Here is a 288,358-nt window from a genome sequence, read left to right on the forward strand (position 1 = left end):
GTCTCAGAGGTTTCTTTTTTTTCTGTGGTTTTTTAAAATGGGAAAAAATTCTAATATTTTATGAAATTCCAAGAGACACTGAATGGCTGAAATAATCTTGCAAAAATGTGTTACTGTTTAGCATAGACACACAGACTATGGAACAGACCTGGAACCCAGAAATAAACCCTGGAGGTAAGCTGAGAACTACAGACGAAACATAGACACACATTTCCATGATCTTGGTTTTGGTTCCTAAGAATGACACTAAAGGCATAAGACACAATGAAATTTAGATACACTAGTCCTCAAAGAAATTAAAAACTTCCATGCATCACAGGACATTCTCACGATAGTAAAAAGACAACCAGGAGAACAGCAGAAAATGTTTGTAGACCATAGTCTGGCTACAAGTTTAATAATCTGAATATGTACAGGATGCTACTATCTGCTGTCACTATCTGGTGTCACTATCCAGAAGATAGTAAAGGGCAGGGAAACCTGTGTGCTGCGGTCTATGGGGGTCACAGAGTCAGACACGACTTAGCGAGTAAACAATATCAACACACAGAGGATGCTAACAACACAAGTCAAAAGTGGTCCCAAAATCTGAACAGACATTGCTCCTAAGAAGACATACAAATGGCCAATACTACGTGAAAATAGGCTCAAAATCACTCATGATTAGAGCAATGGAAATTGGAACTACAATGAGATGTCACATCATACAGTTCAGAATGGTCATTGTCAAAAAATATACAAACCACAAATGCTGAAAAGGGTGTGGAGAAACGGGAACTCTCCTCTACTATTGGTGGGAGTGTAAATGGGTACGACCGTGATGGAGAAGATATGGAGGTTCCTCCAGAAAAGCTATATACAGAACTCCCATGTGAGTCAGCAATCCCATTCCAGAGCATGTATTCAGAGAAAACCATTATTCGGGAAGATACTTGCACTCCAGGGTTCACTGCTCACTGTTTACAACAGCCAAGACAGGGAAGCCACCTAAGTACCTACAGACAGATGGTTAGAGAAGAAGTGGCTCACGTAAAGTGGAATATGACTCAGCCACAGGAATGAACATGATCCTGCCATTTGCAGCAACATGGATGGACCTAGAGATTCTCATAGCTAGTGATGTAAGTCAGGCAGAAAATGACAAATACCAATTACATGCAAAATACAAAACATTGGTACAAATGAACTTATTCACAAACAAGAAACAGAATCACAGATACAGAAAACAAACCTACAGCCACCAGAGGGGAAAGTGAGAGGTGTCGGGCAGATAAATTAGGAGACTGGAATCAACACACACACACTACTCTATGTATAATAGAGAACTAATAAGGCCCTACGATACAGCGCAAGGGAACTCCTATTCAGTATTCTGCTTTAACCCCATGTGAAAAAGATCTTAAACAGAGTGGATATAAGTATATGTGTAACAGATTTACTTTAATGAATGCCTGAAAGTGATACAACATTGAACACCAGCTATACTCTAGTAAAAATTAGGAAATAATGTGAAATATTTCAGATTTAATGAAGGAGGTGAAACAGATACTTCTACCCTGAAAACTCTAAAAACTGCTTAAAGAGGACCTAAATACATGGAAAACAATCCATGTTTGAAGATTAAAACACTTAATATTGCTCAAATAACAATACTATCTAGAACAATATGCAGATAAAATTCAATCTCAGAGTCTCCTTTTCTCTTGATGTTTTTTGAATTGGGAAAAATTCTAATATTCAAATGAATTTCCAAGAGATGCTGAATGGTGGAAATAATCTTACACAAGTGTATTACTGCATTAGCATAGACATACAGACCATGGGACAGACTTGGAACCTAGAAACAAACCCTCAAGCTAAGCAAAGAATTACAGACAGAAATTACAGACCATGGGACAGACTTGGAACGTAGAAACAAACCCTCAAGCTAAGCAAAGAATTACAGACAGAAATTACAGACAGCACATTTCCATGACCGTGATTTTAGTTATGGTTCCTAAAATATGGTGCCAAAGGCATAGAAAACAATGAAAGTTAGAGGCACTGGACCTCAGAAAAAATGAACAACTTTCATGCATCACAGGATATTCTCACAGAAGTGAAAAGACAAGTTAGAGAATGGCAGAAAACATTTGCAAACCATAGGCCTGCTTTGGGTTTAAAGTCCAGAATATGTAAAGGATGCCAATGAAACAATTCAAAAATGGTCCAAGGGGCTTCTCAAGTGGTGCCAGTGGTAAAGAACCCGCTAGCCAATGCAAAACTGGCCCAAGGCTTCCCAGTGGTAAAGAATCTGTTTGCTGGTGCAAAAGACACAGGTTCAATCCCTAATCTAGGAAGATCCCACATGCTGCAGGTCATCTAAGCCCGAGGGCCACAACTGATGGGCCTGTGCTCTCAAGTCGGGGAAGTGCAACTACCTGGACCCAGATGTCACAACTACTGAAGCCCACTTGCCCTAGAGCCTGTGCCAGCAGCAAGAGAAGCCACTGCCATGAGAAGACCACATGCCACAACCAGGGAGCAGCCCGAAAGCCACAACAAGACAGAAGCCAATGCATCAACAAAGACCTAGCTCAGTGAAAAATAAATTAATAAAAAAAATTTTTAATGGTACACAAACCCGAGCAGACATTTCTCCTAGGAAGACATACACATGGCCAACAGCACGTGAAAAGATGTTCAACATCACTAATGATCAGAAAAATGGAAATCAGAACTACAATGAGATGTCAAGTTACATAGGTTAGAATGGGCTTCATCAAAACAACCACAAAGAATCCGCAATAAAGAGCATGTGGAGAAAAGGGGACTCTCCTGTACTATCGGTGGGAATATAAATGGGTACAACCGTGGTGGAGAAGCATACGGAGGTTCCTTACAAAACGGTATGTAGAACTACCAAATACAGGCATAGACTTCAGAACCCAGAAGTAAACCTTCTATTTTCACTTGATTTCTGACAGAAGTGCTAAGACTGGTCACTGGGCCAAGAACAGACCCAACAAATGGCACTGCGGAACCCAGACCTCACGTGCAAAACCTTGAGGGTGGACCTGACCTCATACCAGGCACAGAAGGTAATGCAACATGAGTCAAGGCCTAAATTTTGGATCTAAGCTGTAGAACTGTAGAAGAAAAAACAGCTGCACATCTCCATGACCTGAATTTGGTTTTGTTTCCTTAAATATGAGACCAGAGGCACAAAAACAATGAAAAATAGATACAGTAGCCTTCAGAAAAAAAAGAAAAATTTCCAGTCATCACAGAACATTTTTAAGAGAGTGAAAAAATAAACTAGAGAAGGGCAGAAAATGTTTGCATACCATAGGCCTTCTGTGGGTTTAATATTCAGAATATGTAAAAGATATCAACAACAGAATTCAAAAATGGACCAAAAACCTAAACAGATGGCCAATGGCACATGAAAAGATGCTCAATATCACTCATTATTAGAGAAACGGAAATTAGAACTACAATGAGGTATCACATCATACAGGCTAGAACGACCATCATAAAAAATCTACAAAATATAAATCCTGGAAAGGGTGTGAAGAGGGAACTCTCCTACACTATTAGTGGGAATATAAATGTGCACAACCATGATGAAGAAGAATATGGAGATTCCTTAAAAAAACTGTTTACAGAACTACCATGCTGCTGCTGCTGCTGCTGCTGCTAAGTCGCTTCAGTCATGTCCGACTCTGTGCGACCCCATAGACGGCAGCCCATCAGGCTCCCCCGTTCCTGGGATTCTCCATGCAAGAACACCGGAGTGGGTTGCCATTTCCTTCTCCAACGCATGAAAGTGAAAAGTGAAAGGGAAGTCACTCAGTCATGTCCGACTCTTAGCAACTCCATGGACTGCAGCCTACCAGGCTCCTCCGTCCATGGGATTTTCCAGGCAAGAGTACTGGAGTGGGGTGCCATTGCCTTCTCCATATGATCCCACAAACGCACTCCAAGGCATACATCTGTAAAAACCAGTATTCAAAAAGATACATTCACCCCAGGGTTCACTGCAGAAGAGTTTACAATAGCTAAGGCAGGGAAGCCACCTAAATGTCCATCAACAAAGGACTGGATAAAGAAAATCTGGTATATCTATACAATCGAATACTGCTTGGCCATTGAAAAGAATGAAATAATGCGATTTGCAGCAAAATGGATGAACCTAGAGTTTTGCATACTGAGTGAAGGAAGTCAGGGAAGGAGAAATCTCATATGACATCCCCTGTATGTGCAATCTAAAAAGAAAGGATACAAGTAAACTTACTTACAACACAGAAAAGAGACTTAGAGAATGAACTTATGGTTGCCAGGGGCAAAGGACAGGGAGAAGAGATAGTCAGGGAGGTTGGGATCAACATGTACACACTACTGTATTTAAAATGGATAACCAGCAAGGTCCTACTGTATAGCATAGGGAACTCTGCTCAATGTTATGTGGCAGCCTGGATGGGAGGGGATTGGGAGAGATGGATACATGTATATGTATGAATGAGTCCCTTTGTTGTCCACCTGAAACTATGACTCCAATATAAAATAAAAAGTTTAAAAGTAAATACAAATGAATAAATCACTGAAATGCTATTTGCTATAAAATGGATGGACTAGAGATTGTCATACAAAGGAATGTTAAGTCAGATAAAAAGAGAATCATTTGATATCACTTACGTGAAGAATCTAAAAAGATGATTCAAATGAACTTCTTGAGAAACTATAGTTACTAAAGGGGAAAGTGAGAGGGTGGTGGAGAGGAATAAATTAGGAGATTGGGATCAACATATATATACTACTATACATATAATAGATAACTAATAGGGACTTACCTTACAGCCCAGAGAACTCTACTCAATATTCTGTATTAACCTATATGGGAAAAGAATCTAAGACAGAATAGATCTATGTATATGTATAGCTCAGTGGGTGAAGAATCTGTCTGCAATGCAGGAGACACAAGAGACACAGGTTCCATCCCTGGCTCAGGAAGATCCCCTGGAGAAGGGCTTGGCAACCCACTCCAGTATTCTTGCCTGGAGAATCCCATGGACAGAGGAGCCTGGTGGGCTGAAGTCCGTAGGGGTGCAAAGAGTCAGACACGACTGAAGTGACTAAACACATAACTGATTCACGTATCAGTGCTTATTCACTGATTATCTTCAGGTGCCATGTACCAACCGAGATAACATTGTTAATCAACTATTCTCCAGAAAAATTAAAAAATAATATGAGGGCACTTCTCTGGTGGTGCAGTGGGTAAGAATCTGCCTGCCAATGTAGGGGACACGGGTTAGATCCCTGGTCCAGGAAGATTCCACAGGCCGTGGAGCAATTAATCCTGTGCTGCACAATTACTGAGCCCACGTACAACAACTGCTGGAGCCCATGAGCCTAGAACCTGTGCTCTGCAACAAGAGAAGCCCCTCAGAAAGAAGCCTGCTCCCCACAGTGAAGGGTAGCCCCCCTGCTGCAAAAAGAGGAAACCTGCCCAGAAACAAAGACTTAGTGCAACCATAAATAAATGGTTTACAAATAAAGTACAGCATTTCAGAATTCAATCAAGGAGGTGAAAGGCTTCTACCCTGAAAACTCTAAAACATTGCTTACAGAGGACCTAAATAAATGGAAAACAGTCCATATTTGAAGATTAGAACACTAAACAGTGTTCAAATGACAATAGTATCAAGAAAAATACAGAGAGTCAATTTAATCCCAGAGTTTCCTGCTTTGTTGTTCTTTTTTGAATTGGGGAAAAAAATCTAATATTCATATGAAATTCCAAGAGATGCTGAAATAATTTTACAAAAGTGTGCTACTTCATTCACATAGACAGATAGACCATGGAACAGACCTGGAACCCAGAAACAAACCCTCAGGCTAAGCTAAGAACTATAGACGAAAACACAGACACACATCTCCATGCTCTTGGCTTTGCTAATGATTCCTTAAATATGACATCAAAGGCATGGAAAACAATGAAAACTAGATACACTGGTCCTCAGGAAAATGGAAGAAGTCCATGCATCATAGGATATTCTCACGAGAGTGAAGAGACAACCTAGAGAATGGCAGAAAATGTTTGCGAACCATAGGCCTGCAATGGGTTTAAGATCTGGAATATCTAAAGGATGCCAACACCACCATTCACAGTGGTCCAAAAACCTGAACAGGCCTTTCTCTCAAGAAAACATACAAATGGCCAACGGCACATGACGACCTGCTCAACATCACTCATTATTAGAGAAATGGAAATTAGAACTACAGTGAGATATCATGTCACACAGGTCGGAATGGCCGTCATTTAAAAAATCTAGTCAGTGCTGGAGACAGTGAAGAGAAAGGGGAATCCTCCTGAACTATTGGTGAGAATGTAAATGGGCATAACCACTATGGAGAAGAATATGGAGGAATATTAAAAAACCATATATGGAACTATATGCACCCCAGGGTTCATTTTAGCACTGTTTACAATAGCCAAATAATGGAAGCCACCTATATGTCCAACAACAGAGAAATGGATAAAGAAAAAGTGGTACATCCATACAATGGAATATTACTTAGCCATTAAATAGAATGAAATAATGCAATTTGTAGCAACATGGATGAACCTGGAGATTTTCATACTGAATGTAGTAAGTCAGACACAGACGGAAAATCTTGAATGACATTTCCTATGTGCAGAATCTAAAAAGAAAGAATATAAATGAATTTATTCACAAAACAGAAACAGACTTACAAACTTAGAGAAAGAACTTATGGTTGCCAGAGGGGAAGGACAGGAAGAAGAGATTGTCGAGGAGGCTGGGATGGACATGTACATAGTGCTATATTTAAAATGGATAACCAAAAAGGTCTTACTATATAGCATGGGGAACTCTGTTCCATATTGTGTGGCAGCCTGGATGGGAGGGAATTTGGGGAGTGGGGAGAATCGATACATGTATATGTATGGCTGAGTCCCTTTGCTGTCCACATGAAACTGTCAAAACGTTGTTAACTGGCTATACTCCAATATAAAGTAAAAAGTTTAAAAGTAAAAACAAGTAAATTAATACTGCTATTTTCAGCAACATGGATGCACTGAGAGATTCTCATACAAAGGAACCTTAAGTCAGATACAAAAGAGAAATATCATTTGTATCTCTTATATGCAGAATCTAAAATGATGATACAAATGTAATTTTTCACAAAAGAAACAGAGGCTAAGATACAGAAAACAAACCAATGGTTACTAAAGGGAAAAGATGACACCACCATTATGGCAGAAAGTGAAGAAGAACTAAAGAGCCTCTTGATGAAAGTGAAAGAGGAGAGTGAAAACGTTGGCTTAAAGCTCAACATTTAAGGTCATGGCATCTGGTCCCATCACTTCATGGGAAATAGATGGGGAAACAGTGGAAACAGTGGCTGGCCTTATTTTGGGGGGCTCAAAAATCACTGCAGATGGTGATTGCAGCCTTGAAATTAAAAGATGCTTACTCCTTGGAAGGAAAGTTATGACCAACCTAGACAGCATATTAAAAAGCAGAGACATTACTTTGCCAACAAAGGTCCATCTAGTCAAGGCTATGGTTTTTCCAGTAGTCATGTATGGATGTGAGAGTTGGACTATAAAGAAAGCTGAGTGCCAAAGAATTGATGCTTTTGAACTGTGGTGTTGGAGAAGGCTCTTGAGAGTCCCTTGGACTGCAAGGAGATCCAACCAGTCCATCCTAAAGGAAATCACTCCTGGGTATTCATTGGAAGGACTGATGTTGAAGCTGAAACTCCAATATTTTGGCCACCAGATGCGAAGAGCTGACTCATTGGAAAAGACCCTGATGTTGGGAAAGATTGAAAGCAAGAGGAGAAGGGGACGACAGAGGATGAGATGGTAGATGGCATCACCAACTCAATGGACATGAGTTTGGGTAAACTCCGGGAGTTGGTGATGGACAGGGAGGTCTGGCGTGCTGTGGTTCACGGGGTCGCCAAGAGTCGGACACAACTGAGCGACTGAACTGAACTGAGAGGGTGGCAGGGAGGAATAAACTAGGAGATTGGAATCAACTTATATACACTGCTGCTGCTGCTAATAAGGACCTACTATACAGCACAGGGGCCTCTACTCAATATTTGGTATTAACCTATACTGAAAAGAATCTAAAACAGAGTGGATGTATGTATATGTGTAACTGATTCACTTATCAGTCCTTATATACTCACTTCAGGTGCTGTACACATGAAACTGGTACAATGTTGTTAATCAACTATAGCCCAATAATAATTTAAAAATAATTTTTAAAATCTCAGAATTCAGTCACAGAAGTGAAAGGCTTCTACCCTGAAAACTCTAAAACGTTGCCTAAATTAAAGAGGACCTAAATAAATGGAAAACAACCCATGTTTAAAGATTAGAGCACTTAGCAGTGTTCAAATAACAATACTATCCAGAACAATGCAGATTCAGTTTGATCCCCATTCAATTCAGAGTTTTACTTTTTTGTTTTTCGAGTTGAGAAAAAAAATCTAATATTCATATGAAACTTGAAGAGATGCTGAACAGACAATCTTGCAAAAGTGTGTTACTGCATTAGCATAGATATACAGACCATGGAACAGACTTGGAACCCAGAAACAAACGCTCAAGCTAAGAACTACAGACAAAAGCAGACGCACATCTCCATGACCTTGGCTTTGCTTGCTGCTGCTGCTGCTGCTTATGATTCCTTAAATATGACATCAAAGGCATAGAAAAAAATGAAAATTAGATACACTGGTCCACAGAAAAATGAAAAACTTCCATGGGTCACAGGACATTCTCTGAAGAGTGAAAAGACAACCTAGAGAATGGTAGAAAATGTTTGCAAACCATAGGCCTGCTATGGGTTTAAGATCTGCAATATGTAAAGGATGCCAAACAACACCATTCAAAAGTGGTCCAAAAACCTGAACAGACATTTCTCCTAAGAAGACATACAAATGGCCAATGGCACATGACAACATGCTCAACATTATTCATTATTAAAAGTGAAATGTTAGCCCCTTCAGTTCAGTCGCTCAGTCGTGTCCGACTCTTTGCGACCCCATGAATCGCAGCACGCCAGGCCTCCCTGTCCATCACCAACTCCCAGAGTTCACTCAAACTCATGTTCATCGAGTCAGTGATGCCATCCAGCCATCTCATCGTCTGTCGTCCCCTTCTCCTCCTGCCCCCAATCCCTCCCAGCATTAAAGTCTTTTCCAATGAGTCAGCTCTTCACATGAGGTGGCCACAGTATTGGAGTTTCAGCTTCAGCATCCGTCCTTCCAATGAACACCCAGGACTGATCGCCTTTAGGATGGACTGGATGGATCTCCTTGCAGTCCAAGGGACTCTCAAGAGTCTTCTCCAACACCACAGTTCAAAAGCATCAATTCTTTGGCACTCAGCTTTCTTTATAGTCCAACTCTCACATCCATATGTGACTACTGGAAAAACCATAGCCTTGACTAGACGGACCTTTGTTGGCAAAGTAATGTCTCTGCTTTTTAATATGCTGTCTAGATTGGTCATAACTTCCTTCCAAGAAGTAAGCGTCTTTTAATTTCATGGCTGCAATCACCATCTGCAGTGAATTTGGAGCCCAAAAAATAAAGTCAGCCACTGTTTCCCCATCTATTTCCCATGAAGTTATGGGAGCAGATGCCATGATCTTCATTTTCTGAACGTTGAGCTTTAAGCCAACTTTTTCACTCTCCTCTTTCACTTTCATCAAGAGGCTCTTTAGTTCTTCTTCAATTTCTGCCATAAGGGTGGTGTCATCTGCATATCTGAGGTTATTGATATTTCTTCTAGCAATCTTGATTCCAGCTTGTGCTTCTTCCAGCCCAGCGTTTCTCATGATGTACTCTGCATATAAGTTAAATAAGCAGGGTGACAATATACAGCCTTGACATACTCCTTTTCCTATTTGGAACCAGTATCTTGTTCCATGTCCAGTTCTAACTGTTGCTTCCTGACCTGCATATAGGTTTCTCAAGAGGCAGGTCAGGTAGTCTGGTATTCCCATTTCTTTCAGAATTTTCCACAGTTTATTGTGATCCAAACAGTCAAAGGCTTTGGCATAGTCAATAAAGCAGAAATAGATGTTTTTCTGGAACTCTCTTGCTTTTTCCATGATCCAGCAGATGTTGGCTGGATTTGATCTCTGGTTCCTCTGCCTTTTCTAAAACCAGCTTGAACATCTGGAAGTTTATGGTTCACATATTGCTAAAGCCTGGCTTGAAGAATTTTGAGCATTACCTTACTGGAGTGCGAGATGAGTGCAATTGTGCGGTAGTTTGAGCATTCTTTGGCATTGCCTTTCTTTGGGATTGGAATGAAAACTGACCTTTTCCATTCCTGTGGCCACTGCTGAGTTTTCCAAATTTGCTGGCATATTGAGTGCAGCATTTTCACAGCATCGTCTTTCAGGATTTGAAATAGCTCAACTGGAATTCCATCACCTCCACTAGCTTTGTTTGTAGTGATGCTTTCTAAGGCCCACTTGACTTCACATTCCAGGATGTCTGGCTCTAGGTGAGTGATCACACCATCGTGATTATCTGGGTCATGAAGCTCTTTTTTGTACAGTTCTTCTGTGTATTCTTGCCACCTCTTCTTAATATCTTCTGCTTCTGTTAGGTCCATACCATTTCTGTCCTTTATCGAGCCCATCTTTGCATGAAATGTTCCCTTGTTATCTCTAATTTTCTTGAAGAGATCTCTAGTCTTTAGCCCCTAAGTCATGTCCAATTCTTTCTGACCACATGGACTATACCTCAGGTATGTAGAGAGGCACTGCAACCAAACAACACAAATGTAACACAGGTAACTGCAGATAGAAAGTGTCTAGAGTTCAAGACGGAGACGGCAATGGCACCCCACTCCAGTACTCTTGCCTGGAAAATCCCATGGGCAGAGGAGCCTGGTAGGCTGCAGTCCATGGGGTCGAGAAGAGTCAGACACGACTGAGCGACTTCACTTTCACTTTTCACCTTCATGCATTGGAGAAGGAAATGGCAACCCACTCCAGTGTTCTTGCCTGGAGAATCCCAGGGATGGGGAGCCTGGTGGGCTGCCATCTATGGGGTTGCACAGAGTCGGACATGACTGAAGCGACTTAGCAGCAGCAGCAGCAGAGTTCAAGAGGTGGGCAAACTTTGGAGCCAGGCACTTATCAGTTCAGTTTTTCTTGGAATTTGAGGACAACAATCGCATCTCACTACAGACCCAACAATGAAATTCATTTCACAGTGAGGCCTCCATTGTCCCCCAGACCCCAAACAGATTCCCCCTGGCCTTGGACTACGGACTGTAACCAACTGAGCAGGACCAATGGGGCCTTCCTGGGACAGAGATTCCTCCATGTCTACTTCCTATCCCTTTGTAGAAAAACTTGATCCTCCAAGGCCTTTCCTGAGTTCCAAAGAATAAATTTAACCCAAGAAGATGTAGAAACCAAAACAGTCAAGCAAGACAAAATAATAATTCAACCATTAAACAAAATCAAGGACCTTTAGTTCATCCTCAAGGATTATAGATAATATTCTGAACCGAATCCTTTGAGCTGTTTGCAGATATTGAAACAGATGAAATGTAAGATGTTTAAGAGATACAGTACAGGGAAGGTCATGACCATTAAGCAAAATACAAGTAGTAAGAGCATTCAGAGATAATAGCACCCCTGCCTGAGGTTTTGTCCTGGCCTGCGGTACCACACCCTCTGTCCACTCTGTCCCCACAGCCAGTGCCCAGTACTGGAGAGGCAGTATAATAACAGACAATGGGTTAATATAGTGTGAAAGTGTTAGTTGCTCAGTCATGTCCGACTCTTTGGGATCCCATGGACTGTAGCCCACCAGGCTCCTCTGAACACAGAATTCTCCAGGCAAGAACACTGGAGTGAGTAGCCCTTCCCTTCTCCAGGTGATCTACTCAACCAAGGGATTGAACCCAGGTCTCCTGCATAGCAGGCAGATTCTTTACCATTTGAGCCACCAGGTAAGCCTAAAATATAATTTAATATAATATAAAGAAAGCTGAGCACCGAAGAATTGATGCTTCTAAACTGTGGTGTTGGAGAAGACTCTTGAGAGTCCCCTGGATTGCAAGGAGATCAAACTATCCCATCCTTAAGGAAATCGGTCCTAAATATTCATTGGAAGGACTGATGCTGAAGCTGGAAATCCAATATTTGGGCCATCTGATGTAAAGAACTGACTCATTGGAAAAGACCCTGATGCTAGGAAAGATTGAAGGGAGGAAGAGAAGGGGACAACAGAGGATGAGATGGTTGGATGGCATCACTGACTCGATGGACATGAGGTTGAGTAAACTCTGGGGGTTGGTGAAGGACAGGGAAGCCTGGTGTGCTGCAGCCCATGGGGTCGCAAAGAGTGGAACGCGACTGAGTGACTGAACTGAACTGACTGAATATAATATAATAAATATAATAGAATAGAATATGTTTTTCTCCAGTGGGGGGCCCAGATTAATTACTTTAGTAGTCTTAGGCGGGGCTAGGTAGAAGACAGGTGAAATCTGTAGGTCCCTTTCTGATCCTATTCCCCATGAGGTAGCAAACTCAAACCACCAGTAACCTGCAAGCTCCAAGGCCATTTTACAGTGTGCTCCCTTGGGGAAGTGAGTTATTGTCCTGACGAATAGTTGGCAGTGGTCCTCTGGTGGTCAAGAGTTGAAGTTGGATTGTGTCGCTGCTTGGTAACAGGGCAGAAGCACTGGGATGTGTCCATGAGTTGAGAAAGCAAGTTTCCTGTCTCTGTAGTTGTTTAAGTCCATTCAGAGCCCAGCAGCAGTGAAACTACCGTTTGTATCAGCCCATTCTTAAACTTCATGGTTGGTAAAATGGCTTCCTTGGTCACTATCGATTTCCATGGAGGGCCGTATGTCATGCACAGCTGTTCTAGACCCCTGAGTAGTGCCCTTTTCCCATTATTCAACTTTTGTAGCACTGCTGATCACATGTGGCCGTTTCATCACACTATATCATTGCTCTGCCCCTTTCCTGAGCTGGGACCAGAAGACCGAGAGTCCTCATATCATCTTGCCACTGCCACTGACTACATCCAAATTGTTCCAGGTAACCAATACACAATCCTGTCCCTGAGTTAATATCCCTAAGACTTACGTCTGTAACTATTTAATAGTGTCAGGGGTATGCTTGTCTTTTCTGACCAGTTAACATTCAAGTATTTGATAGATAATCCAGGTCCTTACATTCTGTCTGTACCCACTAGCTGTCCTCATGCAGTCACATGAGCCATGAGCTGCTACTTTTTAAACTGAAAAGGCTCTGAAGTTAACAGGATAGCATCAGCTTTATGGAAGAGAAAGACATTTTTGTGGTAGTCAGCTGCACAGTGCTCCATTCAAGTGGCAGTCACCCTTACTCCCACAGTTTTCCATTCCTGTCCTTATTTCTTGACATCTCAGCACTCCCAGGAGTTTCTTGGGCTGGCTCGTCAATTGCTGGGCTGCACCCCAGCAAGTGTTGTAGTTGCCCAGCCTCAAGACTAAAGAAAGGGTCTGGAAGTAGTGACAGAAACATCAGTGGTTTATTGGACAGGGGATTTAACACGTCCAAAACAAATGGGTCTGGAGCAACACCCTCATTGTGAGTGGCAGCCAGCAGGCAGGACATGGCAAGTAATGTGAGCTACTATGAGGAAATGGAGGCCACCATTTATAGGGGGAATTGACGTCAGGGTCGTTCATCAGTTACCATGGAAACCAGGAGCTGGGGCACCTCAGGTTCAGGACCATCACAAGGGCAGATGTTTCCCTTTAATAACCTAGCAGTTGGAGACACTCTAGCCTGAGGATTAGAACAGTCACTGGCTGGGGCAGGGGACAGCACGCTCATGTGAGCAGGGTACAAGCAGGACTGGTGGGGCAGCAGATGTACAGGAACAGGAGAACAGCCAGCTCGAGTGGCCTGACCATACAAGCAGACACACAAAAGGCCAAATACCGTATGATTCCTCCAAACATCTAGAATGGGAAAATTCACAGGGAAAGTAAACTAGAGGTTATCAGAAGTTGAAAGAAGAGGGAATGGGGAGTTTAATGGTCCAGGGTTTCCGCTTGGGGTGACAGAAAATATTAGAAATAGAGATATGTTTGTACAACACTGGGAAGGTAATTAATGCTTAAAAGTGGTTAGAATGGGGACATCCCTGGAGGTCCAGTGGTTAGGACTTCATGCTTCCACTGCAGGGGGCAACTTCCAAAAAAAAGTGGTTAAAATTGCAAATTTTACACTATATATTTTTTAGCACGATTAAAATACATACATGGCATTAAAGGGAACTCTAAAAAATTGAGATTAAAGTTTACATTCCATAAAATAATGCTTTAAAGTGTACAACCAGTGGGTTTTAGTATATTCACAAAAATATACTAAATTGATGTATTTTCAGTCATCACCACTCTCTAATTCTAGAACATTTAATCACCTCAAAGAAAAAAAAAAGGTTCATATCCATTAGCAGCTGTTCCTCATTCTTCCTTCTTCCCAGTCTCTGGCACACACTCAATTACTTTGTTTCTATGGGTCACTTATTCTGAAGATTTCACATAAACAGAATCCTACAATATATGGCCTTTTGTGTCTGGTTTCTTTCACTAAAACATAATGTTTTCAAAGTTCATCCACGTTGAAGCATGAATCAGTACTTCAAACTGTTTTCCACAGTGACCAAACCAGTTTGCATTCCTGCCAGCAATGTACAAGGGTTCCAGGTTTTCCACATCCTTGCCAAAACTTATTATTTTCCATTTAAAAAAACTATCTATCTGAGTGGGTGCAAACTGGTTTTTAATTTGCGTTTCTCTGATAATTAATGATCTTGAGCATCTTTTCATGTGTTTGTTGGCCATTTGCATGTCTTTGGGGAAATGTCTATTTAAGACCTTTTGCCCATTTAAAAAAATGTTCTAAAATGTATTATTTATCTTCATGTTTGGCTGCGCTGGGTCGTCATCGCTGCTTGAGGGCTTTTTCTGGTTGTGGGGAGCAGGGCCCACTCTCTGGGTGCAGTGCTCAGGTTTCACACTGTGGTGACCTCTCTTGCTGTGGAGCACTGGCTTCCGGGCACATGGGCTTCAGCAGTTGCAGCACAAAGGCTCAGTGCTTGCAGCTCCTGGGCTCCAGGGCACAGGCTCAAAAACTGTGGTGCACAGGCCCAGCCACTCCACAGCATGTGGAATCTTCCGGACCAAGCACTGAACCCAGGTCTCCTGCATTGGCGGGGTGGATTTTTAACCACTTAACCACCAGGGAAGTCCTGTTCACGTTTGAATTGTCTTTTTTTTTTTCTTCTTGAGTTGTAAGAGTTCTTGATACATTCTGGATAAATGGACCCTTCTCAGGTCATTTAGGTCTTTGATCCATTTTGAGTTGATTTTTGTACATTGTGTTCCTTTGCGTAAGGCTAGCCAGGCAAAGAGGAGGATTAAGACTCATGAGTGTCACCCCACCCCATGTTCTCTCCACAGACACTGAGAACTCTGGGCCAGAGGTTCCCAAACACTCACCTGTGCCAGTCACAGATACTTACAGCCTCAGAATCAATTGGGCAACTTCCAAAATTCAAATATTCAAATGCTCCAAATTCTAATGCAGGACCTCTAGGAAGGGCCCAAGAATCTGTGTTTTACCAGGTTCCCCAGGGGTTCTGCTGTGCATCCAGGTCTGGGAGCTGCTGGGGCTGGCAAGTCTTGATCACTTTAACCCAGTGCGCTTTCTTCCTGCCCTCTGCTGTACCAGGCTGTGTGTTTCTAGGGTGGCGTTCGGACATGGATCCCTGTTCCAGATGACCCATCCCAAAAGACCCATAAAATCCCCTCTCTTTCAAGTCTTTCTTTCATCTCTTCCCTCCTTCCCTCTGCTTGCCATATTTATAGCTCTTAAATCTCTCTTCTTATAGGAAGTCTTCCTGGCTAGCCTCTACATACTCTTTGATCACAGATATTCATAGTCATTTTGAAATTATAGAAATAGAATTTCTATAAATTATAAAGAGTATGATACAGGACTTCCCTGGTGGTACAGTGGGTAAGAATCTGTCTGCCAATGCAGGGGACAAGGGTTCAATCCCTGGTTCTGGAAGATTCCACATGCCACGGAGCAGCCAAGCCCATGCCCCACAACTACTGAGCCCACACTCTAGAGCTCGTGTGCTGCAGCTGTTGAAGCCCTAGAGCCTGTGCTCTGCAACAAGAGAAGCCTCTGCAATGAAAAGCCTGCACACCTCAGTGCAGAGCAGCCACCACTCCTGTGCGTAGCAACGAAGACCCAGTGCAGCCAAAAAAAAAAAATTTTTTTTAAAACCACTTTTATAAAATAAGAGTATGATACTATAATTTATAATGTATGGGTTACATTAGAGGTAATATTGTTATAGTATATATATTATCATATACATATTTTTTATCATATTACGATCTTTAATTACAGGTATTTAGTCCCAGTGCATAGATATATGAGTTAAGCATGATGTGGTAGAGCTGAGAAGGCCCATCTAGTCTCTTAGTTCCTCACTTCTCCACTTTTCAGAAGGGGAAATTGAGGCCAAGGGGCATAGATAATAGGGCTCAAATGACTTTAAGGACCCTTGGCCCCCACATCCCTTGCTCACTTGGCTGTAAGCTCACCCAGGACTCACCCACCCAGTTCTCTAACTGCCTGACTCATAGCAGCCTGTGGTCTAAGTAGGGGAGGCTGAGGCCAGTCCTCAATGGTTTGCCCAGCCCCCATCCAGCTTCCAGCCTTTACATGAGGGCCACGGCCATCTACACAGCTGGAGTCAGTTATCCAGATGTTTATGGGTCTTTGCCTCTGGTGTTTATAGTTCCGCCTTTGGGTCTGCTTTGCATCCCGCTCTAATTAGAACAATACCCCAGAAGGCGGTATGAGGGGGGAACCACTGGATGGAGAGCCGTGGGCTGGACCTGTGCCCTGGCTTCTGCCTAGCATCCATTTAACAAGGTCTTTGGGCCTCTTTCAAGGACGCAGGAAGGACAGCAAGATGGCGCCAATTAAAAGTGGACGAGAAAGCAAACACAGAGTAGGAGGAGAAAGGAGAGGCAAGAAAAAGGCTAAAGATGCAGGCTACCACGACTCCAGCGCTTCACACAGGCAAAGCCTTGGGCCAAATCTTTCCTTTTAAGAAAATATATTTTTTAATCACAGAAGTTATAGATGTCCATTGTGGAAAAGTGAGAGCATATAGACAAATCAGAAGAAAACAAAGATGTCTATACCTATGACTCTGGAATAATCACTGTTAACATTTTAGGACTTTTCCTTTCTGATGTATAAATTCATTTTGTAGAAATGAGAATATACCAACATTCTATTTTGCTTTTCAATCATAATAAATTGTCAGCATCTTTTTGTTGTTGTTTAGTCTCTCAGTTGTGTCCAACTCTTTGCTACCCCATGGACTGTAGCCTGCCAGGCTTCTCTGTCCGTGGGATTTCCCAGGCAAGAATACTGGAGTGAGTTGCCATTCTCTTTTTTAGAGGATCTTCCCAGACTCAGGGATCGAACTCATGTCTCCTGCATTGACAGGTGGATTCTTTACCACTGAGCCATCAGGCAAACCTCATCAACATCCTTACATGTTACTAAATATTTTCCTACTATTAACATATCAAATTGTCTCATTTCCATTTTCATCGAGATACATGATTGTTGGCAAAAGAATAGCAGTCATCAGTGAAGTGCACAAAATCTAAAGCATAAGAGTCTCTCTTTTCTGGGTCCCTGGGCTAACACTTCTAACTCTTTGGTGGGCTTCCTTCACAAGCTCTCCTATGCACATTATAAAGCTGTATTATAGTTTATTTAAATGATCCCCTTGCTTTGAACACTGAGGTTAGGTACCCAGCTGTGGCTTGAAGCCCATGGGCAGCCAGTATGGTCAGGGAATCTTCCTAGGACCAAAAGCAGATGAGTTTCTCTCAGAAAATCCCATCAGCGTATCATAATGAATAATGTCCTCCACACCATGCTGGCAGGAACCACAGGAACAAGTTCCACTGCTCTGTTTCCTTGGGAATTCACGTTTGCTTTTATTTTTCAAATTAATGTAAGTAATACACATTCAATTGCAGGGGGAAAAAATGTAAATACAAGCACGCCAACCTAAGAAAATTGAAATGACTCATAATGCACTTTGTTGTCTCTAATCATAAAAGCTAATGTTTATTGGACGCTTGCTCTGTGCTAGTCTCACTGTGCTAAGGGCCTGCACACATCACAGAGGCGGTGTCGTTCATCTTACAGAGGAGGCAGCCTGGCTTTGAGGTTTGGTGCCTTGTCCATCATCCCCTGGCTACAGGGTGGCAGTGTCTGCCTTCGGACCAGGCCTTGTAGCTTCCGAATCTACACTCGTACACCATACCTCCTGCTTCCTCTACATGTCTGCCTGAAGGTTTTCTTCTTCGGCTTTATTTTTCTGACCATCTCCTGTATCATTAAATATTCTTGGAATTCAGTTTTGTGAATGTCCCACTCTTTAATTGTTGACTGTGTTAAATCTTTAGTATCGTAAACAAAGCCACTTGAGCATTTTTGGAGCTTAACCCTTGAGCACATCTGCAGTTATGACCACAGAGCTGTTTTCTCCAACTGCCCTCGCTGACCAATCACAGCAACGGGCATGGGGGTGAGGGTGAGGGGAGACACTAGTGAGATATGAACACCAGCTGTTGGCTCTGTCAGCTCACCTGGAGGGAGATGTCCTACTCTACGGAGCAGACAAAAGGGATGGCTCATCTTAAAACTGTCCTCCAGAAGTGGGTTCTCAGCAGAGCTCAGAGAACCACTGAAAGGCTAAGAGCTAGAAATGACTCCCCTGTAGCCACATCAATACAGCCCCCTCAATTTCCCAGATGGTTGAGTCAGAAGAGGAACAGAGAAAACCGATCTAAGGGAGTGGGTGGGCATCTTCAACAGAGGGGAAAGGAAGCTCTCGTTTCTCTGGGGAGACTGATTTGGAGTTTGGAGCCCGGCCCATAGAACAGCTCACAAGGCCCCAAGGCTTTGTTCCCAACCCTCTGAAAAGTGGGGAAGGTGTGTCTCAGAGCCCAGTGGGGCAGATGGGGCATCTGGTCTACCTGGGTGCTTGGCTGAGTCTTGAAGGACTGGTCAACCTGGGTGGGAAAAGGAGAGGTTCCAGGCAGGTGAAAACAGGAACGAAGACTGGAGGAGAAGGACAGAGGGCCAAGGGCTGCCAAGGAGCTGAAGGCCTTAGTCTGGAGAGTGGGAGTGGGGGCGGGGGTAAGGGAAGAGGGGTGATGAAGCTGGAGACTTTTGGCAGGTAGGTCCTTGGGGCCTTATCTAAGGTATAAGGAGTCTGCACTTTATCCCGACGGTGGCAGGACTGCCATCCTGGTTTGGTACAAAAACACAGGTTTGTGCCTCCCCCCGATACTCCCACCTCCCCACTGTTGTAAAATGCCCAGGAGCTGCTCCACCGTGCCAGGTGCTGGGCGGGAGTGTGGAGGAGAACATGGGTCCTGGAGCCTCTAGACAGGGCCAGAGACCCTCAGGGAAGGCGCTCTCAGCTCCCATGGCAGGTCACCCCACGCCGGCCGCCCTGCCACAGGTGGTGTGGCAACAGGAGCCTGGTCCCTGGAGCCTCGCGTCCAGCTCTGCCTCTCCCAGCTGTGTGGCTACAGCCTGGCTGTTTACCTTTCTGGATGAGTTTTGCTGCATGTATAATGGAAACATTAATAGGAGGAGGAGGAGAATCAAGTAAGATGCTGCATGTAATGCACAGAGCACAGCACCCAGAAAGTGCTCAATATGTGTTAGTAGTTCAGTCGTGTCCAACTCTTTGCAACCCTGTCCATGGCTCCACTGTCCATGGGATTCTCCAGGCAAGAATACTGCAATGGGCTGCCATTTCCTTCTCCAGGGGATCTTCCCGACCCAGGGATCGAAGCCAGGTCTCCTGCATTGCAGGCAGATTCTTTATCATCTGAGCCACCTGGGAAGCGCTACGTTCATTATTCCCATCCTGTCTGCCATAGAGGAGGGAGGCCAGCCACCCCTTGCTTGCCTGCCTCCTTCATGAAGCTGACGTCTGCTTCTCTAGCTTGCTTGGTGAGGTATTTTCAAGTGTGAGGGGAGCGGATGGAACCACAGAGGTGGCTGTAGCTCTCCCCTGTTCACAAAGAAAGTCATGATGGAGACCAGTCCCCTTGCTCCAAGCTGGGGCCCTTTCCCTTCCCCCATTAAATTGAGTATGTGAGCCCCCTGGCCCCCTGATAGGCTGGACTCTAGGAGCAAAGTGCACACCCTGTTCCAGGCCGTTTCTCCATGCTAAGCTCCATCTCACTGAAACCCCTCAGGTCCGGGAAGAGACTCTGTTACTCCCCCTCTACATGGAGGGTGGCGCCAGGCCCAGAGAGCTTCTGTGCATTGCTCGGACTGAGCCTGTGGGTGGCAGGGCCAGGACGCCTCCCTTCTCTGTCTGACCACAGGCCCTGGCTCTTAACAGAGGTGCAGCCTGTCCCCCCAGCCCAGCATCCCCCCGAGGTCCCCTCACATGCCTCCCTCCCCGAGGCTGCCCACCTGGCCCGGCCTGTGCAGAGGTGAGCCCTGCCGGGCTCTCACAAGGCGCCATTCATCCAGGCAGACTGCTGATGGAAACCATGTGTGGTGCGGCCGGCCAAGGTGGCGGCAGCTCCGGAAGCCAGGCCTGGCCGGGGGCCTGGGGGCCCTGGGAGGGTTGGGGGAGGAGGTCCAGCTGACCCACAGGCCTGTCGGGCTGCAGGGAGCTCCGGGCAGGACTGACCTCCCCCTCCTAGGCACACACCAAAGGGACTCTGAGCTGGGGCCCTGACTCCTGCACCTCGACTGGGGATGTGGGGGGCAGAGAGGCCCCCTCCAGGTGCAGATGGGGAGCACCTTGGGGCCCTTCCAACTGGGCAGGGTTCTGTTACTGAGGACGGTGTGCTCGTGTGTGGCTGTGTGTGTGCTGACACCCAAGGAGGGTGTCCTGAGCCCTTGGGCCCATGAGCACATCAGGGTTTCCATAAAGCACATTGGTGCAGTGGTTAAGACCGTGGGCTCTGAAAGCTCACAGGCTTGGGTCTGAATTCCACCTCTGCTGCTTCCTGGCTGTATGACCGGAGACAAGCTGCCCAGCCTCTCTGATCTCTGCTCCTCATTCGCCAAAGGAGGCCTGGGGCCTGGTCAGAGGGCTGGAGCAAAGACACACTGGGGAGGGGGCGGGTGGTGTGGGGTTGGGGTTGGTTCTGGGCCCCAGCCCCCAGCCCCAGGGCCCCTGAAATCATTTTAGCCCTGACTCCTGACCTGACCTTTCTGGGAACTGGGAGGGTGCTAAGTGTGGGTGTCTGGGTCTCTTCTGAGGCCCAAGGTGCCAGATAGTGAGGGTGAGTGGGGAGCATTGGATCGCCAGCCGATGTGAGGTGCGGCTGAACTAGCCACCCCCTCCTGGGCCAAGAACAGAGCTGGGCATTGTTCACAGGGCCTCCTCCTTGGCACTGAGGCACCCACAGGAAGGGGTGGGAGGGCCAGGCCACGGCCAGCACTGACCACAGGCTTGGCTGAGCTGGGACCCTTCGGGGCCTTGGTGTCCCAGAAGGCACCCTGGTTTCGCAAGGAATGCACGTTCTACTGGGCGCCTCAGGCCTCATCCCGCCTGAGGTCGCGGGAGACAGACACTTTGAGGGCACTTGGTCCTGGCTGAGTGTCTCTCATGGATACCCTTGAGACATCCCCAAGGATTAGACTTGGCCGGGAATACAGCACCCAGAGATAGGGGGCCCCAGACCCCACCCTCTCCTCCAAGGACAAACCTGGAAGAGCCCTGTCCCCACCGACACAGGACAATGCCGAGGCCAGGGAGGAGGGGTGCCCGTATCACATGGCCCTCAGGGGTGGACACCCAGCATTTTCCTCTGGGGTGGGAGCTTCGGTGAGGGGGAGTGAGCAGATGGCTGTTGTGAGGAGGAGGACCTGAGCTGATATGGAACATCCCTCCACTTCCCAGCTGAGAGTCTGGCGCAGCCACATACCCTCCTTAAAGCTCCAGTTGCTTCTACAGCAGAGAACAGGATCCACCGCATAGGGCTGGATGAGTACTTTTCTGATGCAGACCCTGAGAGTGGCGGCACCATGTGCTGGAGGGAGCCTGGGTTCAAGCTCCCAGCTCCTCCTCCTCAGCTGGGTGAGCTTGGGCAAGTCATTTTCTTCTAGAATTAAAGAGTTTGAAAAATCTTCCAAATTGGTTTGTTAGAGAAACAAACCAGCTGACTTGGACTTGGCATTACATCTGGCCCTAATGGTCAGCTTTATGTGTCAACTAGGCTGGCTGCAGTCCCCCGTTATTCAGTCAAATACTAGGTGTTTCTGAAAGGGTATCTTGTAAATGCAATTAAAGTACATAATCAGTTGAGTTTAAGTAAAGGAGATCGGGGGCTTCCCAGGTGGCATTAGTGGTAAAGAACCCACCTGGCAATGCAGGAGACATAAGAGACGTGGGTTTGATCCCTGGGTCAGAAAGATCTCCTGGAGGAGAGCATGGCAACCCACTCCAGTATTCGTGCTTGGAGAATGCATGGACAGAGGAGCTTGGTGGGCTACAGGCCATAGGGTTGCAAAGAGTCGGATTGAAGCAATTTAGCACACAGTCAAGGGAGATTATTTTAGATAATCTGGGTGGTCCTGACTGGATCAGTTGGTAAGCCTTAGTAGCAGAGCTAAGGCTTCCTTGAAGAATATATTCTACTTGTGCCTGAGAGTTCTATCTTGCCCTTCCTGACAGACAACCTGTATTACAAAGGGTTCTCCAGAGAAACAGAGCCAATAGAATGTATACATACGGATACCCACAAGTAGTGTTGGTAAACTCAGGAGAGGTGATGGTATAGTTCCACCTTGAGTCTAAAAGCCTGAGAACCAGGAGAGCCAATGTTAGTTTGAGCCGAAAGGCAGGAAAAAGCTAACATCTTAGTTCAAAGACTGTCAGGCAGAAAGAATTCTCCCTTACTCACTAGAGCATCAGTCTTTTTATTCAGACTTTCAACTGATTAGATGAAGCCCACCCACATTAGGGAGGGCTGTCTGCTTTACTTGGTCTACTGATAAAAATATCAATTTCATCCAAAACCATCCTCAGAGAAATGCTCAGAATAATGTTTGGCAAAATATCTAGACACAAGATCAAGTTCACATGAAATTAACCATCACCTATGGATTTCATGGTTGCCTAGCCAGCTTCTACAGTTGTGTAAGCCAGTTCCTTGCAGTAAATCTCTTAATATGTTCCTCCTACTGGTTCTGTTTCTCTGGTTGAACCCTGAGAAACTATTTAATAGTTTTAATATTTAATAGTTTTAACTATTTATTTAAATATTTAATATTTAATAGTTTTAACTATTTAATAGCAAATAGTAAATTTACTATTTGCTAGCAAATAGTAAATTAAAATAAGAATAGTAGTTATTATCATCAACGTCTTTGAGAATTCCCTAGCCGTGGGCTTGCATATTGTAGGCTCTTGGCAAATGTCATGGAGCCCTGTCTTAAAGGGAGCGTAAGTCATGTCAGTTTCTTTCATGACTCGAAAGGAGCCCAAGCAGCAAGGACAAGTCCCTTCCCAAGCCCTCAGCAATGAGCAGCTCCACAGCCCCAAACCATAACCGGGCTGGCATCTATGGGTGCCAAGGCCACATACATAGCTCCACCAGAACCTCTACCAAACACTTCACTTATTAACTAATTTAATCCTCGTAACAGCCCTGTGAAGCAGCCACTGTAATTCTCCCCATTTTACAGAAGGGAAAACTAAGTCACAGGGAAGCTCATGGTGTACACAAGATCCCAAAGCCAGGAAGTAAAGGATCAGAGGCCCAACCTAGACCACACTCTTCCCCTGCTGCTTTCAGGACAGCACAGGACGTGCCACCTCTAGAAACTAAAAGAGGTTTTGGAGTGAGAGTGTCAGGTTATTTTTATGTCTTCCCTCTTTACAAGATGCTAACGTGGGTCTGCTTGAACTTTGATCTCTGTTTGAATCCCAGCTTTGACCCTTCAATGCTTGATTCATCTTTGGATCCTGAGTATTTGGCGCAAGGAAATGGCAACCCACTCAAGTATTCTTGCCTAGGAAATTCTATGGACAGAGGAGCCTGGGGGGCTACAGTCCATGGGGTCGCAAAGAGCTGGACACGACTTGAAGCAATGTAGCACACGTATACAGGTGTCCAATAAATATTAATTATTACTCCTTTTTTCTGGACCTCAGTTTTCTCAGTTATACAGTGAGGTTCCTGATATATTCCTTGAGCTTTTAGGTGTCCAACTGATTTCCCTCTGTCTCATTTTTAATTTGTCACTTACTTATACCGCATTATGCCACCTGATGTGAAAAGCCAACTCACTGGAAAAGACCTTGATGCTGGGAAAGACTGAAGGCAAAAAGAGAAGGGGGCAGCAGAGGATGAGATGGTTAGATGGCATCACCAACTCAATGGACATGTATGTAAGCAAACTCCGGGACATGAATTTAAGTGAAGGACGGGGAAGCTTGGCATGCTGCAGTCCAAGGGGTCACAAAGAGTCAGACACAACTGAGCAACTAAACAAAAAGAACAACCTACTTACACATACACTCTTCTCTCCTGACACCCCTACCCTCACCGCTGATTGGCGGGGGGCGGGGAACAGAGGGAAAGGCAGCCTGAAAAGGAAGGGGAGATGCGGCACAGAGAAGAGAGGGGTGAAGGCCGGGACGTCTGCTCTGGCCTCTTCTCTCAGCGTTGTACTGGAGATTCTAACAAGACAATCACACAAGAAAAAGAAATCAAAGGCATCCAGATTGGGAAGGAAGATGTAAAACATGTCATGCAAATGACACGATCTTGTATCTAGACTAGCCCCAGGAATCTACTAAAAACCATTAGAACTAATGAATGAGTTCAGCAAGTTCGCAGGACACAAATCAATCTACCAAAATCAACTGTACTTCTATACATTTGCAATGAACAACCTGAAAATGAAATTAAGAAAACAATTCCATTCATAATAGCATCTAAAAGAATAAAATAGCAATCCCACTGCTGGGCATACATACTGAGGAAACCAGAAGTGAAAGAGACACGTGTACCCCAATGTTCATCGCAGCACTGTTTATAATAGCCAGGACATGGAAGCAACCTAGATGTCCATCAGCAGATGAATGGATAAGAAAGCTATGGTACATATACACAATGGAGTATTACTCAGCCATTAAAAAGAATTCATTTGAATCAGTTCTAATGAGGTGGATGAAACTGGAGCCTATTATACAGAGTGAAGTAAGCCAGAAGGAAAAACACCAATACAGTATACTAACGCATATGTATGGAATTTAGAAAGATGATAACAATAACCCTGTGTACGAGACAGCAAAAGAGACACTGATGTATGGAACAGTCTTATGGACTCTGTGGGAGAGGGAGAGGTTGGGAAGATTTGGGAGAATGGCACTGAAACATGTAAAATATCATGTATGAAACGAGATGCCAGTCCAGGTTCAATGCATGATACTGGATGCTTGGGGTTAGTGCACTGGGACGACCCAGAGGGATGGTATGGGGAGGGAGGAGGGAGGAGGGTTCAGGATGGGGAGCACATGTATACCTGTGATGGATTCATTTTGATATTTGGCAAAACTAATACAATTATGTAAAGTTTAAAAATAAAATTAAATTAAAATAAATAAATAAAATACATATGAATAAATTTAACAAAAGAAATGTAAAATTTGTGTCTGAAATAAAACATTGCTGAAATAAACTCAAGATTTCAAGAAATGGAAAAACATCATGTATTTATGGGTTGGAAGACTCCATTAGCATTATTAAGAGGGCAATACTGGGACTTCCCTGGTGGTCCAGTGGCTAAGACTCTGTGCTCCCAACACAGGGCGCTCAAGTTTGATCCCTCGTCAGGTAACTAGATCCCACATGCTACAACTAAGACCTAGCTCAGGCAAATAAATACATGAATAAAAATACTTTTAAGAAGATGGAAATACTCCTCAAATTCATCTACAGATTTAATGCAATGCCTATCAGAATCCCAGCTGACTTCTTTGCGTGAATTAATAAGCTGATGCTAAAGTTCAAGGGATCCAGAATAACCAAAACAACCCTGAAAAAGAAGAATAAAGCAGGAGGACTCACACTTCCAGATTTCAAAACTTACTACAGAGCAATGATAATCTAGATGGTGTGGTATCAGCGCAAGGCTAGACATTCAGAGCAGTGGAATAGAAGTCAGAGTCTCTTCTAGAAATAAATCCATGCTATGCTATGCTAAGTCACTTTAGTCATGTCCGACTCTGTGCGACCCCATAGATGGCAGCCCACCAGGCTCCCCCGTCCCTGGGACTCTCCAGGCAAGAACACTGGAGTAGGCTGCCATTTCCTTCTCCAATGCATGAAAGTGAAAAGAGAAAGTGAAGTCGCTCAGTCGTGTCCGACTCGTAGCGACCCCATGGACTGCAGCCCACCAGGCTCCTCTGTCCATGGGACCCTCCAGGCAAGAGTACTGGAGTGGGGTGCCACTGCGTTCAACCGATTTTGACAAGGGTGCCAAGACCATTCAATGACGAAAGACTACTTGAAAGAACAAGAAAAGAAAAAGCTTGGTTTGGGGATCAGGCAGCCTCCGCCATTGTCTTGCTGTGTGACTGAGCAAGTGAGTTAATCTCTCGGAGCCTGAGTTTTTTCATCTGTTAACATGAAGATAATGAGAGAGTGCCCTTCTCATAGCTACAGACATGCAAGATAACCTTATGTGAAGTGCATAGCTTAGATCTGGCCCCTTGAGCAAACCCGCGGACAGGGTGGAGGACCAGGGTGGGACACGCTGGTGAGGGTTAGGGTCTGGCACTTCTCCTAGGCCCCCCTGGGGAACCTCTTTCCCCAGGAAAAGGCAGGGCTGGTGAGGTCTGAATGTGCAGACTGTGCTTGGCAGAGCTCTGCGGGTTGGTAATAAATGGACAGGAAAGGAGATTCCATTACGCAGGAATGTCTGGGGAGGGGGTGGGGAAGGAGCCGGCTCCCTTCCCAGCATCAGCCAGCCCTGCAGCCTTGATTGATGTGCCTTGCATCACAGCAGCGATGGGGCCTGGCGGAAGGAGGCCCCTCCGCCACTCACCCCTCCTGGAGCAAGGCCAGCAGCCAGATGTTCCTGGACTTTGGGGAGCTGGGATGGGGGCAGGGAAGGCCGGCCAGGGGGCAGCCACCCAGATGTCCAGCTTCTGCCTCCTTCTCTTTGGCAGTTGGATGCAGGTGGTGTTGGTTCTGCTGTTGACCTTTGGCTAGTGGCCATGTCTCCTTGGGACCTGACTCTGTTCAGAATTGGGGATGGTGGTCCTCCCCTGCCCTGTTCTGCTGGGAGAGGCACATAACCACCTAGGAAAGGGCTTTAAGCTCCGAAGAGGAAAATGTCCCAAGAGCCTGCCCAAAGCTTTTGTGTTACTCTGCTCAGAGCCACCGACAGAGGTGTGACTGGGGCCTGAGCCCTCCGTGAGGTTGGGGGATCCCAGTGAGGGCCCTGAATTTGTGATTTAGTGAGTGGGTCTCAAGGCAGATTCTGGGCAAGAAGGTGGTTCCACCAGCACTAAGATAAGACCCAAGACTTATTGCCTCGTGCTCCTGTCAAGCCCTGTGACTGTAGCTAAGACTTACACAGCATCATGTCCAATCTGCTAATGATTTGTAGTATTAAAAATATAATAATTAGAGGAGAACAGGAAAAAACATAAGGAACAACAACAAAAAAAGAGAACATCACTCCAAGATTCACCATGCAGATAATTAACTGCTAACATGTTCATATAAATTCTTCTTGTACTTATATTCTGGACCTATTGATAAAAATATTTAGTTAGGTATGCACATTTGGGGGCTTTCCTGGTGGTTTAGACTGTAGAGAATCTGCCTGCAATGCAGGAGACCTGGGTTCGATCCCTGGGTCGGGAAGATCCCCTGGAGCAGGGAACGACAAACCACTCCAGTATTTTTTTTTTATAGTTTTATTTTATTTTATTTTTAACTTTGCAATATTGTATTAGTTTTGCCAAATATCGAAATGCAGTATTCTTGCCTGGAGAATCCCATGGACAGAGGAGCCTGGGGGGCTACAGTCCATGGGGTCACAAAGAGTCGGACACGACTGAGTGACTGTCACTTTCAGTATGCACATTTTTCCAAAAAGTAGGATCATCACACACGTCCAGCTTTGTAACCTGCCTTCCTCCCCAGCAGCATGTAGTGACCACCTGCCCTCTTCCAGGACTGGAGATCCCCATAGCCTTGTTGATGCCTTTCCCTTGTGTAGATACCCCATGTTCTTGGCTTTTGGGTGATATCCAAAATCTCCCCAGTCTGGACAGTGCAGCCCTGAATCGCTTTGTACCAGTACCTTTGTGTACACATGGATGACTTCCTTAGGATAAATTCCAAGAAGTAAAATTGGTCAGTTGAAGAGTACATGATACATGGGGTTTGGGGGACACCTGATGAAACTGACTTCCTGAAGCTTGAGTCACTCTCACTCACACACACAGGTCCTGGTTCCCACAACTCAGCTCACCTGCTTGTTCCCACACCTGCCCTCCATGTCCACCGAGCTTGGCCCCCCACTTTGCAGGAAGGTGGTGGGCAGGGCCCACAGTGGCCAGCCAGGGTCTGTCTGCGGGCCTAGAAACACATCCTTCTCTGTTGTTCTCAGGAAGGCAGCAGGGGTTGGGGAGTCCTGGATGGGAACTGAGGGGACCTTGGATAAGTCCCGTCTGGTCCTCACTTTGCCCATCTGCAGACTGGAGGAGGCAGTGTCACGGTTCTCTTCCAGCTCATAGGGTCTGTGAACCCACAATATCACTGCAATGCTGCCCAGCTGGCAGGGATGTCTGTGACTCAGGTGGGGACTGTGGCAGCCACAAGCGCCTGCTCACCCCTGACAGACACGAAGACCAGGCTGGGTGAGCAGCCCAGCCCTCAGTAAGCTGCAGAGGCAAACTCCACTGTCTCCCAGGTCATCAGGGAGAGGGGTGTGTTACAACTCAGAGGAGCCGTGACCTCTCAGAGAAGCACCAGATGAGGGGGTGGCTTTGGAGGTGACTTCTCAAGGATTCCAGGAACCCAAGAACTCCATGAACAGCGTGGAACCTGTGCCCTTCATGACATTCCCATGCACATTCAACATCAGTTACTCCCGACAGCATTCCAGGCTTCGCTTTCCTTCACATGTGTACGCGTGAGTGTGCATACACATGTGCACTGGAGCCTACACTTTCATTGTTTCCCACACTCTTGATCATGCTTAGACATACAATAATGATAATAATATACAATAGCATTTTGACTAACACAGTGATTGAGCATTTACTGTGTGCCAGGCACCTCCCAGGCACCATCACTGCTTCCATTGCATGGCTGAGGTGAATTCACCTGCCTGAGGTCACAGAGCGGGTAGGCAGAGGAACCCTGCCCTTGGCACGTACACATGCGCATACATACACACGCACTCACACACAGAGACACACACACGGCCCCTCTCCACCAGCTTAGACACACCCAGCCCACTCCTGCTCCCTGCCTGCTGTCTTCCTGCCCAGGCTGGGTCCTGGCCACACAAACCTCTCCGCAAAGCCTCTCCCAACCCTTGGTACACAGTGAACAGACTCGGTTTGTTCGGATTCAGGCAGCTGGAGATGCAGTAAATCCAGGCTGTAACCCCCTTCTTGGCATCTTGTGTGTCCCCAGCCCTGAGCTGCAAAACTGGAAAGAGGCAGCACCACCCCAGGCCCCAGCAGGTCCCTGAGCCCTTTACCTTGCCGCTCCCCGCTCCCCCCTTCTCCTTTTCCCTCCTTCCCTCCTCTCCCCTCTTTTTTCCCCTCCTCTGCTCTCTCAAGCCAGCCTTGGGGACCTGCTTCCTGTGTGCCGGGCAGTGGGGCGGGGCTGCAGTGGGGCGGGGAGCCCAGGTTCCCCTCCTCAAGAGACTGACAGCTCCTCCAGTCATGAGGCCCAGAGGATGGGCTTGCTCAGGGTCACACAAGGAGGGAGTGGCCGTGGGGTCAGGCTCGGGCTAGGGCTTTTGTTTGCAGAGACACAGCCTCTCCCGCCAGGAGATCTGAAGGGTGTGTGAACCCTGCGGGAGTCAGAGCAGCGCTAACACTGACTGTAGCTCCGGTGTGTTGGGTGCTGCCAGCCGGCCATTCTTCTTATGCCTTCTCTTCTTTACTCCCCTAAAAACCCACCACCATGGAAACTAACATTACCATCTCGCCCCCCCTCTAACAGATAAGAAAAGCAAGGCTTACAGCCAGACAGGACTCAAACCTAGGAGTGTTGCTCCAGTCTCCAAGTTCTCACTAGGCTGCATTCACAGGCTTGAATGAGGAAGAGACCAGGGCACCAACCAGATGAAAGCTTTGGGAAGCTGGGATTTGAGCGGGCTTTTCAGAGGATAGGGGAAAGGATGGAGGGGAGAGGGGCGCATTCTAGGAAGTGAGTGTGGCTTGAACCAAGGCATGGGGATGGAATGTCCCCGAGCCCCGCACCAACGAGGGGCAGACCAGCCCGAGGAGGGCTCGTGGCTAAGGGACACACACACGGACTTCCGTCATCCCTTTCTTGGAAGAGGGGTGAGAGGCAAGCCTGGCCCTGGCATCCTGTCTGGAGTGCTCTTGGGGACCCTGCCAGGGTTGGCCCTGAGCTAGGCAGAGGTGTCCCTGGTGTCACTTACCAGGACTCACAGAGGGAAGACCCAGGAGGCCCCTCATGACTCTGCCACCCCCAGAGAGGGATGCTACAGGGCAGCGCAGGTACCGGGTCCTGAAGGGCCTTGGGACACATCAGCATCAAGTCCCTGGCACAGACCAGTGTTCCAGGCAACACAGCTGAGTGCCAGGCAGAGGCTGGAGATGGAGGAGGAAAAAGGCAAATGGCACCTCACCGGTTGCTTCCATGTGAACCCTGCAGGAAATCAGGGTGCTGCCCCTAGGGCGGGGCAGCTGAGACCAGGACTGCGACGTGCTCAGCCAGATCCCCAAGTCACAGGGGTTACAATGGATCACACTGCAGAAGCAGTGAATGATTCAGGCAGAAACCCCCTAAACCACAGCCTGTGGGGTCACACTCCACTCCTGTTTCCCATCTTCTAGTTAGCACCTCCTCCTCTTTCAGGTCTCAGCTCAAGCGACCCCTCCTGGGGGAAGTCTGCCCTGATACCTGCCTCCAAACCCCACCACACACTGGAGTACAGCCAAATTCCTCCAGAATAGCTCTTACAGAACTGGGGCTTCTCCCAGAATGGTTGGTAATTAAACTCTCATCTGTGGGATTATTTGGTTGATATTGTTTACCTTCTAGCTGCAAGCTCTGGGAGGGCAGGAGATATGTCTGTTGTGTTTATTGGTGTACCCACCAGCCCTGGAAAATAGTAAAAACCTATATTTTTTTGAGTGAATGGGTGGGTGGATGGGTAGATGAATGTCTGTATGTTTATATGGATGGATGGGTAGATGGGTGGATGGATGGATGGTTGGAGGGATAGATGGATGGATGGGTAGGTAGATGGATGGATAGGTGGATGGATGTGTCCTGGATTGGAAGTTAGATGCATTGGTAGGTAGACAGAAGCACGAGGAGAATGATGGTTGGGTAGAACTATAAAACTCTAGACTGCTAAACTCAGATGCTTTTTATTTATTATATCATTAGAATAAAACAGCTCAGCATCATAATTAGAAGGTGCAATTACAGAACTCAATCCCCTCTTACAAGAGATGGACAGGCTCAGAAAGGTGAAGTTTTGTCCAAGATCACACAGCAAATCTGGTGACCCTAAGTCTGTTTTCTATCATACAAAAACAGCCTCCAAAAATGGGGTTAAAATCGCTTGTTTCAGTCCTGTCTCTTCTCTGGGTTCTGTGTGATCTGAGACAAGTCACTGGGCCTCCATTTTTCCCTTTAAAAGAAGAGGTTGCAAAATCTAAGGATTCCTTTGCATTCTTAGGAAGGCCAGTCTCACCACTGGGTTTTGTCAGGCCTGATACAGATGCCTTCCCACACCTTCCTCAAAGCCCGGTGGGGCTGTCAGGGTGGACTCCAAGGCCCTGGGAGGGTGGTGCATGAGGCCCCAGGTCTGGGGTGGGAGGACCAGCCAGCCTTTCCCTCTTGAGTCGGCCTGGCCATCAGCCGTATCTCAGCGCATGATTTTCTACTCTCAGGTGTGCCCCCGGGGGGCTGCAGGTTGTGGAAGGCGCCCCCCGCCATGAGTTTCTGGCTCCACATATCCTGCCTGGAACTTCCTCATATTCCTGGACACCTGCACTCACAGCCATAAAGCTGGGGAGCGGGGAGTGTGTTTTGTGGAGGCGAACACCCCTAGAGCCAGCCTTGGGCTGCCTGGCCCAGGCCCAGACCAAGGTACAGCCCTGGGAAATAGTACAACTGAATGTTTAGTAAAAAATAAACTTTTCTTCTCTGTCTCCAGTTCCCTCCCTAGAAGGCAAAGAAGGGGCTTTGTGGACTCAGAGGACCCAGACACAGGACTGTAGGAGTTAGGGGAGGAGGGGATCGTGTGTGTGTGTGTGTGTGTGTAAGAGAGAAAGAGAGAGAGGAGACAGCCACAGGCCTCGTGGCAGAGGTGTGGGGTGGGATGCAGAGCCGAAAGGGTCTGAGGAGAGAAGAGGAGGCTGGAGCAGCTGTCACAGGGGCTCCCGGGGCCATAAAGTCAGGTTGAGGCCTTTGGACTTTATCCCCTAGAGTAAGGAATCCTTTTTTTTTTAAAAAGGCTTTCATGGTTTTTTTTGACACTAAAAAAGTTTAAGTTGCACGTTCATCGTAAAAAAAAAAGCAAATAGTACAATTAAATGTTAAGTAAAAAATAAAAATAAATTTCTCTTCTCTGACACCAGTTCTCTCCCTTACTGCCAGGTCTTTCATATCCCTGAAGAGAGATTCTAGGCAACATTTGTCCAATGTATCCATCTCTCCTTTTTACACAGTGGAAACCTATCCTACCCATTCTGCTGGGTTGTATGTTTTACACATCATTTCTTAATACAGATCTGAGCACCATGTGCCACCTGGCTACATGGACACTCTGTACTTCGGTACCTAGTCCCTACTGATGGACAGTGACATGTTTGCTAACCTTTCACTTACATGAATAGTCCCGCAATGAGTATATCCTTGTGCCTCCCCCTCTGAGTGCATGGGCTGGTTTATGTTGGATGAATTCCAAGCCATGGTACTGCTGGGTCAAAGGATACATGCATTCAACACTCAGGACATATCCCCAAGCTGTCTGCTTGAAAGGTCTCAAGCGGAGGGATGACAGCCCTCCACGGTCTGGTCAGTTGCTCCCGACACATTTGACAGGGATGGAAATAGCAAGGTATTGGATTATGAGCCACACAATCTTGAGGTCTGGGATGGGCTAAAGGATCGTCAAATGAGGGCCCACTTGCGAGCTCCCAGCTCTCTGCTATCTGCCGTGCCTTCTGGAGGCTGAGAGAAAGGGGCCCCTGATGACATGTCCCTTTGCTGTGGGGGGAGGCATCCAGCCCGGAGGTTGTGCACAGGATCCACACCCCCCACCCCGTGGGATGGCTGCAAACAGCCTAGCATGGAGAGGACAGGCTGCCGGCAGCTGTGAGGGGCGCGAGTTCAGCCAAAGCCCGAGCAGAGGGCTGCCAAAAGCCTTTTCTTTTCATTTTTCCAAGCCTGCACTTTGGGCTGGGCACACTGTCATCCTCATGTTTCCTATTACTTTACAAGGCTCCGCATCAAAGCGCCAGCGGTGCAGGCCCTTTGATGTCTGGGCCCAGCCTGCCTCCGCTTTTGGGAGAAGCATCTCTGCTGAGGATCAAGAGGGGAGTCAAGCTGAGATGGTCCCCGGCCATCCCTGGCCAACGTGGTCCCCTGGATCCACGGACACTGAGACTGAAGGCTCCTGGGGGAGGGTGGAGGGACCATCCAGCCTGACTGAGGCCCCTGTCACTGAGCCCAGAGGGGACCCAGAGGCCCAGAGAGAGCAAGGGGCTACCCCAGGCCATATAGCCATTTGGCGAAGGTGGATCAGATGCTGGTAGAGGGGATTCCTATTGGATCAGGGGAGCCAGGCGGCCCCTTGGTTGTTGGTCTCTCAGTTCCCCACTTTGCTTCCTAGACACTTTCTGGTACTGATACTCTGCAGCTGAGGGAGGTGGTTCAGTGAAGGTGTCTATAGTCACCCTGCCTTGGTTCAGATCCTGGGCTCATTCCTTTCTGCTGTGTTACCTTGGTCAAGTTACTTAACTCCTGTGAGCCTCAACTTTCTCTTCTGTAAAATGGGATAAAGACGTTTCCTATCTCAGAGGGTCCTTGTGAGGGTAAAATGAGATTTATGAAAGTACTTCGCTCAGATGCCTGACACAGTCTCCAAAACACACACACACAAAACCTCTTATCACTTGATGAGAAAAAGATTGGGGAAGGGTTTTCTAAGGAGAGGGGGCTAGTGTGAAGCTGACTTGCTAATACAGGTCCCCAGTCCTGCCCAGTCGTGCTCTGAGGAAGAGCTGGGGCCATCAGTGACATCCAGGGAATTAAGTCCTTCTGTGCTCCTCTCCCAACTCCCCAGCTCCCATTCAAGGCTCTCTTCTGAGCTTCAGCTGGGGGTGTGGGGGATGGATGGGGACAGGGTACAAGGCCCGGGGTGGGAGGTCTGTGGAAGGGGTGTGTGGGAGGACACGGCCCTACAGCCCGAACTCCCAGCCCCGACTCCAGGAGACAGCCAGAGTGGGGAAGGAGGGGTAGTTTCCTGGCACAGCTGAAAAGGTTTGGATTTGACTTGGAAACACATTGAGAAGTCCCTGGAGGCTGCCTCCACAGAAACAGCCTCTCTGAAGTGGAGCCCAGACTGGGGAGGCTGTTTTGTATAAAGGGGCTCCGGGGACCTCAGTGATGGAAGATGGGCTGAAACCTCTACCCCAGAGTTTCCACACAGGCAGACCAAACCTCTGCACTTCCCGAGGGCCTGCCCTGGGGGTGGGAGAATTCCATCCTCAAGCCTGTGCCAACAGGGGACTGAGGACTGAGCCGGGGGAGAAGGGTCCTTGCCCCTGGGAGCCCACAGATGGGGGAGGAGGGAAGCACCTTCTCAGGCAGCCCCAGGACTTATCCCTGAGCTGCCACCTTCCCGTTTTGGCCATATCTAAGTTTAGCCTGCGATTTTACTTATTTCCTTTTTTCCTTTAAATTGACTCATGTTTTTTCCTTTAAATTGACTCACCTTTAAAAAACTTGAATATATTTCTTTTAAAAGGAATTTTATATATGCTACCATAAGTGGAAGACCTGTATCACTTGTCATACACAATAACCATATAAATAGAGTACAATAAACAATGTTAATTTCTAGCTAGCTCCTGAGACTTGTTCTTTCTTTGATTAAAAAATAAAAGGGAAGATTAGCAAGTATGAGAATTGTGTTAAAAATGGGCTAACACCCAACTAAGACCTTTTCCTAGACTAGCACTGCCAGATAAAATGCATAATGCCCAGTTACATTTAAATTTCAGACAAACAATCACTAGAATTTTTAGTATATCTTAAATATTTTATCGGAGAAAGCAGTGGCACCCCACTCCAGTACTCTTGCCTGGAAAATCCCATGGATGGCGGAGCCTGGTAGGCTGCAGTCCATGGGGTCGCTAAGAGTCCAACGCGACTGAGCAACTTCACTTTCACTTTTCACTTTCCTGCATTGGAGAAGGAAATGGCAACCTACTCCAGTGTTCTTGCCTGGAGAATCCCAGGGACGAGGGAGCCTGGTGGGCTGCCGTCTATGGGGTCACAGAGTCGGACATGACTGAAGTGACTTGGTCACACTTAGACTAAAAAATTATTTGCTATTTAACTGCAATTCACATTCAACTGGGCATTATGTATTTTTATTTGCTAAATCTGGCAACCCTATCCTCAATGAGTGTAAGATATTCTTCTAAAAGAATAACTTTCTCACTGCTGAGAGATTAAATGTTTGCACACGGTGTCCCTATGCCACCAAAAACAATCTCAAGAAGAACTGTTCTGATTCAAGGTGGAATTGCAGTAACAAAACATACTGGTGTGGGAACTTGGAGGTGGGGGAGAGAGTTGCGTTTGGGAGAAATTCTGAAAGTCTCCCCGAGGAGAGGGGGGCATTTGGGCAGGACTCTAGGGGCCAGCCAGGGCATGGCAGCGATCTCGGGGTTCTGAGCACACTCCCCCACACCGGCCCAGGGCTTGAGCAACAGAGGACACTCCTTAGGAATAAAGCCTTGCCTCTGCTCTCAGAGGACAGAGGGGCTTGTGTTGGCGTGACTGTGGCTTGTGAGTATGAGTGACTGTGTGTTTGCCCAAATCACACCCTCTTGGGGCACAAAAGGGCTTTTGAGGGCCTCTCCTCTCACACCGCCCCCAACCCCCGCCTGCCCTATGTGGAAATCTGAAACTTGCTTGCATTTCTCCAGTGATGGGGCACTCGCTACCTTGTAAGGATTCTCTCATCATTGGGCAGGGTTGATTGCGAGAAAGCTCTTCCTTAGCCCGAACAGCAATCTGCCTTCCTGTAGACTCCCTCTGTCCTGTGACAGTCCTTCAGAGGGTTGTCATCCATCCATGATGACAACCCACTGAAGTCTGAACAGACCCATTTCTTTGAACTGCGCCCCTTATGGCTTGATTTCTGACTTCCTCATTTGCAGGGAAACAGGCTTAGGGCCTGGGACTGGAGACACTGCCTGGACAAGGAGCAGGAAAGGTTGTGCGTGGGCAATGCTGGGAACTGAGGCAAGGATGCACCAGCACACGGAGGGGAGTTCCTTTTCTGCAGATTCTCAGCCTTTGGGAGCTGCCCGAGAGCCCTGGGCTTTGTGCCCTGTTCAGCCCCTGACTTGCTGTGTGCCTTCAGGCAAGTGTCCTCTCCTTCCTGGGCCTTAGATCTCTGCCTCATGCCCTGTGAATGCACTGGCCTGTTCTTACAGGTAAAAATATCTGTGTCTGTTCTGATTGACTGGTGCTGTGCTGGCTTGGATTTCTGTGATAAGAAGGATTCTGAGGCAGTGTCTGGGGCCAGAGGGAAATTAAGCCATGTACAGACAGTGCAATAGTGGCCCAGGAGCTGCATATGGCTAGTCGCAGCCTTGAGGGGGCTGCCAGTTCTGGCAGGGCACGACTCTGAAATGACGAAGCAGGACAAGCCGAGGTGCTTGGTGAACTCAGGTATGGGGCAGGGGCTGTCCCTGTGGGGAGCAGGGAGGAACCCTGCGCGGTGTTGGTGGCCTTGGCCCTGTCTTTGCCCAGCCTACTATGGACTCTCACACGTGTGCTGGTCCACACCCTGCCACCCAGAGGACCAGAGGACAGAGTTTCTCTGTAGAATCCTGTGAGCAGGCCAAGACTTGTGGCTGGAGGGCCGTGTGGAAGGCGACAGGGGAGGCTGGCAGGGTGGGGCTCAGGGAGTGCAGATGGGGCTTCTCTGCCAGGGGCAGCTCTTTAGGGAACAGAAACATGGGTCAGAGCTGGGGCTTGGTTTCTACACAAAGGGGCTTTCTGGCCCATCCCTGCCCTGCAGGGCTGGGAGGCGGGAAGAGGGCAAAGCCCAGACTCTGAGTATCTCAGAGGGCTCAAATTGAATTTCCAAGCTGGGTAAAATCTCTTTTTTGGTCTTCAATTGCCAAGTCATGGTCCGACTCTTCATGACCCTATGGACTGCAGCACTCCAGGCTTCCCTATTCCTCACCATCTCCTGGAGTTTGCCCAATGAGTGCAACTGTCTGGTGGGCAAAATCTCTACAGATCAACAAGTTCTCACTCCAGTCTATGAACAGGCTTTCCGGACAGACGGCAACTCTTAAAAGGTGGTAGAAGAAGGGGGTTCCTCCATCTCCCTCTCTCTCTCTTCTTGCCCCTAGTTCATGACAACTTTGTCAAGTTCCTTCCCATTTCTCTGGGCCTGGCTTCCCAGTTGTACAAGAAAGGAGAGATAGTCTTTAAAAGGCCTGCCAGGTCTCACATTTACAGACTCCAGTTTCTCAGGAATGACGGTGATGGTGATGAAGAGCTCCAAGGTTTACAGAGCACTCCCTACTTCCCATTCAGTTTACCTCCTAACAGTGAGGTGGTTAGTGCAGTGAGCATGGTAAGTATTAGTCCCCTAACTTTTTTAAGATGACAAAACTGAGGCTCAGAGAGGGCAAAAGTGTCTTCCAGGGACTTCTCTGGTGGTCCAGTGGGTAAGACACCACGCTCCCAATGCAGGGGACCTGGGGTCAATCCCTGATCAGGCAACTAGATCCCACATGTCACAACAAAGATCGGGCACAGCCAAATAAATAAGTAAAATAAATAAATAAGGGCCTTCCAAGTTCATACAACAATGTGGCGGCTGAACCAGGACTTCCATGTCCATGTCCAGACCTTAGTTCGCTTGTAACACTGGTTTGCAGGCTCCCAGAGTGGGACAGATGGGGCCTGGGCCAGAAAAGCCACGGTGGCTTCACCTGTCTGTTTTACATGTAGGAAATATTTTGAGGAGGAAATATTTGTGTCTAAAAAGAAATGAAAGCCTTGTGTTCTTCCAGGATTTCTCAGGTAGGAGCTGGGAAGGACCCATTTCTCAGCTGCACAGACTCTGGGTTGGGTAGCTTCGTCTGGGGTTTAACTGAGAGCTTCATGTGTTTAATGGAAATGAAAGGGATCCGCACAGTTTTTAGTATGTGATGGCGTTTGGGTGAAAGCTGGAAGTTTTCACAATGTAGAGAACCCCGCGGTATGAAAATGTCAGTATCACAAAGTGTTAATGCTGGAAGGATCTTTAGAAAACATCTGGCTCATGCATCCCTCCCCACTCTTTACTGAGGGGAAACTGAGGCAAAGAAAGAAGAGGTTTGGCCCAGGTCACACAGCATCAGAGACAGAGACAGGATGTGGGTACTCTGACTGCCCAGAGATTTTCGGCACAAACCATTTTCTGGGGCAGGGGAAGGGGAAGAAGCCGAGGGGGCTGCAGCCCTGGGACCATCAGACGAGAGGTATGTGGGACCCAGCCGCCTGCTGATAAGAGACCCACAATGCCTTTCCAAAGGGATATTTTATCAAGATGTAATTTTTCTCGCCGCAGACACTATTTTCTTTCTTGCAGACCACGCTGGCCTTCGCGATAAGGCGCCCAGACATGTTCACACTGAGGCAGCCAAAACATGAGGCAGGAGGAAAAAAATTCCCTTCTTAATCTACCCCCCACCCCCACCACCATAGCCCAATCCCCCCCCCCATTTCCTCTCATTCTCTCCAAGTTCTTGTGCCCCCCCCCATTCCCCACCCCCACCCCCACGGCTGGCTGGCCTCTTCCTGCCTTCCAGTAAGTCAGCCCGAAGGAGCCAGGAAGGTATGTGGCCCGAGGAGGTCAAAGGAGAGACAGGAGGGGTCTCCCCTGGGAGAGGAGGCCCAGATCACAGGCTCTCCGGCCATGTGCAGGGGTGGGTGGTGAGGGGAGGGCTTCCCCTGGAGCCTCTGCCTGCCCCAATCCCCACAGATGGAACACAGAGCTCTCCCTGGTTTGGGGGTTTGAGTTGGAGGTGATCCCCAGATGCTTTACCTCCTGACCCCCATTTCTGACCTCCTAACTCAGGGTTGATGGGAATTTCTGGGGAAGGGGCTACCCTGCCTACTTCTATGCAAAACCCCCCAGATTTAGGAGATCTGGGACCCATCAGTCATGGCAGAACCAGTCCCTTCTGTTCTCTAAGCTCTCCAGGCCTCAGTTTCCCCAACTGCCGGCTACAGGGGGCTGGATTCAGATGTCCTGGCCCTGAAATTCTCCTTCTGGCCTTTTCAGAAGATGGAGTTGTATCCCAGGCCTCCCGGGTGCTTGGCAAGTTGGCTGCATGCCCCCGTGTATCAGTACCCCGCCTCTGCTTTGCTCAGGAAGTCCACCCCACCCTCCACATCTGGATGGAATTTACCCCCCAAAGCAACTCAATTACCGGTGATCTGATCAGGACGGATCATGTGTCAGAGGAGGCCCTGGTGAATGCTGCTCTGCCAGAGATGAGGGTTCCTGGGCCTGTGATCTACCCCTCAAACAGCCCAAGGGCCCTTCCTGGGGCCCTGAAGACACTGGGCCAGGTGGGCAGTGTTCTGCTGAGCAGGAGACTCAGAAGGGGCTGCCACCCCCTTCTCTGTCCTAGGCCCCCTATTCAGTTAAGACCAAATCAGTGCATAAAAGCTTAAAGGGGAAGGAAGGCGCTGTATGAATTTTACATTGTTGATTCAGCCAAGTGTACACTCAGTGGTGTTTGTGAAGGTAGCAAACCTCGTGCCTTCTCTTTACACTCTGATCCCTAACAGGGCACCCTGGAAGGTAAAGGATACCTGCAGCTCACATGCAGAGCTGCAACAGCAAGGCCTGGGAACCCAGTCCTGGGTCTTGGCATAGCCTGTTTGGGAGAACCCCTGTATAGCGCAAGGGACTCAATGCTCTGTGGTGACCTAAATGGGAAGAAAATCTAAAAAAAGAGGGGATATGTATGTACGTATAGCTGATTCACTTTGCTGTGCAACAGAAAGTAACACAATATTGTAAAGCAACGATATTCAAAAATTAAAAAAAAAAGCAGGGATTTCCCTGGTGGTCCAGCGTCCAGTCCTTAAGAATCCACTTTCTGATGCAAGGGAAGCGGGTTCACTCCCTAGCAGGGGAACTAAGATCCCACATACCATGGGCTGCAATTAGAGAAAGGTTGCATACCATAATGAAGAATCCTTGTTGCAATGAGGACCCAGCACAGCCCAAATAAAATAAATAATAAAACTTCTGGCTTGAGGAACCAGAAAAAAACAGAAAAGACAATCCCTGCTGTCTTCCTGTGGCTTCTGCTAAATGGGTGAATGAGGGGCAGTGAACATGGAGGTTTCCTATTTCTTCAGGTCTGCCTTCAAAACCCCTTATTCTGAGCTCATTGCTCAAGAAATGTTTTCCTGGACATGAGGGCTCCCAGCCACTCAGTATCCACGTAGGAAGGAGGGTCACTGAGCCCTCCTGCGCTCCAGGCACTAGTGCTCTGTGCCCATCAGTATAGTGACCTCCCGGGAGCAGGGAGCACCAGGTTGAACAGGCCTGGGTTGAAAGTCCAGTGGGTCAAGACCCTCGTGCTCAGCAGCCTGAGGATCACATGTGAGTGCCCACTGCCTTCCAGGTGACACGGCCCCACCACCCTCCGTGTGGGCTGGGCAGCCCTCGCCAGGCCGGAGAAGCAGGGTACATATGCACAGACATGCCACCTCCTTCCATCAGAAAATCAACAGCATCAGCCCAGCCAGTTGACTCACACTGGTTAAGAGCAAAGCACCGAGCTCAGTGCTGCTGCGGGGAGGCTGAAGTGTCTGAGGCCAAATCTCACTCCTCTGGAGGCCCACACTGTCAGTGGGATGGAAAACACTGACCCAAAAGGCAGTGAGGAGCCCAGGCCGGCGCCAGCAGGCCCTGCATGAGTACGACTATGCCCCGTGCAGGCAGAGGGCTTCAGGCCAACAGGTTAGCCTCCCTACCTTCCTCTTGCCATTGGTGTCAGGAGCGAGCAGATAATGCATCTGAAACACTAGCGAGTACCGTTCCCACAGAGTAAGTCCCCCATGAAATACCATCTTACTGTCCATCTTATGAAATAATGAGCATCGAGGCAACCACCTCTCACTTGCCTGGAAACCTTCCTACCTAAAAGAACCCAGCCAAGAACTTGTTGGAAGCTCCCCTTCTAAAAACACCTCTGAGCCGTCACCAATAAAGAGTAGCGAGCTTGTGCCCTGAAGCTCGTGGACCTTCACATCAGTAAACTGATGGCAGAAGCAGGAGTGATGAGCAGGTGATGGGGGTGCTGATCACTTGGAGAAGGGAAAGCTTTCTGGAGGCCCAAGGACGCCAAGCCAATGTGGGTAGAGGGTCTGGGTTGGGAAGGAGAGGGGAGGCTCAGGTTCGGACCAGGTTCCTAGAGGTCATGATTGCCTCTCTAACTCCTTGACTGCTGTGGGGTCACTGTGGGGGTGACAAGATGAAGGGGCTTCTTTAGGAAGCTGATTCTGGGGGCTGATGTGGGTTCCAGCAAGGGGTACCTACTGGTAAGGACGCCAGTCGGGGCATGTTGGAACCTAGACAGGACTGAATGCCAGGATCCATCCATGATGTAAAATTCCAGACAGGGAAATCACCATGTACATGGTAAATCCCCCCTCACATCCTTTATATCACATGATCTTCATGATTCATCTTCCCTGAAACCAGGGAAGAAACCGTGTCCTTAGCAATGGGACCTCACACAGCTGTTAATGGCAGGGCGAGGCCAGGAACCTGGGGCTCCAGCTCCTGCATCATTGCTCCTCTTTTATGGAAGTTTTGGGGGTGCTCTGCCTGCCTGCTCTTATTACCTATAGAGATATTTAATAATAACACAGTGATGGACAGTCTTGGGCCCAGGGCACGGCAAGTGATGAGTGAGCCCTTAGAGGGTAACAAGCATTGATTCTGGAGTCAGGAAATCCTGGTTGGAGGCCCAGCCCCATTACCTACCACCAGTGTGGCCTGGGGAAGCATCTGAACCTCACTGAGTCTCACTTTCTCCCAACTGGGGAGAAGATGTCTGTAAAGGAGGCTCTTTCTCTTCCACAAGCCCTGGGAGGGTATGGGCTTGTCCCCTGTGCCCGGCATGGGGCTTGGGGCAGGGTAGAAACGCAGTCAATACCATCCTAATAAATTGTTCACATTTACCAGGGGAATTTTTTTCCTGTGTCAAGCATTACATTAATTACTCAACTAAATGGATGGTTAGATAGTTGGTAAGAAGAGTTTGGACTCTAAGAAGAATGGTGGGGGTTAGCGGGTGAATGCACATCAGTAGGGAAAGCGCAGACCAGGAGGAAAGGGCCCTGTCTGGAGGGAGCTGGGGAAGAGCTTGCCAGCAAAACATGCCAGCAAGCACAGAGTTTGAAGACGCAGGTTCAATTTCTCACTCTGTCATCATCTTGCTGTGTGACCTTGGTCAGGAACTGACCCTCTCTGGGCCTCTGTTTTTTTTTTTCAAAGGGGACAGATGGAAGGCACAAGGGAGCTGGGAGCCAAGCTATCAGGGAGGGAGGCTCCCTCACCTGAGGTCTCCAGGCCTGTTGGGATCTGCCAGCCTGAAGGGGATTTCCTGGGGCCGGCCCAGTTTCCAGCCCAACTGACGTCTCCCCTGGATGGGTGCCCAGAACAGCTCTCTAGTGGAAAAGGCAGGCGGGCATTCTCCCAGCCCATACCTCAGCCCTCCCTCTGGGGTCTCCCCACCCCCAGCCTGACTTGGGGAAGTGGGGGATCCCTCCTGATGAAAGAAGAAGGCACTGCCCCTTGGCTCAAGCTCCTGATTTGCTGTGTGACCTCAGGCAAGTCCCTGCCCCTTTCTGGGGGCCATGAGGAGGGCAAAGATTTCCAAGCTCTGTGGGGACGCTGACACTCTGGGATCCTGCTGGGGGCTGGGGGTGCTGGGAAAGAGACTTGAGATGGGAGCTGGACCCCAGGGCCTTGCTCTTCTTGCTGCAGAGTAGACGGTGGAAGGAGGGCAATGGGAGGCTCCCAGGTGTCTGTGAGAGGGGGCAAGGCGAGCCTGGGGTTTGGGAAACATATTTACTTTTAAGTGTCCGGTGTCACCGGGGGTTTTTTCTTTGGGTTTTGAAATGCTCCAGAAGTCAGCACTCTTGTGCGTGTTTGCCGAGCAGAATATGGGCTGTATTTATTCATCCTTTAGCCCGAGCCCTTAAAAATATAGACGGCTAATGTCTTCAGTATGTATGAAATATCCCATATGCTCGGAAACAAAAGGGGCTCTGTTATTAAAGTTTCATTTCCACACGCCCCCTCCCCTCCCTCCCGCCCGCCCCCCTGACACCCTGCCCTCCTCCCATCCCGCTCAGCCTGCTCGAGACAGAGCGGGAGTGAGGAGGCAGGCGGGCAGCCGTGGCTGGAGCCTGGGCACAGCAGTCCCCATGAGAGAGGGTACGGATTCGGCTCCAGGTGAGGTGGAGACCATGGAGGACGAGAGCAGGGTCTTCCTGGGGAGAGGGGCCTCTGGGGCTGCTGGGATGGCCAGTGGAGGGATGGGGGCCAAGGTGGCCCCTCTTGTGGGCGCCTTTGGGGCCAGGGCCTGGCAGGGCCCTGATGTCTGGGACGGAAATGCCCGCTCTGCTGCTAACTGAAACCACATGTGTCTCCCAGGCAGCGGGACAGAGAAGCCGCCAGGCCTGGGGCTGGGGACTGGGGGGAGGAGAGATGCAGGCTGGCCCCCACTGTGTGCCCAGGGATGGCTGGGGGTAGGGAGGTTCGGGGTCATTTGCATGTGTACAAGAGTGTGTGCGATGCATGAGTTGTGTGTGTGTTCACATTGCATGGGCGGGTGGGCAGTGTGTGTGTGTGTGTGTGTGTGTATAAGCATATCTGCAGGTTGGTGGGGTGTCTGCTCGTAGGACCAAATGAGTCTCCCCGTGGCCTCCTGTGGCCTGAATCCTGGGCAGACTCCTACCTAACACTCAGCACCTGGGACCCTGCTGGCTGCCCCCTAGGAGGGTCCTCCGGGGATGAGGAGACAGCCGGGCTGAGCTGGTGGTGGTCCTTCTCTGCTGTACTCTGTAGCCACCATCCTCCTTCCTTTTGCCTCCAGCCCAGCTCAGTCCCCTCACACCTGCACCACTTCTGCCCATTTCCCAGGGAGAAAGGCTGAGGCATAGAGCAAGGGGCTGACAACAGGCTCTTTTCCCTCGTCCACCTTCATCTTTTTCAGAGTGCTTGCCTCCAGGAACGTGGCACCTTCACTGTAGCCCTGGGAAGTAAGAAAACCAAGCCCAAGATAGGGGAGAGCTTGCTCATGGCACCAGGAGGACAGAATGGGGCTGCCCCAACCTGCAGGGGTCAGGGGATGACTGGGACAAGGGCTCCTTGGAGAACGGCTACACCTAGATTCTGCGGCAAATAGGGGCAACCCCCTGCCGGGGGCCCTGTGACCTGAGTCTTCTCTTCCAAAAGAGCAAGCCTTGGTGGGAGCTGGGCTCTGGGTTCTGGGGGTGACCCTGCCACTGCCCTGCTCTGGATGTTAGATGGGCTTCCTCCTAACTCTGGGCTTCAGTTCCCCATCCTCCCAACAGCAAGTGTAGACCAAAGTAGTATTTCCCAGAGTGTGGTGTGCACACCATTGGCCGCTTGGAGATGGTGCCACGGGGACTGCCAGTTTTCATTTTAACAAAGGTTGTGTGTTATTTATACCCCCCCCCCACATTAGGGGAAAATATATAAAATCCAAACCAGGGAGTGGATTTAAAGAAAAATATAAACCACCCAAATGAATGAAGACAGGATTGCTAGGAGATCCCTGGGGTCCTGTCCATTTTGGCAACAGACTCTCTTTATGTTTCTACCATTTTTAATGTTCACGAGAGTGTGGATTCTGGTTATCCAGGATCTAAAATGTGATCTGCCAAGTAGATCATTTTTTGGCCTCCACAAATTAGCAGCCCTGAAATTCCATGATTGGAGTAAAAAGTTCAGTTGTCACCTTGCGGGGAGGGTTGGGAGGAGAGAGAGAGTGTGTATGTGTGTGTGTGTGTGTGTGTGTCGTGTAGTGTTGTGTTATGTTGTGTAGGAAGGGACTGCAAATGGAATTGGCAGATCTGGAAAAAAGATCAGCCCATCTGAGGTTGAGGCTGCGTGCCCAAGGTCAGAGGCAGGGAGTTGGGGAAAGAGATTGTTCCCTGACTGACATTTTCAAGTGCTTTGTCTGGCCTCAGCCTTGCACTGAATCATCAGGATGGGTGGGTAGGCGAGGGGCCGCCCTAGCTTCAGCCTTTCCTGCCATTCAGCCCCAGCTCCCCAGCCATTTGGCTGCATTTTATGTGCCAACCCAGGGCTGGCCCAGGAGAGGTGCCCTGGGAGGGTGTGGGGGTGTGGGCAGCCCCTCCCATGGCAGGGCACCGTCACCTCTCCAGGCTGGGCTGGTTGGAGCTGGTATCACTGAGGATGTACTCCCTCATCTCCACCCTCAGCCCCTGGAAGACTCCCTGTTGCTGCTATTGTTACTCATGATGATGCCTCCTTTTCCATGGATTTTCACTGGTGATTTGTCTCATCACCAGCCCTCCAGGCTAGCGCACATCGCCCTGATGCAGGAAGTTCACCTCCCCAGACTGCCTGTCTTGTGTCATCCTGCAGTGGGAGGAGGGCATTCAGAGGGCTCACGGATATGGATGGCATCCTCGTGGGGATGAATGCATGGCCCCTTCTTGGGGAGGCAGCAGGTGCGGAGGAAGGCGCCCAGGGCAAGCGCCCTGACCATCTGGGGCCTTAGTGTGCCTACTGACCTCAAGAGGCTGAAGTAATTTTCTAGTTCTGCCCTGGGATGGACCAACATCCATCTGCCTCTAGAGGGTTCTTGTTCCTCTGCATGCACGCCTGCATGCGTGTGTGCTCAGTCACTTCAGTAATGTCTGACTCTTTGCAACCCCATGGACTATAGCCCACCAGGCTCCTCTGTCCATGGGATTTTTCTAGGCAAGAATCCTCGAGTGGGTTAGCATGCCCTCTTTCAGAGGATCTTCCCAACCCAGGGATTGAAGCCACATCTCCTGTGTCTCCTGCAATGCAGGTGGATTCTTTACTGCTGAGCCACTGAAGAAGCCCTCTTGTTCCTCTACAAAAGTGCTTTCCCAGGGAAAGTGGGGGACAAATCATGCGAGTTTGGGGAGGAGCTCCCTGAGCAAGGATGGACCACATGTAGTCATCCACACTCCTTGGGCCCAGGTTCCCTTGGGGGCTGGACTAGCTATCTCAAACCCTGGGGAAGCAGCTGGCCGAGGTCATGGCCAAAGTTCCTGCTTGTGGAACTTATCACATTCTAAGTGACTTTCAGTGGCCTTGAGAATGACCAGCAGCTACGCCCAAGACCAAGGGCAAACGGAAACCTGGACAGTTTTATGGGCATCGTTACAGAGAGATCAGCCCGGCCTGGGAGTGGGAGGTGGCCCTGATTAGCAGGGAGGACATGGGCTTAAAGAGCAACTTCTTCCTAAGGAAACATTCTCATCTGGAAAATGAAACTGTTTATATGACCACCTTGTGCTTAAACATATTCCCATGGTGGACTCAGCCATGGATTCGGATGGAAGGAGAGAATTGTAGTTAAACTTGTAGCTTATCTACCCACAGGGATGCCCGAGAGCCCTGCTTCCTTAGATTTCATCTTGTTTTTCCTGGGTTTGCTGCACACAGGGTATGAAGCAGTGACAAAGCAGTCAAACCCAGATCTACTGATAATATTGACAGAAGGCAAAAGAAAGCTCAAGTTTGTTCTTGGGTGAGGAAAAAAAGAAAGGGATCAGGTGACCCTGAGCTCTTCTACCACAGCAGAAGTCCAGGCCCCTGCATCTCTCTCAGCTCGACTTTCCTGATCTGTAACATGGACTGTCACAAGGAGTCGGGGGTGATGGCACAGAAGGCCTGGCACACACTGTACCCAGCACTCAATAAATAGCATCTCCAAGGTATCAGGTCTGACCTAGGGAGGAAATGGCACTGCCACTCCACGGAGGGCAGGGGACACAGGGCGCGAGCAGCGAGACGAGGGAAGAGCACGGGCTCCCCCAGGCCTGGCTCCCTGGCTCTGAACCTTCCGGCACCTTCCTTCACGCTCTGTAAAGCTGGGCCACGGATAACACCTACCAACCTTGTGGGACAGCCATGGCGATTAAACAGGCCAACCTAGAACTCCCAGTGAGTAGCAGGTGCCCAGAGAACACTGCTCTAGCAGAGAAGGAACCTGGAGGCCTGAGGCCAGGTCCCTCAAAATCTTCACTTCAAATTGTCCCACTCATGCCTGGTCAGGGCCAAGGCGCCGGGAGTAGGAAGGCCAGGTGGCCAGAGGCTCCACAGCCCGGGGAAGGCATCCCCCTAGACGGTTTCAGAACCTGCCACGCACACCACCTTCTGGAGCTCTGGCCCGTCCCCGGGCGGAGGGTGGGCAGCAACAGGGCTCCTGTCCCTGCCAGCAGGGCTGTGGGGCAGGCTTCCCACCTGAAGGGTCTCGAGAGAAAGGAGGAAACGGAAAAGTGAGGCTTCGAGAAGGAAAGGGGCCTGTGTGGGGTCCAAGTGGGGCCGAGGCAGGAACTGGAGGGGTGGAGGCGAGAGGGTGGGAACCCTGCGGGGAGAGGGAGCTGGGGAGGCCCCGTGCCGACCCTGCCAGGGCCTCCTTCCAGCTCTGCTGCCTGGAAGCGGGAACCGGTTGAAGGAGAACCGGAAAGGAGAGAAAGAAAGCAAACAGACTCAGAGAAAAGCCTGGAGCTCCGAGCGCTGGGGTTGTTTGGTCTGGCGGAGCCACCTCCCGGGCCACTCCCAGCCGTTCTGCAGACAGACTCCAACAACCCCCGCCACACGGGGTGTGTGCACACTCACGCACACACACACACATACACAGATACGGATATCCAGGCATATAGACACGCACACACACAGACATATTTGTGTGTGCAGACACACACACACACTCACACACACGCATACATACAGACACAGACACACACATATTCACAAACACACACAAGGCACATAGACACATGCACAGATACAGGGCACAGAAGGTCTGAGGGTGAGGGTGGGTGCTGGGGACGGAGGGTTTCCATAGCATCTTCCAGCTTAACCACCTCGCTCCTCTCACCCCACAACATGCACAGCTCAGCCCTTCGCTGCAATTACAGTAACACCTCCCATGCACTTACCCTGAGCTCTAAGCTCCTTACTTGGATAAACTTGTTTAAGCCTCACAGCCACTCCACAAGGCAGGCACTGTAATTAGCCCTGGGGTACAGATGGGAAAGTGGTCTCGGAGCAGCAGGGCCCGGAACATGGTGCCCCTCACTGACTCTGAGGGCACTAAAGCCCTGGCTCTGTGCCAGGCCCTGAGACCAGCACGCTCACCCCCACGGTCCACACCACGTGACTGGCAGTGTGCTGCTGCCCTTTTCTCAGGCCCTGGGAAGAGAGGGCACAGAAGAGTGGAGGCTCGGGGCTGGATGTCTGTGTGCTGAGCAAGGCTTAGCGGGAGGAAAGGCAGGGGGTCGGGGCAACACAGACTCTCACATCATACTCAGTGCCCTCAGGCCTCTTCTACCAGCATCCCTGCCACAGCTCCGTGCAGTCACCTGCCTGACCCCTGACACTCAGTCTGCCTCCTAGACCTTACCATCCCGCATCTCTCACCCTCACATGGTTCAGCCAGCCAGCCACTGCCTCAACAAGTGTGTCCTGAGCTCCCTTAATGATAGCTCTGGATGCCTGTTGACAAAACATGTTTCCCTTCCATTATTTTATTTCATTTTTCGTGTGTGTGTGTGTGTGTGTGTGTTGGGGGGCTTATTACTTTCTTTCACCTTGGCTCCACCACTCACTGAGAATCCTTTCAGTCGAGAATCAAACTAAGATATATATACATATATCAGAGTCCTCTACTGGGCTCAAAATGCCAACTGCACAGGTCCAGGGTGTGGGAAATGTGGCAGAAAAATAGCAGCAGCTTAGTGACGTCTTTGTGAACCGTATGGATAATATAATCCAGCAGAGATATAACTGTTGAAGGGGGGAAGTTAATCTGATGTTGTTCGGTTGCTCTGATGTTTATGTCTGGCTCTGCGATCCTATGAACAATAGCCTGCCAGGGTCCTCTGTCCTCCAGTATCTCTTGGAGTTTGCTCAGATTCATGTCTATAGAGTCAGTGATGCTCTCTAACCATCTCATTCTCTACCGTTCCTTTCTCCTGTTAGGCTGCATTAATAAAGATAGAATGCCCAGAATGAAGGAGGTAATGGTCTTGCCATAATCTGTGCTGGTTTGATTTTCCTGGTTTATTGTGGTCATGTTAGTTCTGAGAATCTGACAGATAGGCTGACGGTAGAGGAGGGTCAACAGGCTGGAAGGGGTCAGAAATTCTTTCCTGTATGAAACAGTTGAAGGGACTGAAGTTTAGCCTGAGGGAGAGAATAGAAAATACTCAGAGGATGGGGTTAAGCTCAGTAGGATAGAGTGTGGGGAGATTTCACCTCTCTAGAAAAGGGACCCTAAAGATGGAATGAATGAGCCGCCCCTCTGGAAAGTGAGGCCTCTGACACTGAAGATGTACAGGCCAAAGTGGGAGGCCTGAGTGAAAGAGGCCAAGATCAGTGTCTCCTGACTCCAGCTCTTTCAACAGGTTGTGCTGAAGGGAAGGGGTCCCCAGGAGTCCTGAGCACACCCGCTCCCCTGGTCTCTCCAGGGCCTCAACTCCTGCCCCTGCCCCATGGACCCCCAGGATGAGGACAGAGTCTCCAACAGGGTAATCCACAGGGAGGGAGGAACCCCTGGGCAGCACCCTTTATGGAGGGGTGGGTGAATGGAGGCAACGGAGGAGAAAGGGTTTGCCTGAAGTCAGTGGCTTGGACAAGATGGCAGATCATAACCCTAGCTTGAACCCAGACCTCCAGCCCTGGTTCCTGCCTCCCTAGCCTGTGAGGTCATTGGTGGACCAAAAGTCTGGTTCTCCCCAGGGAAGTCTCCCAAGCAGAACCAGTCCACTCTTTTCCTCCGTCCACAGGGCCTCAGATTTGAGGTCTGCTCAACATGCATTTATTGAGCACCCCCTGGGTGCAGGCGTTACACTGGCACCTAGGGGTGCGATAGCAGCTGCACTAGAGTAGGGGGTGAACTTCCTCCCTCTGTCCTCTACAGATCACTTCTCATTTTTGAAAATACTTGGTTTATTTATTCATCTGATGGCTTACTGTCTGTCTTCCCTGCGCCACCCTGCCCTGCTCTCGACCTATCCAAGCCCCCACTGTACTCCCAGATCCAACAGCAGTCCAGGCTCATAGGGTGTGTTTAAAAACTGCTTGCCAGGGGTTTCCTGCTTAGGACTCTGCAATTCTACTTCAAGGGGAGCGGGTTCAATCCCTGGTCAAAGAACTAGGATTCCCTATGCCTTGTGGGGCGGCCAAAAATTAAAAAACAAAAAACCCTGCTTGCTGAATAAATGAATGGAGAGTAAAACTCACATGATGCCAGCCCTTGTGGAGCCAGAGTAACAACCAACACTTCCCAAGCCTGTCCATGTGCCAGGCACAGGGCAAAGTGCTTCTCTTGCATCATCTCATTTCATCCTCACAACAGTGCCTAGAAGGTCGTGCTATCATTGACCCCATTTTACAGATGGGGAAACTGAGGCTCAGAGAGATTGAGGCCCTTGTGACCCTTGTCACCTGCCACCTTGTATTATAGCTGTTCACGCCCCTGTCTCATGCCCTTCTGCCCACGCTAGACTCCTGAGTGGCAGGAACCACATCTGCTCTCCCTCTGATATCCCCAGTGTCCTGCACAGGGCTGGCTTTTCATGGCACTTAAAAGCATTTATTACATTCAATTGGGTTGAGTGAAGATTTGTGAAAGGAAAGGAAGACATGTTGAGTAAGAGAGGGTGAACAGAGAGCATTAAGCAAGGGGCATAAGTGTGTTCAGTCGCCTCCAACTCTTTGCGACTCTGTAGCCCGCCAGGCTCCTCTGTCCGTGAGATTTTGCAGGCAAGGATACTGGAGTGGGTTGCCATTTCCTCCTCTAGGGAAGCAAGGGGCAAAGAGCAGCATAATGCAGTGTCATGCTGGGAATCATCTTCAAAGATCTTTTCACCAGTGTCTCTCCTACCCCATTCAGCTTGGGGACTCCCTCAAGAGCAGCCTGCCAAGGAGTTTCCAGGCTCTGCTTATTTACCGCCAGTGACAGGGAGCTCAGCACCGATGAGGTAAGAGATGACCCAAGGGTATCACTCAGCCCAGGGTCAGGTAGTCCCCCGATAGCTCATTTTTACTGAGTACTTTCTCTGTGCCAGGCATATTAAATCCACAAGAGGCAGGTACTATTATTATCCTAGTTTGACAGATAAGGAAACCGAGGCATGGGGAGTTGTATAACTTGCCAAGTTCTCACAGTTGGTAAGTGGTAGAACACAGAACACAATTCAAAGCCCAGGAGTGTGGCCCTAGAGAGCCTGCCCTCCCAACCTGATACCAGTGCTGTCCATTGAAATAAATGCAAGCACATATGTAACATTTTCTAAAAGCCACACTAAAAAAAAAAAAAAAAGGTGGGAAAAAAGGAACCTGAGAAATTTATCTTAATAATACACCCACTTGAATCCAAAATAGTATCATTTTAGCATGTAATTAATCTAAAAAAGTCATTCATGAGACACTTTACATTCTTCATTGGGTTCTAAGTCTTGCAAATTTGGTGAATATTAGAGTACAGCTTAATCTGAACTCATCACATTTCCAAAGCTAAGCAGCCCTTGTGACTAGTGGCCACCGTACTGGACCTCACAACCGAATACTAGACTGCCTTTCAAGGTGCTTGCTGTGCTATATCCTAGAGCATAGGAAGCAGCCAATAAATGTCAGGCACTATGATGATTATTTTTATCATTGCTTGTTGTTGGTGATGGTCCAGGGGGAAGCTGGGCTGAGGCCCCAAGCCCTTGGCATAAGCACTGCTGTTTCTATTCTTAATGTGAGTCCTTCCAGCCAGCAGCTTGATGTCTCCCAGGCTAAGCCAACTTGTGTGAGCCCTTGGCCTGTAGGTCGAGAAGAACCAGCCTCATTCTCTCTAGGATGGGAGGGAAGAACCAGGCTGAGGTCTCCATCTCCCCAGCTGAGAACCACATGAAGTGAGGCCTCCTTGGGGTTTGTAAGCCTGTGGTCCGTCTGCCGTGGTATGTGGGGTAGCCAGGGTCACATCTGGAAGGGAGAGTGCAAAGGCCCCTCTTTCTGGGTCCTTGGAAGGACCACACCTTCTGTAGCACCTCCTGTATGTCTTAGGCAGACTAGGCCTTTACACAGAACAATCAAACAAATCCCCACCATTTTTAAAGTTGTTTTTCCATGAGACCCCATGAGTTAAATGGAATAAGGATAAGGGGTCAGCATGGTCCCCATTCCTCTGAGATCCCTGGATAGTTGCTGAGCACTGGCAGAGTGGTTCCCAAACCTAAATTTCAAAACCTACCAAGCCTCAAAGGTTGTCATCAAATTGGCCTAGGGTGTGGCCAGGGCTCTGGGATATGTAAAAGATCCTATCTGCCTGATCTATCAGGCAGACAAGTTTGGAAACTGTTGTGCTAACCCTTTGGGGCACCAGCTCATCTAATTCTCACAGTAGCTAGGGTGCAGGTGTGGTTATAGTTCCCACTTTACAGACGGAAAGAAGCTCACAGAGGTAAAATAACCAGCCCAAGTTCAGACAGCCAGCAAACAGGCTGTCTAGGGGTTTACCAGCAATGGTCTTAGCCAGTGGTGTACAGTTAAATGTTTAACAAAATCACTGGACAGTGACTGCAGCCATGAAACTAAAAGACACTTGCCTCCTTGAAAGAAAAGTTATGACAAACCTAGACAGTGTATTAAAAAGCAGAGACATTACTTTGCTTACAAAGGTCTGTATAGTCAAAACTATGATTTTTCCAGTAGTCATATATAGATGTGAGAGTTGGACCATAAAGAAGGCTGAGCACTGAAGAGCTGATGCTTTTGAACTATGGTGTTGGAAGAGACTCTTGAGAGTCTCTTGGAAGCAAGGAGATCAATCCAGTCAATCCTAAAGGAAATTAACCCTGAATACTCATTGGAAGGACTGATGCTGAAGCTCCAATACTTTGGCCACCTGAAGAGCCGACTCGCTGGAAAAGACCCTGATGCTGGGAAAGATGGAGGGCAGCAGGAGAAGGGCCGACAGAGGATGAGATGGTTGGATGGCATCACTGACTCAATGGGCATGAGTTTGATCAAACTCAGGGAGACAGTGAAGGACAAGGAAGCCGGGCGTGCTGTGGTCCATGGTGTCACAAAGAGTGGGACACAACTTAGAGACTGAACAACAACTACTCTAGAGGGAAAAAAGCCCTGATTCTTAGCATTTGCCTATATCCATGGTGTAATGACTCCCACCACAGCTCACTTCGAGCTACCAAAGCGATGTCACTGAGCACAGAGTTGGGAAGTGCTTCACACAACTGACTTTTGTGTCAGTAATGGGATCCAGCACATGGCTGGGCCCAGGCGCATGGTGAAACGGAAGTCCTGTTGAGTGGGAGGCAGATATGGTAGCAATTTGCTGAATTTTTAGTCATGGAACACTTCCTCAAATGAAACATTTGAAAGCCCCAATATTTCCAACACATAAAAAACATATGTTATCAAAAGTAGAGGTTTATTTTATGAACTTAAATGATAATATCTTGCTTTTGTTAAACTAGGTGAGCCCCAGGGCAAGGTGAGGACTTGTGAGCCTGGGCAGAGTAGAAGGTGTAAAGAGCAGCCTCTTCTCAGAATCAGGAGCCTTGTGGGCCAGGCCCACTGCTGACCTCACTGTCCGTGTGGCCATGGGCACATCCTTGCCCCTCTGGGCCTCCATCTTCTTGTGTGTCCCGGAGGAGACTTGACTGCTCACAGGACCCCTGGGGTGTGGCCTTCCAGGCTGGCATTGGCTCTGTCGCACCCCCTGCCCAACCCCAGCCAGCCTTGCCCTGTATTTATAGCCATGACTTCAGTCTCTCCGGTTCCACTGAAGCTAGTTCCCAGGCCACATATTTATAAACCCAGCAGGGCAGAAATAGACGTGACGCACAGAGAACTTGGCTGACTTGGTGAGCAGGCTGGATTTGGTGTGTCCGATGGAATGGACTCAAGCCCCCAGTATCCCGGGTACCAGGACGCACGGGAAATTCAGAGCTGGAAGGGCACTTGGAGACGCCAAGCCAAGCCCTGTGTGTGTATGGCTGGGGGTCACCAAAGCCAAGGATTGAAGGGCTGTGTCCAGGGGTGCAGAGGGCATGGCAGAACCAGGCCCATTATGAAGAGATTTTGGCTTTGTGCAAAATGGCTCTCCTCAAACCCTGGGGGACCTTCCCCCATCAATGAGCATGCCAGGTAACTTTCAGGTACCAGCTTGGTTTTTTTCCTGCTCTGGGACCATGAAAAGAGATTATCCTCTCTCAGCCTCTGTTTCCCCATCTGTTAAATGGGAATAGTAGTAGGTACCTATTTTATAAAGTTGTTATGGGAAACAAACAAGATCATACTTGATATCATATACCTGGATGGTGCCCAGCACACAGTGTTCAGTTAAAGATGGCCCTTGTTCTAATTATATCCTCAGTCACCTCTTAACAAACTTAACAGTTATAACAACAGCAACTGCCTCTTCACAAGCATCTACACACATTAACTTATTTAATCCTCACCACAGCCATAGGATATCATTATTATCCTCAAAATCATGGGATAACATGTGTTTCACATACAGGAGACCCTCTATCCACTTAATGAACTTGGGAAAGAATTTTCTCAAAGAAATAAAGCTAATATGTGAAATTGCATTTTTATATACTGAACCATAAAAATACTCAATCCTAAATGGTAGACAGGTTCTTAGCAGGACATGAAGGTTCTAAAGTGGTGAATGATCGAATAATCAGAATGTTAGCATAAGACATATCTCAGGGGCTTGCAGGATTTGTGTTCCTGAGTTTTCCATCTAATACGGATTGTATGTATTTTTAATTGCATATGAGAATTCAACATAATAGGGAACTTGAGGGACTTCCCTGGCAGTCCAGTTCAAAGCATAGTAAACTTGAAATACATATGCATATAAATAGAAGACAGCTCTACACGTGTGTGTGTGTGTGTGTGTACATATGTATGATAGCACTACATATATATGTTTTTGCCACACTGCCACGGTATGTGGGATCTTAGTTTCCCAACTAGGGATCGAAGCCATGCACTCTGCGATGGTACCACAGAGTCCTGACCACTGGGCCGCCAGGGAAGTTCCAAGATAGCATCATATTAATGCCCCTGTTTTTTCTGTCCTAATGATACACACACTCTCCAGTTCCCTTTTCTGCTTAATTATTTTTCCATCACACTTATCACCCTCTGACATATTTATTTATTTTTCGTCAATCTCAACTAACACGTGAGCTTCACGTGGGCAGGGTGCTTTTCTCTCTCTCTCTCTCTCTCTCTCTCTCTCTCTCTCTCTCTCTCTCTCTCTCTCTCTCACCGTGTACTGCCAGGACTTAAAATAGTGGATGGTGCAGAGCAGGCGTTCAGTAAATATGTGTCAAAAGAATGAATGAGTAAGCGACACTGTGCGTCTCCATCTTACAAGAGGGCGACTGGAATTCAGTTCCAGTTCAGAGTGGCCCAGCTATCATGGGGCTTCACTGGGGCCTGGCTGACACTCCTCTCTCCTGAGACTAGCCAGTGCATCTGGTTCAGGAGTTCTTCCCAGCCCCTCACAGCCACCCCTTGTCAAGGGACAGTTTCCTAATGCTTCTGGAGCTCTCCCACAGGATGCTCATCCAACACCAGCTCCTCATGTCCCAGGAGTAGGATGGGAACCTGGGGAGGAGGGAAATGGGGAGGAAGGAAGAGCAGTCGGAGCAGGCTGGGCAGCCAGAGTGGTGAGAGCTGCAGGTCAGACAGGAAGACAGGAGGCCCTGATTGGTCAGTCTGTCCCACAGGTCTGGAGGGACAGGTCAGTAACATTGGGTCACATTTGCACATCTTTGGGGACTGACTCTGCCCACTGGAAAATGCCTGGAGAGGGCACATCCAGTGAGGATTTGGGGACACCTACAACCTTGCATACTACCATCCCCACCAACCACTCTGCCTTTTTCTGTTGGGAAAACTGAGGCTTATTGAAAGGAAGTTATCCTTCCAGAACACAGAGCAAGATAACTTCAATTGGTGGGCTTCCTCAACCTCACCAGTTCTGGAGGTTGGAGGGGTTTGAGATTCTCCCTTTGGAGTCAATGGGTAAGAGACCCCACTCCAACCTTGGCTCCCACCCTCTCCTGGAGACAGAAGCACTAAGGCAGGAACATACTCTCAGCTCAGACACCTGCGGACCACAACAGCTCTCCTCCTAGTGGCCGAGAGAACTCAGCTCTGGACAGTCCAGACAGTAACCCCCACCTCAGCCCCGATGTGAGGTGCTGCCAGATGGGTGTGGCAGGTAGGTGCACCCTGAGCCATCTGGATCAGTACTGGATTACCCCTTTCCCCAAGGTGACTCCATTTTCATCCCTAGGCTGTACAGTTAGTACCTCAGTCACACTCATTATTACACTTGATAAATATTTATTGAGTGATTCCTGTGTACCAGGCTATGTACCAGGCATTAGAGATAGTCTTTCCCTTCTCCCCCTCCCATCCTTCCATCCTTCCTTCTCATTCATCCATTTGTTTAGTAATTACTTTAACCATTAAGGCAGCACATTCTATGGATATGAGTGATATTTGGAGCTAGACTATCAGGATATGACCCCTGACTCAGTCACTCACTAGCTGCGTGAGCTTGGCCAGTCACGTAAGTTCAATTTCCTTATCTGCAAAATGGGGATAATAATAGCATCTTCCTTACAGGGCTGTGATGAGGGTAACATGAGTTAACGCACACTAAGTGTCTGGAATAGCACCTGACGTAGTAAACACTTCATAAACTGCAGCTATCATCCTTGTCATTGTTATTATGTGCCTGGCCCTGTGCCAGGTGCGGAGGAAGTTCTTCCAAAATGCTGCTCTCACAGGGATGCCTGCACGCCAGCTCTAGTTCCAGCCTCCAGCTTCTGCTCTGGCCTTGCTGCCTCCAGTTCCACCCCCAGAACAGGGCCTTGCACTGGCTCCCCCAGCCCGACAGGGCTACCCTCTCCATCACCTCTCAAGACAGCAGGAAAGAATCCAGGCAGCTGAAGTCTGTCACAGTTTGACCATGTTCTGTCACCTCCCTTGGCCCTGCCACACATGCCTTAGCCTCTACCTATTCAGGCCCTTGTGGTTCTCCAGGTTCATCCTCAAATGGTCCTGCTTTCTGGCCTTCACTGGGTCTTGATGGACGGAGTACTCTCGACTCATCAGAATGCCAAGCACTTCCTGCCAAAGTCCGTCAAATTCAATTGAAACATCATCCTTCATCCCCAGGAAGCCCTCCTTCCTTCCCCTCAGCCAAGAATCATGAGACCTGCCTTTGAATCTGCATTTCCCTTTGTTTGCAACTTTTCTTTATCCCATGATCAATGGGGAGCCACAGAAGGTTCCTGAGTGGGTGAGCAGCACACTCAGAGATGTACTTTAGAAGAATGGACCAGATCCTACAGAGGATAGATGGAAACAGGGAGAGTTTGCAGATGGGGAGGCCAGGGATGGTCTTTCAGAGGAATAAGAGTTTAATCTTCCTAGACCTCTTCTCCCCTTTCTGCCTACTCTAGTCTCTTCCTTACACAACCAGATCCTGTGATTTCCCCAGCATTGACTTAGTAAGTCAGAGGAAAAGTCAAAAGTAGAACCCCAGGCCTGAGCCTGCAATGCATCCACTTAAGCCCTGACCCTCTGGATCCCCTCACTCCGTTTACTTCCTCTGCAGCTGCAAAAGCAGGCTGGGGGCCCTGCAGATGATGGAGAGTCAGGGGAGGCCAGACTGGGCTTTCCATTTACCCAGCCTGTGAGCCAAGCATCCCTAGAGCCCCACAGGTGAGCAGCACACAGCCCTGGTCCCTCATCCACTGCCGAGTGAAGAAGGAGCCTGTATTTCCCTCAACAACCCTGGGAATCTGGCTGTGTTTTCATCTGTTTTACAGAAGGGGAAACCAAAGCTCACAAAGAGTCGGGCAGCCAACGAATGGAGGAGACAGAATTCAAACCCAGATCTGATTCCAAGGCCAGTGCCCTTCCCCCATGACACAAGGAACAGCAGAAGGGACTATGAGGCTCCGAGGGCATGTTCCTTGAGCCCATTCATGGCAGAAGCCAGCCACAGGAGGAGCCCAGGGAGATCCCAGCAGCAGACCCTCTACAGCCTTGGACAGAGGCTGTAGAGATCTGATGCTCAGCTCGGCTTCCGGTCCTGGGGGCCCTGCTTGCCCTCATGGGAGGTCAGGGGAAGGAGGACGGGACCACTAGGGAGGCAGCAGGGGTTATGTGAGGGGCCAGAAGCAGGTGACTTGACACCTGGGCTCTAGCACCAGGCCTGCATCTAGACTTTCTCTACAACCTGGGTGGTCCCTTTCCTGTTCTGGGCTCAGAGCCCCCTCTCCGAGGTAAGCACTGTGGGTATGCTGGACTGTCAGCTCTGTGCTAAGGCTGGATGGCCTAGAACCTCGGCCTGCGTCCAGAGCAGGGCTGTGGCTTTTAGCGAAGCTGATATTAGAGGACCTCCTCTCTTGTCTGCTGAGACTGGAGTGGGCTGTCTCCTGCCCGTGGTGGAGCCCATACCAACAGTGTGCTATGTCTGAGCACAGCCTCAGGGGCCCTGTGGGGTGTTGCAAACTAGTCTGAATATGTGAGTAAGAGGACAGGGGCCCAGCAGCTCTGCCACTCACTGCCCTGTGACTCTGGATGCTGAAGGTACCTCTACGTGCCTCAGTTTCCCCCTCTGTAGACAGCACTCACGCAGCTGACTCAAGGGAGTGTCAGGTCAAAGCCCTGGCCGAGCACCAGCAGATGCTCAGTAAGTGGTGGCTGCCATTATTGTTCTGGGTCCCAACACCCTGCCCTGGCCCCAGGCTCCCGAGTAGGGTGGGTATTCCAGGGCTTGGGCCCACACGGGGCCTGCCCAGACCCCCCAGCTGGGTTGGGAGTCTTCCCTCCTTGGGAGGGAGACTTGAATTGGAGTGCTCCTGCCAACTCCTCCCCCCCAGCTTGGCAGTGTGAAGACAACGCCGGCCAAAAATATTTGTGTGGGTGGCGGAAAGTTAACTTTTCCGCCTCTCTTTTCTTTCCTGGAAACCGTGGCCACTGTCAAATAGAGCAAAACAGAAGCAGGCGTAGAGTGAGGCGAGGCCCCGTGGGGCGTCAGAGGGAGCCCTGCCCCCCTACACCCACTCCCGCCTCCTGCCATCTGGCTCTCTGGTGGGGCGGTGGCAGTGCTGGTGGGGAGAGCCGAAGACTTAGAATCATGGCATCCCATGATGCCGGCGTTGGATGGACTCTCCAGCATCATCTGGCTTAAGCCCACCATGGTGCCTTTGCAAAATGACTCCAGAGGGCAGAAAGCACCTGCCCAAGGTCTCAGAATTCTCCTGGCCCTGCATGAGATTCCAGATTCTTTGAAACTGTAGTGGCATAAATCTGGCAGCAGCTGGTGAGTGAGAAGGAATTTGGAGACGAATGAGACTCTGGAGCCTCTATTCTCTGGGTCCATCAGGGCCAAGGTGCCAGATCCAGGTTCAGAGATCAGCCTTACCAGTTGCTAGGTGTGTGACCTAGGCTGGAAGTCACTTGGCCTCTCTGATCCTCAATTTCCTCACCTCTGAAATGGGATAATAAAAACAGTACCTCCCTCCCAGGGTTGTTCTGAGGATCTCTTTCGATAACCTAAGAGAATAACCCAGTGTGGGATAGGTGTTTAATATCCTGAGTGCCCATTCTCCTCCGAGCAGAAGGTTGGCTTCTCTGTACTGATTTCCCTGCCACTGAGGCTGCTGTAACAGGTGTCTCTTATCTTTCTGACTGAGGTGCCTGTTGGCCTCTCCCTGGTTGGCACTGATATGCTGCAGCACCTGGGAACATACTTATCTTTCCTCTGGTCTACCACACTCTGCCAGCACAGCTCCAGCCAGAAGCCAAGGCCTTGACCTAGCCTGCTGAGGTGGGGGATGCCTGGCCCTGCCTGTGGACAAAGGCTTGGCCTCCAGGCACTGCAGCAGCAGAGGTCAGCCCAGGCTCTAAGGTTGCCGATGTCCACAGTCTTTCACGATTCTCAGGATTCTCACCATCCATGGGCGTGCAAGGATTTTCCCCTCCCTGTTTTGCAGTAGGATAAGAGAGTTATAGAGAGTTCAGGTTCTCCCAAGTTCACACAGCTAAGCAGTGGTGGAATACGAGATCTGGTAACCAATATCTATAAACTTCAAGGTTTCCTCCCAATGCAACTGGTCATCGACCCTGTTGTAAGCTCTACCTGCCTGTCCTGGGCCATCCGGTCCATCCCTACCCGGGGCCTCCACAAGTGATTTTCAAATTCTTGTCTCCAAACTGGAACTATCGCCTGCTCTTCAGGCCTCTATGTGGAGCTGACCGTGTGCATCTCCCCCGGAAATCCCAAACTGAATTCATCTCCCTGCTCCCCTGAACACCTGCTCCTTCCCATTTATCCCTGATCTCTATTAACGAAATCACGCTGTCACCAGAGTGACGAACTGGGCTGCATCCTAGCCTCCTCCCTCTTCCTCCACACCCACTCTCCATCTGCCTCCCAGCCCAGCCAATTCTTCCGCCCAAGTTTCTCTCCCATATCTCCTCCTTGCATCCCTATAGGAAGCCTCCATCCCCTCTCTCCTGGATTATTCTCATTTTTAACATTTATAAATGATCATACTGTTATTATTATTGGCCCTGTTGTCATTCACAGCTCCCCCATCCACAGCTCCATGAGTCAGAGTACCATATCTTCTTTATCCCCATTGGGTTGTCAGGACTTTTTGTGGTGTCTGAAATGTAAATAGGAGCTCAAATTTTTGTGTGTGTGGAATGAAAAGAATAGTTGATATGTATTAAGTTATGACTCTGAAACAGTCTTAAAACCCTCTGCAACACATTTTCTCACTTAATCCTCATTGCAACACTGAGATGGAAATATTACAGTTCCTGTTTTACAGATGGGGATGCTGAGGTTCACAAGGTCATGTGGCTTGTTGCCCACCACACAGGTGGGATTCTAGCTCAAAGCCTGGGCAAATCAGGGCACCACATCCCTTGGTGCAGAGCCTCCTCAGGGGGTTGTGCCCCTAGTCTGTACCCTCTGCACCAGCATTCCTGTGATTCCTGTGGCACATGTACCTTTGGGCCACATGAGAGAAATTTTTCTAGGAGGTGCCCAAATAAATATTTTTAAATAACTAGATATTTATTTAATGGGTATTAAGGGGGGAAATAACTTAGCACAACATACTTGTGGTTTTCTGCAATTATTGCTTAAGATAAGCCTAAAATAGTACAAGTTATTTAAAGTTGATTTATGGGAAGATAATAAGCAAATAAAGTGTCAGGTGGCATAAGGGTATAGCAGAAATTGGGGATGTTGAATGACTAAAGCTTGGGACTTTCCTGCAGACACGTGAGACCGAAATCCCAGTCAGTTCTCAGGGTCCCCCTAAAGTGGACTCAGAAATTCCGCCTGTAACACCCAGTGAACCATCTCATGCACTGTTTCTTTTCTCCCTTTGCAGATAGATCGTCTTGAAGGGGAGGCCTCACAGACAAGAGACAGGTTAAGAAGGAAGCCTTGGGGGTCCATCACCAGCCCCCGTCCCAGCCAGGAAGGCTTGCAATTGGACCCCCTTCCAGCTCTGTGAATTGGCTGAGGAAGGAAGGGCAGCCAAGAGCCAGAGAAGGCCCCAAGAAGAGCAGAGACCAACAATCACTCAGGCGCCTCTGCCCAGCCCCAGTGCGGGCGCCAGCTTCTTTGTGTCCGTGAGGAGAGGCTGAACCATGCTGGGCCCCCACCTCCCACCCCTGCCCCCGGCACCCAGCGAAGGTGGGTCTACCCCTTGCGCCTTTGGGGTCCCTGATGGCAGCTACAGGTGTCTGGCCTTGGAGGCCGAGGAGAGCGGCGGTGAGGAGGGCCTGCAGGGAGAGGCAGGGCTCACAGACTTGGAGGAAGACCAAGTGGCCAGCAGGAGTGGGGACAAGACCTGCAGAGCCACCCAAGGGCCGCCACAGCTTCCCAGAGCCCTGGGCACCCAGCCACCCAGCTGCTCCAGGGAGGCACGAGGGGTTTCCCAGCTTGACAACAGAGCCAGTCAGGCCGGGGACCCCGTGAAGTTCCGGCAGGTGATGACAGCCAGCCTCAGCCCCAGCCCGGGGCCCAGGGTTGCCCAGAAACCAGGTAAGCTCATGGCCCTTTTCCCCTGAACTGCCAGAGTCATGGAGGACCCCATAGGTGCTCAACATGTACACACACCTCTGGCCATATTTTCCCATGGTACACAAGAGACCATCCGAGTCCTGTGGGCCTGCACAGACTAATAGCCGTGGAGACACAGGGGAGGCTGTGCCATCCGTGTCATTCCAGCTGGACCACATCTAAGCACACTCTTGGCTCTGCCAAAGACAGCACGTGAGAAGGCTGTGAGAGAAAGCCACGTTATCATGCTTAGTTAAAAAAAGCCCATCGTTCACTCTTGTCTGCCTGTTAATCGTTCGTGGTAACAAATGACCTTGGAGTGGGAACAACTGATGGGATGGGACCATCTCGCTGAACACACTGAGTGCCAGCTAGTTGAGGGTGCTGGGGACGCAGTACTGGGTCACACAGGTGTGGTCCCTGCCCTCATGGGGCTTTTGAGGTAGAGACTGAGCCTCTGGTCTAAACAGACCTCCTGATCTTACAGGTGGGAAACTGAGGCCCAAAGTGTGGAAGAGACAGCTCCTGGTCAGCCTGTGGGTGGTTGAGTTGAGCCCATATTCCTCATCCGGGCTTCAGTTTTCCATCTGTTAGAGGTGACAGAGGCACGTCACTTGGACTGCAGTGAGGACCCAATGACAGTGTGTAGGGGAGAGCTTGGTGAACGTGGCATGAAGGAAGGAAGGAAGGATGATCAATTTCCTATGGCGGCAGGAGACAGCTGAGCAGGGCGGGACAGGGAAATCCACACTGAATCACCTCCACTGCCAGGCCCATGGAAACGCTGAAGTGGGTCCAGATGGGAGGACGTGAGCCGGGCCATGCTCACTCAGGCATGAGATGCTGCTAACAGATGCTGGGGCGCAGGGCATGTGGGGGACCCAGGCCTGGGAGGGCTTGTGCGTCAGGAAACTGAAGGAGCACTTCATTTCTGTGCAGGCGTTGCTGACACCCAATCTGGCATCTCACCAGCCTCCTGCCCACTCTCTTTTCTGAAATAATTCTCTCCAGGGTCTGACCAACCCCCATGGCCACCATTTCCTATTCCCTTCCAACAGGGAGCAGGGAGGAGGGGACTTAAAACCAAGGAGGGGACTTCGATGCATCTAGCGCAGGAAGGGCGGAGGGTCCCAGGAGGATCCAGCAGCCTTGAACTTGGAGACAGGCCTCCAGGTCCCCTAGAGCTGGGAGCCCCAGGATCTGCTCCCTCCCCTCTCATAGACCATGGCTAGGGTCAGGAGACAAGGGTGGCAGTTCTGGACCCCCTCAAATCCTTTCCCAGTTTCTTCATCCATGAAAATAAGAACATGAGCCCCATCTACCTCACAGAACTATCATGAGGTTGCAGGGTAATTTAGATAAGCATGTAAGGGATGTTGATAGCAACTAAAACAATCACCATCAGTTCAACAACACAATAGCTATTATTTGTTGAGCCCTATGTGCCAATTCCACTGTGCTAAGAGCTTCACATGTATCACTTCATTTAATCACATAACAATTCCCTAAGGGACATACTGCTACTATCTCCATTATACAGATGAGAAGACTGAGGCCCAGAGATTATAAGTGACTTGTCCAAAACTCCCAGCAAACAAGCTCTAAGGCCATAATTCAGTCACAGTGTTTTGCATGTGGGCTTTGCTCTTGGCTACCACTGCATTCTGAATCTATATGGGAGAGTGTTGGGGAGAGAGTTGTCTGCTGACATCTTGGAGGGGAAGAGACCGTGTATGGAGAGACAACCATTAATGGGTCCTGATGGCTTCTCACATGGAGCTGGTCCATTTCATGGTATCTCATTCTTGTTGATCTTACTCTGGCCTTTCATGGTAGGTTTTATTATCCCCATTGTACAGGTGAGGTAACTGAGGCTCAGAGACTTAAGCCCAAGGTCCTAGTCAGCACTGGAGCTGAGACTATGATCTTATTCTTCTTGCTCACAATCTGGTTCATTCTTCTCTTTAACATCCAGCCAGATGGTTATCTAGTTCTGTCCTGAACATTTCCTAGGACAGAAGAGGCAGGAGTGACCTCAGGAGGATGCAGTGGGCAGGGAAGACTTCTCAGAAGTAGAGGCAGAAAGGAAGCTGGGTCTTGCAAGAGAGCAGAAACCTGGGTGGTCTTGGGTTGGAGCCTACACTAGCCTTTCTGCTCCTTTGGGAAAGGGAGTGGCCACAGTCCCTTCTCTCTGCCTGGAGATCCAGAGGGAAGAGGCCTGTGGGGCTGCCAGGTTATTGGTGGATTAGGGCTTCCTTTAAAAGCTTCCTCCCATTATTGCCAAAGGATTATAAGCATCTTCAGACAATTGCATCCATCCTTCCACAATTATACCTGCCTCTCTTGAGTGCTCCCTGAAAGTTTTAAGCATGGGCCAAGGCATCTTCTGCATTGGGCATCCAGCACTTGGGATAGGTGGGACCCAGTGCCATTTCTCTAAGGCCTGGGTACCAACTGAGCAGGGTAGGATGGGGTCCTTAGCAGGCTGGAGGGTCAGGGGATGCAAAGAGATGAAGTGGGCAGCAGACTGCAGCTCAACTTTCTTGCCATCAACTACTGCCAACTTGAGAGAAGAAACGTGGGAAGGAAAGTTACCTAGGGCTCCTGATCAGCGCTGGTTAGTCTATAGCTCACCAGAGAGCCCCCTGCTGTCCTCTCCACAAAGTCTCAGCTGATCATAACTGGCAGGGCTTATTGAAATTATTCTATAGATAATCTTGTGGAGATTCTAAAGTCTAGAGATGGCTAGTAGCTTGTCCAAGGTCACTCAGTAAGCTGGTGGCAAAGCTAGAGCTGGAACCCAGGGTTTCTACCTTCCAGTTCAGCTGCCAGGCCCTGGGCTAAATGCTTTGTGTGGGCTATTTCGTCTTATCTTCTAAACAACCCTAAGAAGTGCACGCTTTTCTTAACTGTTTCACAGATGAGGAAACTAAGGCATAGCAAGTTTAAGTGACAAGTCAAAGTCTTAGGCTGGTGGGTGGAGGAGCTGACATTTGAACCCCGGGAGGTCTGGCCCATGCTTTCAACCACCCTCTGTGCTGCACTGTCTCCATGGAGACAAGGCAGCAGGCTGTTTTTCACCCACGGGGCTGGGGAAGGTTGGGCTCTGGGGGATGGTGGGGGATTCTGCCAAGCCATACCCTCTCCTCCCAGGGAGACCAGGGATCCACTGCCAGTCCAACCCCTCCTCTGCCCAGGGCTTTGGGAGACCCACCTTCCATCCTCTCCAGGCATTGTTTTTGGGGGCCTGGGGTATCGGGAGGATTTGGAGACCTTCCCAACTCTACTGGACACAGCTCTGAGCCTCTGGGGTGGAGATGGGGCTATGGATCTGGGTTGTCAGGGTAGCCCTGCCCCTGGCCACGTCTATCCTGTTGAGGTAGAGGAGTCAGTGTCCATGATGAGAGCTAACAGTGGTCACTGGGCTAGGGACAAGGCCCTTGCTCCTCAGGCCCGTGGAAGAGAGGCCAGAGGCAAGGCCCCACCTACTCCCCTTCCCTCCCTTCACCAAGGTGACCATAATAGGGGTGATGGTATACAGGCAGGGATCACAGGTTCACGTATACTCACACATGTACCCACACATACACACTCACACCCCCTGCAAACATAGGTACAAGCAAGTGATGTCTACACACCACGTTCTTATGCAAATACTCATGGGTATATATTCACATCTGCACACATGTGCATACACGTACTTGCTCTCAGATACCAACACACCCGTGCATAGGGTAGGCATTGGAACATACCCTCCCACAGACCCCTGCCTCACTCATGCAGGTCTAACTTTCACATGTGGACACATTCATCAAATTTGTATACATAGCAGTCCCATCAGCAAACATACAACCACACACATTCCTTCCCTTAGATACAGGTTAAAAGCATGTTCTTCTCTCCATTTTCTTTTGCTCACACACCTACACTGTGCAATCTCTCTTGCAGGCACACACGTTTTTTCTACAGGCATATCCACTCTGCACACCCACTGTCACACGCCCACATACAGACCGAACCACTTTCTGTCCTTCCTTTTCTCCATCTTTTTCACTTTCATACCCACCCACGCAGTAATCCTAGCCTCCCTCCCTCTCTCTCTCTGTCTCCCACACAGTTTGTTTCCTGGTTTCTCACAGGCTGGGCTGTAGCGCATGCACTCACAGAGCTGGCAATATCCTGCCTGATGCCATATCCCCCAACCCCGTCAGTGCCTGCTCCCCCCACCATGCCACCTGGGGCAGCCCTGGCACAAGAGCAGCCACTGGGTCAGAGGAACTCTCTGTGGCCAAGAAGCCAAGCAGAGGGTCAGGAGAAGCTGGGGAGGGCTTGTCCTGTCTGTCAACTGACCCCATGCACTCTAAGTCCATCCGCTGAGGACAGGGGACATCTCAAACCAGGCCACTTGCGGCTCTGCATTTCACAGAACCTCAGGTGGGTGGGCTTACGTCACCACATTTCCAACTTCCTCTAGCAGAAATCTAAACACAGAACCCTGATAGAAAAAACATGCAAGTGGAATCATCCTGGGTAAGGGGGTGGGGTACTTGGAACCCAGGGAAACTTTGGTGAAAACCCAGGACAGCGTTTTCCAAGTGTGGTTTTGTTTCAGAATTGCTGGGGGAATGAGGGTGCTTATTATTCCAAGTCCACCGCCAGCCCTTCCACCACTGGGAGGAGGCACCTGATAGTGAGATCTCAACTTTCCACAGCATCCCTACTTGATCCTGATGCACGATGACCCCGCCATGGGCCTCTGAGCATCACTGCCTCTGTTGTTGCTGGCTCACCAGTTAAGTCAGCGGATGGCCCCAGACAGCCTGGGAGGTGACAACCTTCCTCAATCCCCCTTTGCCTAAGTCCCACTTGGCGGGCTGGTGATATTGGAGGTGCTGTCAGTTATGGGGGACAGGATCACAAAGACAGATTTAAAATGGAGTTAATGGGAAGGACAGAGGAAAGTGGGTGGGGGTGAATAGATGCGAGACAAGAAGAAACTGAGCGAAATAGCAGCAGAATTTAGGGACCGACCAAGAGAGAGAGAAATTGAGGAAACAGAGACACACTCAAGCAGTAGAGAGTGAGGCCAGGGAGAGGAAAGAGAGGAGGAGACCCGCGGGGAGACTGCAGGCCGAGCCCCAGGGGGAGGGAATCGCACCTCCGAGGGCTGGGCGGGGCGGGAGGGGCGGCGCTAGGGCCCCGGGGAGCGGGCGGCTGGAGCTCGGCTCGCCAGCCCGCCCAGCCCTCCCGGCTCCGGGTCCCCACGCAGCCCGCTAGGCGGTGGTGGAGGGGGCCGTGGCGGAGGCTCCGAGGGGCCACCGGTGTGGGGTGGGGGCGGCGGTGGGGGTCTCGCTCAGGGTGGGGCGCGCTGATGGACGCGGCCAGGTGCGCGGAGGTGGCGGCGCTGGTGAAATCTGGGACCAGGCGCGGAGGCTGGAGGTGAGTGAGGGGCTCTGGCCGGGCAGGGGTGCCGGCGCCCAGCAAGCCTCTCCCCTTCCCACCTGTGTCGGTCCGGGCGCCGCCCAGGTGGAGGTGCAATCTGGGCTCCAGTCCCCACAGGCAGGGTGACCTTGGCCAAGTGGTTGCTACACGCTGGGCCTCAGTTTCCCCACCTGTACAGTGGGGCGGCAGAGGAGGGGGTCTGGGGAAATCTCGAAGCCTCGAAGCAGCTCAGCGGCGGAGGAGGGGGTCGGGGGAACACCCCCGACGCCGGGCAGCTACTCCCCGAGGCTGCGTGGGAGATCCAGCCCTCGAGCCCCAAGCCGCCAGCAGATCATGGCTGGGATAGCCCCGGGCTCGCAGGTGGGCGACAGCCGGAGGTGTGAGCACCCGTACCAGTTCTGGGGAAGAGGGGAACGGCTGGTCTCGTGAAAGCTGAAAGCGGCGGGTTGGGTTGGGCTCCTTGCTGGGTTGACCAACATGGGCGCCTGTGGGGCAGAGGGAACGGCGTGTACTGGGCCCGCGCCCCCGCCTCTTCCCGCGGGCGGGGTGCCCACCGCGCTGTGCCCGCTAGGTACGCAGGATCTGGGCCCCGCAAACCGCAAACCACGCGGGGGGGTGGGGGGGGACCTGCTCAAGCCCCACCTGGGGAAATCGAGGCCTCTCCTGAGTGCCTACGGGGGCGAGGTGGAACTGCCCTCCAGGCTCTACATCACATTCTCACAATTCGCCCTGTGTGCCAAGGTGATTGCTGAGGCCGGACAGCTGAAGGGTGGGGCTCCTATCTAACTAACCACTGCACCGCCGCCTCAGCGGGCTCCGTCCAGAGCCCTGACAGGACCTTTTGGAGAACTCGGAAGAGAACTTCTCCCTCCCTCCCCACCTCCACTCCAGGTTAAAGCTAATTCTGGATGGGGACAGGACTTTCTGTGTTCCGTGGGTCTGGGTTGTTCACAAAGGACAAGAGACAGTGGGGAAGCATCATGCGAACCGGTCCCCACCCTACCCCAAGTGGCAGGTGGCACGGGAATACACCATTTTGCTCTGTGATCTTGGGGCAAGCCCCCTGCCCTCTCTGACTCCCAGTGAGAGGGTGGACGGGTGGCCCCTGAGGGGCTACCTGCATTGAAGACAGCAGCCACTGGTAGAGGCTTTAGGGGCAGTCAGAGGTTACCCCACCCTTGTCATGGTGCAAGGATTAGGATGAGATAGGATGCTGTTCAGAGGGACTAGGGTAGGCTAGGTAAGAGACTGGAAGCCTTGCAGGTGCCAGCCTGCCTGTCCCCAACCCCAGGCCTGGGCCCCATCCTGTCTTGGGGGACAGCACCAGAGACAGACTGATGGCCTCTTCCTCCTCCCAGACCTGTTGTGTTAATGTCAGACAGTGGGATGGCACCTTGAGGGAGATGAAAACACTGTGCGTGGGGCGGGAACCCCTGCCTCTGTCTCCCAGTGGGATCTTGCATTGGTTCTTCCTCTCTTCCTTATCTGTACAATGAGGGCAATGGACACAAATCACCCTAGTCTGATATTCAGAGAACTTCCCAAAAGTGAATTGTTTGCTGCTATGCCAACCTTGGCTCCCAATCGCCACTTTGCAGGCTGGTCCTTGGGACCACCTCCCTTCTCTCCAGTCTAGTACCTAAATGAAACTGTGGTTGAAATCAGGATTTACATGGTTAAAATAAGGTCTTTAACTCCTTCCTTCGCTTGTTATCTGTTACTTTTCCCCTAAGGTGAAAAAAAAAAAAAAAAACCTAAATAAATAAAGACAAAAAACCCTGTGGCATTTCTAGCCTGGCCTGGTTCCCAACTAATCCCCAGCCTCTTCAGTCAGCATTTTATCTAATCTCTCCATTTTAGAGCTGGGGAGACTGAGACCAGGGAGCAGAAGAGATTGGCTCGGGGGGTTCTGTGAGGAGAAGACAGCAGAGCCCCCTTTCCTTGGGACAGAGCAGCTCCTCGACAAGCAGGAGGGCCAGTGTAGCCGAGGAGCCTCTGGAGAGATAGGAGAAGTACAAGAGGAGCCTCCTTCACGTCTCCTCTCCAGCCCTAGTCATGTCCCATCTCCCTGGGTGACATGCGTTTCCCTGAGCCCATCCCACAGCCTTGGGCGCTGGGCTGGGCAGGGGTCAGCCCACTTTCTCCACCTGCCAGGACAGCCATGGGCCAGGGAGAACACACCTCCCGGCCTAGGGGCCTGGCCTGGGAGGCACCTTCTCCTTCAGGGCAGCTCCCAGGCTCCCAGACATGAGCTCATCGGAGCTGCTGGTGCCAGAAAGGGAGGGACTGAGGGGGAAGCAGGCCACACTGCCCAGACTGGGGCACTGAAGGCCCCTGGGGCAGTGGAGAGGCACAGCGGCCCAGGCCTGGCAGGCTCTGGCCCCACTGTAGTGTGAAGGCAAGGAAAAGGCAGGTCAGCAGAGGGTCAGCTGGGGTGGGGATGGGGGCGGGCTACATGCTGCGGGGGGTCCAGTGCAGAGGTGCAGGTGCTAGGCTGACCTCTGCCACTTGCCTGCCACGTGACCTTGGGTGAATCCCTGTATGGACCTCAGGGTCCCTGTCTAATTAGGGGGTGCACGGGTCCTTAGGCACTGGGGTTACAATAGTGATGATAGACAAGTTCCTGCCTTCAAATTGCATTTTAACTGGAGAGAGAGAGAGAAGAAAAAGGAAAGCAAAGAAATCAGCAGGACAGTTTCAGATAGATAAAAGTCATATGAAAAACAACAAAAAGCCATGTTGCAAATTTGGCGAGCACTTAAGAGGGGCTTCTTCGTGTTGGTGTGTAGGGAAGGCCTCTCATTGGAGGTGACACCTGATCGGAAACCTGAATGGTATTTGAGGGTGTGGTCATGGCAGGCTTTGTGGATTTGGCTTGTCCAGAACTTGGATCTAGAAGAATGGTAAGAATTTGGTTGGGAGGAAAGATGTTTCAGAGGATGGTAAATACTCTAAACTAAGAGCTGGGGGTGTGGAGTGGGGTGGGCATGGGCTGTGGGTTATGAAAATGCCTTCGTCTCTCAGCGCTTCGGGCTGTGGACCCAAAGGAACCCAGGCCCGTGAGGGTCATGGGGTGGCTGGGCTCTGCTGAGTAAGGCCTGTGAGTGTGAGTGTGAGCTCAGAGTCTTTTGTGAACTGTCATTGGACACTGTGGCTCAATTGCTACCCAGTGCGGCCAGAGGAGGAGTCAGCATGGGGACAGCCTCCAGGCCCTGTAACTCCAGAGGTGCACAAAATCCCTCTCTCCGGAATGAAATCTTCACCAACTGGCCGCTGCCTGAAATTCCACCATCCTAGCTTCATCTTTTCCACTCATTGAGGCAGTATAGCGTAGGGCTGTGTTGACCCGACCCTACCCTGCCCGGCCTCCCAGGGCTGCTGCAGGTGAAGCAAAATTCTGTCTACTCCTGTGCTAGCCACTTCCTGCATGCCTGATACACAGACCCTGGGGTTGGACCCCTGGACTCTCTCTGGCTTTATGGGAGATCTTGAGCGTGTTACATAACCTCTTTCGGCTTGTGTTTCCTTGTCTATAAAACAGAAACAATAGCAGACCCTATCCTGTACTGTTGTTCTAAAAATTTAATGTGAAGATAAAAATAACTATTACCTTTTAAATAGTATTATCATGTTTTGATCTCTGTTAAAATAGCAAGTCCTGGAGAAGACAGACACTCGCTCAAGACTCGTATCTCAGTGTATGTTACTTTTTGACGTTTAGCCAGAGACAGGTTTTTATAGTGGGAGGATGGGCACAGTATAGTGGCTAGGACCTGGATCGAACTTCAGGAATAGATACTTGAACACTCTGCCTCAGCTAACAGGCTGGTGGTCTTGGACAAATCATTTGTTCCCTTGGGGCCGCAGGCTTTGGTTCTGAGCTACTATGGAAGGGACTAGGAAGGATGGAAGGGGATTGTGAGTGGGAAAGAGCTCGACAGACACGAAAACCACTGGGCTGGCAGGAGGGGCAGCCACCAGGGTGGGGGAGGTGGGGGCAGGCTGGATGCGCCCCAGAGATAGGAGAGGGGGCTGACGTGAGACTGAATTACGTGAGGCTGCACATAATCCTCTGGAATAAAATCTCTTGGAGACTAAGTGTTTGACAGATAAAAAGCCAAAGTTCTTGGGAAATAGTTATCTTTTAGGGTTACTGTGCGCCAGAGTGTTTTAAGTTCTTTACATGTCAGCAACTCTATGAAGTAAGTACTGTTATAAGTACTATTACTATCAACAGTTTACAGATGTGAAACAGAGGCACAGAGAGGTTAAGTGAGCTTCCCAAGGTCACACAGCTGTTGACCGGCCAGGTTCAAAATCAGGCCTTTGGCCCCAAAGCCTTTGTGCTTAACTCCAGTACAGCATGCTCTCTCCTGCCTTATGGAGTGCCAGAGGCTCAGAGGGGCCAAGCCACGTGCTTGAGAACATAAGTCATTCCCCTCTGACCCTCATCATCCCTGCCCCCTAGGTGCTGGAAGGAGGAGCCTCCCTGGGTCTGGGGTTCTGAGGTGCACCCTTGAGCCAGCTCAGCCTCTTGTCTTCCCCTCTCCCCTCCTCTGGGAGCAGGTTGGGGAGGATCGAGTGCACTGGGAGTGCTGTGGGCACGGGAGGCTCTGCCAGGGCCTGACGAGCGGGCATCCTTAGTGTCGGTCGTGACGCCTGAGTGGATCCCAAAGCTGGAGCTGTAATACACCCCCCCACGGAGTCTGGCATGACTCCCATCACTGGATGGATGGGCGAAACTGAGGTCAGAGAGTCCAGGGACAGGCCCAAGGCCCCAGGCCTGAGCCTGTCACACAGGATCCCTGAGTCTCCTCTCATACTTTCCAGGCTGCTCAGGACTCGTGGGCTTCATGAGGATGTGGAACTTGGGGACCCTCCCACCGATGGCCAAGGTGGCCCCTGGTCTCAGCCAGGACGTGATTCCTGACATGGCACCTTTGAGGACGGCACATGAAGCTGGGGGATGGGGAGGGTGCTGATTAAAAAATAGACTGTCACGCGCATGAGGAACAGGCCTGCCACCGCCCAGTTCTCGCCAGTTGGCTCCCAATGCCCAGCTGCCAGGCCCCACTCAGGGCTCCTGCAGGAGGCCCCGCCTACCCCAGCACTGGCTCTGGGCCTGAGGCTGGATGCTCCCAGCCACCTCGCCTCTCCTCCTCCACCCCTGCCCCACCTCCAGGCAGATGGTGCCCTCACTGGGCCTGGGTGGGCCTGTTGGCTTTAAGCTGTGCAGTGGGTAGGGGGGGTGGAGGTCTGGCATCCCCACACACTGGCTGTGTGGCCTTGAATGCAGCCCTTTGCCACTCTGGCCTCAAACACGGAGGAGCAGTGTTACCAGCTAAAGCTCTTTCCTGCTTCCAGAGCCTTTCTCAGATTCCCCTGCTCATTTAGACCTGACCACCAGCGCTCCCCATTCAGAGAGGTGATGTGCCCTGTGAAGCCCACTCAGCTGGAGTATAGCAGGGCAGAGGGTTAGAACCACATCATCTTCCAAGTCCTAGTCCCTTACAGCTTCTCCAGGGTAAGAACAGTCACTGAGAACCACGGAGGTAGATGTGAGCACTGTTTTTATTCATTTGTTCCCTCATTCAGTCAGCAAATGTTTATTCAGCCCAACTATGGCCTAGGCCATAAGTCATGGCCATAAGACTGGAAAAGGTCGATTTTCATTCCAATCCCAAAGAAAGGCAATGCCAAAGAATATTCAAACTACTGTAGAATTGCACTCATTTCACCTGCTAGCAAGGTAATGCTCAAAATCCCTCAAGCTAGGCTTCAGCAGTATGTGAACCAAGAACTTCCAGATGTACAAGCTGGATTTAGAAGAGGCCAAAGAACTAGAGACCAAATTGCCAGCATCCATTGGATCATAGAAAAAGCAATATAATTCCAAAAAATATACCTACTTCTGTTTCATTGACTATGCTAAAGCCTTTGACTGTGTGGATCACAACAAACTGTGGAAAATTCTGAAAGAGATGGGAATGCCAGACCACCTTACCTACCTCCTGAGAAACCTGTGTGCGGGTCAAGAACAACAGAACCAGACGTGGAACAATGGACTGGCTTAAAATTGGGAAAGGAGTACGTCAAGACTGTATGTTGTCACCCTGCTCATTTAACTTATATGCAGAGTACATCATGCAAAATGTTGGACTGGATGAAGCACAAGCTGGAATCAAGATTGCTGGAAGAAATATTAATTACTTCAGATATGCAGATGATACCACTCTAATAGCAGAAAGCAAAGAGGAATTAAAGAGACTCTTCATGAAGGTGAAAGAGGAGAGTGAAAAAGCTGGTTTAAAACTCAACATTCAAAAGCTAAGATCATGGTATCCGGTCCTATCACTTCATGGCAAATAGATGGAGGGAAAGAGGAAACAGCAACAGATTTTATCTTCTTGGGCTCCAAAATCACTGTAGACGGTGACTGCAGCCATGAAATTAAGAGACATTTGCTCCTTGGAAGAAAAGCTATGACAAACCTAGACAGCATATTAAAAAGCAGAGACATCACTTTGCCAACCAAAGTCCGTATAGTCAAAGCTATGGTTTTTCCAGTAGTCACATACAGATGTGAGAGTTGTACATAAAGAAGGCTGAGCACTGAAGAACTGATGCTTTCAAACTATGGTGCTGAAGAAGACTCTTGAAAGTCCCTTGGACAGCAAGGAGATCAAACCAGTTAATCCTAAAGGAAATCAACACTGAATATTTACTGGTAGGACTGATGCTGAAGCTCCAATACTTTGGCCACCTGATGCAATGAGCCAACTCACTGGAAAAGACCCTGATGCTGGGAAGGATTGAGGGCAGGAGGAGAAGGGGGTGACAGAGGATGAGTGGTTGGATGGCATCACCAACTCCATGGACATGAGTTTGAGCAAACTCTGGGCAGTAGGTCAGGGAAGGTCAGGGAAGCCTGGCGTGCTGCAGTCCGTGGGGTCACAATGAGTGGAACATGACTTAGTGACTAAATACCAACAAAAATGGCCTAGGCATGGGGGCAGGGATACAGCAGAGAAATGACAGTCGAGGTCCCTGCCCTGAAGGGGCTCCTGACCATGGGGCAGGACAGACTGACATTAAAACAAATATTGATGGAATTACAAATCTCATGAGAATTTGGAGGAGAGGTAGAAGGTGCTGTGGGAGGAATGTGACCTCCTAGGAAAGGTGCGTCCTCCCTGAGACCTGTCAACAGACCTCAAGGAGAGGTATAACCAGAAAGGGACAACTGAGGGACATGGGGAGAGAGGGTTCTAGGGAGGAGTAGCAGCCAGTGCAAAGGCCCTGAGGTGCAAAGTGCTTGATGCCTGTCTGAGTCCTTGAAGGAAGGCCAGCATGGCTGGAGTGTAGGGAGGGCAGACACCTTGAGGGGAGCTGCAGTGCAGCCTGGAGGGGCAGTAAGGCTCGTCTTGCGGGGCCTGGAGCCAGCAAAGGGGCTTGAGGCTGAGCCTAGAAGGGAGGAGCTGTTCCTAGTGCTGGTCTTAGAGGCTGGTCTTGCCTCCTTTCTTTTCTGTTTTCCCTCCCATTCCCATCCTGACTGTGCAGCAGACCCCTGCACGCTCCCCCAACCACTTCACAGGATGACAATGCAGAGTGCTCACACCTGACCTTCCTCTGCCTGGATCTTGTTTGCATTCTAATAGTCCGTATTTTCATCCTGCCTCCCAGGAGGGTTCCAGTCCCTGTGGCCTTGAATGCAAGCTGAGGAGGGCCAGATCTTGGGCTAGAGGCTACTGTCACTCCAGCTGAATGTCTCTGTTCAGGTGGGAGCCTGTGGACCAGGAGGTTCAGCTTTTGGCTGAAGGAAGGCCTGCCGCTGGACCGAAGCCCACTGCCTGAAACTGTGGCCTGTCCCCTGTTCCACTCCAGGCACGTTCATTCAACCCCAAAGCCTTGCTAAGACCCAGCCCTAGGAGGAGTTAGGAGGCCTGCGTTGTGAGCTGAGCTCTGCTGTATGCTTTTGGGCATAATTGTATTCATTTCTGGACCTTGGTTTCTCCATCTATTTTATAGAGAAATACTTGAGTTTTCCTGCACGCAGTGTATGGCCATCATGGATGCAATATCAGCATCACCCAGAAGCTTCTTAGAAATGCAGACTCTGAGGCCCCACTCCAGACCTCCTGAATCAGAATCTGCAACTTAACCACATCCCTGAGTAATTACTATGCACATTAAAGTATGAGAATCACTGTTCTAAGTCAGTCGTTTTTAAACTTAAAAAATGTTTTAATTAAAAGCTATAGGATCTTCCTCCCTCTCCAAAGTCTTACAGATGAAATACATAAGAAGGGAACCACCCACTCTGTACTTATTCATCACATGAATGAGGGGGGGATCGTGGGGGCTGGGCCTGGGGCACGGGCTTTATTGAGACGGCATCAGAAGTGGGGAGGAAGAGGAGCAATTATGGTGGGAGAGGGTGGGTGGTGCCTGACTGCCCAGGCCAGCTCTGACCTCCAGGGTCTTCAGACTTATGGGTTTGGAAAAGTGGGCTTGAAGAAAGGACGCTTGACAGTCCAGAGTCCAGCAATGCCTTTCCCCGCTTGTCCCCATCTTGGTGTCCTACTCTGTTCCCTGAGAAATCCCTGAAAGGGTAGCCGGTGCTATTCTTAGCGTGACAGGATGGTGAGGAGAGATCGTGCTGGTGCATTATTTATGCCTCTGAGTCAACAGGATTGCATTCAGGTCTCCCAGAACACGGCCCTCCCCGGCGGCCTTCATCACTGCCCTACCAGGACCCGGGACCCAGGGCCCCTCCCCCTCTGGCCCTGACCATCCCTGCTCCATGCCTCCAGCTCCCACGCTGGGCAATGGGTCATGAAAGACAATGGCGAGCTGGGAATCAGAAAGAAGTTCGCGATATCATCTCATTTCTCACCCATTCGGCGCATATTAACCGAGCATACGGCACGTGGTAGGCGTGGGTTCCTGCCTTCCAGGAGCTCACACTTAGCCTGCGAGTTAATGGTGCTTTGTCATCGCAAGAGCCTGTGTGCCAGGCCAGATGCTGCAAACTTCACATGGAAGATCTTACCTTCCCAATCACCCGGCAGGATAGGAATTATGAGACCCCTACACCAAGGAGGAAACTGAGGCTTAGCATATACCAGGTAGTGGTTGCTCAGCTGGGATCTGAACTCAGGTTGGCTGGAGCAGAAAGACCATTCCAGATCAAATGGTAGCATTGAGCATCAGGGCTTTGGGAAACCCCTGCATTACCTGGTGAGAAGGGCATTTCTGGCTGAGGTTGTCCCATTGTCAGTGAATCCTGAGCGACAGGAGAAGCACCTGGAGTGAAAGGATTGTGTTTGCTGTGTACACAATACCCACTGTGGGCTAGAAGGCAACGCCTTATGGGATGAGGTGACAAGGCCCCAAGGCGGCACATCTCAGAGGAGCTAAGCCAAGGACCCTGGCTGGGAGCCAAAGACCTGTGTTCTGTGAGATTCCAAACTTTCTCTGCCTCAGTTTTCTGGTCTGTAAAATAGCATCACAATCTCTGCTCTACTTCTTTCTCTGCCGATGTGAAGCTGCTAGGAAAGCTATAAAAGTGTGCACATATTCAATGATAATTACTGCATAGAATTATTTATATAAATATATTTTCTTAAATGTATTTTCTGTTGACATGGGGTCTATTTGCCAGACTCTGTTCCAAGAATTTTCCTATTTGTTAATTTACTTAAAAACATGTTTATAAAATCAGGAGCTCTAGGGACTTCCCTAGTAGTCCACTGATTAAGACTTCACACTGCCACTGAAGGGGGTTCGGGTTCAATCCCTGGTTGGGAAATTAAGATCCCTCATGCCACAGCCAAATTTTTTCTTTAATTAAAAAATAAGATAAAATCATTGCTCTAAAGCCCATTGAGTCCCCAACCTGGCAGTACTTCAGAACCCCTCAGGGAGACTGTTAGCATGAATATTCTGTGGTCCTGGCTCTGGGGCACAGCCCAGGAATCAGCATTTTGGACACACACACCCCCCACCCCAAGAAATTCTGCAGCACCTGTAGGTTTCTGATCTGGGCCAGAGAGGTGAAGGGACTTGCCTGAGGCTTCACAGTGAGTTGGAGACCAGATAGAGACTAAAACCGAGGCCTGAAGTTCCTGGTCTGGCCCTTCCTCCTACTCATCAGCTGCCCCTGAGCACCTTAAAGGGATGAAGCCAGGGATGCAGATGACTTTGATGAGCAATGATGCCAGAGCTGCTGGTACCGTTTACAATGCTGTGCTAGGCATTTTACATGGCTTTTCCATTTAATTGCTGAAGGGATATAAAGGGGGACATTTTCCACAGCAACACGATCCCTTAGGACATTTGAGCATCATGTGGCCGATTTTAATGTTGACCTGGAAATGGGAAACCATGACTGAGATGCAGAGATGCGGAGGAGGGAATTTGAAACCACACATCAGGTCATGTGCCCTCCAGACAAAGGTGGTCTGGTGACCTCGTTACCTGGAGACAGGGCAGGCTGGCAAGAGGGAGACACATGTGTCCGCCCACAGGGTGTGTACCTGTTGTGTCTGTGTCGATCTGTCACCTGAGTGCCTGTGTGTCTCCACGTCATGTGTATGGTTGTTCTGTGTGCACACATTGGTGTGTAGGCTCTGCCACCTCTGTGGGTGCACGTGTGTGTGGAGGAGGATATGCTGTTGCCGGCTAGGCTCTCGCCAGCATTAAGGAGGTATTGAGAACGTGAGTGTTGCAGGGTGTGTGTGTGCGTGTGTGCACGCAAATAGTTGCAATGCAGGGGGGTCCCCGAGACCCTGCAGGGCAGAGGTAGAAAGGCCACTTGAGAAAATGTTTTCCTTATTCATGTCCCACCTCCACATTTCATGCACCATCCTCAAACCTGCAGGGTGTGAGCCTGCCTCCGGACCTTAGCCCTAGCAGTTCCCTCTGCCTGGTCTCCCCTGACATGCACAAGCCTCACTCCCTTACCTTCTTCGCTTCTTCGCTCAGACGTGACTCCCAGTGACGTCCACTTCGATTACCTTATGTACCTTTGCACACCACTCCCCACCCCATGCCATCTGTGTATCTCCTTCTCCTGCTTTATTCTTCTCTATAGAATTTACCATGTGACTTAGTTGTACAGTTACTCATACGTTTATTATTTGGCTCCCCTGCTAGAATGCAAGCAGGGATTTGTCTATTTCTCTTCATAGCTATGAACAGTGCCTGACCCTTAGCTGGTGAGCAATAAATATCAGTTGAATGAATGAGTTCATGCACCACCTGTACTTACTTGTTTCCTTTAAATTGTCTAACTTTTGTTACTGAGATATCCACTTTTACCTCCCCCTAAGTACTCTTGCCTGGAAAATCCCATGGGCGGAGGAGTCTAGTAGGCTGCAGTCCATGGGGTCATGAAGAGTTGGACATGAACGAGCGACTTCACTTTCACTTCTCACTTTCATGCATTGGAGAAGGAAATGGCAACCCACTCCAGTGTTCTTGCCTGGAGAATCCCAGGGATGGGGAGCCTGGTAGGCTGCCATCTATGGGGTCGCACAGAGTCGGACACGACTGAAGCGACTTAGCAGCAGCAGCAGCAAGCAGTAATATACCTTTGATGTGTTTATTATACTCCTTTTCCAATATACGCGTGAAATTTACATAACTAGTAAGATGTTAAGTATCAGTTCAGTTCAGTCGCTCAGTCGTGTCCGACTCTTTGCGAACCCATGAATTGCAGCATGTCAGGCCTCCCTGTCCATCACCAACTCCCGGAGTTCACTCAGACTCACGTCCATCGAGTCAGTGATGCCATCCAGCCATCTCATCCTCTGTTGTCCCCTTCTCTTCCTGCCCCCAATCCCTCCCAGCATCAGAGTCTTTTCCAGTGAGTCAACTCTTCGCATGAGGTGGCCAAAGTACTGGAGTTTCAGCTTTAGCATCATTCCTTCCAAAGAAATCTCAGGGCTGATCTCCTTGCAGTCCAAGGGACTCTCAAGAGTCTTCTCCAACACCACAGTTCAAAAGCATCAATTCTTCGGCACTCAGCCTTCTTCACAGTCCAACTCTCACATCCATACATGACCACTGGAAAAACCATAGCCTTGACTAGACGGACCTTTGTTGGCAAAGTAACGTCTCTGCTTTTCGATATGCTATCTAGGTTGGTCATAACTTTTCCTTTTGCTCCCACTCAAGGTATGGAGGTGCCACACTCTGGGGATCACTGCTTTCCCAGTGAAGGGGGTAACTTCACTGGGAATCAGAGAAGTCTGATGTCTTCTCTGAAACGCATGGACAAAATGAAGCTCAAAGAAGATCAGGAACTAGTCCAACATCTAGTCCATACTGTGACAGAACAGACACTAGAACCAAATTTTCTGATCTCCAGTCTGCTTTCCTTTTGCAGTGTGAAGGACAAGGGGAGGGTGGGGCTGGATGGTTCAGCCTCTCCTCTGGCTGGAGGGGAGCCAGATACACCCAGTAACTGGCGAATGGCATGGGAGGAATTGGTAGCCTTCTGCCCACTCAGGGCTGCAGGACTACATACTGAGTGGTGGGAGCTTCGACCACACCTTCCCTCCCAGGAGTCTTGGGTCTGGGGGCCACTCCAAGGGGGCCTGGGCACTCAAATCCAGCAAGAAACAGACCTGGGATTCAAACCTGATTCTCCCCTGCCACAGCATGTTAGCTAGAGGTTGACACTAGAGCACCTTTGCTGAGAGGATGCTGGAGTGGGAGGGGTGTCAGGGGGAGGGAAAGGTTGCACTGTGCCTGATTGTGAACAGAAGAGGGAGACCAGACCCAGAGATAGCTGGAAGGGGGAAGGAGACATCCAGCAGCCTAGCCTGGGAGAATTATACAGAGGTAGGTTTGTGCAAAGGCTGAATTTAAATCCCCCTCAGGTATGCACAGTGTTTTATGCTATAGAAATAATTTCTGCATTTCATTTGCTCAGCAGTGACTCTGCAAAGCAGATATAATCAGCTCTAGTTTCCTAATAAGGAAGCTGAGACCCAGAGGTGAAGTGACGTACTAAAGGCAACCCTCACAGGATGCTCTGTTGAGCAGGACATGGGAAGGGAACAGGCTGCACCTCTGGTTGGATTTGGTAAAGGAGGGCTGTCTAAGGGAGGGCGGGCAGGCTGAATAGATACAGCAGTGAGAGGGTAGACCACTTAAGATTCCCAGCGCCTTCCTCAGCAGATATGAGTGAACCTGAGACCAAAAGTGAGTTGACAGGGCTAGGGGAGCTGCAGAAAGGCGAGCTGTCTACCCCAGGCCTGCAGTGAGGATGCCTCCTAGGGAGAGGCAGCAGCGTGCCCACCCTCGTCCCCAGGACAGGCTCTGCTCTACAGGGCGGGCAGGGCAGCAAGCTGGGACTGCTGCGTGCTGGGGCCGTCATTATCATTCCTCCAGGGTTTTTTCTCCTCCTTATTTATTTTTCTGTGAGGAAGGAATGTGGGGAATTTACCACAGGGTGCTGGCCTTGCTTTCGGCAGTGCGGCGGCCTCCTCTATGAGAGGGAAGCAGCACAGACAGATGGCTGGGGAGGTGGAGGCGGAGGAGGGTCCCGGCTGAATCTGTGGCCCCAGCAGTGGGGCGGTTATGTAACCCACCCGGAGGCCCAGGGAAGATACCATGGTGCTTCTGGGCTCTGAGCATGAGCCTGCTCATGTACATAGCTCCCTGGAGCTCAACCTGGACCATCCCAGTCACCATCAGCCTCTGGGCAAGCCTAATGAGTGGGGTGTATCCCCCCGTCAGAGGTGCTTTCCTCTCCAGCTGTCTTGACTTGGGTTATGAGTAGAGGTGGGGTAGGGGAGTCAGGTGGGGATTGTCTTGAGCTTTCCAGCCTCCATAAGGCTGCTCCATTGCTTGGAATGCTTCCACAACTCAATCTTTTCAGAAGGAGGGCATATGCCACTTCCTCCAGGAAGACTTCCCAGGTTGCTTCATCCTCATTCATCTCTCTTTTAGGCTCTATGTTCTCCTGGCACTCAATGGAATATTTTGCCTCTTGGATCTAACACTGCCATTTGAGTTTCATCTCCCTTTTCACCTACGGGCTTGTTACTACCTTTCTCTTTCCTTTCCCTGCTTCCTCCAGAAACCACTCTCTAGATCTGGGATCTAGGATCTCAAGGAATCTGAGACCTAGACAAATCTAGAATTCGTCTCCTGGGATGCCTGGTGGAGTAAAATGGGAGGTGGATTTGGATTGTGGGAGCCCTCCTGGGTGATGACCTCTGCTGAGTCTGGAGAGGATGGGAACAGCTATGGCTACAGGCTGCCACAGAACCAAGAGGAAAGGCTATATTTGGGCTTTCCAGTGGCATCAGTGGTAAAGAACCCTCCCACCAATGCAGGCAGATGCGAGATGTGGGTTCGATCCCTGGGTTGGGAAGATCCCTTGGAAGAGCGCATGGCGACCCACTCCAGTATTCTTGCCTGGAGAATCCATGGACAGAGGTGCCTGGAGGGCTACAGTCCATGGGGTCACACAGAGTTGGACATGACTGAAGCGACTTGGTACACCTGGGCTGGGTACTGGGGACCCTGAGATAGACTGGACCCCGCTCTACTCGTGGGAGAGGCACAGGTTGGGGGAAATTCTCTCTCCTCTGCCCTCGCTCACCACTTGTTTGTCTCCTGGATCAAGTGTTTTCTCTGGAAATGTAGGGTGCTGTAGTCCTTTCTGTACACTCAAGGCTCCCTGAGCAGAGAAGATGGAGGCTGCTGAAAGGAGAGGGCTTGGGGGTGGGAGCAGGCCTGGTTCAGCAGGGCTCGACTGGGAGGGGGAGCCTGGGTCTGAGCTTGGCTCCCTGGGAACCAACCCTTTCCAGTTTGCTGTGCATCTGGGGCTGAGCTTGCCTCTACTAGCTAGTAGAGTAGGTGGAAGAAGGTGATGGCTCCTGGCCTTCAGCAGAGGAGGACCGCACAGCATCAGCCAGCAGTGATTAGTGCCTGTGGACTACAGGGTTAGCTGCTCACCAAGGCCCATGCCAATCTGACCTGGGGGCCCTTGACTTGGCCCACCCATCCTGTGCTGCCTGATCCCAACCCCCTGCCAGCAGGAGATACAGGAGCTGGACCAGTCCCAGCCTCCTTCTCTTTGGGCCGTGGTTCCTTGGCTTTCTCAGTCTGTTTCCTCTAAACCCCGTCCTCTTGGAGGCCCCTGGGCCAGGTGGAGCAGGGCAGGAGCATTGATCTAGGAGTCTGAATGGGTTGATGGGAGCTTCCTGGAGGAAGCAGCAATTGGGCTGGGCCTGGGACAGTAGGTGGGGAGACTGTGCTTTGTGGGCAGAGCTCTTAAGAAGGAGGGGCCCGGGCGTGGAATCAGTCCGCCTCCCAGCTCCAGCTCCACTCTGCCTGTCTCTGGCTGGATGGGAGACCTGGGGTGAGTTTGCCGATTCTCTGGTCTTGTTTTGTTCATCCCTAGAACAGCAGTAAGGGGGCCTCCTTTATGAGTTGCCGTGAGGATTCAACGAGAGCACACAGGCTACACCTTTGGCTTGGCAGTGTCTGGAGCAACTCCCTTGGCTGTGGCATCCTCATCGACTTCATCATTTCGGCAAGCCCCCAGGAAAGGTGCAGGGGACAAGGCAGAAGCAGTTGAGACCCTTGCCCCTAGGCTCTTGCGCTCTCTGGGGGAAATCAGACGCAGACCCTGACTGCTGCAAAGCAAGACGTTGGGAGGAGGCAGCACGGCCCATGTGATGGGTCGTGGGCTGGTGCTGGGCAACCCTAGGTTTGAATCCCACCTCTGCCTCTGACTAGCCATGCCACGTTAAGCAAGTCACTTCACCCCTCCGAGTCCATTTCTTCTCTAATGCAGAGCTGAGGGGACCACTGTCCTCCTGGCTGCTGTAAATGAAGGAAAGGCCTGGCATGGGGCATGTGGTGAGCATGCCCTGGAGGAGAACTCTCACTCAAACGAATAATATGCAAAGTGATGAGGTTGTTAAGTGGTGCAGATAAAACCTGGATGATCTGAGGACTGAACCTATAGAAAGGACAGGAGACAGAGCAGTGTTCTGGGTGGAGGGGTCTGTGCAGACCCATAGCAGAGGCTGGAACTCACAGGGCAGGTGAGGGAAACACGCGCCTTTGGGCCCCCTGTGACCCTTGCTGAGGATGCAGGGAGCAGTGAGCAAGCTCTCGGGCAAGCCCTGACTGCCAGGATGAGGCCTGGCTGCTTGACGCCCCACGTCCTGGAGAGGAGAGAGGCCCGACACAAGTGGAGTCAGGAGGGAGAAAGATGAATCTGGCAGCTTGGGGCGGGTAGATTGGCGGGGGAGAGACTGGAGGCGGAGAGGCCATTTAAAAGGCTGTTGCAAAATCGGTTTTCCTGATAAAGAGCTAGGCTGAGTCATCTGTGGAGGAGAGAAGTCAGATCCAGCTCCTCTGCGTTGCCGTCGATGCAGGATTTTCCTCTCTGTCAGCTAGTTGATGGGCTGCCTTTCCAGAAGGCTTTCAGAACCAAGGCCGGCTCGGCATCCAGGGGGGCGCAGGACAGCAGGGAGGACCCTGCCAGAGTGAGTAAAGCGAGTCTCGGTGGTTTGGGGTGTGTGACTCAGGGCATAGGGCATCCTTCTCTGGTCTCAGGTCCCCCCGGGGCATTAAGGGAGAGGCATGCAATGACTTCTGCCAGCCTGTTGATGGCAAGGCTGGAGCTAGGTCTGGGGCTCTCCACTTTCATTCCTATCATCTCCCATCTGGCAGTCCTTCTCACCTTAGTATGAATTATTCGCCTCTGAGAAGAGACCTGGCAGTCTGCCGGGACTCAGTCAGGTTGTGCTCACCAGGACTTTGGCGTGGATGGAGAACTCCCCAGGGAAAGGAGCCTGTGTCATTTCCTCCTTTCAGTAGGGAGGATGTGGGGCAGGGGCTGGCAAGGTAGCCAGGCCATTACTCAGGCCCAGTTCATCTTCCTGCCCCCAGCTGAGGCTGAAGTTGTGCAGCGGCCAGCCATTGGTTCTTTCCTGACCCCACAGGGGGGCAGTTTACCCAGCCTGTTTACCTGTCCCATTGCCAAGACTTCCAGGCAGCCACAATGGGCTGTCTCCAGCCAGTCTCCCTTCCTACCTCTGGCTTCCCGACCCTCTCCACCCTGCTTGGGGCCCAGGCACTCCCATTGACGGCAGCCGTGTGAAGAAGCATTTCCTTGAATTCTCTCCCTGTCCTGACCTTCTGCTCTGGCCTCCGTTCACCTGCCCCGCCTCCCTCCTTTGGATCCTCGGTCAAGAGGCCTGATGGTCAGCAGAACAGACAGCTGCCAACAGAAGTGATGGGGTGAGAGAAAGGGCTTATCGCCGCCTGGGCACAGCTCGAATTCAGGTCTCCTGACTCCCCACAGTGCTCTTTCCACTCCACTAGTTTTTTATGTCCTAACAGTCATTTCCCCCTTAGTAACAATGAGTTTATCAGCTCTTCTCTTGAGACGAAGAAGGGGAAGAAAGCATCAGCCACTTTAGGCAGCTGCATATGCAGAGGAGAGAACATCATGGTGGGTGCCGACTGTCAGATGTGGGAACAGAGGGGCCCGCAGATCAGCATCGGAGAGCACTAGAGCCTCTATCCATTCCCCTCCCACCAGAGTCAGGGTCCGGAAGGCAAGGTGGTTAAGAAATGAGATTCAGCAACCAGGCTTGGGAGTTTTGAATCCCAGCTCTGCTATTTACAAGTCATATGACCCTGGGCAGGTTTCTCTGAGCTCTAGTTTCATTTGCAAACTGGGAAGAATAACAGTACTTATTCCTCGTGATTGTTGGGCGGATCGAAGGAGATGATGGGCATAAAGTGCATGGCGCAGCACATTACAGTGGGCTGCTGAGGGCTCAGTCATTGCAGCAGCCACTGCGAGCTTCACTCTAGGGGTGTACTCAGGGCTTCTTATTCCCCTTCCCCACTTAGGGATTCAACCCTGTCAGACCCAGGTCTCCTGACCCTGGGGCAGCTCTGCCCTCATCCCTGCATCTCCAGAAGGGTCGGTCTTTCAAGGATCACCACTGAAGAGGCTGGGAGAAGAGGGGGGTGTTACGGCTTTTACGGGTGCAAGAAGACTGGGGGCTCAACAAGGGGACTACCCGCTGTGGGCCACAGCCATCTCTTGTGTCTCTGACACTGGGGACCACAATCTTGAACCCAGCTGGCTGGGGCATCACCAGGGGTGGCAGTTCCCTAGTCTGGGGAATTTGGGGTGGAGCTGCCGCCCCTGATGCCCTGCAGTGGGGGGACCTGAGGTGCCTGTAGTTGGCCCAGCCCCCCATTCTCTCAGCTTTGTTTGTGCAGGGTGGCAAAAGTCGTCTGGATTGCTGGCTGGGCCTGGTCCAAGCCTCCTGCCAAATTCCTTTTCCATGGAGTCACTGCGGGCTTGGATGGGGGTACGGGAGCTCCCTCGGAGGCAGGGCTGTCTCACCCCCTGGCCTTTTCTGCTGGGTTCCTCTGGTCTGGGAACAGTAGTGGGGGGAAGGGTTCCAGGCTGGCTGGAGGTCAGCAGACCAGGTCCTGGCCCATGGCCTTCTCTCTGACCCTCTCCCTCTCTAAAGCCTCCCAGGCCAGCTTCTCCCTGAGGGCCCTTCATGCTCTGACACTGGAGCATTTTCTAGCCCTGTGACCCTGAGAACCAGCCTTGGGATAGGACTGAAACAGAGAAGCGAAGAGAAAAACAAAACAGAAGCACAGAGGCTTTGGAAGGTCTGAATTATACACACACTGAGGCCCTGTCTAGGAGCTTGGCACTGTGGAAACTGCTGGCTGGAAAGCCTGGTGCTCCCTAGAGTCCTGAGAGCCAGGGGTGAGCCCAGCCCGCCCCTGCTTTCCGGCTCTGTGACCTTGGGCATTATCTCTGAGCCTTGGTTTTCTCGTCACTAAAAAGTGAATCATAGGGGCTTCCCTGGTGGCTCAGTGGTAAAGAATCTGCCTGCCAGTGTAGGAGACACAGGTTTGATCCCTGATCTGGGAAGATCCCACATGCCGAGGAGCAACTGAGCTCATGTGCTACAACTGCCGAGTCTGTGCTCTAGAGCCTGGGAGCCGCAACTGCTGAGCCCAAATGCCACAGCTGGAGAGTAGCCCCCACTCCCCACAACTAGAGAAAACACACATAGCAACAAAGATTCAGCACAGCCAAAAATAAATAAAAAGGTTTTGTTTTTTTTAAGTGAATGATAGTAATTTGTGCTTCATAGAATCGTTTCAGAAATTAAATAAGATAGTATGTGTGAAGTCCATGTCTGGGTACACAGTAAGAGCCCAATCAGTATGCGCTACGATGGCTGCAGCTGTGTCATAAGAGCTGCTGGTGGGCCCAGGGATGTTTACCCTTACTGTGCCCTGTGGGATGGGACTTGTGGCTGAAGTCTCTGCAGGGCTGTAAGTTGGAAAGAGAAAGCTCTTTATCTGTGTGGCGGTGGGGGGCAGAGTCATGTCAAGAGGTGGGAGTTAACATAAGGAGTGACTTTAGAGCTGAAGAATATTAATTAGTAGAAGGCACATCCTTAGGTTAGTGAGCACCCTGCCAGTTGAGTGTGTAAGGTTTAGACACTCAGGGACGTGGTTTCAGGGGTGCAGGAATTGTGTGGGGCGGTGGACACGGTGACAGCCATCCCTGAGATTCTGAGGTTCTGTGACTTGGGGCAGTGATCCCTGCCTGCCGATCACTCTGGAATCCCCTGCTGTGTGACCATTAGAGAGTCATATCCCCTCAGGACTATGATCTGTGGAATGAATCTCTTTTGCTAGAAGCAGCTCTGACCCCTTCCAGGGAGTCACGTGGGGTCACCAACTGCCAGCTCCATTCCAGGGAAGCATGAGGCCTCTGTCCTGTCTACTTGGGCTGAAAGGCAATGACCTCCCTGGCATCTGTGACCTCATCATAGCTTCCAATCCCTAATGTCAGTGCTTTTATTGCCTTCTTCTCAATTAAGGGAACTGTCTCCGAGAGGAGCAGTCACTTGCTAAGGTCACACAGCTAGCAAATAGCAGAGCCTGGATTTGGCCCGGGAGGCCTGGTTTCTAAGCAGAGCAGAGGAGAGGGACATGGCATGAGCTGAGCAACTCCTCCTGTGTGGCTGGCCTGCCCCTACCTAAGTTCCCCCCCGGGAAGCAGCCTGGCTCAACCTTCAAAGCTGTCATCTTTTTTCGATGGGGTGATCTAGGCAGGAGAGGAGCCCTACCACGAGCAAAACAGGTATCAGGGGCACATGGGGCAGGCTGTGTTATAGCTGTTCTGCACAGGTGGGCACAGGTGTATATGGTAGGGAGCCAGGTGGTGATGGGAGGAGGGAAGGAGGAGGCTGGGGCCAGAGAGCCTGTGGCCGCTTGAACTGGCTGTTGGCAGTCATTGTGCTCTGTGTGTGCCTCCCCTGGAGTGAGCTCCACCTTGAGTCATCTCCAGACCTTGATTTCTTCATCTATAAAATGGGGCTGATAGTGAAAAAGCTCCTTTGTAAGGGCCCTTCCAGCTCTGAGAGTCCATGAATTCTGAGCCTTGCTGGCAAGATGCCTAGGAAAACTGTCCTGGGAGACCCACTCAGCATGTCACGGCCAGTGCTAATAAGGGCAAGGTAGGAGGGAGGGCCAGGTCAGATTCCTCAAGAACTAATTAGCTTCCTCAGTGGGGAGGGGTGACAAAGGGAGCAACTTTCCCAGCCGCCGACTGAGCTGCTAGCCCTGGCCAGAGCCTGTGCCATCCATCTGTGCACGGGGCCATTTGTTCACGTGTCCATTTCTTCATTCCTTACTCAAGAAACACAAAGTGAACACTGACTTTGTGCCAGCTGGGCACTGGCAATAGAAAGAGGAATGGTGGCCTGTGGTGAATTTACAGATTACTAGGGCCTGACCCCACCTGATCCCTGACCTCAGGCCCCAGACTGAACCCTGACTTCCACCGACTCTGTCCCCTGTAATTCCCAAAAGGGACCTCTGGGACAAGCAGGCGGCTTGAGCCTGTGCTGTGGCCCACACAGAGCTGGTTCTGACTTGAGCCTTGCCACCCTTTGCTGTGTGATCTTGGGTGAGTTACTTACAAGTCTCTGGACCTCATTTTCCATTTCTGTAAAATAGGGGTTTCTAGGGTTCTTGTGAGGATAAGATGAGGTAATGTGCTGTTCTAGTATAGTCACTGCTGAAATTAGCTCAATTTATTACTTTTATAACATTAAAGTGTGAGAATTTTTAAATGATTGTTTAAATGAAAACGGGAAGAAATTTTTTCAAGGACTTGTAAGAAACCATTAACGGTTGCTACCTGATTTGTGACGTGGAGCACTTGGAGGGAAAGGAACTTTTTTTCACCATATACCTTTTTATGTGTTTAATTTTTTTTAGTCCATGTAAATGCATCACCTATTCTAAAAAGGGAAAGCATTAGTATTAACAGATGGCTATACTCTGAGTTTGAAAGTATAAACGGCCCTAAAAGATGCAGAGATGTCCTGCCAGTTCATTCATGCAGATAGTAATGCTTCCTGAGTGCTCACTTTTTGCCAGGCATTATTCTAGGGCCCAGGGTTAGGGGATGAACAAGTCAAAAAAGGTCATTTCCCCCTCAGAGCTTATGTTCTAGGCAGGGAGATGGATAATAGACAAGGAAACTTATAAAGAAGATAATACTGAATTGTGTTGAACGCTATGAAGAAAACAAAGAGATGGGTTAGGAAAGGGTAGGGCTGATTATAGAGGAAGACCCCCCCCCACCCCAGAGAGGTGAGTCCTGAGTGATAAGAAGGAACATGGAATCCCCCTGGGAAAAGACCATTCCAAGTAGAGGGAACCGCAGGCGCAAAGGCCCTGGGTCAGGAGCAAACCTGTCATTTTCAAGGCCCAGAACGTCAACCTGCGCAGAGCCCAGTGAGAGAGAAGGGTGGCATAAGACACGTCCAGGATGTAGTAGGGCCTTGACTGCTGGGGTGAGGTGTACTTGCTGAGTCTGGGAAAGTGCCTTGTCAACAACCTTCAGGGGCAATCCAAACAAGGGGTCGGTGAATACCGAAAGGGTAATCCAGGAAGGTTTTACACGGTGGCATTTGAGCTGGGCCATAGTGGCTGGGTCAGGGATCTTTATGAGGAGAGGAGGTTCTAGGAAACGGTGAGTAAAGATCAAATTCCAGAGGAAAAGGCCACTTGTAGTTGGGCAGCATGGGTGACCATCTGTCTGTGTACCACTGTGGCTCTGCAATCCCATATGCTAACTGGGCCTCTGTCCCTCCCGCAGCGCTGGGCCGGAGTACTAGCCTCACCGAGAAGGATCTAAAAGAGGCCAAGGCGAGGAGCCAGCAGATCGCTGCCCAGCTGACCACCCCTCCCAGCTCCAACTCCCGTGGAGTCCAGCTCTTCAACAGGCGCCGGCAGAGGGTGAACGAGTTCACCTTGGAGAGCCACGGCCAGAGGGGACCGAAGTCTAGCCAGGAGCCCCTCAGAGTGCCCCCCGCCAGCCCTACAGGCCATGCCCCGGGGCTCAGCCTGAGTTCCACCTCGCTCCCTGAGCCAGGCCCTCCGAGAAACCCCGCCTGCCAGAGCGCTGACACAGGGGTCCCCAGTCACAGCATGGAGGGCTGCTCGGAGGAAGCCAGCCTGCTCCGGCACCTGGAGAAGATGGCCAGTGAGGAGGAGGAGGTGCCTCTGGTGGTTTATCTAAAGGAGAATGCAGCCCTGCTGACGGCCAACGGGCTCCACCTGTCCCAGAACAGAGAAGCCCAGCAGAGTCCCCCAACCCCACCTCCGGAGGAGGTCCACAGCCCGGCTGCAGATGCCAACCAAAACCTTCCCTCAACCGGCACCACGCTTGTCACGCCAGCTTCTAATGGCAACCACAGCCTGCCAGCCACAGATGTCAATCAGAACCTATCGGCAGCCATCACCCCACAGAGCCTGCCGCTCTCCAGCGTCCAACAGAATTCTTCCGAGGTGCAGCTCCCTCCTAATGACGTGGTGCCAGATTTCAAACCCAGCACCCAGTGTGCTGGCGGGCAACCCCAGGAGCCAGCCGTGGAGGTGAGATCCAGCACGCTCCTAATTGATAAGGTATCAGCTCCACCTACCGCCACCAGCACCTTCTCTAGAGAAGTTACTCCCATCTCCAGCTCCAGGCCCCTGGGCCCAGATTTCATGTCCAGCTCCCTGCTCATTGATGTCCAGCTTGGAGCCCCAGTGGTGTCCACAGAGCAAGAGATGTCCGGGCGGACAACTGCCACCACGCCCACCAAACTGTACAGCGAGGTCCACCTCACGCTGGCCAAGCCTCCATCCGTGGTCAATAGGACGGCCAGGCCTTTTGGGATCCAGGCGCCGGGCAGCACCGGTCAGATGGAGCGAAGCCCCATGGTAGAGAGACGACATCGTGGGGAGAAGACCCCCGTCCCCCAGCCCCCCAGTGTGGCAGACAGGAGCCCCCGGCCACAGAGACACGTAATATCCCACAGCCCCATGCTGGAGAGGAGGCCCGTGGCACAGCGAAGCCCCGCCTTGGAGAGACGCCCCCTGGGAAACTTCACCCCACCACCCACCTATGCTGAGACCTTGTCCACAGCCCCTCTGACTTCCGGGGTTAGGTCTCCCCCATCTTATTCTGCCCTGTACCCCAGCTCCGACTCCAAGCCTTCTCATCTAAAGGGCCAGGCAGTCCCTGCCAGCAAGACGGGCATTTTGGAGGAGTCGATGGCCCGCAGGGGCAGCCGGAAATCCATGTTCACCTTCGTGGAGAAGCCCAAGGTGACCCCGAATCCAGACCTGCTGGACCTGGTACAGACGGCTGATGAGAAGCGCAGGCAGAGGGACCAGGGGGAGGCAGGCCTGGAGGAGGAGCCCTTCGCCCTTGGGGCCGAGGCCTCCAACTTCCAGCAGGAGCCCGCACCCCGGGACAGGGCCAGCCCTGCCGACGCCGAGGAGACCATCCCCGAGTGGGCCTCCTGCCTCAAGTCACCGCGCATCCAGGCCAAGCCGAAGCCCAAACCCAACCAGAACCTCTCGGAGGCCTCGGGGAAGGGGGCTGAGCTCTACGCCCGCCGCCAGTCCCGGATGGAGAAGTATGTCATCGAGTCTTCGGGCCATGCTGAGCTGGCCCGCTGCCCGTCACCCACCATGTCCCTGCCTTCATCCTGGAAGTACTCCACCAACACACCTGGCGGCACCTTCCGAGTAGCCTCCCGGAGCCCGGCTCGGACCCCACCTGCCTCGCTCTTCCACGGATACCTGCCCGAGAATGGGGTCCTGCGTCCAGAGCCCACCAAGCAGCCGCCCTACCAACTGCGGCCCTCGCTCTTCGTCCTCTCACCCATCAAAGAACCTGCCAAGCCTTCGCCTAGAGCCGCCTCGCCTGCCAAGCCCAGCTCCCTGGACCTGGTGCCCAGCCTGCCCAAGGCGGCTCTCCCACCGTCACCTGCCCTGCCTCGGCCCTCCCGCTCCTACACCACCACTGGCCAGGATGGCCTCCAGCCCACCGCAGTGAGCCCCACCTACAGCAGTGATATCTCGCCTGTGTCACCCTCCAGGGCATGGTCTCCCCGAGCCAAGCAAGCCCCCAGGCCCTCCTTCTCCACCCGGAATGCGGGGATCGAGGCTCAGGTGTGGAAGCCATCCTTCTGCTTCAAGTAACGGACCCCGCAGGGATCCCACTGCCTGTCCGAGCCCCTGTCCGGGGACCGGATGGAGAGCAGGAAGTGGCACGGGGCTGAGTCAGGAGTACGGGGACTCAGGGCTGACGCTGCCACCAGCTAGGTTTGTGCCGTTTGGGCAAGTCACCTCCCCTCTCTGAGCTATCACAGCCCCTTCCCTCCCGCGAGGTGGCTGGACTCCACGTCTGAGAGATCTGAAGTCTGCTACCAGTGGGGAGAAGGGTCACAGAGAGAGGACCACTTGGCCGGCCCTAGTGAGACTGGGGGCTTCTTCACCTGGCCTTTGTGAGCTGTAGGGCTGCCAGCGTCTTGCTGAGGAAAGGCCTAGAGGGGCCCTAACAGGGGCTTCTGCAGCACACAGAGCTTGCCCTTGCGGTGAGATGGTCCAGCCCAGGGCCTGCCGCCCCAGTGGGCTGTCCTCGCCGTGGCCCTGGCTCCTGCCTCTTTCTGCCTGTTGCTGGATTCTCACCTGCACGGGTCTGTCTCTTCCACCTCTGCCTTCCGGACACTGTTTCCTCTCCGCTGCTTCAGAGACCTCTGCCTTGGCCTCCACACTATCTCCTCTCCCGGGTTCTGCTGGATGAGGACTCAGCCCGCCACTGCTGGCTGACGCTTTTCTTCTGCCCCTCTGCTCAGCTGCCTTCACGCCCTCTTCGAACATCTGGCTCTGCTTTCTAGACAGCTTATGCAGTTCATCCCAGACCTCAGTCCTGGTTCCACCTGGCTTGCCCTCACTGTTCTGGGGTGTGGGAGGTCCCCAGGGATCCCCAAGAGAGAGCCCAGGAGAAGGCTCTGCAGAGGTGGGTGTGCAGCTGGGAGAGAGGTCCCTAGAAATAGATCCATTGGCTATTTTGGTTTCACCCTCAGCCCAGATCTGCACGGCTGAAAGAACTCATCTACATGCCACAGAAAGGGGCCCCAAGGAGAGAGGCATCTCGGCCCCCCATTTGCTGTGTGACTTTGGTCAAGTCACTTTCCCTTCCTGGGCCTCAGCTTTCTCATAAACACAATGAGGGCCCTCCTAGCTGTGACAGTCTGTGAGAAATGAGAGAGCGGGACAGGCTGGTACTTTGGGAGAAAGGTCCTGTAAGTGACAAGAGAGTCCCCTGGTAAGAGAGGGGAAGGAAATTAGGACAAAGGTGTCCTAGGTGTCCAGAGATGTCCTAGATGGGAAGTAGATGTCTGTCAGGGCATCCGGGGAGGGTGTGGCTAGGAGGCCAGGAAATCAGAAGTTTAGGCTCGGGTTCAGGATTGCCTGGAGACAGACCATGGGAGCACAGCAAGGGCCAGGGCGGGAGCACAGCAAGGGCCAGGGCGGGAGCACGGCAGCCCAGGGAGGGGACCGAGGAGACCTTGAGGTCTGGAGGAAAAGGCTGGGACTTAGGAGATCTGGATTCTAAAATATGGCCTCCATGTGTATCTTTGGGTCTTAGTTTCCCCCTTGATACTGTGAGGGCTTTGAGTCAGGTAGCCTGAGATCCTTCCCATCTCTGACACCTTTGATGTGCTGCGGCCCCCAAAAACCACGTTTTGTGGGGGCGAGAAAATATAGACGCAAGAGGCAGAATTCAGATGGAAGCCTCCCAAGACCGGGGGCTGAGCGCCACCCACCCTCTCTTTCCTAGCCCTATTTCTGGGCTCCCCAGCGGATCAAGGGGTGGTGGAGGCGGTGCCTGTGCTGGGCTGAGCCTGCAGTTTTCGTGAGCTCTCCGCTCGTTGCCATGGGAACCGGGGGTGCCTTCCCAGTGAGTTCATTCTGCCCAGAACGTGGGGGCATGTGTGGGGGAGTCATGAGTGAGCTCAGCTCCTTCATGCCAAGCCCCTCCCAGGACAGAGTGAAGGCCGTGCTCCGGACCCCTGCTCCCTTCGACCCCCGAGGGCCAGCAATGGAAGAGCCCACCCTCCATCCTGCAGTTCCTTCGGCCAGGCTGTCTGAGCTCTGCCCTCAACTTTGTTCTCTCTCCTGTTCTCAATACACTCTGCCTCAAATCTGTCTCGCTTCTTCTTTTCTTCCATGCTCACTGGCTGGTGGTCTGGGCCCTCTCCCTCCTCCCCGATTCTGGCCTGGGAAGTGGGGTGGGACTGTCCAGTTACTGTGTGTGAGCCTGTGGTGAGAGTCCGCATGCTGCCTGCATCTGCTGAGTGTCTGGATCTGCTGTGGGTACAGATGTGTGCTGGCTTGGAAGTAAGGGCTCCCTTCTCTCTTCCCCAGGTCAAGCACTCAGGGAACCAAAATCCCTTGGAAGACATGTTCTGTTTCCTCCTTCCTTTGGAGTTTGGCCAAAAAGTCTGTAGATGGGAAAAACCCACACTCCTTATGGTCCAGATTTATTTGAAATCTTTATAAGTGCCTTTAGCCAGAGCATGTACACTTTTTTTTCCCCCTTAGTTTCCCTCAGCATCCCACTCTCCCATTATCTAAATCTGGGAGCTTCCCAGTCATCACTGCATACAATAAGTTTCTTCCCCTTATGGAGCCAAACAAACTGCCATCGAGAGCCAGAAAAAATGGGTTCCAGCCTCATATCTGCACCTGACTCCTTGTGTGACCTTAGACAACCCCTAGGCCCCAGTCTCCCCTTCCACGCAAAGAGAGGATTACAGAAGCTGTGGGCTAGCTGGCTGTCTTTGGTCTCTGATATTCCTCTTTGCTCTATTCATGGCCACCTCACACACATGCCCTGCTTTGGGGCTGGTGCTGGGTTAAGTGGGTGCTCATTTCTGAATTTTCACCCATGTGCATTTCCAGGAAGCTCTGAGGTAGATGATGAATTGAGATCTTTTTCAGAAAGTGAGTAATTCTGATTGCCTGCAGCATTTTTGTATTATGTACTCCCCCCACCCAGGTGCACATGCACACGGACACACACACAGTCAGTACCCAGCCAGGGCAGTCCTGATGAGGTCAGGCCTTGACCCAAAACCAAAAGCTGAGGCCTTGCTCGCCACTGCCCCCAACTTCCAACCCACACATTCTGAGAAGTAAGTTCTGTTACTCCTTCCACTTACTGGCCCTAGCCTTCCCTTGAAGCCACCAAAGGCAAAGGCAGTCCTTAGAGATGTCAGACAGTTATCATAGCTCCTCCTGCCTCAGCCTGCTCTTTTCCTGGCTGAAAGCCCTGGTTCCTCTGCCTTAGTGCTTGTTGATAGGCTTGGATCATGAACTCTTGGCCCCACTTCCCACAGCCCAGCTGATTGAAAGATTCCTGAGATGGCTCACAGACAGCAGCTCGCACTGTCTCTGGCTCATATACACAACTGTGACCCTGGAATAAAAGGGGTGGAGCCCATGCTGAGCTTTAACTTTCCTACTTGATGATTGGAGCCTTGGATGTCCCCAGGAGGTCCCTAATATTACCAATCCCATGAAAACTCTTTAGACTGTGATACATTCCTCTTTAGGTTAAAAGTCTCCATTTCTGAGTCTGGGCCCATCTAGTAGCTGCTGCCTTGTTTGGAGAAGACAAATAATTTACCGTTTCTTTTTAATTGAGAGAAATGAGATTCTGACTAGCTGAGAGGTTGACTGGTTAGGCTGTGAAAGTTTACTGATTGGATGAGAGAATGGAGCTTATGAGTGGTTCTAGATTTTGACTGGGTAGGAGACACTGAACAGACCAGCTAGTTCTGGACTCAGAGATGACTGCTGGTTAATTTGGATTGGATTGCAGACTGATTGGACTGACTTTTGCTGGAATCTGATTGGCTAAACAGATGGATGGTTTAGTATAGTAGTCCTCAACCTTTTTGGTACCAAGGGCTGGTTTTGTGGATGACAATTTTTCCACCAGGTGGGAAGGGGTGGGAGTGGGATATGGCTTTGGGATGATTCAAGGGCAGTAAGGTTCATACTCTTATGAGAATCTAATGCTTCTGCTGATCTGAGAGGAGGCAGATCTCAAGGGGTAATGCGAGCAATGGGGGGCAGGGGGTGACTGTAAATACAGATGAGGCTGGCTCGCTGGCCACTCATCTCTTGCTGTGTGGCCTAGTTCCTAACAGGCCACAGACCAGTACCAGTCCATGGCTCGGAGGTCAGGGACCCCTAATTTAGCAGATACATGCTGGACATGGGTCCCCAAGATCTGTACTCTCAAACCAGTTCAAACTACTTAAGCCCGCCTGCAGCCTCTGAGCAGCAGTCAGTCACACATACATTTCCTGGTGGGGCAGAACAAAGCTATTTATACCTCTGAACTTCATTTTCATCGCTGTAAAATGGCTTGTGATAATACTGGCTACCTCACCAGGCTGTTGTGAGGATCTGATGAGAGAGGAAGGACGAGAACAAACTTTGTAGGCTGCAAAGTCCCTAAGGAGGTAGGAAGCAGGTATGATTGTGCAGAGCAGACCAGTGCTTTATAACCTCAAAGAGGGTCACCAACTTGGCCTCACCAAATCTGCTGTCCCCTACCCCATGCTGGCAAGAGGTCCAGCGAAGGGAGCAAAGACCCAACTTCCTTTTATGTTTTATCTGTCAGTAGGAACTTACGTGATCAAGGATCCAAGGAGCTACTAGGAGGTGACCATGGCAACACAACAGGGGGATTGGGACTGAGAAGGCCTTTCCCTAAGTCCAGGCTTAGTAATAATGATCAATATTTTTGGTTTTAATTTTTTTAATAGATAGTATATCCATATCTATCCATAATAGATAGTATAACCATGGATATACTTCTATGGATAAGTTCAAAACCTTAAACTTATATAAAAAGTAATACATTAAAAGTCTTATTCCCACCCCTGTGGCTGTGTACCCTGCCCAGTTCACCCTACTTCCCAACAGAGACGCACTCTGAAAGGATTTTCAGTGTGTCTTTATGGTAACTAACATCTGTTGCACACTTAACCTCTTCTAGCAAATCTTCTCATACTGTGATATTCTTTTACATAAGTTATCTATTTACTGCTCACAACAACCCTCTGTGGTACAGGTTGACATTATACTCCCATTTCACAGAGGAGGAAACTGAAGCCCAGAGGCTTCCAGTTGTTTTTGTTGCTGAAGCAATTTGACCAAGTTCATTCATTAAACAAAGGGGTCTATCTCCAAAGTGAGGGATCTTAAACCACCCGGCTCTCTGTGACACACAGGGGCAAGAAGCATGGGCTCTTTCAAGCATCTGAAAGATGAAAGTTGGGCACTTGCATTTTACTGCAGGCACTACTAACTTCAGTCCAAAACCCCGGTATAGAGGAGCCCAGCACTAACGCCTGCCCCCAACCTCTCTGCTCTCTCTTCAGGACCGCCGGGAGAGCTTGCCCACCTCTCCGCCCTGGACGCCCGGCGCATCCCGGCCCCCCAGCAGTCTGGATGGCTGGGTGAGCCCGGGGCCCTGGGAGCCGGGCCGTGGGAGCAGCATGAGCAGCCCCCCGCCGCTGCCACCGCCGCCGCCCATGTCCCCCTCGTGGAGCGAGCGCTCCGTATCCCCGCTGCGATCTGAGACGGAAGTGCGGCCCCCCAGCCGCCAGCTGCAGGCGCTTCTGGCTCGAAACATCATCAACGCGGCCCGGCGCAAGAGCGCCTCCCCGCGGCCAGCGGGCGCCGAGAGCCTCCGGCCCTTCTCCCCGCCGAGGGCGCCGCCGCCGCCGCCGCCGCCGCCGCCGCCGCCGCCGCGCATGCGCTCACCGCAGCCTTCCCGTCCCGGTCCAGCCGCGGCCCCCGGGGCCACGTTCGCTCCCATCCCCCGGAGCCCATTGCCTGCACCGCCTAGGCCCTTCCCCTACCGCCGCTCGCCCACAGACTCCGATGTGTCCCTCGACTCCGAGGACTCCGGGGCTAAATCACCCGGCATCCTCGGCTACAACATCTGTCCCCGCGGGTGGAACGGCAGCCTGAGGCTCAAGCGTGGCAACCTCCCCACCGAGGCCTCCTGCACCACCTAATAAGCCTTCCCCGCCCGCACCCCATCCCTGCCCTGGGAGGGCCGAGCGGGAAAAAGTGTCATCGGGCTTGGGAGATCCCAGCACCATGTCCCCAGGGGGTCTGGCTACTTTGACAGCCCCAGAGATCAGGGGTCAGCGGGGGAGAGCTCTGGGCTTGGGGGTGGGGTGATGATCCAAATTTGGGTTCTAGCCCTTGTTCTATCATTCAGTCATTGTGGAAAGACCTTTCCAATGCTCCTCAGCTTTCCCATCTGTTTAACAGAGCTTTGGCCAAGGCGATCTCAAACCTCTAAATTACCCCTTCTATTAATACACACACAAGCAGGGCATTGTATGTATGGCCCCCTAAACTTGCTGCACTGCAGGATTCCATACTCCTCTCCCACCTTTCTGGCTCTGACCTCTGGAGTCTGGCAAATGAGGGGGTGTGTTCCGAGGATCTTATGCCTGAGTTGCCTGTCCAAGTCCTGGCTTGACCATCCACCTCCCTGGCACCAAGTCCCAGGGAGCAGCTGTTTTCCATCCCTTCCCAGACAGGCTCTATTTTTACCATGATGACCTTTAGAGAGGGTCTCCCAGGCCAGCTCAAGGTGTCCGGCTGGCCTCTCTGGAGAGAAGAAGCAGGAAGATTCCTCCTCTCAGATCCCTCTCATGTTTTCCCCGTCCCAGTTCAGACTGCCTGGGACATCTGTAGCCAGAGAAGAGAGTTGTAAAGTGATATTTCCCCCAGGCCCAGAACTTGGGCTTCCAGGAATGCTATAGGTGTCTGCAACTCATCTGTCCCTTCTGGGCCCTTTCATGGCAGACTCTGGGCTCAGAGCTGAGCTAGGGAGAAAACAGTTTGACCTGGAGCTATCTGTTATCCTCTGGCTTTACTTGATAGCCCTGAGTTTGAGGTTGCCCACTTGGAAAGAGGGAGGCAAAGAGTTGTTATGGGCAGTATGCAAGCCATGGCAAGGATGCATAGAAGAGATTCTAGTAGGGAATGATTTGGCTCAGATGACCTCTGAGGGCTCTTCCAGTCCTGAAATGCATTCCATAGTATTAGGAAGGAAGGGAGAGTAAGTAGTAGTGGAGGACTGGCTGGGCAGATGAGTCTGGGTGGGTGAGTGAGGGGTTAGACCAGAGTCTGCCTGTGTTTCTGGTTCCTTAGGAATTACCCCCACTCTTCAGTTTCAGGCTCAGCATCTGTATTGTGCCCAGATGAGTAGGCACTGTTCTGCCTCATCTCCTTCCTGTCACACTCTGGGCTAGCCAGTGTCTGGTGCCCAGTAACACTGGGGAGCCTGGCTGCAGGCCCTAGCCTGCCCCTTAAGCTGTAGTGACTCTGGTTGGGAAGCCTGGAAGGGACACAGGGAGGAATGTGCCTCAGTCCTATAGTTTCCAGAGCTGGCTCGTGGTGCCCTCTAGAGGTTTAAAATATCAGTTTCAGGATCCTAAGTGTGGGGTGGGGGCTGGAATTGGCTGAGGATCAGAGGTATGTATGTAAGTGAAAGGTTACCAGGATGTTGCCAAAGGTGAGGGACAGAGGGTGATTTGGGGGGTTAGGGGTAGACTTACCCCACCCCTCAAGTTGATACTAGACCTGGAACCCCTTAGTGAGGCTAGGGCAATCTGGGGTCAGGATGGGAGAGAGAATCAGGGTGAGGTGCTTTGGAATAAAGGACTGATCCCAGAGGATTCCTCAGGCCTAAAGACTGGGAACATAGGCTCTGGTGGTAGGAAGTTGAGAGGGTGCTCCAGCTTGTCAGTGATGAGTGATCACATTACTGAAGTCCCCTCCTGCTTCAGGGACCCTTGTAGCATGGGAGGCTGGGGCTAAGGGCCCTTTTTAGAGAAAAGACACCATCAGGTTACGGTTAATGCAATGGCACAGAAAAAGCCACTTCTACCTGCATTTCCCACAGAGAGCCAGCAGGAGGCAGCCTTGGGAAGCTGCAGTTCTGTCTGGCTGTTCTCTCCCTGTCACCGCCTTCTCCCCTAGTCCTCTTCTCTAACCCACTAGAAATTGCCTGGTCCTGCCTTTTGCCTCCTGTAGAATTCAGCTCTGGCCCTCAATAAATGCTTCTTGCATTCTTCTGTCCCTTGTGTCATTTTCAGCTACGTCTAAAGCTCTTCTCTTTCCCCAACCATGGAACAGTCCATGGGCTGTGGGGTGGATGAGAATGTTTGATACACAAGGGATGGGTGCTTGGAGAGTAGCAACCCTGAGGAGAGATGGGGGACAAAGATAACACTCTGGGCCACAGACGAAGTCCCTGGGTTGAAGTTCTCATCTTATCACCTACTAGCTGGGTGACCCTGGGTAAACCCACTCCTTCTCCAGGTCCCAGCATCCCTATCTGTATAATGAATGAGTCAGTTGAGGGGATGTCTCAAGGTGGTATTGCCTGGGCCCTGACCACAAGACACTGTCACTGCAGTGGTCAGGGCCAGGCTGCATCAGGGCCCAGCACTCTAGGGCTGCTTCCTGATGACGGGCTTCAGGCAGGAGGAGGAGCTCCTACAAGAGGTAACATCAGAGTCCAGGCAACCCTAGAGAGCTCAGGACCCACACCATTAGCAGTGCTCCTCTTCTGATGGGGGCGTCCTTTGCAGAGAAGGGCATCATGGCTCTACTCACAGGTGAAGCCAAGCCTGCCCTAGGAACATCCCTCACCTTCCTCTAGCAGAGACAGAGCAAAGGACTCTGAGGATCAGGAAGCTGAGTTCAGGTGATCCAAAGCAGAGTCCAGGCTTCTTAAGAGAGATGCCCTTGGACAATCTATCTGGCACACAGGTACAGGAGATCACTTCCCTGGACCCAGCACATCCCTGCCCGTCCCACCTTTCCCTGGCAGCAGTTAATGCACCTCTGACACAATCTTTATCTTCAGCAGAAACCTCTCCTGAGCGGTGTCCCCATGCCTACTGGTGACTCTGGTGCCCAGACACCTCAAACCAATTTCATTCCAAACTTAACTAAGTATCTGCCCCCCAACCACCGTTGTTTTCCTTGAACGACTCAAGCCAGAAGTGGAAGTGGCTCTTTCCTCATCTCCTGCAGCCAGTCTATCACCACGACCTGATAATTCCCCGAACCCCTCAAGCCCCTCTCCTCCTCTCCATGCCCTCTGTCACCGCCCTGGTACAGCTACCCACTGGCTCTCGCTTGACCACAGTGAAATCCTCCTGCCTCCAGTCTCGCTCCCGCCAACCCACTTTCCACAGGGCAGCCAGAGATATCTTTGGAAAATGCCATCTGACTGCTCCATTCCACTGCTTTAAACTCCAACAGCCCTTTATAAAACTTTGCTTTTGAAAAGCCTGCTGTGATCTAGCCCCTGCCCACCTGTCTGGCCTCATCTCTCAGCACCACCCCAGCCCCCAGTCCTAGCTGGCCCCTAATATCCTTATACATGATGCAGCCTCGGCCTGCAATTACCCGTGCCCCTCTCTGCCCCGTGAACTCCCACTCATGCCTCGAGGCCCAGCTCAAATGTCTCCTTCTCTGGGAGGCCTTCCCCACCCCCAGGCTGAGCGAGTGGCACCCTCCCCTGGGGCCCTCCCAGAGCATTTCCCATGATGCGCTGCAGAAGCTGTTTACGGGGCTGACACGGGCCTGGCTGAGCTCCTTGAGGACAGAGCCCTGCCTTATTTATTTTCAGTCCATAGAGAGAAGCTCAGAGAATGTGAGAAGGTAGAGGGAGAGAGAGAAGAAGGGAAGAAGGCAGCAGAAGGAAGAAAGGAAGGCAGGAAAGAAGGAAAGGAAAGAACGAGTCAAGCAAAGACATTGGGGGATAATTCATTCAATCACCTACCCACCCATTCCATCACTCATTCAACAAATATCCACCAAGTTCCTACCAGGCCCCACTCTAGGCACTAAGGATATCGTTAGCAAGCTCAGGATACCGGTGACTCACTCTCGGCATTTCCAGGTGACTTTGGTGTGTGCGTGTGTATGTGTGCTGTACGTGTGCATGCAAGGCCTTCTGTGTGCGAGGGCTTGCTGCCGGGGCACCTGTCTTCTCTGGGGCCTGGTGCTTTTAGCATCTGTCCCTGGATCCTATTGCAGCCCGAAATAAGGCTGTGAGCCACCACAAGGCAGGGGCGACTCTCGTCAGCTGAGGCCGGAGCTGGCTGCAAGGCACACCCAGCTCTCCGACCCCCTGCACAGACACTGACCATCGACTCTCAGCTTCCCGAAAGAGGTGTTAATCTGAGGGTCTGACACCCCTTCCTGCCCACTGTGCTTCCGTCTCTCAGGTACCAGGATCCAAGGGGAGCTTGAGGGCTGTGCGGAGCGGGTGGTGGAGAAGAGTAATTCCAGAGCCCCTTCCCCCCACAGCAAAGCAAGGACCCTGCAGAAGGGCCGGGAGTGTGGGGCCTTGTGGAAGCCTGGATCCTAAATTGGGAAGGGAGGGATCCTAACCTCTCAGTTAAACGGGGAGGGGTGGCTAGGATTCCAGCTGGAGGGTAGGTTATGACTCTGCTCAGACTTCAAGATCTTTCAGCAACAGAGGGAACAGGGTCCCTGTCTGTCAAATGAGGGGTCCTTCCCGATGTCTGTAAATTTCTGTAAGGAGAGTATTTGTCAAGAAACAGATTTGGAACTGTGGAATCCTAAGTGGTCACAGTGGAGCATGCTTCACAAGCTCATGGGCCTCACCCCAAATGCATGCACGTGTGCTCATGTTTGCATGCAGCTTTAGGTGGCACAGAGAGACACGGAGCTGGAGAGCTGCTTGCTCACACTTACCAAGGGAGTCAGAGAGACTGATTAGAATCCAGGTTGCCAAGCTCAGCACCCAATGACCTGGGGCCAGGTATGGGTACGGGAGGGGAGATAATGGATGGAGGCAGATTGTTTTCCTAAAAGAAAGAATATAGAAAAACCTGGCAGCAAAGCAGAGGGGCATAGAAGTGGGTAAGGCTGTCAGGAGGCCCAAGGGCTCTGCCTTCTCTCCTGAGGGCAAGATAGGGACTCTCGACTTGGGGCCTACAGGGCTTCTCTGGGGCTTTGGGCCTCATTTTATTTTAAATCACCTCCAAGATTCCTGGGACACACCATAGATGCAAATGGGGGACTGGTGGAGGAGGGAGAGAAGCAGAGCACCATGGAAGGGAGCCGAAGGATGGGGGCTACGAAGGGGCTGATGGCTCTTTCAGCTTCCTTGCACCAGCCTGTGCCCTCAAGCTTCAGAGCTGAATACTGGGGACATGAGGGGCACACCTTGAAGACCCCAGTGCAGCCCCAGCCTAACCGGCCATGCTCCTCTCCCCCAGACTTCAACTTTCAACCTCTTTAAGCCTCTGAGTAGAGCTCACCCGAGTCAGTGGACAACAACAGTCAGACACCCCCACCTCCCCTTCTAACGTCCCAGAAACTACTCTCGATGAGCCTTGTGCTTCCTTAGCAACCTGGAAGCAGATCTGCATGACCTTGAGCATCTCCCTTGCCCTGCATGGACCTCAGCCTCCTCTTTCCCACTTGGACAGCCCTTGCTTGAGACTGGAGTGAGATATGGCTATGTGGGGCTGAGGCTGGGTGGATCAAGGACTAGGAGGAACGGAGGCAGCTGGACCCATCTGTAGGGGTGTCTCCTCCACAGGATGATCCCCAAGGAGCAGAAGGGGCCAGTGATGACTACCACGGGGGACCTCACTGAACCAGGTAAGGCTGCCCCAGCCGCTGGGCATCCCTCAGATCCCATCCTTTCTTGGTCCCAGGCTATAGCCACTCAGCCTGCTGGCCCCAGGCCTGGGCAAACAGGTGTGAGTTCCAGGCCAGCCTGTGGAATCTGCCGCCTGGGCTGGGAAGTTTCCCGAAGCATTGGGAGGGGCCTGGCCCTGATTTCAGGGCACACGAGAGCTGAGGTTGAGTGCCATAGACTAGGCCCTGGCCCCACCTGAGTCATTCCCTCAGCCCCAGATTGAGCTCTGAGGGTCCCAGATCGAACCCTACCAATGGCCCAAGCTTCCCACATAATTGCCTGTGCTTTAACTGGGGGTCTCACTGAGCAGCCACAGCACGAGACAAGGGGTCAGGGGAGAGTGGGGCAGCAGGGCAAGAGCAGGCTGCCCAATCTGAGACAAACCATTTCACGTAAAAGCTGATTCATCCAGTGGATAAGTCACCTAAAATACGTATTTATTAATTTTATAAGACCTCTTCCAGAACTCTTGGCAAAATTTTGGAGTCTTTATTTGGCCTACTTCAGAGCATTTTATGTATTTTAAAAAGAAATTCAGCTAAGTCAGAAGTCTCACACTTTTCTGTGAATCATAGTGACATGGCGCTGTTGCTTAAAAGTACAGATTACTGAGGGAGCGCACAGTTACTGAGGGAGTCAGGGGGCCGATCAGAATCCAGGTTGCCCAGCTCAGTGCCCACCGACCTGGGGCTGGGTATGGGAGGTACAGATAGAAGCAGGTTATTTGTCTAAAAGAAGGACTATAGAGAAACCTGGCAGCAAAGCAGAGGGGCACGGAAGTGGGTGAGGCTGTCAGGAGGCTCATCCCAATATCCCCACCCAGGAGTTCTGATCCAGGGGACCTAGGGAGGAGGCCAAGCATTAGCCACTTAGACAAGTACCCGGATGGTTCCCATGCAGGAGAGCAGTGAACCAAGCTCTGATAAATCCCTGCCTAAGGACTTTGCTGCAGTTTTGCCTCCTTAGGTGAGGTGTTCTAAGAACTGTTTCATCATGTGTACAGCTTTATCTGTGAGGCATACTTTTAATCCATTTTGTGTGTTCTTGCCTCCTTTTGATGGTTTCATTTTTTTTTCATTCCATGATTTTCATGCTGAAATATGTAAGCTTTGTGAGATATCGAGGCTCTAAATAGAAGAACCAGGCAAAGCATTTTCTTTTCTTGTCTAATTAGTTACAGACCCCCCAATGTTGATGCACATCATTTATGCCAGACTGGAAATAAGTTTTTTGTTGTTGTTGTTGTTGTTGATTATTGCTAGAGTATTAATTAAGGACAATTTTGAAACTAAAGAAAAGTAGAAAGGGAGAAAAATCACATGAGCTCATCACCAAAAGACAGCCATTGTAAAATAATAATAAAACACTGTTCTTGTGCACTTACTGTGTCTCAGATATGGTGCTAAGAGCATTTGAACTTTTTGTTATGTATATAACCCTCACAACAACTCTGTAAATTAGATACGATTATGCCCATTTTTTAGATGAGAAAACAGAGACTCAGGAAAGCCAGGAAATCACATCCTCTGTAGATGCAGAACAGATTTGACCCCAGATCTCTTTGTCTCCAAAACTGCTCCTTTACCACATGGTTACATAAATAAAACATTCATTTTATAAAATATTCAGACAAAACAGATATGAATGACTTTGAAAGCGAAAGTTCCTCATAATGAAACCATCTGGAGATAACCATTGTTAACAGATTTGTGTAAATCCTTCTTCTGTTCATATATAAACATTTATATAAGCACATACACACGTGGGCTGAATACTATACACTGTGTTCGTCATCTTAAATTTTTTTTCACTTTGCAGCACACCACATCTTAAATTTTTTTCACTCAGCTACATACCACATCTTAAATTTTTTTCACTTAGCAGCATACCACAGACTTCTTCCCATCTTAGTATAATTTATCTCACCCCTCCCCTCCCCCAGCATATAAGATATTATATATATTTATACACCCTCCCCTGACAAGGAGGCCATGAAGGCTTGACTAAGGTTAGGGGTAGAGCCTGAGGATTCCTGAACAAGTGACTTGTTGAGATTGCACTCCTAGGAGAAGGGAAGTGACAAAAGCAGGACTGGGCAGAGGAAATTGCTAAGGAAGGAAGTGGGTTCCAGAGCATAAATTAATTGCCCTATAGAAATCATCTCAGCTAAAAAAAAAAAGAAAGAAATCATCTCAGCTTTAGCAGGGGGGCTGTTGCAGCCTCTACTCACCGGAGCAGTTCTCTGCAGAGGTGGCCGTTGTGAGCTGTTAGTCACTGATAAAGGGTGTCCAGGCAGCATCCCCTGTAAGACTGATTCCCCGTTTTCATAATCTGACACCTCACTGCAGCAAACATCCTCGTACGTATATCCTTGGGTGTATTTATTCAACTTTTCTCCCCAGGGATGAATGCCTAGAATTAGAATTGCTTAGTCAAAATAGGTTTCATCTATAGCTTTTTTTTTTTTTGTCTTTAAATATTGAGTTCAGTTCATCTGAACAGCAGTTGAGAATATATGTCAGGGGACTTTTATTACATATTTTAGGTATGTATTTAGGTATTACATATTTAGGTCTTTCATCTGTTTAAGACAGAGTGCATTGTCTCGTTTGAAAGAAAACAAAAACAGTGCAAACAATTTCCAGCCCTCCTCCTTTGTATATCCCATAAATAGTCACTGCTCATATTTGGCATGTCTCCTTGCAGATTCAATACATGCATAAGCATATACTTATTTTTTTAAACATATGAGTGGGATCTTAGAATACAAATTCTTCAGAAATTTGCTTTTTTCCCCCCTCTTAATCTATAGTGGATTTCTTTCTGATTCTAATGTGTAGAAGTTTCTTTCTCTACATTTGCTGAAAGAATGAAAAAACCATCAGCCTCCTTTTTCAAAGGCCATTTAGGATTCCGCTGAGTGGGATGAAGCGCCACACTTGCACGGCCCTCAGAGCTGACTGCTGACCACATCTGTCTTCCTCCCCCAGTCACTCTCTCTACTGTTCTCTGGGACAATTTCAGCAACCGCTCTTCTCAAACCTAAAGTACCTCCTCCCCGACTTCCATTCTCAGCTGGTGACCTTGCTTCTTATTTCACTAGAAAAGGAGCCAAAGGAGACTTCTGCAGGCTCCCGCCTCCACATCTGTCCGCTTGTTTGCCTCTGTGTCCCTGTCTCGGTTTTCCTAGCGTGAGAGGTGAACTCTCCGTGCACCTGTCCGAAGCCAACGCTTCTAGCTGGGCGCCAGACACCCTCCCTGCTCTCTCCCCCGCTCTAGGACATTCCTTCAGTAATTCTCCTCTTTAAAAACAAGCAAGCAAACAAATCCCTCTTGTTTCCATAGCTGCATCCAGCCGTGGTCCTTCAGAGCACAGCTCCTCAAAGCTGCTATCTTTACTTCCCTCCTCTCTCTCTTTTCAACATTTTATTTAACCAACTTATACACACACACACACCAAAGTAGAGAGTTCAGACCCCCGAGGTCCCCCTTTTATTCTTGGAGTCCAGAACAAATCCCAAGAAACATGTCATTCCACCCCCCCAACCCAAACACTTCACTATGCATCAAAAGTAATAAAAAGCACATTTCCTTACATGTAAAGGTATTAACACACTGACCAAAATGAGCAATACTGATTTAATACTATCTAATAACCAGTCCTGTAGTCAACTTTCTCCAATTTTCTTGTTTGTTCACGGATATCTAAATAAGAGCCACTTTGGATTCTAACATTATCTAGTTTCATGTGTACAACATTATATTTCTACTTCTGTACACACTAGAGCATGAAAAGTGAAAGTGTTAGTCCTGTCCAACTATTTGAGACCCTGTGGGCTGTAGCCCACCAGGCTCCTCTGTCCACAGAATTCTCCAGGCAAGAATACTGAAGTTGATAGCCATTCCCATCTCCAAGGGATCGCCCCAACCCACGAATCACTCTGGTCTCCTTTATTACAGGTAGATTCTTTACCATCTAAGCCACCAGGGAAGCCCATACACTATAGCAGGCTCACCACCAAAAGTATGGTTTCTACCTTTCACCACAGTTGACCCCTTTACTCATCTCGCCCTCCCTCTTGGCCCCATTCCCTTCTAGCAACCACTACTCTGTTCTCTGTATCTGCATGTTTGTTGATGTTTGGTTTGATCATTCATGTTGGCTTTTGTTTATGTTTGTTTTTATATTCTGCATGTGAGTGAAATCATATGGTTGTCCTTATCTGACTTATTTCACTTAGCACAGCACCTTCAAGGGCCCTTGTTTTTATTTGGTAGCTATGTCTCTTAAATCTCCCTTAATCTAAATCACCGTCACCCCCTCCTTTGTTTTCCATGTCATTCATTCCTTTGAAGAAACTGGGCCAGATGCTCTGTCCAAGTCCCACATCCTAGATTTGGCTCATTGCTTCCTCACGGTATGGTTAAACTGTTCCTCAGTCCCTTTTCTCTTGAACCTTTTCCAATAAGGCTTTCACACCCAAGTACACCACAGGGACTGCTTTTGTGGAGATTACCAATAATAACCCCATGTTACTAAATATAATGGTCAATTTTCAGCCCTCCTCTGACTCGACACGTCAGCAACATTTGACTCTGTTGATCAGTTCATTGTCCCTGAAACACTTTCAGCCTTTGGTCCTAGGACACCACAGTCTTTAGATTTCCTCCTGCTTCTCCCCAGGCTCAGGCTGTTTTCATCTCCTCGATCTAAATGTTGGAGGCTCTGAGGCTCAGTCTGTAGATGTTGGAGGCCCCGGGGCTCAGTCTGTAGAGCTCTTATGCATCCTCATAACCTTGGTGATCTCAGCCAGCCTCCAGGCTCAGAATGTCATTTAAAGAGCTGGAACATGAACCCACGTGGATCTGATTTTAGAGATGACACTGCCTACGCTGTCCATACGCATCCCGCTCCTACCAGCGTCCTCATCATCTCCAACACTCCTCTATTCCCAAAGTCCCCCTTTGTTGGGCCAGCATGAAATGTGCATTTTGCTGGTGGGGAAGCACAAAGGATATGGATAGGCCCCCAAATTACTGACAGTCATCAGCCCCAAAATCCTCCTACATGGCTGTAATGACTGGTCCTAACCATGAGGAAAGAAATCAACAGAAAACTCTTCACTGAAAAACGACGATAGCAAATACCATTTGTATACTCCCAATGTCCCAGTTTTTACATCCAAGTCAGTTTTCTCCCACAAACATTAGACTCATAAATCCAGCTCCCTCCTCAGCATCTCCAATGGGATGCCTACAAGACTCTTCACACCTTATTCTCAGTTTTGGAGACCATTAGAGGAGTTTGAATATGGGTTAGGCATTATATTGATATAAAACAAAAATTCATTCACTTGAAAAGGAAGAGAGCTTTGAATAAAAGCAAGTTACAAAGAAGCTATGTTATGATTTCATTTTGGTTAAAAAATAACATGAATATATGGTCAATTAAGAAGATGGGGGGCTTCCCTTGTGGTTCAGTTGGTAAAGAATCTGCCCGCAATGTGGGAGACCTGGGTTCAATCCCTGGGTTGGGAAGATTCCCTGGAGAAGGGAAAGGCTCCCCACTCCAGTATTCTGGCCTGGAGAATCCCAAGGACAGAGGAACCTAGCAGGCTACAGTCCTGCTAGGACTATACTCTGGACTGTATAGTCCATGGGGTCGCAAAGAGTCGGACACGACCGAGTGACCCTCACTTCACTTCACGAAGACAGGAAAGGCATACACACTAACGGGTTAGGGGTGGTAATCTCTGGATGGTAGAAAATGGTGTTCTTCTTTCCTTTTTCTCTTATGTCTATATTTTCTAACTCTCTTCAATGTACACATATGCTGTTTTGGTGGCGCTAATGGTAAAGAATCCACCTGCGAGTGCAGGAGATGTAAGAGATGCGAATTCGATCCCTGGGCTGGGAAGGTCCCCTGGAGGAAGGCATGGCAACCTACTCTAGTATTCTTGCCTGGAGAATCCAATGGAGAGAGGAGCCTAGCAGGCTACAGTCCATATAGTCGCAAAGAGTTGGACACTACTAAGCAACTTAGCATGTACACACAGCACATCATGATAAAAGGCTATTTTAAAATGAAAAGAAGACATGTCTAGACCTGAATGCTTGAGAGCGGCTGCTGCATCCTCCCAGCAGCTCAGGCCAGAAACCTTGCCATCACCTCCACTCCTCTGTCTCTCTCTCACATCCCACCCCAAGGGCCTTCCTTCAGAAGATACCTAGAATCTGATAATTTCTCATCACTTCCACAATTATGGGCACAGAGCTGCACAGGAAATTCAGGGACTAAATACACCTGGCAAAAGAATATCTGAAATGATGCTTGATTTCAGCATCAGTTCAGTTCAGTCGCTCAGTCATGACTCTCTGCGACCTTACGAATCACAGCACGCCAGGCCTCTCTGTCCATCACCAACTCCCGGAGTTCACTCAGACTCACGTCCATCAAGTCAGTGATGCCATCCAGCCATCTCATCCTCTGTCGTCCCCTTCTCCTCCTGCCCCCAATCCCTCCCAGCATCAGAGTCTTTTCCAATGAGTCAACTCTTCGCATGAGGTGGCCAAAGTACTGGAGTTGCAGCTTTAGCATCATTCCTTCCAAAGAAATCCCAGGGCTGATCTCCTTCAGAATGGACTGGTTGGATCTCCTTGCAGTCCAAGGGACTCTCAAGAGTCTTCTCCAACACCACAGTTCAAAAGCATCAATTTTTCGGCACTCAGCCTTCTTCACAGTCCAACTCTCACATCCATACATGACCACAGGAAAAATCATAGCCTTGACTAGATGGACCTTTGTTGGCAAAGTAACGTCTCTGCTTTTCAATATGCTATCTAGGTTGGTCATAACTTTCCTTCCAAGGAGTAAGCGTCTTTTAATTTCATGGCTGTAGTCACCATCTGCAGTGATTTTGGAGCCCCCCAAAATAAAGTCTGACACTGTTTCCACTGTTTCCCCATCTATTTCCCATGAAGTGATGGGACCAGATGCCATGATCTTAGTTTTCTGAATGTTGAGCTTTAAGCCAACTTTTTCAATCTCCACTTTCACTTTCATCAAACACAGGCAAATCACACTCAGAGGAGTCATCTCAGCCCATTGGCTGGGCAAAGAATCCACAGAATCCACCCAGTGTCAGCAAGCATAGGGAGAAACTGACATACTTGTACATAACGGACAGTGCTGTGAAGAGGTCCCCTTAGAGCCAGCAGCCGGAGTATCCTGAAGGTTTGGTGGTAAGAGCTCTCTCTCTCCTCTCCTGCAGTTCCTTTGCTGGACCTGGGCAAGAAACTGAGCGTGCCCCAGGACTTGATGATGGAGGAGCTATCGCTTCGTAACAACAGAGGGTCCCTCCTCTTCCAGAAGAGACAGCGCCGCGTGCAGAAATTCACCTTTGAGTTTGCAGCCAGCCCTCGTGCTGTAAGCTCCCACTGCACTCACAGGGAAACTGAGGGCCAGTCATTAGCCTAGAGCCAAACGACAAGCCAAGTGAGAACATCTGGCCTCTACAGGGGCCCCTCAAGTCCAACTAGGGGATGACTGTGGCGTCGCCATCAGACTGACGCCTGCCCTGCTCTGTGATCTTAGAAGAGTTAGCTCTTCAGGCATGTCTCCCCAGACACGAAACATAAAGTGGGTTGGACAGGGTGAGCCATGGAGTGAAGGGACCCTGGCTCCTGTGAAAAGTGCCGAAGGACAGTCAGGTGTTCTGGGCTGAATGTGCAGCAAGCAGGATTTAGATTAGACTTGAGCTTGATTTAAGATGGAAAATACAGAACACCTCTCTCTTCTTCCCACTGGAAGAAGGTAAAGTCATCTAAAGAATGGGGCTTCCCTGGTGGCTCAGTGGTAAAGAGCCCACCTGCCCATGTAGGTAACAGTTCGATCTCTGGATCAGGAAGATCCCTTGGAGAGGGAAATGGCAACCCACTCCAGTATTCTTGCCTGGGAAATCGCATGGACAGAGGAACCTGGTGGGCTACAGTCCATGGCTCGCAAGAGAGTTAAGACATGACTTAGTGACTAAACAACAGCAAAGAAAGGAAACAAGAATGACCTGCCCTTAGACTTCAGAGAGACAGCAGGCAGTCTCAAGTACTTCTGATGAACTCAGGGCCTGCCATCCTGCTCCACTCAATTTCTGGATAAAACAGGAGGGGGCACCATGTGGCAGAATAACAAAAATGACAAAACATCTACCTTTGCTATGTGCTTACGACAGTGCTAGCTAAGCCGTGTGCACGTGTCGTCTCGTTTAATGATCAGAGAGTGACAGTATCATCATCATGCCCACTCTATACAGAGAAGGAAACTGAGGCTCAGGGAGGTTAACAGAAGTCCAGGGGCAATACAACAATAGCCGCTAACATATATAAGAGCACTTCTCTGTTCCAGGGTCTAGAGCTCTACATTATGAACTCATTACCCCAACATCCCTGGGAGGTGGGCTCTAGGATTATGCCCCTCCCCACCCCCTGCCTTTTTCAGGGGAGGCAGAACCCTGGTGAGCCTACCTGTGGTTTACTTGCCGCCCACCTCCCAACCCCACAGGTCGTGGCAGGAAGTGCAAAGGAGAAGGTGACAGGAACAGCAGAACCTGGGATGGTGAGTGTGGACAGAGATTCCCCCAAGGAGGGAAAGCCCGGGGGAAGGGGTTTCTGAGCTTTTACTCCTGTGCCCAGGTTGCCAACAGCCATGAGGGGAAGAACTACCGCTCTGAGCTCCACATCTATCCAGCCTCTCACGGGGGCCCTGGGGATGCTGAGTCCATGGCCTCCCGGCTGGTGAGCACCTACAACCCCAGCGCCCTGGCACCAGGTAAGTGGCCTCCCCACGTCCCAGGACCAGGACTGGAGGATCAGAACATGGGTGTGTTCCCTGATGGGGCAGGAATAGCACCCAGAGAGTATCTAGTCCATCTCCTTACACACACACACACCCCTCTCTGCAGATACAGCACAAGCCCAGAGAGGCGCAGCTGTGTCAGGCCACAGAGCGTGCCAGAGATGAGCCAAGACTAGAGTCTCTGCCCCAACTTGCACTTCCCCTGCTCCATCCTCCCCATTTCCAGGGATGGGAAAGGGTCCTCTTTTCTGCAGCGAGTTTGGCATCACATTCCACTCCCTCCCTTGACTTCTCTTTCTAGGTCCTTCCTTCCCATCCCCAGGTGGGGTGTGGGGGCCAAAGGAGAAGGGAACTCAGGCAGCCCACTCGCCTGCCTCCCACATGCCATACTCCACCCCTAGGTTATGCTGAGCCACTGAAGGGCATTCCACCCGAGAAGTTCAACCACACAGCCATCCCCAAGGGCTACCGCTGCCCGTGGCAGGAGTTCATCAGCTACCGGGACTACCTGGGCGAGGGCGGAAGTCACACCCCCAGTCTGGCGGAGTATCGAAATTTCAACAAGTAAGACAAGGTGGGGCTGCTCAGGGAGAGACCTGGGAGGAGGATGCACTGGAGCCAGTCACAACCACAGCAGCAGCTGCATTTCCTGAGCACTTTCTACATGCCAGGCTCTACCCCAACGCCTTGTATACATTTATTGAGTTCTGCTAAAACACAATATAACTCTTGTGCCTTAGCACTTAGTAGGTGCTCAGTAAATGCACAGGGAATGAATGGGTGTATGTGGTACACATCTTGTTGGATCCTGCTTCACAACAGGGTGGAGCAGGTGCTACAATTTTTCCCATTCTTCTGGAGAAGAGGATTATCAACAATCTGCCCAAAGTCACACGGCAAGAAAGCAATGGCAGGGCTGGGATCCACATCGGGTTTGTCAGACTCCAGAGCCCAGTTTCTTGTTCTTCATCACTGCTGTGTGCCGCCTCCTCAATGGATGTGGAAGTGAGAGTCCTTCCCTGGGTGGGGGCCCCAGATCTCACCAGTCCTAGGCCACTTCAGCCTTTCCCTTTCATCAGTGGTCTGGAAGAGGCCTAGAAAGTGACCTTGAGGTTGCACCACTGTGGGAAGTGGCAGTGAAATGTTGGACACCAGAGGTGAGAACAATAGTAAGTGGCTCATAGTGTTTAGAGCGTGGGGCTTCATCAAGGGCTTAATGCAATCTCTACCCCTGGCTGTGTGACCTTGGGCGAATGGCTTAACCTCTCTGGGTCTCCAATTCCCACCTGTAAAAGGAGACTCTTATAGTATTAATACCTACTTCATAAAATGGTTGTGAGGGTTGCATGAGAGGCCATGGGTAAAGTTTCTGGAAAGTGAGAATCTCTCAAAAAATGGTAGCTTCTATTATTACTATTTACAGGTTATTATTATTTTCAGGGGAGAATTTGAAAGGGATAAATTTAATGTTCCACTCTAGGGGCCTGAAAACAAATTCCAGCAGGCAGGATGGGAGCCTGGCGCTGGAGGAAGGCGTGGGGCTGGGGGATGCATTTCAAATGCAATTGGCTTCCTTACTCTGCTGCTATTTATGAGAAATTCTCTGCTGGCTTGGGCTGCATTAAGTGAGAAAGTGGAGGGTCCACAGAGAGGAGGCCACAGCCCAGCTCTTCTGGCACCTGCTCAGACCACATGTGGAGACTATCTGCCTGGCTTGGCCTTGAGACCAGGTCCCCTAAGGAAGGGTTGAAGGAACCGGGGTGATGGGCCTTGAGAAGAGAGTGCTCTGGAGGGATGTGACTGCCCTCAAACAGCTGAGAGCATGGGAGGACCATGATGGGAAGAACAGGGTCCAACAGGCATCGTGTGAATCACAAGCTATTGGCAGAGGATTGGGGATTTCCTGCCAGGAAGGACTGGGCTGCTGCTTCTCCCGGGGCCCTCCAGCCCTGCCTGTCTAGCTATTTAAAACCCTCAGCAGACATCAGTGCTAGCAGGCAGCTTCCAGGCTGCCCAGGGCAGGCTGTGGCCCCACCGATCTCACGCTATGACGAGCTGAGGCATGTTCCCACCAAAAGAAGGGGGGTTCTTAAGGAGCCTCAAGGCCAGACCCTTCCTGGCGCAGAAGAGGCAACTGAGGTAGAGAGGGAAGGGACAGCAGTGTTGGCAGTCAAGCTGTGCTCAGCATCCACGGCCCAACCGTGAGCTCTGCGCAGCTTGGAAGCGGCCTGGCCTGCTCCTGTGGGGCCCGGCTGTTGCCACCACCGCTGGGGTGGTCCAGGCAGAAACACTGTCCTGGCTGGAACCTGGCTCCTGGCTCAGGAATGGTCCCAAGCTGCAGGGAAAACACTACATGAGCAATGCTCTTTGTTCTCTTAAAAGTAAAAAATAGTTTGAAAATCATGTATTTATATTATCTTAAAAAAAAACACACACACAACCCTGCTGCTGCTAAGTCGCTTCAGTCGTGTCCGACTCATTCTGTGCGATCCCATAGACGGCAGCCCACCAGGCTCCGCCGACCCTGGGATTCTCCCATCAAGAACACTGGAGTGGGTTGCCATTTCCTTCTCCAGTGCATGAAAGTGAAACGTGAAAGTGAAGTCGCTCGGTCGTGTGCGACTCTTAGCAGCCCCATGGACTGCAGCCCACCAGGCTCCTCCGTCCATGGGATTTTCCAGGCAAGAGTACTGGAGTGGGGTGCCATCGCCTTCTCACGTACAACCCTAGGCAACTACAAATGAAAGTAGGGCCCTTTGTTCCCCATCCTCCAATCCCGAGTCTCTTCCCAAAAGTAGCACTGTTGTCAGGTCGTGTGTGTTCTCAGAGCATCTACATACCTATGGGGATGTAGCGTTGTTTGGTTTGCATGTGTATGTGTGTCTTTTGATATTTTGAATCTCATCCTATAACTTGCTTTTTTCACTCAACATTATGCTTTTGAAATCTCTTAGTATCTATACTCTGTTCATTCCTTTTAAGCTGTTACATAGTACTCTGCCATGAATATATCGATCTTATCCATTGTTCTGCCAGTGGGCATATGGCTTGTCTCTGGTTTGTCACTAATCACTGCTCATATCTGCTTCCTTGTGCATATGTGCATGCACTTCCTAAGCCATATGCTTACAGGTAGAGTTGCTGGTTGACAGAATTTGCACATTCTCAGGTTTAAAGGATCCTGCCAAATTGCCCTGCAAGGTAGCTGCACCAGTTCACCCTCCAGCCAGCAGTATATGAGTGAGAATCTCTCCACCATTCACTAACTTTGGCCCGTTACCAAATCACTTATTCTTGTCAGTATTGTGGGTGAGAAATGGCATGTCCTGGTTGTAATCTGCATTCTCTGATTCTGAATGTTCTTTCTAACTCTCCTTTCTCTCTCCAGTTTGTGATATATTTTTGTAAGGGGAGATGTCAAAAGGAAGGAAAAACCAGATTCCAATTCTTCCCCCTTCTGGACTTTACTTAAGGGGAGCTGAGAGTTTTGCTAGGACAGGCCAATTTTCACTCTGAAAACATCATTCTTATTAATATTTACAAACAACGAGCCATCCTGACTAGGGGCAGATTTGGGACTGGGCAAAGCTGGAGAAACCTGTTAAAGATAGTATAAAATCTTTTGCTGAGTAACAGAGAAACGGAGGCCCAGAGAGGCGGGGAGGGGGCCACACGCGGTGACCCCCATGTCTGTTCTGCCACCCCGCTCCCACTCAGCCTCTCCTGCCGCTCTTCTCTCCCCAGGACCCCGATGCCCTTTGGAGGACCCCTGGTGGGAGAAACCCTTCCGAGGGCAGGCACTCCCTTCGTTCCGGAGCTCACCAGTGGTTTGGAACTCCTTCGCCTCAGGCCCAGCTTCAACAGAGTGGCCCAGGGCTGGGTCCGCAACCTCCCAGAGTCTGAGGAGCTGTAGCTCCAGCACCTTCACTTCCCTCATCTCAGAGTTCGAATAACACCTGGAGCCAAGATTTGTGGCCAGCACTTCAGTTTACAAAGGGCCATCGCACACAAAACCTTACTGCAAATGGCCTCAAAGTCACAAAGTTCAGCAGTTCCCAATGTGGCATGCTTCAAAATCACCTGGGGGTATTTTCCTACAGGTTTCTGACCTGCCCAAACCTGCAGCATCAGAATCCCCTGAGCAGAGGATCTCTATTAGTAACTCGCACTCCGAGCTGATTCCAAGAAAACTGGTCCCTGGTTTGTGTCTTTAGGAATCGAAGCCTCCAGTGACTTCACATCCAGCCTCCACTCTCTCCTGCTCCTGTACTCTAGCTTAGTTTCCCCCAGTGACAGGGAGCCCACTAGCTGCCTATTTACCTGTGAAGCACTCTGATAATTTGTTTTTCCTTTTACTGAGACACAGATGGTCTTTATCTATTCACGCTGCTAACATTTACTAGCACCAACTGTGTGTTAGTTGCTGTGCCAGCCATAGGGAGAAGGTGGGGAATAAGCCCAGGCCCTAGCCTAGAAAGAGGGAGGAAAAGACAGTAGCGAAGACAGATTTGTAAAGTGGTAAATCACCTTAATGCTCCCTAAAGCACACTGACAACTGAGGAACCATGTGAAGCAGAGGGGGGGGTCTCTAACCCTGGATGTGGGGTGGGGACTCTGGAAGGTGTCCCAGAGGATTTGAGTAGGGCCTTGAAGGACTGAAGGGAGGGGGTGTGACAGGGAGATTGTGGAGATGAAGGCATTTCTGGCAAGTGGGTGGTGAGTGCAAGGGTGCGGAATTGTCACGAGTACCGGTGTGAAGAAGGGGGACGGCACTGTCAGAGAAGGCGGTGAGTCCTCAGCGGGGCGGAATGGGGTGGGCTGCACTAAGGAGATGGGGAAGTTATTAAGCTGGGGAGTGAGGGGTCTCGCTGGTTGCTGTGTGGGGCATAGACTGGAGAGGAGCAAGGCCAGATGCCGGGAACCCTTCAAGGAACGAGGCCTATGGGGCCTAGGGAGACAGCCATGGGGTCAAAGGAAGGAGCACCCCTCAGCACCCTCCAGGGCAGATGCAGAGTGGGGTGCTTACAAGGACGACTCCCTTCCACCCGCTTCCACTCACCATTTGGAGCAGACCCCAGGCTAGATCTCGTTGTAATGCCCACCAGGCGTAGTTCGGCCTCTGCGCAGGCTCCTTGGAAAGACGGGAAGGGAGCGCCTCCCTGCGGGTGTGGGTGGTGGTACTGATGGCGGTTGCTTTTTACTGGGTGCCTCGGTACTCGTGCTGGTAGCAGGCGTTCTGGATCCCCCATTTCTAATTTTCAGTACAACCTTGAGACAAAGGCGTGGTCTCGCCTTACAGATGTGGCTATCCAGACCTAAGAAGGGGAAGTGACTTGTCTGGGGACAAAGCCAAAGTGGGGATCTGTCCAATTCCAGTGAATATCACTCCACTGGGTGGCCAAGTCAGTGCCCGTTCAGTCTGGAATCACCTAATCCTGGTGTCATGCTTTTAGAGCTTAAGAGTGCAGGCTGGGCATCAGACTGGATGGGGTGGGTTCTAGTGCCACCACTAGCTGTGGGAACTCGAGCAAGTCATTTCTCACCTGTGGGCCTCTGTTTCTCCACTTGTAAGATGAGGACAAGAGTACAAGACCCTGCATAGGGTTTTGTGACCATAGTGATGGACACACAGGTAATAAGCAGTCAGATTTTAGGCAACTACTGCTCTTGGCTGGATACGATGTTCCTGCAGTGAATGCACCTTGACAAGTAGGCTCATGGAAATGTCACTGGAGGTCAGTTAGGCTGAAACCTGAAGGAGAGCCTCCGATGACCATAGGGCTCCCTTTGGACATGACTTACTCCTTTCCCCGCTGCCTCCCTCTGCCTCCTCCCTGACTCCCTCTCCTGGGGAGAGGAGAAGGCCACAAATCTAGCTGATTCCCAGGTGTGCATGCTAGAAATCTAGCTGGTTTCCAGAAATAGAAAGAAAATGGCTGCATCTTCCTTCTGCTCCGGAGGAGTTTCTCTGTGCCCCACCCAGTCTTAAGGGGCCAACAGCTGATTTAGATTTACTTGCAATTGATGTGCTGTCTTGAATGTGGGGGCTGCCATTTAAAGCTGTGTTTCTATGAACTGAAAGCCAACCGTTAAAGTGTCTGAAACAACGAAGAGAGGATATAGACTGTCTTGGGTTGGCTCTGCTGTGCTCTGAGGGTAATGTTAGCCAGCGGGTATGAAAGAGAAGCTTGCTGCACCCCAGAGTAAATCCTCATTCCTTGTTTTTTTCTGAGGTGTTAAAAAAAAAAAAAGGAATGCTTATTGTAAAAGTAAATAAATAAATGAAGTAGTAAAATGTGAAGGTATCGGTCCATAGAGCTTCTCCCATACACAAACGGAGCCCTTCCCTCCTTCCTGCTTTCTGCCCCATTCCCATACATACACCAGAGGTAACCACTGCTAATTGTTTGGTCCCCTTAGAATTCTAGACTTAACTGAATAAAGACGTACATGTATATAGATGCATAAGTACAGAGACATGTCTTTCTTTTAATGGGATCATACAGTATTTGTTGTTCTGTATTTTGCTTCTTTATTCAACAAGTAAAATTTGGATCCTGAAAAAGCAGGCCATTAACCTTTCATGTAATTTGGGAGCCTAGTATGCCCTTCCCATAAATTCTGTACTTTTGCCTGCTTTTGTTCTTTACGTGAATGAAGTCGTACAGTGATATAGAAATGAAAGGGGCTGACAGTAACCCAAACACTGGGACAACGGGCAGCAGACATGGCAGCAGTGGCCATGAATGCACTGCGGTGACACGACACGGAGGCGTCTCAGCAACAAAACTGAGCAAAGGCAGGCAGGCGCGCAAAACATGTTTACTGACGCAAGGAGGGGTTTAATATGAAATCAGGACTTTTGTGATTGTGAAGGGACATAATGCCCCTTCTGGGGAAACCTGGACAGTTTCTATTTCCAGATATATGTGATTGTTATACAGATATCCACTTAAAACATTTAATTTAGTTGTGCATCTGTTGTTTACGCACTTTTTTGGTACATGAGTTACATTTTACCAAAACGATCCCTCCTTTTAAAAAAGTTAGTGGACACGGGAATCCCCTGGCGGTCCAGTGTTAGGACTCAGCGCTGTCACTGCTGAGGGCCCAGGTTCCCTCCCTGGTCAGGGGACTAAGACCCTACAACTGTGGAGTGTGGCCAAAATAAATAAATGATAAAATAAATTAAAAAGTTAATGGGTAGATTGATTGTCCAGCATTACTAACAAGAGTTCCAGAAGGAGTTTTGAATGACTTGGGATTCTCTGGATTTGATCAGAGACATAAACTCACATAATCTTCACCCCGTCATGAGAAGGATAAACTAAAGCCACACTTAGGAACCATGGCAGTGAACACTCACAGAACCCCAAAGTCACAAAGATACTTTGGAGGCTCCAGACAAAAAAGGTCGACAGCAATAATGGAAAAACATCTTCAAGAAGTGAGAGCAGAGACTTTCCTGGTGGTTCAGTGGTTACGACTCTGTGCTTCCACTGCGTGGGGCGAGGGTTCGACCCCTGGTGGGAAACTAAGATCCTGCAAGCTGTGTGCCACAGCAAAAAAAAAAAAGTTAACTTTCAGAGAAATAAATAGGAAGAGAGTTTTCATTAATCTCCAAAATAACTATAAAAGAACATTTTTTGGGCAAGATCCATAGAGAAAGCATAGAATGGAAGGAGCAATGATGAGCAGAGAAATCAATTCAACAGAGAGCAGGAAGAGTTAAAAAAAAAAGCGAAGGCACATAAAGTGGTATAAATACATTTAAATATATCAGTTATCACAATAAATACACATAGATAAGACTCACCAGTTTAAAGACAGAAACTCACAAATTGGATAAAAAGTAATTCTAGCTCTATGCTGTTCACAAAGCAGCACTCCTGAAAATATGACACAAAAATAAAATAAATGGAAAAGGATAATCCAGTTAAATATTATCCCAAAGAAATGTGCTCTAGCCATATTAACATCAGACAAAGGAGACTTCTGGCAAAAAAAAAAAAAGGATTATTGTGATAAATACCCTTATATAATACACTAAACCCATAATCACAGTGGAAGGTTTAACACATTTCTTTCAATTGTTGACTGCTTGGCAGACAAATAATGGATATGGATATAAAAATTTTGAACAATAAAATGAAGTGTAGAATCCTGCCTCATTAAATTAGACAATACTCATTATTTTCAACTACCTATGAAACACTTTAAAAAGTGAATACATAAAATTAAAACTTTTGTGCATCAAAAAACAGTCAAGAGAGTGAAGACAACCCATAGGAGATTATAACTGAAAGAATAAGGTAAATATTCGTGAATTCAGTGATATAATGAAGTGACTGAATAAACAAATACATGAGGGGAAAGGACAGATCTTCCTTCCCTACAAAAGACTTACAAATAATACATGTGGGTACCACCCCCTCCAGGAGGTGGAACGTATTTCCCCTCCTACTCATTACGGACTGGACTTACTGACTTGCTTCCAAAGGGCAAAGGAAGGAAAAATAGTAACTTTACAAAGACACCACTTTAACCAAGTGATCAAGGTTAACATCATCAACTCAACTTCCTGATGTAAACGGATGAGAAGGGCACTCCCACCTTGTGGTATTTCCCCCAAGTTCATAAGCCCAGTCTAAACAAATACAAACTCAGAGACATTTACAAAATACCTGACCAGTTAGTCCTCTTTAAATCTATCAATTTCATGAAAAACAAGGAAAGACTGAGAAATTGCCACTGCATTCTCTATTCGGGAGAAGGCATCTTTCCACCCAGTTGACTAAACCAGGCACTTGACGGGTTAGTGGTGAGGGAAGAAGGGTCACCCTAGAACCCTCTGATTTCACCTCCATTTACTTCAGGTCCCCATGGACTTTTGATTTGGCTTTCCAACATTCACTCTTTGCCCCATGGGCCTTTACTGCCTTTATCCAGCTGTCATGAGGCTATACCTTCTGAGCCTTCTCCAAGAGGGGAGGAGCTCAAAATACTACAGGCAGTGAGAATGGTTAGGAGGTAAGGCACTGTGACCACCAGACAGAGGTTAGGTAGTGTGCGAGCTGGGAGTGCTGAAGTGAGGATTTGATCTCAGGTAATCTGGCTCCAGAATCTGTTTAAATCATCATTACTCTCACCCAAGTACTAACCAGGTCTTACCCTGCTTAGCTTCCAAGATCAGATGAGATCTGATGTGTTCAAGTGACATGGCTGTAGCAAGGTGGCAGGATACAAGATTAACATACAGAAATCAGTTGCATTTCTTTACACTAACAATGAAAGAGCAGAAAGAGAATATAAAAAGAATACCTTTTAAAATTATGCCAAATAAAATACTTAGGAATAAATCTGACCAAGGAGGCCGAAGAGTTATATGCTGAGGACTTGCTTTTGAATTGGAAGAAGACTCTTGAGAGTCCTGTGGTCTGCAAGGAGATCAAACCAGTCAATCCTAAGGAAATCAACCCTGAATATTCATTGGAAGGACTGATGCCAAAGCTCCAATACTTTGACCACATGATGCAAAGAGCCAACTCAGTGGAAAAGACCCTGAAGCTGAGAAAGACTGAAGGCAAAAGGAAAAGGGGGCTGCAGAGGATGAGATGGTTAGACAGGATCACTGACTCAGTGGACATGAATTTGGGCAAATTCTGTGAGACAGTGAAGGACAGGGGAGCCTTGCATGCTGCAGTCTGTGGGGTCACAAAAGTGGGATATGACTTCGCGACTGAACAACAACAACAAATAAAATGTTAATAAAAGACATTAAAGAAGATTCAATAAACAGAAAGACATCCCATGCTCTTGGATTAGAGGAATATTGGTGAATTGGCCATAGTACCCAAAACAATCTACAGTAATGTGATCTATATCAAATTACCCATGACATTTTTCACAGAACTAGAACAAATAATCCTAAAATTTATATGGAAACATAAGACTCAGAATTGTCTAGGCAAATCCTGAGGAAAAAGAACAAAGCAGGAGGTATAACCCTCCCAGAATTCAGACACTACTACAAAGCTACAGTAACTGAAACTGTGGTATTGGTACAAAAACAGACACACAGATCAACAGGACAGAATAGAGAACCCAGAAATAAACCCATACACCTACGAACAATTGACCTTCAACAAAGGCGGCAAGGTATAAAATGGAAAAAAGGCTCTTCAACAAGTGGTGCTGGGAAAATTGGACAGTTGAATGTAAATCAATGAAGTTAGAATACATTCTCACACAATGCACAAAAATAAACTCAAAATGGCTTAATAACTTAAATATAAGAAAAGACACCATAAAATTTCTAGAAGAGATCATTGGCAAAACATTCTGACATAAATCGTACCAATGTCAGTCTCCCAAGGTAAGAGAAATAGAAATAAGCAAATGGGACCAAATCAAACTTACAAGCTTTTGCATAGCAAAGGAAACTATAAAAACAAAGACAACAGAATGGGGGAAAATATTTGCAAATGATGGGGCTGATAAGGGCTCAATTTCCAAAACAATACGGAGCCCACACAACTCGACAACAAACAAATCCAATTGAAAAATAGGTAGAAGACCTAAATAGACCTTTCTCCAAAGAGGACATACAGATGGCTGACAGGCACATAAAAAGATGCTCAATATCACTATTAGAGAAGTGCACATCAAAACCGCCATGGGGTACGACCTCACATCCGTCAGAACGGCCACCACTAAAAAGTCTGCAAATAGCAAATGCTGAGGAGGGTGTGGAGAAAAGGGGACTCTCATACCGTCAGTGGGCATGTAAGTTGGTGCAGCCACTATTGGAAACAGTATGGAGGTTCCTGAGAAAACTAGAATTACCATATGATCCAGCAATCCCACTCCTGGGCACATATCTGAACAAAACTGTAATTCAAAAATACACATGCGCCCCAATGTTAATAGCAGCCAAGACATGCAAACAACCTAAATGTCTATCAACAGATAAACGGATGAAGATGTGGTACATATATACAATGGACTACTACTCACCCACAAAACAGAATGGAACAATGCCATTTGTAGCAACATGAATGCCACTAGAGGTTATTATACCAAGTGAAGTAAGTCAGAAAGACAAACATCCCATGATATCACTTATATGTGGAATCTAAAATATGGCACAAATCAACCTATCTACGAAACAGACTCACAGACATGAAGAACAGACTTGTGGTTCTCAAATGGAGGGAGAGGGATAGACTGGGAGTTTGGGATTGGTAGACGTAAACTATCACATACAGACTGGATAAACAAGGTCCTACTGTATAGCACAGGGAAATACAGTCAGCATCCTGGGATAAACTATAATGGAAAAGAATATTAAAAAGTATGTATGCTGCTGCTGCTAAGTCACTTCAGTCATGTCTGACTGTGTGACCCCATAGACGGCAGCCCACCAGGCTCCCCCGTCCGTGGGACAAGAACGCTGGAGTGGGTTGCCATTTCCTTCTCCAATGCGTAAAGTGAAGTCGCTCAGTCGTGTCTGACTCTTAGCAACCCCATGGACTGCAGCCTACCAGGCTCCTCCGTCCATGGATTTTCCAGGCAAGAGTACTGAAGTGGGGTAGTATACATGTGTGTAACTGAGTCACTTTGCTGTACATTAGAAATTAACACATGTAAATCAACTATGCTTCAATTTTTTAAAAAGTAAAAATCTCCATTACTCAGTGTAAATAAAAAATGAGTTTTCTTTATTTTTTGTGATCAGATCTGACATCTTTTATGAGAGTAACACTAGCTGCTGTTACAGATAGATCCTCAGGACTCAATGGCTTACTCTAACAAAAATTCCTATCATAATGCTCTCCTTTTAGCAGTGATAGAGGAACCCAGCCTCCTTCCATTGTGTGACTGCCATCTTCCAGAGATCATCCTCCTGTGCATTCAGCCAGCAGATGGGACAGAGTTCATAGCTCTGAGTGGGTGAGGTGTTTCTACAGCCGAGGTCTGGGAATGGCAAAGTTTACTTTTCGCCAAGTGAACCCCTGGCTATGTTCTCTAGAGGAAAAAGAAATAGAGTTTGGTAAGCACCTCTGAGTTTTTGCCAAAATCTAATTGCTCATAATTCTGATTTACTTAAGGCTAATCAAGTACTTACTTTATACTTTGTTTGCTTATACTTTTTAAAAAACACTTATCCATAGCCAGCTAGTAAACAAACATTTAGAATGTTTTCAAAAAGGCAGGAATACACAATTGGATAGTCAAGATTACATATATATATACATATACATACACAGATATAATTGAATTCGGAGATAAAAAACACTGCTTACATTGCCAGACTGGCTAAAAATCTCTTACATGCTCAAAAGTAACCCTCCCTCCACCATCACAAAAAACCCTACCCGAAGGGTGTCAGAATATTTGGAAGTATCCCTACATTGCTTCACATCTGATACTACTAGAATTAAATTGTCTAAGTGCTTCTAAATTAATTTTAAATCTTAAAAAAAAGAGGCAAGATAAAGTTCTCCAGAGGAAAACAACAAAAATTCTTGAGCTAAAACGGAGTAAAAAGAGGTATATTCATTCTATAAGTAGGTACCTTTGAGATAAAAGTGACGTGGGAATTGGCTTCTAGAAAAATGGGCTTGTATCAATTTTTCCTGATTCCTTTTAAAACGACTTATATAATACTAAGATGACATTTTAAAGCTACCATGTATCCATAACCACATGGCAGGCTCTGTGTTGACTGCCTTCTGTGTATTATCTCATTTCAACCCCACAAGTAACCTTTGACATAAGTACTAAAAGGGCCTGGGTCTTTTAGACTAGATAAAGATCAGAATCAAAACAAAAACATATCTAAAGCAAAAACATATCTTTATATATAACTTGTTTCTAACTCCCACTGACCTCAACTTCAGCTCCTAAGGATAAAGAAAACAGAAATAAACCTATGACAACATTTGGAAAATTGACCCGTTTTAATTTTTCAAAACAAAAATACAACACAACATCAATTTTTCTTTTTTTTTTTGCCATCTACAATTCAATTATTTCCAAATATTCTAAGACCAAACAGAATCCCCTGCCTAGAACAGGGGATTAAAATGAGACGCTGAAGTCACACAAAGGTGAATGCTGAAAATCGACATTCCAGCCATAGGCCACAAGTCTTCCATTTAAACACACTCTTAATTCTTTTCCTTTCACAGTTTGTTAAAGTGTTTTACAGGAAGTTCTTTAAAATAATTTCATCTCAAATACCAGGTTTCTTCAATGATACACAGCTCCATGAAATCTGTGTCTCCATCTGACTGCTAGGAATAAAAAGTAATTTTTGTCTTTTTTGGTAGCGTGAAGAAGTAAAACTATCAGCCAGATTCCTTTAGTAATAAATCAGGAAAGGAGAGATAAGATCTGGGTTGTGCTGGGTGCTGTTTCTATTTGTCTTTCAAGAGTGTGACTACAGAAGCATTAAATCACACTCTTGCCACTACAATGATTAGTACTAGTAATCTTTTTTTAGATGATAAAAAGGAAAATATCCAATGGACATAAAAATGGTCAAAAATCGTTTGCTTGTTTTTCTTACTGCAGGTCATTTCCCACCCCCTACCCGCCAAAAGAAGATACAAAATGAACATATGGTTGGGATGGCAACTCCGGTGGACATTCCAATTCACCCAGTTACTTGTTCCCCATACAGATGAGGGGAAGAGGCATTAAGTTTTATTAGTAATGTTATAGCAGTAACCAGATGTGTTAATGGCAGCTTATTTCAGGTCCATCAATCCTTTGAGAACACACAGAGGAAATCATGGCTGTTGTTCTCCAACTGCCCACATCTGAATACATTCTACTACCATGGAAACTACAAAGGAAGGAAAAATATATTTATTCCAGGATTCATTTACTAGGATTTTTAAGCGCCCTCTCTTCTGTAGAGCCCCAGAGCGGTGATGAGTGCTAGGGGCTGCTGTGCTTCCCGGCATGTGCTCCCATCCTCTGAGGGTCCTGAGAAGGATAATGGATTGGTCCTGGAGCCCTCATGAAAGGAGGGGGTGGTCCCATGGGGTGGAACATGTGTGGTCCAAAACCTACAGATGGGAGAGAACGAATCTGTTAGGTTTGCAATTCTCTTGATAACCTTTCAAACCATGAATCTTTCTAATGTCCAAACCAGCTACACATAAATCAAACTGACATGGTGCTTCAGAAAATGCTGGCTTACAAGACTTGCTTAGGAATGTCTACCTGCATGACTTCTTTGGTTTTAGAAACTTTTCCCCTCAGGACGGCTAAAAACAACTCCATAGGTCTCAAGGTATTGCTAGTATGTCACCTGAGCCTTTGCTATCTCTCAAACATGCCAATCCTACCAGATAGGATTTGATCAGAATTTGGGAGGTGAGGGAGAAATCAGGCAAGATCCTGTCATCGTTAATCTCAATGCTTTATACTAGAATGAAGGTTGTTCAGAAACCAGGACTTACTCCAGCAAGTATGGGAACTCTGCCCAGGCGAACCAGTTACTTGTGATTTACTCACACAGTTCACGCTGGCACTGACAGTGCTGTACAAAGTGCTGATCCCTGAACTGTTTATTACTTGTCACGGACAAGATAAAGAGCTAGAGTCAAACTGTAACTTCATTACACAATTAAGCACACTGTTTAGTTCATCTAACAATTTTTTTGTTAACACGACTTCCTTAGGAGCTTCCCTGGTGGTTTAGTGGCTAAGACTCCACACTTCCAATGCAGGGGGCCCAGGTTCCATCTCTGGTCAGGGAACTAGATCCTGCATGCCACAACTAAGAGTTCCATGCCACAACTAAAAATCGTGCAAGCCCCAAGTAAAGATCCCTCATACTGCAACAAAAACCTACGATTCTGCGTGCGGCAACGAAGACCTGGTGCAGCCAAATAAATAAATAAAAAGATTAAGGAAAAAAAAGACTTCCTTAATGAATTTACATTCTGGTGCAAACTCCTTGTCTTGCTGCAAGCAGATGACACCCACAGCCTACCCTTTAAGCAATGACGCTCTAGGGCATCAGTTAAGATATAGAACAGAGAACAAACTGATGATGTTAAGTTGCTTTACAACTTAAGTTTAAACTTAAGTTTGTCCAACTCTTTGTTATGCTATGGACTGTACCCTGCCAGCCTCTTCTGTCCATGGGATTTCCCAGGCAACAATACTGGAGTGGGTTGCCATTTCCTCCTCCAAGGATCTTCCCAACCCAGGGATCCTCCTTATGTCTCTTGGATTGGCAGGCAGGTTCTTTACCACTAGTGCTACCTGGGAAGTCCTAAACTGGTGATAGATCGTTGTAATCACAGTATCTCCCATTCCGATGATACATATACTTAGATCTTTAGAAAACTGGTGACTTCCTTCTTAGCAAGCCAGTAAAAAATGAAAATACCCGGAATGACAACAATCAGATTTACTTGCAGACATCTATGGAGCAGACCCGAAGGCTTAGATATGTTAGACATGACGGTACAGGGTCTGGACAGACTTCAGGAGGATTTTCCTGAGTTAAGTCTAACCCATTTCCCTACTTCCTAAGAAGTTACCTGGGGGTGGAGGTGGGGCAATACCAGGTGGGGGTGGCAGGGCAATGTTCACCACAGCCGGAGGACCACTCGGGGGTAGGTTGAAGTAGTTGGCAGAGGCTTCTTCTTCTGCGGCAGGAGGAGGAGGAAGCGCTAGAGAAGAGAAGAGAGCTAGTTAGAGCAGAGACCACTGTGCAACAGTGTTTCCACTACCCTGAAATCCTGAGGGGTCCTGCTGGGAGAACCCAGCTGCTGGGAGCCAGAGGCTGGTCTCCTCTAACATTCGAGGAAGGTCAGGGCAGTATGAGTATCTGAAGTTAGCAAGCTACTGGGTAGGCAGAATCTGCACTCACCTCCTGGGAGCCCTGGAACGGGCTCGAGCTTGATTCCAGAGTCTGTGGTTCCATCCTTCTCCTTTTCTTTCCCTCTGGCTGCCTGGGACCTGGGAGACACAAACATTCACGCTATCAGCACTTGGTTCCACCTTCTCTCACACCTCTGTTTCTCGCGTTTCCTAGTCTAGCAGAGTTCCTTCACTCCTGCCTCCTCTTCAGCACTCACTTTTTCCTCATAAATGCCACAGAGCACAGTGAACAGGAGCAAAGGTTTTGAAGACAGAAATACTTGGTTTCAAAATTTGCTAGCATCGCTTTAGGGGATGTAGGAGGCAACAACACTGTGCTGAGCCCAGTGTTCAGGAAGCACTCTATGAGGCCTGCTGCTGCTCTGAGAGGTCTCCCTGGCTCCAAGCCAGAAACTTGTTCCACTTTTGAACGTTCAGGGCATTTTACCTGTCTCTCTCTTATGCAATAAACACTTTCAGGCTTAAATTAGCTGTTCTTCTTCACTAAACAATTGGCCTTTAAGGACAGAATCCAGGTCTATTTAATTCATGTGTAAACTCGCATGCCCTAGTATTATCCTTGACCTATAATATCTGGTCACAAAACACATGAACCTTCAAAGCATCAGATTACTACACAAAAACCCTGAATAAATTTCCAAAGTAGCATCTTCCTGATATCCATAGGAACGAGCATCAGACATAATGAAAAGTTCTTTTTAAATGTCCTACTGATTTAAGGCCGTTCACCAAAAGCTTACTAGCCCCCAGATAATGAAAAGGTTTCTTGAAAATTTCAATAATGCTTTTTCTTTTTTGGTGTGTCATGCAGCATATGGGATCTTAGTTCCCTGACCAGAGATCGAACCCACACCACCTGCAGTGGAAGCACAGAGTCTTAACCACTGGCTGGCCAGGGAAGTCCCAATGCTATTTTAATATAGTCTCACGCTCACCTTCCCCATTTCACGTTGAGCCTGCGGCCATTGACAATCAACTTATTAAAGGACTTCTCGGCAGCCACTTCTGCAGCCTGCCTTGTAGCAAACTGGATGAAAGCACACTGCTGTCTTTGTACAACAGTGATGGTCCGGATCTCTCCAAACTGATAGAAGTGATTCCTGAAGGGATACAGGTAGAGAAAAACAAGAGCTGACAACACAGACATTCCCAGGAGGCTGAATATGGATTTAATAAAAAAGAAAAAAGAGTTAATACTCTTTCAGTGATTCACCACGAGGCAAGTGGCCTCACGGTGATCTGCCTAATTACCTGTAGGTGGTCTCCCCTATGCCTACTGTGGTTGCCCCTACTGTGGGCACTGTGTACTGAAGAAGGGAAAGAAAAAAAATGAGTAAAGGCTATCAAACATCTCAGGGCTTTTCCTATGGAGGAAAGGGGGCTCCAGTAGGTTCCCTAAGGATGTTAAATCCTAGATAAGAGGTTAGCAAAGTATTGTGCCCAGGGCTGATGAGCCAAGAATGTTTAAATAAAAAATGTCATAAGGTTGCAAAAAAGAAGAGAAAGAGGCGGTGGAAGAAAGTCTGCCATCCCTGGGGAACTGTCTAGCTCACTTAGTTTAATGTAGATAGGCTAACAAGGGCAGGTTCTACACCTGGAAGAGTTTCTTCTCCATGATCTTTGCAAGAAGTAATTTCCACCACTATCTGCCCAGATGTCTTATCTAGCCAAGCAAAATACAAGAATAACACAAAATTACCAAATACCAATCTCTTTAAAAAAAATCAACAAGTTAAACCATCTATTTTTTTATAACTGCAAATCTCTCTTTCTTCTGTGTAATTAATCATTCTTGGTTATGTGCCATCTTTAGAAATTCTAATGGTTATTAGGTCAAATAGAATCTCATGTAATTATTATCCTAAGCAAGCATGGAATAAGCACTGTTGAAGACTATTATCTGTCATCATAAAGAACTTTATAAAAATTCCAGTCAGTACGATACTATAGAGCAACTAAAAAAAATGTACTCAGTACAGAATTATCATGTTTTCTCAAGTTTTTGCCAAAAAATATTATTCCAAGGCAGGTGAAAGTAAAGATAACTCATAAAATTATACTCACAAACCTTAGATCGGTCTCAGTAATGGTATCACCCAGACCACCAACATACAGTGTGGTGATAGTCTTGTCCTCTGGTGGGTCTAGACGTGGCATTGTTGAAGCCCGCTTCAAGAGTTTATCTGCCACAGGGTCATTGATTCCATAATATCGGTCTTTAATGTTCTGATCAGCAAGGGGGTCATCTGGATCTGTTGGTTTTTCATGTCTATGGTTCAAGAAAGAACAATGCATAAATGTGAAACAAAGGAAAAAATTTTACAGGTATCAAACAACAGCAGCTATATAAAGACCCCTGAAATGTTTTTTGAACCAGATACCATGGCCATACCAAAACATAATTATTAAAACAGAGCTAATATCAAGGAACTTACTGTATCACACAAGGATGTGCTAGCCTCCTAAAAGTCACTTAAATGGCCATAGGGTGGAAGTTTCCTTATAAACAAATGCTTTTTGGGCTTCTCTGGTGGTACAGTGGATGGGAGTCTGCCTGCCAATGTAGGGGACACAGGTTCAGACTTCACATGCCGTGCAGCAGCTAAGCTGGTGCACCACAACTACCGGAGCTCGCATGTTCTAGGGCCCGTGAGCCACAATTAATGAGCCTGTGTGTCACAACTACTGCAGCCCAAATACCTAGAGCCTGTGCTCTGCAACAAGAGAAGCCACCACAATGAGAAGCCTGTGCACCATAACAAAGAGCAGCCTCCACTCACTCCAAGCAGAGAAAAGTTCACACACAGCGTCAAGGACCCAGAGCAAGCAACAAATAAATAAATGTGAAAGAAATGCTTCTCGCACAATTCACTTCAAAACCAAAGGTAACCACAACACGGTTACCCCTCTCTAGGGCAATGGTTCTTAATGTATCTGAGGTCTTGCATTCCACTCAAGACCTTGATTAATCTATGGACCCAACCCCAGAAACAGGGAGAGCTAATTTTTTGTCGGGGTGGGGTTTACCAACTCCAAGGTAAAAACTCCTAATCCAGATGACTGGCAGTCTTGACTCAAACATACTCACATTTTAGAAGTCTGGCTTTAATCTGATTTCAACTATACACTGAGATTCAAGCCAGTCGTACCATGAGAGCCAAGACTGACATCGTAGGTAGGAACCTGAGGTCAACACTGATATTTTATGGCAGAGCAATTTAGTCTCCCAAGGCTTGCTTATAGGTAAAGGTTCCATTATACGTAAAAATAACAATTCAATCTCTGCTCCTAAGATATAAGATACATGACACTAGCTGAATAAACTTTAACATTTTGAAGCATAAATAGTTTAGTCTAGCACTTTCCCCTTCATAGATAACTAGTCATCTGAAAGCAAACACTGAAAAAGCACTTCAGCTCTTGCCTGTATGGACACTCCTCTCCTCTCTTACATTCTCCTTTCACCCAGAAGGAGCAAATGTGCGGTCGATTCCTTTTGTAGTAGGGTGTGGTCCGGGCCAGTTTGAGCAGCATGTCACTGGTGGATGTGGCTTTCCCCAACATGCCAACTGGCCGCGTTCCATCAGAGTTGGAAATCTACAGAGGAATGACACATTCCGAAGGTAAATTACACAGACTATGTCAATCCCCTAGGATTCTTTCAGCAAATATAAAACTATATCAGGCAAGTGGCAGCACACCTCTCTCTCCATATTCTGTGTGTAGTACTCTTTGTTGACGTCGGACTTTGGCATGTCATCCTTAAAAGACAATCCTGCATCACGAACCTGGATGGGCAGACCTAGAACAAAGGAAAGGAAGAAAAAACTCAAGATACATTTTAAACCATATCCAAACTGAGTACGTAGACAGAATAATATAACATCATTCTTCCTTTCTCCACTTTATTTGGTAATAGAAGCTTTATTTTAATTCAGAATCTGTAGCACTGTCAAGCTAATACTACTACAGAGCATTCTAAGAAATTATCCAAATTCCTAAGCTTTCATGAAATGAATGTTTAAATATTTTAGATGAACAAGCTCTTACTGTAGTCAGATTTGACCTGCAATTAATAACGCATCTAGCTTTTACTATATCATGATTTAAAACAAATGTAAAAACTGTATTATTTTTAGTCCTGTCCTGCAGATCCTCTGAATAGTCATAATCATGTAAGGATCACTGTACTGCAGAACTAGAACACTCCCTTAACAAACATACAAATAATATTAAACGGTATGTGACCAGGACTCTGATTAGCAGAGTTAACTTTCTGAACTTAACATAAATAAACTCAGATTTTCCTTTTTCATTTTATTGTATAGCACAAACTTGCTGAAAGGATGTTTTTCTGAAAAACAAAAAGTCACCTGCAGTTAAAAAGTCACTGCCAAAAGAAGTTACTTTGAAACAGTAGCAATACAGCGTATCAGTCCTAACAACATAGTTGAATCAAAAACCCAAAGCACAATTAGCCTGAACTTTGGTAGGGATTGTGGAAGAAATGTTCTGGATCTAGACAGGAGTCTAAGGCAAAGAAATTACCTGTCATAGCAACAATGCCTCTAACTTACCTTGGCTATAAAGGTATACAGAAGGCCTTAAACCTCCCTTCTGTATAAATAGTATTTAGTATAGTTGTGTTGATTAATTACCAACCTTTCTTAAAATCACTATTGTTGTTCAGAACTCTAGAATAACCTAGTATGGTTCTTTTCTTCTTGGGAAAAGCAGAGCACAACACAAATTTCAAAGTGGGTCAGAAAGAGAGACAGGGTGAGACGAGGGAGACAGGAAGACCGCTCTGTTGTTTAGAGCAGCCGCACACTTTCAGAACTATGGGACAAGTCAAACATACCATATTCTAGGTCTAAGAGGCAGGTCTGACAGACATTCTTCAATTTACTGCAGGTCTGGCACACTTCAGTCTTCTTGAAACGCATGCGGACCCCAGGGCACCAGCGAAACACTGTGAATGGCCTGGCACAGATCTGGAACACAAGATAAAGCCACAGAGTGTTAACGGTCCTGATCTGGACAATTAATCCAGGAGATTTAGTAACATCAGGAGATTCAAAGAAAGGATCCCCAAATCTAGGGTTTAGAGGAGATCTTAGCAATCATCTAGTCTAAACAGGATCTGATGTTTCAATCCTTTACAACACTCTTCTTCAGTAGTTTAAAAACTCAAAAATCAAAGTCCTCCCACTCTAGAGGTCACCAGCATTAACAATGTAATTCTTAATCTTTTATGGGGTAAGTAGGGAGTGTCCTATACTTCTTTAAGAATCTTATATCTATGACCTTCCCCCTCAGCTTAAAAATGTTCATAGGCATAATCACAGAGGATGAGATGGCTGGATGGCATCACTGACTCGATGGACGAGAGTCTGGGTGAACTCTGGGAGTTGGTGATGGACAGGGAGGCCTGGCATGCTGCAATTCATGGGGTCGCAAAGAGTCAGACACGACTGAGCGACCGAACTGAACTGAACTGATAATCACAGAACATTTGGTATATGCAATCCCAGGGGGTTCAAAGACCAACCAAAGACATCAAGTTAAGAATCCCTGCGTTAAATGGCTCATTTTCTTACCCCTACCCTAAATAGTTAACAGCCAAAGAGTACATAAATGATACATGAATGCATGTGTCACACTCACTTTTATAAAGGACTTCAAACCTCAGGGAGTCAAAGAAAAAAGGAAAATAAAACTAAATCATTACTCTTTAACACACTTACTTTGCATTCCTTCCCATACTTTTCTTTGGTCTGAAATAGAAAAAATAGAGGAGTTACAGACACGGGGAAAAAAAGCTGATGCCTGTTCCTTCTCTACACAGTTTCCAAGAAAAGTATCTGGAAATCCCTGGCATCTTAAGGGGTGGGAGAGGGAAATGGGACCCTACCCTTTTTGGGGAGGAGGGCAAGGAAGGGGCTGGGATATAATCTAATCACATACAAACTATGACCTCTTAAGAATTTTATGGATCTAATTCTTAGATTCACCTCTGGCTCCCAAGTTTTCTTCCAAGAACAATTTCCTAATGGTTTCCACAGTCCCTAAAGCACAGAGGATGCAGCCAGGGCCAGTCTATTTTCCAAAGTTTAGTCAGAGGTAACTACTCTAGACTCATCCTGTGATGGTACTCTGTATATAGTGAATCAATACCTCCGAGATTGATCACAACACAGCCCTAATTATTAAATATAAACTGCTGCTAAGTTTACTCTTATTTATAAGGAGAGAAAGTACCTTACACTCAACACATTATAAGGTGTGGAAGCTAAAAGGCACTTGAGTTCAGTCCTGGTTCTCCTAATTTGCTGAGGCCCCTGGAGTCAGAATATCTGAACTTAAATCCCAGTTCCACACCTTACTTGCTGTATTGAAAAGACATAAACTTTCTTTGCCTCTGGTTAACAGATCTGACTCCTAGGTAAATGTTCAATGGATATTAACTATTATTATGACTCCTAGATCACAGACCGTCGCCGAGTTCCAAAGTGAGAGAGCATGACAGTCCTTTGCAAATTCTTCCTACGCTTCGGGTTAGTAAAGAAGCATCATTACTTCTTCGTGGCTAAAAGAATTACATGACCGACAGTGTGCGAGTACCACAACATTGACAGAACATATACAGTAGGTCCCGTTTTACACTCACTCACCATTCGGATATACGGGTTTTCTCCAAGACACGTCTGGCACAGAATAGGGAAGTCCTGGTGAAAATGGGAAAGCTGGTTGAGCGCCAAGCTCCAAAGGCCTTGCCGTCTCAGCTACTGTCGTGCGGCGCGGGGGAGGGGGCGAGGAGCGAGGCTGGGGAACAGGGGGAACCCGTGGTCCAGCACGGGCCGGGTCGCGGGAGGGGGCGCTGTATGCACTTCCGGGAGGCGGCGGGAGTAAAGACCCGCTCGAAAAGAGTGGAGGGAGTAGGCACAGAAAGGGAGCTGGTCCCAGACCCTGGCTAAACCCCCTCCATCCAAGCCCTCAGGAGGGCCTCCCTCCAGCCTTCAGCCGTAGCCGAGTTAGGCCGCGGTGCTGGCTTCTTCTTGGAATTCCCTCGGCCGCACCGCAGCCACGTCCCTGCCCGCCCGCTGGAGCCCTGACTTCGCTGCCTCTTTCTGTCCTCCTCCGGCAGGCTCACTCACCGCATCCTCCCAATTCTGCCTGTTGTAGGTGTTGGAACCTAGAGAGGTCGCCATCTTGAGAGCGTCTGGAGGCAGCCGCAGCTTCCGAGTTGGGAGAGGACCGCCACAATCCCGTCAGGCCCCGCGGCTGCCTCTCGGCACGTCTACGTCTTATTTACGCGTCTTGCGCGCCCTTGAGGGCGACACCTTGTGTAATGGCATCGCTTGCTTGGAATTTCTTAATAATTGGCCTCCAGTTACTTCCTTCCAGTGGTGACAGCCAGGAATGAAGAGTCACAAGTTCAACTGGTTTATTTAAAAACTGAGTGAAAGAATAAAGGAACTATAATGAACGAGGGCCTGGAATCAAAGCAGCGTCGACACCAATGAACGCTTATTATGCTAAAAAATGGGAACGTCTTGCGGTGACTATCTCATTTAATTCCCACAGTAAGCCCGCTTTAGGGTGGCCAGATTTAGCAAAAATGCATAACGTCTAGTACAATTTGAATTTCAGATAAACAACGAAAGTTATTTTAGTATAAATTTGTTCCAAACATGCTTACACTAAATAATGACTCGTTTTTCTGAAAGTGAAATTTAGGAGGATGTCCTGTACTTTTCTGGCAATCACTGCCCTCTAGGCAAGTGTGACTGTACCTCGTTTACAGAAGGAAACCGAGGTTTAGAGAGATTAACTTGCTTCTGATCGTGTAGCTAAAAACTGGTGAAGCCACAAATCCAAAGACAACAGTACTTTTTTCCAACTTCTTAAATGAAAAGCCTTATGGATCAACACATGTATTGTTAAATCATTTTTGGATCAACTATCCTTTTGGGTTTGACTTCTCTTGCAGATGGTGATTGCAGCCATGAAATTAAAAGACGCTTACTCCTTGGAAGGGCTTCCCTGTGGCTCAGACAGTAAAGCATCTGCCTCGCAATGCAGGATACCGGGGTTCCATCCCCGGGTCAGGAAGATCCCCTGGAGAAGGAAATGGCAACCCATTCCAGTACTCTTGCCTGGAAAATTCAATGGACCGAGCCTGGTGGGCTACAGTCCATGGAGTCGCAAAGAGTTGGACACGACTGAGAGACTTTAAACTCCTTGGAAGGAAATTTATGACCAACCTAGACAGCATATTAAAAAGCAGAGACATTACTTTGTCAACAAAGGTCCCTCTAGTCAAGGCTGTGGTTTTCCAGTAGTCATGTATGGATGTAGAGTTGGACTATAAAGAAAGCTGAGTGCAGAAGAATGGATGCTTTTGAACTGTGGTGTTGGAGAAGACTCTTGAGAGTCCCTTGGACTGCAAGGAGATCCAACCAGTCCATCCTAAAGGAGATCAATCCTGGGTGTTCACTGGAAGGACTGATGTTGAAGCTGAAACTCCAATACTTTGGCAACTTGATGCGAAGAGCTGACTCATTTGAAAAGACCCTGATACTGGGAAAGATTGAGGGCAGGAGAAGGGGACAGCAGAGGACAAGATGGTTGGATGGCATCACCGACTCAATGGATGTGAGTCTGAGTGAGCTCCGGGAGTTGGTGCTGGACAGGGAGGCCTGGTGAGCTGTGGTTCATGGGGTGGCAAAGAGTCATACATGACTGAGCGACTGAACTGAACTTGGCATACTGTATTTGAAATTCATCCATATTGTTACATATACCAGTAATTTGTACCGTTTTATTGCCGAGAATTTCACTGTATGGATGTATTTGGGGTTAAAACACACACACATTTGCCAATTAATGAACACTTGAGTTATCCAGATTTCAGTGAAAACAAATAAAGGGATTATAAACATTCACATACAGGTTGTTGTATAGACATAGGTTTTCATTTTGCATGTGGATTGGGATTGCTTGATCATATGGTCTATTTTTTCCTGTATAGGAAAGTGCTTGGGTTTATCTGAGCTTAACACATTTGTGATTTGTTTTCCTTCATTGTATTTTGAAAATTCTTAACAGTTATTTCTTTAAATATTCTGCTCAGTTTCTTCTCCGTCTGGGACTCCGACGATGTATTAGACTATATGATACCATCCCATAGACCTTGAGAGCTTCCCTGGTAGCTCAGACAGTAAAGAATCTGCCTGTAATGCAGGAGACCCGGGTTCAATCCCTAGATTGGAGAGATCCCCTGGAGAAGGGAATGATAACCCCCTCCAGTATTCTTGCCAGATAATTTCATGAACAGAGGAGCCTGGCAGGCTACAGTCCATAGGCTCACAAAGAGTCAGGAACAACTGAACAACTACTATATATTATTATTCTTCATAGACCTTGAGTACTGTTTTCTTTTTGGGAGTTTCAGTTTGGATAATTTCTGTTGACCTGTTTCTGAGTTTCCTGATTATTTCCTCAGGTATGATAAGGTGTTCTGATGAGCCCAGAGAAGATATTCCTCATCTCTGATCTTGTGCTTTTCATTTCAGTTTGTCCCTTTCTTATAGTTTCTGTTTGCTGAAATCTACTCATGTATATTATCCCAATTTTCAACTAGATCTTCAACATGTTAATCAGAGTTAAGTCCCTAACCAACAGTTCCAATATCTAGATCATATGTGAATATAGTCTTATTGTCTATCACAAATGGGTTGGTTTTTTTCTTGATTGTGTATCTCAAAATTTTTACTGAATGCCAGTTTTTACTTATATATCAGTAGAGACTGAAGTCAATAGTATTAATGTCTGGAAATAATCAAGTCTCTTATTCTGTCAGGCCATTTGTTTGGGGTTTGGTCAATCTAGGCAGGAACTGGGCTAGGTTTGCGCTTTGTTTTTGCTATGCTTGCCTTTAGTGTATCACAGATTTCAAAGATATTAAGAAGAGGTGGCAAGAATACAGAGAAGAACTGTACAAAAAAGATCTTCATGACCCAGATAATCACGATGATGTGATCACTGACCTAGAGCCAGACATCCTGGAATGTGAAGTCAAGTGGGCCTTAGAAAGCATCACTACGAACAAAACTAGTGGAGGTGATGGAATTCCAGTTGAGCTAGTTCAAATCCTGAAAGATGATGCTGTGAAAGTGCTGCACTCAATATGCCAGCAAATTTGGAAAACTCGGCAGTGGCCACAGGACTGGAAAAGGGCAGTTTTCATTCCAATCCCAAAGAAAGGCAATGCCAAAGAATGCTCAAACTACCACACAATTGCATTCATCTCACATGCTAGTAAAGTAATGCTCAAAATTCTCCAAGCCAGACTTCAGCAATATGTGAACTGTGAACTTCCTCATGTTCAGGCTGGTTCAGGGGCAGAGGAACCAGAGATAAAATTGCCAACATCCACTGGATCATCAAAAAAGCAAGAGAGTTCCAGAAAAACATCTATTTCTGCTTTATTGACTATGCCAAAGCCTTTGACTGTGTGAATCACAATAAACTGTGGAAAATTCTTCAAGAGATGGGAATACCAGACCACCTGACCTGCCTCTTGAGAAATTTGTATGCAGGTCAGGAAGCAACAGGTAGAACTGGACATGGAACAACAGACTGGTTCCAGATAGAAAAAGGAGTATGTCAAGGCTGTATATTGTCATCCTGCTTATTTAACTTATATGCAGAGTACATCATGAGAAATGCTGATCTGGAAAAAGCACAAGCTGGAATCAAGATTGCCGGAAGAAATATCAATAACTTCAGATATGCAGATGACAGCACCCTTATGGCAGAAAGTGAAGAGGAACTAAAAAGCCTCTTGATGAAAGTGAAAGAGGAGAGTGAAAAAGTTGGCTTAAAGCTCAACATTCAGAAAACGAAGATCATGGCATCTGGTCCCATCACTTCGTGGGAAATAGATGGGGAAACCGTGGAAACAGTGTCAGACTTTATTTTTGGGGGCTCCAAAGTCACTGCAGATGGTGACTGCAGCCATGAAATTAAAAGATGCTTACTCCTTGGAAGGAAAGTTATGACCAACCTAGATAGCATATTCAAAAGCAGAGACATTACTTTGCCAACAAAGGTCCGTCTAGTCAAGGCTATGGTTTTTCCTGTGGTCATGTCTGGATGTGAGAGTTGGACTGTGAAGAAGGCTGAGCGCTGAAGAATTGATGCTTTTGAACTGTGGTGTTGGAGAAGACTCTTGAAAGTCCCTTGGACTGCAAGGAGATCCAACCAGTCCATTCTGAAGGAGATCAGCCCTGGGATTTCTTTGGAAGGAATGATGCTAAAGCTGCAACTCCAGTACTTTGGCCACCTCATGCGAAGAGTTGACTCATTGGAAAAGACTCTGATGCTGGGAGGGATTGGGGGCAGGAGGAGAAGGGGATGACAGAGGATGAGACGGCTGGATGGCATCACTGACTTGATGGACGTGAGTCTGAGTGAACTCCGGGAGTTGGTGATGGACAGGGAGGCCTGGCGTGCTGCGATTCATGGGGTCGCAAAGAGTTGGACACAACTGAGCGACTGAACCGAAGTGAATGTTATTTTGTCTTTTGGTTGGGACTGTAGAATTTTTCTCAAGTGTTCATCCTTAGCTTTCCGCTGTTGTGCATACCTGCACCATAACGACAGGTCTTTATGCCCTTTGCCCATGCCCCCAGCAACTGCTTGCTGGGTTGGTAGTCAGAGAGAAGTCAGGGTTCTTTGTTCTAATTCAGCCTCAGTCTTAAGTCCTTTGTGCCCAGACTTGGGAATGAGTCTCTTCTCAGCATTCTTGTCCCTCCGTTCTGTGGCAGCCAAACCCCAACTTGTATCTGTGGTTGGTCTTGAAGGGGGAGTTTCCTGCCCCTCTTGCATTTGCAGGAGGCCTTTAATGGTATTGGTATAAAATCCTGGGGCTCAGGATTGAATCCTGTCCCTTCCAAGAGCAGAGGTTTTTTTCTTACCTTGGCCCAGCAGCAATGAGTCTTTACCTGTGCCCTATGTAGACAGGGTTTTCTGCTCCCCTTTCTCCCCGGTGGCTTAGGCCTTTTTGCTCTCATTGAGGTAAGGACCTAGGCAGGGAGAAGCAAGGTCTCACGACTTTCCTATGCCTCCTTCCTTTGCACGTCTCCAAACCCAGGGAGGCTCTACAGAGGTCCAGCACCCCTACTCCTCCCAAGTCTTTCTCACGAACATGGGGTAGAGTTTTTGGAAAGAGCTGGTCCATGCATCCATGGTCCCTCTATATCTCAGGCTCCCAGGGGTTTTATACTATCATCTTAGCTTCAGTTTGGTCTTTAGCAATTCTTTAATATTTTAGTCGATTTTCTCTTATCTGCGTATATGGTGGTCAACACTTCTCCCATGCTCTGCTACAGGTGAGCAAGTCTACATCCTGTCTCTTTGGAGGGGTTTGTCCATCCTTGAAATTAAGGCTAGTTGACTGCCGTGCCACATTGGCCATCTGACAGACCCAATAAAATGCATGATTTTGTCATCTATCCAGTTTTCTGTTTGAGTCAGGGTGATACCCTTTCCAGATATCTACATCACAGGCATAAGAGGAACTTCTGAGTCTCCTTTTACTTAATATATTTTAAGAGGAACACTTTTAAAATCACTTTGGTAATGTTAAATCGTATCATGTGTGTAGATGTAGCCTTAAGAACAGATACAATGAAAACGAAACAGTACTTTTCAGTAAGCTACTGTTGTCTGCCAAAGGCTGAGCCAGAAGCCCGTTTTTTTTGTTGTTGTTGTTGTTTTTTAAGTGTTACATAGGACTTCCCAGGGGGCCCAGTGGATAAGAATCTGCAAGCCAATGTAGAGAACATGGGTTCCATCCCTCGTCCCGGAAGATTCCACATGCTGTGGAGCTATGTGCCACAACTCCTGAAATCTGTGTGCTCTAGGGACCTCAACAAAGAGTAGCCCCCACTCTCCAAAACTAGAGAAAGCCCTGGAGCACCAATCAAGACTCAGAACAGCCATGAATAAATACAATAATATATATATATATATATATGTATGTGTGTGTGTGTGTGTGTGTGTTACATAAAAGAACTGATACTTTACCTTTGATGTAACAGAAAGATGGGTGGGGAGGGGAGCAGGGCATGAAAATGAAACAACTTTTTGACTGTTTGAGTCCATGTTATTTAATGTTACTTTTGCTTCACTGTCTTGTGTAGACAGTTTATACTGTAAAATAAATTTCACTATAGATGTCCCTGGGGATAGATAAAGGGGGCTAGATAAAGGTTGACCCTTGAACAACACAGGTTTGAACTGCATGGGTCCACTCATACACACTCCCTGCCCCCTGTCCAATAAACACATACTACAGTACTACACAATCTGCAACTTGGTTTTATCCATGGATACAGAGCCCAACTATAAACTTACACACAGGTTTTACCCCAGTGGCAGTGTTCTTAACCCCTGCACTGTGCACTACTCAAGTATCAACTATATTGCAATTGAGCAAGTGATTTAGCTCTTGAGTTTTTTAATTTACTCCAGTCTACCCTTTGACTGGAATATACTGGGTTGGTTCAAAAGTTCGTTTGAGTTTTTCCTTAACAATTTATGGGAAAAGCCTAACAAACTTTTTGGTCAATCCAGTGGAAGAAACATTACAAAAGGGCCTGGATTTGGCTCTGTAGGGGTGTGCAATACAGCAAAGGAGCGATACACATACAAAACCCAGTATTAGGAAGCGGCAAATGCCCTGGAAAGGTTAGGTGCTAAAGATTAAGACCACATCTAAATAGGATGGAGAGAGAGGTGAGAGCAGGAAATTAACTCTGGAGAAGGCACAGAGAGGAAAAAGTATCCTAGGCAGAGGTGACACCAGCACAAGAGAGGTCAAAGCAAGTAAGATATTTGGCTTATGACCAAAAAAAGCATATATGTATGATACATATTATATATCTATAAAAGATACATATTATATATACATTTTAAAGATAAAAGGTCAACAGCTATGTAAACAAGAAAAAGGCAGATGGTATTATTTAACAAATACTAGTTGCCTGCTACTTGCCAGGCATTGCTCTATGCTCTCGGAGAAGGCAATGGCACCCCACTCCAGTACTCTTGCCTGGACAATCCCACGGATGGAGGAGCCTGGTAGGCTGCAGTCCATGGGGTCGCTAAGAGTCGGACACGACCGAGCGACTTCACTTTCACTTTTCACTTTTGTGCACTGGAGAAGGAAATGGCAACCCACTCCAGTGTTCTTGCCTGGAGAATCCCAGGGACAGGGGAGCCTGGTGGGCTGCCATGTATGGGGTCACACAGAGTCGGACACGACTGAAGCAAAGCAGCAGCAGCAGCTCTATGCTCTGCAGATCTATCAGTTAAAAAAAAAGAAACACTATGGAGCTTATATTCTAGTACAATGAATCAATAAAGTAGTATATACTGCTGGATGGTGATTAGTGCTACTGGGGAAAAAAGCAGCAAAAAAGGTGGATATGTGTCTATTAGCAGAGGGCAGTTTACATGATTACCTAGAGAGGTCATAGAAAGCCTAAGGAGGAAGCAATTAAACATAGATCTGACTGGTGGGGGTTTGGGTCGTACAGAAGTCCAGGAGAAGAGTTCTCCAGGCAGAGGGAATAGCCAGTGCAAAGACCCTGAGAGGGTGCCTCCTGGGGTGACTCAGGAACAGGAGACCCCTGTGGCTGGGATGCAGTGAACACAGGGATGTACTTGATGAATTCAGGGAAGTAGTGGGAGGCAGTGGGGTTCAGTTCCTATAGGTCCTCCTAAGTTATTGTAAGGACTTTGTTTTGCTCTTGAGCAAGCTAAGAAGCCTAAGGATTTTAAGCAGCAAAATGATTCTGGCTGCTATGCTGAGAACTGACTAAAGAGTGGGGCAGGGACCAGGATGGCTTCAAGATCAATTTAGACCTTACCGGATTAATCATCTAGGGGTCTATGTGGATGACTCTGACTTAGCCCAGAATAGTAACACTGGAGAGGCTGTGGAGTGGTCACAGTTTGAAGACAGAACTGAAAGGGGTTCTTGCTGACTTACCAGGTGTGGCATGTAAGAGTCGTCACTGGTGATGTGTGATGATGTGAGCAACTGAAGGTACACAACTGCCACCCGCTCATTTGCTTCAGTCATGTCTGACTCTTTGTGACCCCATGGACGGCAGCTTGCCAGTCTCCTCTGTCCATGGGATTTTCCTGGCAAGAATACTGGTGGGGGTTGCCATTTCTTCCTCCAGGGGATCTTCCCCACCCAGGGATTGAATCGGTGTCTCCTGCCTTGCAGGCAGATTCTTTACTACTGAGCCACCTACTGGAAGACATCTAGTTAGGGATGAATGTGCTGGAGAGGCAGATGCGGCAACAGAACATCCAGACTGTGGTTCTGGACTTTCACGGACCAGGGCTGGTACGTAAATTGGGAATGGCTTGGAAAATGGGTGAGGTCACTCACAGTGAGTATAGAAATAAGACCTGGCGTATGCTCCAAGGTTAGGAAGATGGGCCACAACTAGCAAAGGGCACAGAAGCAACGCTGCCAGAAGGGCACAAGGAAAACCGGGAGAGCTGTGTTCCAGAAACCAAGAGAATTAATTCTTTCAAGCAGGGAGGCATCCGCTGGTAGATGCTACCCACGCACTAAAGAGGTAAGAACTGACAACTGACCATTGTATTTAACGGTGTGGACTGCTGGGGACCTTCACAAGGACTGCTTTGGTGATGTGGTGGTGGTGGCAGCCTAAGTGGAATGGGTTCAGATGAAAATGGGAGGAGGAATTAGAAGGTAAAGCTGGCAGCTTTGCTGAAAAGGGAATAGAAAAATGGAGTGGTGGTTGAAGAGGGGTGTTAGATCAATTTTTTAAGATAAATCACAGCATGCCAATGGAAATGATGCAAGAGAGGGAGGGGGAGAAACTGCTGAAGTGCATTCCTTGAATAGGTAAGGAGGTGAGACTGAGCACAGTAAGTGGTGGCACTGGCTTTAGATAAGAGGAACATGAACAATTCACTACAATAAGACGAGGGAAAAGCTGAGTACAAATGAAAGTGGATGAGTGGCTACTTGTACATTTAAAAGGTATCTTTGCAAGCAATGATCCAGGAGAAAAGTTGGTAGAGTCCTAACAATGTAACATTTACACAACAGTTCTGGGATAGGGAGCTCAAGCAACATCTACCTATATAATGTTACAGTGAACTAAGTTGAGGTTTTACCTTAGTTCATTTTAAGAAATGAGAAGGGAGCATGCCCCACTGACTCTCAGGCTAACTGCGGACTCCACCCTCCCCAAGCACTGGCATGCTACTCCAATCAGCCATCATGAAACCAAACAAGACACATTCAAGCTTTGTCTGCTTTATTTCACTACATGAAGTTAAGCAATAAGGCAAAATAGTAACCTGTCATTCATAAAGACCAAGGAGTGCCTCTCATTCCCAAAATGGACCAAAAAGTCTATTTCTTTACAAATATGCGTGACATTTAGCTCATTAAGTCTATAAACAGTCTGAACAAAAGAAAACTCTAGTGGGCCAATCAAATCACAAATTCAGATTAAGTTCCCCAAATTGCAGTTTCTAGTGCTAATGACATCTAATTTGCTTGCAGTGGTACACACTCACCATACTTTAAAAATCTTGCACCTGATCTAATATAAAAAATGAACAAATAGAAGTCCAAATTCACCAGCTGCAGATATTGAACCATTTCTCCTAACACACAGAATTACCAGCCTGTAGTGAAAACTATCTCGAGCAAACAGTAAATCAAGAGCTCTGTTATTCTGCAAGCTAATTTGGCTTCTGAGGAAACAATTCTATGATCAAAAGTGTTTTTGTGTTTCTGTGTCACATGGGGGTGATGAGACCCGTTACTTCAACACTGTTATTTCTGGGAACAAACACCAGCTATATGCCATAAATGCCTAACAGTGTGTAGTCTGTGCAAACGTGTAAACACAGGACGTTATTCTCTACCTTGAGGCTTATCTCCTCCACTGGCAAATATGCGGCACTGGCGTCACGGCAGGCTGTAGCGGGCAGTGAAATAGAAATTAATTTGACACTTTGTACAGTCACAAAAACTTGGACTATTTCTACAGTTTGCAAATTTGTCATTATACAACACGCTGCCCCAACTCCTAAGAGACTAAGCCTTACTACTGTCATAATATTAGAGATATGAGTTCTTTTTTTCTTACACTGCAGCATATATATTACTCTGTGGAATATTGTTTCATAATATTGGTTTGATCTTAAGAGTACTATTTAGTGTCTTTCAAAGGTTTCCTAAATATTTCTACTTTCCAAGGGGAGCTGAAAAGTTACTGTGTCCTATATTTTAAATTGCTATATACATTTTTTTTAAACTAAAGGCTTGAACTTAGAAACAAAACCAGGGTATAAACAGGAAATTTCTTTCCCCCAAAAGTCTGTTGGCCACTTGCTAACAATACATTTATGGAAACATGGTGCAGGTGGTGGTCTACTTTGTCAAGTCTCATTTTAGAAAACATCACAGAAACTAAGGTTGGCAAGCCAACTCCAGGATACCAAGTGAAAACAGCATGTGTGTTGTTAGGCAAGTATTCTGGGCTGCTTGTTGAACTATTTTATGGTTTATGATCAAAATGGTCTTATTTGACAAACCTACGATAAAAGTCATAAACTCAGGAAGGAGGAAGGTTTTTTCTTAATATCCAGTTTTGGATTCAAGAGATTACAAATGTTACTTTCCTCTTCAATCACTGGAAAGAACATTAGCTCAGATCATGATAAAAATCTAACCTTTAAGATATTTTCTGCATTCCAGAAGTGAACTTGCCCACCAAGTTTTCTTTGGGCTCTTTCTGGGTCCCAAATACTCAACAACTTACTGAGTTAAAGAGGCAGAGAGGAGAAGGGGTATGGAGTAAGACATATAAAGCATGCCTCCCTGTGGCAGCATCAATCCCTGGATATTGTGGCAACAGTTAAAATGAATAGAATTTGCCACCCCAGTGACATGACATGCAATTGCTTCCTTCTCAAATTTTCCCTAAGAGAAAAGTTCCATATTCTGCTGGGAAAAAGATTTTTACAGCAACTAATACATAAGTATCCTACATTCACTTAAAGAGGTCAAATGAAGGTGCCTTAACTATTTCACAGGTCCTTCCAATCATCGCAAAACTAAAAACAACGTGACAATTCTATTTTCCTGTCAAATGGATGGAAGCCAGGAGGCAAGGGAAGGGATATATATATTTAGAGTGCTAGAGTATATCCAGTGGAATGCAAAAAGCAGTTGGTACAACACTGAGACCAGTGCCAGGTCATCAATAGCAGGTCTAACTTTTGGTTATTTTACATTTTCATCTGTGAGACTGATCCTTTATGAGATCAGGTTGGGAGATAGGATGGAGTTTCTCAAGTGGTCAATTGAATGCCACTCCAAGGAACAGCCACATCCTTTCTTGAGATGGAACTATGCTGTTGTGAGTCAACGTGCAGGGTTCAGTGAGGGAGACACAGACTTACGGGTGTGAACAGAGGAGAGAGCCAGAGGTACAGCAGTCGCTGTGTTCCTAACGCCTTGCCTACACGCCCACCCTGCTAGAACAGGACTCAGTAGTGCATGGTACATCATTATAAACAAGGTCTAACGAAGCAGCGGCTTCCACATTTTAACGCAGGTTCGTGGTGATACTGTCCTTGGGGATCTGCCCGCCAGTGGAACATTTTAAGGAAGAAGCGGGCCCAAGCTGAGTTCCACATGCTGGGTGAGCCAGATGACTTCTGTGCCTTGGTCAGTTTCTTCGATGGGGCGGATGGGAGTGGCCAGGTTTTTAAAATCATGCTTCATCTTAAAGCACACGGTCACTTCGCCCTCCTCACGTTGTGGGGTCACTTTGATGAAAATACCCACTTTGTTGGCCTTTCTGAAGGCTATAATGCTATGAAAGGAAATAAGCACAGATTAGGCAGGTCACAGGTCAGCCAAGCCAGTTAGACTCACAGTCATTTTATGGCCCACAGGAAATCTCCGACAACAAAATATGACCAGAATCCCGTTTGTCAACAATGAAGAGTTTCTTCAGCAAAATGCCGATCTCCTTATTTTATTACAAAAGTAAAATACAGTCATAAAACTTAAGATATGAAAAAGTGAATCTTTCTTCTTATTTTCTTCTTCAGTACACAGAGAAAAACTGTCAACAGTTTGGCTCTTAACCTACTACGTATTTTTCCACGCACTTACTCTTCTATGCTTTTTTAACCAAGACAAAAGGGACACACTATTCTGTAACAAGTTTTTCCCCCACTGTTTATCACAAACACCTGTCCATATTGGTGCACATTAGATCTCCTCCATTTTACTTAATGGGTGCATAGCAACCATAATTTGTTTACACCGATTTCCTGTTACAAACGTATCTTCACATTAACTTTTACAAACATGTGGTAATATTTCTACAGGATACAGACTAATGCTAACTCAGAGTTTTGAACAATTTCTAGAATATCATAAATCAGTGTGTCTTGTAAATAGCCTCTGTGAATTAGGAATTTTTAGAAGAGAAAAAAATCTCTAGTTCAAGTTTCCACCTCAGTTTTTTGATATGCACTTGAAGTTTGTGTTTAAACAGTTTAGCTTCAAAAGTAAAAAACAATGAAATAAACAGAACTTGATCTACTATCCAAATGATACTCAACTACTCTAAGAAAAGTAACTGAAACTAAACATTTACATATTTACTCAACTACTCTAAGAAAAGTAACTGAAACTAAACATTTACATATTATCCACTATTATGTTACTATTAATTTCCAGACATCTGGAAGTCCTAAAAAGTACAATAATGTGAAATATAATTAAGCATTATACTAGCACAACCATTTTGAACCAACTAAATCTTTTATTTATATTAGATTCATTTAAAAAATTCAATTAAAAATAGTTTAAAAAAATTCTTTCTAGCCTTAATTTCCCAGGCAACCACTGATCAAGTGTAGTATCTGTTCTTATCAGTTTAATATCTGATACATCCTCTGTCCGAGGACAATATATTAAATGGATTTTTGGGATTAGGAGTTGGAATAGGAGCTTGCTCCGTCCACTCCACGCATCGACCTGGTATTGCAGTACTTCCAGGAACGGTGCACCAAAGAAAAAAAAAGAAAAAAAAAAAAAATTCAGATTCTTGGTGCCTACCTAGACCTGCTGAAGAGAAGCTGTGGGGATTGGTACTCTATATGGAATTAAAAAAAAAAAAAAATTTAAACACCCAACCTGGTGCTTTCTGAAGTTAACCCAAGTGTTGCAATCACTGTACTAACCTCATCTTTGCAGTCACTTGGTTTTTCTAAATTGGCCCATGTTGTTATATTTGTTCTCTCCAGTATCTTGGTGAGGAAGCTTTTAATCATTTTGTTAAAAAGCCTTAAATATGCCCTATACTAGTGTACTAAATGCTATTGCTTTTCAGCTCAAAGCACATTCTTTGTTTTCTTATTTTCTTGGCTGCACCACACACCTTGTGGGATCTTAGTTCCCCGAACAGGGATGGAACCTGGGCCCTCTGAAGTGGAGGTATGCAGTCTTAACCACTGGACTGCCAGGGAATTCCCTAAGCCCACTTTCTGTATCTTGCTTTGTGACACAGGATTCTGCTAACCACACTCCTGCTTTTTAGGCTGGCTCCCCGTCAGGCTCCCTTCAGGGGCTCTAACAGAGACCAGTAGCCTGTGGGAAGAAGGGCTGCTCCTCCGGGGGAGCCTCCTATCTCTGTGCAGCTCCAGCGGGCAGCACTCCAGCGATGCATGTTCACTCAGGAAGTGGCATCTCCAGGTGCAGTTTTCCAACTGCATAACCAGCTTCAGCACGCCACTCCTCCTCTGCCAGCCTGCCATGCCAGCACTAGTCAGGCAGTGTCCCCTCCCCCCCCCATTTCCCAGAGGTCTGAGCTGCAGCTCCACGGGACTCCTCCTTCCTTCAAGCTTCTAAATTCTAATCATTTTAACCATTTCTCTTTATCCTCTTAGCCCTAGGGATGGTAAATGCTTCACTGAATTGCCATCTCTGGGATATTTCAGATTTCTTTTTAACTTTTAAAGTTACCCAGTTAAGTCTTCATATTAAATTTTCTCTGTTCAAATAACAGATGTGATTTCTGTTTTTTAGACTGAAAGCTAACCAAAGTATTCCTCATCTGGGAAAGGTTTCGCTTTTACTTCTCAGTTAATAACTGAGAAGTATTAGGTATGAGAGAATAAAATCTATTACTCACTCAGAGGGAAAGGTGGTGGGCAAGTCGACAAATCTAACGATAAATCTCTGGGGACAGAGTACTGTACCCTGTACACAACCATTAAAAAACACACACCTGAAAATTTTTTACCATGGGAAACACAGGTTAAAAAAACTGTGCTTACAGAATGATCCTAATTATGAAAATGTTACTGGTGTTTATCTCTGGTGGTGAGATTTTATTTTCTTCTTCATATATATGATTTAATATATCATATAAAAATGGGCTTCCTCGTGGCTCAGCTGGTAAAGAATCCACCTGCAATGTGGGAGACCTGAGTTCGATCCCTGGGTTGGGAAGATCCCCTGGAGAAGGGAAAGGCTACCGACTCCAGTATTCTGGCCTGGAGAATTCCATGGACTCTATAGTCCATGGGGTCACAAAGGGTTGGACACGACTGAGCAACTTTCACTTTCACTTCACTAATATATCTTCATATATATCAGTTAATAATAATAAATAGGAAGAAAATATTACTTAAATTCAGGTAAGAAAACTGAGATCTATCAGTGGGCCTCCTGTAAACCAGCCAACTGTGGTATGTGGGTGGGTGGGTCGGGGGCGAGTCACAGAAAGATCACTTACTCAGGATCGTCCTGAAAGTCCTGGGGTTCTGCCAACTCGTCATACTCTGCTGCTGCATCCTTGCCGGCTAAAACGAGCTCTTTGGGAGGCACCACCACCTGGAGAGCAGCACAGAGAGGCTGGTCTCAGAAGGGGTCAATGCACTGCACAACATTCATCCAACAGAATACAGCAAAGTACTGCCCTGACCCAGACATACAGAAGGAAGCAGCAAGTTTCAAGAAACATACAACATTACTTCACTTACAAAAAGTTTAAAAACATATTGTTTGGGAATACAGACATTTATGATAAAAGATTAAGAACAAAGAAATTTAAGGGAATGAAAAAGTCAAGAGAGTGCTTAGTTCACTGGGGTTGCCATGGGTAATTCAAGTGGGAGGACACGGGGGCTTCAATTGTGCCTTCACTGTTTCATTTCTTAAGGGGCTGGAGGAACATGGGTGTCTGTATACTGTTCTCTATACTCTGTGGTATACAAAAAGAAAAACAAAAAGGAGAAACACATAAAACATAAAAAGAAGAAACATATAACATAAAACAAAGGAGAAACATAAAACATATAAAGGAGAAAAACACATAAAGGGGAAGCTTAGAACTTCCAACAACGCAAGAGAAGACTCTACACATGGACATCACCAGATGGTCAATACTAACATCAAACTGATTATATTCTTTGCACCCAAAGATGGAGAAGGTCTATACAGTCAGCAAAAACAAGACCGGGAGCTGACTGTGACTCAGATCATGAACTCCTTACTGCAAAATTCAGACGTAAGTTGATGAAAGTAGGGAAAACCACTAGACCATTCAGGTATGACCTAAATCAAATCCTTTTTGATTATACAGTGGAAGTGACAGACTCAAGGAATTAGATCTGATAGACAGAGTGCCTGAAGAACTATGGACGGAGGATCATGACGTTGTACAGGAGGCAGTGATCAAGACAATCCCCAAGAAAAAGAAATGCAAAAAGGCAAAATGGTTGTCTGAGGGTGCCTTACAAATAGCTGAGAAAAGAAGATAAGCTAAAGGAGAGAAAAGGGAAGATACACCCATCTGAATGCAGAGTTCCAAAGAATAGCAAGGAGAGATAAGAAAGCCTTCCTCAGTGATCAATGGAAAGAAATAGAGGAAAAACAATAGAATGGGAAAGACTAGAGATCTCTTCGAGAAAATGAGAGATACCAAGGTAACATTTCATGCAACGATGGGCACAATAAAGGACAGAAATGGTAATGGACCTGACAGAAGCAGAAGAGATTAAGAAGAGGTGGCCAGAATACACAGAAGAACTATACAAAAAAGATCTTAATGACCCAGATAACCACAATGGTGTGATCACTCACCTAGAGGCAGACATCCTGGAATGTGAAGTCAAATGGGCCTTAGGAAGCATCACTACAAAGCTAGTGGAGGTGATGGAATTCCAGCTGAGCTATTTCAAATCCTAAAAGATGATGCTGTTAAAGTGCTGCACTCAATACGCCAAAAATTTGGAAAACTCAGCAGCGGCCACAGGACTGGAAAAGGTCAGTTTTCATTCCAATCCCAAAGAATGTCCAAACTACTGCACAACTGCACTCATCTCACACGCTAGCAAAGTAATGCTCAAAATTCTCTAAGCCAGGCTTCAACAGTACGTGAACTGTGAACTTCCAGATGTTCAAGCTGGATTTAGAAAAGGCAGAGGAACCAGAGATCAAACTGTCAACATCTGTTAGATTATAGAAAAAGCAAGAAAGTTCCAGAAAAACATCTACTTCTGTTTTATTAACTATGCCAAAGCCTTTGACTGTGTGGCTGTTTCCACCACAAACTGTGGAAAATTCTTCAAGAGATGGGAATACCAGACCACCTTACCTGCCTCCTGAGAAATCTGCATGCAGGTCAAGAAGCAACAGTTAGAACCAGACATGGAACAACAGACTGGTTCCAAATTGGGAAAGGAGTTCATCAGTCAAGGCTGTATATTGTCACCCTGCTTATTTAACTTATATGCAGAGTACATCATGTGAAATGCCAGGCTGGATGAAGCACAATCTGGAATCAAGACTGCCAGGAGAAATATCAAAAACCTTAGATACGTAGATGACACCACTTTTATGGTAGAAAGGGAAAAAGAACTAAAGAGCCTCTTGATAAGAATGAAAGAAGATAGTGAAAAAGCTGGCTTAAAACTCAACATATAAAAAACGAAGATCATGGCATCTGGTCCCATCACTTCATGACAAATAGATGGGGAAACGGTGGAAATAGTAACATTTTATTTTGGGGGGCTCTAAAATCACTGCAGATGGTGACTACAGCCATGAAATAAAAAGATGCTAGCTCCTTGGAAGAAAAGCTATGACAAACCTAGACAGCATGTTAAAAATCAGAGACATTACTTTTCTGACAAAGGTCTGTCTAGTCAAAGCTATGGTTTTTCCAGCAGACATGTATGGATATGAGAGTTGGACTATAAAGAAGGCTGAGGGCTGAAGAATTGATGCTTTTGAACTGCAGTGTTGGAGAAGACTCTTAAGAGCCTTGGACTGCAAGGAGATCAAACCAGTACATCCTAAAGGAAATCAGTCCTGAACATTTTATTGATAGGATTGATGTGGAAGCTGAAATTCCAATACTTTGGCCACCTAATGCAAATAACTGACTCCTTGGAAACGACCTGGATGCTGGGAAAGATTGAAGGCGGGAGGAGAAGGGGACAACAGAGGATGAGATGGTTGGATGGCATCACCAACTTACTGGACATGAGTTTGAGCAAGCAAGCCCCGTGAGTTAGTGATGGACTGCCTGGAGTCCTGCAGTCCATGGGGTTGCAAAGAGTCAGACACGACTGAGCGACTAAACTGAAGTGAAAGGAGAAACAGTGGTTCCAACATATTTTTTGAAATGGGAATACTGGCTATGTTTATGGCCATGAAAAACAGTTTTCTTCACACTTAGCCTTTGGTTGTAACTAGGCTTCAACTTTGCTCTGTTAGAGGTTAACAAATAACAATGTTAATAACATTTCTAATTATGGAAATAAATGTGGCTGGGGAGCTGAAAGAGAGAGAAAAGCAGCAAATTCATAAGCTGGGTATATTTATCAGGTACTTATTTCTATCTGGATAGAGACACTGGATAGACAGCTCATTAGTGTTATTTTAAAAAGGAGCAAGGACAGATGAGTGTCATCTCTCTTTGGAAGTGATGCCGGGAAATGATTCCATTAAAAAGCAGAAGGAAAAATAAAGAGATAAATTCTCTACTAATAAGCATAACTCAAATAACTAATTAAAGATATAGGTATCCTTTCTGCTGATTTGTTATGAATACCATGCTGAATTACGAGACAATAAAATGGCCTATTACAGAGAAAAGTTCTTGTTCTAAAATTTCAAGTACTAAATGAATCATGAAATAAAATGTAGAAAGGTCTCAGTTCATTCATTCAAGTAACAGTGAGTCAGAATCGCCTATTTTAATATTTAGTGCCATGTATACTCTCACCGACTCAATGGACCTGAGTTTGAGTGAACTCTGGGAGTTGGTGATGGACAGGGAGGCCTGCTGTGCTGCAGTTCATGGGGTCGCAAAGAGTCAGACACGACTGAGCGACTGAACTGAACTGATACTCTATGTAGGCCTTCCCAGGTGGCGCTAGTGGTAAAGAACGCACCTGCCAATGCTGGAGACATGAGACGCGGGTTCAATCCCTGGGTCGGGAAGATCCCCTGGAGGAGGGCAAGACTACCCACTCCATTACTGTTGCCTGGAGAATCCCATGGACAGAGGAGCCTGGCAGACTATGGTCCACAGGGTTGCAAAGAGTTGGACATGACTGAGGTGACTTAGCATGCACACACACATGCATACTCTATGTAAGCAGAGGGCATCTAGCTGAGGCACATCAGCTTTTAAAAGGAAATGTCATTTCCTTTGCTTCTTGAAGAATGAGTATGCCTCAGGCAGAAAGAGAGGTATGGGCATGTCTGTCAGAAGAGTGGGATGGGAATTAAGAATTCTAGGTAAAATGAGTAGCATATATAATTCTCCAGGAACATTAGAGTTTATGACCCATTGGATCTGCTTGGATATCAACCATTAATGTGCATGATCTAGAGAACGCTAGATTTAGTTGTTCTAGGGAAGATCGTAATGGAAGAAAAGAGATGAGGATATTAAGGAGCTCTTAAGCTTTGCCACAGAGAAGGCGATGGCACCCCACTCCAGTACTCTTGCCTGGAAAATCCCATGGATGGAGGAGCCTGGTAGGCTGCAGTCCATGGGGTCGCTAAGAGTCGGACACAACTGAGCGACTTCACTTTCACTTTTCACTTTCATGCATTGGAGAAGGAAATGGCAACCCACTCCAGTGTTCTTGCCTGGAGAATCCCAGGGACGGCGGGACCCGGTGGGCTGCTGTCTATGGGGTCGCACAGAGTCAGACACGACTGAAGCAACTTAGCAGCAGCAGCAGCAAGCTTTGCCAAGGAATTTAGTTTATTCCAATGTCAGAGAGACACCAAACAAGCAGCCTGCCATGATCAAAGCTAAATCTTAGAAAGATCATCCTAATAGCAAGAGAGAAGATGGGCTGGAGTGGAAGTGGGGGTGAACTAAAAAAGGGAGTTAGAAAGTTACTGTCCTAGTCCATGTGAGAAATGATGAAACCCTCAAAAAGGGCAGTGGCAGTGTGCCTGTGGATGAAGTAGAAAACCCTAGAGGTGAAATCAAGGGAACCTGAAGACTGGATGTGAAAATAATGAGTGTGGAATCCTTTAAAGCAGGTCAAATGAGGCCACTCTAGGGAAGTCAGAGTCACTCAGAATGAAGCAAAACACTCCTACCTTAGCAGTGCTGTTGATATTATCAGGGTCCCCCTCCTCACACTCCAAAAGAGTCACGTGGGTAAGGTTCTCCACTGGATTCGTGAGAGTCAGGAGGACCTGGCTCTCCTGGGGAAAAGGAAAGGTATCTTTCAAACATGCTCCCCTGCTGCCACCTAGGTCCACCTTCTCTCATGATTATACCACAAAATCATCACCCCGTGTGCCCCCGCCTCCCACCATCACTCTTGAGCACCCCACCTGTACCTCTGCATCACTGCATTCTTAAATGCTCATCAACTCCTATATTACTTATACACTAGACTATATACTCTCTAGAGTTGCTATTTCACTGAGGAAATGAATCAGATTCCATAAAAAGGGCCAGTTACTCGATCCAGAAATTCTGAGAAATATACATTATCTAAGTGACTGTTTAAAGTTTGTAACTCTTACCCTACCCAGGATGTCACTAGGACTTAAAAGGAAGCCCTCATAAATAAAATATAGAAGCCACAGGCCAGCCAGATGTATTAATATAGCAAAAAAAAAAAAAAAAAAAGGCTTATCAAGACTATAGAGGACTTTTAAGATTTCTTGAACTTTTTTGGCATGCTCTAGCAAAAAAAAAAAAAATCTTTGAAATGAACAAGGACTATAAAAGTGTCTTTATTGCTGCAGAACATTCTGTAATTTGTTGGGAGGCATGTGTGGGAGTTAAGGACTCAAAGAACAGAGGGGCTGCGGTAACGAAATCTATGACAATACACACACACACACACAGATGGTGGAGAATCACACACACACACACAGATGTTAGAGAATCATACACACACACGGTGTACACACACACACACACAGGAGGAGAGCTGAAGCTGCCTGTGGGGTCTAACATCTTTTTTACCAGCCATGATTCTACCACCATGTAATGTGCACCCTGCTCCTTCTGCATATATTTCAAAGATGCTATAATCAAGAATCCCAGCTTAAGGACACTTAAAATCTCAGTCCCTTTATTATTTCAAACTTTCTTCTTTTCTATCTCTTGCTCATTGAATCCCCTGTCAAATATGCACAGCCACCACATACACTAAGCACACCTCCTCGATCAATTAACTCTTTCTCTTCCCATTAATATACATGGTACTAACCTTCATGTAGCGAAGGTTGGGAATTGACATGATTCTCACTTCTGGGATATAATTGCTGTAAGTGAATAAAAAATGCATTAATGTTCACTGCAGTCTCTTGTAAGAAATGACTACTTCTTGTTAATTAGAACAAGTCAGAGAAAATTTTAAAGATTCTTCCTATCACTACAATAAGAATTTAAGACGTGAAATCAAACCGGTAATGAGTTCTTTCTGAAATCTCACGAGAACCTCTATATATCCACGCATCAAGGTGGATATCTCCCTTATGTATTTATTAGATATGTCTTTTGAGATTTTTATTAATTCATTTCTGTAAATCTATAAGGCAACTGGCGATAAGATCCAACACTGATTTAATAATACATTACAGGGGTACAAAAACAATACCACATACTAACCAAACACTTTTATGTAGCATTTACTATGTGCCAGGCAATATTTGAAGTTTGTTAAAAATATTAACTCATGTAATCCTCATTGCAACTGCATTAAACAGGTATTACTATTATCCCCATTATAAAGATGAAGATGGAGAAGCAGCCTGCTGGAAGCGGCCAGGATTCAAACCTAGGCAGTCTGGCTGCAGGGTCTTGCTCTTAACCGCTCTGTATGCTACCTCTCTGAATAAGACAACAGAGTATTGTACTTATGTGTGCTTGTTCTGGACTCAAAACCATTGGGGTTCAAATTCCAACTTAGTATTTATATACTAAGATATTCCTTTGTAAAGAGCAGGGCAAGATATTTAGCTCTTTGTGTCTTGGTTTCTTCAATCATAAAATGAGAACATCGAAAGTTCCTTTTTATTGTGAAGAATAAACAGTATGTACAAAAAGTACTTGGAACAAAGCACACATAAATGTTATCATGCAAATATTAACTGAAGATAAAATCTTTTGCAGAAACACTTCAAGAGGGTGCGTGTAGGAGGGCATCTTAGCATTACGGTATTTTAACTTCCGACTAGGTATTTTTCATGATGGTCATCACGATTATCTGAGTAACTTGATATAAAATTCAAGGGCCCCCACTATCAAAGATTTGGATTTAGCTGGTCTGATTTGTGGCCAGAACATATGTATTAAGATTCCTTGGTGACTCTGCCATGATGCCAGGAAAGAAAAAAAAAAACACTTTTTTCCCCAAAGAACTCTTAAGAAACTGATGTGAAGCACATCTGGCCATTCGGGATTTCTGCAAGGAGTATAATTCTTAATTAGGAAAGGAGTTCATACCACATGTCACTTCTGTAGTCCTAATCAGTCATGCATTAAATAACAGTAGTGAGGAAAACAGAACATACTGTATGGGGATTTACAGTTACAAAGCATTTGCAAACGTAATAGCTCATTTGATCCTTCTTAACAAACCCAAGTGGAGAAGGAAATGGCAACCCACTCCAGTGTTCTTGCCTGGAGAATCCCAGGGACGGGGGAGCCTGGTGGGCTGCCATCTATGGGGTCGCACAGAGTTGGACACGACTGAAGCGACTTAGAAGCAGTAGCAGCAGCAACAAACATAAGAGGATGGCAGGACTGGTGTTATGCCCGTTCAGAGATGAGGAAAATCAGTTTAGACTAATTCTGTGACAGAACCCATATCTGGCCCTCCTAGTTCCTTCCTCCTAAGTTACCAGACCAGCACTTATCTGCCATTTGACTGCCAATGATTTCTTTTTAATTGTTGTATAATACTCTACATGCATGTATCTCAATTTAATCAACTATTTCTTTGTTAATGGTTAATCAGTTTGACATTAAAACTGTTTCCAGCTTTTTACCATTAAAATGTTACAACACACATCTTTTAAAAATGTATCTTTATATATTACCGGTCTTTATATATTGCTTTTATTTCTATAGAATAGATTCCTGAGATAGTACTACCTGGTTAAAATGTGTATGTCATTTTGTCTTGATATTTCAAGTCACTCTCCAGAAAGACTCTAGCAATTCACTCTACCAACAATATGTACAAGTATGTTTACCCACATTCCCATGAGCACTCCGAACTAATATTTAAAATTTTCCTAAAAAAAATAAAAAATAAAAAATAAAATTTTCCTATCAAGTCCCAGCATCTTTCCATGTATTTACCAGCCATTTGGAATTTCTGTGAGCTACATATTCAAATCCTTTGCTCCACCTCATCTCCCCATCCCACCCATTCCAGGGATATTCAAGTTTTATTTATCATGCAGTAGCAAATATTCTTTCTTACTCGACTGTCTCAGGACTTTGTTGTCAATTTTGTTTTTTATAACTCATATTTTTCTGCTAAGGTCAAAGCTGGCTATCTTCCTTACTAGCTTCTGGGCTTCCTGCCTTATTCAGGAAGGGCTCTCTCACCCTAAAGTCAAGACAATAATTTACTAATTATTCTTTTTGATAAATGATTTTCATACACAAAATTCCCTTCTACTGACAAGTCCCAGTGAGTTAACATCAATTTAATTATTTTCATCCCATGCAACAAAGCACTATCAGAACATAGTTCAATAATAGTGTTATGCGATACTCTTCCATCTGCTATACTTCTATTTTTTTACTTTATTTTTTAAAGAGATCATTCCCAAACTTAGGTACTTTATCATCTGGAATGAATGACTCTCCAACCAACAACATACCACATTGCCAGAGACCATACTACTACATGTCCCTGATATAAACACCTTGGATTCTGTGTCTGTAGACTTGCCTTAAACTTCCTGTTATGTATTTCAAAACCAAAACAAGAACAGAATAGCAAGATTACTCTGATGTAGCTTGTCTCTTCTTTTTTAAGCCAAGAGTAAGCACATTTCATAGTGGGGGAAAAACAAAACAGTAATCTGAAACATCAATCCCAAATACTCACACAGCAACCATCTGGATTTTGAATTTGATAGATGTTGGATTAAATTCTGGCTTGCTCAGATTATGTTCACATTTCTAAAAAGAAAAAAAATACATAATATGTATCAGAGGAAAACAAGAATAAAACCTGCTGATCTACACAGCTGCTAAATTCAAAAGCACAGCATTTAATACAGTTTGATTTTGCTGCAAGATCACATATATTTTAAAACAGTGTATATTAACTGATAACCAAAATATAGGAAAGATGATGTTTTGGACTTTAGGAAATAAGCAACCACACTATCAAATATTATAACCTTTAGTGCTTCAAATTGAAATAAAAACTAACAAATACTTTAAAAAATTTTTTAATTTTTAAATTTATTTTTGGCTATGCTGGGTCTTCACTGCCATGCACAGGCTTTCTCTAGTTGTGGTTAGAGGGCTTCTCATTGTGGTGAGTTCTCTTGCTGCAGAGTACAGGCTCTTGAAGAAGGCAATGGCACCCCACTCCAGTACTCTTGCCTGGAAAATCCCAAGGAAGTAGGCTGCAAGTCCATGGGGTCGTTAAGAGTCGGACACGACTGAGCGACTTCACTTTCACTTTTCACTTTCATGCACTGGAGAAGGAAATGGCAACTCACTCCAGTGTTCTTGCCTGGAGAATCCCAGGGGCAGGGGAGCCTGGTGGGCTGCCGTCTATGGGGTCACACATTGTCGGACACGACTGAAGCGACTTAGCAGCAGCAGCACAGGCTCTAGGTTCGAGGGCCTCAGTAGTTGCAGCTCGAGGGCTTAGTTGTTCCACAGCATGCAGGATCTTCACGGATCAGAGAGCAAACCTGTGTCCCCTCCATTGGCAGGTGGACTCAAAACCACTGAACCACCAGTGAAGTCCCTAACACACACTTCTAATTAAGTGTGAACAATGTGAATTTTGCTGAGTTTTCCTCTTTCCCGTTTTCTTTTCTTTTTGGCTGTGGCTTGCAGTGGCATGTGGGATCTTCCCCAATCAGGGATTGAACCCATTACCCCTGCAGTGAAAGCATGGTGTCCTAACCACCGGACTGTCAGGGAATTCCCTTCTTTGTTTTATGTTATTTTTATTAGTCCTTTTTAATTTCCTCTCTACTAGTCTAAAAGATACCCATTCTTGGTTTAAGTGAACTTAAACACCACACTGACTTGTAGGAGGTAGGTGTAGGTACTGTAAATATTGTCTGTATTTCACAGATGAAAAAAATGGGGAAAGGTAAATAATCTGAGCAAACGTCACAGAGCCAGTAAGACTTGGAGCTGGGATTTAAATCCAAGTGCTGTGATTCCAGATCTCATGCTTTAGAATAAACAATTACTTGCTTACTATCTTGAATTGGCTCCACCTATATCCAGTTAAAATTTTTTTTAACTCTAGAAAAAAACAGAACAGTGTAAAGATACCAGTTACTGATCCTACTGTTCCTCTCCTCAGAGCCAACTAGTTTCTCATGTATAGCTGATGAGCATAAAAAGTATACACATACATCATCTTTCTTTTTCACAGTAACATAAAAGAGAACATTTTATATTCTTCTGCCTTTTCCACCAAATCTATCTCGCAAATTATACACCAACACACACAGAGGTATCTCTGTGTCCTATTTAATAATTCTGTAACTTATTTAACCAGACCCAAATTGATAAATGCTTCCACAATTTTGCTACTACAAATAACACAGCAATGAGTAATCTTGTATGGAAATCACTTCCCACATGCATATATATATCTGTAGGATAATTTCCTAAAAGTGCATTTGTTATTTTGATGGATATTGCCAAATTGCTAACTTCTGCCAATCTGATGATTATGAAATGGTTTCTCATTGCAGTTTTAATATACACTTCCCGATTACTGTACATGTTTGAGTATCTCTCCTCTTTACTGGGAACTGGGATTCCGTCTGCCATAACTGGCACATTAGTATCTACTTGTCAATTTTATAATGGGGTATTATCTTTTCCTTACTGATTTGTTATACTTCTTCATATATTCTGGATACTAATTCTCTGTCAATTACATACTTTACAAATTACTCTTCTCAGTCTGTGATCTCTCTTTTCATTTCTTTATGGGTTTTCCTTGTAATGGGGGTACAAATTTTAATGTGTCAAATATGTAATTTTATCCTTTATGGTTTATCTTACTTATGGACTACTTACTTCCTTAACCAGAAGCCATAAAGCCATATTTCCTTCTAGAAATATTGCTCTTCATATTTACTCTTTAAAGTTTTCAAGGTTCCTAAAATTGACTTCTGTGTATCATGTAAGTTAGAGGCCCCATTTTTTTTTTTTTTCACAGAATCATTTGAGATGGTTTCACAAGCTATGCTTTCCCCAGTGACTTGAAAGGCCATTACTTGGTAAAATCAAGTTTCCTGACATGCATAAGTCTATTTCTGCTTTCTCTATTCTGTTTCAACAGTCTATAAATCTAACATAAACAAATATTTTTTGTATGTGTGTATATATGTATATATTCCCTCTTTTCTTACATAAAAAGTTATGTGCCTGTTATACACCCTGTTTTTTTGCATTTATAAATACATCCCATGTTATGACATTATTTCTTATAGATCTACAGTACTCATTGGGTAGATGTATCCTAATCTCGGTCGGAGAAGGCAACGGCACCCCACTCCAGTACTCTTGCCTGGAAAATCCCATGGGCGGAGGAGCCTGGTAGGCTGCAGTCCATGGGGTCGCTAAGAGTCAGGCACGACTGAGTGACTTCACTTTCATTTTTCACTTTCATGCATTGGAGAAGGAAATGGCAACCCACTCCAGTGATCTTGCCTGGAGAATCCCAGAGACGGGGGAGCCTGGTGGGCTGCCGTCTATGGGGTCGCACAGAGTCGGACACGACTGAAGTGACTTAGCAGCAGTAGCAGCATCCTAATCTCGACATATTTTGGTTTGTATTTGTAGAGGTGTATCTCCAGGGAGGTTGATGGGTCAATACAATATTGATTTTTTGCCTGCTGGATCTGTCCATTTCTGACAGACAGGTGTTGAAGTCTCCAACTATGATGGTGGATTCATCTATTTCTCCTTATAGCTCTATCAGATTTTGCCTCACATGGTTTGACACACGATTGTGGGGCAAATGTACATTAAGAATAGTTATATCTTCTTGGAGAACTGACCTCTTTATCATTATGTAATATCCTTCTTTAGCCCTGGTAACTGTCCTTACTTTGGAGTCTGCTCTGTCTAAAATGAATATGGCTACTCTTGCTTTTGATTAGTATTAGCATGGTATATTTTCTTCTTTCCTCTGATCCCTTCCTTCCTCTATCTCTCCCTTCTTTCTTTCTTTCTATGCTTTGTTTGAATCAGGAATTAAAGTCTATATACTGTATTTGTTTGATTGACAGGCCTGTCTCTTCTAATCTAATGCTGTGTTATTTGATAATAGCAGCTATTAGTCACATGTCATTATTTACATGAATTTCATCTTAGAAAGACTCAGGACCCACAGCTGCACTACCATATTTCAAGTGCTCAGTAGGCTACATACGACTTGTGGCTAACATGCTGGACTGTAGAGATAAGGGACATTTCCATCACTACAAAAAGTTCTGTTGGATGGTATTCATCTAAAATGTTTCCTTTCCCTTTTTTGGGTATTTTTCCTTTTACAGTATTTTTTCTATTAACTGAAGAGACTGATGTTTCATAGATTCCCAGAGCCTAGATTTGCTTATTTTTCTTTCTTGCTTTTCTTTTAAATTGATTTTTAAAAATCAGTCCTTTTTGTTTCCTCCCTACTCTCCTAAAAGCTTTATATTCTTTCAGTATTCTTTTAGGGGTTAGCAGTATGAACTTAACCGTCAGATACCCCAGCTTCCACTTTTGTAAAATAAGGCTAACAACAGTACTTACCTCACTGAGTTAGGGGCTTTAAGCTTATCTTGAAAGCTTTAAAACAGTGCCTGCACACTGGAACATTCTCTATAAACATTTTCTAGTTACTACTTTCCAGAGGTTTTGATACTGACCAGATCCCAAGTGCATTTATTTTTGCTTTTCTCTTACAAAATAACAACTCTACAGAGAGGAATACTTACTCGGCAGCGCAGGGACCGTTTGATCAGAAGATGCTTATGACGAGGATAGAGCTGTGAAGCACAGACTGGCTGGAAGTCAGGCTGTAAGAGGCGCTGCTGAAGGGTGGTCACTAGCATGAAAGGCAGAAACCACGCTTAGTTTAAGTGACTCGCTCAAAATCAGATGTATATGTGATAACTACACAAAATAACACTGCCTTTGTGACTAGCACTCTTCAAAAAAAATATGGAAATTTGACAGACATTTCTTCAAATGATTACCTCTATCTTATTTTTTGCATGATTCATTTTAGTACTAACAACTATACCATTAAAAATCTCAAATCAAAAATAAAAATCACAAGGCATAGAAGTAACAAAAACAGAATTAGATGTAAAATAGAAACCAAGTAGAATCATGTATAAAATTACCCTCTGTTAAATTTACTGGTCTCGTATAATAGTCTTCAGGTAGAGGTTCCACTTCATCTACAGCCTGAGCTGGCTCAATCTTTATCTCCTTTTGGTCCTCTCCTTCTTTAAGGCTAAAAGATAAAAGCAGTCATTTCTCAAGGGTCCACCTAAAAGTCCATGATACCGCTAACTGAAGTACTCCTCTATTGTAGAATATTCTTTCTGGCTAGGTTTTTCCTAAATATGAGCATCTTCTTCCCCACTGGCAACGTTACTTTAAAACCACATTCCTTCAACATTCATTCTGATACTTGCTTTTTCCCTCAAAGCCATTTAATGTCCAAACTTACGAAAGTCCAGCAAGGGTACTGATGGTTGTACCAGCTCGTGGTCGCTGAAGCCTGGTTCCAAGACCGTATTTGTCCTAAACAGAGTTAAGAAATTTCTCTTAGAAATTCTATTTGTATAAACATTATGTATCAAATAAAGAATTTGGGGAGGGACAGCATGAGAAGCTCAGGGAATAAGCAAAAAATAAAAAAAGCTAATTTAATAAATGCTTCTTTTAAAGAGAGTAAGTGTAGCCCCACATCATCTTATTCTTAAAATGACAACAAAAGCACCAAACATGGAGACTGAAACTACATTAATACAGTGAAAATGAGCAAAATGTGATTTTTAATCTAAAAATACCTAACCAATGGCTTAGACCAGAAAACTATGTGAACTATCTAAGACACACGACGAATGTCTTCTTGGAACACCAGTGATCATCTGCTAACTTTAGGGTCAGCAAGAATCATAAAAGAACTTACCACTACATGAATAGTATGTTGCTGTAGGCACCAAAATAGCAGCAGGTTGCAACAGAGACAAAAAAATGCAGGATAAGATACAAGCAAACTCATACAGCAGGCAGGTCATAGGGGAAAGTTGGAAGAGTAACACATTTAATTCCAATTCCTCCCTAAATACACTACTACACATACTGATTATACCACTGGATTGTTCAAAAAAATTCACGGAGATGTCATAAAAATCTCTGGCAAATGTGGATGCTTTGCAAGTTGTAATGTTTTATTAAATTCTAAGACATTTTTATATGACTCTTACCAATTCTTAGGGTTTTAATGGCTTAACTAATTCTCAGGCAGAAGCAGTACAAGAATTTATTTAACCATTACAAGTCTCATTCCCTTCAGTGTAAAATGGGAATATACCACCTACTACACAGGACTGTTGTGAGGATTAAGCACAGTAATATGTATAAAGAACTCAGCACTGAGTTTGATACATCACTGCCATTCAAGAAACATTATTTATTAAATGCCAACCTGCTTGGCTCCAAGCAAACACACAAAAAGTAAATTATTCTGGGAGCAAATAAAACTTGGGGGGACAACGGCAAAAACTTCAAACCCTAATTTCTCATTTCTAATTGGTAGTTTACAAACTAGTAGAGAATAACTTTGATCAGTAATTTCTATCAAAATTACACCTGTATATATTACTACTTATTTAACCATAAAAAAGCTCAGTATAAAAGTCAGTATTTTTCACATTGGAAAAATACTGGAAGGTGCCAAAAAATTATGATAACTGAAGTCCAGAAATCACTACTACCAGGATGCCAGAGGTGGGTGGACTACATGTGTAACATGAGTAAAATCTACCATTTGTTCATATTCTTCTGACTTTCTGTAATATGCAAAAGCTGTAAATGTGGGTGCCTACAAAACTAATAGTAACCTCTTTAGGAAATAAGAAGATATAGAGGGGAGTGATGGAGAAAGAAACACAAATGTACTTAAAACTCAAAGAACTCACAGACCTAATGATATGGCAAAAGCATACCCGTTGGACTTAGACACCTATCACCTAAGGGACCTTTTTTTGCTAGCCATCATTCAGGAATCCAGGGACAATGGCCACTTTCTTAAATGTTCACCACTCTTATGCCATACTGGTCTTGATCAGTGAATTGGAAACTTCTCTTTATACCAAGTTCTCACCGAAAAAGCCAAAGGCATATAGTTTCTACGCCGTGCCAGTTTCTTGCGATCTCGCTCAACCTTCTCCTTCTGAGCAAGCTGCTGGTAATATTCAATCAGTTTGTTCATCTGTAAGAAATCAAAGTATTTGAAACAGCTAACAAGAAGCTTAGGAAATACATCAAGTAAACTGACTAGAGATATAATGAATAGAAAAGACACATTAAAGTGGGCAAGTGTCTCCTCCCAGAAAAGAATCGGTCTTCCTTACATGATCTATTTTCAGAATTGAAATGGAACTTTCAAGTTCAACAACAGAAGAAATGAGCAATGAAAAGGCTTGAAAATTCCATGTTCTCTTTTCACTGCTCTTTTACTTCACTGCTTAATTCCCCTCACAACCAATCCTATTTTCCTGGCATGGCCACGGGACCATCTATTTCCAAGTGTGACATTTCATACTCTATTTTCTCGACTCCAACATATATTTTCATTTCAAAAATATAGTTTAATCATAAAAGACATACAACTGTGAAAAGTTCAAGCAATATAGAAATATAAAGAATAGAAAAGAAAACTTCTCTTTTATGTCTCATGCCCATGTTCATTCTTCTCCTCACCACAGGTATCCACTACTACAGGTTAGAAATCTTTCTTACACACAGGCACAGGTATGATATATTCTGTATACATTAAAAAATGCAGGCATAGACATAGAATTTTTATATGTGCAAAATAAATATAGATCTTTATATTTTTCATATAAGGGGAAAAAAACTTGCTCTTTTAAAACTTTTTTACTTTATGTGTGAATTTTCCACTCAGTACATATATTAATAGATTCACCTCATTCTTTTTAAAGGTTGCATCTTATTAAATGGTACAGGTGTCCTAAAGGTATTTAACCATTTCCTCTGAGAGCACTTAAATGGTCTCCTGATACCCACTCTTGTTCTATCAAGTCAACAGTAATTATCTTTTAGAAACACTTATCTGATCCTGTCAGCTCTTCTGCTTTAAAGGCTTCTCAAATGCCTTAACTTGGTCCACATAGTTCTGCACAGTTTGACTCCAAATCCTTTTCTCTATTCACCTACCGCAACGCTCCACTATGGCACACTTGCCCACTGGTCTACAACTTGCTCCTTCCACTTACAAGCTCTTTGCCTTGGGTGTTCCTCCACCCTAAATTCTTTCCCTTCTCTGCCTGTTGTCCTCAGATCCTAGTGCAATCCTCAGATGTAGACTTATCTAATTCAAATTCCCTACAATAAATGCTCACACGCACAGCTTCTCTCTCCTTCACATTACTTTGAGTTTTTCCTTTACCTGGGGATTAACTGATTTTGTTTTCCCATCAGTCTTAAACTCTGTGAGAGGAAAGGTCATATATTCCTATTGCTCAGCATGGTCCCTGACACACAGAATGGAGCATATGCTTGATAACTGCTTGGTAACTGAATATACATATTTTCGTGCATAAGTACAAGTATTTCTGTATGTCAGAGTCCAGGAAGTAGATACTGCTGAGAGACCAAGAAAACTGTACTAGTTCACACTGACAATAGTATATGAAAAGGTCCAACTGGATACACTCCCATCCAGGATATTTTCAGTATTTCTAATTTTAGCTGAGGTCATAGGTGAATAATTATTAATTATTATTTAATTTCCAGTTTGACTGTACAACTTCATTTCAATCACATTTCACCATCTTTCTAATACTCTGCTTCCGAGGCAACAAAATCAGTCCTAATTTACACGGCAGAGATCAATTCACTGTGAACTATTAAAGGATGTCTACATCATGATTGCTACTGATTTCAAGAGCATCTTCTAAATTAGTGGTGTTTCCAAGACTTAAGATGTTTATATGCTGATATGTTTACATGTTGATGATATGATATTTCTGAGAACAAATGGACCTTTAACTTAGTTCATGGGTATATGGAAAACAGAAACATATTATTTCCTTTTTCCAATTCACAAGCGTACAGAAATAAAATTACTCTTAGGTTTCTCTATTAACTTAAGTCAGGCTGGAAAAAAACTGTCATTATGATTTAGTGTCTTACACGAGAAGCACTTTCTAAGTGTAAAAGACACCAAAACACACACCATGGATTTATAAGCCTAAGCCATATTCACTGATAAAATGGTCTTTTTCCTCATCTTTCCTCATGTCATCCTCTCTCTGATGACCCTTTACTCACCCGTTGCGTGTGAGGATTTTCAGGTTCCTGCCAACCACCACTAGCTGAAAAATAAAGGAATATTAAACAAGGCTTACATAATCTGATTTTATTTTCACAAAAACAGGTCATCTGCAGGCCACAGACTTAAACTTAAAAACATAAAATCACAGAATTTTCAAGAAAGAGTCCTAGAAATTACATAGGCCAGAGTGCTTAGAATTAAATTCTTTCTTTAAATATAATGATGGTGATAATAATAACCACCACTAGGACCACCTCTACAACTAATACATGTATAATTTCTCTGCCAGGTATTTGAAATGTATCAAACTTCATTTTATTCTCATAATAACCCTCTGAGGTAGGGACTTTCATTATTAGTCTCATTTTACAAATGAGGAAATTGAAGCTCAGAGAGTTAAATAACTTGCCCAAAGTCAAGGAGATAGTAAGTAATAAAGCCACAGTTCAAACGCAGGCAGTCTGACTCCAGAGAATTTGCCCTTACCTATAATATTGTGCAATTTCTATGACCTTGGTTTAGAGAAGAGTTTCTTAACATAAGAAACAAAAGCACAAACAAATCATAAAGGAAAAAATTATTCCAGAAAGCTGAAAGTAAAACCGTAACGAATACTTTCAACAAATGGTACTGTAACAATTTACACAAATTTATAAAAAATTAACCTCAACCCTTAACCTCACAACATTTACAAAATTTGCCATGAAATGGTAATAAACTCACACTTAAAAGCTAAAACATAATATTCCTGGAAGAAAACAAAAGTGAAAATCTTAACAACCTTGGGTTAAGCTAAAGTTTCTCCACTAAGACACAAAAGGACAAATTATATATAAAAAAAATTGATAAACTGAACCTCATCAAAATTAAAAATTTGTGTTTTTCAAAAGATGCTGTTGAGAAAATAAAAAGGCAACCCACAGACTGGGAGATAATATCTGTGAAACATATATTCAACAAAGGGCTTGTATCCACAATATAGAACTCTCATAACTCAAAAAAAGATAAAAGCTCAGTTTAAAAACAGGCAAATAGGCAAAAGATTTGTACAAACACTTCACCAAAAAAAATACATAGATGGCAAATAAGCATATTAAGAAAATGCAACTTAAAACCACAATGAAGTATCACTATACTCACTAGAATGGCCAAAATGAAAAAGACCAACAGTACTAATGGTTATTGAGAAAATGGAACTCTCCTCCTTTGCTGGCGAGGACGTGAAACTGTACAGCCTGACTGTACTTAGAGAAACAGTACTCTAACTGTACTTAGAGAAACAGTTTTCAGTCAAGGTAAACAAACACTTAACCCCATGACTCAGCAATTCAATTCCTCGGTAAACACTTGTGAAAAATGAAAATACATATTTACAGTAAAATTTGTAAGCAAATGTTCATAACCAGTTTTATTCATATGAGCCTCAAACTGGAAAAAATTTCAGTGTCTATCCACTCCAGAATGAATAAACAAAATATGGTATACCCATACAATAGAATACAACTCAAAAAAAACCCCAGCAAAAACATGAAAGAATCTCAGAAGCACTATACTAAGAGAAAGAAGCCAGACACAAAAGATTAAAACACTCCAACTATGTAAACTTCTAAAAAAGGCAAAATTACAGTGAAAGAAAGCAAATTAGTTGTAGTCAAGGGCCAGGAGGTGCGGGGAAGGAACTGACTGGGGCATGAGAAAACTTTTTTGGGGTGACAGAAATATTCTATATCACTACTGTGGAGGTGGCTATGTGGCTATACATATTTGTCCAAAATCAAAGCATTCTACACTTAAAATTGCTGAGTTTCATTATATGTAAATTATATCTCAATAAAGCTAAGCCAAAAAAGGGAAAAAAAGTAGGAAGTGCCATTTCACAACCATGAATTTGGAAAAACTTGAAAGAAGTCAACAGTACCAAGAGCTGCCAAGGATGTGGAGCAGTGAATAGTTCACTCATATATTTGTGGGAGCAAAAATTGGTAAACACGTTTTGGAGAGCTAATGATGTACACATCTTACAACCAGCAATTTTACTTTAAGTTATGCAGAGAAATCCTTGCTCCTGTGACAGGAAACACATGTAAGAATGATTCTAACAGCACTGTTGTTAGAGGCAAAAAATTGAAAGCAACCTAAACGTCCATTCGGAAGAGACTAAAGAAGTAAACTGTGGTTAAGCCAGGCATGAATCACTGACCATCACTACCATCACACCACAAACAAACTGGATAGAGAGAAGTTGTAGCAGGATACATAAAACAAGGTTCTGTTTGTTTCAAGTTGAGAAACACACTTGCTAATAGCTACATATGTTATGTGGAGAACTGCAAAAATATGTAAAGAACTGATGAAAACATGAATTCAAGACTGATGACCATCTCTCTCTAGGAAACAGAAGGCAGATGGAATGGGAGGAAGGTTATACTGGGCTGACACTGTTTTAGTTCTGTTTAATTTCTTAAGCTGAGTGGTAAGTTGATGAATGTGTATTATTTTTACAAAAATAATTTTTTTCCCAAATAAAAACGACTCCTGTTGAAGGTGATACTGTAACTCCTTGCAGGAAATGGCAGCAGTACCAACCTTTAGTACAATATTTATATTTTAAAAGCTGTTTTACTTAGGGCAAACATGAAAAATAATTATGTGAAAAAAATGTTTCAGTAATTAGAAAAATCTTAAGTTTTACCTAATTGCATTTTTAGAACTGCTGATTGATTCTAAACACAAATTTGAGAGCCATTATGATCTCATTATAAGTTTTTGCACATTACTGACACAAAGGCTTACTTATAAATAAACAAATAGTTGTAACTAAAGTGGTTTCAGGGCTTCTCAGATACCAATGACATCATGGAAGAAATGAAATTATTTGTACTTCTTAAGAGCTCCGAGTATTCAATTATCACTGTCAAGATACCCTTACAGAAGCTAGATTTCTAGAAATAAGCACAGGCTTTAAATTCTAAAAAATAAATTATCCAATCCTAATGGTTTATAGTTCAAAAAGTATCAAAAAAAGACTTACGGAGTAACAAACTGAGAAATCTATTTGGATTTCTAGGTTTTGTTTAATCTGATAAAAACAAACAAAATACAAACATGGAAAAAATATACTTGAATTCACTGAACTAAGTGCCACTTTGAGGTTGTTTTTTACGTTTAACTTAAATTCATAAACAAATTTAAACAATTTACTTGCTACACTGACATTAAGACACAAATATTTACTGACAATCTAAAAAGATGGTACAGAAACTTTCCAATATAAATATCATATTTCAGGAAATACCTACCCGCCAACAAACACTTTAAGAAACTTGTTTGTTAAATTTTTGTTTTTGAAGAATGTTTTATCAATATAATGTATGAAATTAGGAAAACAACCAAGAGCTCAGGCTTTCTACACCAAAGCGCAAACTCGAGAAAATCAAGAATGAAGTTTTAAGAACAGAGTTGAATCTGAAAGAACTTCACCCATTTTTACTACCAAGTTATATAAGAAACTATAGGAAATTTTTACCTAATGTCCATCTTTATTTGAGTTACATCAAGTAACATAGTAGCTTTTTAATTGGCTTCCTCATGTATTAGTAAGCTGACTATTTTTCAAACTTTAAACATCTTGTATTGGGGTACAGCCGACTAACAGTGCTGTGGCAGTTTCAGGTGAACAGCGAAGTGACTCAGCCATACATACACAGGGACTCATCCTCCTCCAAACCTCCCTCTTATCCAGGCTAGCACGTAACACTGAGTTCCATGTGCTATACAACAGGTCCTTCTTGGTAAGCTGACATTTTTAATGAAAACCTAAAAATGGTAATTTTTAGTAAGTCTAAAAAATTTTTAGAAACTTAATGAAATTTCAGAAAGAAAAAAGACAATGGAGAGTTAGCAGTGCTACTGTTTATATAAAAAACAAATAGCAACTCAAGATTCTGAACTGACTGTAATAAAGAGTGTGTCTCTGTTATTAACCATGGAGTACAGAAAATGAAAAAATAAAGGAAGTTTCCTAGTAAAGATTAAGTGCAACCTCTGCTTTGAAACACAAAAATGATGGAAAGGTAATTAACATTTTAGACTGTCTTTAGGTCCAAACACACATAACTTTTCTGTATCACTTATGATATATATAGATGTCTCTTTAAGCATGTGTTTGAATGTTCCAGGACATGGAATTTTTGGGGAAAAGAATAAAAGCAATTTAAAAGTTTAATAAATGTCAAACTGCTATCTTAGGTGGTAGCAGACAAACGATTTTCCTATATTTCTGTCATACTACCAGATTTTAAAAATTTTGCCAAATTAATGGATTAAGTTTTAATATGCATTTTCCTGATTACTAGTAAAACTGAAACATATCCTTTTGCATATTTATTGACTTAAAAGAAATCATCTCACCAAGTTGTGTGCAAAAAAATAAATTCCAATGATTTCTGCACATTCTGGTTATTGAACATTTTTATTTCCATTTCTGAGGCTGCTGTTCATATTGATAATTTTTTTTTTTCTCTTGGGTAGCTTCCCTATTGATTTATAAGGGTTCCTTATTTTTGGTTATTTATCTGTAGTCTGTTAAATATGATATACGATTGGCCACTTTAATCTTTTAAGTTTGTTCATGGTGTATTTCACCATCAGCAGCAATTATTTTTTATGAAGAACATTAATCTTTTGATTGTAAAAAAACATGTCAGATATATAAATGCTATTTTACCAACCTTAAGAATACCCAGTTTCCAATGAAATATCATGGTCATAAATATGAGAATTTGGGAACATAGAAGATTTAGTGGCAAAATACTCTGAATTTATCACCTACCTCCCAACAAGTAACAGAATTCATGATTTGTGTGCAATTACAACTCTGCTGATTTCACAAAATCTCATGCTGAAGTCCACCTCACTCACCCACAGATTTATCTGCCATGCCCACATCTCTAGATGTCCAGCGACAAAATCCACAGGCCAAATAGTAGGCTTTCTTCATGGTGGTCTTGGCTGGGTCATCTGGAAGCTGTGTAGAGATGCTTGTTGCCCGAGTGGAGAGGGTGTGCATACAGCCAGGACAGTCAAAGCAGTTGGCACATCTAGAATACAACAAACAACCACTGATTCATTCAACAAATATTTACCAAGCATCTACTACGTCAAGACATTGTTCTGTATGTCAGGAATTTAAGAGAGAAATATAAGGGTGGCTCCCAAACAAAAAGAAATCAAAAAGTACTCTGTAGAGACTTTTATAAACTGTTTTAAAATTTCAAAAACATTACATGCTAATTATTTTTTAAAACGTGCCATCATCACCAAAGTTCCTGATAACTACAGCATGACCCAAGCCTATTTCACAGAGGGAATCACTGTTAGCAGTCTGGAGTTAACTTTTAGACTCTTCTTATGCTCGCACAGACCACAAAGATTCTGTGGACAAAGAAACGTCACAGCTTATGACTTTAGACAGGAGAGACCAATTGAACAATGGAAAACTGAGAGCCAACAATTCAATAAGCTGTGAAATTGGGTTTGGAAAATAACTGCTTGTTTGCTGTGCCAGAGAGCTGAAACAGAAACCAAATAATGCTACCAAGGTGAAATGGTTCAGAAGGGTGGCATTTTCAGGGCTTTCTGCTCTCTTCAGGCATTACTTTTCCTAGTGAACCAGTCAACATTCCCCTACAGTGGCCCCCATGCCTTTTTGTTTTTCTAGTAGAAAGTTTTCTACTTTTCTACCATCTGAGATGATCAAGACTGTACCTTCAGTCATAGACTTGCTCTAAAGTTCCATAACTCCAATTTTCTGTGATATTTTGCTACTGGACAATATTCTCAAGTAAGAATAATAATAGTACCTACCTTAAAGGGATACTTTGAGGATTAAATGATAAAACTAAGGTATGGATGGCATACAAAGCTGGTTTATATGGACCTGTTTCTCCAGGACAGGAAGGACAAATAGTGGTTTATACCCATGGAGGTACAAGGTGTGACTGGTTGCAAAGGACTTCCATACCATGCTAAAAACCAAAATGGCACCAGTAACAATGAGCATATCTACTACTCAGATCTTGATTTTTAATACCAATCTCTAGTAAAAGGCACAAGGGCTCCTTGGAGAAATGGCTCTGGGACAGAAAATATAGGTAAGCCTGGGGTAAGTAGGAAATTTCTCAAACAACTGAATAACGCTTCACTCCCCCTCAATGCCATAAAATGATGGGGGTACGCCAAAGGGAGACAGAAGTCTACTAAAAGAGGGTTATAATGGCCAAAGCTGGAACAACCTGAGTTAAAAAAAAACAGTAGTATTGGAGTATAACCTGAAGTATACAAAAATATTCACAAGTCCACACTGCTTTAAGTAAATGATTAAATAAATAAAAAAGAAAAAAGAGAAAAATCTTCCATGTAAAAGAATTCCAAATAATTCATGGAGATAGCTCTTATGGAAGGGAAGCATAGCTCGCTACTAGTTAAATGTGGGCTGTATTAGTACATTTCCTTCCCGAGTATGGTATGGAAAACGAAAAGGGGATTTAAAAAAAGGTAACTTTACATCAGAATAATCTGACAAACAATAGCTCAAGCCAAGTAATCAAGGTTAACATCTACAGTGAAAAGTCATATTGGTGGTATACACCCCTGATATGATGTGGTGAGAGATACACTTTACCTATGTGATCCTCGTCCCCATAACACATTCTCTCAGATGATGACAAAAGCATCAGACAACTTCCAATCAAGGGACATTCTACAAAATATCTTACCAGTACTCCTCAAAACCAAGGAAAGTCTAACAGAACTTCACAGCAAGAGGGGCCTAAAGAGATATGACTATTAAATACAATGTGGGTATCCTGAATAGGATCCTAGAACAAAAAAATGAGATTAGGAGAAAAATTGAGGAAATCTAAATTTAATAATAATGCTACCAATAATATTCATCAATTGAGACAAATAATACCATACTAATATATGACATTTACAACAGGGGAGACACGGTGAGGATTAAAGGGAATTCTCTGTATCATCTTCACAATACTCTTAAGTCCAAAACTGTTATAAAATACAATTTACTTTTTTTTAAATGCAAGAGTCACCTTTGGCAAAAAAAATGATGCTGAAAAAAGAAAAACAGCTAATTTCATGTGTTTTCTTACCAGCTATTAAAACATAGCTGTGGAAAATAGGAAAAATGGATCCCAGTCTTACCTGTTCTTTTTTAGTTTGGCTTCAGCCGATGGCATATTTTCTAAACAACTGGGACAATAATGGGAGTCCACCTAGAATGAAACAAGAAATCAAAAAATCATCTTGGCTTGTGTATATACCTGTAACAAATAGTGAAATTTAAAATAAATTATTCTGCAGCAGCAGGTAGAGACCATCGTTGTGGCAAAGAACTTGGACTGTTTCCAGCATAGGGTTTATTCTTATAAAAATCACCTGTTTTTTTCTTAACCTCTGAATTTCCTGAAATCCTTTTATTTTTCTTTTCTGAATTTTCCTATTCCCTTTCACCAGGGTTTTATGTATTAGACATGTTAAACTATGTTTATGTTAAAGAAGACTCTATGATAATCTAAATAGATTAACACATAATCCAATTTATGAAGCTGTGATCAAATATCCTTTTATCTAATCTAGCTTTATGGGACTGCAATAACTGGACTGCACTTTAATAGTTAAGAGAGATTTTAAAAGTTCTCTAGTTACTGATATATTTATTACATGTTCACTGAAGAAAAGCATAAACTAACAGTTACAAAGTCACCTATAGCCAACCAACTAGAGATTTTTAAATGGCAAATTAAACTACTACGTTAACAAGATAGTCTTATTGTATTTAGCTCGAAAACATAGTATAAAAATTAAATTCACTGATGAAGTTGCTGCTCAAATAGTCACCAGGAACACAAATACAGTACTGTTAACTTATATTTGCACTTACTTATCATAAAAGGCAAAATGTAATTCATTTCTTTTTGTTCCTTTCTGAATTATGCTCCTCCCTTCAAGTGCAGCTCCAATTTTAGGCTCCCCATTAGAACTTTCTGGACTGCTTCAGCCCTCATTGGCATCATCCTTCCCCAAACCCTAATGGCTTCTGTTTCACAGGTGCACACCAGTCCATAAAAGATACAGTCACAGACTGAATGTCCTAGCTGATGGTGTCCTTACAGATTATGAAAACTAGCTCCCTACTGATCACCAAATGAGAATCTAATCAGTAAATTCTGGAGGTGAAGCTGGACAGGGAGGCATCATAGAGACAAAGGACCTGCCAAAGGGATAAGCATACAAAGTGCTAATAGAGAAAAACAAATGCTGTATATAATACAGCATTGATTTTTCTTTTTCCCTTGTGTTATTTAACTGCTTTTTCTGACTATTCTGAATAGTATGAAAAATATTCTCAATAAAATTGTAATTAATAATGTGTAAAATGGCTTATAGTATAGGACATATTCTCATAAGCATTTTTAACAGTCCAGGGATCCTGACTGAAGTCCACTGAATCAGGCTGCTTGGTTTCAAATCCTGGTCCTTCCTTCCTTCCTCAAATTTCTGGCTGTGTGACATAATGCAAACATTATGTGTGTTTCTTTAACTGTGAAGTACAAGAGTCATCAGTCACTTCTGTCCTGTCCGACCCTTTGCGACCCCTGGGCTGTAACCCACCAGGCTCCTCTGTCCATGGGATTCTCCAGGTAAGAATACTTAAGTCGGTTGTCATGCCCTCCGCTAAGAGGATCTTCCCCATCCGGGTATCGAACTAGCGTCTCCTGCACTGCAGGCGGATTCTTTACAGACTGAGCCACCATGAAACCCCTTATAACGGTAAAGTGGTTTTTTAAAAAAGGTATTTATTCTGTTGGTTTGTAGAATGATTAAAGAAGATTACGTAAAGCACATGGCATACAGAAAGTACTGAATAAGCAGAAACTATGTATTATTAATACTAATGAGCTTTTCCTTCAGGAGCCTGCAAGTAACTCAAGAGCAGGATTTATGTCTTAACCCGTCTTTTAATCCCCAAAGCTTACTGAATGAACACGTGCCAAGTGCTGCAGACGTTTTGGGGCTTTGTTATTCGTTGATGATTTTTCCCTCCCCAGGGTGGGGTCTTCTACATTCTGAGCAATCCCACCTCCAAAGCCCACTTGTATCAGTAAAGGACAGGAATGTACCCCCAGGAGGAGCGCCATAAATATAATACTTTGAGCTTCTTAAACAAGAGATCCGATTCTAAACGCTTTTCTCTCAGCTCACTCCATCCCAACCCTCTTCTCTGCAGCAGGCCGTGGGCTGGGCCAGGAAACAGAACAAGGCAGTCAGAAGGCGGGGTTTCTGCCCAAGGAGGGACAGGCAGAACTTCCAGGATAGGAGGCGCTTGGATGAGAACGACCGCAGACTTTCCCACTACCTCAATCAATCCTGGGAAGACCGTATCTCGCCCCTCAAGGGGCCTTAACTAAGCACCCCCACATCTTTCCCCCCCACAACCTGCCCAATTACCAAACCCCCTAGCAGATGGCCAGGGTCCCCAAAGTCTAGTTTGTCCAATCAGAAGACGCGCTGGAACAGAAAGGCCGCTCAGCCCCACCCAAGGCCGCTCCTCCTTTCCAAGTGACAAATTATAAGCAAATTAAATCACAGACAAAACTGAGTGACGGAAGACAAAGCCAATCAGCATGCTACGAAAATGACTACCCACCTCCAACTGCCAGAACTTCCCCGCTAGTCGCGGTGACTAGGGGGAACGCCTCCCCCATCCCCCAACACACACACTCTTCACGGGACGACTGCATTACCTCGTGAGACACACATTCCAGCGACCGCAGATCGCTACAATAGCGGCAGAAGTAAAGCTGCGACAGCGGGGCCCGAACCTTCTTTTCTCCCTGGACTAGATAGAGAACCCGCTCCGATTGCAGCAAGGACGCCATCTTGTGGGGGAGGAGTCAACGACGCTCCCGTCGCATCACGTGACCCGAGGGCCGGCGTTTTCCTAGCTTCCTTCCTTACGTATGTCAACGTAGACTTTGACGTAAGCTTTCCGAGCAAGTGGGGCTTTGCGCAGGACGAAAGTCAAAATGCGCATGCTCAGCTGGGATACCAGCTTTCTCCCCCAGGTTGGGGCCTGTCCTCCCAACTTCGGCTCCCCAAGCTCGTCCCCCTCCGGCATTTTTGTGAGTGTCAACCGCCCGGACGGAGCTCAGACCGTTGTTTTGCTAGATGTGGAATCGCAGATCAAATCCAGACAGACTCAGTACTGTTCTTTCCTTCATTTCTAACAGGAAGGTTGCTCTTTTATTTACAACTCTCCCGCTCTCACTTTCCAAACAAATCTCCAGAAGTTAGATGGAGGGTTTCTGAGACAGAGTTTCTTAGAAACTAGAAACTTAAGAGTGCACACCAGCACTTCCCCTCCGACAATCTTACTATTGACCTATAGGAAACTTTCACAGATACTATCTCTTTTGTAGTTCTTAGCTCAAGCTCTTGCATGCAGAAGCTGTATCTCATTTCCTGGTTTTCCATATTTAGCATTAGAACCAAGTCTATATTGTGGATGTTAATGAAGCAATGAAATCAATGAATAGTGTTGCTAGGTGTCATTTACATTTTTCCAGTGCATGCATTAAGGCTTAGGCATGTAAAATGACCACTTACAGCTAGGCTGGCAGAGACTGGAGCCCATGTTACCTGCTTCAGTTTATGGCTTTTCTCTTTGTACTAGAATTGAAAGTGAAAGTCACTCAGTAGGGTCCAGCTCTTTGCAACCCCATGGACTATACCCATGAAATTCTCCAGGCCAGAATACTGGAATGGGTAGCCTTTTCCTTCTCCAGGGGATCTTCCCAATCCAGGGATTGAACCCAGATCTCCTGCATTGCAGGTGGATTCTTTACCAGCTAAGCCACAAGGGAAGCCCAGTGTATTACTATCTGTCTGATATTAGAGTTGGTGACTGAGAAGAAATAGAACTGAACAGTAATAATAGTTAACGTTTATTGAGCACTTACTGAATGCAGGACACTGTGTCAAAACTACGTAGTCTCATTTAATTTTCACCAGAACTCCAGAAGGCAGGTGCTATCATTATTTTTATCTCACAATGCAGGACAGTGAGATCCCAGTGCTCTTCTCTTCTCCCTGGAAAGCCTGGCCATAACTGGGGCAGACTGAGATTCCTCTGCTCTGTGACTAGTAGTCACCAGTAGCAGAATCCCTAATGCATAGGGTAGTTACCAGCCTGGGCCCTGAGAAGCAGCAAGGCCCAGGCACTGGCATGGGAGGCAGGCACTGGGAACAGAAGGGGAAAGTGAGTCACAGGAGGATACCCGGCTTGATTTCTGAGGCTCACAGGGCCAGCCTGCGTCAGTGGTGCTGGCAGGTTTTTACCAAAACAGACAACAGCCACAGGTTGGAGTTTGCTGATGCGTGCTATTGCTTCCTGGTGTAGTAGACCGGGTAACTGACAATTATCATATACTAGAAAGATCCTAGTTCAATCCTTGTAACTTTCAAATAGAGAAAATGAAGTCCTGAGAGTCAAAGGAACATGCCCCAGGGTTTCTCACTCCTGGTAAAGTAGTATTCTGTGTTCTGATTCCACAAATGCAGTTCCTTGCACACTATGTCAGTTCATTCATATTTACAGTTGAGTAGGAAACCAGTTGCTGTCCTAAAAAGAGAAGAAAGAGAAAAAAGTGGAACATTAATGAATAGCCTACTCATTTTTGCCCTGGAAGTTTGCTGGGATTGCATCATTCCCATTTGGGACACATGAGTTTCACATCTCTAGAATGCTCTCTGCTTGGCTTCAACAGGAATTTCCCAAGCATACCTCAAGCCTAACCAAGGCTTGTCCCCTTCCCCCCACTTCCTCTGCTTGGTGGACTAACCATTTCAGTTCAGTTCAGTCACTCAGTCACGCCTGACTCTTTGTGACCCCATGGACTGCAGCATTCCAGGCTTCCCTGTCCATCACCAACTCCCAGATCTTGCTCTAACTCATGTCCATTGAGTTGGTGATGCCATCCTACCTTCTCATCCTCTGTCATCCCTTTCCCCTCCTGCCTTCAGTCTGTCCCAGCATCAGGGTCGTTTCCAAGGAGTCAGTTCTTTGCATCAGGTGGCCAAAGTATTGGAGTTTCAGTTTCAGCATCAGTCCTTCCAGTGAATATTCAGGACTGATTTCCTTTAGGATTGACTGGTTTGATCTCTTTGCAGTCCAAGGGACTCTCAAGAGTCGTCTCCAGCACCACACAAAAGCATCAATTCTTCAGCGCTAAGCTTTCTTTATAGTCCAACTCTCACAGCCATACGTGACTGCTGGGAAAACCATAACTTTGACTATTTGGACCTTTATCAGTAAAGTAATCTTCCTGCTTTTTAATATGATGTCTAGGTTTGTCATAGCTTTTCTTCCAAGGAGCCGGTGTCTTTTAATTCCGTGGCTGCAGTCACCATCTGCAGTGATTTTGGAGCCCAAGAAAATAAAGTCTGTCACTATTTCCATTGTTTCCCCATCTATTTACCATGAAGTGATGGAACCAGATGCCATGATCTTAGTTTTTTGAATGCTGAGTTTTAAGCCAGCTTTTTCACTCTCCTCTTTCACACTCATTAAGAGGCTTTTTAGGTCCTCTTCACTTTCTGCCATAAGGGTGGTATCATCTGCATATCTGAGGCTATTGATATTTCTCCCTGCAATCTCGATTCCAGCTTGTGCTTCATCCAGCCCAGCATTTCGCATGATGTACTCTGCATAGAAGTTAAATAAGCAGGGTGACAATATACAGCCTTAATGTACCTCTTTCCCCATTTGGAACCAGTCCATTGTTCTATGTCTGGTTCTAACTGTTGCTTCTTGACCTGCATACAGATTTCTCAGGAGGCAGGTAAGGTGGTCTGGTATTCCTGTCTCTCAGAAGTAGGTGTTTTTCTGGAATTCTCTCACTTTTTCTTTGATCCAACGGATGTTGGCAATTTGATCTCTGGTTCTTCTGCCTTTTCTAAATCTAGCTTGAACATCTGGAATTTCTCAGTTCACATACTGTTGAAGCCTAGCTTACAGAATGTTGAGCATTACTTTGCTAGTGTGTGAGATGAGTGCAATTGTGCAGTAGTTTGAACATTCTTTGGCATTGCCTCTCTTTGGGATTGGTATGAAAATCCACCTTTTCCAGTCCTGCAGCCACTGCTGAGTTTTCCAAATTTCCGAATGCTACTCTGTGGCAGCAGGGAACACTTCCTCTGTGCTCTGGTGAGGATACAGGGAGCTGAGATGGCATCCTCTTTTGGCTAAAGTTTGCAGAGGTGACTTCAGGTTAAACACTGCAGCCATTGCCCAGTTGCTGCTGGTGCTGAAGGCAGACTGCAGGCCCCTCAGGTGCTGGCTCATAAGAGATACTTCATGGCCATGCACTCTCTGTGCCACTGATCCCTTACTCCCGCTTGTTTGTCCACTCACCCCTGAGAACTCGAAACTGACACAAGAAGTTCATAGCTCTCAGTGAGAGTGAGATAAGGGCACAGTCATGGAACTACAGAGCCAAAAGTGACCTTCCGTTCAGTTCAGTTCAGTTCAGTTGCTCAGTTATGTCCGACTCTTTGCAACCCCGTGAGTTGCAGCATGCCAGGCCTCCCTGTCCATCACCAACTCCTAGAGTTCACTCAAACTCACGTCCATCGAGTCAGTGATGCCATCCAGCCATCTCATCCTCTGTCATCCCCTTCTCCTCCTGCCCCCAATCCCTCCCAGCATCAGAGTCTTTTCTAATGAATCAGCTCTTCACATGAGGTGACCAAAGTACTGGAGTTTCAGCTTTAGCATCATTCCTTCCAAAGAACACCCAGGACTGATCTCCTTTAGAATGGACTGGTTGGATCTCCTTGCAGTCCAAGGGACTCTCAAGAGTCTTCTCCAACACCACAGTTCAAAAGCATCAATTCTTCGGCGCTCAGCTTTCTTCACAGTCCAACTCTCACATCCATACATGACTACTGGAAAAACCATAGCCTTGACTAGACGGACCTTTGTTGGCAAAGTAACGTCTCTGCTTTTGAATATGCTATCTAGGTTGGTCATAACTTTTCTTCCAAGGAGTAAGCGTCTTTTAATTTCATGGCTGCAATCACCATCTGCCTTGATTTTGGAGCCCCAAAAAATAAAGTCTGACACTATTTCCACTGTTTCCCCATCTATTTCCCATGAATTGATGGGACCAGATGCTGTGACCTTAGTTTTCTGAACGTGGTCCACTGGAGAAGGGAATGGCAAACCACTTCAGTATTCTTGCCTTGAGAACCCCATGAACAGTATGAAAAGGCAAAATGATAGGATACTGAAAGAGGAACTGCCCAGGTCAGTAGGTGCCCAATATGCTACTGGAGATCAGTGGAGAAATAACTCCAGAAAGAATAAAGGGATGGAGCCAAAGCAAAAACAATACCCAGTTTTGGATGTGACTGGTGATAGAAGCAAGATCTGATGCTGTAAAGAGCAATATTGCATAGGAACCTGGAATGTTAGGTCCATGAATCAAGGCAAATTGGAAGTCGTCAAACAGGAGATGGCAAGAGTGAACGTCGACATTCTAGGAATCAGCGAACTAAAACGGACTGGAATGGTCCATTATAGTTCCATTATATCTACTACTGTGGGCAGGAATGACCATTATATCTACTACTGTGGGCAGGAATCTCTTAGAAGAAATGGAGTAGCCGTCATGGTCAACAAAAGTGTCCGAAATGCAGTACTTGGACACAATCTCAAAAACGACAGAATGATCTGTTTGTTTCCAAGGCAAACCATTCACTATCTCAGTAATCCAAGTCTATGCCCCAACCAGTAATGCTGAAGAAGCTGAAGTTGAATGATTCTATGAAGACCTTCAAGACCTTTTGGAACTAACACCCAAAAAAGATGTCCTTTTCATTATAGGGGACTGGAATGCAAAAGTAGGAAGTCAAGAAACACCTGGAGTAACAGGCAATTTGGCCTTGGAATATGGAATGAAGCAGGGCAAAGGCTAATAGAATTTTGCCAAGAGAACGCACTGGTCATAGCAAACACCGTCTTCCAACAACACAAGAGAAAACTCTACACATGACATCACCAGATGGTCAACACCAAAATCAGATTGATTATATTCTTTGGAGCCAAAGATGGAGAAGCTCTATACAGTCAGCAAAAACAAGACCAGGAGCTGACTGTGGCTCAGATCATGAACTCCTTATTGCCAAATTCAGACTTAAAATTGAAGAAAGTAGGGGAAACCACTAGACCATTCAGGTATGACCGAAATCAAATCCCTTATGATTTTACAGTGGAAGTGAGAAATAGATTTAAGGGACTAGATCTGATAGAGTGCCTGATGAACTATGGACAGAGCTTTGTGACATTGTACAGGAGACAGGGATCAAGACCATCCCCATGGAAAAGAAATGCAAAAAAGCAAAATGGCTGTCTAGGGAAGCCTTACAAATAGCTGTGAAAAGAAGTGAAGTGAAAAGCAAAGGAGAAAAGGAAAGTGACCTTAGAGATTAATTAATCCTCTCCCCCTATTTTCAAGATGGAGAGCTGAAGCCCAGAGAAGGGAAGAGATCCACCCCAGATTCCCAAAGGACGTTAGAGGTGAAGCTAGGGCTCAAATGCAGATCCCTGTTTCAACTTTATACCCTTTCCACATTTAGCTGGACTTCCATCTCTCTACAGTTCACCTTCCAACCCTAAAGCTTGCTTCTAGGAGACTGCCAGTGTATTGCTTGAATTGAATAAAAGAGAATTGAAAATTAGATTCCAGCCTAAATCAGTAATACAATCTTCAACTATCTGAAACCCCTAAATTAAAAAAAAAAAATTTTTTTTTTTTTTTTTGGTCTTTAAGTAACTTCTTTAAGAAGGTAAAGGAAGAAAGAGGAGAAGGAGGCTGGTCACAATTTTAAATAGGGTGGTCAGGGTTGGGCTCGTGAGAAGGTAAGATGGGAGCGAAGATTTGAAGGAGGTGGGGAGTGGACCAGGTGGCCATCTGGGGAAAGAGGTTTCCAAGCAGTCTGAGCAAAGTTTCTAAGGCCTAATTGAGGAACAGCAGGGAGGCAGCGGGGCTGAGAAGGAGTGAGCAAGGGGGAGAGGTATAGGGGTGCAGCTCACGTAGGACCTTGAAGGCATTTTAATGACGTTGGATTTTGCTTTGAAAGATGTAGGGGGCCAGTACAGAATTTCAAACAGAGCAGTGATATGATCTAAAGTACATTTAACAAGTGTCACTCTGGATGCTGTTTTGGGAATGGACTTCAGAGGAACAAGGATAGAAGCGGGGGTTCAGTCTGGAGATTACTGCAGTGACCCAAGCAACAGGCAACAGTGTTATGGACCAGGGATTCTGACTATATTTTGAAGTAGAGCTCACAGGATTTCCTGATGCCAAACTCTGGAAAGACGTGTATAGAGAATGGCATATGAAGGGTAGTTTGGAGTCTCATCAGAGATGTCCTTGTTGGGCTGGGGGAAAATCCATTTCATGGTTTGGCCAAACTCAGCTGCTGGGAGATTATTTCCTCAGAAATTATCAAGACTCTCTGTTTCTTGTGCCAGAGATCAAAACAAAAAAGCATCACGGAAAGGATTAGACAGTTTTATGTTTAAAGGAAGCGGATGAAGCTAGTTTGTTTGGTCTCTAGTTAACTGTGTTCCAAGTCACAAAATACGATGATTGCCACACAGGAAAGCATATTTCACAAGAGGCCCAGAGAAGGAGCCAGCCCATTACCAAACTCATGAATCAGATCTTTAGAGCTGCAGCTCAGGCTGAGAATGGGAAGCTGGTGTGGGAGCACCCAACCCATTAGCAATGGTGCCAAGAGCTCTTCCAAACAAGTTTTGCCCTTCATCGTGCAAGTAAAGTGTGTTGAAAGTTAAAGCGACATGACAGAACATGATAAATTGCTACCTAAGCATTTGTTCTGAGGCCACAGGGTTTAGCCCAGTCTCTTCATTTACAAGTGAGAAAATAGTTCCAGAGGGAGGAAGAGTTTGTCTGAAGTTACACGCATCTCCGGCTTACTCAGTGAACACTGAGCTGCTTTCCTTTATTATGTTTGGATGATTGGGATCTCCAGGCTTTCCCACCCTCTCTCTCATCTGTGCCTCTTGAGTGCCTCTTACAGCTCATTTCTGGGAAGCTCTTTTAGACTTTTGAGCTGTTGCTTTGCATCAGAGACTCTTTCTGCCCTCCCAGGGAAGCTCAATGGGATATTCTGTTACTTTTGACTACCTGTAGAAGCCAGCCTGCAGCTTGTCCTTCAGTGGTATTATACCCTTGTATATCCCCTTCCTCCCTGTACCAGGTTTGGTCTGTGCGACCAACAGCATACAACAAAACTGGCGGTCACACTTGTGAGATTACATTATGAAATTTCTATGCCGGTGCCCTCTTGCTGGGTACAGTGCTCTCTTATCTCTTGTTTGGGATAAGCAAGCTGCTGTTTTGTGAGCAGCCCTATGAAGAGGCTTGTGTGGTAAGGAACTGAAGCCTCTGCCAAGAGCCAGTGAGGAGCAAGGCCTGCCAACAACTAGTGTGTGAGCTTGGAAGTGGATTCTCCTGTTCTAGTCAAGTATTGAGATGACTACAAACCCAGCCGATAGCCTGACTGCAGTCTCCTGAGAGACCCTGAGTTAGAACGGCCTATCTAAGCAGCTCCTGGACTTCTGACACTCAAAACTGTGAGATAATAAATGGTTGTTTTAAGCTGCTAATTTTTTTTTTTTGAGATGGGGTTCACTATCAATTTTATTTTGACTCTTTCATTTTTGAAAAATGTAAATGTTAAGTTTTGTTCACATGAATAGGTAGGAAAAAATGAAGTTTTTCTCACAGCACTGTCACACAATTCTTTATGTACCAAAAATTGCTTTCCTCTGAGTTGTGTACCAAAAATTCCATCATGATCCTCAGAAATTAATTTTCATGATTCATTAACTGACAATTCCATTAGTCACTTAAGCAATTTTGTTGAAAGCAAAGAATTAGCAACCACTTGTGTTGCAAAAGTTCCTGTAAGGCAGAGATTGGAGTCATTCATTTTTCTGTATCAACACCCTTGTTTTGGCTGGCCCAGTTTTTTAGTGCTCAGAGGTTTCTGCCCCCTGGGGCAATGCACCAAGTTCAGCCACATTGGGGGTAAAGGGGAAAGAGGATTGTGTTTCTTCTATAAAATGAGAGAAGGGCTGTTGAGAAAGAGGAGATGGGGAAGGAGAACCTACCTGTCAGAAACTCAGGTACGTCATTTAAAGAAGTCAGTTCAGTTCGATTCAGTCATTCAGTCATGTCTGACTCTGCGACCCCGTGGACTGCAGCACACCAGGCTTCCCTATCCATCACCAACTCCCAGAGCTTGCTCTAACTCATATCCATTGAGTCAGTGATGCCATTCAACCATCTCGTCCTCTGTCATCCCCTTCTCCTCCTGCCTTCAATCTTTCCTAGCATCGGGGTCTTTTCCAATGAGTCAGTTCTTTGCATCAGGTGGCCAAAGTATTGGAGCTTCAGCTTCAGCATCAGTCTTTCCAATGAATATTCATGACTGATTTCCTTTAGGATTGACTGGTTTGATCTCCTTGCTGTCCAAGGGACTCTCAAGAGTCTTCTTCAACACCACAGTTCAAAAGCATCAATTCTTTGGTAGTCAGCTTTCCTTATGGTCCAACGCTCACATCCATACATGACTAATGGAAAAACCATAGCTTTGATTATTTGGACCTTTGTTGGTAAAGTAATGTTTCTGCTTTTTAATATGCTGTCTAGGGTAGGAATTCAAGAGTCTAGAAATTGTTTTCTTTACAACTGAATGTGCCAAAGGACTCGTGACAACTCTTCATGTTGCCATGAAGAACATACATACATATCTATCACAATTTTCTCATCCTTTCCTTCATGGCTGGATACTTGTTTTGGCTACTGTAAATAATGCTGTAATGAACACAGGGGTGCAGATCTCTTTTCAAGTTAGTGCCTTCTTTTTCTTCTGATAAGCTGCTACATTTACAGATACTTTGTCACACAGGAATAGATAACATAACCAGCTTCCTTTCCCACTACAACAGTTAGTCTTTTTTGCACTGCGACTTGTTCCATCTCTGTCCTGTCCACCATCCTTGTCTCATCACCTTGTGCCTTCACATGTATCCTCATCACAAACACTCCTGAGGTCAAACTCAGACCTCATCAAACCTGCTAGACTACACGTGGTACCAGTTGGAGCAGATTGTGGACTTAACTTGAAATTTGAGAAAAGCTGAATAAAGCAACTACTTGCAAAAGTGTGAGTAGGGCAGAAGGTAAGGAATATTGTAGTACCCCAGGGCTAGTAGAGGTAGGCAGCTGTTTACAGCCTGATGCCTGATGAAATAAGGTGAGGGAGCACTAGTTGGCACCTCGAGACAGAGAGAACTCTGTGAAGAAGGCCCCCTGACAGGAGTTGGACCTGTCGGTCCAGGACCCAGCCAGGCATTGACATGCCAGCTGGGAGGGTAGAATGCAAAACACCTCAGTTCCTGCTGGTGCTTCTCTCTCAGCTAAATCCAGCAGGAAGACATCAGGGAAACCTATGTTAGTTTGGCTTCCCTTAGAAAACTATGCAATAAAGGCATAAGTAAAAGTCATTCATTTGAGAGGTTCAGGGAAAACTAGTAGAGAAGGGAGGAAGTGACGCAGGGAAGAGAAAGTAGCCAGGAAGTCTGTGTTATACTAAACCAACTATCAGAGTGGGTGCCTGGAGCTGAGTCCCACAGAGCAACTCAGGGAAACAACATAAATGCATGCCTCATAAGGGTCTCATCATTTCTGCTGTTACAGAACTTCACCAAAGGGTGAGGGAGTGGGGGTGTTTATACCTCTAAAGTCTTTGGTTGAGAGCTGTTCCTGGGGATGACTATTAATTCCTGGGTATGTATAGAATGCCAGGCCAGCAGATTGGCCTTGTGTGGTTCTGGGAAAAGCCCTCAGACACAAAGATGCAGATACAGTAGCAGTTGGAAGTCTGCAGAGAACGGAAGAGGGTGAAGTCTGAAGGTTTTGGGCAGGGCATCAACAGGGTCTGCCACAGGGCCCAGTGATGTGGGCTGGATGCAGTAGAGACGCCCCTCCGCATATACAACACAGAGTGGAGAAGTGTGTGAAGGGTGAGTCTGGAGGGACAAATAAAACTTACATGCATATCTAAAGTAACTAGGTAATCACTTTGCTGACAAAGATCCATGTAGTCAAAACTATGGTCTTTCCAGTAGTCATGTACAGATGTGAGAGCCAGACTGTAAAAAAGACTTGAGCACTGAAGAATTGCCGCTTTCGAACTGTGGTGTTGGAGAAGACTCTTGAGAGTCCCTTGGACAGCAAGGAGATCAAACCAGTCAATCCTAAAGGAAATCAACCCTGCACAGTCACTGGAAGGACTAATGCTGAAGCTGAAGCTCCAATACTTTGGCCACCTGATGCAAAGAACTGACTCATTGGAAAAGACCCTGTTGCTGGGAAAGATTGAAGGCAGGAGGAGAAGGGGATGACAGGGGGTGAGATGGTTGGATGGCATCACCGATTCAATGGACATGAGTTAGAGCAAACTCTGGGAGATGGTGAAGGATAGGGAAGCCTGGCATGCTGCAGTCCATGGGTCTCAAAGAGTCAGACACGACTGAGTGATTGACCAACAACAGTATTTACCAATACTCTGTAAAATTTAGTAGCACTGTTTGCTTTCAAAACTGCTTTTTCTTTTGAGTCTCACAATTACTTCCTCTATCACTGCACTTCCTCTATCTTGCATCTAGTGCTCTGATTGTGCATTAACCATGGCAGGAATTACTCCAGTACATGCAGCAGAAAACAGAGGCACAGAGAGGACTTAACTCAGTAAAAGTCAGCTTGGTGCAGGGCATTTAGAATCAGTTCTGCCACTTAGTGGCTGGGTTATCTTAGATAAGTGAACTTATCCTCTTTGGGAGGTTAAGTTAATAACATTGAGGGTACTGACATTTTCACAACAGAATTGTTGCAAGGAATAAGTGGTATAATGCATGTAGAATCCTAGCTACATGGTATGTGCTCTTAAAGGAATGTTTTTTAAGTAAGTAATCTTTTTTGAAGAAAAAAAAAAAGGCAAAGGCTTTTATTACATATATTTTTCTTGAGCTCATAGTTTACTTCAAAAATTAGTTCAACTGGACTGAGATATTTTCCAGTAATAGGCATTCTCTTCTCTCTCAGCTACATGACTGTGTGATAATTGAACATCCTGGAATTAAGCCATGAGAATTGATTCAAATAATAACCACATTAATGAGACCACATGACCGCCACTCCACTTGAAAGCTATAAAACAGAAACTTTCATTTCCTTTTCTTTATTCCTGTACTCTCAGAAGCCTGTTTTATCTCAAATTCCACATATTTGGAGAGAGTTATTTCATTTTACCTTCTTGCCTAATCATTAGTTCAGAAAGTTCTTTCAGCTGCAGTTAAAAAAAAAAAAAGTTGTCAATTAAAAAATGCCTGTATCTAGTTTTCAGACTAAAAGCATATTTCTTTTCAGAATTAGCAAGCAAGTGGGGCTTCCCCAGAGTAAGAAGGCATTTTGCCCAAGGGTCTGTAGAGCACAAAGACCTTGAGAATTTTTCCAGGGGAAAGGGAAGCAGAGGAGCACAGTGATCAGAGGAATCCTTGTGCCCACAGCCTGAACTCTCTGGAAAGAATTGAGCTGTCTGGGGGCCTGTAAAGAGGGAGTTTATGTCTGAGCCAGGCCACAACCATACCTGGAATGAGATGAATCACCCCGCATGCATATGCTTTTAACTCAAAACTGTGGTCATCTTATGATCCGTGAGTCTTAGCTTTAAAGGGATTTTGGAATAAGTGTCTTAAAAGAATACCTAATTTATCTCCCCCCCCCACTTTTGGGGTCAAAAGACCCGGAGAGGGGTAGGGACTCACTGAAGATCACTTTGTAAGCTAGTTAGAGCCAGCAGAAGAAGCCAGAATACAGTATGATTTAGTGGCAGTTTTATGCCCATTACTTTGTGTCCATGGGGCACTCACTTCCCTCCAACTCCCCAACTTTCCACCATTCCAACGGAATCCTCTATTTGTGTACCTCCAATGTAGGGAGCTCATGACACCCCAAGAAAGCTCATTCTGTTCCATTTTCAGACAGCTCGAAAAGAATTCTTCTTTAGAGTGAACTAAGAACTGCTTCTCCTTGGCTGACATTCTGGGTCTAGGCTGGCCCTCAAGGTGGTTCTCTCTGTCCCAGTGTACCTTAGAGCTTTGCTCAGAGTCCACATGGCCTCCAAGAACCCCCCATCTCTGCATCCTGGTTTCTTATAATCCTGTATTTTTTGGACTGCTTTAGAAGCTGAGAGGAATTTTATATTCTCAGTTCAGTTCAGTCACTCAGTCATGTCCAACTCTTTGCAACCCCACAGACTGGAGCACACCAGGCTTCCCTGTTCATCACCAACTCTCGGAGTTTACTCAAACTCCTATCCGTCGTGTCAGTGATGTCATCCAACCATCTCATCCTGTGTCGTCTCCTTCTCCTCCTGCCTCCAGTCTTTCCCAGCATCAGTTTCTCATTTCCAATGAGTCAGTTCTTCACATCAGGTGGCCACAGTATTGGAGTTTCAGCTTCAGCATCAGTCCTTCCAATGAGTATTCAGGACTGATTTCCTTTAGGATTGACAGGTTGGATCTCCTTGCAGTCCAAGGGACTCTCCAGAGTCTTCTCCAACACCACAGTTCAAAAGCATCAATTCTTCAGCACTCAGCTTTCTTTATAGTCCAACTGTCACATCCATATATGACTACTGGAAAAACCATAGCTTTGACTAGACAGACCTTTGTTGGTAAAGTACATACAGAATTACCTAGTTAAGGTTTCCTTGAGACTGGACGGCTAGAAGTAAACACAAATGTGATGGCTAATTTTCTGCATCAGCTGGGCAATAGTACCTAGATACTTGGGCAAACACTTCTTGGTGTTGCTATGAAGGTATTTTTTTAGATGAGATTGCTAATTTAATAAGTAGACTTTAGTAAAGCAGATTATCATCCATAATGTGAGTGGGCCTCCTGCAATCAGTTGAAGGCCTTAAGAAAAAGACTGTCCACCTCTGAAGAAGTGGAAATTCTGCCAACCACACTTCCTCTGGGCCTCCAGCCTGCTATTCTACCCTAAAGATTTTGAAGTTTTCAGCCTCCACAATCATATGAGCCAATTCCTTAAAATAAATCAACCTGTTTCCCCCCATCTATCTTTATCACACACACACAATTGGTTCTGTTTCTTTGGATAACCCTGACTAACATATGTTTTCAAGTGTAGGACTTTGCCTTTAGGCAGAACTTCAGACCTCTCAGCATCCTTCAGTCATTCATTCAACAGAGAGAACATTATTCTGAACCAAGTGCTGGTGATAGAAAGGAAAATATTGCAAAGACAGTTCTGAACTTAGGGCCTTGATAAACTCATGGCTCAGAACGTAAAGCATCTGGCTGCAATGTGGGAGACCCAGGTTTGATCCCTGGGTTGGTGAGATCCCCTGGAGAGGGAAATGGCAATCTACTCCAGTACTCTTGCCTGGAAAATCCCATGGATGGAGGAGCCTGGTAGGCTACAGTCCATGGGGTTGCAAAGAGTCGGACACGACTAAGCGACTTCACTTACCTTACCTTAAACTTATACTCTGACCAAAATCATAGTGCAGAGTGTCAGAATGATACAATGCAATCAGGATAGTCCTGAGTTCCTGTCCAGCTTTGACAATTGCCAGCTGGTGTCCTTGGGGAGTCACTCACCCTCCCTGAGCTTCAGTTTAGTTTCCTCATCTGTAACAGGAGGGAATTGGATTAGATGATTGTTAATTTTCCCTTTGATTTTATATATTCAGTGTCCCAGTTTATTGAAAATTCAGGAAAGGAAGAACTGTAAATAGTATCAGGCAACCAATGGGATGACAAAGAATGCTGAAATAAGACTGATAAAACTAGATGCAAAATTGGTTAGTGTTCTAAAGGGCAATAAAAACATCTACTTTAGGGCTCAGGGAAAAACCTATAGATGAATATATAATTTATATTCACTATGTATACATAGTGAAAGGAGTGTGACAAAGCTGTATATTGTCACCCTGTTTATTTTAACTATATGCAGAGTACATCATGCAAAATGCTGAACTGGATGAATCACAACTGGAATCAAGACTGCTGACAGAAATATCAATAACCTCAGATATGAAAATGATACCACTCTAAAAGCAAAGAAAGTGAAGAGGAACTAAAGAGCTTATTGATGACGGTCAAAGAGGGGAGTGAAAAAGCTGGCTTAAAACTCAAAAAAACTAAGATCATGGCATCCAATCCCATCACTTCATGGAAAAGAGAAAGAGAAAAAGTGAAAGCAGAGACAGATTTTATTTTCTTGGGTTCCAAAATCATTGCAGACAGTGACTGCAGCCATGAACTTAAAAGACACTTGCTCCTTAGAAGGAAAGCTATGACAAACCTAGATAGCATATTAAAAAGCAAAGACATCACTTGGCTGATGACAAAGGTCCAAATAGTCTAAGCTATGGTTTTTCTAGTAGTTATGTACAGATGTGAGAGTTGGACCATAAGGAAGGCTGAGCGCCAAAGAACTGATGCTTTCTAACCGGTGCTGGAGAAGACTCTTGAGAATCCCTTGGGCTGCAAGGAGATCAAACCAGTCAATCCTAAAGGCAATCAACCCTGAATATTCATTGGAAAGACTGATGCTGAAGCTTAAACACCAATACTTTGGCCACCTGATGTGAAAAGCCAACTCATTGGAAAAGACCCTGATGCTGGAAAGGATTGAAGGCAAAAGGAAATGAGGGCAGCAGGATGAGAGCACGGAGTTAGTGTGAGAGTTAGTATCTCACACTAACTCTGTGAGATAGTGAAGGACAGGCAAGCCTGATGTTCCGCAGTCCAGGGGTTTGCAACAAGTTGGACACGACTGAACAACAGATGTATACCAATAAGCAGTGTTACCAGTCATAAGAAGAGAAAATTGAGACTCATAGACAGTAAATGCTTTGTCCAAGTCACATAGTTAGTAAGTACCAGAACTAGGATCTATTCCTAGTGCTGTATCCTCTCCGAATAGTTTGTCCAGGTATAATTTTGAAAATGCTAAAAGTATTCATATATATTGTAAGCATGTATCAAAGTTTGATTTAGATGTTTAAACAAAGGAAATATAAGATGACAAAGAATGCTGACAAAATATTGCTGTTAGATGCAAAATTGGTTAATGCCCCATAGGCCAGTAAAAACACAACTTTGGGGGTTATCTTTTCTATCAGACAGGAGTAATTTGCATCTCTACTGGACAAACCAACCAACCAACTAACCAAACAAACAAACTATACCTTATCAAACATTCTACAAGTTAGCATCTAACTTTGTACAATTATAAAATCTCTGGACCCTAATTAACAGTAAATAGTAAATCAAACAAACATATGTATTTCTAGAGAATCAGATGAACTTTAGGCAACTTGTTAGGCCATGCTCTTGAATGATGTTGACAAGACATCTGGTCATCCTTTTGATTTATTCCTGAGTTCTGGGTAACTTCATCAGTTCACCTCTATGACTAAAAACTTTAAAAATTGTTTATGATCACAAAAATGGCTGGTTTCATTATACATTGGGGATATTTGACCTGACTCATTTACATAGAAGACTCCTTGTTATATGGTGGTCAGCAAATCTAGAACTCGTGGTGCTGAACAACTACCACAGCTGGAGGACCGATTTCTGCTTGAGATTTCACAAGAAGCTAGGATTGAATGTTCATTACCCACTATCATTCCGAACATATTTTTAACTTGACTGAGATATAATTCACATATCACACACTTCATTCACTTAAAGTGTGCAGTTCGTTGGCTTTTAATATGTTCACAAAGTTGTGCAACTATCATAACAATCCATTCTAGAAGATTTTCATTATTCCAGAAAGAAATCTCACCTTCTTTAGATGTTGCTCTTCAACCCCCTAACTACTCTGACCCCTGCTGCTGCTAAGTCGCTTCAGTCGTGTCTGACTCTGTGCGACCCCACAGACAGTCTCCCACCAGGATCCTCTGTCCCTGGGATTCTCCAGGCAAGAACACTGGAGTGGGTTGCCATTTCCTTCTCCAATGCATGAAACTGAAAAGTGAAAGTGAAGTCGCTCAGTCGTGTCTGACTCTTAGAGACCTCATGGACTGCAGCCCACCAGGCTCGTCTGTCCATGGGATTTTCCAGGCAAAAGTACTGGAGTGGGGTGCCACTGCCTTCTCCGACTCTGAGCCCTAGGAAACCATTAATGTTTCCACCTCTATTGATTCACTTGTTTTTGATGTTTTATGTGAATGGAATCACATAATATGTGGTCCCTTGTGACTGGCATCTTCCATTTAGCATGATATTTTCAAGGTTCATCTTGAAGTCTGCACCAGTACTTCATTTTTTTTTTAATTGCTGAGTAATATTCCATTGTAAGGTCATGAAGAATTACTCTGTTTTCCTTTCAGAATTTCACAGTTTTAACTCTTTCATTTATGCCTTTGATCCATTTTGAGTTAATTTTTGTATGTGGTATGAGGTGGGAATCCAGTTTTACTCTTTGGCACGAGGATATCCTGTTGTCTCAGCACTTTTGTTGAAGAGACTGTTCTTTCCCCCACTTAATTGTTTTGGCACCCTTATAATCACTTGACTGTAAATGTGAAGGTTTATTTCTGACTCTTCACTTTTATTTCATTGATCTATATATCTATCATTATTCTAATACTGCACTGTTTTGATTACTGTAGCCTTGTAAGTTTTGAAATTGAAAACTGGGAATACTCCAACTTAGTTCTTATTTTTAGATTGTTTTGGGTACTTAAGGTCCCTTGCATTTTCATATGAATTTAATTTACAAGCTTGTCCATTTCTGTGAAAAATACACTTGGGCTTTTGATAGAAATTGAATCAATGTGTATTTACTGAGATGATCATGTTATTTTTGTCCTTGACTCTCTTGATGTGGCATAGTACATTGATTTTTGGATGTTAAACAACCTTGTATTTCTGGGATAAGTCCCACTTGGTCATGTTTTTATGTATCTGTGGTCTTGTTGCTAGGTGCATATATGTTTATAATTTCCTGATGGATTGACCCATTATAAAAGTGGCTCTTTTTGTATAGTTGGATGTACACCTGCCATTTCATTTTTTAAATATCTCATATGCATTTTTGTTCTTTCATTCCGCCTTTACTGTTTTCTTTTGTATCAAGTAGTATTTTCTATAATTTAATGATATTTTAAAATTGCTCTTCTTTGCTCATCTATTCCAGCCTGAGAAACCCAAAGCTAAGAAATTAACCTCTATCAGATTTTACTTGCAGTCCCTAAAAGTAAGTGACTTCATCTTTTCTCAAGGCCCCCAACATTTGCTAAGCTTCCTGACCTGCCAGCAAGTGAACTTCTTCCTATCTTACTAGCATAATGCTGGGCTCTGTAAGCCATAAAATAGGTTTATCAGACCAGTCTCCTGGGAGGATTCATGGTCTAGCTTCCACAAGGAAGTACAACTCCTGGACCTTAATGGTTACATGATCATATTTTCTCAAAAGTAAAACTATTTGAATGGCTTTGTTTGTGCAATAGATTTGTTCAGTTACATCCTGATAGAGATTAAGGGCAGATTCTTTGATTCGTGGCCATTATTCTTTGCAAATAATTACTAGGGGCTCACTAAAAGTCTTCACTTTTGAATTCCAAGGGGTCAGTGAGAATGAAGTATCATTTTTAAATATTTCCTTTTAGTTTGTATAAGCATAGCTTGCCATATTGGGGGTTAGAGAGATCAGGAAGAAAGCAAAAAAGCAAAAGAGAAAAAAGGCTATTCTCACAGGCACAACAAATATAAAACATTAAAAATAGTCCAACGACAATATTCTACAACAAATGACCACAGTCCACAATTATGCTCCCCTCATCAACATTAGGCTTATATGATTTATTCTTGACTCACAAATCTTGGACCAGAAGCGTACTTCCATAAAGCTTTCACTTGTGGACTAGCAAGAGTCCTAGCTATCCTGCCTCAGTGCTGTAGTTCAGTCTATGGGTATCTACTTGTGGCTGCAACGCCAGCTAGTATGGAGAAGTGGTGCCTGGTGCAGTCTTTCCCACCGAGACATTGGGACTGTCCTTGGCTGAAGACTTAAGCGTGCAGTAGAAGACTTGAGGCAAGCATGCAAGGAAAGCCAAAACCTCTTGATCTTGATCAGACCGATGGCTCTGTTAATTTATTTGAGAAAACAACTAATACTGATTTTATTCTAAAATCCTACTGATTGCAGACTTTGTCAGGGTTTCCTCAAAGGTAAGAATATACTGTGGACATGGGGATACTGATAAATCTACTTCAAAAAATGGACATAGGGAAGACAGAACTTCCTTTTTTGATGGAACAGCTTGTCCCATTTTGTGGGCTTAATATATAATGTGTATCCTACAACAGTATTAAGCCAATTAAGAAAACAGAGCATATCAAACACACCTAAGTAACGTTCTTATCCTTCCTGACTGTGAATGACAAACCATGGATTGTAAGGTAAGAGGCCAAGCCTTTGGTATTTTAGTCATCTAAAATAGAAAACAACAAATATGGTTTGACATGTAAAAACACATTAATACTTACATTTTTATAAGCGACAAAACAGATCTTGGGAAGGTAATATTGAAAAGAATTTTCAAAGAACCATCAATAGCTTAAAACAGAAGCACAGATACCTGGGGACAATGAATGATTGTAGCTTGGCTACTTATTAACCAGAGTGACAATGCTTGCTTGCTTAGTCATGACTGAGCATGTCTGACTCCATAGACTATAGCTTGCCAAGCTCCTCTGTCCATGGGATTCTCCAGGCAAGAATACTGGAGTGGATTGCTATGCTGTCCTCCAGGATATCTTCCTGATCTAGGGATCAAACCCGGGTCTCCTGCATTGCAGGTGGATTCTTTATCACCTGAGCTACCAGGGAACACTGGTACTAAATAAACATAACTGTAGGTATAATTATAAGGAACTTCAACTGTTTAAAAATGAGGAACTTCTGCTATTGTTTCGTTTTGAAATAATAAAGGGCACGACAAAGTCAGCAGAAAGTACAGACAGTTTCTTCTGGTTAGATATATAATATTTGATATCTGGGCAGATTACACCGAAATTAAAATTAATTTTTACTATCTCTTGCTGAGAACAAACTAAATTGTGGTGGTGGTGGTTCAGTCGCTCAGTCGTGTCCAACTCTTGCGACCCTGTGGACTGTAGCTCACCAGGCTCCTCTGTCCACGGGGATTCTCCAGGCAAGAATACTGGAGTGGGCTGCCATTTCCTTCTCCAGGGAATCTTCCAACCCAAGGATCTAACCCAGGTCTCCCACATTGCAGGTGGGTTCTTTACCAGCTGAGCCAGAAGAGAAGCCCACAAACTGAATAGTCCAAGACAAGTTTGTCATTTTAACATAGAGAAAAAAAATCAAATTCTACTCTTGTATTAATATAACAGTTGGCATCAAAGAGCTTTTTAACAAGTTTTATGATTAACAAGCCCATTAAAGCAGAACCAATTTTGCCAAAATTTTAATGTATTTCATTGCTTCTTTTGAGACTTATTATTTGTAGGTATTATAAACCATAGAAAACAAAGTTTTCTTTCCTTTGAACTTCTACAGTGTACTCATTCAAATTTTGTCTCTTACTAATCTTTCACATTCTGACACAGTCATTTATTTTACCTCAAGACAAATTGCTCTTTTATGTTGATAAAACCAAGCTCATAATCTTACATACACATTCATATTTCTTTGCTACTTCAATTCTTAATATAGTCTCAATGGCCCATATAAATTAAAACTTTTTAAAATTTATACATTTATTTGAAGAGAACTGACATTATCACAACTAGATTCTTTTCTTCTAGAAAAGTGATACGTTCATATGTTTGCTTGCATCTTATTTTGTGTATCTCAAAAAGATTTTTCTTGTTTTCATCATATTGAATAAAATGGGATCCTAATAGAATAGATAGCCCAGAAATAAACCCACAATGCCTATGGTCAATTAATCTTCAACAAAAGAGGCATCAGTATACAATGGAGAAAAGATACTCTCTTCAGCAAGTGGTGTTAGAAAAGCTGGACAGCGCGTGTAAAGCAATAAAGTTAGAGCATTCTCTCACATTATACACAAAAATAAACTCAAAATGGCTTAACGACTTAAATATAAGACATGATACCATAAAACTCCTAGAAGAAAATAAAGACAAAATACTCTCTGACATAAACTGTACCGATGTTTTCTTAGGTCAGTCTCCCGAGACAAAAGAAATAAAAGCAAAAATAAGCAGATGAGACCCAATCCAACTTAAAGGCTTTTGTACAGCAAAGAAAACTGTAAACAAAATGAAAAGACAACTTACAGAATGGGAGAAGATATTTGCAAATGATGTGACTGAGAAAGGCTTAATTTCCAAAATATACAAATAGCTCATACAACTCAGTATCAAAAAAACAAACAACCCAATAAAAAATTGCAGACCTAAATAAACATTTCTCCAAAGAAGACACATAGATGGCCAAAAGGCACATGAAAAGATGCTCAACATTGCTAATTATTAGGGAAATACAAATCAAAATTACCACAAGGTATCACCTCTCATTGGTCAGAATGGCCATCATCAGAATGTCTGTAAGTAATAAATGCTGGAGAAGGTATGGAGAAAAGGGAACCTTCCTATACTGTTGGAGGGCATATAAATTGGTGAAGTCACTACATAGGTTCCTTTAAAAACTAAAAGTAGAGCTAACATTTGATCCAGCAACCTCACTGCTAGGTGTGTGTCCAGAAAAGATGAAAACTCTATTTGAAAACATACATGTATCCCAATGTTCATAGCCACAGCATTTACAATAGCAAAGACATGGAAGCAGCCTAAATGGCCATTGTCAAATGAATGGAGAAAAAAAGAGGTGCCCCCTATAACGGAATATTATTCAGTCATGAAAAAGAACAAAAAAATTCCATTTGAAGCAACATGGATGGACTTAGAGATTATCACACTAAGTGAAATAAGTCAGATAGAGAAAGACAAATGTCAAATGATAGCACTTATATGTGAAATCTAAAGAAATGATACAAACAAACTTAATTACAAAACAGAAATAAACTCACAGACACAGAAAACAAACTTATAGTTACCAAAGGGGAATGGGTAGAAGGGATAAACTAGGAGTTTGGGAGAAGGCAATGGCAACCCACTCCAGTACTCTTGCCTGGAAAATCCCATGGACAGACGAGCCTGGTGGGCTGCAGTCCATGGGGTCACTAAGAGTTGGACATGACTGAGCGACTTCACTTTCACTTTTCACTTGCCTGCATTGGAGAAGGAAATGGCAACCCACTCCAGTGTTCTTGCCTGGAGAATCCCAGGGACGGGGGAGCCTGGTGGGCTGCCGTCTATGGGGTCGCATAGGGTCGGACACGACTGAAGCGACTTAGCAGCAGCAGCAAATACAAAACAAGCGAACATCAAGGTCCTGTTGCATAGCACAGGGAATTTATATTCAGTATCTTGTAATAACCTATAATGGAAAAGAATCTGAAAAAGATTATATATTTATATATAATATATAACTCATTGTGCTGTATACCTGAAATTAACACATTGTAAATCAACTATGCTGTAATTTTTTTTAAAAAAAGATCATACCCATTTCTCTTTTTTTTCCAGCACTACTGAGATATAATTGGCACTTAACACTGTATAAGTTTAAGATGTATAACATGTTGATTTGATACATTTACAAACTGTAAAATTATTAGCACCATAATATTAGCTACCACCTCCATCCCATCACATAGTTACCATTCCCTTAGTGTGCTGAGAACATTAGGTTCTACTCTCTTAGCATATAAATTACAACATTTAACCAATGTAACTGCCTTCTATTTCCTCATGGAGATAACTGTAAGCAAGTAACTGAATACACTTTGAAATACACAAACATTTAGCTACTAGCAAAACAAACATTACAAAACCTCCTCTGGCTACACGCATAACTTTTACATTTCTTAAGGTGGCAAACTAAAGATATATACTTGCTGCTGTTCATTCATTCATGTCCAGCTCTTTGTGATCCCATGTACTGCAGCACGCCAGGCTTCCCTGTCCATCACCAACTCCTGGAGCTTACTCAAACTCATGTCCATTGAGTTGGTGATGCCATCCAACCATCTCGTCCTCTGTCATCCCCTTCCCCTCCTACCTTCAGTCTTTCCCAGCATCAGGGTCTTTTCCAATGAGTCAGTTATTTGCATCAGATGGCCAAAATATTGGAGTTTCAGTTTCAGCATCAGTCCTTCCAATGAATATTCAGGACTGATTTCCTTTAGGATTGACTAGTTTGATCTCCTTGCTGTCCAAGGGACTCTCAAGTCTTCTCCAACACCACTCAAAAGCACCAATTCTTCAGCACTCAGCTTTCTTTATAGTTCAACTCTCACATCCATACATGACTACTGGAAAAACCATAGCTTTGACTATTTGGACCCTTGTCAGTAAAGTAATGTCCCTGATTTTTAATATGCTGTCTAGGTTTGTCATAGCTTTTCTTCCAAGAAGCCAGTGTCTTTTAATTTTACGGCTTCAGTCACCATCTGCAGTGATTTTGGAGCCCAAGAAAATAAAGTCTGACACTGTTTCCATTGTTTACCCATCTATTTGCCATGAAGTGATGGAACCAGATGCCATGATCTTAGTTTTCTGAACGCTGAGTTTTAAGCCAGCTTTTTCACTCTCCTCTTTTACTTTCATCAAGAGGCTCTTTAGTTCCTCTTCACTTTCTGCCATAAGGGTGGTGTCATCTGCATATCTGAGATTATTGATATTTCTCCCTGCAATCTTGATTCCAGCTTGTGCTTCATCCAGCCCAGCATTTTGTATGATGTACTCTGCATGGAAGTAAATAAGCAGGTTAACAATATACAGCCTTGATGTACCCCTTTCCTCATTTGGAACCAGTCGGTTGTTCCATGTCTGGTTCTAACTGTTGCTTCTTGACCTGCATACAGATTTCTCAGGAGGCAGGTAAGGTGGTCTGATATTCCCATCTCTTGAAGAATTTCCCACAGTTTGTTGTGATCCACACAGTCAAAGGCTTTAGTGTAGGCAATGAAACAGAAGTAGGTGTTTTTCTGGAATTTTTTTGCTTTTTCTATGATCCAATGGATGTTGGCAATTTGATCTCTGGCAAAGGTTTGATCTCTATGTAAAGGCAAAGGTTCCTTTGCCTTTTCTAAATCCGTTTTTTGGGATTGGAATGAAAACTGACCTTTTCCAGTCCTATGGCCGCTGCTGAATTTTCCAAATTTGCTGGCATATTGAGTGCAGTACTTTCAAAGCATCATCTTTTAGGATTTGAAATAGCTCCATCACCTCCACAAGCTTTGTTCATAGCAATACTTCCTAAGGCCCACTTTACTCAATAATTGTATTAGACCAGAGGAATATGTCTTATTTTACTATTTTACAAGCGAGGCAACGGAGCCAATAATGGTTATTTAGCTACTGACAACTTAGAATTTTGCTTTCCTGATTTCTAATCCAATATACCACATTATTTCTCAAAACTTGTACATGGGCAAGTGACAAATATACCAAAGAAAATATATTGAAGAAGAAAATTCTTGCACAGATGTGATTAACAGAGAAGGTATCTGAAATGGTTTGCATCCTAGTGGAGGAGCCTTTAGACAGTGTTGTGATAGAAGCTAATGATATTAGACTACAGTTTCTTTTATTCAAATTCCCTCTACTAGGGGGGAGGGGAAGATCTCCCAATAAGTTGAGCTCCTGATGGTTTTCCCTTTGGAGTACTTGTAATGGAGGATCAAGAAAGTGAAATGTGAGTGGTTTCCTGATTTTTGTTGTAACAAAAGCTTGTTGCTGAAATTAGCTCTTCTCCCCCTCCTACTACCCAAACACAGCATCCATTATTCTTCCCTTCCAAAGCCATCTCAGCAAAATCAGCCCAGCTGAGACACCAGACCTAATGTAGGACATCTCACATAGGATACTCAAGCCTCCTCTCTGGCTTGCTTTTTGGGCAAATTGTGACTAAAGAGAGACTGCTGCTGCTGCTAAACCGCTTCAGTCGTGTCTGACTCTCTGCGACCCCATAGACGGCAGCCCCCCAGGCTCCTCTGTCCACAGGATTCTCCAGGCAAGAATACTGCAGTGGGTTGCCATTTCCTTCTCCAAGGCATTTATGCATGCTAAGTTGCTTCAGTCATGTCTAACTCTGTGTAACCCTATGGACAGCAGCCCACCAGTCTCCTCTGTCCACAGGATTCTCTAGGGAAGAATACTGGAGTGGGCTGCCATTTCCTTTTCCAAAAGAGAGACCGAGACACCGCCAAATGTGAAGGCAGACTAAGCCTGGCTGTAACTAGCTGTCTGGGGCCTCTGCAGTCCCTAAGAAGGAAGCCAGTGTTCACATAGGGCACTTGGAGTTACCAGCGGTCCACCCAAAGGAACCCCCTCTCTGTCTCTGATAGCCAAAGAACATTTTGTGTTGAGATTGTCCTCCCTTAACTTTTTAATTTTTCCCCGTCACCAGTTTTGTATTCAACCATTCAGAATTCTCTGGGTACTTTAGGATCCCGTTTCATTAAAACATGCTGTTGGGTAACAATTGCTAGAATTTTCTTCAAGTCATTTTTCATGTCAGTCCCCTTCATCCTCATTGTTCTCCCTCTAAAAAACTGGCATCTGGTAGGGATGCTTTAAAGGTCATTTCTGCTGACCCTATCACTGACTCAGAGAAAAGAGTAGGGGTTAAGTCCGGTGCCTACACCACACAAAATTTAGTCCTGGGCAAGTATAATTCCTACTGTACATATCTATTGGCCAAAGGAAGAAACTGAAACACATCTGGTCTCTAAGACTCCTCAAGGTTGCACTGATGGTCAAGATCTGAGCTCTATTTTTTAGAATAGTAAGACTGAATAACGCTGTGTGCTGTGGGTGTGCGTGCTAAGTCACTTCAGCTGTGTTCTGCTCTTTGCGACCCTATGGACTGTGCCTGCCAGGCTCCTCTGTCCGTGGGATCCTCCAGGCAAGAATACTGGAGTGGGTTGCCACGCTCTTCTCCAAGGGACCTTCCCGACCCAGGGCTGGAACTCGCATCTCTTATGTCTCCTGCGTTGGCAGGTGGGTTCTTCACCCCTAGTACCACCAGGGAAGCCAAGAACGCTGGGCTACTGAATATAAATATTGTAGGTGCCAAGATGGGACTGGGAGTCTCCCTCACTGGGTGGATCACAGAGGCGTGCAGGAGATTGCAGAGTTGGCACTGTCCTGTGGAAGCTGGGGTGGAGAACTAGTAGGGCCTGGGAGGCCTCTCAGACACTGGGGTCTAATGGGCCTTAGACTGGGTCCTTTCACTGTTAGCACAAAATAAACAGGAGATGCAGAGGCATGTTACAGCAGACAACCAACCGACTTCATTCTGGCCCTCCAACTCTGTCCCTACAACAGGACTGGGAGGCAGGTGTTGCTGCCCCCATTTTACAGAGAAAGCATCGGTCAGGAAGATGAAGCCTCTTGTTAAGGATCCTATGCTCAGTACATTGCAAAGGAAGAGCTTTGAGTTCTGCTCCTTGATTCAAACCTCCTCCCAAACCAAACTCCACCTTTCCCACGTACAAGACTACAGCTGAAAAGGATCACTGAGGACACATTTTAGGTCAACTCTCTCTTGGTTTACAATACAAGGGAATGGAGATCCTCGACAGAAGTGATTGCTAAGGTCACAAGGCGTGCGCGTGACAAGCTGCACTCTCGGGAACCAAGACTCACTTTCTTCTTTCCTGTGCAGCCTCCTGGGGAGGTGGGGGAGGGGCTGCAGCTGCCGGGGCCCTGGCGTTCCGGGGCGGTCCCTGGCGGCCGTGCATTCCACAACCACCCGAGCACAGCGAGCCGGGTGCCGAGCTGCGCGTGCCGGCCACTCCTGCGCGCTCCCGCCTGCCCGCGGCTCCGAGCTACCCGGCACGTTGACGGCCGAGGTCCGAGGGTCAGGGGTCGCATCTCTCTGCTGTGGAGCCCGCCGTCCCCAGGACATCTAGAGAAGCGTTCCAGCTGCCTCTGCCCCAGGAACTTTTCGCAGACCTGGCACGATCCAGCAGCGGCGGTGGCCGCGGGTTTTCAAAGCAGCTGCGCGGATCTCGGGTGAGTGGGGTCATCGGGTGCCCTTCGTGGGCTCCGGCTCTCGTGCTGCCTCTACCCAAGTGCCCTCCCAACTGCCCTCTTTTTATCTCCTTTCCCCTCCTCATTTCTCCCTCTTCACTACTTCTGCTTTTTCTTATCTCCTTCTGTCCGCCCTTAAGTTCCAGCGACCTTCGGCGCTCGATCTTGAGCCTCCCGGGAGGCCGGAGCTCGTATGGGTGGGCTCCAGCCCTCCGGGAGGCAAGTGTGTTCCGCGTTTCCCTGCCCCTGCCTGTGGTCGCGGGAGGAAAGGGGGAAGCGCGCCCCGTCCTTGAGCAGGTTCTGCTCTCTCTTTGCTCTCCAGGCGCGGCGGCGGAGCTCGGCTCCCGGCCTTAGCGCACCCGCTGTGGGCGCTGCGCTGGCAGTTTGGGTCTTTGCACCCTCCAGAGCAGCAGGCTTTCTATCTTACTTTTCTCAGAGCCCTGCGTGGAAGGCGCCGGAGTTGGAAGTCAGGGGTGGTGGGTTCCAGCCGTGGTTTGTTACCAGCAGTTCTCTGCCTGTGAAATGGGAAAAATACCCTTTGCATTCCGATCAAATGAGAAAGGGAAAGTTCCAAGTATCTTGGAGACAAAGAAGCCTTCCTCCCAAGCTCCTCCTGCCTCTTTATTTAGGGTTGTTCCGACTGCCAGTTCTCCCGCACCGCTCACCCGCCTCCACAAATTCCTTGAGGGTAGGCTCTGTCTCTCATCCTCAGCACCTGGCACAGGACGCCCAATACTGCCTACTGAATGAAAGAGAGATATAAATCTTAAATACCTCGTACAACTGTTAAGGTTGCTTTTTGAATTGAGTGGCCAGTCTGGGCTCTTATTCATGCAGCTCCTGACTCACTTGTTCTAGTCTTGTAGGCACCTGGGGGCTCCTGTGTGACCCATTTATCTACAGATTCCCTCGAAGCTCTAGGCTGCAGAGGTGAGAGCCCCTCAGTTATTCGATCATGGAAGATTCCCTCATCATCTGCTAGGATCTGTGATCCCACTGTTGGGGGTAAATAGTCCATAATCCCGCAGGACTGTGAAGGCCTGAGTAGGCGTGGGGGTAAGGGGTTGGGGTGGGAAGAACTGTTTCCCTGGGAGTCAGGAAACACTCTGAGTACCTTGAGGGGTATCCATATCTGGACCTTGCCTTTGCCATCCCCGTAAAATAAAGAAGTGGAGGTGGAAAAGTTGGGTGTCTGTGGTTAAATGGGATGTGCTTTGGGGTTATTCAGGCCACTCAGCAATCCTCTGAGCACATCCAAAACAGCCCAGCTGGGCGTCAGGACATCAGGTACTTCTGTAGTAAAACCCAAGAAAAGCCAAGGAGAAATGCTTCTCTGCTCTAGCGGAGACCTCGAGTTTCCAGCGGTCTCGGGGTTATGAATCATGCCACGGGGGTTATAAGTCATGCCCCATCAAATCTTCCCAACACTTGACCACTCAGCGCGTCAGCACTGTGGGCTCCGCAGCACACAAAAAGGTCTGGGGATTTCCCATTTCTGGCCCAGCCTGAGAATCCCTGGGCTGTGGTGAGGTGTTTGAGACAGAAAACCAATCAGATGCTCTACTTTGGGAGCTGAGTACGGCTGGGTCACATACTGGGCTCTGAGGTGTCAGACTAAGGGGACAATAAGAGGTAGGTACAACCTTAGATACTTTCCCAGCCATATTCTGACCCTTCTTTTAAGAAGAGTGCTTCTGCTTCTTCTCCATGAAAGCACTTCTTCTGTTTCTTCTTCTATGTTTTAATAGAAACCCAGAAAATATTTCCGGGGACAGAGGATCTTTATCTTGACTGTCTTACACTGTTGCTATTGGCAGTGGTATCAAAGACAGGCACGTGTCCTCCCACTCACAGTTTGTAAGAGTAAACACTAGTATTACCACACCCTGCTGACCGCTGCCTGGTTGGCCAGGTAAGCTGAATAATGTAACAATAATCATATTTGTTATTGTTTAGTTGCTAAGTTGTGTCCGACTCTTTTGTGACCCCATGGACTGTAGCCCGCCAGGCTCCTCTGTCCATGGGATTTCCCAGGCAAGAATACTGGAGTGGGTTACCATTTCCTTCTCAGAGGATCTTCCTGACCCAGGGATCAAACATGCATCTCCTGCATTGGCAGCAGATTCTTTACCACTGAGCCACCTGACATTTACTGAGCACTTGCTATTAGCCAGGTATTATTCTAAGCATTTTATATGTATTAACTCATTTAGTCTTTACCAGAATCCTATGAGGTAGGGATCATCATTGCCTCCATTTTATAGATGAGGAAACTGGGGTCCAGAGAGAGTAGCTTACATATATCACACAGGAAGTAAGTGGCAGAGCTGCAGTTTGAACCCAGGCAGTTTGGCTTTGGGGCCTATACTCCGAACCTCATTGTAATTGAGGGGATCTAGGTTCAGATCTTGCCTCTGTCAATTACTTACAGGGTGACCTGGGGGAGTTAATTGAGAATTTGGCAGCCTCTTGACCAGTGAATCACTAGGCCCCCTAGTATCAGTTCATCTCACTCATAGACAGTGAACCTCAACAGAGAGTGATGTACATCTGGTGTAAAGATTAAGAGTTAGGGAACCAGGAAGGGTAACAGGTCAGAATTATGACTTCTTGGCATATCAGAAAGCAACAAAACAGATCCAGTGACTAAACTGTGTACTTCAAACTGCTTAGTTGTGTACACATACAGCTTCGTTATTTTGGTGATTTGGATCCTGGTGGGCTAATTGGGCATGTGAATTGCTGATGACCCACTGCATAGGATAGGATAGGGGGAAAAGACATGGAGGAAGGAGACAAAAAGACAGAGAAGACAACTGGGCTCCCCAGATCAGTTACGATCAAGATGACACATCTGGCACACACATCTCGCCTCCTAACTTCCTGCCTCAGGCTGACACTGACATTCAGCACTTTTCAACAAACCTCTATAGGGAGGGAAGATCCTTCTTAACTTGATGCTCTGGCCTCTACTGAGGGACTGTGAAGCATCTGTCTAGCCCTCCCAGACTTCCCGCTTCCTTCTTCTTGGTCAGAGAAGTAACAAGGGGGCCAAAACAGGAGACTTTTCTCTTTGAGTGCCCTGGTGGCATCTTAGGGAACATCTTGGGGCTGTTTAAAGATTCATCTTTTTCCCTCACTCTTTTCTAGATTTTCTTGATTGGTTTTCAACCCAACGCCATCCTGACTGGGGCAGGGATCTAGGGGCAGCAGAGTCAGTCTTTGAGAGCTGGCCCTTAAGAGGTCACCTTGTCCATCCTCTCCTATTGACCTACAGGAAACTGAAGCTCAGTTTGAAAGAGGAAAATACTCAAGATCGCACCCTGCATTCATTTTCTAATGCTGTAACAAATCACCACAAATTTAATGGCTTCAAATATATTGTGATACAGTTCTAGCAATCATAGGTCTAGTATGGGTCTCCTTAGAGTAAATCAAGGCATCATCAGCTTGTGTTTCTCTCTGGAGCTTTGAGGGGACTTGGTCCCCTGCGTATTTGAGTTGTTGGTAGAATTCAGTTCTGTGGTTGTAAGACCAAGGTCACTGTTTTCTTGCTGGCTGCAAGCTGAGAGGCATTCCCTCTTCTCAGGCCACTGCATTCCTTGGCTCATAGCCCCCTTTCTCCATCTTCAAAATAAGCAACAGTGAGTCAGATCCTTTTCCTATCATATTTCTCCCACTCTTCTGCCTTCCTTTTCACTTTCAAGGATGCATGTGAGTAGATTGGGTTCACCTAGGTAATCAGGCTAATCTCCCCATCTCAAAGTCCTTAACTTTAATCACATCTGTAAAGTCCCTTTGCCTTGGCTCCTCCCTCTGAGTCATGCTTCCTTGTTCATATTCAAAGTTTTGAGGACCAGGACATGCAGATCTCTGTGGAGTCGTCTTTCTGCCTACCACATACAGTGAGGCCCACTTTAGGAGAATGGCTTGTTCTGGATCACACATCTTGGCAGGAGATTTCCACCACTGTGGTGCACTTGCAGCTCTATCAGTGACACCCCTCTTCCCCCCAGTTCCCCAACAGTCCACCTCATGGAGAGTGTCATTTGTCAGCCCAGCAGCAGCAGGCACTTAGTCAGTGGCAAATAGCAATGGTGGACGGTGGAGGCTTAAACAGGATACTGTGGATTTGGGCCTGGGTTTCTCCTCTGCTGGCTCCCTGCTGATTTCTAAGACTCTGTGATTGGCTGGGTCAGATGGTACGTGCAGTCGTGAATAGCTCTGGCTTGATTTCTAAAGTCTTTGAAATATCTTGGTGTTTTTCCATTTTTCCAGCCACAGAAGAGCAGATAGAAACTCAGGCAGGGAATAAGTCTTTGTACTGTTAAGAATTTTGAAGGCGATAGAAGCCAACTGGGGTAAAATGAGAACAGAGTTCTCCCCAGAGACCTGGGGTCATTGGAGAAAGTCCTCTGGTTTGATTTGTTTCACATTTTGATACTTGTGTGTCCTGCCCATTCCTTCCTCTGGCCCCTTTCTTTAGAACAAAGCTCCCTGGTGAAATGGACTCCTTGCTGAGTTGGTAAATGCTTGAGGCTAACTATAACACTGTTTCCAAGAGTAAATATGAGGCTGGGATGGCCATTTCACACTGGACTTGGCATGAGGAATCCCCTCCCCTTTTATCAGCCTCCCTGTCCTCTTTAGAGAACAGTGAGAGAAAACTCCATATTCTGGGCAGCAAGTCCCCAGCCCCTACACCTACATCAATGCCCAGCCCCTGAGCACAAGGAATTGAAACTTGAATTTGAACCACCAGCCCAAGCAAGTCGGGAAGAGGGAAGTCTAGAGGATGTTATTCAGAAAGGCCAGTGCTTGTTTGTCTAGTACATATAGGATGAACTGGGAAAGAAAGCGGCCCCATAATCCTTTGGGAACGTACAGAGATCGAATCAGAGGGTGTCATTTTATTTAAAAGATAATGTTTTGACTTTAAGGTCATTGAACAGGGGTAAGCATCCTTTCTGGACCTCCCCCACTAAGTTCCAGGAGTTAAGTCAAATCTAATGTTCCCCAGTCCATATTCATTTCTTTGTCAGTCTTATATTCATCGGACACTTACTGTGTGCTAGGGCCTGTGATGGGTGCTGAGGGAACAGTAGTGAACAAGAGACTTCTCTCTTCTTTGTATTTGCTTCTTCTCTCTTTGTATTTGCATTTGAGTCAGCAAAGATGGCCAATAAAAACAAACAAGCAAAGAGGCCAATCTGAGGCTGTGAAAAGTGTGTGCAGAAAATAAAACAAGGTATGAGACAGAGAATGGCTAGTGGATGAAGGTGGTAATTTAATAGAGAGGGTCTGGAAAGGCTTTTTCAAAGACGTATCGTTTAAAAGTTGAGGTCGTGGTCATTGAGACACTGCATGTTGAAGGGAAGATTTAAGATGATCTAAGTGCATTCTAGGAAGAGCGAACAGCAAACAAAAAGGTCTTGAAATGGGACCAGCCCTTGGGATATAAGTCACTAAGTAGCCCAGCTACTGGGTGGCCAGTGGGATCCCTTCTGTCTGGCCTAAGTGCTTCATTCTTTTCTGACGATCCCAGCAGCTCTTTCTGAGGGTGGAGCCTCAGGAAGAGGTGCTGTAAACCAGGCCATGTGGGTAAACCCCCTGGTCCACTGTCCTGTGAGCCATTACCTTGTTGCTGACATTCTGCAAGATGCTTCAAGAGACTCCTCCAGCTTCAGCGACTCAGAGCTGGTTCTAGCGGCCTCCTCTGTGGCCTCCGTGTCTAGCGGAAAGAAAACAGCAGCACTTGGTGCTCAGTCAGAGCTATGGACTAAGTCCACACCTTCAGGAAGTCACCTGCCTCTATCTGCCTTTTCTCCCACTGTGGCATAATCAAGCTTGAAGCAGCAGGAAGTCACTTCTTTTATTGTGTTCTTCCTTGGAAAACTCCTTGGTGGTAAAACCGGTTGGATAGCCGTTGGCAGTCTCTCAAAAGTTAACTGTTAGCTGCGGTTCAGATGTGGAGAGTGTGCATTTCCGGTGGAAGGTTAAAGATGGGAAGACATCAAAGGTTGTTTGTTTCTGAAACTATCACTGCAGTTTCTTGATCAGACACAGAGCAGTCATGGTGCCTAAACTCAGTGGTAGGGGCCACTGAACTTTGTGTGACTTTAGGAGCTGTGGTCGCTAGCTCAGTTTAACATTTATGAAGCCCTTACTGGTGCCTCAGACAGTAAAGAATCTGCCTGCAATGCCGGAGACCTGGGTTTGATCCCTGGGTTGGGAAGATCCCCTGGAGGAGGACATGGCAACCCACTCCAGTATTCTTGCCTGGAGAATCCCCATGGACAGAGGAGCCTGGCGGGCTACAGTCCATGGGATCGCAAAAGTCAGACACGACTGAGCAACTAAGCACACACACTACTGTGTACCAGGCAGTGTCCAAGTAAGTACTTTGTATGTGTTAGCTCATTCAACTTCAGGGCATCCCCGTGAAGAAGTTACTATTATTAGTTAATATTATTCCCATTTTTACAAATGAGACTGGAGCTTTTAAAGGTTAGATTTCCTGCCAAAGCCACTAGCACTACATATGCTCCCAATATACCAAGTAACTCGTCAGCTCTGGGCTTTGTTGATGATGGTTTTCTACTAATCCTGCCCTTCTCCTTGTTTGTTTCTTTTGAACTCCTACATATCTTCAAAGTCCATATCAAAACCCCCCTTTTGGGTGAAGTCTTCTATCTTACCTAGACAAAAACAAAGGCATGAGAATTAATATTTTTTTGAGCATCTATAATTCTCTAGGACTCCATACATATTATCTCCTATTATCCTCACAATAGGATGTTGCAGTGCAATGCTTCTAATGTCCTTATTTGGAAGATGAGAAGACCAAGGTTTAGAAATTTTAAATAACTAGCCCAAAGTCACACTTCTATGGGTAAAAAACAGAATTCAAATCAAATACTCTTTCTGCTTTTTTTTCCTGCTTGGAGATGGCATATGGTTTGTACCTTCAGTCTACTTCTCTGCCTTTTATTGCAATTTGTGACTGTAATTAATGTCTTTTCCTCCAGAAGAGTGTGAGCTTCTTAAGGAAGAGCACCATATTTATCTCCACACCCACTCCCCAGTGTTAATCACAGTGCCATGAATGTTTATTGAATTAGACTGAATTGCTACTTTACTAGTTTCATACTTGGACTGGAAAAATAGGTCAGACTAACCAATGCTGCTGCTGGTTGATTAAAAAAACATCATTAATATGGATTAAGCATCTATCAGCTTCTGTAACGTCTCAGATGGTATTCGGGTTTGATTCCTGGGTCGGGAAGATCCCCTGGAGAAGGAAATGGCAACCCACTCCAGTATTCTTGCCTGGAAAATTCCATGGACAGAGGAACCTGGCAGGCTACAGTCCATGGGACTGCAAAGAGTCAGACATGACTGAACAACTAACACTTTTACTTTTAAGGATCTATCATCTTTGTTGATAAAGTGAAGTACAGTCCAAGTTGGGATGTTACCAAACTCTAGCCAAAGCGGGTGAATATTTGCTTAGGCCAGAGAGTCCCTGTGGTCAGGGATTGTTAATCAAAGGATGAACATTTGTAGAGTGCTTACTGTTTGTCAGAACACTACTAAGTACTATATGCAATTATCTCATGGAATTCTCCTTAACCCTATAAGGCAGACTATTATTTTCCCATTTTTGTTTTCAGCTGAGTAAATGGAATCATTAGGAAGGTTAAGTAACTTATTCAAGGCAGGTCAGCTAGAAAGTGGTAAATCTCTTGGATTTAAAACAGCCACATTTAAATCCAAGCCAACTGGCCTCCTAGTCTGGCCTTTAACACTACTGTGTAGTCTGAGTGTTTCAGAAATATTTCCTTGTTGTTTCCAAGTATTCTTTATACTTCTATGAACTTCCATCACCTTACCAGATTACAGTAGTTTGAGAATTTGTTGATTTAAGAAATGTTTATTCAGTACCTATACCACTGAGTAGAGAGGGAAGGCAGTCTGTGAGGACAACTGTGCTGGGTACAATCAGTGCTGGGGAAGAACTGTAATCCAGGCAAAGTCCATTCCGCTCCCAGTTTTCAACTTCTATGCATGTTGGCTTTCCCCTCCAGTTTGGTGAAATCTCTCATTACAAGTAGGATTCTGGTGTCTCCCTCTCTTCTCTGATGTTCTTCCCCATGGTGAGGAGTAAATAAGTTACAAGGTTTACCCTTCCCTTCTTCCCTGGGTTGATTTGCATTTGGACCTTAAGTCAAAGAGATGAAACACAAAGGGTGGAATTCTATCCATGACTGATTCTGACAGGACCCTGCTTTGCTTTTTAGCGGTGTGTCTGTGTGTTCCTGGAAAACCATCTCACTGCCTCACCTTTGAGGAAGTTGCTTAGGACTCTGAGCCCAAAGTTCTCCCTAGGTGTTTACAGTAAAAAGGTATAGTCAAGAAGCCTGTGGAAAACAGTATGGAGGTTTCTCAGAAAAGTGAAAATAGAATTACTATATGTTTAGCAGTCCCACTCCTGGGCATATATCTGGACAAAACTTTAATCCAAAATGATACATGCACCCCTATGTTCATAGCAGGACTATTCACAATAGCTAAGACGTGGAAACAACCTCAATGTCCATTGACAGATGAGTGGAGAAAGATGTGGTGAGTGAAGTGTGAAAGTTGCTCAGTCATGTCTGACTCTTTGTGACCCCATGGACTATATAGTCCATGGAATTCTCCAGGCCAGAATACTGGAGTGGGTAGCCTTTCCCTTTTCCAGGGGATCTTGCCAACCCAGGGATTGAACCCAGGTCTCCCTCATTGCAGGCAGATTCTTTACCAGCTGAGCCACAAGGGAAGCCCAAAGACATAGTACATATATACAATGGAATACTAGTCAGCCATAAAAAAGAATGAAATAATGCCATTTGCAGCAACATAGATACAACTAGAGATTATCATACTAAGTGAAGTAATTCAGAAAGAGAAAGACAAATACCATATGATATCACTTATATGTGGAATCTAAAATATGACGCAAATGAACCTACCTGTGAAATACAAACAGACCACAAACATAGAGATCAGACTTGTGGTTGCCAATGGGGAGGAAGTTGGGGGAGGGATGGAGTGGGAGGTTGGGGTTAGCAGATGTAAGCTATTGTGCATAGAATGGAGAAACACCAAGGTCCTACTGTATAGCACAGAGAACTATATTCACTATCCTATGATAAAACATAATGGGAAAGAATATGAGAAAGAGTATATATGTATAACTTGAATCACTTTGCTATACAGCAGGAATTAACACAACATTGTAAATCAACTATACTTTGATAAAAAACAAGGAAGCCTGGCTGGCTCTCATTCTTTATATTAGTTCATTCTCTATCACTGCTTACTCCAACCTGCTGCCCCACTGCCTTCTCCTGACTCCCATCTGAAATGGGATAGTGATGGAGTTGAAAGAGACTGCTGCAAATCTGGAGACCTGAGTTGTCCCCTGAGTCCTGCCATTTTGGGTAAGCCATGTCCTTCATCTGTAAAATGGAAGGTAGACTAAAGTAGATAGTGTCTAAATCCTGTGTAGATTTCTAGAATATCATTGGTTTGAAGAAGTTTCATCTCCGCAGAACACTCAGTAGGATGTAATATTGCTGTATTAGTTTTCTATTGCTGCTATAACAAATTACCACACTTTAGTGGCTTAAAACATACATATATAATCTTAGTTTCCCTGAGTCAGGAGTCCAAATACAGTTTAGCTGGGTCCTTACAGAGATGCAGTCAAGATGTCAGCCAGGCTGCCCTGTCATCTGGGGGACCCAATAGGGAAGAATCTGCCCACAGCTCTTTCGGGTTGTTGGTAGATTTGTTTCTTGCACCTCAAGGCCAGCAGAAAAGTATCGTTGACCTAGGGAAGGTTTCAGCTTTCTTTCAGCCTTCCACCTTATTAAGTCAGACCCACCCAAGGTAATCTTTCTGATTATAAAGCCAGCAATTCTGGGGCCTTAATTACATCTGCAAAATCCCTCACCCTTGTCATGTGACCTAACCTAATCACAGGGTAACTCCAGGGAACAGATTGTGGGAGCCATCTTAGAATTCTGCTTCCTGTCATTGTTTTACAGAAATAGCCTGTTTGCAGTTATAACTGGAGCATATTCTTTCCTGAGTCAGGTCAAATGACTTAGCATATGAAATCAGTTCTAAACTTACTTGTTCCTACACTAAAACTACCCTGCTTTGAACTTGCTTTTGGAACACAATATATTATGCTTCCCTTTATTCTTATATAATTATCCTCCAAGTTATTTTCTTCCAATACTGTTCATGAATATATAGTTATGCATTGTTGTTGTGTCAGTCGCTCAGTCATGTCCAACTCTTTGCAAACCCATGGGCTGTAGCCTGCCAGGCTCCTCTGTCTGTGGGATTCTGCAGGCAAGAATATTGGAGTTGGTTGCCATTCCTTTCTCCATGGGGTCTTCCTGACCCAGGATTCAAACCCAGGTCTCCTGCATTGTAGACAGATTCTTTATCATTTGAGCTATTGAGGAAATAATTTAAATTTAACTTATTTTAAGTTAGTTTTTCTATTTGAAATCATATATTGTAAAAAAATACTAAAGAGTCATCTTTGTCCTTAGGTGATTCTTAAAAGTATTTTGTTCCATCAATATTTGAGAGAGATGTATTGAACTCCCCCACCATAATTGTAAATTTGTCTATTTCTTATAATTCTGAGATTAAGTATATAAAAATTAAAAATCATTGGATCTTTTGTTATCTCTAGTTATACTTTTTACTTAAATGTCTACTTTGTTCAATGGTAAAACAGCTCTACTAGCTTACAGAATTCATGATGGATGGTATTTCTTTTGTTTCCAATTACTTTCAATATTTCTGAACCCCCATGTGTCTCTTGTAAAAGGTATTTATATTTTTATATACTCTGATAGTTTTTGTTAGTTTTGGTTTAAATCTACTATTCTTTATGTGCTTTCTATTTGTGTCACACGTTCTATTCCCCTCCCCTTCCCTTGTTTTCTCTGGAAATTATGTATCCATTTACTACTGTTAAATGGCTACCCTAGAGATTACAATATACATCCTTAATTTCACAAAGTTCAGTGTTACTAGTTATTTTGCCCTTTCCCAGAAAATAAGAACACTTTGATTCTGTTTCTTCTCCTTATTATTATTGAATATTTAAATTTTCTATTTTATCTAAAATTTTATTTCATCTTAATTCTCAGTTATTTTTGTTCACTTTAAAGAAATCATTGTTTTCTAGATTGCATTGTTTCTGATGAGATGTTAGCTATCAGTCTAATTGGTTTTCACTTGAATATAATCTTTTTTTCTCTTTGTCTTTGATTTTCAGCAGATTTACTATGATGCACCTAACTATGGATTTTACTTGCTCTAACTAGAACTTTATAGGGCTTCTTGAGTTTGTGAATTCATATATTTAATCAGCTTTGAAAAATTCTGCTATTTCTTACTGTAATGTTTTTTCTTCCCCATTCTGTCTTCTTTCTAGGACTCCAATTACATGGATGTTGTATTGTGTCACTGCTTCCTCTATACCCCTCACCCAGTTTATTTTCCATCCTTTTATTTCCCTGCATCATTATATTTTTTTCCCTCTGATCCTCCAGTTCACTAATTCTTTTTTTCGGCTATGTTTCATCTGCTGTTAAGCCTATTCACTGAATTTTTATTTTCAATTATTGTATTCTTCAGTTCTAGAATTTCTATTTGGCTCTTTTAAAAAATCTGTTGTGTTCTTTCTTATAGTGTTCAGTTCTCTGTCAAAATTCTCAATCTTGTTTTATTTTCTCCTCAAACATATTAATCAAAGTTACTTAAAATGTGTGTGTCTGACAACTGCAATATCTGGAGCCCCTGTAAGTCTTTTTCTATTGTCTTTTGTTTCTGATGTTTCCATTCTAGTCGTTTTGTCTTTTTTCCCTGCTGCTTATTTTTAGTTATGATTGGACATTATATTTGAATAAGAAATTTGAATAAAAGTTTGAATTGTGCTGTTATCTCCTCTACAGTGGATGTAAGTTTGCTTCTGCCAGACACCTGGAGGTGCTAGCAATCTAGAACAAGCTTAATTCAATTTCAAGGACTGTGATGATTCAAAGCTGGGTTGCAGTCTTGCGGTTTAGTATACTTCTTGTTCACTCCTGGCACTAAGAGTGCTCTTTGAAGTCCAAACCCAAAATGCAAGGGCTTTATTCTCTCTGTCTTGGCAATCTTATACTCCTGAGTCTGTCAGAAACACTGTTAGTCTCCATCCTTCATTAAGGGAGATGCTGCTTTAAATACCAGGCTTACCTCCCTGGATTTGTCTTCCCCCAGATCTTAGCCTGGTAATTCTTCATTATTTTGCTATTTCTTAGTGCCTTTGAGCAGTTTTTTTTTGGGGGGGGGGTCTAATTTTTCTAGTTGTCCTCAGTAAGAAAACAGGTCAAAATTATCTAGCTTGACATTACCAGAAGTGAAAATCCTAATCTTTACAGATTCTCTTTTTCTTTTTTTTAATTGAGGTACAGTTGGCATATAACAATATATCAATTTCAGGTGTACAACATAAATGATTCACAATATGTATATGCCATAAAATAATCACCACAATAACTCTAGTTACCATCTGTAACCATACAAAGTTACAAAATATTTTTTATGATGAGAACTTTTAAGATTTACTCTCATCACTTTTCAAATATGCAATACAATGTTCTTGACTATGGTTACCATGCTGCCTATTTGTTAATCAATTTTTTTTGTTGAGTTGTATGAGTTCTTTATATATTTTGATTATTGACCCCTTGTCAGATATATGCTTTGCAAATATCTTCTCCCATTTAATAGGGTTGCCTTTTTATTTTGCCGATGGTGTCCTTTGCTGTGCAGAAGCTTTTTAGTTTAATGTAGTCCCACTAATTTAATTTTACTTTTGTTGCTCTTGCCTTGGAGTCAGATCCAAAGAATCTTTGCCAAGAGCAGTGTCAAGGAGTTTACTGTCTATGCTTTCTTCTAGTTTTATGGTTTCAGGTCTTTAATCTACTTTGAACTAATTTTTATATATGGTGTAAGATACTAGTCTTGATTATTTTGCATGTGGCTGTCTAATTTTCCCAATGCCATTTGTAAAAGAGACTATCCTTTCCTTATTGTATATTCTTGCCCCCTTTGTAGTAAGTTAATTGACTATATGTGTGGGATTACTTCTGGGCTCTCCATTCTGTTCCAGTGATCTGTGTGTTCATTTTTATGCCACTGCTATTTTTGTGTGTTATTACTATGATTTTGGGGCTTCCCTGGTGTCTCAGACAGTAAAGAATCTGCCTGCAATGCAGGAGACCCGTGTTCAACCCCTGAGAAGATCCCCTGGAGAAGGAAATGGCACCCTACTCCAGTATTCTTGCCTGGAGAATCGCATGGACAGAGGAGCCTAGTGGGCCCCATGGGCCCTAGATAGAGTTACTAGTCCTGATAGTGCTCAACCAAAAACCACATTGGTCTATCAGAGAGGTGAAAGTTACTTGTGGGGGAAGGGAGTCTCACAGTTGAAAGGTAGATAGCACAGATGAGACACTTTGAATTCAGTTATTCTAATACTTCTGACTTGTAGAAATTTTTAATTTATGAAATTTATACATATATATTTATAAATATATATATATAGTTGGCACTAGAAGATTTGCCAGATTATAGAATTGACTGGAAGGATTATTATCTTGTAAACAAACTTTCAGTTGCTTAAGAAAAACAGTCCCAGAAGTAAAACTTGATGTTTCAGAATCAGGCAGCAGGGAACCTGCACTTTCCTTCCTGCTGCTGCTGCTGCTGCTGCTGCTGTCACTTCAGTCGTGTCCGACTCTGTGTGACCCCATAGACATCAGCCCACCAGGCTACCCCGTCCCTGGGATTCTCAGGCAAGAACACTGGAGTGGGTTGCCATTTCCTCCTCCAATGCATAAAAGTGAAAAGTGAAAGTGAAGTTGCTCAGTCGTGTCCAACTCTTAGTGATCCCATGGACTGCAGCCCACCAGGCTCCTCCGTCCATGGGATTTTCCAGGCAAGAGAAGTAGAGTGGGCTGCCATTGCTTTCCTTCCTAGTTTGGACCAAATAGACTACTTGATGGATGGGATGAATATTCTACCTTTGGAGAAGGTACAATGTTTTCCTCCTTTGAAGGAACTACAATTTTTTACTCTTTCACTTAGTCTTATTAGTAGATATAAAATAGTCCTTTTGGGTTTCTTAACTTTTCCACTGAATTGTCTAAACCGTTTAAGTTTGTGGTCTAAAGTGGAGCCAGGGTGTCTCCAGGTCACAGGGCAGGTGGTGTAGGGCCTGGAAGGCACCTGTGATTGTTTCAATGCAGTAGCTTCTTTGTCCGTTCAGGGTGACTTTAACATAGTCTTTTAGATAAACATTGAATATATGTTAAAGTTCATCTTTCATTAATGAGGTAAATAGCAAATAAAGTATGCCAGTTTGAGTTAACAAGAATTTAGGCCTGACTGCTGTTTTGCCTCCCATGGTCATAAAAACATTGTATTTTTAATCAACGATAAGGTTAAATTTATGACATGGTTTGTGCCATATCCTCTGACATGACCTATTAATCAGAAATCACAAGTGATATATCTGCATAGCAAACAATGAGCTTGTTGATCTATAGTTACTCATTAGATGTATCAAGAAACAGTTTTACATCCTCACAAGGCGCCAATCACCCAGATGCCAGAGGTCAAACAGAAGTCAGCTAGCAGCAGCTTAGCTGAGTCCTGCTTTTTCTCAAGTAAAATTTTCTAGCATGCCATTAATAGTGCTGAACATATGGTTTGTGTAGTTCCTCTTTTGGGGAAAAATTTTTTTTCTTTCACAGTGGGGAGAGGTGGAAGTGACCGGAATCTCTGTTACGTGGGAGGGAACAGGTCATCAGAGAGCACGTGGGAGCACTCAGAGGATTGAAACAGGGAGATGGAGCCCCCGGTGCCCTCTATGACACGTGGCTGTGTGTATGTCCAGCCTTAGAGCCCCGGAACAGGGGCTCTAGAAGGGTCCTCAGAGAACATTACGGCCGGTGGCTTTCAGTCTGTGTTTTGAGAAGCCCAAGGGGTCAAGGAGCAGCTAAACAGTTCTGCTGTACCAAGTGAGCAGGCTAGCTGGGAAAAATTATGTTCACAGATTTTTTCAGTTACAAGAAAAAAATGACTTCAATTTCATCATAAAATGTACATTTTGGTGTTACGGTTTAGTATTGCTTTTAGTTTGAATTGTTTATATGAAGGGGGTGGGCACCCTAGTGTCTAGTGTTTAATGCCTGCTCTAAGGATGTTTATACAGCTCTGCTGATGAGATAGGACCCCCAACCCACTCTCTCTGGGCCCTCCCCAGCAATCTGGAGCAGCTCCAATTTTATCTGTTTTTGTGATTGGGTTTTAAACAATTTCATGTGTGAGAAAATAATAGTGATATAGTCTAGAATACAGATTAGAGACAGAGTTTCTTTTATTCATCTATTTGTTCGATTTGTTTCAGTTAGGGTCAGTGATCTGATCAGATTTAGGTCTTTGAGTGATTATTCTGGAAGGGGGTGGGCTTGAAGTTGAGGGAAAACCTCAGGACCTCAGTTTTGCCACTTAGGAAACAAGGCTGATGTTAGCTTCAGTGGGTTTTGGTTGTGGATCAGCCCTGGAGCTCAAGTTCCTGTAAATAACAGGTTTTCCTTATGAAAATCAGCCAGGGAGATTATGTGTTCCTGGCATTTGGAGTTCCAGAGACTGTTTGATGTTAATGGGTTTACCAGAAAGGGCTTTTGTGGGGTTCTTTTGGCCCAAGGCAAGCTAGCTATTGATGTAATCAGGAGACCACAACGGATGATTTCCCCCACCCCGTCTCTCTTCAACAGTGTGCTTCTCCTGTGACTCACGCTTCAGTACCTTAGACCTTGGAGAAAGTGACCTTGTTTCTGAGGCTGAGGCAGGGCTGGCCTGTGCCTCTTCCTCCAAGGCCTGATAATCCCCCTGACTGATAATCTGGTGGCCTGGAGAGCCTTGCCAGAGGCCTCTCCTCCATCCTAGAACTTGCCCACATCTATCCAGACCGACTACAGAGTACAGAGGAATCAGTTCCCACAACATGGAGCCAGGAAGAGTTGTAGAAGCCATAGAGATCATCTCGTCCAGGGGTTCCCAAACCCAGCTGCACATTCAAATCACCTGGAAAACATGGGGAACAAGGTCCCTCTGGCGTCTAATTCTCTGTAATGGGACTCTGAATCGACATTTTTTAAACTGTCCTAAGGTGGTTTTCACTTAGCATGGTTTATGGCATTTAGTGACTTGGAACAATGCATGGTGTATAGCAAGCACTATATATTTGTTAAATCAATGAACGGAAATTGTTGCACAGTAGTCCATTATATGGATATACTCTACTATATATGGCTACTTCTGTTGTGTTGGTTTCTATAGCAAATGGTGCAGAAACGAACTTCCTGGTATGCACGTCTTGGAGGCTGTACCTCGGGTATGGTAATCAGTAAACTTACTTAACGCAACCACAGTAGGCACAGAGCCAAAAGCCATGAAAAAGGAAAGGTTACTGATGCAAGGAGAAGCAGGAAATAGGACTGAAATTGGGAATTTTGCCCAGGACCTTGAATCACAGAATTATAGATCTTTTAGATCTAGAAGGAACCATAGGAGATTGTTCTAGCCTGTGACTTCTGGGCAGAGAATGTATCACACCTGTGGCTTTCGGGTTGCATACTTACCTGGGGAGCCAAAGAGAACTCACTGGAAAAGTGTGTGTCTGGGGGCTGCGGGATCTTTAAAATTTTTGACAGGAACATTGACATGTGACACCTCTCAGACACTGTGACAACTACTAGCTCAAGACAGTTTACAGTCTGACATTAATCATACTGCATTCCTTTTGGTGGTGCTACATTTTGTGATGCTGAGTCTTTGGCGGTTGCTGTGATAGGGCAAGCACTGCGCACAAATGAACGTGGAAGAGGAAGCGAGCACGGCCCCGTCCCATCTGACTCCACAGCTCAAGAAGGTGTGCAGTGCCTCACAGTTGCACACGTGTTGTTAGGAAGTAACTGGCTCAGAATGAAATACAGACTTTTTTCTTTCAATTTGTGTGTATTATTTTTTGCAAACAGCCATGCCTTTGTTAGGACATAAATGCTTAGTAAATTGAACCTAACTACATGACAAATGGAACCGCAAGGTATTTCTTTTGTCCTGGAGTGCTGTGAGAAAATTACTGACACAAAGGATGCTGTGAATCAAAAAGTTTGGGGACAACTGATTTACGTCTTTTAGCTGCAAGTGAGAGAAACTATACGGACACTGGCTTCAGCAAAACCAGAGTATTATTCGCATATATACCTGGGATGTCCAGGGTTGCAGATAGTGTCAGATTGGCTGGGTTGGGGTGCTCACCTGAGGTTGTCAAGACTCCACTTCTCTTTCCATGTCTAGGACATGCTCTCACATGTGGGTGAGATAGCCCCATGCCCATCCTTTCCAGACTCACATCCTTTCATTTTAGCAATCCCAACAGAAAGCATCATCTTTCTCAATAGTTTGCGCACAAAAGTTCCGGGAGGACTTTGGTTGACCTAGCCCGAGTTATTTGCCTATCCCTGAGTAGAGGCTTTGGAGATCTGTAACGGCCAGGCTTAGGGCACAGTCTTTCCCTGTGCTCAGGTGCGTGCCTTAACTAAACCACACAGAAAAGGTAGGTTCTCCAGGAAAAAGGAGGTTCTGTTACCAGAAGAGGAGAAGGGGTGCAGGACCAAAACCAATGAATTTTCCACCTTACAGATGAGGGAACAGTCTGGGGGTATAATTTTCCACCTTACAGATGAGGGAGCAGTCTGGTGGTATGATAGTTTAATAGTTCAACATGGAGGCTCTGGAGTCCTAGCCATCTGGCTTTGTTTCCTTGGGCAAATTAACTACATCTACACCTTTTAAGGCTTTAGTGTCTTCATCTCTAAAGTGGAAATAACTGAAGATAAAGGCCAAGAAATAAAAAAGCACGATGGTAATAGTCCCTACCTCAGAGGGTTGGTGGTTGAAGTAAGGACTGAGTGCGTTAATACACATAAAGTGCTTAGCCTAGGGCCTGGCATATAGGAAGCCCACAGTAAATGAGGCTTTTATTATTATTAATCAGGCAACATCAATAAGTACACAGCAGCTGGTAGGTGACCTACCTTCTGAATCCTAGAGCAGGTTTCCATCCAACTAGGAAGGCAGGGAGAAGGCACAGAACGGTGATCTGCTCTTTCCTGTTTGTTGCAGAGTGGAGCAGCATGGAAGCCACCAGCCAGATCCCCATGGAAGTTGTGCTCCCCAAGCACATCCTGGACATCTGGGTCATTGTCCTCATCATCCTGGCCACCATTGTCATCATGACCTCCTTGTTGCTGTGCCCGGCCACCGCAGTCATCATCTATCGCATGCGATCCCATCCCATCTTGAATGGGGCCGTCTGAGAACCTCCCGGGAGGGGCAGGTGAGGGATGAGGACAGCGTCCTGACCCCCAGCATCTTCCCCTTTCCTAGAAAAGCAGCAGGGGGAACTTTGCAGCGTGGACTTTGGAGCTCGACATGTGAGGAGACCTGAGTTCTGGCTTTGATTCTGCCACTGGCCAGCGGTGTGAGTTCGGTCCAGGGACCTAATTCCATGAGTTCCAGGTTCCTTATCTTCCAAACGGGGATCATGCTCCCTGCCGTCCTACCTCATGGGGTTGTGAGAACACATGACCTGGTGGAGGTTAAAGCTTGTTAGTGAGCAGATTCACAGGTGTTAACTGTTGGCTGTTGATCAGCTTTGAAGAACCATAGGCCCTTATTACTGATGAGAGCCTTCAAGGTGGTGAGGGAGACCCTGGGGCAGAGCAGCCTTGCCAGTGACCCTCAGGTGAAATGAAGCAAAAACTTCATTCCAAGGGACCTCGTTCCAAGGGACCAACAGCATGTGGCTCAATGTTGTTTTCTTTGAGGTGCCACTCCCTCGAGTTTTCTAATTTGGGAGGGAATTAAGTGTGGCAGGGGGAGGGAGATGGGTGGATCTTCCCAGGACACCAGAAGCTCTGCCCCCATGCAATCTGGAGGGGGCTCCACCATTTTTTGGCAATGACAAGGGATCTGAGGTGATGGACTTCATTTTGCATTAGATTTGCAAAGCTCTGACACTCAAGCAGTGTTGGCAAATGCAGAATGGCTGAGTTCCCTGGCCAGCTTTCAGGATCTCAGCCCCCATCCCCTGTGAGCTCCTCTGCCCCAGCTCCTGCATAACACATACTCCCTTCATTCCCTCCCGCCAACACTACAACCATTCCAAGGCATAGGCTTATATTTTAAGAGATGTTCCCAGGAATTTGAAACTAACTCAAACAACAATGTTTATTTTTAATGCTATGACTTATATTTATATGTATAGAGAGATTTCTGGACTACTCGAGCTTTTTGGTCAAAACCAGGAGCATCTGGAGATTGGTTAAATTATGTAAGAAGATAGCACAGGTTATCAGGATATTATTGTGTGAAAATTATATACTTTTACTTTGATCTGATTTCATTGATGTACACAATTAATTTCCAATAAAGTGCTAGAATGTAGAGTGAACATGTCTGAAGTCTTTCTTTTTAAACAGCACCTGATAAACTCAATAAGAGGATTCCACAGAATTTATGGCCTTAGGGGCAGGTTGAATGTTGGAACAGAAAGGGAAAGAGGACAATCAAATTGACTTCCAGGGGTCTAGCTCGTGGGTGAGTAGTTGTGCGGTTTACACAAAGAATGCAGGGAGAGGAACAGATTTTGAAAGTGAGATGATGAGTTTAGTATTGGGTTGAGTATGCTGAGTTTCAGGTGCTTGTGATATGCAGGTGGACCCTTTCAGGATGCTACTGGAAACCTGGGAAAACTTTTATGGCTGGGATTATGTTTGGGGGGGATTATCTGTGTATGGTAGATATGCTACACAGGGGGACAGGAACACCCAGGCAGAGTACAGACCGGGAGGAGTTAGGCCCTCATGCAGTACTGGGAGGATGGCTAAGAGGAGTGGAAGGGGAAGGGGAAGGGGGAGGCAAAGCAAGGAGACTGAAAGGCCATGTGATATCAACCGACTATGAGAAGGATGCAACTGTACTTTGTAAGTGAAGGAAGGATGGGAGGTTAGGAAGGGGAGACAGTGGGAACAGACAATTCTTTCCAGGAATAGAATGTAGTATAGAAGTAACAGAGGAAGGTTTAGGAGAAAATGGTCAAGGAGGGATAGACATATAAGATTCTGATTGGTTTGCTCAGTACCTATATTCCAAAATGCCTTCCTGGGTGGCAGAGGCTGGAAAGTAAAAACTATACTGAATGTGGAAAACTCCCATTTTCCTAACTAAACTTTACCCAGAGATTCATACATGATTTGGTGATGGTGGTTTAGTTGCTAAGTTGTGTCCGACTTTTTGTGGTCCCATGGACTGTAGCCCGCCAGGCTCCTCTGTGAGATTTTCTAGGCAAGAATACCAAGGTTGCCATTTCCTTCTCCAGGGGGTCTTCCTGACCCAGGATTGAACCTGTGTCTCCTGCATTGCAGGCAGAGTCTTTACCTGCTGAGCCATTGGGGAACTAAATAAGGGAGGGAGGGAGGTTGGCTATCAGGCTGTGTTCACCCATCTGAGGATGGCACTGTGTAGCCTCAGCTACAAAGGCGGCCAATGGGTGTGCGTCCCCCACGCCATGTGGTGTGTTCAGTCATTCAGGCATATCCAACTCTTTGTGACACCATGGACTGTAGCCTACCAGGCTCCACTGTCCATGGGATTTCCCAGGCAAGGACACTGGAGTGGGTTGCCATTTCCACATGCCCACGTGTGCTCTTTTTTTTTATGGATTTTTTTTTTTTTGACCGTGCAGCATGAGGTTCTTAGTTCCCCAACCAGGGATAGAAACTGTGCAGAGTCTTAACCACTGGAGGCATTGGCGGTGCTGATGTGAATCCAATAAGAAGCAGTGGACTGGGAAACTTCTGGGTATGGGCCCGAAGCTGTGTGTGCTGCCCAGCCTTCCTGAGTCATATTCCTGGTCTGTATACTGGAGGGTATCTGAGTGAAGTAATTCAGAAAGAGAAAAATAAATATTATCTATATGCATATATGTGGAATCTAGAAAAATGTTATAGATGATCTTATTTGCAAAGGAGAAATAGAGACACAGATGTAGAGATCAAATATATGGATACCAGGGGGAAAGAAAGGGTAGGATGAATTGGGAGATTGGATTGACATATATACACTACTGATACCACATACAAAATAGATAACTAGTGAGAACCTACTGCATCGCACAGGGAGCTCTACTCAGTGCTCGCTGGTGACCTAAATGGAAAGGACGTCTGAAAAAGCAGGGGCATATATATACATATATTTGATCCATTTTGCTGTTCAGTAGAAACTAACACATTGTAAAGGAACTATACTCTAATAAAACTTAATTGAAACAAACAAACAAAAAGTGGATGGTATCAGAATTAAATGAGAAAACCCTCCAACAGTTTTAGGTTTTCTGAACATGAAGACTTTTAGGCAGTCCACCAGATGGCAATAGAGCTCTTTTTTCCATGTGGAGCAGTCAGCTCACAGAAATTTCCAGGCAATCCTATCATGTTTCTGGCAGCTCAAGAGTTTATTTTACATTTCTGCCTTCAGAGACTCCGGATGTAAGTAACACAGGGACCACCCAACCCAGCCTCCCCTGAAATGAAGGAACCCCCTTATTAACCATACAGTTGCCAGCTGCTGCCTATTTGGTGTTTCTCTGTGTGGCCCTGGGCTTCCCTGGTGACTCAAGATGGTAAAGAATCCACCTGCATTGTAGGAGACCTGGGTTCAAACCCCAGATTGGGAAGATCCCTGGGAAGAGGACGTGGAGACCCTCTTCATAATTGTTGCCTGGAGAATCCCCATGGAAAGAGGAGCCTGGAGGGCTACAGTCCATGGGGTCGCAAAGAGTCGGATGTGACTGAGCAACTAACCACACACACACATGTGTGGCCCTAGGCCACCTGCATCAGGGTCACCCAGGAGCATTTGCTAACACACGCAGCCCTCAGGACCCTGTTTCACACTCACTGAGAATCCCTGGCAGAGGGTCTTGAGTGTCTGCTTTGTAAAAACAACCTCCCTGGGTGATCAGAAAGCAGGTTAAAATCGGAGAACCGTGTTTCAGGGAAAAGGAATCATTTTCTTGCTGAAACTACTGTCAGAATTCTTCCTTTCAGTGAGAGAGGAGGAGACCCAGGGGCAGCAGCTTGACCCTCTTGGGGCCACCCTGAAGAGATCAAATTCGTTTTCCTTGTGACAGTGCCTGAACATTTTGAAGATAGCTCTCATGACTTATCTCATCCCATCATCTCTGAGTGGAAGATTCACATTTTGCATTAGGTGTTGGCTGTCTTCCTCCTTCTCCTCCTTCCCTCCCTTTCTGGGAGTCAGTATAGCAGGAGATTAAGAGCAAGGGCCTGAAGAATATGGGCTTCGTGATTCACTAGCTTTGTGGTCGTGGGCGAGTAACATAAATTCTTTGACCCTCAATTTCCTCATCTTGTAAGATAGATGTAAAATTACACTTACATCACAGAATTGTTATGAGTATTAAGTGAGGTCACAGGTGCAAGGTGGAAAGATAAAACACACCAAATACTCAATAAATGTGATCTGTATGACAAATCTCAGTTTCTCCACCTGTCTGATGGTCATGACAGCTTCTTCTGATCCTTAATGGGAAGGATTAAATGAGATAATGTAAGTAGAGGATTTGGCCAGCGTCTGACTCATAGGAGTCTTTCAATAATGGTAACTGTCAGGTAGCCCATAATGTAAAAACGCCAAAGTAAAACACCAAATGTAAAAACACCTGTGATCCTAATGGGTGGGATTTTAAAAATCACTAGTTAAAACCATGAGAAATTTCCCTACTGACCCCCTGAGGATTGGCACTAAATACACCAATGGCCCTAGAACTAGTATAAAAATTATACCTCTCCTCCTTTCAGAAATGATTTCATAACCAATTCACAATTAGTAAAACACCAAGTTTTCAATTTCTAAGTTTTAATTCTCCACAGAAATGGCCTTCTAAACTTTTAAGAGCACAATCTTCAAAATCTTAAGAAAGATTAAACTTTAATCAGGTCTTTACATGACTCTTGCTAAAGAGAGAGAATGGAAAAAGGATTGTGAGATGATGATGGTAATAATAAATTTTCCTTTGAAACCCTTAATCCCCAAAGTTGAAGAAGCAACTTTTACATTGTCTAAATCACACAAATAATTTAATTCAGGTATATGAAAGACTCTTCAATTTCCATAAAGATTTACATGCTAGAAAAAAAGTTTCTGTGTTAACAGGTCTCTAACAATATTTATCAAAATCATAGAAATGATTGTATGTGTTTACATTTGGACAGATACCGTTATAGAGTGAATTGTTTACATGCAAAATCTTCTAAGTCAAGCAGACTGAATTCCTCTCTGGCTCCACCAGTGTGTTTCTTGAAAATAGCTGTCTTGGAACTTCGCTGCCCTTATAAGTAAAAGGAGATCATGTTTATCTCTACAGGGCCCCTGGAAGGATCATGACATGCTCTGGACTTAAAATATTTATAGAGAGCCGGGCCTGTGTAAATACTCAATGCTTATGTTATCTAAAAACAAAGAGGGATTTCCTTGGTGGTCCAGTGGTTAAGAATCTGCCTTGCAATGCAGGGGACATGGGTTCAATCCCTGGTTATGGAACTAAGATCCCATATGCCATGGAGCAACTAAGCTTCTGTACCAAAACCAATCCAAAAGTGTGTGTGTGTGTGTGTGTGTGTGCATACGTGCACATGTGTGTGCACATGCGGGAGGTGGGGGGCAGGGGAGGGAGGGGTTTCCTTGCACCAATAAGCAATTCTCAGATACCTAGGTGTTCAATAATTCAACTCAATTCTGGCACTATCTACCTGGGAATAGCATTAGATTCTACAGGGAAAGAACTCAGTCCCATAACACCACCCTCTACTTCAGATGCCAACTGCAAGCCCAGGTTGTTACCTGTCCTTCTGACTGGCTATAAATCAGAGGTTTCCCTGACCTCCTTGTGTTTGATTAATTTTCTAGAACAGCTCACAGACCTCAGGAAATTTACTCCCTACATTACTCACTTATTAAGAAGGATATTAAAGGACTTCAATCAACAACCAGATGAGGAGACGTATAGGGCAAGTTTCCAAACAAAAGGGTTTCTGTCCTCACGGAGTCTGGGGCTAGGTATGCAGGAACATAAAAAAATTCTGGCTTTCCTAACCAGGAAGCTCTCCAAATCCCCTCCATTTGGGTTTTCATGGAGGCTTCATTATTAGGTGTGATCAATTAACTCATTGACCATTGGTGAGTGATTCAACCTCTAGCCTCTCTCCTATACCCAGAAACGGAGATGTGATTGAAAGTTCCACCCCTCTATTCCTGGGTTTGGTTTCCCTGGCACCCAGCCCCCATCCTTAGCTGCTTTCCAAAAATCACCTCATGAACATAACCCAGATGTGGTGAAAAGGGGCTCATTATGAATAACAAGACACCTATTTCACCTTTATAGCTCTGAAGGGTTTTCGGGAACTGAGAACAAGAGATCAAATATAACAAATGAGTATTGCTCTTACTGCTCAGGAAATTCGAAGGGCTTGGGGAGTTGAGAGTCAGAACTGTGGATGAAGACCAAAAATATATGAGAAATATACTTCAGTCATCTGAATGACCAAATATATGTATTTCTTATAAATTATAATATCACAGCAGCTAAACAATCTGAGAAATTAGGGTAAGGTAAGCTAGCTAAAGCTGAGTTGGAGGGTTGTGGTTGGTGAATGTCGGGATTCCTTGTATTTCCAGTAAGTGACTGAGTTTTCAATAGGTGATGTAGGCTGGACCATGGGGTCGCCCTCCATTTTCTGGGTCCCAATATATGAATTAAGTTTATCACACCAAATGTGCATATGTGCTCAGTCATGTCACAACAATATAAGGAATATATTTTAAGAAATTTTAAATTGTTATTAGTGGCTTTAGAATTTCCACTACTGGAGTCTTTTTTTATACTTATACTTTTAATTAAGATTTATACCTCAGAAAACACACTTAGAATTGTGTTAGGAAAAAATCCAATATGAAAGTTGTTGTGTTGTTGAACACGATTACTTGGGTCATGTACAACAAAGAGTGGATATCTACTCTAAAAATGACGATATTTTGTGATCTAGAAGTTGAACAGCAAATGGCCAAAGAATAATTTATGGAATCTCTGAACATCAGGGCAGTAGATTGCTCTTAATTATTTTTCCTATTTTCATACTTAGTACTGAATTATTTTGGAATTTTGGGAAGTCAAGCTAAATAAAGTACAACTTTCCATTTTGTTGCAAGAAGACTGATGCTTTCAGAAGGGACTAATACTCTTTCTTAGTGTAATGGATTAAATGGTGTCCACTCCCTCCCACCCCAAATAGGATGTCCACTACCTAATTCTTTGAACCCATGAATGTGAACTTATTTGATGAAAAGTTCTTTGATGATGTCATTAAGGATTTTGAGATAAAAGAGATCATCCTGGATTATTTGAGTGGGCTCTAAATCCAATGACAAGCATCCTTATGAAAGTCACTTAGAGGAGAGACAAACAGAAAGAGGAAGAAGTAATGTGACCACAGAGGCAGAGACTGGGAAGATGTGGCTATAAGACAAGGGATGCTCAGAGCCACCAAAGGATAGAAGAGCCAGGCAATGCATTGTCCCCCAGAGCCTTTGGAGGGAGTGTGTCTCTGCTGACACCTCAACTTCAGACCTCCGGCACCCTACACTGTAAGAGAATAATTTTCCCTTGTTTTAAGCCGCTAAATTTGTGGAAATTTGTTAAGGCAGCCCTAGAAAACTAATACACTTGGTAAACTGATGTGGGATGATAAAGTTTTTCAACAATTCCATGAATGGACTAAAAATGCTAAAGAGTAAACATTATTGGATAAGGAGGTATAACATGATACAAACTGAAAAGGGAAAGGAGGAGGAAAGGGGAGAAATAGAGAGAAAGAAGGGTGGTAATCAATGTGAATGAAGCTTTGCCAGCTTTCCAGGGATAGTACAAACTGCTGGGGCCCAGGGCAGGCTGCCCCCAGATATGCCACAATGGCATATTACTTTGAATTACAGTTATTTAAGAAGCAACCAACACAAAAGGGACACTTTGACCCTCTTCTCTGTCTCCCTGAAAGCAGGAAATAAACCTCCCATGTGAAAGGTGCTCTCCCTGTTTCTGGAGGCAGAAGGACACCCTTTTCACCAGAGATGAGGAATTCAGGCCAAGAAGTCCGTGTGAACAAACGCTTTTACCTCTTTAATTCACTAAGCCAAGCCAATATAATTCTTTATATTATCAGAATGTTTTAACATGAAGCACATCTTTAGGCATAGGGGAGCAAATACATAGTAAAAAAAACTAATTCTTTTAGAAGATACATCACCTACAAACATACATGTACCTAATAAAATAGCTTTAAAGTTGATAACACACAAAATAATAGAATCAGAGCGAAAGTAAGATACTCACAGTAAGAATAGGCTAAACATATCTTTCAATTATCGACAACTCAAGAGGAATAAAACCACACAAGTAATCTTATCTTGATAAATATAGATATATAGACATCTGCAGTGAGCAATTAAAGAACACACATTCTCACCAAAACTATAAAACACATTTATAAAAATTGATTCTGTAGTAACTAGGTCATAAGCTATTGAGAAATACCAATAACCTCAGATGTGCAGATGATACCACCCTAATGGCAGAAAGCAAAGAGGAACTAGAGAGCCTCTTGATGAAAATCAAAGAGAGTGAAAAAACTGGCTTAAAACTTAGCATTCAAAAAACTAAGACCATGGCACCTGGTTCCATCACTTCATGGCAAATAGATGGGGAAACAATGGAAATAGTAACAGACTTTATTTTCTTGGGCTCCAAAATCATTGCAGATGGTGACTTCAGCCATGAAATTTAAAGATGCTTGCTCCTTGGAAGGAAAGCTATGACAAACCTAGACAATGTATTAGAAAGCAGAGACATCACTTTGCTGACAAAGGTTCATATAGCCAATACTAAGTTTTTTCCAGTAGTCATGTGTGGATGTGAGAGTTGGACCATAAAAAAGGCTGAGCACCAAAGAATTGACGCTTTTGAACTGCGGTGCTGGAGATGACTCTTGTGAGTTCTTGGACAGCAAGGAGATCAAACCAATCAATCCTAAAGGAAGTCAATCCATAATATTCATTGGAAGGACTGATGCTGAAGCTGAAGCTCCAATACTTTGGCCACCTCGTACAAAGAGGTGACTCACTGGAAAAGACCCTGATGCTGGCAAAGATTGAGGGCAGGAGGAGAAGCGGGTGACAAGAGGGTGAGACGGTTGGATGGCATCACTGACTCAATGGACATGAGTTTGAGCAAACTCCGGGAGATGGTGAAGGACAGCAAAGTCTGGTGTGCTGCATTCCGTGGGGTTGCAAAGAGTTGGACATGACTGAGTGAACAACAAGAAACTCATCTTCACAAATTTCAAAGAATAGGCATGTTTATTGACCACAACACAATTGGAAGTTAGTACAAAAAAGGTGAGTTCAATGCCTAATATATTTGAAAATTAAAGGCGCATGTATAAATAACCCAGAGTTCAAAGAAGAAACCATGTAAATTAAAATATCAATAAATTAATGATTATGAAATCACGTATCAAAATCTTTTTGGTTTTGTAAAAAAAAAGCTTTTTGGTTTTGCATATTTTATTGTATACTCATGGGTTATTATCTTAGAAATGGAGACTGCAGAATAAAAGTGAGTCCAAATAAAGAAGGTAAGAAATGTACAATAAAGTCATTCCTGATAAAGATATGTGAAGATGCTAAGAGGAGATTTAGTAAGAAAACAAAGGAAACCAATAAAAATGATTGATTAGAAAACAAAAGTAAAATGGAGAGAATCAAGAAAATCAAAAGATCATCCTTGGACAAGAGAATTTAAAAAGACACATAACTATCAATTCAGTCTAGATTAAAATATGGTAAGAGAATACCAGAAAGTAATTTGTATTGATAATTTCATGACTATTTCTGAGAAAATAAAACTTACTATATATCAAGAATAAAAAACCTGTAGTCCCTATAACAATGAATAAAATTACCAAAAAAGTTATTATCTTCTCCTATACAAAACACATGTACAGCAAGTTATATAGGCAATTCTCCAACAATTTCAAAAAGAGTTAATTCTAATCCCTTACAAAATCCCCAAATGTGAGAAAAAGAGAACCACATCCCAAGTTTATGCAGTGAAGCTAGTTTTACTTGATAACATAGTCGTATGAAGACAGGATAAGAAAGGCACACTAGAGTGCCTTTTCACACATGAATGTATATATAACAATTAAATTATTGGCACAATAAATCCAACAGTCACTAGATGATTTTTCATTATGACAAACAAAAGTAAACATAACTGGAGTCCCACAAGAAGAAGAAAGTAGAGAACAAGGCAGAAGAAATATTTGAAGACATAATGACTAAGAATTTTTCAAAAACAATGAAAGACATCAAACCAAAGTTTCATGTTTGAAAAACCTCAGATAGAATAAATGTATTCTATATTTATTTAGATTTTCTATTTAGATATTTATATTTAGATACTCTATTTAATATTTAGATATTCTATCTAAATAAATGTAAACAGCAACTCCCCCAAATAACCAACCAAATATCTCCACCCTTAAATCTAAACTCATTATTTTTGAACTTCTGACCATCAATGATGAAAGAAAATTTTTAAGACATCAAGAAGATGAAGACATTAAATCAGAGGAATAAGGATAAGAAATACATGTCCTAGCAGGGAGTCAATGGTATGACATCTTTAAAGTTCTGAATCTCAAAACTGTCTATCCAGAATTCCAGTCATAATAAAAATACCTTTCAAAGTCAAGGTGTCAGGAGCCCGGTTATTGGAGCAGCCAATGACAACAAGGCAAAATAAAAATAACAGACAAGTTTTTAACTACTTACTGTCATAGTACAAGCAAGAGGCTAAACAGGAGAAAGCATTGACTCCTCCATTCCATTTTCCCTCATGGAATGGTAACTCCTATTAAGGGTTAAGTGGATTAGCAAAGATGTGGGGCTTGTCTCACTGCTGAGGGAGCCCCTGATCTGAAAGCTCCTGCAATTTTATGAACCTGGAGGCTAGGGGCAGGGAGAGCAGGGAAGACTAGACTGGAAAGGTATTGGGTACTGAGTCAGTGTGGAGAACATGGGTTCCCTCCTCTGTTCCCAGCAAAGGGGTTTCAGCAGAAGTGTCTGAGGAAGGCTTCTGCCAAGAGACCGCCAGATCTCCAGAGACACTTGAACCAGGAACACTGATATACAAAAGAGCACGTGTGGCTGGGTGGACTGTGTCATTGACTGCAATTCCTTTCAGAGACTGCAATGCACAAGCTGTGTGCCAAGTCTAGGCTGGTGTGAGGAGGGCAGCCGGATAAAGTTATAAAAAATTAATAAACAGAAACCTCAATTAAATAGAGTTGGGAGACCAGAAAGGGGAGCTCTCACACTCAGCACCACTGCAGAGCCCAATAGGAAGAAGATTCATCTTCTTTCCTGGCAAGAACTCAGACAGTGAAAAGCCGTGAATTCTTTATTAACTACAGCCCCCTCCCCTAATTTCCTCTCGTCCTCTATAAACGTTCTGTGTGGGGACTTGCATGTGGCTCCCCATTGTTGCAGATCCCGAGTTGCAATTCTCTGCTGATGCTGAATAAACCCACATTTGCTGGAGAAATATTTGTCAGTCTATTTGTTTTAGGTCAAGAAAGACTTTGTAATTGCCTATGGCCAGACCTGGAAAAAAATCACACATAGGTTTTTAATCAGAAACAGGACTACTTGCAAGGTAAATTAAAGACTCTATGAGACAAACAAAAGTTAAGAGAATTGATTACCAGCAGAATATGCTACAAAAATGTTAGTAGACACTCTTTAGGGAGAAGGAACATTATAGTAGACAGAAACTACAACACCAAGAGTGAACCATAATATAAACTATGGAGGTGGGGTGATTACGATGTTCAATGTCACTTCCTCAATTGCAACAAATGTGCCCCTCTGATGGGAAATGTTAATAATAGAAGAGGCTGTGCATGTAGAGGGGTAGGGGAGTCTATGAGAAATTTCTCTACATTCCTCTTTATTTTGCTTTAAACATAAAACTATCTTAAAACAAAACAAAACAAAACCAAAAACCAACAAGGTCTCATAAAACAGAGAAACAAAACACCAAGCCATCACTCTTGCCATCATTTATGTTTTCATTAGTCATGAGTCACAGAGCCCTTAGGTGTCCCTTACATGCTGGCTCTCCTGTGTCGTGCTTTTTTTTATTTTTTGTTTTGCCAAGTTGCTTCAGTCGTGTCTGACTCTTTGCAACCCTATGGACTGTAGCCCACCAAGCTCCTCTGTCCATGGGATTCTTCAGAAAAGAATACTGGAGTGGGTTGCCACGCCCTTCTCCAGGGAGTCTTCCCCACTCAGGAATCAAACCCGAGTCTCTTACATCTCCTAATGGGTTCTTTACCACTAGCGCCATCTGGGAAGCCCTTGAGCACCATATGCTATGCTAGGCAGTTTACTGACATTCTCATTAGATTTCCATGAGTATTATTTTTAGAAAACAGAAGTTCAGTTCGAGCTAACACAAATTGAGCATTTCATGTGTGCCACACCTTGTGCTATCTACTTTTCACAATTGTCCTATTTAATCCTCACCACTAACCTTTGAGGTCATAGGTTCTATTATTTTCCTAACTCATGGTTGAAAAATCCGAAAGACAGAGTGCTTAAGTAATTTGCCCAAGCACATACTAGTAGGAAGCATTGGTGTCGGGATTCCAAAGACACATACGCAAAGCACTAGCTAGCTACATGATTGACTGGAAAAAGTGGAAACGACAGCAGAATGAATACGGCAAGAAAACTAAAGCATTATAAAGAGCAAAGCAGAAAACTGGAGACTTTTCCACCTGGAAAAGATAAGATTAAATGTTGGAAAACAGTGCTAGCTATCTTTAAATGTTTCCAAATTCTGGAGGGGAGAGCAGTCATGCTCTATGTGGTTAGAGCTGACTTGGATCACTGGGGGTATATTCTCATTTAAAGAAGAACTTTAAAAGTATGGAGTTCCCTAACATCTCAGTGGGGAGCTTCAGTAGGTGTTCTAATGTGCTGGAGTTTACCATAGTGCATGACGCTAAAAAGGGAATTTCTGTAAGTCAGACATGGATCTTGGTTGACTAAGAAAGCTGGAACTTCTGGAGGGACAACCTGGAACCAATGGCAAAATGCTCCATTTTTAAAAAAGAGCCATGCTGCCACCTGGTGATCATAACAATTATTATTTTTTTATTATTTTGTTTCTGAGTCATTGGAAGAAAATCCATTAATATCCATCAATAATTAAGATATAAAAATTTCCTTAACTTGTTGACCTTTTTCCTTCAGTGCATTGTCTCTGTAACATTCCCTCCTGAAAAAGGCCTGTTTTGTTTTTACATTTTATTTCTGTAAGTAATAAATTTTTGCATCTATATTCTTATCCAGTTATCTGATAATTTCTCTGCAACAATTTTCTTAGAAAGGAAATGCTGCATCAAAGGGTATTGTTTAATTTTTAAACTTTTTTTAAATTATTTTTTTTTTATTGAAGGATAATTGCTTTACAGAATTTTGTTTTCTGTCAAACCTCAACATGAATCAGCCATAGGTATACATATATCCCCTCCCTTTTGAAACTCCCTTCCATCTCCCGTCCCATCCCACTCTTCTAGGTTGATACAGAGCCCCTGTTTGAGTTTCATGAGCCATACAGCAAATTCCCGTTGGCTGTTCATTTTACATGTGGTAATGAGTGTTTCCGTGTTACTCTTTCCATGCATCTCACCCTCCCCGCCCCCACCCCCCGCCGTGTCCATAAGTCTATTCTCTGTCTCTATTGTTGCCCTGTAAATAAATTCTTCAGCACCATTTTTCTAGATTCTGTATGTATGCGTTAGAATACAGTATTTTTCTTTCTCTTTCTGATTCATTTCACTTTTGATATGCATTTTCCTATCGTTCCTCTCAGAAATATTGTGCCAACATGCCATCATTTTTAAGGGAATCTTCTTCCCTGCACCCAGATCTACATAAAATCTTCAAGCTGTTTCTTTGCCTATTCGAGTTTATTCAATTGTATATGAGTAGAACATCCTCTTCTGTAGTTTGTAGTTTCTAAATACTACTTACGTTGAATATTCAGATACACACTTTGTAAATATTTTTGGTTTTATTTTCTGCTGTTTTTTTTTTAGCCTGTTCACCTTTACTTATTGATTTGAAAGGTTCTTTATAAAATAAAGTAATACTTTATTATAAAATATTGAACATCTTTATAAGCCAGGCACAGGGCTGGCAAAACACATGTTTGAAAATAGCTCAAATTCTGTGGGAGTTTTTTTCTTTTCTACCCCATCAACATGTAATCGGTTTTTTAAAAATTAACTATCAAATATGCACTAGGCATATCACAGTGCTGGTGATACATTCATGCATTTCTGCCCTGTTGCTGTTTAGTTGCTAAGTCATGTCTTTAAAGAACAATATTGCATAGGAACTTGGAATGCTGTTGTGCTGTGCTCAGTCATGTCTGACTCTTTGCAACCCCGTGGACTGTAGCCCACCTGGCTCCTCTGTCCATGGGATTTTCCAGGCAAGAATACTGGAGTAGGTTGCCATTTCCTCCTCCAGGGGATATTCCCCACCCAAGGATAAAACCCGCATCTCCTGCATTGGCAGGCAGTTCTTTAGCCACCAGGGAAGCCCTTTGTCCTGACTCAGAAGTAAACGAGTCATTAAAAAATAATTGCATTTATGGTTAAATAGGGAACAATGCAATGGCACCCCACTCCAGTTCTCTTGCCTGGAAAATCCATGGACAGAGGAGCCTGGTAGGCTGCAGTCCATGCGGTTGCTAAGAGTCAGACACGACAGAGCGACTTCACTTTCACTTTTCTCTTTCATGCGTTGGAGAAGGAAATGGCAACCCAGTCCAGTATTTTTGCCTGGAGAATCCCAGGGACAGGGGAGCCTGGTGGGCTGCCATCTGTTGGGTAGCACAGAGTCGGACACGACTGAAGCGACTTAGCAGCAGGAGCAGGGAACAATAGCTAAGTTTGCCTCCTCTCATGTGCAGAATACCACTGCTATGACACAAAATTTTTTTTAAATTAATGAATCCTTATAAGGGCCAAAAAAAGAGAAAAATATTCTATAGGGATTACAAAATTTATATGAAGATACTGTGAATCAACTTGACAATAAATTTGACAACTTAGATGAAATGTATTAATTCCTAGAAAACATGACTTGCTAAAACCAATTCATGAAAAAATAGAAAATCTGAACAGGTCTATCTATTAAAACAACTGAATAAAACATTAAAAATCATCCCATGAAGAAATCTGTAAGTTCAGATGATTTTCAAGAGAAATTCTTCTAAACATTTATAATGGAAGAAAGCAAAAATCTACCACAAACTTTTCTAGAGAATAGAAAAACATGGCTACTCTTTACCACATTTTGTAAAGGCAATGTAACTTTGATGCCCAACTTGATAAAACATTATAGGAAATGAAAATTATAGGATACCAGGGCTTCCCTGGTAGGTCAGCTGGTGAAGAATCCACCTGCAATGCAGGAGACCCTGGTTTGCTTCCTGGGTCGGGAAGATCCACTGGAGAAGAGATAGGCTACCCACTCCAGTAATCTTGGGCTTCCCTGGTGGCTCAGCTGGTAAAGAATCTGTGTGCAATGTGGGAGACATGGGTTCGATCCCTGGGTTGGGAAGTTCCCTTGGAGAAGGAAATGACAACCCACTGCAGTATTCTGGCCTGGACAATTCCATGGACTGTACGGCCCATGGGATCACAAAGAGTTGGACATGACTGAGCGAAACAGTCTGCTGCTGCTGCTGCTGCTAAGTCGCTTCAGTCCTGTTGAACTCTGTGCGACCCCATGGACTGTAGCCTGCCAGGCTCCTCTGTCCATGGGATTCTCCAGGCAAGAATACTGGAGTGGGTTGCTATGTCCTCCTCCAATGCTGTATTATGGCTTTATGCTAAAAAATTAAGTGCAATTACATAATAGGTAAGTGAAATAGGAAACAAATACTGAAATGATGGAACTAAATCAAAATAAACATTAATTCCACTGAGTGTAAATGAACTATACTAATTAGAAGTAAAGACTATTAGACTAAATGGAATACTGAACCACATGTTCCTCATGTGAGATGTAACATAAATATGCACTTTATCACACAGTCATGTCTGACTCTTTGCAACCCCATGGACTATAGCCCACCAGCACCTCTGTCCATGGGGATTCTCCAGGTAAGAATACTGGAATAGGTTGCCATGCCCTTCTCAGGGGATCTTCCCAACCCAGGGATCAAACCCAGGTCTCCTGCATTGCAAGCAGGGCCACCAGGGAAGTAACATAAATACAAAGCAAACTAAAAAGTTATTTCAGTTACAGGAAGAAAGCCCCATATAAAGTCTGACAAAAGGAAAACTTGGGTACTGTGCTAAAATTAGTCAGAGTAGGCTTTATAGAATAAATAACTAGACTTATGAGAAGACACTTTAGAATTGTCTAAAATTCTAAAGTGTCTAAAAAGTTCAGTTCACTAGGAATATATAATAATTGTTTCAGCTTAAATAGCAGCAGCCATTGAATAATGGCATATTTTTGTGTTGTGTGACAATACACTCATTTTCACTAAATCAGTATTATAAAGGAGATAAAATACACCCTTGATCAGGAAAAGATGTCCTTATGTCCTGAAGCAAAAGCAAGGCATTCTATCAGGTGAACTCTGTTGCCTAGCTTAAGTTTGGTGGTTCTGTGACTCTGAGTTTCCATGGTGTTTGAGTCCCTGCTTCTAACCCCAACCAAGTCAGTTGTTGAGGCAGCTAATGCCATTCTCTCTGTCCTGTCTGGAAATTCCTGTAGTGGGAATAGACTCATCTTGGCCCCAGTGTGGGAGAATTCATAACGTTAACAGCTGGAATCCACGCTCCTGCAAGGGGCCAGGATGACCAACTTGGGACAAGAAGAGGACTTAGCAGTTTATGTGTTTTCTCTAGAGCACTGGCTTATCCTGATTTAACACAAAATTAGGCTTTTTATAGCTTAGATTAGAATGCGTCCTTACGGCTTGACTTGGGTAACCTCACTGTGAAGGCTGTAGGTATGGATGAGTTGGATGATATTAAACGTTGAAGACAGGGCACAATGACTGTCATGTGTAAAACAAATGTGAATTAAAAAAAAAAAAGAAGCTTGACAAAGATACTGCTGATAAACTGACGGAAACTTTACCCACCTGGCTGGACAGATTGAAGTTAGGGTTGCTCAGACTAAAGTCAGCTTTAAGATGGCAGGTTCCACTGGATGTCACGTATAGGGCTTTGAGCAATGCTGTTCAGACCTGAGATACGGTTTCTTGCACTGCCCCCTACCCTCCCAATTCACCCTGTTGGGTCTCCTCTGTTTTCCCATCTGCTCCATTTTTTCTCCACGCACCACTCTTGCATCTCTGTCCCTTCTTCACTCATGTATTTCCCCTGCCCCTCTCTCTGCTGCTAAGTTTCAGACAACTTTTAAGGAGATCCCCAGGGAGGTCTGGGGAATGAGGGCACAGCAAGGAGTTCAGGTCTTATTTCACACAGTCTGCCCGGCTTCTGCCAGAGCCCTGAATGGAAGGCCAGAGCTTTGCACCAGGGTGACAGGTTCCAGATCTGGCTCTCCTGTTAACTGACCACCTGCCTCACCAAGGAGCCTCAATTCCCCATGTATGGAACCATGAAAGACCCAGAATAGCCAAATCAATCTTGAGAAGGAACAATAAAGCTGGTGGCATCATGATCCCTATATTACAAGGCTACAATAATCAGAGTAGTACAGTACTGGCATAAAAACAGACACAGATCAATGGAGCAGAAAAGAGAGCCTAGAAAATAAACCACATGTGTAAGGTGAATTAATTTACGTCAAGAGAGGCAAGAATACACAGTGGGCAAGAATACACAGTGGGGAAAGGACGTGCGTGTGTGCTAAGTTGCTTCAGTCATGTCTGACTCTTTGCGGCTCCATGGACTGTAGCCCACCAGGCTCCTCTGTCCATGGGATTCTCCAGGCAAGAATATTGTAGTGGGTTGCCATACCCTTCTCCAGGGGATCTTCCCGACCCAGGGATCGAACCCACGTCTCATACATCTCCTGCATTGGCAGGCAGGTTCTTTACCACTAGCGCCACCTGGGAAGCCCTAGTGGTAAAGAAAGGGAAAGGACAGTCTCTTCAGTAAATACTGTTGGCAGAACTGGACAGCCACACACAAAAAGAGTGAAGCTGGACCACTGTCTTACACCATGCACAAAAATTAACTCCAAATGGATGAAAGATTTCAATGTAAAACCTGAAACCATAAAACTCTTAGGAGAGAACATAGGAAGCTCCTTGACACTGGTCTTGGCCATGATTTTTTGGATTTGACAGCCAAAGCAAAAGCAAGAAAAGCAAAAATAAACAAGTGGCGCTACATCAAACTAAAAAGCTTCTACACAGAAAAGGAAACCATCAGCAAAATGAAAAGGCAACCGGTGACTAGGAGGAAATAGTTGCAGATTACATACCTGATAGAGTTAATATCCTATCCACTCTCTCCTTCTCTCAGGAAACATTTATCCACAATTTCTAGTGTGACCTCACAGAAAATTCAACACATACACTGGTACATCCAATTTACACCATAAGAAGAAGCGCCGTTCAGTGGGAACACAGACTCTAGAGTTGCCTTGTTCAGTTTGGAATCCTGGCTGCCCCTTACCTGTGTAGTCTTGGGTAAGTTAACGGTTCCCTCTGGGCCTTGTTCCTGCAGGAGATAGGTTCTAAAGCGGCCCCCAGTGATCGCTGCCTCTTTCTAGTCACAGTCTTACATAATCTCATCCTTTTGAGTAACTTGTGTCTAACCAACAGAAGCAATGATGAGGAGATCATACTTCCACTAGGTTCCAGAATTGTATGGCTTTTATATTGCTGGCAAACTTGCTGTTTTTCTGAGTTTGATGGAGCAAGCTGACATGCTGAAGAGGCCCACAAATAAATGAGAGTGGCAACCAGCCAATAGCCAGCAAGGAACAGAGGCCCACAACACAACAGCCCTTGAGGGACTGGATTCAGCAACAACTTACGTGAGCTTGGCAGCAGATCCCTTCTCAATCAAGTCTTCAGACGAATCCTTGGAACTGGCTAACACCTTGACTGCAGCCATGTGAGAGGCTGAGGGCATGCCCAAATTCCTGAGCCCTAAAACTGTGAGATGATAAATATGTGTTGTCCAAAGTCGACATGTTTTTGAATAATTTGCTACATAGCAATAGATGAATAACACGTTTCCCTCTAATGTAAAAAAGAGACAGCAGCACTTACTAACATATTTGTTATGAAGATTAAAGAATGTGTTCAAGGATACAGAACAGTAACTAGAATATACTAAGCATTATGTAAGTGCTTTTTAAAATAAATAATTTACATTTACACCAAAAAGAGAAGATAAAAATGTAAATGTTCCCCACCAACTTTATGGACTCCTTGAATTCCATTCATAGACTGCCAAGGGCCTTATGGACCTCAGGTTAAGAATTCTTGGGTCTAACATGTACCCTCCCCCAGTGTTCACTGCAGCAATATTTACAATAGCTAGCACATGGAAGCAATGCAGATGTCCATCAACAGATGAATGGATAAAGAAGTTGTGGTACATATATACAACGGAATATTTTACAGCCATAAGAGAAATGCATTTGGGTCAATTCTAGTGAGGTGGACGAACCTAATGCCTATTATACAGGGTGGAGTGAGTCAGAAGAGAAAAACAACTGTCATATATTAATGCTTATATTTGGAATCTAGGAAAAAGGTACTGATGAACCCATCTGCAGGGCAGGAACAGAGATGCAACCACAGAGAACAGACTTTGGACACAGTGAAGGAAGGAGAGGGTGGCAGAAATTGAGAGAGTCGCACTGAAACATATACGTCACCATATGTAAAAGAGATAGCTAGTAGGAAGTTGTTATATAACACAGAGTTCAACTCGGCACCACTCTGTGACAGTCTGCAGGGGTGGGGTGGGGCTGGGGTGGGAGGAAGTTCAACAGGGAGGGGACATATGTATAGTCATGGCTGATTCACATTGTTGTATGAAAGAAGCCAACACAGTATTGCACAATAATTATTCCCCAATTAAAAATAAATTAAAAAGAATTCTTGGGTCTAGAACAAATGGAGGGCATTAGGCAAATGTCTTCTCCTGGCTTCTCCAAATCATTTCTGCCTAAACCATCTTTTCCTCCTGTACCAGAGAAGAAAGGTCCTCTTAGGTCCCACTTTCTCCTAAGCCCCAAGATCCATGCTCTCACCACCCCATCTAATTCATCACCATGTCTTGTTGATTTAATCCCTTTATGATTCTTGAATTTGGCACCTCTTTTCTCTTAACAATTACTGTCCTAAATCAGGTCACTATATCTTGCCTAGACTGTTGTGGAGCCTCATATTAATAACTGGTCAGATTCCACAGACATTCCTCTTAAAGCCATTTTTCAAGAAGCTACTGGAACCCTTTTCCTAAAACCTAAACGTCATTTGTCACAGTCTTGCTGTAAACTTCTCTGGTACCCTCTGGCCTTAAAATGCCTTCTGTGGCTTGATGCCTGCTGACTCTATCCTCAGCACATCCTCCAGTCTATGTGGTAATTTCTAGCAATCTTGCACAACTTTTGCTTCCTGACCCATGGCCCCATGGTATTCTTCCTGAGGCCCCCAGATCTGTGTTCACTTCACTATCACTGTCCGTGACTGGTAATAAGCCTACTCCTTGTGGTGGATCCAAATGTTGAATGCAGCACATCTTGTGAGTTCTATGAATATCTCTCTCCTTCCAGAACCTTGGAAGAGTAGACTTAGGCTCCCATATCCCTCCAGAGGGTCACAGGGTCTATAGCAGGGCGGCACTATGTTTTGGGGGAGGGAGGTTGTTGGGGGCCAAGGACACACGGGTGTGAGACGGTGACAGTTCACAGTGGACAAGAGAGGATTAAAAGCGGCCAGGCGCAGTGGCTTAGGCTGAGGTGGAGGCTCCTGAGGGAGCCAAAGAGTTGCAGTCTTGTCGGCTGCCCACGTTGCAGCACACAGCGAGGCTGCAGGGAACTGGTGCATCAGGCTAGAGGATGGCCCTCCAGACTGCCCACCATGGTTCCACACCCTGCGTGGGGGCCAATCTGCGTCCACGGGCTCGATCATCTCTGGTACAATAGGCGAAGTGGTCAACAATCACTGACCCCGTCCCATCCTCAGTTGCTCTGGGCTGTCCCACCCTCTGGAGGTTTGAGGCTAAAAGGGGGTTAGTCGGTGTACGAGACAGCAAAAGAGACACTGATGTATAGAACAGTCTTATGGACTCTGTGGGAGAGGGAGAGGGTGGGAAGATTCGGGAGAATGGCAATGAAACATGTAAAATATCATGTAGGAAACGAGTTGCCAGTCCAGGTTTGATGCACGATGCTGGATGCTTGGGGCTGGTGCACTGGGACGGCCCAGAGGGATGGTATGGGGAGGGAGGAGGGAGGAGGGTTCGGGATGGGGAACACATGTATACCTGTGGCGGATTCATTTTGATATTTGGCAAAACTAATACAATTATGTAAAGTTTAAAAATAAAATAAAATTAGAAAAAAAAATAAATAAAATGCATATCAACAAAAAAAATAAATAAATAAAAGGGGGTTAGTGTGAGGTGTGTGCATAGGAAAGCACGTGGGAGCCCCAAGGTGGTGAGTCCAAAAGGTGGCAGGAATGGAACTGGATCCAGACAGGGAAGAGCTGAACCAGCAAGTTCCACCTTCCTTTGCCTGTGGAGAAGATCCACACACACTTGGATCCCCAACGCCAAATTCTCCATGCGCTTCTTACAGAGGAAGGTGCTGAAATCCACTCCCATCTACTTAACATCCTACTGGATCTGTCCCCGCTGGAACTGAGTGTATTAACTCATACACTGCACATCTTCTACCATCTCCATCTTATGCCTGAGTAAAGTGAGGTTCCTAAGGCTACAGGCTACTAAGGAGCGAAGATGGATTTCACACCAGGTAGGTGAGCCCTGGAAGCCCTAAGGAACACATGCCCTTGCTCAGGTTGTTTGGACAGAAGAGCAGAGACCAACTACAAGCAGACTCTCAGTAATAACACAAAATACATGAGAGGTGGAGGTGCTTCGGGTGAACTAAGTTCCAGACACACAGTGGTTTAGGACATGGTAGGCAAATTTTTTCTGTAAAAGGCAAGATAACATTTTAGCCTTGTGAAGCCATATGGTCTCTGTTACAGTCACTCAACTCTGCCACAGTGGCACAGAAACAGCCATAGAAAACATGTAAAAGAAAGTTGTTTTCCAGTAAAACTTTATTTCCAAAACAAGTAGTGGGTTGGATACAGCCCATGGTTGGCTGACCTCTGGTCTACAAGGAAAGCTAAGCTGCTCAGATTGATGAGCAAGTGAACTTGAGTAGGGCTGGGGGTAGGGAAGGGTGGGGGAGTTCAAGTCTGAGGTTTGAGAGTCAGTAAGGCTGTCCCACACAGTTCTGCAGGCAGCTCACGGCACCAGGGCGCCTGGCTCCCCTGGCTTGGAGCTGAGGGTGAGATCCACAATCCAGGCTGCGTTTCTTTGACCAGCTGTGTGACCATCACGGTGCTGGCTTGCCTCAGCCCGGAATCTACTAGCCACACTGCCTGAGGGGCTAGGTCTGCCTAGAGGGCCCCTTTGTCTAAGGGCGCTACGTATGGGTCCACCGCATTTACCAGACACTGCTTGTAGGAGCTAGGGAAACAGATCCTTAGGAGGTTGATAAGGAAACTGGGACAGGAGGTAATGTGTCTTTTCAGCTGTCTTCACAAAGGATAGCCTTAAGCAACAAATCTATGTTGCTGCATTACATGGTTCAAATGGCTCAAGCCTACAAAGACCTCAGAGCTGACCAGGTGAGTCTAGGCGTTTCAGTCCCTCCCTTTAAGAATCATAGAGCAGAACAAAGACAGTGATGCAAAGAATACACTCCAATGTGGAACTGAAGCTGTTAGGTGTCTCTGTGGCAGGACTCCCAAATATGGTATGGATTCAAAGGAAGGAGAGATATGACATGGCCCCAGAGGTTCACCAAGCCTTTGTGGAGGAAGAGACCTTCGACTGAGTGTATAAGGGGGATTGTGGAAAGTAACACCAGACAGGGCGATTGAGGATGTTCAATGGGCCTTGCGTGCCAGAGGGAGGGACAGAGGGAGGGATTTGCATGTACTTATTTTAGCAGATGGCAGGGAGCCATTCTATGGACAGAGGAGCCTGGTGGGCTACAGTCCATGAGGTCACAAAGAGTCGGACATGACTGAGCGACTAACATGATGAGATCAGTGATGTACTTAATGTACTTAATCCAAATTAGGGCTTGGCCTGTCAAGAAAAAGAGGTGGATGTGAGAAGTGAAGTAGAATGCACAGGACTTGGTCCCTCTTTGAAAAGAGAGAGGAGAATATGGCTAGGCCAAGGGTTAACAGCCCTGTTTGAACTTAAGATAGCAATCCACAGGCATGGATCTGCACAGGCAATCAATTCGCAGGCAATGCCTCCATCTGAAAGTTGTCACCAGTTGCTCTTTTTACCTTCAGGTGTGTTGCTCTTTAAGTGCTGGAGATCTTTCCATTTACTGGAAAAACCTCCCAAGACTATCAGGGAAGAGCTCTAGCAGTGCTCAGGCCATCCCAGCTGGGACAGAGTGGATTTATCTGCCTTTGAGGCAGAGGACTGGAGAAGGCAATGGCACCCTACTCCAGTACTCTTGCCTGGAAAATCCCATGGACAGAGGAGCCTGGTGGGCTGCCATCTATGGGGTCGCACAGAGTCGGACACAACTGAAGTGACTTAGCAGCAGTAGCAGCAGCAGAGGCAGAGGGCAAGAAGAGTCTACCTAAGATTCAGGAGAAAACCGCGCCATGGTGCTTTGCTGCTACAAAGCAGTTGGTGCTGTGAGGCTCATGTGAAAACATGAACTGCCTTTGGAATCTATTCTGCAGCTGTATGAACAAAAAGTGTACAAAAATAAAGGGGTATGAGGACATTCACTTGTGCTCTTTTTAACACTTGAACTGTCCAAGCAAAACATGAATCACTACCATATGACAGGATGTTAAAGAGATTGGACTTAACATCAAAAATTCTTCTAATTACAAGCCCTTGAGTTATTCAAAGGAGAGGGAGAGAGGCCTTTCACTCATTTCCTTCTCTATTTGTTTCTTCCCCCTCAGCACAGGTCATGAATATCTTCGGAGAAGAACATCAAGATCAGGTCAGCATCAGGTTGACTTCACATCATCTCTGAGCTAGTTAAAGTCATCTCTTCTGGTTATGCTTAATGGGGAGCGAGGACTCCAAGAGTCCTCCTAGCAGTCTTATGGGAGCACGTACTCTTGCCATCATGAAACCTGCGATACCTGGCAAAAGGATGGCAGCAGGGGCAGGGGAGGCAGCAATGATGGCAGGTACTATGACATGGCATCCACCAAGTCTTCACACTCGGGGCAGATCAACCCAGCACTGGCAGGAGCAACCTTCATGAATCCAGGAAGAAGCAGAACCAGCGTGGCCAGGGCAGGTGCTTCCAACATGTACCCACCTATGAGGTAGCAAGGCCTGTGAGCATCTCCTTGTCCTCAGAGGGCAATTCAGTATGTTGGCAGGAGGTACCAGTCTCTCCCCAGAAGGCAGCATGGGTGTGATGCTTGCAGAAGATACCACCAGCAAGCCTGTATCAGAACAGCTAAAGTTCCAGTGGTGGGATCCCTCATCTCAAGCTTGCAGACTGAAAGCTGCATGATTAACAGGATGGAAGCCAGAAGGTCTCCCAAACCATGCTGAAGCCTAGAGGAAAAGAAAGGAAAATGACCAAACTCCTGATAAAAGTTCCCATCACCATATGACTGGAAGAAGACAAATCAACTCTTAACGCCATCCTTCTGCTGGCCCTTTGCCTGGCACGGAACCACCAGGGGTGAAAAAGAAGGGAAAAGGCGGCAGCAGCCCAGGATGTAGGGGACACAGATCCTCCTTCAATGGAAAGCCAAACAAAAACAAAAAGCCACTGGCCACAGCCTCATTCACTGGGTGTGTGGTCAGATTTCTCTTCCTTTCTTACTTTCCACTAACTTCAATATAATTGTGAAAAGCCTTGTACTCAGGTCTGGGTGGTGAATCTGGGGAAGCGTTTACTAATCCTCTTCTCAAGGACTTCACTGTAGAGTACAGTGTATTGTCATCTTTTCTGTTACTCTCTTTGCGTGCTCATGAGAATCATTAATGCTGAATCACAAACAGTACAAGGTAGACTGAGGAGTGTCCTCGGATAGGAAATCACGTACAGTAAAGCTGAAATGATCAGAATGTTTTTCTGTCTGGACTATGGGCTCCAAAAGAATAGGGGCATAGCACACAGGTCAACTCAGCTGTGCAGCGGGAAGAAAACAGTCTGCGGCTGCCTCCTATGTGCCAGGCGTTGTACTTGGCCCATAACCTACATACCTAATTCTCATAACAATTTTAGAATTAAGGTATCAACATCCGTTTTACAAATTAAAAAAACAAAGGTTCACAGGACTTGAGCAACTTACCCAGAGTTACATAGGTAATAAGTGATAACCTAGGTCTGTAACCTAAGTCTTTCTTACTATCTTAACTATGGCAGCAGTTCACAAAAGCTAATAGGCAAAACCTCACTTACATTTTAAAAAACCTTATATTGACCTACAGTTAAGTTGCAAAAATAGTGGAGAGCTTCCATATACTCCTCACCCAGCCTCCCCTAATGTTAATATCTTAATATGTAGTACAATGATCATAACAAGGAAATGAACATTGGTAACAATATTACTAACTAAACTAAAACTTTCATTTGTTTTTCATCAGTTTTGCCACAAAAGTCCTTTTTTCTTCCAAGATTCCATTAAGGATCCCACATTAATGATTTTTTTCCACAGTAGTTTCATGCTAACAAGGATATGAATAAGGTACATACCTTATATTTTGCTGAAATCTTAATTTTATGACACATAAAGTAAATGATACTTTGTAAATGGTCTATAGGCTCTTGAGAAAAAGTTGTATTTGTACTCTGCTATTGTGTTGTGGCATGTCCTATAACTGTCAATTAGGTGAAGATGGTTCAGAGTCATGTTTAAGTCTACTGTGTCCTTAATGACTTTCTTTCTACTTGTTTTGTCAATTACTGAGATACTGTTATTGACATTCCTGAGTATATACTATAGATGTGTCACTTTCTTCTCACAGACTTATAGCTTTTTGCTTCATGTATTTTGAAACTTTGCTATTTGGTGTACAAAGAATTAGAATTGTCTTATCTTCTTATAAAATTGGCCCTTTATCATTTCTACATGGTCCTCCATCTCTGTAAATATTCTATACTCTGAAATCTAATTTGATTGCTATTAATATAGCCACTTTTCATTGCTCTGGATTAGCGTTTGCATGCTATGTATTATTTTCTATCTTTACTTTTCAGCAACATTTGCATTTTATTGGGTTTCTTATAGACAACATATTGTTGTGTCTTGTTTTTTTAATCTAATTTGACAGTCTGACATTTAGTTGGGTCTTTTGGCTTCACTATGGTTCAGCTGGTAAAGAATCCGCCTGCAATGTGGGAGACCTGGGTTCGATCCCTGGGTTGAGACAATCCCCTGGAGAAGGGAAAGGCTACCCACTCCAGTATTCTGGCCTGGAGAATTCCATGGACTTTTTATAGTCCATGGGGTCACAAAAAGCTGGACATGACAGAGCAACTTTCACTTCACTTTGGACCATTTATGTGTAATGTTACTATTGATATGCTTGTGTGCAACACCTTTCTCTTTGTTTTGAACTGGCTTATCTCTTTGCATTCTTTTTCCTATTAGACTATTTTTAATTATGTTTAATCCGGTCCCATCACTTCATGGCAAATAGATGGGGAAACAGTGGCTGACTATTTTTCTGGGCTCCAAAAATCACTGCAAATGGTGATTGCAGCCATGAAATGAAAAGACGCTTACTCCTTGGAAGGAAAGTTATAACCAATCTAGACAGCATATTAAAAAGCAGAGACATCATTTTGTCAACAAAGGTCCATCTAGTCAAAGCTGTGGTTTTTCCAGTGGTCATATATAGATGTGAGAGTTGGACTATAAAGAAAGCTGAGAGCCAAAGAATTGATGCTTTTGAACTGTGGTATTGAAGAAGACTCTTTGAGAGTCCCTTGGACTGCAAGGAGATCTAATCAGTCCGTCCTAAAGGAGATCAGTCCTGGGTGTTCATTAGAAGGACTGATGTTGAAGCTGAAACTCCATTACTTTGGCCACCTGATGCAAAGAGCTGACTCATTTGAAAAGACCCTGATGCTGGGAAAGACTGAGGGCAGGAGGAGAAGGGGACGACAGAAGATGAGATGGTTGGATAGCATCACCGACTGAATGGACATGGGTTTGGGTGGACTCTGGGAGTTGGTGATGGACAGGGAGGCCTGGCGTGCTGTGGTTCACAGGGTCGCAAAGAGTCAGACACAACTGAGCGACTGAACTGAACTATAATTTTGCTTTACATTATGATGAATTCTTAGATAACTATTTATAGTATACATCTTTAAATACAGACCACCTTCAAGCAATATTAAACTTCATGGCACTTTGAGGATCATATAATAATACACTTCCATTTACCTCATTCTTGTGTAAGTACTATTCTTATCACTCATTCCTGTATATGTCATAAAACTACAAATACGTAATTTTTTAAGCTTTAAATAGTCAATTATCTCCTGAAGAGATTTAAATTGTAAGGGGAAAAGAGTCCTGTATTTGTTCTAGATTTATTTTCAATGAATTTCATTTCTTGTACAAATTCAGATTTCCACATGCTCTATTTCCTTGAGATTACAGGCTTTCCTTTGACATTTGCAGTGAAGCTCTGTTGGTAATTAATTCTTTAACCTTTTGCAGGGATGAGTAAGTATTTTACATCTGTGTATGAAATTCATTTCTGGTGGGTAGACTGTAGACTAACAGCTTAAAAAAATTTTTTTTAATACTTAAAAGAAGTTACCCTTATTTTCCTCTGACATGCATTTTTTTCCACTGACAAGTCTGCTGTAATTCTTATTACAGAATAAGAATAATGCATCTTTTTTCTGTTTCTGGACTTCAGATTTTCCTTTTATCATTAGATTTAAGTAATTTAATTACAGTGTGATTTTGTGCAGTTTTCTTCATGATTCTCATGCTTTGGGTTCACTGAGCTTCTTAGAGCTCTGAGTTTTCACTATCAAACTTGAGAAATGCCAGCCAATATTCTTTCCAGAGCACTTTAGCATTATCTCAATACAATGCACAACAGTTAACTGACAAAGTCAGAGACGGATGGGTAATGCTCATGATTACAGTGCATTTACATGCACACAAGTCATGTCACTCAGACTGATGCAGCAACAGGTGATTCATCACTGTGAACTGCAAATCATGGTTGCCAATATCAGTAATGGGGGGGAAAACAGTGACAGTGACTAAAAAAGGTAGATAATCTATGCTGTATTCATCTGATATTAAAAAGATTGTTGCTTTCAAACCTATTTTGGGGGCTGTTGCATTGGTTTTGTTTCCCTCCAACCTTCTGTACCCATTATAGAAAACTGGAGATTTTCATATCAAGTAAAGGTTTCCTGAGACACATGACTTTCATTACCCAAACCAGGCTAGTCCCAGGCAAACTGGAATGATTTATTACTCTAGGGCCAAGCTTCTCGGAGCCTGTCTGGAGAGCACCAAAGCTAACAAACCATGTTTTCACCCACCTCCCCAAGAGAGTTGATTCACCTAAGGAGAGGATTTGATATGGACGGCAGGAATCAGTATCACACAGCGGGAAGAGAAGCTCAGTAAAAGAACTCAGTAAGGGAAAGAGAAAGAGAAGAACCTGTGTTACGAACTGGAATCCATGTGCATGAAGTTTTGACCACAGTAGTGGTCTCCCCTGTTCTGATAAATCAACTATATGATGGTCCGTTTAAGTGGAATTTATTATTGCACTGATGGAAACCTGACAATAGCAACTCTAATCCCCAGGAGACTTTAACTTTCATATACTTCTAGCACAAAAAACAGTAAAGATAATTTTAAGAGAAAGGAAAAGAATCCATATTTTTCAACAACTGAGAGACAGGATTTGAATGGACAGATCAGAAAGTACCCAGAAGTTTGAATCATATTTCCACCAGTGTCAGACATATAAACTGTTATCGGTAATAAGACTATGCAATGTGAAAAAAAGAAAGGCCAAAGACTATGACAAAAATATTCTGCCAAAATTTACTGTTTCAGAGAGCCAAATCATGGTAGAAATTCAATGTACTGACATGTCTGTAATTTTTACTCTAGTTAAAAATAAGCGTATTAGAGAAATTGATGAAGAGTAAAAAGATGGGAATTACAGATTTTCAGAACAAGGTCAACTGTGATGAAGATGTTTCTAGTAGAACATGGAAATTCAGAAGACACAGAGAATGAAGAGACAGGAAAAAAACTTAGCACACAAGTATGAGTAATTACTAGCTCTCTGCTGCTACAATTAGCAAACTGAAGCATACTCTGAATCTCTGAAAGTGATCTCAGTAAGTTCCATAGAAAAATTTATTTTATATCTTAAAAGTTAAAAGATTGTGAATCTAGGTATCAAAATGGTAACGCTGTTAATGGCAGAGAGATGATTAGATGATAAACTACATGTGATGTGCATTCAATTGAATATGTAGTTAAAGGGAAAATTGGCTTTTTCATACCAACTTGGCTGTGGATGAGAGAAGGTGAGAGGAAGTAAGGAAGGAAGCAAGGGAGGGAGGGGAAAAGTACTTTAAAAATTGTTCAATATGGTTTTTATGAGCTAGACTATGAAAACAAAGCTTTTGAATAAAATATGAAGGCCGTATTGAAAAATGCAGAGAAAAATTGGGAATAAAGAAACTTTCTAAGTGTCAATTCCAAAGTAACAAAGGTTGGGCAATTTTGGAGATGTGTTAGATAAAAGAAGAATCTTGGGGAGGGGAGAATAAATGCTTTAATCCAACTGGTGCTCTCCAAGCACATTCATCCTTGAGGCCAGGCAAGCCCATGCCATGGAAAATGTTCATGTCTTCCAAAATTGAAGAGAAAGAACCTGGGCAATGCCAGAGAGAGGTTTGCTCCAAACTACCCAGAAATCAAACTTCAGAAAGATGCAACAGAAACTACGCCTTTGGAAAAGGATCAATCCCAGATTAAAGACTTTAGAGTCATTTTATTGCAGAACATTTTTCCTCCCTACAGAAGAGTGATAGGGAAACTGCATTGATCTTTACCCCGTCACTACTCTATTAAGTTTTGCTTAATATGAACTATTCAGCCAAAATGGACAAATTAAATATATGAAGTCCTCAATGGGTGATGAGTGGCAATGCCAAGTCACGTCCTCCTGGGTGACTGTTGAGGATGACTTCACCTATTTTCTAGTTGTCACTCTGCACAAAGTCAGCACTGTGAAATGTATGGGTCTATAGAAGGCAGATTAGGAGGAACTGAAATTAGGAAAATGCAGCAGCATTTTGGACATAGATTTACTTAGATCATGGAAAGAAGAACAGTCCCAATTGGCAGCTGGCGTTGGACATTATTAACAAATTGAACAAATATTAACAACATTGTATTTCAACTCAAAATTGTCCCTGCTTGAGACAGACATCATGGCAGAGTTAAAGGACTGCAAGAACTGGAAGCTGGGTGTTCAGAATCCCAATCTCAGTTCTGTTAACAGGACTAAATTCATCAGTGAATGTCTTTAGACCTCAGTTTCTCCACATACAGGACTAAATTCATCAGTGAATATGTCTTTAGACCTCAGTTTCTCCACATGGAAAATGAGGGATTGGGTTCAACATGTAATTCAATGTAACATAAATCAAGTGCCTCATATGCTCCAGGAATTTTACTGGAATAAGAAATTGTTAGGATTCTAACCATTTGGGGGCTCCTGTTACAATTCTCCTTAAAGAGGGATCCTCACCTTTTGTCTGATTGATATGCATAGAATGTATTACTAGGGAAGAAAATTATCAGACTGTTTTTTCTAAACTTTTTTTCAGAGTACTATACATTCTTTATAATGCCTAACTGGGAGGATCAGAAATATATGGAAAATAAATAGCACCCATGGATATAAAAAGAAAACTAATTCATTCCATCTTAAGTATTTTTTCACATTATATATTTACTTTTAAAATATGGACATTTATATATTTTTAACTTAGTATTTTCTGAAATATTCATTCATGAAATTAAATGCTTTTAGAGATTCATAATTCATATTGTATTTCATATCTCTGATTACTTTTAACTTTTAAAATAAATTTTAACTTTATTTAATCAGGTATTCACACAAATTAACACTGGGGAAAGTTTTCTTCAGGAGAACGTTTGAGAAAGTTTAAATTATCTCTAAGTTATCCCCTTATTTGAAAGTGGGTTGTATCTACAATTTGGGCTTCTTTCTACTTAACTTCTTGTGATAGTTTGTCTTTTGCTGTAGTGTACCGAGGTGGACATCTCATCTGCTCCATTATGGGAACCAGGCTACTCAGGGTGGTAGAATTAAGGGAAAGGGCCCCTACATTATTCTTAACTGAAGGCAGACTAAGGGAGGCTGAAGTTTAAAGTCCACGTAGGAATCTATTGTATTGGGCAAAAAACATCTTTTTTACAACGGAAAGATTGAGAATAATAAGTAATTCAGCCAAAATAAAACCAAGATTCCTAACCAAAGTAGTGCTACCAGGAAATGACCCTTCATATTCTTGCTTTCCAAGCCTTCAGTCTCTATTAAATACATATAAAACTCTTTTAGATAATCATTTACTCTTGCAAGTCACCACCTTACTTCACCAGGCCCCAACAATAGACAAACTCAAATGACAGTCATCGCATTGCCCCAGCCCACTTATGTTTAGATCTTCCTTGCACCGCAATGAAGAAAACAACCATGGAAATAGCAGACCACAGTTAAAATAATACTCAAAATTATCCATATTATTATTTCTGTCAAGAAGGAAAATAGAGACATCAACTAGGATAAGTAGCACTGTCTGTCAGTACATACTCAATTTCTCAAAAGAGCCTGATATCTAGTTCATGCTGAGCTTAAAGCAGAGTACCATTTCTCTGTCTTTTAGCTTTGAATAACACTTAAATTCTTTACTGTGGCCCCTGTCTACACTAGAGGGGGTGGCCTTGTACTAATCTGATCATGCCACACATGCTCTTACCATTTTTAAATCAACCAGTGAAATAATTAAATCACCTCCCTGGTATCTTACAGACAAAACAATCATTTCAATGATTTTAATATAATTTAACTGTTTATTGTGTCATTGTATAAATGTTATGAATAAAAGAGGAACTTATGTAGGGATAACAGAAAACTGCGACTTCACTGTGTTGCCAGTCAACAATTTGCTGTTAACAATTACTATATTCATTATTTAAAATCAGACTCTGCTAAGAAACCCAACCTCAAGAAAAAATATTTTGAATTTAATATCACACCTCACACTTAGTAGCAAAGTTATGCTAACAACCATAGTCCAAGTAAGCCTTTGAATACAATAATTCAATTTGGTATTAGGAGGTTGCCTAAAAAGTATGGTGCAGGGACTCAATCAGTTTCCGTGCTATTAGAAATTCAACATTACACAAGAAACACAGCTGTTAAAACACCACTCAAGGCGATGAGATGTAATAATATAGAAACTAACCTGCCAATAGAAATAGTCATTTCCTTCTTCTGTTGAGTCTGGGGTTGAGGACCAAAGAGGTCACAGTTAAGCAGAACTAAAGACTCAACGAAGAACATGCCGTTTCCACCTGCTCTGGTATATTCAGAGTGTGGCTTTCAATTCTGTCCTCAGGGATCTCCCCAGCTTGCCTCAGGTTCTAGGTACCAGCCTGCAGCTGGACACACCAGATGCACTACTCTGGCATCACTGTTCTTGATGAGAAAGTGTGGGGAACTTCCTAATCCTGTAAAATGTGAAAGGGACAAGGAACTCAATTAAGTAAGCAACATTCAAAAATTGTTTGGATCCTAGGTTTTAGACATCTAACCAAAAAGAATGATTGTCCATCTCTTGTGTAACTTAGGTAAGAAGAAGATTCTGTAAATAATTTTCTCAGAATGAATGATTATCCTAAGAGATCAAAGGTAGCTGAAAAAGAATAAGAAATCTTGAAGGAATGAGGTATTAACAAATAGTCAAGGAAAGAAGTCAAGTAATAATAAGAAGTTGAGTGTTAGGATTTATAGTAATCTCAGAGGCTTGTTGAGGACAGTTCTGATTAAGTCATTACACTGCCACAGATGTTGAACTGTCAGAGCAGATTCACTGAGAAATTCCCTGGGAAAAAGGAGCTTTGCAAAGAAATACAAAAACAACCAAAATTGTCTAAGAGAATCCTAACTGAGTCCAAGAAAGCAGGAATCAGAACTCTTGAAACTTTTTGGATTCAAGAATATTACTCAGCCATTAAAAAGAATACATTTGAATCAGTTCTAATGAGATGGATGAAACTGGAGCCTATTATACAGAATGAAGTAAGCCAGAAGGAAAAACACCAATACAGTGTACTAACGCATATATATGGAATTTAGAAAGATGGTAACAATAACCCAGTGTATGAGACAGCAAAAGAGACACTGATGTATAGAACAGTCTTATGGACTCTGTGGGAGAGGGAAAGAGTGGGAAGATATGGGAGAATGACATTGAAACATGTAAAATATCATGTAAGAAACGAGCTGCCAGTCCAGGTTCGATGCACGATACTGGATGCTTGGGGCTAGTGCACTGGGACGACCCAGAGGGATGGTATGGGGAGGGAGGAGGGAGGAGGGTTCAGGATGGGGAACACATGTATACCTGTGGCGGATTCATTTTGATATTTGGCAAAACTAATACAATTATGTAAAGTTTAAAAATAAAATAAAATAAAAAAAAGAATATCACTTGCTACTTCCAGAAAACTACTCCAAATTAAAAATTTTCAAGCTTCTTTTGCATTAGTTCAAGCTTAGAAAACATTCATGTATTCCAAGTCCACACCTACATAACTCCAAACATTCAGCCAGACTGGAGTGATGCCTAGTATAATTACAATAGGCAATTAAGTTTGAGAACCATATTTCTAGATGATAACCAAAATTTTTATAATAACTTAAAAGCAGAAATAACTCTGTATCTTGATTCATTTAGCTCTTATCTATGAAAAAAAGATATTTTTATTGATGGAGTCATGATACTTGGCTTAAGAAAAAACCATATATTCTGAAATTCTGCTTTCAAGATCCCCAAAAAACTTGTCTTACTCTTGGGACAAATGCAACTTAAAAATTTATCTGGACTTTCCTCCATAGACTTTGCACTATGAATCAGTTGCAAAACTAATGCTCTTATAATCCCACTCCCCAATGATATGGGTGTCAGTGTCACAAGAGCCTCCTCTCAGGTCAGCAACAGCAGGTCTGATTCATGGAGCTTCCTGGTCGACAAAGAGGAACGGTATCATGAACACAAATAAGTCATTACCTAGGTGAATTAACCTGCCATAATCAGTGGGTGATTCAGTCCTTTCACAGCTGAATTCTTATAGATTCCATCTCTATCCTCTCAATCTCAACAGACGTTCAGACTCTCAGATTACTACTGCTGAGGTCATCCTTTCTCCCAAGCACTGTCTCCTTAGCTGTATGGAATCCCAGGTCAAGTTCTCTGCTCTGACAAAATTTATGTTAAGGCACACTTAACTTCAGCTACCAAAATCTCCATGTTCTCATGCTCACATGTGAGAGATTTTATTTATTCAAATCATTTAGCAAATTACTATTGGATACACACAGCTATAGATGAAAGGTTTGTATCCCTTCAAAATGCTTATGTTGAAAACTAGCACCCAAAATGATGCTATTTGGAGGCAGGGCTGTTGTGAGGCAACTAGGTTGTAAGAGTGGAGTCCTCATGAATGGAATTAGTGCCCTTGTAAACGATACCCCAGAGAGCTCCCTCACCCTTTCTGCACTATGAGGACACAGTGAGAAGACCACTGTCTATGATTCAAGAAAAGGACTCTCATGAGACACTGAATTGGCCAGTGTTTTGATCCTGGACTTCTCAGCCTCTAGAACTGTGAGGATAAATTTGTTTTTAAGCAGTCTATGGTATTTTTGTTAAAGCAACCTGAATGGACTAAGACATCTACTGTATGACAAACATGTTCCAAGTCTTAAGGATAGAACATGCATTGTCATGAACAGTAAGGAGGTCAGTGTGGCTGGAGCACTGACAGTAAAAGCAGGTGGTTAGTTATGGCTTATTTGTGTTACAGTTTCTTCAAATAATGCCAAGTCACTGTTATTATTCCTTCAAGCACAGCTGAAGGACAACTGCAGCACACTGTCTGTCCTCATGCCTGGACTGTTACAGTACAATTTAAATGTTTTCACTGGAAGTCTGTGGAATTACTACAAGGTTTTCCCTTTGGAAGTGAGACATGACCTCAACTCAAGAACTTTTAAAACTCAGTTCCCTCTGTAAGCACTTTTCTCCATTAGGGCTCACTCCTTCACAGTCTTCAATGTCTGAAAGTCATTGTAGCAAATATACTTATAATGAGAGTACAGATAACAAGCGATTGCTCTGTTTGTGGTGTGTGATCCCACTGGAAAATACATGCATGTATAGCCCTAGGAAGGCTAACACACTGCCAGTTTGAAACTTTTATCTTAGTCCCTTTTGCCAGACATTTTTCTGTTTTTTACAGATTTCTCTGCTAATGCTATGAGAAAGGTAAGTACCCTCATCCTCATTTATAGTTGATAAAGCTGAGATAGAGGGAAGCTAACAGATTTGTTTAGTGTCTTCTTGGCAACGAACAGGGATTCTGATCCTAGCTCTTAGCCTACAGGTATAACCAATTAGATAACCTGTATAGGAAAAGCAACCAAGCCAAACCAACCAACCAAACCAACAAACAAAAGCCCCTTGAATTCTAAGATTTCATCACCATTAAAATTAAAATAACTGATTCTGGGATTATTGAGTAGAGACAAAGGGGCTTCTATCATGAGTTGGGTAGGACCAACCATATCAGTATCAGAGTGGACCTTATCCTGCCTATTCCCAGATGCTACTTCAGAATATTCAGTCATTTTCACCACAAGTGGTAGAACTTCCATCTCACACACACACACACACACACACACACACACACACACGTACACCCCCCAAAATGTGTGGTAATCCCTTATTTTGTATAGATAGAAAAGAGGTGAACAAACTCAGTATCTTTCTCTTCTGCTGGGCCTGGATTTTCTTGAATATAGATAGTATTTAAATAACATTACAAAAATGTTCCGAGCTTTGGAGATGGAATGGAGCAACTCCACTGCTGTTTGCTTGCTGTCTCTAAGCTGAGACACATCAGAGAAGAGGTAAGTGAAAACAATGTGGGGAGGGACTGTTCGGGTCCTCCCGGCCCGTCAGAGGCTTTCCCACACTCTAAGGGCACATTTTAGCCAACATTTCACCTTCTACTCAGTACTAAAACCAGGTCTTCAAATGGATATGGAGGCTCAAACAATGACTCGTATATAATGTGAAAAAATACAAACAATGAACATTCATTGTAGAAAAAAGGGGAATGAAAATAAGAATAAAGCAAACATTATTTCTTTTTTTTAGAAACAAAGTGAGAGAGATGAACTATTTCAGCTGGAGGAATATGAAACAAGCAACTGCCCAGAAGCAGATTTGTATAGATGATTGGAGGTCAAAGGCATAGCACTATGGGGAGGGAAACTTGCACCACAAAGGTAATTAGGCGTTGAGTTGACAAAGAGCACTAAGTGTCAGAACAGAAGTTTTCAATCTACCTTGAAGTCCTTAGGGAAATACTTTTTGAAGAATTATTGCACAAACTTGTGACTTCATTTTGTAGGTTTAATGAAACATGTTTGCATTCCCACTTTAGTCATATAATTCAGCAGGTCACTAACGTAACAGGAAGTCTATTACAAGTAGACTGAAAGGAATTGAGAAATTATTAAAAAAAAAAAAAAGCAAAACAACAAAAAAATGTGTTCAAGAATGGCTGTCCTTCTCCGTTTCCTCAAATTTCAGTATTGTTTAAATAATGCTGTATTTGAAACAAGTAAGGCAATAAAGTAATAATAATACTCTACAGAGTGCGTAATGAAAGGTCAAGACACTTCATTAGTTGGGACCTGGTCTAAATTTTTGTCTTATAAGATGAAACCACATTAAAATATTTTATATTAATAGTTGACTGTGCTTCAGTGGGAAAAGTGTTTGGATTTCTACAGAAAATGATTTTATTTTAGTAGCTTGAAACATCATCCGCTGGAAATCAAAACTGAAGTTCCTAATTTACAAACTACTCATAGAGATTACCTACCTATATCCACATTGTTCATTTGGTACTAATTCCTCTGCCTCCAACCACATTCTCAGAGAAGATAAGAACAGAAGCCTGACAGGGCATACTCTTGAGAAGACCCCCTCAGCCCCCAGAGCCAAAATAAACCACCAGGGAGACACAAACTTGTTGTTGGATGTAACATGCTGGGAGGTAACATGCAGGCAGACTGAGGGTTAGACAGAGAGGGCCAGGGGGAGAGAGATGGACAGGGAGACTGAGATGGCAGGGCAGCATGGATAAGAGAGAAAAAAATTGCTTTTACAATGAAAAATTGGTGTAAGAGTGAAAAATTGGTGTCACCAGGAAGTTTTGTGATACAAATAATAGAAGAGGGATGCTGATTTTAATAAAGTTGTGGAATACATACTTCTATATTACTTTAAATATTTTCAAAATAGATGATTAAAGTCATGACTATGTGAGTTTTGGCTTACCAGCAAAAATAAGGATCTGTATCTGTGATTACGTAAACTGTTCCAGAATATAACTTTACTGAGTATCTTTTCTGTGCCAAATACCACAGGCTTTTGAAGTAACTGTGGAAAACTGACACTGTTATCATTCCCTTCTGAGGGTAAATGGTAGGAAATGCAGTCTTGTTTTGTTTCAGTGAATTTTTATCCAAGTATAAGCAGCACTAAGAGACCACAAGATCCAGGAATCAGCACATGGAAACTTCATAGCCTGGGTCATGACATACTGGTTGTCCAGATAATGAAACTGAAACTTGCAGTGGCAACTGCAGGGTGATCAGTGAGAGAAGATCCATTCCACTGTCTAGCATCTTAAGGGAGAAATAGACTGGGAGGAAGGTGTAAGTTAAAACTGTAAATTAAAACTGTAAGTGTGGGTTCACTCCGTCACATTATAGACCAGATTGTCTCCATAGTGACACAACTGTCTGAAGGAAAGGAGGGAATGCTGAGAAAGAATTTCAAACAGATTGTTCTTGAGGCTCAGTGAACAAGAAACTGTAGTCAACTAAGTACATACATCCCTTCCTTCCCAGTGACCCAAGTCCAAATACAGGTCCAGTGGACTTTCTTGGGAGCTTCACCTCCCAGTACTGCTTACCACCAGAAAACCTCTCTTCACTCATTGTAGATACCAGAGTTTCAAAGTGTTTCCTGTTCTCTGAAGGATGATGCTTTCTGAAAATGGAGAAAATCAGTTTCCTATCAATAAGCATAACAAAGCAGGGATCCAAAATTACACACATTTGAAAAGGAAGGTCATCTAATGTACTTTTACTTCCATCCATGAAAAGGTAACAGCCTCACAAAAAGTTCTCCTATCCTAAGTGAGTGAACTGAAAAAAATGTCTGAAACAGCTATTTTCAGATAATGGACAATAGGTAGTACAGGATTGTGATCAGTGACGAAGGGAAACAAGCAAACCAAGCCCTAAAATCACCCCAGTTGTCTACCTGGTGATTTCCAGGCACCTGCATAAAAAGTGGGAATCAACAGAAACCCTGCCATTCTTAGAGAATTGTGTCCAAAACTCTTTAAAGGAATAAAACAAAATCTGTCACTCAATAATGTAAAAATCACACACCCAGCATACAATTAAAATAAGTAGAAATGGGAAGAAATAGGCAAATGTGACTGGTAACCACAGGAGACAAAGAAGAAAAAGCAAAAACGGAGTGAGTGGACAAGGGATTTACACATATGTTCAAGTATTTTAAAAATAAACATAATGAGATAAATGGACAATATAAAGAAGAATGAAATGGAACTTCTAGATATGGAAAATATAATACCTGAAATTATGTCACTAAATGAAACTAAAAGCAGATTTAACTCTAAGGAGGAAAAAAAAAGAAAAACAGTGAAATTGTAGGTGTAATAGCAGGCATCACACAAAATAAAAGATTTTAAAACAAATTTACCGAATGACAAGAGTCTTAGAACATGTGACATATATCAAGCAGTACATGGAACTGGAGTCTTAGAAGAGGAAAAAGAAAAAATAATTGTTGAAACTATTTAAAACAAGTTGAAAACTGTAATAAAATTCTATACATGAGATAAAAAATTCTAAAGCAACCAAAGGAAAAATAGAAATCGCACATAGAAGAACAAAAAGGTAAGAATCACTGCAAACTTACTGTCACAAATAACGAAGGTCAGCAGAGAGAGAATTTTATAGGGTTAAAATGGAAATTTTTCTATCTAAAATTCTATATCCAGCAAAAATGTTGCAAAACATTTTCACTTCCAAATTAGTTCTTTCAAGTTCAAACATCTTTAGGAACCAACTGAAAATGTGTACAACCATGAAGAAATCATTATTTTTTAAAATATATTCAACATCAGCTATAGTACACACAGTTTAACTCCGTTATGAATGTAAAAACATTAAAACCTTTCTTTGGACTATTGGAGTCTCATTTTGTTGGAGTATAGCAGCTTGTTAGAATGAAAAAATGAATTTTGTGTGTACTACAACTGAAATTTTCTCATGGGTTTCTTAATTTAGTAAAAATATAGTTTTAACTATGACTTCAATATTTTTATTTTATTACCATCATAAAACATACAGTTCGGGAATTTCCTGATGGTCCAGTGGTTAGGACTCTGCAATCTTGCTGCAAGGACTCTGCAATCTTGCTGCAAGGACCTGAGTTCAGTCCCTAGTTGGGGATCTGGGATCCCACAAGGCGTGTAGCACGGCCGAAAATACAACAAAACAAAACAAAAATACAGTTGATCCTTGAACAACACAGGTTCAACTGTGCTGGTCCACTAATACACAGATTTTTTTTCAATAAAAATACTGGAAACTATTTTTGGAGGTCTGCAACAATTTGAAGAAACTTGTAGATGAACTGCACAGACCAGAAATATTGAAAAAATTAAGAAAAAGTTAGGTATGTCATGAATGTAATATATATTATACAATGTGTTATTTTCATGCACTGGAGAAGGAAATGGCAACCCACTCCAGTGTTCTTGCCTGGAGAATCCCAGGGACAGGGGAGCCTGGAGGGCTGCTGTTTATGGGGTCACACAGAGTTGGACACAACTGAAGCGACTTAGCAGCAGCAGCAGCAGACTACTTCAAATTAAGTTCTGAGGGATCAAAAATTATACATGGATTTTCTACGGCAAGGGGCAGGGTGGTCAGCGCCCCTAACCTCTGTACTGCTCTAGAATCAACTGCAATTTCACAGTCAATGTTAAACTTTTGAGCTAAATTTATACTTTCAATTATGTAACTTGTTTCATGCTCAACAAAATGAGATTCCAAAATTTTTTTTCACTGTGTGAACTGAATAAAAGAAACAAATTGTTATTAAAATTAACTAATTTTCTGGTTGATGCAGCTAAAGACATTGATAAAAACTGGCCTCATTCAAACTCTTGGCAAAATTCTTCCAGTGAAACAACACAGTAACATTAGGATGGAGCACAAGACAACCTGAAGGAAAAATGAACAAAACTGTTTTAGAAAAGCAGTTTAGAAAAACAGTGACTAAATAAAAGGACATGTGCCACAAACTGACATTTAAACCCCCTTCTGCTGTCTTATATGTAAATTTATCATCTTTGGCTAGAGTCTTCTTAGGATACTTACTTTTTAAAAAAACGCTGACGCTTCTTCAGCTAATTTTCATGGGGTCAGTGATATCACTACTACTCTTAAGGCAGGTGGAAGATACTTCCTGTAAGGAGCACACACACACAATCAACTCTCTTTAAAAGAAACACAATTTAATCATCTAATATTTTATTAAATGTAAACTTTTCAGGTTTTCTGGCTCAGTGTTGCCCAAAAGATTCATTGCCAAATGGGAAAATGTTTAAGCCATAAAATAGCTGAAGGTTTATACCACAGAGTTTGTGGCAAAATCATCCTAGCTAGTGTTCAGGCTACTCTTTGCAACACTGCACATGGGAGGAGCATTTATCTTCTGCTTCCCACATACACCTCGTCGCAGCTGCTGTGTAACTGCCCACGGGAGTCAGGAGCTGAGGGAGTACGGCTCACACGAAGTTCCAGTCACTTGCTTCAGTCTGAAATCACTCTGCAAGGCCAATCCAGCTCCAGAGCTCCTTGTGGGATCAAGTCTCTCTCATCACTGCCTCACAGTTCACCTTGCGCTTTCTCCACTTTCTTCCTAATAAAAGCTGCACTCAAATGTTCCTCTCCAATCTGCTTCCCAGAGATCTTGAACTAAGACCCAAGAGTCTTTCTGGGATCCAGCATACCACATCTCTCAAAGGCTAAAAAGAAACTGTGCAGGTGTAGGCTTGCCTGAGAGCTGAGAAGAAAATCTGGGTAAGTGTTCATGGAAGCTGCCATGCAGGATACTGAGGTGCAAAGAGGTGTTTGGGCCAGTCAAGGCTGCCGTGAGCACAAGAATGCATAGGTGGTAGAGCGCTGAGATCTAGAGAGACCTGCTGGGAGTTGGAAAGAGTAACATGCATGCTTTCTACTTAGACTTATGAGTTCAGTTTGCTGACTGCTGTACAGAGGGTTTAGCAATCTCTTATGTGGAAAGGGAGAAGAATACAGATAGGTAATAATATAAGCTTACAGAAAATAAGAGCCATATTATCCAAAGAATGCTATGTTTGGTTGTAAAGCTTTAAAGGGTGATTTTCTTTAAGCCTTGTGATGCTACAGTTTGCGTGAGAGAACGTGTCCTATGTTTTCAGAAGCTATACTTATTAGAAAAGGGGTATTCAGAAAAGGCCTCTCCTTGCCGCTATCATTCAGAAAAGGTCCTTCCCTTGCAGCAGCCATCAGAGATTAAGGCATCTCAGGCTTAAATAAGACATCCCCATCCACAGCTCAGAAACTTTCACAGGATCTACAAAGAGAAGAATTGCTCTGAGCCCTTCTCTGCCAGTTTGTTTCAATTATCTGTTTCTATGTAACAAGTCACCTTCAAATTAGTGGCTTCAATCAGCAACAATTATCATCCTGGCTCAAGAGTCTGGATTTGCTGAGCTTACCGGGTAGTTCCTTCCTTATGCAGTATGAGCTGTGGCTGCAGTCATCTGAAGGCTCAACTGATTTGGAATGTCCCAGATGGTGGCAGTTGGAGCTGCCTAAAGGCTGGGATTTCTTGCGGGGCTGTCAGTCAGAGCACTTTGATCTTCCTTTATATGTCATCTTCAAGTGATTCACTTGGGCTTTCTTAAAAGTCTGGTAGTCTCAGGATAATCAGACTTCTTCTATGGTGACTGAACCCTAAGAATACAAAATTAGAAGCAGTCATGTCCTTTTAGGTCTCAGGACAGGAGTAATATAATAAATAACACTTATGTCACATTCTATTAAAGCAAGCCATCAGATTCAAGAGGAGGGGACCAAATGAGACCTCCAGGAGTCATTCATTCCTGGTCACTGATGTAGAGATTACCACAGCTTCCCAATATTTCTATTTTCAAACTGAAATGTTCACAGTGGTTATCCTGTCCCTCTTTCTTCATTGGACGTTATGTGTGAATTTAGTCTCTGGATTAAGAGGCAGATGTGAAACTTATGCAGAAACTGTCATGCAATGCTGAACTTTGAGACTAAGCCAAATGATAGGAATTCAGGTCGCCTCCCTTAGGGAGGATATTTTGCACGTTAAAAGAAGGTAAATATCAAAGTAATGTATTAGATAATACATATTATGATGTTAATATAGTATAACATAAAATATATCCTATAATACACAAACTATATAATACATATACCTTAAATATATACTTTATTATCATATACAATATATTAATATAAATAATATTAAGAATATTTTAGAGATAATGTTCTTAAAATTGTTTGAATTCTGAAGAAAATTTTTAAGGTAAATTTTGTGAAGGAGCCTGAGCCTGTGCCTGATAGGAATCTGCTTTCTGACTTCAGACTATACTACAAAGCTACAGTAATCAAAATGTTACCAAATTTGCAAGCCCATGTGCCTGACACACAGTGAGGCCCATCAACACTAAACAGAGTTTGGAACAGAGAAAGGTTTATTACAGATTCATACAAGGAAATGGGTGGCTCATGCCCTAAGAACCCCAAAGTTACTGAAAGCTTTCAGCAGTCCCTTTACAAGCAAAAGTTGAGGGATGGGAGTGGTTGGTTGTTGCAGACTTCTCCATGTCAGATTCTTTGTTCTTGAGGTCTGGTCATGGTCAGGTAACTATATTCCTGTAAATTTCTACCAGATGACTGTTATTCTCTCTCCTGAACAGAAAGGGCAAAGTCCCAAGGTGTGACTTTTACCCTCCAAGGTCCCAGTCCTGTCTCAGAGGAGACAGATCTCAGCTGGCAGCTCCTTCAGGGACAGGTTCCCACATCCTGCCCAGCTGTCATCCCTTAGGGAGCCAGGCACCCAACCCAACTGGCCCTTAGTCTTCTCAGGCTGCCCAAAGCAGGAGACTAGGGCTCACAGACTGTAGCCCATACAGACAGCCGCCGCTATTATGTTGTAGAGACGGGGACAGGGGAGAGGCTCACCGCTGCCTCAAGGCCTGGGCCAAAGCTAGTGGAGGGCCTTAATGAGAGGCTCTGGAGTCCTGCAGGATGTAGTCTCTAGTTTGTTCCCCAGAGCCTCTAGTTCACTCACTGGCCCAAGGCTAGGTAAGCTGGCGGGCCTCCAGGAGAAGGCCTGAATCTGCCTCTTACCTCACTTTGCACCTGATGACCACCACACTACCACCCCTTGGCTGAATCATTTTCCCAATGGTCCCTCATTGACAGTTACCACTGGGCAGGGCCCACTGCAGTGCTGAACAATAGCTGAGCAGGACAACTAACGGTCACTCACTGACAGTTGGCTGCTTGTGGGTGGGGCCCACTGAGGCATCGACCAATGGCTGGGCAAGACCTAGTTGCCTAGTAACAGGATGTGGAGTAAATTAGGCATAGCAATGCTACATGCCCAGGGCTGTGCTCTTCCTGTTCTGTTACAAAAACAGTATGGTACTGGCACAAAACCAGACACAAAGATCAGTGGAATAGAGTAGACAGCTAGAAATAAACCCACACATTTTCAGTCAATTAATCTATGACAAAAGAAGCAAGAATAGAAAAAGGGAAAAGATACACTCTTCAATAAGCAGTCTGGGAAATTTAGACAGTTACATGTAAAAGAATGAAATTAGAACATTTTCTCATACCATACACAAAAATAAACTCAAAATGGATTAAAGAGCTAAATGTAAGACTGAAAACCATAAAACTCCAAGAAGAAAACAGAACACTCTTTGACATAAATTGTAGCAATATTTTATAAAAATCTGTCTCCTAAGGTAAAGAAAACAAAAGAAAAAAACAAATGGGATCTGCATAGCAAAGAAAACCATTGACAGAATGAAAAAGACAGCCTACCAAATGGGAGAAAATATTTGCAAATCATATACCTTATAAGGGTTAATATCCAAAATATATAAAGAACTCATACTGTCTCACAACAAAAAGCAAACAATTCTATTTAAAAATGGGCAGGGGAGCTGATAGGCATTCTTCCAAAGGAGAATTTCAGATGGTCAATAGACATGTGAAAAGATGCTCAACATTACTAATAAGAGAAATGCAGATCAAATAAGTATCCCCTCACATTTGTCAGAATGGTTATTATCAAAGATACCACAAATAATAAATGTTGGTGAGAATGTGGAGAAAAACCTTTTTTCCTATGAAGAAACTGTTTGTAGGAATGTAAATTGGTACAGCCATTGTGAAAAACAAGATGGAGTCCCCTCAAAAAACTAAAAAAGGAACTGCAATAAAGATCCAGAAATTTCATTCCATGGTACATATCTGAAGAAAACAACACTAATTCAAAAAGATACATGCATCCTAATATTCATAGCAACATGAATGACCATAGTCAGCAACAGATGATCAGTCCCTCAACAGATAAAGAAGACGTGGTGTGTATATACACACACACCCACACACAAATGGAATATTATTCAGGCATAAAAAGAATGAAATTTTGGGATTTCTCTGGCAGTCCAGTGGCTAAGACTTCGTGCTTCTATTGCAGAGGGCACAGGTTTACTCCCTGGTCAGGGAACTAAGATTCCACATGCCATCTGACCTCAAAAAAAGGAAAAAAAAGAATGAAATGGACCTAGTGGGTATTAGTGAACTAAGTCAGAGAAAGACATATACTGTATCTTATCATTTATATATGGAATCTAAAAAATAAAAAGATGACTATAATGAAACAGAAACAGACTGACAGTAGAAGAAAAAAAAAGTAGTAGTTACCAAAAGGGAGAGGTAGGAGATACGGAGGTACCAACTATGTACAAAATAAACAAGCTACAAGAATATATGCTAGAAAAAAAAAAGAATATATGCTAGAGCACAGGGGGTGAGAGGGTAACAGGCAGGAAGGCCAGAGGTCCCCAAGTGGCAGGAGGAAATAAACTCCACGTGGCAGATGCTTTTTTTTTTTTTTTACTTCTCTACACAAATTTAAAAGAGGCTTTTAATTCTGTGTTGAGGACACCTGGTTCTTCCTTGAGCTAACCAATGCAGTTTGTTTTTTTTTTTTTTAATGGAAACGTTTTTCTTAAGCTGTGTAATGAAACTATGTATTTGCTTTGGAATCTGCCTTTCTTCAAAATGGTTCTGCCTAAGACTAACTTTTTTTCTTTTCTCAAACCTTAGGCTGATAATGGCTCAACAAACCAGCATTTATGTCAATTGTTTTATGGCCAGGGGATGACACACCTCTTGCCATCCTATCTCAAAAATGCATATTGTGGGAGAGGGGCCTGGTAAAACTCCCTCAGCCTTGAGGTGTCTTTCTTACCTGACTAATAGCTTTCTAACAGACATAAAACACCTTGCTAAAAACTAGCAAAGGGGCATTCTTTCTGTCCCCTTTCTATGTCAGAAGCTTTCCCTATCTCTGTTATACTTTAATAAAACTTTGCTACACAAAAAGCTCCAAGTAGTCAAGCCTTGTCTCTGACCCTGGATCGAAATCCTCTCCTCTGGGGATAGGATACGAATCCCAGCATAATACACGGCTTGCAGCAGCAATCTTTCAGGAATATATCCAATATTTTATAATAACCATAATGAAATATAAGCTATAAAAACTTTGAATCACTATGCTGTACACCTGAAACTAATACTATCAATGAATTACTATCAATGAATTTTAAAAAGAGAAAAAAAGATACAGATTAAAATTAGATAAGGGGGACTTACCTGGCAGTCCACTGGTTAAGATTCCATGCTTCCATGAATAAGAATTCATGCTTATGAATTGGAGCAAATTCTGGGAGATAGTGAAGGACCGGGAGACCTAGCATGCTGCAGTCCATGGGGTCATAAAGAGTTGAACACAACTTAGACTGGACAATAACAACTCCCAGCTCAGGGGAGATAGGTTTGATCCCTGTTTTGGGAACTAAGATCCCATATGCCACATAATGCAGAAAAAAAAAAAAATTAGCCAAGGAAAAGGAAGAATCTAGAAGAACCATCAGATGCAGATTTTGTCCTCTCCCCATGGACTGATACAGACATTTAATTCCCCTAGCAACAATGAGAGACAATATGCACAAAGTATTACCAACCCACAAAGTTCATCTGAGCCGGGTGTCCAGAGTTTTTATTCAGGATCAGTCATTTAGAAAAGGAGTGACATGGCTGACCTTAGTTACTTAGTCTCTCAGATGTCAAACTGCTGTCAAGTGTACCAAAGCCCCATGTAAAAACTGAGCTTTTATCAGTCACAATATTCCAAAAACTCAGAGGTTAACTTCTGGGAGCCTGGCAAGGGTCAAATCTTTCTTTGGAACATGCAGGTTTTAGACAACCCAGGCCTACTGAATTTATCCTTTACTCCAGAGAAGCACGTTCTTTCTTGCAATCCGGAAACTGGTGGGGCCTAACAACAACAGAGGTAGCATTAGCAATGACAACACTTACCACGTACCCACTACAGGTGCTACAAACATGAGAGCAACTGAGGATGCAGACATAGGACAGTTAATCTCAGGTCTGGCTAGAGCAGCCTTCAGGTACCCAGGATGAAGTGGAGCCAGCATGGCCACGGCAGGCATTTGTGAAATATACTAAAAATGTTTAAAATGGCTATAGAAAGAGCTACAAGCCTGGCCTTGTCATGGAGGGCACTTCTAGTATGTCACCAGGAGCTGCTGATCTCTCCCCAGGGGGCCGTATGAGTGTGGTGATCATAGAAGCCTGTTGCAGTAGTGTGATCCCCTCATCCCAAACCCACAGGGTTAAGGCAACACGAGTGAATGAGTGAATGGCACAGAAACGTTTATAGCTGTAAATGCTTACATTTAACAAGAGGAAAGATTTTAAGTCAACAACCTAACTTTATCTCTTAAATATCTGGGGAAACAATCTAAACCCAAAGCAAGCGGAAAGAAGGAAATAATATAGATTAGGGAAAGTTGCCTGAAAAATACAGTACAGGAACTCAATATCATTTCTCTTCCAATTAGAAACTCAGCAGTGTGCACTCAGTCTTAAAACATTTTTCCAGGCAATGAGATATAATTATAGACAAACTAACCTGAATGAGAAATATTTATTTCATCTTTCTGGTTGAGACTGGTGTTGAGGTTTGAAGAGGCCACAATCTTTTTTAGCTCAGTTCCCAGGACTGAAAACTCAGTGGAGAACAGGCCTTTCCCATTTGCTCTGTTATTTTCAGAGTGTGGCTTTAAATTATGTCTTTGGAGGTCTCTCCAGCTTGCTTCAGGTTCTGAGACCATCCTGCATCTTTACAAACCAGATGGACAACTCTGGCAACTCTGTTCTTGATGAGAACATGTGAGGAACTTCCTGTTCTGTGAAATGAGAAAGGAACAAGCAGCTCAATTAAGAAATCAGAAAGTGATTTGATTCTACTTTCAGTATTCTGAATATGATGGACTAAATGGAAAGACGGCCTATCTCCTGTAGAGTGCTCAGTCACTCAGTCAAGTCTGACTTTTTGTGACTCCATGGACTGTCGCCCACCAGGCTCCTCTGTTCATGGGGATTCTCCAGGCAAGAATGCTAGAGTGGGTTGCCATGCCCTCCTCCAGGGGATCTTCCCAATCCAGGGGTCAAATTCAGGTCTTCCACATCACAGGTGAATTCTTTACTGTCTGAGTCATTAGGGGAGCAACAGTGAAGAATTTCCTTCAAAATAAATGATTATCCTAAGGAATCAAATATAGAAGAAAAAGGCAAGAACAAGTAACTTTTAAGAGTTGAGATAAAAAAATATGAAAGAAAAGAAGATAATAGTGAGAAGCTGAGTAAGACTTTATAGTAATTTCAGAAGCACTGTAAAAGTTGGTTGAATGATACAGTTCTAATCAAAAGTCATTATACTACAACAGAAGTCAAATTGTCAAAGCAGAGAAATTATGCACCTTAAAGGCAAATTTTACTAATCATTAATTTAGGATACAAGCAAACAGAAAGCATAACATCTATCTCTGGAAGGGTCCAAACTACCATATACACCTCCAAAAAACAGATTTTTGTTCTAGGATGTATTCTGGCTTCAGAGTTAGAGATCAGTGTTCACTGTGCATGATGGACATGTGCTGTACAAGTCAATTCTAGGGAGCCATTTAAGTCTAGAGCTTCTTATCTTTATGTATTCCATCAGTCGTGCAGAGAAGGAACCTACAAGACTAACTTCTGTTCTCTAAGTTTTGCTCTATAATCAGTAAATTTCAAATTTCTTCACAATAAGAAATGCAAAAATTCGGATAGAAAACATTCTCAGATGAGAACTTCTTTGGTTATCTTTGTTAGTACAAAGATCTTTGTATCTTTGTTAGTATTTCCTAGAGGAAATTTACATTGAGAGTTACATAGCTGCTGTTAATTCTTTTCATTTTGCAGGGAGCTGCAGAAAATGAACTGCAGTGCTGAGAGCAGTGGGGGAATGAGTCAGCATATGTCAGATCACTCCCAGATGCACTCCTCAGACACCATACTGTACAAGTTCCACATTGTGGAACTTGGCTTCTTTTAGGTCACCTGGTCAAAGACAATGACATGCTTCTGAGCATGCATGAAAATGGATGTTGGGCTCAAATGAGAATGTTTCTGATCCTCACCTTTCTGAACTATCCTCTGGACTCATAATTCTTCACAGTTTCAAACTTCTTTTTATACATTTCCCAGCTCTCCGTTTCTGATCCATATTGAGGACCAAAAAGGCATGCAATGCGATCAGGGAAAAAGGCTAAAGGCAGAAAGCATGAAAGATGGAATGAACTAATTTAGAGCAAATTAGAAATAGAAATGATACAATCAGTTTGCATCTGATGAAATTCAAGCATGTTTCAATATATGCATTACAGCAGACTTCAATGAGGCAGAAAATCATGAACAATGCAGACAAATTAGAGGAAGCATGATACAGAGATGTGCCAATGGCCCTTGATATCCAAATTTTCAGACTTGGATTATATATACTATCTTCTCAAAAGAACACAAAAAGCTCAAACATATACAAAAATTTTATATATTATATAAGTAAGATTAAAATATACTAAAGGAAATAAAGAGGAAAAAATTTTTAAATCTGTGATATAAAAGATACAATCAATATAAAAGATACAATAATGATCAAAAATTTAAAATTTAACAATATTTATAATTAGTTATGTTAAAAATAACTCATAAAACAGTAAAAATTACAACTTGCATCAAGTGAAAGCTATATTCGCCTACCATTAAGAAACTCTTACGTATCAATAAAAAAGGTGTGAAAGTGCAAGTGTTAGTCACTTCGTTGTTTCCGACTCTTTGCGACCCCATGGACTGTAGCCTGCTAGCCTCCTCTGTCCATGAAATTCTTCAGGCAAGAATACTAGAGTGGGTTGCCATTGCTTTCTCCAGTGGATCTTTCCAACCCAAGGACTGAACCTGGGTCTCCTGCATTGCAGGCAGATTTTGTACTCTAAGCCACGAGGGAAGCCCATAGATAAAAAGATGAACATTATATATGAAACCATTATATTTTCCCTCCAAAACCTGTTTCTCCAACAATTATCCCAGACTCAATGAATAACAGTTTCATCATTCCAGTTAGATTGGGCCAAAAAACATCAAGCAGTTATGAAACTTCTGTTTCTCTCATGCTCATTTCAGGAAATCCTACACGCAACAAAATCTGCAGAGTATATGTGCAATACATACTGTCTGTTTGGTGTGTCTAAATGAACCTGAGAACAACAGAGTTCAAAATCTTGGTACTTGTTGGCTTCAGCATAACTAGAAAGAGTTATCACTTGATATTTTCAGAAAACATCTCCATATTACCATATTTCAAGCTTTCTTTCCATTAGCTAGAGCTTAGAAAACATTCCAGCTCCAAAAATTCAACTGGATTGGAGTAAAACTTGTATTCATAATGAACACTATACTTTGAGAATTATTTGCATAAATGATAATCTTAATTTCACAATAACGAGAAAACAAAAATTACTCCGTATTATGTTTAATTTGGTTCTTGCTATGAACTAGATATTTTATCATGGAGCCCATGATACTTGGCTTAGTTTTCCATAGAGATCGAACTTATGTGTCAAATGTCATGCAACACTATTCAGACTTTGAATTTAAAATCTAAGGGGATTCAGCATAAGAAAGAACATTTGGGACAAAGGAAATCATTCAACTGAGATAAACCATATATATCTATAATAATACATATAAAAATTACAGTGAGTTAATAAGCATTCTAGAGAAATGCATTTAAAATGTTTATCCCATATAAATACTTTCAAAATAAAGCAAAACATATTAAAAATTAATTAAAATGTAGAAGAAAGAGTTGTCAAACAGGTCACTTATACTGTTATTTAATTTTTCTTGCCAGTCTTTAACCTCAAGTCACATGCTTATTATAATTTTTGAGAGCTTTGATGTTTGTTTCTCAAAGCATTCAGTCCAGTATCTTAATAATGGCAATGGCAACTTAAGAACTTATGTAGACTTTTCTCTACAGAGTCTGCCAATTGAATGAAATGTCAAACAAATCCTCTCATGATCCCAATCCCTGGGATATGGCTGCCAGTATCACAATAGCCACTATATTCAGAGGCCAGCATCAGCAGGTCTGATTCACAGAGATTTCTGGCTAATAATGGGGGAAGACACCATAAACACAAAGAAGTTATAAGAAGTTATAAATTAACCTATTAAAATTACTGGGTGATTTAGTCTTTACATAGTTGCTATTTTATCATAGAATCCATCTCATTTCTGACAATCTCAACTAATGTTCACTAACTCTTACTAAGCTCCCAGGCCAATCTTTTCTCTAACAACCACCTTTTCAGCCATAGGCAATCCTAGGTCATCTTCTCTGCCCCTACAGAATATGCAATATTAAGTAACATTTAATACATTTAATGGGCTTCCCAAGTAGCTTGAATGGTAAAAAACCTGCCTGCAATGTGGGAGACCTGGGTTCAATTCCTGGGTCAGGAAGATCCCCTGGAGAAGGACATGGCACCCACTCCAGTATTCTTGCCTGGAGAATTCCATGGACAGAGGAGCCAGGTGGGCTACAGTCCATGGAGTCGCAAAGAGTCAGACACCACTGAGTAACACTTTCACTTTCACTTTCAATACACTTAATAGCTGCAGCTACCTAAATCCTTTTCCCAACACAGAATGAAGAAATTCTCATTCAAGTAATTCAGCAGAATTGACAGAACTGTTCTAAATTTGGGGGACATCTCCAAGAACAGTGATGAGAGAGTGACTTAGAGTACTAGGATCAAAACCAGGGTAACAATAACTACTGGAGAGGAAATGTAGAAAGAGAACCCTCTTGCAGTGTTGGTGGAATGTAAATTAATTCCGCCACTATGGAGAATAGTATAGAGATTCCTTGCAAGATCAGATCAGATCAGATGAGATCAGTCGCTCAGTCGTGTCTGACTCTTTGCGACCCCATGAATCGCAGCACGCCAGGCCTCCCTGTCCATCACCAACTCCCGGAGTTCACTCAGAGTCACATCCATCGAGTCAGTGATGCCATCCAGCCATCTCATCCTCTGTCGTCCCCTTCTCCTCTTGCTCCCAATCCCTCCCAGCATCAGAGCCTTTTCCAATGAGTCAACTCTTCGCATGAGGTGGCCAAAGTACTGGAGTTTCAGCTTTAGCATCATTCCTTCCAAAGAAATCCCAGGACTGATCTCCTTTAGAATGGACTGGTTGGATCTCCTTGCAGTCCAAGGGACTCTCAAGAGTCTTCTCCAACACCACAGTTCAAAAGCATCAATTCTTCGGCGCTCAGCCTTCTTCACAGTCCAACTCTTACATCCATACATGACCACAGGAAAAACCATAGCCTTGACTAGACGGACCTTTGTTGGCAAAGTAATGTCTCTGCTTTTGAATATGCTATCTAGGTTGGTCATAATTTTCCTTCCAAGGAGTAAGCCAAGCATAAAACTACCCTATGATCCAGCAATCCCACTACTGGGCACATACCCTGAAAAAACCATACTTTAAAAAAACACATGTACCCAGTGATCACTTCAGCACTATTTAAAATAGCCAGAACACTGAAGCAACGTAGATGCCCATCGATAGATGAAGATAAAGATGATGTGGTACATGTATACAATGGAATATTACTCAGCCATAAAAGGAACACATTTGAGTCAGTTCTAGTGAGGTGGATGCACCTAGAGCCTGTTATACAGAGTGAAGGAAGTCAGAGAAAAACAGCTACTGTACATTAACATATATATTAGGAATCTAGAAAAACGGTACTGATGAAACTATTTGCAAGACAGGAATAGAGATGTAGATAAAGAGAACAGAGGGCTTCCCTGATAGCTCAGTTGGTAAAGAATCCACCTGCAATGAAGGAGACCCTGGTTTGATTCCTGGGTCAGGAAAATCTGCTGGAGAAGGGACAGGCTACCCACTCTAGTATTCTTGGGTTTCCCCTGTGGCTCAGCTGGTAAAGAATCAGCCTGCAATGCGGAAGACCTGGGTTTTATTCCTGGGTTGGGAAGATCCCCTGGAGAAGGGAAAGCCTCCAGTACTCTGGCCTGGAGAATTCCATGGACTGTATAGTCCATGGGGTCGCAAAGAGTTGGACACGACTGAACAACTTTCACCTCACTTAAGAGAACAGACTTGTGGACACAGCAGGACAAAGAGAGGGTGGGACGAATTGAGAGCGTAGCACTGAAACATACACATAACCGTATGTAAAACAGATAGTAAAAAATTGCTGTATGACACAGGGAGTTCAACCTGGTGCTCTGCAATAACCCAGAGGGGTGGGATGGGGTGGGAGGTGGGAGGGAGGTTCAAGAGGGAGCAGATATACTTATGGCTGATTCACATTGTTGTATGGCAGAAATCAATACAATATTGTAAAAAAATTATCCTCCAATTAAATTAAAAAAAAAACCCAGATAGTAGGAATTCTTGTTATTTTCCTTCAAATAATATGAATTACTGTTCATGTTTCTTCAAGAAGAGCTGATATACAACCGCAGTGTGCTCTAGGCATAATATCAAATTTTAGGATTTTCTTAAAGGTATGCAATTTTATAAAATGCATCAACATATAAATCTACTGAAAGAATACTAAAACAAAATATATATGCTCTATAAATGAAAAATTTTATTACAAAATAAAAATAATTGAGTAAATAGTGTGTGATATATTACATAATTTTAGGTTCCATTGCAAAATGGTAACATGGATACCCTTGTTCAAAACTCAAAGAGAAGATTACTGAAAATTCTAAAATATAAAGATTTTACCTTTAAAATATTTATTACTTAGAAAATATAATAGAGGTAATAGCGATATATAAGAACATAAATTTTTAAGTTGTAAAAACTATTTAGACATAATTTATATAAAATAATGAATAAAATACTGTACTCTTATGACTTCTTGATTGATCATTGATTTTTTTGGCTTACCTTTCTGCAAATTTATTAGGTCATCACAATTTATAGCTTTAGCACCTTTACTTTCACATGGGTATAACTGAAAGCAATATGAGGTAGTTTTAGTAAATGTAAGATTATACCTAATTTTTTAAAGTATCTAACTTTGAAAAGAATCTTTCTGCTACTGGAACTGTTACTGGAGCTGTGATGAGTTTTTTTTGGTGGTGACAACCCTGGAACATATTTCTGATAAACTATTTTGAAGGATAAACGATAGTTCATGTAAAGTTGTTAAGTCTGACATAACACTTTTTCTGGAAAGATTTAACTCTTTATACAAGTGAGTTTCTTGTCTGAATTGAAAGGTTGAGTGAAGTCTCTCAGTCGTGTCCGACTCTTTGCGACCCCATGGACTGTATCCTACCAGGCTCCTCTGTCCATGGAATTTTCCAGGCAAGAGTACTGGAGTGGGTTGCCGTTTCCTTCTCCAGGGGATCTTCCCGACCCAGGGATTGAAGCCGGGTCTCCAGCATTGCAGGCAGACTCTTTACCATCTGAGTCACCAGGGAAGCCTGCAATGGCAATTTAATGAACTACAAGGAAAAATTAAGTTTCAAGGTGCCTTCTGAATAATTGATTTATGCAAAGTTTCATATAAAAATAGTGCTTTTTTCTGTTAAATTGTGTGATCTTTAAATTTAATTTCTATCTTTAAGCCTATGGGTACTTGCTTGTAATGACTCAGCAATTTCCAAAACCAGAATAATACTAATAACTTTCTGATATGTTTTATTGCAATGTCCACATATATGATGTTATTTTATAATATTTTACTGACAAAGTTTACAGGCTGGGCGTCTGCAGTACCTGTCCCAGTGCTCAGAACCAAGAGGTAATCATTGCAAACACTTAGGGATGAGGTCTGGAAGCCAACAGCCTACCACCCAGGTCCTGTGCTGCCCCATTTGAAAGCTGTTCCCCCTGTACTCTCTTGGGGCTGTGCCCACCGCCACTTCTGCTGCTGCTTTGGGGCCTCCCATCTTAGGGCCCCTGTACACATACAGACACAACCACTAGGCCAGGTACTCAGGGACAGTGTACCTGCCTTGCTCACTGGCTGCAATCAGCAACCACCATTTATTGCTGCTCACGACTCTGTGGATTAGTTGGGCTCACCTGAATAGTTTTTCTCTGTATGGTGTGAACTGTGGCTGCAGTCATCATAAGGCTCAACTGGTCTAGAATATCCACGATGGCTCACTGGAGGTTCAACGGATTTGGAATGTCCCCGATGGTGGCAGTTGGTCTATGCTGTTGGCTGGAATCTCAGGTGAGGCTGTCATTTGGTGCACTCTGCTTCTCCTCCATGTGGCCTCTCCAGGTGGCTCACATAGGTTTCCTTAAAAGTATTGTAGTTTCAGGATAATCATACATTTTCCTTATGGTGGCTGGAAACTGGGCCCTGGCAGTACACAATTGGAAGCTGTTAGGACTTCTTAAGGCTTAGGACAGGAATTAGTTCAAATGTACTTCTGTAGTATTCTACTATTTAAACAAGTCACAAGACCAGTTTAAATTCAAGAGGAGGGGACTAAATGAGGCAAACTCTAGGAGTTGTTCATTAGTGGCTATCAGTGTAAGAGACAACCACAGCCAACCAGTCTTTCTCTTTCAAAATTGGAAATGTTCACTGTGGCTGGTCTGTCTCTGTTCTTTCATTGAATGCTGGATTTGGGAGGCAGGTAAGTTGTAATTTTTAGTTCACAGGTCTCTGAATTAAGAGAAGGTATATCTGAAACTTACATAGAAACTATGATGAAATCTTGAACCTTCAGCCTTAGGCCAAAATGATGGAAATTTTGGTTGCCTCCTTTTGGGAAGGGGTGAGGATATTTTGCATGCTAAGTTAAAGGAGGTAATACTTGTGGCCATACAAGTGGACCAGGCAAATTTAATTATTTTTCAAAAATATTTTCTATCTTATCAGAGCCTTTGAACATTGCTATGACTATTATTACATTAAAAATTACCCAAAACTCATGATTAAAAAAAAATACAGGTTTGCTATTTCATAGATTTTGTAGCTCAGAAGTCCAGGAACAATTTAACTGGATCCTTTGCTTCAGTGTTTCTCATAGATTGTAATGAAGTTGTCAGTCAAGGCTGGGGTTCATTGAATGTTCAATTAGACAAGGATGTACTTCCAAGCTTACTTGTACTTCCAATTCATTTTTTCACCAGTTTTCTTCCTTGTTGGCTGTCAGGTAGACCCTCACTCAGTTCCCTGTCATGTGGCACACTCTCCACAGTGCAGCTCTCAACATGAGCAGAGTACTTCATCAAAATTAACAAGGAAGAACTTCTACTAGTACGAGATTTTCATCTTTGTTACATAATAACAGCAGCGACACCCTGTCACCTTTGCCATGGTCTCTGTTAGAGGCAAGTCACAGATCCTGTGACCACACTCCAGGGAATTGCACAAAGGATGACCGTATAGGTGTTGGTATAAACGGGGACGGTCTTCAAGTCTGTCTGCCACACGAAGTCCCTCACTGAGGGATAATTAGAGTTTTGTACCATTTAAGACCTGAACATATGCTTATTTCAGCTAATGGATGTGAATTATGTGCTCCTTTGAAGAAGGTCTTTAAGAATCATCTTTTACCACTTTCTCTTTTTTTTCCTTCCCTCTAAGACGAGCAATATCCCAGATAACCCATCAACCTGCATCCTGGAGCTGAGGCACTCTAGGTATGTAAATGGAATAAGAAACTCTTTGTTGCAAATCACTAAGATTTTGGGGGGAGGTGTTTATCTGCAACATAACTTAGTTGAAACTGACTGACACAGCTGATCCAAGAGAGACATCCCTGGGGGTGAAGCATCCTCTGGCTAGCAACAGGGGAGAGCTACTACTTCCCAAGACCAGGAGGGATGTGGGAAGTGGGGGAGGGACAGAAAGCGTGAACACATTGGCCTGCTCTCTGATCTTGGACTAAGGCTGCCCCTTGACAGAAAAGGACTGAAAGTCAGAGCCTAGCAAACGTTAAATAACCCTTCTGGGACAGATGAAGGAAGGAAGAATAATTTCTAGGGGAGCTGAGAGGAAATGACCAGAGAGGAAAAAGGAAAACCAAAGAGTGGTGGGATGGAAAAGAGTGATAATGGAATGAATGTGCTATCACACTGAAAGACTCTTCTCAGGGTTGCATTAATTTAAGGTTAGTGTCTACCAGATTTGGAAAATAGATTCTTACATGTGATACAAAAAGAGAGATATGTAATTGCCATGAAACAGAGTATGGTGATATGATGTATTGAAATGACTAGTCAATAGTAAAGTTGTAGAAAGGAGTTCTAGACCACCTTTGAAAAAAATTTGGGAAGAGATGCAAGATTACCCTTGGATAATTCTGAGATTGGAGAGAAAAATAAAATGATTTGTTTGCAGACAATTTTGTGTGTTAGAAGATGCAACATGAATGAATTCCATTCATGAATACCTGTTTTTTTCTGGAAGAATCAAAGTAGGCCATCTGCTAGATAAGGTAGAAATAATGTCTTAGAATTTAAATTGAAGAGCAAGTATGATGAAAGTAGGTTACTGTGACATGTGCAAAGTTGGGAAGATGTACTCAAGAAATGTAATGTCACAATATAAAATAACAAATGTGGAGCAGTAGGGTAAAAGATAGTATTTGGAGGGTAGCCACAAGAGTGGGAAGCCGAAGGTGAACTGAGACATGAGACAAAGATCATTGAAACTAAGCAGAAAGATAAGGATTCAGATTTATTTTCACCAACACTGATATTAGTAATGCTAGTATTATTAATAATATCAAATACTACTGAATGCTGGCTCTGATGCCAGGCACTATGCAAAGAGATTAACATTTATTATTTAAGTCTTCGTAATGTCTATAAAATTAATACTATCCCCATTTTACAAATAGTGATAGTGAAAGTAGCTCAGTCATGCCTGACTCTTTGCGACCCCATGGACTATGCGGTCCATGGAATTCTCCAGGCCAGAATACGGGAGTGGGTAGTCTTTCCCTTCTCCACGGGATCTTCCCAGTCCAGGTAGTGAACCCAGGTCTCCCACATTGCAGGTGATTTTACAAATGAAGACACTGAAATTCAGAGACATGACATAATTTACCCAAAGTCATAAAGATAGAAAATAAATGAACTGGGATTTGATGACAAGTCTGTTTGATTGTAAAGCCTAGATATGAGGTGTTAACACTATCCTTCTTTCTAACATTAGCTTACTTTGGGTGAAATGGGTATACTGGGCTAGTTTAGGAATGACAGAAAACTTGTTGATGGAAATAATGCAAATATTAATTTTATAGACTTAAATAATAAATGTCAATCTTTCTGCATACTGCCTGGCATCAGAGCCAGCATTCAGTAGTATTTGATATTAATAATACTAGCATTACTAATATCAGTGTTGTTGAAAGTGAATCTGAATCCTTATCTTTCTGCTCAGTTTCAAGGATCTTTGTCTCAATTCACCTTCAGCTTCCCACTCTCGTGGCTACCCTCCAAATACTATCTTTTAGCCTACTGCTCCACATTTGTCATTTTATATTCTGCTTTCAGGACTTTCTTTAAACTCTTTTGCAGTGCACATCTGTTGGTGATAAATTATTTCAGCTTTTGTAGTTCTGAAGACATTTTCATTTAACCTTTGTTTTTAAAATATATTTCTAATGGGCCAAGAATTCTATATGGACAGTTTTCTTTTTTTTTAGTAATGTAAAGAAGTTACTCCACTGTCTTCTGGTTTGCATTATTTCCACCGACAAGGTTTCTGTCATTCCTAAACTTGCTCATCAGTACATAACACATTTTTATTCTCTTTCACAGTCATTCTGCCTATATATCCAATGTTTTTTTCTCTCTGTTGAATACACCTAAGTTAGTTCTTATTGCCAGTCATGCAAGATTGATAAAACAACCCAACACTACAAAGCCATTCAAAGAAAGCATTTCTATTATCTCCAAATTCATCCAGTTGTATATATTAAATATGTACAGCTTTTTTTTTTTTTTGAGTCATACACAAATAAACTGGTCTTAGGGAAAAAAACACTATTTTTCATTTCTCTTTTGCAAAGAAGTAATATCTCATTAATACTTACCCTAGATCAGTATCAAGGGGGGAGTATCAAGAAAGACAGGATATAAGGGAAGAGAAATTAAATGTATTGATGGCAACTTTTTTGCCACTTATAAGGTAAATAACAGTTGACCTAATTTAATAAAACTGTCATTTTGGGAGTAGTCACACTATCAACACTATTTTACAAATTAAGAAAGCTGGACCCTGAAAGATTGAATGATCTATTCAGGGTACACACCCAGTGACTTGCAGAGCTATGATTTGAACCCAGCTGTGCTGATGGAAACACTTAAGCCCATAACTCTTCTCCAAAGGTTACTGTGGGCTCTAAGGACAGGTAATGGGTTCACAAGTCACTGCTACCAAATCCCCTGATTCACAGAAAGCCTCTGCCCTGCTCACCCTCTGCCTTATTCATCTCCCTAATTCTCTTCTTATTTTCACATAGCACCTGTCTGGTCTAAGAAAAGAACTCTCCTATCTCCTGCATGAGTGCGGTCAAGAATCCTGACTCCCCGCAAGGAGTCTGAAGGGTCAAGTTTCAACCAAACATTCAATACAGAGAAAAGGACTAACTAGGACTTTGTACAAGTATAGCAACAACCACATGTAGAGTAACAAGCTGGACCAGCTGGAGATAGGACACTGCTACTCATTTAACCTCTCCTGGCCTCAGTTTCCTCTGGGTCTTCTGAGAAATGCAGAAGAAAGCAATACATCCTAATTTGTTGTGGATTCAAATCTGTCTCTGCACTTTAACATTTGCGACCCTAGGGCAAGTCCCTCCTCTCAGAGTCTCACGCCTTTGCACACTGCTCTGAGCCACAAGTGAAAGGTACCAGGAGTACAGTTGAAATTGCTGTGCAAAGTGCTAAATGGAGATAAGTGATCATCCGATGGTACTGATTTGGACTGTTGATCCATACGACCATGATATTTTACATGACACAGTTTGGTGGTAAAGAATGTGACTGGAGCCAAAGTTCCTAGCTTGGATGCTGGCTCTGCTATTTGCTATCAGTGTAGCCTTGGCAAATAACATATATTATATGCTCCCTAGTTTCCTTTTATTTAACAAGGAGACAATAATAGTATTTAAATCACAGAATTATAATTAAGAATTACATAAGTACACATGAAAGGCATAAAAGTGTTCCTGGCAAAATCAACCAATTATATATTCATTTACATGAAATTTATATAAATCAATATCATATATATAATATGCTGAAAACTTGTTGGCAGTGAATGGAAAAACCAGGATGATATAGGGGGTCATGATGAGACCTGCTAGGCTGGGTAGTAGATGAGGATGGGTTCACCTTCCTCATTTTCCCTTCTCCCACGCTCCAGAACCCTTTGTGATTGTTCTGTAGCTCTGTGAAGCAGGTCTGGAAGTCCAGACCAGAGTGGGTATTCTCTGTGTTCAGCTTCCTGGGGTATAAGTACATTTTAAGTGATAGAAAATTTGGCTGGTTGCTTCTGAAATTTATTGAGTCCTGGTGCATTGGTTCCATCCTTTACTTTTGCACAAAGTTGGGGTCTCCTTTCTGCCTTGATACTGCAGCCAGTGGTGTACATAATTATCAATGTTTGAAAAAAAATAGGCATTTGTCAGATAAGGGAACTCTAGGCTCAGTCCACAATAGAGACTGACTTGACTCTTATTTTTCCTTTTCCTATTCCCACTATTCTAAATCAATTATTGGAATGGAGAGATAACAGGAATGGGAGTTCTCAGGAGAGATTAATATATATCATTTGACTAACAAGACTGGTTGGGTGGACAACAGATATAGTGGAGACTAGGGTTTCTAACCAAAGTTCACAGACCATCTGCTTAGATGTGGTAACTGTGATTCATGGACCATGGACTGGTTCCTAAAGAGAGTTCAGGGCACCTGAAGAGAACAGTCCTTCAATACTTATTCAGCAGCTGCCTTCCTATTATAAGTGTTAGCTGGCCAAGCCTCTCCCTTGTTTTGGGGCTGACTTAAGAGAGCAATGTTGAGCCTCTAAAAGCCTCTAATACAGATTCTACTCATGAAGCAGAATCCTACAGAATGGAGCATACACATTCCAGAAAATGTGAGTTTCTGTGCCCCTTTACAGTGGACTACTCTCTGAAATATCAACTGAGGACAAAGGCAGTAAGTCATTCTTTGAGTTTGACATAGAAGAATCAGTTGAAAACACACACCTGTGTCTGCCTTATGTATGCAAATATGCACTGTATCTATGTCTGCCTTATGATTTTCTCACTAACCTTTTGACATTAAGTCTTAATTCCTGGGGCTCTCAGGGCAAATTGTGAAATAGTCTTTCTCAGCTGAACATTCTGCAAAGCTTCTTATAAGATCTCTTTCTCCTCCTTTCAATATGGAAACAGTACAGATTTCAATTTTATCAATATAGAATGTCACTGTACTCATTAACGAATGTCTGCTGCTTGCTTAGAATTGGAAGTATAAGAAATGGATACCCTTCTTCATTTTTTCCCTTGTTTTTCACATCAACTCAGTGGCAGGAGGAGAAAGTGGGAACTTAAAAAGCTCAGGTTTTGCTATTCAACCCAGGCCTCTCCGGTGGATATCTTTTTGCTCCTTTCATGAGATCTCAGGTCCACAATTGTTGGGACATCAGTTCCTAAAGCCAGCCTTCAAAAAGGATAGCCCCCCTGAGGAGAGCACACTGACAGTAAATCAGAAACTGACACACTTCTAATCCCTTCTGTCTCTTCCACATGAATTTCAGTGGAGCTGGGCAGTGGGTTGCGCCCATGGGAGGTGCTGTGAGATGGCAGAAGCAGTATAGGTTGTTTTGGAGGCAACATTTTGGGACCTGACTTTGCACAAGTTGTTAACTTTCATGATATTCAGCCTCATTCCTTGAGAGAGCATCTGGCTTGCCACCCTCACAGGAATGCTGTGATTGTCAGTTGGGATCAATGTGCATGGAAGCACTTTGTAAATGACACAGCACTGCACCTTTGTCTGCCTTATGATTTTCTCATTGACTTTTTGACATTATGTCTTAATTTCTGGGGCTCTTGGCAAATTTTGAAATAGTCTTTTCTCAGTTGAACATTCTACAAAGCTTCCTATAAGATCCCTTGCTTCTTCTTTCAACCAATAGGCTATTTTCCTAACTTGAGCGCTTCCCTTAAAGGCACCAATTTTCTCTTTGGAAAAAATTAATCTCTTATTGTTCCATATATCCTTCTTCCTGGCTTGTTTCTGGAAATTCCAGGACCCCATAGGAGTCGGGATGGCACAAAAAGGGGACATATGGAGAATGGAGAGTGAAAGGAAACCTTGGGTTGAGATAAGGGTACCAGGAAATGTGGACATACATGCCATTTGCCAGGTCTGCTCTGCCAGCCTGTCCCCATTCTGCTCTTGGATGCTATTTTTACCTCTTGTCTCTTACAGGCACCTGCACCAGCTCTTTTGATGTAGCTTTTTAGAGCAGTCAGAGCAAGACCTTGCCCTGAGGAGTGTAAGAGAGCAACCGCAGAAGGAGATACTCTGTTGCAGAAGTATCTGGGAGAAGTGCTGTTCTGACTCTGTCTCCTCTGGGACTCATGAGTCATCACTCTCTCCGGCCTCCAACTTCCCACTGGACCGAACTACCCTCTTGGTTTCCTTGTTTTCATCATCAACACTGGGTGCCCAACTTCCATCAGAGTTCCATTTCACGCTGAATCCAACAATATCGATGGACCTTCTTTCACACGCCTCTTCCCTTTTCCTTCCTACCCCCCAAAACACTCAGATTCTGGACCCTATTTCACAACTAGACCCCTTTTGCCTATGTACCCTAACTCCTCACCTGACCCCACACTTCTGAAGAGACCTTTCCCTCTTCAGCCATCTATATTTCAAAGGCTGACTATATAGCTAAAGCCACAAGCCCCTTAGAGGAAACCCTTAAGCAGATCAAGGAGAAGAAAAATTTCATCTCCTGCATGCTTACCTGTGGGTGAAGAGGGCCAGATGGCCACGTGGTCATCCCCCTAAGGTTTTGCTCATTGGCTCAGGCTGGGGAGGGGATCAAACAGGACAAGAATCTATCACCAACTTAAGAGAGAGAAGATCCTAAGTACCATAGGAAACCCTTAGCTAGAGAAAAGCAAAAAGGGAATGCAGAATTGGAGACCTCAAAGAGGACAGCCTCTACGCAGGACAGTCTTATAGCAGGGACTTCTAGAAACATGTCATCCTACTACCTTCCATAAGGCTGACAAAAGAGTGCTTAGAAAACAGGACTAGACATGTGATCCAGTGGTTTTATCCACTGAATACAAGACAGATTCATGGTACAAAACCAGGGCACTGTCAACTTCTGTGCAGAGCTCAGATTCACTAGAAATCAGAACTGCATCTATGTGCAAAGGGGATATTGAAACTCAGAAGAAAAGTCAGCCACTGGCTAGATCCTAAAGAAAAACTGAGATTAGGTACAGAACTAATCAAGGAAAGAAAGTCTGCCTGAGTAACTCAAGGCCCAGGCTGAGTTCAAAGAGATATTTTCCTGTGATTACAAAGATCCCTACATCACTGTGGAAAAAAGGATGAGGAACACAGCCTGACCCCTTCAAGTAGACTCTTAGATTGCTAAATGCTCTAAACAATAGGCAAGTCACAGAATCATAAAACTCATGAAAATTGTGAGCTTCCAGAATGAGCTACTGTGTTTGAACCTTGTCAGGGAGCCTGGACCAAGGATGCCAGGTCCAACAGACCATTCTCATACCTGCCCCAGGATCTGTCTCTGGGGGAGGATATTTCTTCAGTCATAAAGTCCTTCTCTATTCCCCTTCTGTTGCCTGCAAAATTTCTCTCAAATGTTTCTATACAATCAGAGAAAATTCGCTGGTTCTCTCACTACTGAAGAGATTGTGCTCAGTTTTTCATAGTCTCAAATATATTTATTCTAAAAGGAGAATGGTGTCCTTTGTCTCTGCTGCATTTGTGACATTTAGAGTATCCCAAGAACTGGAGCTTAGAGAAAAGCAAGCATTCAGTTTTTCTCTCTGATTGAGAGCTGGCTTAATTTCTTGAAGCTGATGAGAGTTAGGGAAGGCCAGTGATGGTGGCATCGTACCCACTACCATCTCAAGTTGCTCCAATGACCT

The 288,358-nt window shown here is 44.7% G+C and overlaps 5 protein-coding genes, 4 long non-coding RNA genes, 1 other non-coding gene and 1 pseudogene across 29 annotated transcripts; 7 read left to right on the forward strand and 4 right to left on the reverse strand.

Annotated features, from left to right (window-relative positions):
- The first annotated feature begins 10,810 nt into the window (after positions 1-10,810).
- On the forward strand, positions 10,811-17,986 carry LOC132345772 (uncharacterized). Its single transcript, XR_009495309.1, has 3 exons — positions 10,811-12,007; positions 12,976-13,106; positions 17,036-17,986. It is a non-coding gene; the product is annotated as an uncharacterized lncRNA (long non-coding RNA).
- A 26,021-nt stretch (positions 17,987-44,007) lies between these two features.
- SYNPO (synaptopodin) lies at positions 44,008-101,096 on the forward strand. Of its 4 annotated transcripts, none has more exons than XM_015472302.3 (4): positions 44,008-44,135; positions 62,411-63,069; positions 90,734-93,081; positions 98,376-101,096. In XM_015472302.3, exons 2-4 carry the CDS (start codon positions 62,673-62,675, stop codon positions 99,015-99,017), a joined length of 3,387 nt encoding a protein of 1,128 aa, XP_015327788.2. In that variant the 5' UTR covers positions 44,008-44,135; positions 62,411-62,672; the 3' UTR covers positions 99,018-101,096. The 4 variants fall into 4 exon arrangements, with proteins under 4 accessions (XP_015327788.2, XP_024850118.1, NP_001192954.1 ...); XM_024994350.2 differs by lacking the exon at positions 44,008-44,135 and adding an exon at positions 51,901-51,922; XM_005209596.5 differs by lacking the exons at positions 44,008-44,135; positions 62,411-63,069 and adding an exon at positions 84,966-85,049.
- A 1,605-nt stretch (positions 101,097-102,701) lies between these two features.
- MYOZ3 (myozenin 3) lies at positions 102,702-120,032 on the forward strand. 3 transcript variants are annotated; one of them, NM_001078039.1, is made up of 7 exons: positions 102,702-102,937; positions 104,612-104,673; positions 111,985-112,139; positions 113,271-113,324; positions 113,402-113,537; positions 113,966-114,128; positions 117,309-119,859. In NM_001078039.1, the coding sequence occupies exons 2-7, from the start codon at positions 104,613-104,615 to the stop codon at positions 117,475-117,477; spliced, it is 738 nt and encodes a 245-aa protein (NP_001071507.1). In that variant the 5' UTR covers positions 102,702-102,937; position 104,612; the 3' UTR covers positions 117,478-119,859. The 3 variants fall into 3 exon arrangements, with proteins under 3 accessions (NP_001071507.1, XP_005209670.2, XP_005209669.2); XM_005209613.5 differs by lacking the exon at positions 102,702-102,937 and adding an exon at positions 103,104-103,265 and having other exon boundaries at positions 104,595-104,673; positions 117,309-120,032; XM_005209612.5 differs by lacking the exon at positions 102,702-102,937 and adding an exon at positions 103,104-103,265 and having other exon boundaries at positions 117,309-120,032.
- Positions 120,033-125,263: 5,231 nt separating this feature from the next.
- On the reverse strand, positions 125,264-136,697 carry RBM22 (RNA binding motif protein 22). Of its 3 annotated transcripts, XR_235317.5 has the most exons (12): positions 136,631-136,697; positions 136,148-136,201; positions 135,221-135,250; positions 134,335-134,467; positions 133,175-133,275; positions 132,898-133,070; positions 131,542-131,742; positions 130,409-130,573; positions 129,463-129,551; positions 129,131-129,262; positions 127,460-127,642; positions 125,264-125,591 (listed from the first exon to the last, which is right to left on the reverse strand). XR_235317.5 is itself a non-coding variant. In NM_001037818.1 (11 exon segments), coding segments are annotated over 11 exon segments (1,263 nt in total). In that variant the 5' UTR covers positions 136,685-136,697; the 3' UTR covers positions 126,508-127,511.
- On the reverse strand, positions 133,070-133,129 carry MIR11992 (microRNA mir-11992). Its single transcript, NR_162301.1, has one exon. It is a non-coding gene; the product is annotated as a microRNA mir-11992 (primary transcript).
- Positions 136,698-136,811: 114 nt separating the features above from the next.
- On the forward strand, positions 136,812-138,421 carry LOC132345773 (uncharacterized). Its single transcript, XR_009495320.1, has 2 exons — positions 136,812-137,034; positions 137,467-138,421. It is a non-coding gene; the product is annotated as an uncharacterized lncRNA (long non-coding RNA).
- Positions 138,422-145,835: 7,414 nt separating this feature from the next.
- On the reverse strand, positions 145,836-178,849 carry DCTN4 (dynactin subunit 4). Of its 2 annotated transcripts, NM_001191531.1 has the most exons (14): positions 178,712-178,846; positions 176,109-176,179; positions 173,808-173,986; positions 168,884-168,927; positions 166,692-166,799; positions 165,495-165,515; positions 165,030-165,103; positions 164,698-164,810; positions 164,287-164,396; positions 160,197-160,270; positions 157,338-157,392; positions 156,208-156,315; positions 151,370-151,467; positions 147,725-148,429 (listed from the first exon to the last, which is right to left on the reverse strand). In NM_001191531.1, the coding sequence occupies exons 1-14, from the start codon at positions 178,844-178,846 to the stop codon at positions 148,216-148,218; spliced, it is 1,404 nt and encodes a 467-aa protein (NP_001178460.1). In that variant the 3' UTR covers positions 147,725-148,215. The 2 variants fall into 2 exon arrangements, with proteins under 2 accessions (XP_005209668.1, NP_001178460.1); XM_005209611.5 differs by lacking the exon at positions 165,495-165,515 and having other exon boundaries at positions 145,836-148,429; positions 178,712-178,849.
- On the forward strand, positions 149,444-149,644 carry LOC112447636 (uncharacterized; annotated as a pseudogene).
- A 26,158-nt stretch (positions 178,850-205,007) lies between the features above and the next one.
- On the forward strand, positions 205,008-224,917 carry SMIM3 (small integral membrane protein 3). Of its 2 annotated transcripts, none has more exon segments than NM_001244119.1 (2): positions 205,008-205,254; positions 223,588-224,910. In NM_001244119.1, a coding segment is annotated over 1 exon segment (183 nt). In that variant the 5' UTR covers positions 205,008-205,254; positions 223,588-223,598; the 3' UTR covers positions 223,782-224,910.
- LOC112447457 (uncharacterized) lies at positions 224,641-279,444 on the reverse strand. Of its 11 annotated transcripts, XR_009495313.1 has the most exons (11): positions 279,261-279,444; positions 271,711-271,987; positions 266,153-266,390; positions 264,768-264,855; positions 263,716-264,611; positions 263,080-263,137; positions 262,259-262,335; positions 256,450-256,714; positions 248,248-248,492; positions 242,713-242,833; positions 224,641-226,398 (listed from the first exon to the last, which is right to left on the reverse strand). It is a non-coding gene; the product is annotated as an uncharacterized lncRNA (long non-coding RNA). The 11 variants fall into 11 exon arrangements; XR_009495312.1 differs by lacking the exons at positions 224,641-226,398; positions 242,713-242,833 and adding an exon at positions 278,115-278,181 and having other exon boundaries at positions 245,969-248,492; XR_009495311.1 differs by lacking the exons at positions 224,641-226,398; positions 242,713-242,833 and having other exon boundaries at positions 245,969-248,492.
- LOC112447458 (uncharacterized) lies at positions 279,445-284,116 on the forward strand. Its single transcript, XR_003035670.2, has 3 exons — positions 279,445-279,826; positions 280,783-280,838; positions 283,670-284,116. It is a non-coding gene; the product is annotated as an uncharacterized lncRNA (long non-coding RNA).
- The last annotated feature ends 4,242 nt before the right edge of the window (positions 284,117-288,358 follow it).

Source organism: Bos taurus, chromosome 7, assembly GCF_002263795.3.
Source record: "Bos taurus isolate L1 Dominette 01449 registration number 42190680 breed Hereford chromosome 7, ARS-UCD2.0, whole genome shotgun sequence".
Classification (NCBI taxonomy): Eukaryota; Metazoa; Chordata; class Mammalia; order Artiodactyla; family Bovidae; genus Bos; species Bos taurus.

Excerpts from the sequence above, each read along its gene's own strand:
- SYNPO (XM_015472302.3), top strand. The coding sequence starts at position 62,673 with ATGCTGGGCCCCCACCTCCCACCCCTGCCCCCGGCACCCAGCGAAGGT. Across the intron at positions 63,070-90,733 it reads CAGGGTTGCCCAGAAACCAG|CGCTGGGCCGGAGTACTAGC; the intron begins GTAAGCTCATGG and ends TCCCTCCCGCAG. Across the intron at positions 93,082-98,375 it reads ATGCGGGGATCGAGGCTCAG|GACCGCCGGGAGAGCTTGCC; the intron begins GTGTGGAAGCCA and ends CTCTCTCTTCAG.
- MYOZ3 (NM_001078039.1), top strand. The coding sequence starts at position 104,613 with ATGATCCCCAAGGAGCAGAAGGGGCCAGTGATGACTACCACGGGGGAC. Across the intron at positions 104,674-111,984 it reads GGGGGACCTCACTGAACCAG|TTCCTTTGCTGGACCTGGGC; the intron begins GTAAGGCTGCCC and ends CCTCTCCTGCAG. Across the intron at positions 114,129-117,308 it reads GAGTATCGAAATTTCAACAA|GACCCCGATGCCCTTTGGAG; the intron begins GTAAGACAAGGT and ends TTCTCTCCCCAG.
- RBM22 (XM_010807450.4), bottom strand. The coding sequence starts at position 136,684 with ATGGCGACCTCTCTAGGTTCCAACACCTACAACAGGCAGAATTGGGAG. Across the intron at positions 136,202-136,630 it reads GGCAGAATTGGGAGGATGCG|GACTTCCCTATTCTGTGCCA; the intron begins GTGAGTGAGCCT and ends CATTTTCACCAG. Across the intron at positions 129,263-129,462 it reads CGTTCCAGGGCTCCCAGGAG|CGCTTCCTCCTCCTCCTGCC; the intron begins GTGAGTGCAGAT and ends TCTCTTCTCTAG.
- DCTN4 (NM_001191531.1), bottom strand. The coding sequence starts at position 178,846 with ATGGCGTCCTTGCTGCAATCGGAGCGGGTTCTCTATCTAGTCCAGGGA. Across the intron at positions 165,104-165,494 it reads AACATACTATTCATGTAGTG|GACAAATACGGTCTTGGAAC; the intron begins GTAAGTTCTTTT and ends AACTCTGTTTAG. Across the intron at positions 148,430-151,369 it reads GACTTTCAGGACGATCCTGA|CATTATAGCCTTCAGAAAGG; the intron begins GTAAGTGATCTT and ends TTCCTTTCATAG.
- SMIM3 (XM_015472307.3), top strand. The coding sequence starts at position 223,599 with ATGGAAGCCACCAGCCAGATCCCCATGGAAGTTGTGCTCCCCAAGCAC.